The 217,072-nt window shown below is 36.9% G+C and overlaps 27 protein-coding genes, 2 non-coding genes and 2 pseudogenes across 43 annotated transcripts; 14 read left to right on the forward strand and 17 right to left on the reverse strand.

Annotated features, from left to right (window-relative positions):
* Positions 1 to 813: 813 nt before the first annotated feature.
* LOC103331798 (uncharacterized) lies at positions 814 to 3,330 on the forward strand. The gene has a single exon (XM_008234452.2). The coding sequence runs from the start codon at positions 1,046 to 1,048 to the stop codon at positions 2,972 to 2,974; it is 1,929 nt and encodes a 642-aa protein (XP_008232674.1). The 5' UTR covers positions 814 to 1,045; the 3' UTR covers positions 2,975 to 3,330.
* A 5,274-nt stretch (positions 3,331 to 8,604) lies between these two features.
* LBD19 (LOB domain-containing protein 19) lies at positions 8,605 to 11,354 on the reverse strand. The gene is given in 3 exon segments (XM_008234453.2): positions 8,605 to 8,973; positions 8,976 to 9,107; positions 10,912 to 11,354. Coding segments are annotated over 3 exon segments (684 nt in total). The 5' UTR covers positions 11,233 to 11,354; the 3' UTR covers positions 8,605 to 8,742.
* A 7,478-nt stretch (positions 11,355 to 18,832) lies between these two features.
* On the forward strand, positions 18,833 to 22,284 carry LBD18 (LOB domain-containing protein 18). Its single transcript, XM_008234454.3, has 2 exons — positions 18,833 to 19,700; positions 21,694 to 22,284. Exons 1-2 carry the CDS (start codon positions 19,350 to 19,352, stop codon positions 22,111 to 22,113), a joined length of 771 nt encoding a protein of 256 aa, XP_008232676.1. The 5' UTR covers positions 18,833 to 19,349; the 3' UTR covers positions 22,114 to 22,284.
* An 852-nt stretch (positions 22,285 to 23,136) lies between these two features.
* On the reverse strand, positions 23,137 to 26,138 carry LOC103331801 (Tetratricopeptide repeat (TPR)-like superfamily protein). 2 transcript variants are annotated; one of them, XM_008234456.2, is made up of 3 exons: positions 25,485 to 26,138; positions 23,885 to 24,744; positions 23,137 to 23,692 (listed from the first exon to the last, which is right to left on the reverse strand). In XM_008234456.2, the coding sequence occupies exons 1-2, from the start codon at positions 25,965 to 25,967 to the stop codon at positions 23,953 to 23,955; spliced, it is 1,275 nt and encodes a 424-aa protein (XP_008232678.2). In that variant the 5' UTR covers positions 25,968 to 26,138; the 3' UTR covers positions 23,137 to 23,692; positions 23,885 to 23,952. The 2 variants fall into 2 exon arrangements, with proteins under 2 accessions (XP_008232678.2, XP_088909671.1); XM_089053545.1 differs by having other exon boundaries at positions 23,548 to 23,789; positions 25,485 to 26,130.
* A 5,374-nt stretch (positions 26,139 to 31,512) lies between these two features.
* LOC103331802 (brefeldin A-inhibited guanine nucleotide-exchange protein 2-like) lies at positions 31,513 to 41,111 on the forward strand. The gene is given in 12 exon segments (XM_008234457.2): positions 31,513 to 32,084; positions 32,087 to 32,840; positions 33,897 to 34,214; positions 34,441 to 34,786; positions 34,865 to 35,287; positions 35,375 to 35,661; positions 35,995 to 36,268; positions 37,512 to 38,011; positions 38,095 to 38,416; positions 38,546 to 38,927; positions 39,052 to 39,737; positions 40,288 to 41,111. Coding segments are annotated over 12 exon segments (5,325 nt in total). The 5' UTR covers positions 31,513 to 31,660; the 3' UTR covers positions 40,897 to 41,111.
* Positions 41,112 to 41,854: 743 nt separating this feature from the next.
* On the forward strand, positions 41,855 to 42,839 carry LOC103331803 (putative calcium-binding protein CML18). The gene has a single exon (XM_008234458.2). The coding sequence runs from the start codon at positions 42,007 to 42,009 to the stop codon at positions 42,622 to 42,624; it is 618 nt and encodes a 205-aa protein (XP_008232680.1). The 5' UTR covers positions 41,855 to 42,006; the 3' UTR covers positions 42,625 to 42,839.
* A 10,234-nt stretch (positions 42,840 to 53,073) lies between these two features.
* On the forward strand, positions 53,074 to 54,116 carry LOC103331804 (AT-hook motif nuclear-localized protein 22 pseudogene; annotated as a pseudogene).
* Positions 54,117 to 58,512: 4,396 nt separating this feature from the next.
* ARK2 (armadillo repeat kinesin 2) lies at positions 58,513 to 66,888 on the reverse strand. Of its 3 annotated transcripts, none has more exons than XM_089052554.1 (19): positions 66,587 to 66,888; positions 66,195 to 66,295; positions 65,916 to 66,038; positions 65,636 to 65,821; positions 65,201 to 65,422; positions 64,995 to 65,049; positions 64,303 to 64,452; positions 63,956 to 64,044; positions 63,459 to 63,662; positions 63,045 to 63,161; positions 62,360 to 62,494; positions 62,127 to 62,258; positions 61,550 to 61,688; positions 61,363 to 61,455; positions 60,461 to 60,586; positions 60,195 to 60,323; positions 59,711 to 59,854; positions 59,159 to 59,287; positions 58,513 to 59,080 (listed from the first exon to the last, which is right to left on the reverse strand). In XM_089052554.1, exons 4-19 carry the CDS (start codon positions 65,789 to 65,791, stop codon positions 58,920 to 58,922), a joined length of 2,181 nt encoding a protein of 726 aa, XP_088908680.1. In that variant the 5' UTR covers positions 65,792 to 65,821; positions 65,916 to 66,038; positions 66,195 to 66,295; positions 66,587 to 66,888; the 3' UTR covers positions 58,513 to 58,919. The 3 variants fall into 3 exon arrangements, with proteins under 3 accessions (XP_088908680.1, XP_008232682.2, XP_008232683.2); XM_008234460.3 differs by having other exon boundaries at positions 64,896 to 65,049; XM_008234461.3 differs by having other exon boundaries at positions 60,195 to 60,320; positions 64,896 to 65,049; positions 66,587 to 66,887.
* A 7,180-nt stretch (positions 66,889 to 74,068) lies between these two features.
* Positions 74,069 to 76,526, forward strand: LOC103331806 (4-hydroxy-tetrahydrodipicolinate synthase, chloroplastic-like). Its single transcript, XM_008234463.3, has 3 exons — positions 74,069 to 74,529; positions 74,792 to 74,875; positions 75,413 to 76,526. Exons 1-3 carry the CDS (start codon positions 74,444 to 74,446, stop codon positions 76,338 to 76,340), a joined length of 1,098 nt encoding a protein of 365 aa, XP_008232685.1. The 5' UTR covers positions 74,069 to 74,443; the 3' UTR covers positions 76,341 to 76,526.
* Positions 76,527 to 78,529: 2,003 nt separating this feature from the next.
* Positions 78,530 to 80,001, reverse strand: LOC103331807 (uncharacterized). Its single transcript, XR_001677974.2, has 2 exons — positions 78,739 to 80,001; positions 78,530 to 78,574 (listed from the first exon to the last, which is right to left on the reverse strand). It is a non-coding gene; the product is annotated as an uncharacterized LOC103331807 (transcript).
* A 3,644-nt stretch (positions 80,002 to 83,645) lies between these two features.
* On the reverse strand, positions 83,646 to 89,473 carry LOC103331808 (SMAD/FHA domain-containing protein). 2 transcript variants are annotated; one of them, XM_008234467.3, is made up of 13 exons: positions 89,064 to 89,473; positions 88,617 to 88,786; positions 88,433 to 88,536; positions 88,140 to 88,220; positions 87,361 to 87,464; positions 87,168 to 87,254; positions 86,888 to 87,090; positions 86,074 to 86,275; positions 85,930 to 85,980; positions 85,713 to 85,811; positions 85,549 to 85,608; positions 85,273 to 85,394; positions 83,646 to 84,949 (listed from the first exon to the last, which is right to left on the reverse strand). In XM_008234467.3, exons 1-13 carry the CDS (start codon positions 89,277 to 89,279, stop codon positions 83,785 to 83,787), a joined length of 2,664 nt encoding a protein of 887 aa, XP_008232689.2. In that variant the 5' UTR covers positions 89,280 to 89,473; the 3' UTR covers positions 83,646 to 83,784. The 2 variants fall into 2 exon arrangements, with proteins under 2 accessions (XP_008232689.2, XP_008232688.2); XM_008234466.3 differs by having other exon boundaries at positions 85,273 to 85,397; positions 89,064 to 89,432.
* Positions 89,474 to 90,065: 592 nt separating this feature from the next.
* Positions 90,066 to 92,058, reverse strand: LOC103331809 (Cyclophilin-like peptidyl-prolyl cis-trans isomerase family protein). The gene is made up of 5 exons (XM_008234468.3): positions 91,935 to 92,058; positions 91,736 to 91,810; positions 91,128 to 91,289; positions 90,773 to 90,931; positions 90,066 to 90,384 (listed from the first exon to the last, which is right to left on the reverse strand). The coding sequence occupies exons 1-5, from the start codon at positions 91,935 to 91,937 to the stop codon at positions 90,301 to 90,303; spliced, it is 483 nt and encodes a 160-aa protein (XP_008232690.1). The 5' UTR covers positions 91,938 to 92,058; the 3' UTR covers positions 90,066 to 90,300.
* Positions 92,059 to 94,223: 2,165 nt separating this feature from the next.
* On the reverse strand, positions 94,224 to 98,511 carry LOC103331810 (zinc finger protein-like protein). Of its 2 annotated transcripts, XM_008234469.2 has the most exons (7): positions 98,040 to 98,509; positions 97,204 to 97,619; positions 97,004 to 97,118; positions 96,178 to 96,852; positions 95,483 to 95,560; positions 94,855 to 94,971; positions 94,224 to 94,719 (listed from the first exon to the last, which is right to left on the reverse strand). In XM_008234469.2, the coding sequence occupies exons 1-7, from the start codon at positions 98,451 to 98,453 to the stop codon at positions 94,447 to 94,449; spliced, it is 2,088 nt and encodes a 695-aa protein (XP_008232691.2). In that variant the 5' UTR covers positions 98,454 to 98,509; the 3' UTR covers positions 94,224 to 94,446. The 2 variants fall into 2 exon arrangements, with proteins under 2 accessions (XP_008232691.2, XP_088907964.1); XM_089051838.1 differs by lacking the exons at positions 94,224 to 94,719; positions 94,855 to 94,971 and adding an exon at positions 95,024 to 95,279 and having other exon boundaries at positions 98,040 to 98,511.
* Positions 98,512 to 102,121: 3,610 nt separating this feature from the next.
* FLA8 (FASCICLIN-like arabinogalactan protein 8) lies at positions 102,122 to 103,609 on the reverse strand. The gene has a single exon (XM_008234471.2). The coding sequence runs from the start codon at positions 103,592 to 103,594 to the stop codon at positions 102,317 to 102,319; it is 1,278 nt and encodes a 425-aa protein (XP_008232693.1). The 5' UTR covers positions 103,595 to 103,609; the 3' UTR covers positions 102,122 to 102,316.
* Positions 103,610 to 111,266: 7,657 nt separating this feature from the next.
* Positions 111,267 to 114,359, forward strand: LOC103331813 (uncharacterized). 2 transcript variants are annotated; one of them, XM_008234473.3, is made up of 8 exons: positions 111,267 to 111,410; positions 111,551 to 111,651; positions 111,830 to 111,897; positions 112,281 to 112,353; positions 112,888 to 113,000; positions 113,099 to 113,203; positions 113,398 to 113,497; positions 114,088 to 114,359. In XM_008234473.3, the coding sequence occupies exons 2-8, from the start codon at positions 111,568 to 111,570 to the stop codon at positions 114,262 to 114,264; spliced, it is 720 nt and encodes a 239-aa protein (XP_008232695.1). In that variant the 5' UTR covers positions 111,267 to 111,410; positions 111,551 to 111,567; the 3' UTR covers positions 114,265 to 114,359. The 2 variants fall into 2 exon arrangements, with proteins under 2 accessions (XP_008232695.1, XP_008232694.1); XM_008234472.3 differs by having other exon boundaries at positions 111,290 to 111,442.
* An 8-nt stretch (positions 114,360 to 114,367) lies between these two features.
* Positions 114,368 to 117,445, forward strand: GRF9 (growth-regulating factor 9). 3 transcript variants are annotated; one of them, XM_089051843.1, is made up of 4 exons: positions 114,653 to 114,860; positions 114,961 to 115,278; positions 115,929 to 116,549; positions 116,902 to 117,445. In XM_089051843.1, the coding sequence occupies exons 1-4, from the start codon at positions 114,800 to 114,802 to the stop codon at positions 117,315 to 117,317; spliced, it is 1,416 nt and encodes a 471-aa protein (XP_088907969.1). In that variant the 5' UTR covers positions 114,653 to 114,799; the 3' UTR covers positions 117,318 to 117,445. The 3 variants fall into 3 exon arrangements, with proteins under 3 accessions (XP_088907967.1, XP_088907969.1, XP_088907968.1); XM_089051841.1 differs by having other exon boundaries at positions 114,368 to 115,278; positions 115,929 to 116,561; XM_089051842.1 differs by having other exon boundaries at positions 114,836 to 115,278; positions 115,935 to 116,561.
* Positions 117,446 to 117,987: 542 nt separating this feature from the next.
* On the reverse strand, positions 117,988 to 120,305 carry AUR3 (ataurora3). The gene is made up of 6 exons (XM_008234479.3): positions 120,047 to 120,305; positions 119,720 to 119,962; positions 119,536 to 119,631; positions 118,669 to 118,883; positions 118,507 to 118,579; positions 117,988 to 118,394 (listed from the first exon to the last, which is right to left on the reverse strand). Exons 1-6 carry the CDS (start codon positions 120,164 to 120,166, stop codon positions 118,296 to 118,298), a joined length of 846 nt encoding a protein of 281 aa, XP_008232701.1. The 5' UTR covers positions 120,167 to 120,305; the 3' UTR covers positions 117,988 to 118,295.
* Positions 120,306 to 120,729: 424 nt separating this feature from the next.
* LOC103331816 (AAA-type ATPase family protein) lies at positions 120,730 to 126,595 on the reverse strand. 2 transcript variants are annotated; one of them, XM_008234480.2, is made up of 14 exons: positions 126,486 to 126,595; positions 126,082 to 126,406; positions 125,399 to 125,490; positions 125,260 to 125,279; positions 124,811 to 125,057; positions 124,602 to 124,697; positions 124,395 to 124,510; positions 124,217 to 124,297; positions 123,746 to 123,869; positions 123,190 to 123,239; positions 122,564 to 122,654; positions 122,183 to 122,218; positions 121,806 to 121,903; positions 120,730 to 121,222 (listed from the first exon to the last, which is right to left on the reverse strand). In XM_008234480.2, exons 2-14 carry the CDS (start codon positions 126,402 to 126,404, stop codon positions 121,106 to 121,108), a joined length of 1,491 nt encoding a protein of 496 aa, XP_008232702.1. In that variant the 5' UTR covers positions 126,405 to 126,406; positions 126,486 to 126,595; the 3' UTR covers positions 120,730 to 121,105. The 2 variants fall into 2 exon arrangements, with proteins under 2 accessions (XP_008232702.1, XP_088907966.1); XM_089051840.1 differs by having other exon boundaries at positions 120,995 to 121,222; positions 121,815 to 121,903.
* Positions 126,596 to 128,471: 1,876 nt separating this feature from the next.
* On the forward strand, positions 128,472 to 131,146 carry CYP704A2 (cytochrome P450, family 704, subfamily A, polypeptide 2). Its single transcript, XM_008234482.3, has 5 exons — positions 128,472 to 129,345; positions 129,544 to 129,828; positions 129,942 to 130,274; positions 130,442 to 130,642; positions 130,736 to 131,146. Exons 1-5 carry the CDS (start codon positions 128,824 to 128,826, stop codon positions 130,922 to 130,924), a joined length of 1,530 nt encoding a protein of 509 aa, XP_008232704.2. The 5' UTR covers positions 128,472 to 128,823; the 3' UTR covers positions 130,925 to 131,146.
* A 239-nt stretch (positions 131,147 to 131,385) lies between these two features.
* On the forward strand, positions 131,386 to 134,260 carry LOC103331818 (cytochrome P450 704C1-like; annotated as a pseudogene). Its single transcript, XR_016127422.1, has 5 exons — positions 131,386 to 132,021; positions 132,596 to 132,880; positions 133,019 to 133,356; positions 133,635 to 133,835; positions 133,926 to 134,260. The product of XR_016127422.1 is annotated as a cytochrome P450 704C1-like (transcript).
* Positions 134,261 to 138,773: 4,513 nt separating this feature from the next.
* Positions 138,774 to 141,696, forward strand: LOC107881075 (cytochrome P450 704C1-like). The gene is made up of 5 exons (XM_016794103.2): positions 138,774 to 139,400; positions 139,865 to 140,149; positions 140,304 to 140,642; positions 141,009 to 141,209; positions 141,301 to 141,696. Exons 1-5 carry the CDS (start codon positions 138,888 to 138,890, stop codon positions 141,484 to 141,486), a joined length of 1,524 nt encoding a protein of 507 aa, XP_016649589.2. The 5' UTR covers positions 138,774 to 138,887; the 3' UTR covers positions 141,487 to 141,696.
* An 898-nt stretch (positions 141,697 to 142,594) lies between these two features.
* On the forward strand, positions 142,595 to 145,218 carry LOC103331840 (cytochrome P450 704C1-like). Its single transcript, XM_016794761.2, has 6 exons — positions 142,595 to 142,953; positions 143,397 to 143,612; positions 143,695 to 143,988; positions 144,069 to 144,389; positions 144,596 to 144,799; positions 144,918 to 145,218. The coding sequence occupies exons 1-6, from the start codon at positions 142,660 to 142,662 to the stop codon at positions 145,095 to 145,097; spliced, it is 1,509 nt and encodes a 502-aa protein (XP_016650247.2). The 5' UTR covers positions 142,595 to 142,659; the 3' UTR covers positions 145,098 to 145,218.
* A 170-nt stretch (positions 145,219 to 145,388) lies between these two features.
* Positions 145,389 to 146,965, reverse strand: LOC103331819 (coiled-coil protein). Its single transcript, XM_008234487.2, has 5 exons — positions 146,755 to 146,965; positions 146,574 to 146,644; positions 146,160 to 146,350; positions 145,778 to 145,904; positions 145,389 to 145,698 (listed from the first exon to the last, which is right to left on the reverse strand). The coding sequence occupies exons 1-5, from the start codon at positions 146,909 to 146,911 to the stop codon at positions 145,564 to 145,566; spliced, it is 681 nt and encodes a 226-aa protein (XP_008232709.2). The 5' UTR covers positions 146,912 to 146,965; the 3' UTR covers positions 145,389 to 145,563.
* A 1,008-nt stretch (positions 146,966 to 147,973) lies between these two features.
* On the reverse strand, positions 147,974 to 172,662 carry LOC103331820 (WD-40 repeat family protein / beige-like protein). The gene is made up of 32 exons (XM_008234488.2): positions 172,438 to 172,662; positions 169,399 to 171,494; positions 167,888 to 168,681; positions 165,817 to 166,521; positions 165,406 to 165,540; positions 163,412 to 163,516; positions 162,950 to 163,063; positions 161,357 to 161,433; positions 160,312 to 160,393; positions 159,776 to 160,102; positions 158,776 to 159,341; positions 158,589 to 158,673; positions 157,622 to 157,816; positions 156,775 to 157,320; positions 156,550 to 156,693; positions 155,828 to 156,304; positions 155,511 to 155,653; positions 155,319 to 155,388; positions 155,090 to 155,173; positions 154,061 to 154,117; positions 153,843 to 153,911; positions 153,674 to 153,760; positions 153,478 to 153,594; positions 152,228 to 152,377; positions 152,008 to 152,092; positions 151,797 to 151,917; positions 151,508 to 151,604; positions 151,308 to 151,421; positions 150,753 to 151,122; positions 149,006 to 149,787; positions 148,594 to 148,716; positions 147,974 to 148,415 (listed from the first exon to the last, which is right to left on the reverse strand). Exons 2-32 carry the CDS (start codon positions 171,449 to 171,451, stop codon positions 148,338 to 148,340), a joined length of 8,952 nt encoding a protein of 2,983 aa, XP_008232710.2. The 5' UTR covers positions 171,452 to 171,494; positions 172,438 to 172,662; the 3' UTR covers positions 147,974 to 148,337.
* A 2,730-nt stretch (positions 172,663 to 175,392) lies between these two features.
* LOC103331821 (blue copper protein-like) lies at positions 175,393 to 178,371 on the reverse strand. 3 transcript variants are annotated; one of them, XM_008234489.3, is made up of 4 exons: positions 177,732 to 177,872; positions 177,063 to 177,137; positions 176,138 to 176,247; positions 175,393 to 175,877 (listed from the first exon to the last, which is right to left on the reverse strand). In XM_008234489.3, exons 3-4 carry the CDS (start codon positions 176,244 to 176,246, stop codon positions 175,672 to 175,674), a joined length of 315 nt encoding a protein of 104 aa, XP_008232711.3. In that variant the 5' UTR covers position 176,247; positions 177,063 to 177,137; positions 177,732 to 177,872; the 3' UTR covers positions 175,393 to 175,671. The 3 variants fall into 3 exon arrangements, with proteins under 3 accessions (XP_008232711.3, XP_088909375.1, XP_088909374.1); XM_089053249.1 differs by lacking the exon at positions 177,732 to 177,872 and adding an exon at positions 178,349 to 178,371 and having other exon boundaries at positions 176,138 to 177,137; XM_089053248.1 differs by having other exon boundaries at positions 176,138 to 177,137.
* Positions 178,010 to 178,871, forward strand: LOC103331822 (early nodulin-like protein 18). Its single transcript, XM_008234491.3, has 2 exons — positions 178,010 to 178,211; positions 178,293 to 178,871. Exons 1-2 carry the CDS (start codon positions 178,010 to 178,012, stop codon positions 178,718 to 178,720), a joined length of 630 nt encoding a protein of 209 aa, XP_008232713.2. The 3' UTR covers positions 178,721 to 178,871.
* A 1,120-nt stretch (positions 178,872 to 179,991) lies between these two features.
* LOC107881207 (uncharacterized) lies at positions 179,992 to 182,296 on the reverse strand. Its single transcript, XM_016794501.2, has 3 exons — positions 181,853 to 182,296; positions 180,577 to 181,611; positions 179,992 to 180,469 (listed from the first exon to the last, which is right to left on the reverse strand). Exons 1-3 carry the CDS (start codon positions 182,116 to 182,118, stop codon positions 180,433 to 180,435), a joined length of 1,338 nt encoding a protein of 445 aa, XP_016649987.2. The 5' UTR covers positions 182,119 to 182,296; the 3' UTR covers positions 179,992 to 180,432.
* Positions 182,297 to 185,082: 2,786 nt separating this feature from the next.
* On the reverse strand, positions 185,083 to 201,089 carry LOC103331926 (uncharacterized). Of its 3 annotated transcripts, none has more exons than XM_089051578.1 (5): positions 200,725 to 201,089; positions 200,304 to 200,399; positions 199,623 to 199,781; positions 186,158 to 186,227; positions 185,083 to 185,322 (listed from the first exon to the last, which is right to left on the reverse strand). In XM_089051578.1, the coding sequence occupies exons 2-5, from the start codon at positions 200,322 to 200,324 to the stop codon at positions 185,246 to 185,248; spliced, it is 327 nt and encodes a 108-aa protein (XP_088907704.1). In that variant the 5' UTR covers positions 200,325 to 200,399; positions 200,725 to 201,089; the 3' UTR covers positions 185,083 to 185,245. The 3 variants fall into 3 exon arrangements, with proteins under 3 accessions (XP_088907704.1, XP_008232819.2, XP_088907703.1); XM_008234597.2 differs by lacking the exon at positions 185,083 to 185,322 and adding an exon at positions 185,624 to 185,878 and having other exon boundaries at positions 186,133 to 186,227; XM_089051577.1 differs by lacking the exon at positions 185,083 to 185,322 and having other exon boundaries at positions 185,624 to 186,227.
* LOC148917250 (uncharacterized) lies at positions 192,097 to 197,474 on the reverse strand. The gene is given in 7 exon segments (XM_089051664.1): positions 192,097 to 193,186; positions 193,565 to 193,616; positions 194,187 to 194,447; positions 194,895 to 195,373; positions 195,550 to 196,505; positions 196,614 to 196,846; positions 197,321 to 197,474. Coding segments are annotated over 7 exon segments (3,225 nt in total).
* LOC148917251 (small nucleolar RNA R71) lies at positions 196,897 to 197,005 on the forward strand. Its single transcript, XR_016127561.1, has one exon. It is a non-coding gene; the product is annotated as a small nucleolar RNA R71 (small nucleolar RNA).
* A 1,580-nt stretch (positions 201,090 to 202,669) lies between the features above and the next one.
* On the reverse strand, positions 202,670 to 208,663 carry LOC148917252 (uncharacterized). Its single transcript, XM_089052387.1, has 7 exons — positions 208,398 to 208,663; positions 208,155 to 208,178; positions 207,039 to 208,046; positions 205,971 to 206,040; positions 205,502 to 205,558; positions 202,831 to 202,929; positions 202,670 to 202,744 (listed from the first exon to the last, which is right to left on the reverse strand). Exons 1-7 carry the CDS (start codon positions 208,661 to 208,663, stop codon positions 202,670 to 202,672), a joined length of 1,599 nt encoding a protein of 532 aa, XP_088908513.1.
* Positions 208,664 to 217,072: the final 8,409 nt, after the last annotated feature.

Here is a 217,072-nt window from a genome sequence, read left to right on the forward strand (position 1 = left end):
TTTTGGAGAGTCATAAATGATATAACTCTTTTTTTATTGGTCAATCTCTATTAAAAAATAAAATAAAAAATAATTAGCATTAAATAAAGGTTTGAAATACTCATTAAATAAAGTAGCATTAAATTATAGGAAGTCACTAAGAGTCCTTTCTATCTCCTCAGATTTAGGAGCTTCTAAGACTCTATTTTAGGATGTGGATAGAGAGCGTGGTTGTATATTTTATAATTCCTCCTAAAATTTGTCTAAGGAGGTGGTTTAGGGAGTTCATTGAGGATGCTCTAAGCTCATAAAACTTTAAATAAACAGCTTCGTGATATACACATTGTGAGCCAATTAAATTAAGATTTTGAAGAAATTTGGTTTGAATACATTATTCTCTTATCATTTTGTATTTACTTAGAGTTGCACAAAGTAGTTGTCCCTAATCTTCATATCAACATGACACATAAGGAGTAAGGATGAAAACAACCATTGCAGAAGAAACCCCTTAAGCTTTTACAATGCTAAGCTAAGAGGTACCAACATTTTCCCTCTCTCATCTTGCTTGCGTTGTAGCTCAATCCTTGTTTTGTTTGTCTCTTGGTGTGTGAAGTCGGTTAACCCAAAAAAGCCTTCAAACGCTGAAACTGCTCTGAAGAATTAAAGAAAAAAACAATTAAACAACAGAGAGAAGACAAACCAATCAACGTAATAAATATTTAAACTTTAAAAAGAACCCAAAAATTTTAATTTTAAAAAAAAGAAAAGAAAAAAAAAGAAGAGAAAAAGTAGGAGAGAGAAAGATAGAGATAGAGAGAGAGAGACAGTGAGGCATATAGAGGGGTCCTGGGGATGAGACTTTGAGGAGACAAACCCTCTGTGCCCCCAAATTTGTCAGGAAAGAGAAAAACAACCCAAAACATCACCAAAATCAACAACAACAACAAAACCTTTCAGAAGAAAAAAAGAAAAAAAAAGAAAAACAGAGAGAAGCAAAAAAAACAGTAGAGAGGAGGAGAGAGTAAAATAGTATTGTCCTCTTTCTTCTTCTTCTTCAATCAATCCCATGAATCCTCACAAGACAGAAGATCTCTTCCACCATCATTTCCATCACCACCATCACCACCACCATGATCTGGGGCCACCACCTTCCCAGATCATGCAATCTCCGCCGTCCATTTCCCTCAACCCCGACGACGTCGTCCTCGACGACCCCGTCTTCCCCCCTCTCCCCGAAATCGACCTCTTCCGCTCATCCTCCTCCTCCCCTTCTCACTCCTCCGACGAAAACGACGACGTCCCAAACCCTAACCCCAACCGCCCCGACCCCAACTCCGACCCGAAATCCCAACCCTTTTACATCTCCCCGGAACCCCACATCTCGACCCAGTTCTACACCTTCAACCCGGAGTCCCATTCCCTCATGATCAAGTGCCTTCTCGAGGGCCGCCTCGCCAACCCGGCCGAGATCCGGGCCGCCACGCCCCGACCCGTTCTCAAGTCCTGGCGGGTCGTCTGGAAGGACCGCAACGAGGACACCGCTTACGTCACCGCATGGAAGCGCATCCAGGACAAGCTCGCCGCCCATGTCGACCAAAACGGTAACGAATTCTTGTGTTTCAAGAACAACAACCAGCAATTCGTTTCGCACATTAATCAGTGGCAGGACATTGTTATGAGTTTTCATAGCGACACTGACTTAAAACACTTGGCGTTGAAGGAAACCATTGATAGGATTAAGCAGGTTTGGACTGTAGGTGCTAAGTTTTATGGCATTCCTGAGAGTTACATTAGGGTTTGTGTTGCTGCTTGCCCTGTGTGCTCCTCGGAGAATTCAGGCCTCTCCGGGAGGAGCAAAAGGCGGCGTTTTGAGTATACTGAGTCCTTTGATGTGCCTGCTAAAGAGGTGCCCACTAGGCTTCAGCAATTGGCTGCTAAGCATAAGGTGGTGTTGTGTATAAGGCAGAAGTATATTAGGTACAAGCCCTTTATGGCTGAGGTTAAGGACTATGCTTGTCATAGGGCAGGGGAGCCTGCAGCTAAGAAGTCGAAGATTTTGAAGAGGGAGCCCTATGCTTCTAAAAGATGTGGCTGCGGGTTTCGAATTAGGGCCATTGTTCCAATTGCGAATTACAATGAGAAGGACAAGACTTTTGTGTATCAGGAAGAGGGGATGGCGGTGTTTAAGCTGTATGCTGTGCATTCGGGGCATGAGCCAGGTCCGTTGGATGGGAATGCAAGGATTATGCATCGGGTTGTGGGGCACAAAGGTGGGCTTTTGATGGATCAGGATACTGTGTACGGTGTGAGTGAGGAATTGGACAATGATGGGTTTGGGCTGTTGGGGAAGGATGAAGGGGACATGCAGTTTTTGGTTTTGCAGCAGGTTCAGGAATTGAGAGCTGAAGTTGGGCAGTTGGAAGAGAAAATTGTGAAATTGCCGCAAGAGCTTTTGGGTTCAGTGTCTCGAGATTTGTTTGATCTTGTGAATAAAGTTAGACAAATAGGAGAGGAGAGTTCGAAGCCAATGGATTTGCTACCGGACAAGACGCTTGCAGATGATATTTTGGTCGGGGATAATGATTTGGCACATTGGAGTGATCACCATCACGAACGTTTATATGGAGATGGCAAGGACGCTGATTTGATCGAGGATGATGAAGACAGTTTTGGGCGAACTCTTGGGGATGCTGTCCCCTGGGAACAGCTGAGGGCAGACTGTAGGAGTCCGAAGGATCTGATAGGTGACCCTTGCAAGCCAGAAAAGTGGTTGAGATGCAGTGACTTTGATGAGAAGAGCATCCTTAATTGCGAGGATACTAAACTAACCAAGTCCTTAAGACATGATGAGGGTATAGCAGGAGATGTAGGTCTTGTTGGTATACAGGTTGATAGCTTCTATCAAGGGAGTTCTAAATGGTTTGATTCTCCTTGTGGATTGGACCCAGGTGCAGATTGTGGGGATAGTGCATTCAGAAATGGGGAGATTGTTTAGTCTCTTGAAGAGCTGGTTAAGCCTTTCTAACATAGTTATGGGTGTATATTGTCCCTTTCTCAAGCCGGAAGTGGGTTGTACATGTATGTATACAGAAGACTGGAGCCTCAGACAGACTTGTAGGTTCCTTTACCTTGTGTTGCTTGTAAAGTATAGCCAATTGGGCTTCTCTGCACATAACTTATTCAGAACTATTTGTTAACCATGTTCTGGGCATTCAGAATTTTCAGATTGGTTCGTTTTTACAATGCATATTGGCTGTTGTTGAAATTTCTCTATACCCTGTGTAATCGTTTTTCAACTTCTGTTATAGGATTTTTTGCTTTTTGCAATGTACCTTGGCTTTCTCTTTTTTAGTGCTTCTTTATAGTCCCCTAAATTCTGAAAGAACTCTACATACTGCACCTGTATGTTCCACGCATTTAAACACTTTCACTTTGTGCAAGTTTGCTAATTTGTGTGATTTATTATGAAGGTTATACAGCTGTAATTTCCTTGTATCAAATTGGATGGAAGATATAGGTGCTCCCTTCTGCGATGTATCAATTATACTGACAATTTTGCAACTTTGTGGTTTTCAATCCGAAATTTCATATATTTTGTGGAATGGTTTGAATATATTCTGGAACTTGTTTAGTGCTGGAAAGTGGTTCTGCATGGTTCTTGATCATTTAAATGGTGTTCTTTTTGTTTGCTGATTTTGTCAGGTATTTACATACATACCTTCGTCACACTCCCTTTGTATGCATCATATATTTATCTGCTAATTGCCCCATGGATGATGGCCCTCAGTTTCTGATGGTCCACTGTGCCTCCATATAGGAAATGGGAAATTTAATGAATCTACCAGCTTACCTACTCTCGACTAGACAAATCATACATGAAAATCTTGCTATGATTGGTAAGAGAGAACTTGAATTTTCTTGCCCCCAACACGCTTAATCTGCGTATTAAGTATTATGTGATTGAAATATGGGATTTCTGTTTGCGAATTGGTTATACAGTGTGACATTCCATGCATTCCTTATCTGCCTCTGTTCTATGGTTTGCTAGTATATGAGGATTTGAAGATGTTTGGTCTTCGAGAGAGTGAAGTGATAGCTGCTTATGAAGAGTTGTCCTAACTATGATCCTGGAGATTTATAGTGCAGATATTGAGTTCCTATGCAAATTGGTATGTTTATCACTTCATGTAGGTTCCATATTTGGTTATTATTTTTCCTTTTTGTCCTGTGGTAGAAATTAGAATGTGGGATTGGCCACGCATGCTCTGCCAAGGTACATAGATAACATGTTGGCAACCAGAATGAGATCGCCTTTGTGGTTTGGCATCTACAGAAAGATGAAACTCTGACTCTTAAAATCATCATACATGAATATCTAGAGTAACAGGCTAGCTGTTCTGGAATTACCAGTAAGTTTTCATTTGGTTAGGGCAACACTTCTCTGTTTTTCTGGGCATGATGAATGGCAGGTGATTTCATTTGCTACTAGAAATTTTGCCACAATTTGAGTGGACTGGTCTGGACTGGACTGGACTTGGACTATGCTTCCATCATTGTCCTTTCTATAAATATTTATTTATTTGGTCAACAACGGTTTTCTTGAAGGAACTTTGAATACCTTGTTTTTAGCAAAATTTTCAGTGAGCAGGTTAAAGAAAGGTGGAAGTTAAGTTACTAATGGTAATTAAATATTAGGGTGCACATGGGATGAGCTCTACAACTTCATGCGTTTTGAAATATATCTCTGTTTGTGTATAGATTTGGGCCACCACATATGCAAACATGCTAAAGGTTGTAACGGTTGAACAGAGCTCTGCAAAACCTTTTCATTTTGGTAGTCTATTTTGTATAGGGCATTGACAGTCAAGGTAGAACCTGCTTTTATGCGTAACTTTTGCTAGTTCAGTCGTCCACTCGTGCGTTTCAAATTTGTCTGCCGATGAAGCAGTTTAAGCGTGTGTGTCAAATCTGGCTGTTGATGAAGCGGTTTATTTGCGTATGTCAAATCTGACTGTGATGGATTGTGAACGCTAAAAGCATCTTGAGAATCATATCAACATTTTTATTATTTAAAGATCAGCATAGATTAATATTGGGTTAGAATCTAGTTGCTGTCTTGTCATCGACGAAGACAGCTGGTTTTGATGGTTTTGGCCCTTTTTGGGGTTTTTCTGACGATGACTTTGAGTTGATGGTGCCAACATTTTATTTAGTCTTGGATGCAGGATTAAGCGTGTGATGTTTATACATGGTGGCTTTGACTTCAAAGCAGGTTGAATTCTAGTTGGTTCACCCCATAGGGATGAAGAGATATATGCGAAGGTAAATTCCTGTTTCTGTGGATTTGATAATCTGATTCGATCATCATAGTCAACATTTGAGGTTTGCCTCACTTTTAATGGCTGAGTAAGTAAGAGGATTTCAATTTTTTAGTCATCAATAAACCTCATATTTTTATTTATCATTTCGTTTACAACATAACCCAAAACTCAACAATCCATATAACAAAACCCAAAACCAAGTCCATAGATTCTATCCATCCCAATATAAACCCAAAACTAAGTCAATGAATTCTATTCATCCCAATACATAACCCTTTGAAGCATTTGGAGCAGCTTCTTGACTCATAGCTTGCTCGTAGCTTGACTCGTAAGCAAGTACGAAGAAACTCGAAGGGAGAATCAAAACATATGTTTCTCTTGAGAGTCATAAAGACCTACTGAGATCCAAAGTTTGGTGAAACACGGTCCTGAAACCAGCTACAACTTCTTGCAATGCTTCACCAAAGCTTTCCACCACTTTCTTTGGTTTCATATTTTGCCAATTCTGAAGTGGTAGCATGTAGCATGTTCTCAAGAAACCAGAAGAAACCCAGTTCACAGGGACCAATTTGCGGCTAACATGTGTGCCAGCTAAATCAATCCCCATGGATGTGATTCCTTCTGCTTATGGTTCTGTTCTCCCTATTCTGGTGAATCACTAATTCGATATTGTCAAGTCCATGCTAGACTCTACAGTTCTAGCATCATCTTCCCCTTCATCTTCGCCTTCATCATTTTCCCCTTCATCTTCGCCTTCAGACCGCTGATGAAATACATTCACCATCATCTCTCTATCTCTCTTACAGAGGAACCCAAATATTTAATCAGAAATGAATTAGAACTGGAGATGGCGGAATGCTTGATGCTTAGGTTATTTTTATAGTTGAGCTGCAGGGTTCTAGCAGGGTTATTTTGAAAATAAAAAGGGTTGTTCTGTAATTTTCTGGCCAGAGAAAATACTAGGTGCTGTTTGTTGGCAAATGCATGCATGATCCCGGAATTATCTTGCTTTCTTTTTTGGTCGGTTATTACCTGCCTACAAACCTCAAATTAATATTTTACTTTAATCTAATTTAAACTACGAGAAAGAGGATTCAAACTCCAGTGCAGACTGAGAAACGCATTTTCTCTAACTAACTTGACTAAACCCATGTCTGCAATTTCATATCCAACTTTAGATATTGTATCTAGTCATCTCAAGTTGAAGTGAAACACTTTGTATCTAAAAATTTTGTCATTCCTCCAATCATTTTTGGGGAATTCATATTCATACTCTTATGTTATTTTATCCAAATGAGTGTCGAAATTTTAACAACAATTAATATCATATCCGGACATAGATTATCTAGTCATCCCAAATTCAACTGAAATACATTGTTTCTCATATTTTTAGTATTCTCCAAAAAGGTAAAGCTTATTTTGGAAATTCAAATCTATGAGTTTTTAACAGCAACTAATTTCATATCCAACTTTTTACCTTATTTTGGAAATTCAAATATGAGTTTTTAAGAGCAATTCATTTCATATACAACTTAGATATATTGTATCTAGTCATTCCAATTTCAATTTATATACATTGTATATCTAATATTTTATGATTCTTCCAATTAATTTAAAGCTTATTTTAAATTTAAATCTAAGAGTTTTTAACATCAATTAATTTCATATCCAACTTAGATATATTGTATCTAGTCATTCCAAATTCAACTTATATACATTGTATATCTAAAAAATTTATGACTCTTCCAATTAATTTAAAGCTTATTTTGGAAATTCAAATATATGAGTTTTTAACATCAATTAATTTCATATCTAACTTAGATATATTGTATCTAGTCATTCCAAATTCAACTTAAATACATTGTTCACTCATACCACCGAAATTGGTAACATCACGTAGTAGTGTGACGATTACATCTTAGAATTTCTCCATTCAGATTTACTGACACCTCATACTTTCCCTCAATTAATTTCATATCTAACATAAACAGACTATACTTCTCATTTGGAACTGTTTTTCTAGGAAGAACTTATGCTTTTAAGCGCTTCTAGCAAAAGTGCTTCTATTATAAATATGTTGAAATTTTCATAAGAAATCGAAGTACTTCCTGGAAAAGCACTTAGGAGTGCTTCTATGACCTAAAAAAATTTCTAAACTTTCCCATCTCCCAAACATATAATATATCTAGTCGCTCAAAATTCAATCCAATAAATTATATCTAACATATTTATGTTTCTTCCTAATCCCCTGACCTTGGTCTCATGCTTTGGTTGTACAAGACAAGTTGTTACTCTCCTCAATATATTATCGCCTCTATTTTCATTTATTTTTTAAAATTCCATCTAAATGGATATTAGAATTTTCACAACCGTAAAGAAGTGATCACCGGGCCCAGGTCTAAACTTAATTTATGGGCTCTCAAATTACACAACCCACGAGCTATCAATAGCTTATTTCTATTTTCTTAATTCCATTATTTTTGTAAATAATTAGGGTACAGTTAATTAGAGCAATTTATTGATTTAATTTATTATTATTATAACTATTAAATAAATAAATAATAAAAAGATATATACTTTTGTCATGGATCCCCTCCCTCCCCGAAAACATGGGCTTCGGCAAACTACTGTCCTCGTTTCATATGGGCTATTGGCTCTATGTCTCATACATTATGTCCCTGGATTATAGATTAAGATGATTAATTAGATGAAAACCATATTTAAATATGCAAATATAATTCTTTAGCTCCATGGCATTGTTTTTTTATAGGTGGCTATGGGTGCAATGGTGGGTTCCAATTCTTTGTGCTTGAGTGGGCCTAATAAGTATTTATTTTTAATTTTTATTGAGAATGGGCCTAATAAGTATACTTCTTTGGAGATATATAAAGTCGGGCCTAGTTATTGAGCCCCTCTCATGTTTTTGGATTAAAGAGGGACTATGTTGAATGATTACAATGAGAGGTTCAATCTAACAGTCCAATAATAGCTCTGCACGGAATCGACTATTTAGGACCCCCTCATTTTACCCTTCATGCTTTTCCTTTACAATTTTTTTCTAGCTACTTTGTAATGAAATTTCAGTTTAAACACCCAAAAAAAAAAAAAAACAATAGATAAGAAGTTGATTTTTTTTATAAAAAAAATCAAGAAATTTAACATATTATGTTGTTAGATTCATTTGAGTTATGATATTCAAATATGAATTTAGATGAGTGACAAAAAAAAATTACATGTAGCACAAATCACGATGAAATCGATTACCAAAAACCATGCGGGGTTTGTTTGTTCCAAGAAAGCTATAGAACAAGCAATGTGGGCCGGCATTTTTCAATCTAAAAAAGGTACAATTTTGATTAACTTGAGAAGCAACAAAATCTTTGCTTGCAAAAGCCATAACGTACGGCAAGAAAATTAATCAGATGTGACCAGTTGACAAGAGTTAGAAGTTTTGATGAGAAGTCGAAGGCTTGTTCAACCTCACTCCTGGCAAGTATCGGCACACGAACTCTCGAGCCAATGCCTGAAGATCTTCCCCATCAATAAGTTCTTGATCCAATGAGTTGAAAAGGCTTGTCATTTCTGCTGTGTGTGGCACTGTTTGTAGAGGATCAAAATGCGTCAAGTTGGAAGTTGGCACAAACTCTGAGCATGGCGATGATGTCACATTGATATGGGACGGGAATAGTGAAGGCTTCTGGGTGGAGGAGGGCATTCGAGTTGAGGCAGCGGAGTTGGAGGCGGCGCTCGCTGCAAGGTTGCAAGGCGGGCCTGGACATAGGCTAACTCTGCCTGCAAATTCACTACCTGCAAACGATAAGATGGATTTAATTCACTTGTTCTTCTTTCTTGTTGGTAAATATTGATGTAGTCAAAGTGTTATAAGGTGAAAATATTAATTAATATTTAATTTAATTTCCGTTCAAGAGACACAACTAGGTCAAATTGCAAAGGTTGACATGTATATACGTGGACTAGTTTGATATATATCCTCTATCTTAATCAGCAAAAGCATATGCATTTGGAGCAACACTTTCATATAGTCAACCTACCTAACAGAGGCTTATCTTATGGAATTCTACCGAACTCAAAAGCTAAATATCTTTCCAATCTTATGGCTTTGACGTGTGGGAAATGTGATCATATATATTCTAGAACATTTTGTGTATGCACCATATATACCATCTAATTAATAATTTTACACATGATGAATAAGATTTTAGTACCATAAAGGCAAACGGTTGTCATCAAATAAAGCAAAAGATTATATATATCTACAGTTATTTTCCTATACGGATATCTGCATGTTATTACTGTGCAGACATCATTGTAAACAAAGAGAAAAACTGGAAGTAGCAGTAGAAAATACATGGTGTTGATAAATATATATCTACATCAAGCCATTCCTTGTGATTAAAGGAAGAAGGTTTGGTATATTTCAAAACCCACAAAGTGTAGGGCCCAAAATTTATCATCCATGCAAGAGAAACAATAATAATCATATCTATAGGTGGTATTAATGCAAAGAGATTAATCTATGTTTTCTTCGGGATACCAATAATATGAGAATGCATGGTTAAGAAAGTCAAAACCAGGTGTATTAAATATTTCTCGAATTACTAAATATGCTTGCTTGGTAGCTCCGGCAAGCAACAAGAACCCCCAAAGTCATCCACCCAATACACCACAGCCGCCACCCATCTCTCTCTCTCTCTCTCTCTCTCTCTCTCTCTCTCTCTCTCATATGAGAAAAATAAGAAGGTGGAACGAAAGCTTTAGCATAATTTTCACAAACTTCAAATTTGTATTGGAAAAGAAAGACCAAGTAATTTTGACAGATCGAACCCTCCCATCTAGCTCTAATAATTTGCAAGTGATTAGACCCAGAAACCAAGAAAATCAGGCGCACTTTTGCTAGCATGGACTACATATGTATCACCAAAAAAATTGCAACAAAGACTTTAAAACTTGTGGAACACGCAGTCTTGATCTAATCCTACAAATCGTAAACCTTGAAAAACGTCTAGGATTACATGTACAGTGATACTTGTCAAAGAAATGACAGGTAGATGGAAACCCACCAGGCGCATGTTAGTACAAATATTCACCACTACCATGAATTCGACAGTGGCTTGCAATTGTCAATTTGCAACTAATTGAAAAAAGGGTACTAAAGCTATAGGTACTACCACGCTTACATTTGAGACACGAGATTTGTTATTTGTACAATATTTGCTAATCACTTTTAAGATTTTTTCTCTAATAAAAATTGGTTCGTCCCATGGGAGTTAAGCTAGAGAGGCGATTAGTAAATGTGCTCCAAATAACAGCAAATTCTTACCTGAATGAGTGGCTAGAATCTAAAGTAGAGTGTCAATAATATCACTGGCTATGAAGAGATCAAGCAAACAATTTCATCTCAAGAAAGTGAGAATTGAGCTCTAACCAAACTTTCTCAGAAAAAAACTCGAGACCCACATGAGACCCATGCTCAAGATTCCACACAATTAATTAATCTCATAAAATGGTCAACAAATTTGAGCTTAGAAGGTCAAGGAAATTAATGAAACATTAATCAATTAATTAAGATTTGAGGAGCTGATGATTTGACCTGCTGTTGGAGGGTGAAAATGTGAGAAACGCAGCCATAGACAGGGTCTCTAACCCTAGCAAGAGCCTCATAGCAGAGGGTGACGACAGCATCGAGCCTCTTGTGGGGTGGTACGCGCAGGAGAAGCTTGGAGGCATTGCTTGCACCAAACACTTTGTGCACCGCAGCAAAGTGAGCCGTGCCTTGCTCTGAGTCGAAGTAGGGAGCAAATATGCACCCTTTTATGCATTTTCTCCTCAGAAACTTGCAGGCACCACAAGGCCCTCCACCTCCTCCTCCTCCTCCATTGTTGTTGCTTCCATTTGTTGATGATCCACTCATCTCTCTCTCTCTCTAGAGCTAGATATTAGCTTCTTCTTCTTCTTCTTCTTCTTCTTTTCAGGCAGTTTAACTAGTTGTTGTGGGGTCTGAGAGAAAGCTTAGTATATATAAAGGAGGATGATAGAGGGAGCGAGAGAGAGAGGTTGGGTTGGATTATTGTTATATGTTTTTATATTTATTTTATTGATGATAAATTGTGCAAGCTTTGGTGGTGGCTGGTGGGTCACTAGAAGGGACTGGTTGTTCCATTTTTATTTCCATCAGTTAAATTTTCTCTTTTGCTATGCAGACAAGTAAAAAAAACAAACACCACTGTCACTTCAATTTTGTAAGTTATCGTAATTAGATATGCGAATACAAAATATATCAGAAATGTTCAAATACATATACTATGTGTACGGCACAAACCACTCTTTTGGGCCCACTCTATAATCTACATTTCATGATATGAATCATTTATTTTTTAAGACATGTATCGCATAACAAAAAAATTCGGCCAATGAGTAGTCATGTAATTGTAATCGAATAAAAAAAATCAAGTAATTAGTCGATTTCTTATTTCAATAATTTTTTATTTTATAAGGATGATCTTTGAATAACATTATTCAGACCAGACCTACAACATGACACATCACAATTCGATTCGTTTATTAACATTATTTATTAACCAGCATGACTTGAATAGTCTAGGATACGTGATGTAATTAGTATAAATATTCCCTATACAACATGAATTATGTATATATATATATATGTTGATATTACTACTAGGCTCCCATTTTTTCAAACTTGGCTTAAATGACTTGCAATCGGACATACTTCAGCCCTAAATTTAAGTAATACTACGAATAAGACAAGCTTTTATTCAATTCATAGTGGCATATATACAATTCTCTCCCGTTTATTTTAATGTGTCAGAGAGAGAGAGGGAGAGAGAGGTTGATATGTGGCTCAAACTTTAAAATCACGTCAAAACAGAAAAGAAGTGGAGTAGTTTGCGTTAAGCAAACAAAAACATGCGGTTATCAGGTATCAGCTTAGCTACTTGCATAAGTTTCTATACATTCATTCAGATATATGGTGCGCAGGCCTCTAGCGTTCACCTCATCAAATGTATTGCTAGTCTAGCTCTACACCTAAATATTCTTGTGAAATATTTGGTAATTGCAAATAAGTTTATTGTGATTGGAAATATCAAGCTAATGACAACCATGGTATGGTATTCCAGTGGTAAATATTTCAAGACATAACCCAACGGTGATCTGGTAGGGTATACAGATATAGGGTGAGATGTAAACTCGAACTTACTTTATCGGCACAAAACACTTCCTTTCCATGATTCGTGTGTTTGTTTTGTGTGTGGACATCTGTCTCGATTTAATTTATTTATCGTGAACTTGTCTTTTGATTAAAAGAGGATATGAGATTCGAACTTGAAATCTCTTTCAACATCAGGAAGCGAAGTCTCGTGAAACTAAGAGCTAATTCCTTATCCTGATGTCTTTTGTCCAATAGAAAAGTTATAATAAGCACTTCTCAAATTATAGCAACGAAATTATGTTATAATAAGAACTTCTCAACTTACAAGAAACAATGATTAATTATTTGGGCTGGGTTATAACCCACTCACAGTATTGCATTCCAAGCCCACGCACAACCAATTGCATTCAACCAATCCACCCAAATTTGAACTGATTCCAATCCACTTTTCAGCTTATAATTTTTCTTTTAGGGAGGGTGGTCAATTTTCAGCTTATAAACCTACCCGTAATGCCACATGACTCATACATTTTCATGAATAACTAAGAAATTGGTATGGTTTAGTTCATTTGAAAACGCTAGCTTATACTTTGATTGTCTTTTATTAAAATAAAAAATTACACTAGCATCAGTCGCGCATGAACACGTGAGATTTACAGATTTACAAATTCACAATGAAGCACACAATCATTAACAATTGTACCAACGCCACGCACTCAAATACAACTGATGCTAACGTAACCCCGAGGTTAAGAGACTAGTTTGTGCAGTTATGTCCCATGTTGAAGTGATGGAATTAGAAGAGTGTGGTAAAAGTGAAATTCATTTATGGTGACGTGGACAGGTAGACCGTACAGGCAGAAGCGCAGGCTAGTGAGCGATTCAGTGAAATTAGTCAATCCGTCGTTTTAGTCATCAGCCAAGCCATAACACTCACACACACTGAGTCACTGACTGACTGTCATGGGTTTATTTTTTCCAGCACAGAAAACCATGCGAGGTTGAAAAAAAAATAGTTGATGTAAGCAATCAATTAGCAAACCACACACCCATACATCGTATCATGGCACGTGCAACTTTCTTTTTATCACCTCTGGGACCCACTGCCACTTGTCATCTTCTCATCCGTCCTCCCTCTCCTACACGAACACCCTTCCCCTATCTCCAAACAGCAACTCAGGTCAATCAGTGTACTGTGCAATTTACACATACTGTCCCTTAAAAACCTAACAGGAGCAAATATATGAGCTCAGTTATTATCCTGCGTGCATAATGAATGTTCTTGGTTTCTAATTTAGACTTGGTTGAATTTATATATTTATTTGAACAAAATTGCAAACACATATAGCTCTTGTTCAAACTTAGGTCACTTTATGTCACATTAAAGCAAGGCGATCGAGGTGAGGTAGGATATTATATATCATGTTTCAGTCCCTTAGCTCCCCTTATTTGGAAAGTCACTTTCTCGGACTTTCTTTTTTTTGGTCCGAGGATATATACACGTTGTTACGTGCATGTTTTTCTTGTTAAAGTTATTTATCGATAACTGGCTTTGTATTTACTTTTATAAATCAAACTTTAATAGTAGGTTAACCGATAATTAGGTGTTGTCGTGATTGATATCGTCATAAATCTAATTTAAGTAATTTACTGCCTCATGCTATATATCTTGACTGCTATAACATTTAGTAAGCTCATTTTGATTGATAATTTACACTTCAATGTGAGTGCAGTCTTCGAAGTGAAGTTTTCTAAAATTTAGGTCTGACATATACTGAAAGGGACATACCTCTATGTGATGATTTGCAGGAAAATCGATTTTAGATGGAAACCAATGATTTTTGGTCTACTTTATATATTTTGCAAAGACAAGCTTTAAATGAATAGTTAAAAATTTAATGGAGATGATCGTATCATGACTACTAAATAATGGTAAGGGACAACAAGGTCTAGTTTAGTGGAAAAAAATCTTGATTTGCAAACAAATATTCTCATGTTCGAACCCTCATGGCACCGTAGTGTGTATAAAAACCCCTTTCTTTTCTTGTAGTTTAGACTATTACTTTTATTTTAAAAAATATATTAACAAGGGAAAATATTTGCACAGTAAGGAGAATTAAGGCGATATATGACAACTTAATAAGTTGCTACCATAGCAATGATAAAATTAGATGATCAAACTTAAAACTAATCGAAAAAGAGGTTCGAAATATTTTAAACACTAGAAATGCAAGATTTCATTTTCCAAATGTGGGAGAAACTCTCAACATGCACATGATCGATATGTATATATATTAATTAATCTCGTTATATGCATTATTTTATAATCCACAAAATCCGGGCTGGATTATAGAGCAAACCAACAAAAGATTATTAGGGCAAGGACAATTGAACCATTAAGAAAATAATTAAATCCGTAGGGTATGTGACTGGTGTATGAAAATCCCTTATGGAACTTATATAAATTTCACACGGAATGACTAGGACAGTTGTGAAGAAGGAAATTTTTTATTTTAAATTTAGAATATCTGTTCCCTAGAACTTGTATAAGTCTATAGTCAAAGGAGACCTATAGCCGCACAAGCCTAGCCTATAAATTTCTACATTACCTAAAATAAGTTTAAGATATGCAAAGGACCCACTGTGTAGTAGTTCGGAAAAATTGTTTTTCGAAAAAAGCTTTGGTTTTGAGTCTAGTATATGTGTAGTGTGTGTGAGTTTAGTAATTGCTTTCCGGAAGAGAATGCAACAAGGAAAATCCTTTTCAACGTCTCTACAACTGTATTACATTAGCATAATACATCATCATTAGTGCTGAATAGTAATTAATTAGCAGATTAGTCAACAATATTACAGATGGATCCAATTGTAGTTTGACTAACATGCAACTCTAAAACCCTGATTAATAATAATAGTTCCATGATTAGCCTGGTCCAAAAATCTTTTCTTTGACTAGTTTTAATTCTCCCTTTTGCGCTTCCATTGATTAAATATAATTACTCTTAGGCTTTCAATTAGCAGCTAAGTTGCCGCATGTTGGGGTGACATGCTGCAATTTAAAACACATTTCTTCCTACTTTAAAGTGGCAAAGCCAAGCCAGTGCTAATTAATCATAAATATTTTGTACATTTTTAAGATTTTGAGGGTTTTGACCGCACGGGTGGGGGACTCGTGGGGCACCATTGCTGCTATCAAAAGTTTAGGTGAGCCTCATTGCAAGACACTAGTTAAACATTGAGGGACAGTCTTGAGCAATTATTCAAAGACTTTTTTTCAAATGTACATTCTAGAAACGTTTTGGCAGTACAAGTGATCCCTTTTCAAATAATCTTTTATTTGCCTGAGCTTCCTTCATGATCAAAGCAAAATAACGATATTTAACTTGTTTAATTTATGAACGTGGATGTTCAAGCACGAATCTACGTGTATGAATAACTTATAACGAGTCAGCATACTCACAACGAGCTATATGATCGCAATTGTCCAATTATTTAATTTTTTTAAAGAGCGTTCTAGTTGCGACTATTGAATTGATATCGTAATGATGTTGATTAAGTTACTCAAAAGATCAATAGTTATAATGATGGTATATCAGTGAAATACAAGTTTGGTGCTTAAGGCACGTAAAATAACACTACAAATTGCAGCACATATATATATATATACACACACAGATATCCACAATGTCTTCAACGTAATTCCTGTGCACTCCCACAATCCATCAAATAATTATAATTATAAAAAAAAGATAGAGGACGCGGGAGATGTACTCTCTCTATCTGTGTGCCACTGTGACAACGTAAGCCAGTGATCATCAACAACCGTAGGACCACCTTAAAATCAGGACACGTGTCGAACATCAGATGGCACTCATGGAACTTTCTTCCTCTTCACAGTCACAGGACATGGATTGGACAGGAGCAGCAGCTCGGCGATGCGCCGTTACGAACTGTTGCAGATACAATCACATTCAATTTTTATATTATTTTTTATACGCGGAAATATATTTATTTATTTATTTGTTTATTTTACAGATGTTAAAATCCAAGTTGTCTTTAAAATAAAAATTAAATTGGGACGTTACTTTCTTTGCAAGTGAAGAACGTGTGGATCCCACTTTGAATATGAGGTCATCTTCTTACTTGACCGTTACTTTCGCGGTCACCCCCTGCCCACGTGGCACCCAGAGTTCGGCTGGCTCTTGCTGGGTCTTTTTGAGCACCGAACTTGCGGCTTTGACCTTTGATAGCCTCGCTTACTGTGTTAATAGGTTAATATAATTTGCATGGAATGGGAGTTATGTAGAACTGATCAATGATCAAATGGTTAAAAACAGTTACCTTTGTACTCGAGGTCTTGTATTTAATTCTTCTCTTATAAAATCATTTATGTAAAATAAAAAAAATTCTGCGTCGAATGTCCACCTAGTATTTATTTGTAAAAGTATATAGCTTTTGCTCATTTATCTCCTTTTTTTATCCTCTAATTAATTTTTGGTTCTAATCTTGCATTTAGTTATGTACGAAGTTAGGTCATTTTGAGGTCAAGGTTTAAGTGTTATAAACTTAGGTTATATTTGGTGGGTGAGACTGAATTGGACTATTTCAATTAAAATGAAAAACATCATGATAGTTGTTTAGTGCACTGAGACTGGACATTAAAATGAATATGATTAACATATTGTGTCTCATCTAGAGGATGAGACTCATAAGGACTGACTTGGATTCAATTCCAATTCAATACAAGTCGGGCCGCCAAACGCGACTAAAGGTTTAGTAATTAGAATTTATACATGGATAGTTATGGTCAGTTTTAGATGATGTGGATTTAGACGTAGGGCTTGACTCCTTACACGTAAGGAGCCACCAATAACAGTCTCACACATAATTTGAGCTGAAACAATGAGTGAAAGAGTAATTGACGAAAGAATGAACTAATTTTCAAGCATAAAAAAATTTCCAAAACGAAAGGTCACGTATGATGACAAACTGTTTTTTTTCCTGTGTGCGGTCTGTCAGTTATACAAGAACGTGGAGCTCACCATACAAAATTTAGGCCCCACATCACGTTTTATGGGCGTCTAGTCTGCACACATGGAATAACTTTTTGGTGCTTAAGAAGGATTTTATTCGCAAGTCTTTGGATAAGATTATATCTTTCTTCTTCCTAAGGTGATCGGCTTGTTTTTGGGTATAATTTTTTACTTCTTTCTTGACAAACGATAAGATTTGATCCTACCTAAGACCTCAATGGAAGTCTAATAATGAGGACTTTGAACTTGACCTAATGATGACGGTAAAAGATGGAAAAATAGAAGATATAAGGCATATATGGATTAGATGAGTTAGTAGTGCGCTCACCTCTTTGCACCGAATTCAATAGTTTAAAATAACAATTTATTAGAAGAAGAAAAAAACAACAAATTATTGATGCTGTTGTTATCGTTCACATTGGCATCAACCCTAAAATAATCATCATCATTCATCACTCATCAACCATTTTAGTTTCGTAAGCATCCTCGTGCCATTTTCTTTTCTTCCATTTGGAGAATAATGATTTTTATTAGCTAAGCTAGTTAGCTCGAATAATTTACTTGAATATATAATATATTATATGGGTTTCTATTTATGGTTGATTGCTTTCTATATATGGCGTATAAATACGATTAAATTTGATCATACACATTAACCAGTTCACTCACTCAATTGTCATCAGTGACACATACCACTACTTCAATTCCCAGCTTTCACAATTATATCATTGCTATTAGCTTCTCTCTCTCTCTCTCTCTCTCTCTCTCTCTCACACACACACACACACAAATGATCGTATTTGGTTTTATGTATATCTCTACAGGGTTAGGGCGTATACACCTTGGTTTATAATAAGTTAAAATGCGAGCAATCATTAGCAAATTAACCAGCCAGTGGTAATTAGTAAAAACAGATAAAGTAAATTACACTAGCTAGAAGCAATAATAAAAATACAAATTTATAAATAAACCCTAATAAAAAACCATCATTTATGTCTCACTTTCAAACCCAGGCTTCTTTTTGGCTTTTCATATAGAAAAGGAAAACAAATGAGTCATTTTCAACTTTGAGAGAGAGAGAGAGAGAGATGGCGTCTTTTGCCCTCCACGCAGCTTAAAACACGCAGACTGGCAAATATAGGCAGTCCCCTCGACACGTTTCGACCTTCCAAAATCCCATTCTTTTTGTTCCATCCCCAACAAACCAACCCAACCCACCCCCATTATATATATATTTCACATACATATATACTCACCCTACATCTACACACACTATCAAAAAAAAAAAAAAACCCTATATATATATTGCATATATGGCTTGGCTAGCTAAAGAGAGAGAAGTAGAAGCATGAGTTTTGCTAGATAATATTCAGGAGACCAAGGAAGGAAGGAAGGAAGAGAGAAATGAAATGAAAAAAGAAAGAAAGCTAGGGCTTTATCGTATGTTTGCTTCACGCAAACAGCTAAATGTGGGTATAAGCCTTTGCTTTCTCGCGTGGCTTTAAAGTCTCCTTTCTTTCAATCTCATCAGCTACAAGCGTTTTTTTATCACCCCACATCCCTTCTCTCTCTCTCTCTCTCTCTCTCTCTCTCTCTCTCTCTAAATAACAACAAAAATAAAACCACACCCCCCTCCCCACCAAACCCCAAGATCTCCTCCTCCTCCTTTTCACTTCACAAACATTAATGGCACCACATCTCATCATCATCATCATGACCCCCTAAAACCCCAGACAATCTTCAACCTAAATCAAAACAAGGAAATCATATCCACCAATTTAATTAAATCACCATCAAGACCTCAAAATCAAGGCCATCGTCATAATGAATGCAACAAACCCTAGTGGCTCCGGGGGAGGCGGTGGTGGCGGCGGCGGAGGAAGTAGTAGCAGCGGCGGAGGAGGAGGAGGCGGCCCATGTGGCGCGTGCAAGTTTTTGAGGAGGAAGTGCGTGCTGGGTTGCATATTTGCACCCTACTTCGACTCGGAGCAAGGCGCTGCTCATTTTGCGGCGGTGCACAAGGTGTTCGGAGCCAGCAATGTCTCCAAGCTTCTTCTTCACATCCCGGTCCACAAGCGGCTCGACGCTGTCGTCACCATATGCTACGAGGCTCAAGCCCGGCTTAGAGATCCGGTCTACGGCTGCGTTGCTCACATATTTGCTCTTCAACAACAGGTGTGTGTGTGTGTGTGTGTGAGTGTCCATGATTAATTAACTTAAAAGAACCAATAATTTATTTTTTCTTTTTGGGTAAATTAGTTTAAATACCCCTTTCTAATTGAATCCAAAACCCTTTCCTTTTTCTTGTGGGTAGCCATAGGCCAATGATTTCCATAAACTCCAAGTCGCATTGACCCAAAAGAGTTCTTCAATGTAGGGCAAACCACGAGCTTATTATTTTGGGTAGGGCGGGCCTATGGGATTTGTTGGTGCGGTTTTTAACCAGGAAAAGAATAAAAGGTATAGGAACATTCATTCACATGGTGGTGGGAAGAAACAAGTACTGAAATCTAGAGGCCCTTTTGATTAAGAAATCATGTGGTCGGCGGTTACTATATATGCAAATGGTTGCTGTGCAATTTGTGCTTGTTTGGTGCTGGTATTAAGGAAAATGGTCGGTTTGCTGTTTCTTCAATAATCTTTTTTATTAATTAGGGATGACGATAAGACTCATTTTCCTTTGTCTACGTAATTCCTGGGAAAAGTGGAGAGAGTTTTAGTTTCTTTTCCTTTTTTGTTTTTGTTTTGGTTCCATCTTATTTTCAGAAATTGGTTTCCTTATTTTCCAGCTGCACATCACCAAAAATAGAATTAAAAGTACAGATGAACATTTATAATAATAATTATTCTTCAAAGGTAGATCTAGTACTCTCTCACTGATGATGGCCAACTTTTTGCGAGTGTAGAAGTGAAAATGTAGATTTTTTAATTAAAAGTGAATAAAAATCCTTTTATCATATATACAAAAAAATAGTTATATCACTTTATAAATATTAAAAAAAAAAAAATTAGCTACATTAATTACTTTCTCTCTCTCTCTCTCGCCGGAACTCATTATTTCACTTGTTTTTACTAGCTACATTTATTTCAATCGTATCTTTCTCTCACATAAAAGTCATATATGAAAAGTGAGCGTCACTCATTTTTAAGAGACGTGATAATAAATACGAGAGATTTTCTCTAGAGTGCATGAGACACGTATGTGAATACCCTTTAGACCTATGGAGGACTCGAAAGAAGCATCCCATGCTTTAATGTGTTATATATATGTTGAACTAACTTTGTTATTAGATCTTTTTATTTTGAAAAATTAGTAGATTTAAGTTACACTACTTATAGTATTGGCTTTATGGTGAGTGAACTGATATGAGAAAAATTAATTAGGTAATTATTTGGAAATGTGAGAGAGGTTACAAAATTTCATTCTAGAGTAGAGTCCACGGTTTGAAGCTCCAGTCAAAAGTTAAAACTAGTTTATCCTTATTACCACATGGATGATACTACATCCAAATTCAACAGGCTTCGCCAACCCCAAGAACAAATATATGTGCAGAAGAAACTTTGTTCATTCTTCTTCCCTTGCCGTGAGAGAATCCTTTCTTTGTTCGCAATCCCATGTTCTGATACACATAGTTCAAGCACCCTTTAAGTATAAACAAAGACGAGAAGCCTTAAATTTGTCTCAAACCAAACCCCTATATTATTATACATTATCAATTTGATCAATCTTACTCTCTCTCTCTCTCTCTCTCTCTCTCTCTCTATATATATATATATATATAATCTCATATTTAACTCATGTCATTTTCCTAATTCTTTCTCCAGCTAAGAAACCTTATTATGCAAACTTCATCTAGTCCTTTTGTTACTGGAAAAATACTCAAAACAGACACTAAAAAAAATGTAAAATCGGTTTATTTTTATATTCAATCTAAGTTATTTTAGATTAGTTTGGATAATTAGCTAGGTTGAGTGGGATTTCTGTTCCTTATTTTAATTTTTTGTTCACTTATTTGCATTATTTATATAAAAATAGTAGTGTTTTGGACAAAAGTAAGTACAATATGAACAAAATCTAGAGTTTGAGAATTTATTAAGATGATAAGTACCCTCTTCTCTTTTTCTTGTTGGGGTTTACTGTTTATATATATAATGCACATACATACAGGTGGTGAGTCTACAAGCCGAGCTCTCATACTTACAAGCCCACTTAGCAACATTGGAGCTTCCATCGCCACCTCCACCCCCTCCTCCACCATCAATCATAACTCCACCTCCACTCTCCATCTCAGACCTTCCATTGGCTGCCTCCTCCATGCCTGCCACATACGACTTGTCCTCACTTTTTGAACCCATGGTTATCCAACAACCTTGGGTCGTGCAACACCGGGCGCTGCATGATCCACGAAACCATCAGTTCGGAGGAGGCAGTAGCGGTTCGGGTTCATCAACTGGAGGTGGTGGCGGCGGTGGTGGCGGTGATCTTCAATCTTTGGCTCGGGAACTCCTTCACAGGCATGGCCAATCTCTATCACCTGGGTCTTTGCCGTGCTCTGAGGCATCACCATCTCAATCTCCCTCCAAATGAGAGTTTGAGACTTAGCTGATGATCAATTGATTTACCAGTACTTGCCTGATGAAATGCATGTTGATTATATGTGATATATATATACTAGCAAGGGAGAGCATAGTATTAGGGTTGTTTCAATGGGCAAGTAATTTGAATGACTGATCTATATATCAATATTTTTTTATTTAACTTGTTACTTTGCTCATTTCTTTCATTTTCAAACTACTTTGTGACAATTCAAAATTAGGGCTATCAATATGGAAAATGCTAGGCATATCACATTTATATACCATATTGTGTACCACCTCTCTGTACACAATGTGGTATATAAACGTGATATGCCTAGCATTACCCTATGAATATAGGGCATGTTTGGAAATATGGATCAAATACAATTATTTCACGTTGAAGAAGGAATATATTAAGTTATAACTCCTTAAATTGCCCCTATGTCTTTTGAGATAATACGAGTATTGTAATTAGCTTTAAGTGAAAATCTTGACAAGGAGCAGATTGATCCTAGCTAGCCTAGTGGTGATAAAGAGTAATGATATTGGGTCTGTTAAGGGTAAGGTGTTGGAGCATGGATTGTCTGCCTCACTGTTGAGACATGGGATTTGCCAAATCCGGGAAGTAAAGCCTTGCAGAGTATGAAAGTAGTTTTGCGTGACCATGAAGATGAAAATAATCTTTATAATAGTTAAAATAATTTTTTTCAGAACTCATTTGCAGTGGTTCAGTTCAATTTGGGGCGTTGATAAACAGTAGCATACGCATAGACTGATAGTTTCATGGCGTTTTGTTTTGGTTTTTTAATTATTTATTTATAATAAATGTTTTAAATGCAAGCAATAGTAATTACAAGGGAAATATCATTTTTCACCCACACTACCAAAGTGTCGGATTCGAATACCACTCTACAAATCAAAGTTCCTTTTCACTGGGTAGACCCTGTTGGGTTTTGGTTTTCAGTTTCTTGTTTATGGGTCTAATTCTTTGGGCTTGTGGCATGCCTTGGTGTCTTGGGCTCATACAGTTCTAAACAAGATCAAACCAACTCAAATTATGTCATTCTTACGAATATCAACCAAACCGTACATCCATTGATAAAACAAAATAATAACAATATCAATAATGAAGAATCCATGTTGGAAAGCCAAGTCCATGCTTGCCAAAAAGGGTTTCATCATGATTATAGGAAGAAGGGAAGAATTCATAATTTTTTTTTTCACAAACCAAAAACATGGTTTTTGAGTGTCTCCGCAGGCAAAAACCAATGAATGTCGTGCATTCGTCCTTTTGCTCTCCATCCCCCCCTCTGTTTTTTAAGTAAAATCATAAACGTCACCAGATGGACCTTAACGGTCGAATTTGTATGTTAGGCCAGTGAATGCAGAACAGAGCTTCCGAAGGATCCATACACAATTCACATGAGGAGAATAAACAAGAAGCTCCAAGGATAATGACATCCCATTCCATCTAATTGTTACTAGAGCAAAAGATTTAAGCAGCTAAGCTTAATTGGAAGCATTCATGATTCAAGATACAGTACCCGTTTAGAGGTGAGTTGTTTACTGTATTCTTCGGGCTTTATATGCTGCATCCACACAAATGAGGTCAGATTACTAAACGATAGTAGAGTAGTTGCTAATCATCATCCAAAGTTGTAGTTGACCTACTGGTATATCGAATTTCTGTGTAGGGAAGCAAACTCAGATATATGATAAATAACGTCAATGCTATGTGATTCTAATACTATAATGTGAAGATAGGAATAATCAGATCTTACCCCTATCATTCCTGGCAAACAGGAGTAATATACTCGTGGCAGTAGATAATAAAACTGGGAGATGGAGCCTATGTAGCAGGAACTCTGGAATTCGCTTCCGTTTCTGCAAATTCCCTCAAGATTGTATCCACCTCTTCCACAACCCCTAGTTTTCTAAACCATGCCGCCAGTGTTTCTGCAGCTTCTTTCCCAACCATGATACCATCTCTCTCCAACGCCATCAGAAATTTTAATGCCTTCTGAAGTTTATTCTCTTTTTCATAAGCAGCCAACACTAGAGCTATACATTTATCAGTCGGTTTAACACCCGCCGTCCTCATGTTTTCAAATGCAACACGTGCCTTTTGACTTTGACCTGATACACCATATGCATTTATGAGAAGTCCACATAGCTTATCATCCGGAGAAATACCAGCTAGCTGAATTGCATTGAACACTCTTTGAGCGCCTTCAGTATCACCAACCATTGAGTATGCTCTTAACAACGCCTTGTAAACTTCACTTCCAGCATAAATCTCTTGGGCATCCATTTCTACGAGTAAACTCTCTCCTTGATCTGGCACTCCAGCTCTAATGTAGGCCATGATCATTGAGCCATACGATCTTTTATCCAAGGGCTGCCCAAGGAGCTTAACTTCTTCAAAAGTTTCTTCAGCCAGCTTAACATGTCCAGCCTTGCTATACATGTCAATCATGGCAGTTAGAGTTACCTGATCACATATGAAGCCTCTAGCCTTCATGTTTGAAAGGGTTTTAACAGCATCCTCAATTCGGTTTTGCTTCCCATAACCATGAATTATTTTGGTATAGTCACGAAGATTGGCTTCAAAAGATTCTTCTAGTACAGCAATTTCTGCCACCTATGAACAGTTCAATAAGCCATGGACTTCAGGTTATAAGTGGCTAACAATTTCAAAAAATTTCACTTGCATGTGCAGGAACATAAAGTTTCAGGATATGATACAAGTTCCTTCAAAAACTGTAACTTTTAGAAGTTCAAAAATTTCGAAGAATTCTGATACATTGGCTCCAACTAAACTATGTCAAGTACAAAGGACATTTCAATTTGCTCAAAACTTCATCAATATAAAATGCGATTCTCCCACATTTTCCTTTGCCAATACCTGTTTATTGGTGGAGGAACTGAAAAAAAAATTTCTTTGTGTGCTATAAGAAAAGCTAAGAACTAGTTATTTATCTGTTAACAAATACCAAATCCAAGCCATAAAAATTTCGTATATAAGCAGCGTAGTTTAGTTACAAAAATATGAAATTTGTAAGTGAACTTGTTGATAACAATAAAGCATATAATGAATAAAAGTGGGAAGAGGATAAGATCCTGAAAGAGATGGAACACTTCCAATAGCATTGCCAACATAGCTCTTTCCCTAACACCCATCAGTCTCACAAATTCAGAAACAGGGCACCTAAGCCAAATTTTCAAACAAGAAATCATTTGACTTAAAGTTTCAGGGTTTCAATTACAACTGCCAATGTTAGATTTCATGACAATGAAACTCAAAGCATACATTTTGAACACATTACAAATCCCAAAAGAAAAAAACACTCTAAATAAGAAATTAAAAGAAAAAAATAATACCTGAAGATAAAGTGGGTGATCCTTTATCCTCAATTCTTTAAGAACCGCAAGCCAGTGAGCTCTGCTAGGCTTCATAGCCCTAACCCAAGCAGCTAATAACTCACACAAACTACCCTTCTGAGGAGAATAGCAAATGAGCTGCCTCATCAATGCCTTACAACGTTTGGCCATATGATATGGCAATTGAGCTATAGCTTGTTTCTGGGCTTCAGTGATCTCAGGGTCTACCGCATCCAACTTAAACCTTGGCTTCCCTTCTTTACTCTCTGTCTTTGCTGTCTCTTCCACGCTTGCAGCCGCTAAGGGTCGGTGAAAATGGTGGCCATTGGAGCAGAGACTCATTGGGATTGCCCAGAAAGTGCTGCCCGTGAATTGGAGGTGATAGGTTTTTCTCAATCCATTGATTACTGGGTTTGCTGGGTGTGGATAGCAAATCATGTTGGAAGCACAGGTGGCCATGGAAAAAATGTGGCAAGCTGCCATTGAAATGAACAAAGAAGCAAAGGCAACTTTTTTTGGAATTGGGTCAGAGTGAGTGAAAATTAGGAGTTGTTTAAGGTGTGGTTTCCATGGCTAATTTAGGCATATTGGGTTGGGATATGGGAGCAAAAGAAAGGAAAAGGTCCAGTCGCAGACTGGGATTTTTTGCCGGTTGCGCAATCTAACAGCCAGCAGCGGTAGTTTTCCCGGCTTGTTAGGCAGGTTGGGCTCCCTGCCCGTTATAAAGAAAGGCCTTGGATTTTAGGGTCCAAAGTCCATCCATTTTTTAATGGGCCATATAAAGAGTAGATCTCTCTTTTTATGTCACACCGACATGTAATGTTATTAATTCAAATTACGATATGAGTAGACAACGTGTTTATATTGTAAGGTATTATATTTTATTTTTAGAAGAAACAAAATTTTAATTACTAAAATATCAAACCATTAAATTAAGGGTCCAAATCAGGAGGACCAATATCCACACTATCAAGAAGCCATCGATACAAGGTGACCCCCTCTCCCCCTACAAGTCATCAATATCCACACTATCAAGCTTACTGAAAGATTCTCTCCTAGTGCTAGGATCAGACAAGGTGACCCCCTCTCCCCCTACATCTTTGTTATGTGCATGGAAAAACTTTCTCATATTATCACTGATCATGTTTCCTCTGGAACTTGGAAGTCTATGTTAAGGTTGCCATAAATTGTCCTGCTATATCCCACCTCTTCTTTGCTGATGACCTTATTTTATTTGGGGAAGCCTCTATCCACCAAGCTAAGCTTATGAAGCATTGTTTGGATTTATTTTGTGGTGCCTTGGGTCAACAAGTTAATTTTGAAAAATCCAGAATTTGTTGCTCTCCTAATACTGATTATGGGATTGCTTTTACTATTGCTAATATTTGTGGGTCTCCCCTTACTAATTGTCTTGGAAATTATCTTGGTGTTCCCTTGATCTAGTCTAGAATTACGAAGGATTCTTACTCTGAGATTATTGACAAAGTGCAGCGTAGATTGGCTTCCTGGAAAAGTCACACTTTATCTATGGTAGATAGATTAACTTACTTGCATGCTGTTACCTCAACTATTCCAATTTATACTATGCAAACTGTTGATCTTCCCATGTCTACTTGCAACCAGCTTGATAAGCTTAACATGGATTTTTTGTGGGGTTTTACTGGTGATAAAACTAAAATTCACATTGTTAATTGGGACACTGTTTGTCAACCTAAGAGCTTTGGTGGTCTAGGCATAAAAAAGACTCATTGTATGAACCAGGCTTTACTTGCCAAGACTGGTTGGAAAATTGTCCAAAAGGATCATGGTCTTTGGTCTCAAGTTCTTAATAGTAAGTATCTAAAAGATCAAAGTTTGCTTGCTGCCCCAAATCTCAAATTCCTTAATTGCTCTATTACTTAGAGAGGTATTCTTTTTGGTTCTCAAATTGTCTCTAAAGGGCTTAAAATGAGAGTTTGTAATGGTGACAATATCTTGTTTTGGAAAGATAATTGGGCAGGTTGTGGACCTCTTGAGAACTTCGCCACTATTTCCCTTTCTGATGATTTGCTTGAGTGGACTGTGAGTGATTTCCTTATGGAGCAAGGTTGGAACACCAATTGGCTTCTGAGTTGTCTCCCCTTGGATGTGGTGCAGAAAATTCATTGTATTCATGCAGGGTTTAATCATACTGAGGTGGACTCTTGTATATGGCAGCTTACCTCCAATGGTGAATTTTTAATGAAAACAACTTATCTCTCTTTGTTTACTGAGGAGACTAATCATACTTGGAATTGGGATACTATTTGGAAGCTGCATGTTCCTCCAAAGATAAAAACCTTTGTTTTGTTGCTATTTCAAGGTAAACTCTTAACCAATGTCCAGCGTGTAAGAAGAAACTTAGCTTCCAATCCTAATTGCCCTTGTTGCAATGTTTCCATAGAGTCCTTGGACCATCTTTTTTGCAGGTGTAGTCATGAAGCTAGAATGTAGAATTCCATTGCTATTCCTAATTAAATTGCTTACTTTTTCTCCTATGGATTTTAAGGACTGGATTTTCATCAATATTAAGGCTAGTTTCAGCTTCATGCAAGGTATCCCTTGGTCCTTTATGTTCTTGGCCTCTCTATGGTTTTGCTGGAAATGGTGATGTAAGAAAGTGTTTGATGTCAACTTTACTCCTCCTTATTGGCCCCACATTCCAATCATTCAATTTACTAGGGAATGGTTGGTGGCTAACTGCTCCAGGAATTCTAAGACTTCCAAACAAATTCTTAAGTTACATTGGTGCTTGTGCTGGCTGTTTTAAAATTAATGTGGATGGTAATTGTATGGGTGAGATGAGATCTATTAGTGCTGGAGGCATCATAAGGGACTCTACGGGTGGATAGATCAAGGGTTTGTTACAAACTTGGGGTGTGGTAAAATCCTTGAAGCTGAATTATGGGGTGTTTTCAGAGGTTTACTCCTTACATGGAACGAAGGTATCCGAAGAATTAAAGTGGAGTGTGACTCTTTTACTGCTGTCTCCTTAATTAATGGAGAAACTAGACCTAAGTCACCCTCTCTTTAGCCTCATCCATAGTTGCAAATACATGCTCTTGCGTGATTGGGAGTGTTCCATCTCTCATATTTATAGAGAACAAAACATTGTTGCTGACCATATGGCTCATATGGTCAAAGTTCCAATTTGGTTATCATGTTGTTGATCTTCCCCCTCATTCTATTGTAAGCCTCTTGGCAAATGACTCTGTTAGGATGACCACTGCTAGGCTTGTCCCAGTGTAGTTTTCTTTTTGGTTTTCTGTTGGGCTTCGGCCCTCCTTGTAACCAAAAAAAAGAAGAAGCCATCAATACAACTTCTCACTCTCACTATTAGGAAAGTCTCGGTGACAAACATGCCACAATCAACCACAAAACTCAAAAACACATAAATATAAAAAATTTGGATGAACTTAAAATAAAATTCATTTGTATTCAATATTAATTTACCAAATAGTATTGAAACCACCTCTTCACAAAATTCTTAAAAATGTCAACAACAAAAAATCCTCAAATGCACACCAATATCTTATTTGCAGCTCATTATAGTTTAAGGGCGCCTCCACTCTTGTATGTTGAAGACTACAACAATACGTTTGGATAAGGGAAATAAATTTAGGATTTTGACAAAAGTAAGAATCTCTAAATTGACATAAAACAATTCTTGTATTTGGATAACAAAACAAAGAAATTTAGAAATTCCGCATGGGAAAAAAATATGGAATTTGGAAGATATAAATTCCAACTAAATAGTCGTCATTTCTAAAATTCCTCTTACATGTGTTTATTGGGTTTATTGAGTTTATAATATATATATATATATAACACTATAAAAATAAACATTAAATTCCATGTTTAAATCCGTTAGCCAAACAATAAATTTTATAAATTCTAGAATATAAATTTTCGTCATCTTAAATTCCATAATTTATGATGGAATAATCTCCACTCATCACAGGTGAATGCGTCTTGGCTTCGGATCTCCATCTGCGTTTTGGTGTCAGATCGCTACTACCATCCTTTTTGCGGTTTCTTCATATTTGAAATAAGTTGCAAAAACTCTTTGGGTTTCCTGTATAATTTCACCTCTTATTTGTGAGAGCTTTCCATCTCTATTATGTGATAGTTTTATTTGTATTGTTATGACTTGGTTTTTTAAAGCTTTATCTTTTTTTTGGTTGTTCTGAGTTTACACTCTTAGTTGCAATGGTGAAGCCAAAAAATCTATCAATAGGGATCAACCCACAAGTGACAAGATTAACACATAATAAATTAAAAAATTCATCTAATATTATTAAGTTATTATAAATAAAGAAATAATTAAATAGGTAAGTAGCATAAGTTAGGGACACGCAAGACAAAAAATTTCATCTTTTGTAAGTCATCATTCTACTTTTGTAGGTTTTTCAAAAGGGAGGATGATGAGAAGGGTCAAATTTCAGAAATAGTGTACAAAAAAATCAAGTACAAACCTGTAAAACGAGAAAATATGCTAAACATGAGAAGGGTCACTTGACCACTGTGAGCCTTCATGGGCTTCGGCCACGCTTAGTCTATACTAGAGTTTCTTTGATCATGCGTGAATATTAGTGGAGGCGCCCCAGATTGTCCTAATTTTAATGTTAGATAACTTCGTTATTGTAATGGCCCTTTGTGGCTAGTGGTTTTTTTGATTGAATTATGAATGCAATCCTAGAATTTCTTTATTAATTTTTTTTTTTCCATAATTTATAAATTCCTTTGTACTTTTAAATTTTCTCATTCAAAGGCACTACAAGATAAAGTGAATTACACATAAAATAAAATAAAAAAGTGTGAGGAGGCTAGTTGTTGTAAAGAGGCAAAGCATCAATCTTTATTATAAAAATATGCAGCCCAAATTTTTATTGTAAATATGATAAAAACATAATATTCTTGTTGTAGATATATACAATACAAGTGTATAACTATTACAATTACATAACTAATTTTGATTCTAAATTTTGCTCTATAATGTTCCCATCAATTTACATATGCCAACATCAAAGAATAAAGCAAAAGATAATGTCAGCACTCGCCACATTAAGAAAATGATTTTGGCATTTCGATCATCTACAATATAAATAGAATCATATATTTTCTTTCACTTGTTTATCGTTTAAATTTTAACTTTTTTGGTTATAAGATCTGCAGAGAATCTTCATTTTAATTTTTTTGTACCAAAAAAAAAAAAAAAATTGTTTCCCTAATGATACACGATGTGATTTTATTATATTATGCCTGAGAAATGAAATTTATTTAAAACAAAAGCTTTTGTAAGTATTTTTTATTTTCCCTTATACGACGCCATTTTTAGATCCAAATTAAAAGAAAAAAGTGAATTTATGTGTTTTCTATTTTAGAAGCAAGACATTGACTCATGGCCCATCAACAATCATAGGAAATCGATAAAATAAAGTAAAATAAATTTAATTCAATGGCTTGCCTTACAAGCTTCGGTTGTTCTTGAGGATCTCACATTGCGAAATTTTACTTTTGCAAAATAGTTTATAAAATCTTGAGTTTCTTTATCTTTGTAACAAACTTTTAAATTCCAGAAGTGTCAATTTTAGATTTGAAAGTAACGGCTCATATATTTCCTAGATTTGAGAATTCATTTATTCGAAAAGAAATTATAATTTATTTATTTTCAAATTTGCAAACAAAAAAAAGTAAAAAAAGTAAAAAAAGAAAAATGGAATTTTTTTTTTTTGATTCAAAGTCCAAAACAAAACATTTTATTGGTTGAATACTGAGAGCTTCCGCAGAACAGCATTGAAAAACAGAGTAATCAATCTCATTTGTCAAACGTCCAACAAAATACCAAAAACACCCATCAAATTCAACGAACCTTCCACGCCGTTCCCCTCAGCTATCAAGGCCATTTCCGTCATTAGAAATCCAACCATTGGACCTCCCCCCACATGAGAAAACGCGATCCAAATCTTAACTTCTCCTCCTCCTCCCTCTCACTGCTCTCTCTATCTCTTCTCTCTGTGAAGCTCTCTATGCCACTGAGTCAACCCGCTCACCGAGTCACGAACCCTCCTCAGCTGGCTTCACAGTCTGAAGCTTCAAATCCCTAGCCATTTCTCCAGATCCGGCTCACTGAGTCACCAGTCGTAGCCAGCTCGGGAATGGCTTCTTCGGAAGCCGATTCCCGTCTGAGGGAGGTTGTGGCCCCAGCCCTCGATAAGATCATCAAGAACGCCTCATGGCGCAAGCACGCCAAGCTCGCCAGCGAATGCAAAGCCGTGCTCGAGCGGCTCAGTAACCCCTCCAAGTCTAAACCCGACTCCAATTCCGACCCGGACTCGTCCGGGCCGGGTCCTCTCCACGACGGAGGCTCCGAGGAGTACTCCCTCGCCGACTCCGAGTCCATTCTCAGCCCCATCATCAACGCCGCAGGCTCCGGCGTACTGAAGATCGCTGATCCGGCCGTCGATTGCATCCAGAAGCTTATCGCCCATGGATACCTGCGCGGTGAGGCCGACGCCTCCGGCGGCGGCGCCGAGGCGAAGTTGCTTACGAAATTGATCGAGTCCGTGTGCAAATGCCACGATTTGGGGACGATCAGATGGAACTTCTGGTGCTGAAGACGCTGCTGTCGGCGGTGACGTCGATATCGCTGCGAATTCATGGGGATTGCTTACTTCAGATAGTGAGGACCTGCTACGACATCTATCTGGGAAGTAAGAATGTTGTTAATCAGACGACGGCGAAGGCGTCGTTGATCCAGATGCTGGTGATTGTGTTCAGAAGAATGGAGGCAGACTCTTCGACAGTTCCGATTCATCCGATCGTGGTGGCCGAGCTGATGGATCCAATTGAGAAATCCGATGCGGACGGGTCGATGACAATGTTCGTACAAGGGTTTATCACCAAGATTATGTCAGACATTGATGGAGTTTTGAACCCAACAACGCCTACCAAGGTGTCGCTTCGTGGGCACGACGGGGCATTTGAAACGACCACAGTGGAGACCACTAACCCTGCCGATTTGTTGGACTCAACAGATAAGGATATGTTGGATGCCAAGTACTGGGAGATTAGTATGTACAAGACCGCGCTGGAGGGCCGCAAAGGTGAATTGGCGGATGGAGAATTGGAGAGAGATGAGGATTTGGAAGTTCAGATTGGGAATAAGTTGAGAAGAGACGCGTTTTTGGTGTTTAGAGCTCTGTGTAAGCTGTCCATGAAGACTCCGCCTAAGGAGGCATTGGCAGATCCGGAGTTGATGAAGGGAAAGATTGTGGCTTTGGAGCTTTTGAAGATTTTGTTGGAGAATGCCGGTGCTGTCTTTAGGACCAGCGAAAGGTACCTCACTACCACCTCTCATGCTAAAATGGTTATGCTTAGATGTTGCAATTTTGGGTTTACTGTTATCTGTCATGCTTGAGCTGCACTGGTTGTAATTTTGTTATGTTTGTGAAGTACAGCACTTATGACGACTGCTATGTTTGCAATTTTGTGGAGATATATATTATATAGGGAATGTAGGCTTTAGTGTTTGGTAGTGAACATAGTTGGTGCAAGAGGATTTGATCTCATTAACAGTTAAAAAGACTGATGTAGTACTGTTATCAAATGAAAATATTGCTCAAAATCAAGATGGAATGTAAATGTTTAACAGGTATGAAAAATTTATCATGAAAATAAAAAATGTCAAATCTTCTCAAATTGGTTTCCCAAGTATATAAGTTAGAGTGATACTTAGCATGACCATAGAACTTTAGACGGCAAGGTGTGAGGAGTAGTAGAATCACAATATATCAATATGTAGCTGGTAAGGCTGGTCGATAGATATGGTGGCTTCTTAGTTAAGACTGGTTATTGGATGCAAATTAAGGCTGGTGGATAGATATGATACTTGGCTTCTTAGTCCAGGCTTGCAGACTCATAATGCAGATATGTCGCCTCCACTTTGATGCAAATGAATTGGTATAAGTCTGGAGGTATTGAAGTGGATCCCCAGATTAGACACATTTGTGCAAAACATGTTTAATGTGGTTTATCCATGGATGTTGCTGTTTGATAGATCTTGGTTTAGTTTCCTGACAATGCAAATCAAACTGTTGTGCATGTTGGTCTTTTCTGCGAATTTGGTTTCTGGTGTGTGATCATGTGCACGTGCATAGTATAGCAGTTCTAATAATGTTCACAAAGTCTCTTAATATTGTTTTTCTTTTCTTTTGTTGAACAAAATAAGCACTTCATATCTTTTAATTCAGTTCTGTTTCTCTGAAAAAAAAAGAAGCTTTGAATTCAGTGAAAAAACTTACATTCTCCATACTTGTCTTCTTCATATCTTTGAATTTAGCTTTTTTTCACCTACTTTGAAATCCATAAAGATAAATTTGTGACGTGGAACAGGTTTTTAGGTGCGATTAAGCAGTACTTGTGTCTGTCACTGTTAAAGAACAGTGCTTCAACTCTTATGATAGTTTATCAACTATCTTGCTCCATCTTCATTAGTCTGGTGTCAAGATTTAGAGCTGGATTGAAAGCAGAGATTGGAGTATTTTTTCCTATGATTGTTCTCAGAGTTTTGGAAAATGTTGCGCAACCCAATTTTCAGCAGAAGATGATAGTGCTTCGGTTTCTTGAGAAGCTCTGTGTTGATTCCCAGATCTTGGTAGACATATTCATCAATTATGATTGTGATGTCAATTCATCAAACATATTTGAGAGGTATGTCATGTTCTATCCTGTAGACTTCACTCCCTGATGTACAATACTTCAAATTTCTAAAGCATTGAACACTGATAATAATATCTAGTTCCATCCAGTTCCATCCATTTTGATAGCAGTTGTACTGCATTGCTTCCACACCCTCATAGCATTGTGAATTACTTGGTCTTATGTTCACAGTTTTTGCGTTTGCCTTCTCCTTTTCTTTTTGTCCTGATATTTCCAGGATGGTTAATGGCCTTCTTAAAACTGCCCAAGGTGTCCCTCCTGGTGTTGCCACCACATTATTACCACCTCAGGAGGCAACCATGAAACTTGAAGCTATGAAGTGCTTGGTTGGTGTTTTGAGGTCAATCGGAGACTGGATGAACAAACAGTTGCGCATTCCAGATCCTCATTCTAACAAGAAATTTGACGCAACTGAGAATAGTCTTGAATCAGGAGGTCTTCCCATGGCAAATGGGAACAGCGAGGAGCCTGTTGAAGGATCAGACACTCATTCTGAAGCTTCTAGTGAGGCCTCTGATGCTTTGACGATTGAGCAACGACGAGCTTACAAGCTGGAACTTCAGGTAAGCAAATTGTCTGGAATGCCATCAGATTCATCTTCGGGCTATTGAACTTGGAATCTGATGTATGTTTTGTGGCAGGAAGGTATATCTCTTTTCAATCGGAAACCTAAGAAAGGAATTGAGTTTCTTATAAATGCAAACAAGGTGGGCGATTCACCTGAGGAGATAGCTGCTTTTCTAAAAAATGCATCTGGCTTGAACAAGACTTTGATTGGGGATTACCTTGGAGAAAGAGAAGACTTGTCGCTAAAAGTAATGCATGCTTATGTGGATTCCTTTGAGTTTCAAGGATTGGAGTTTGATGAGGCAATCAGGGCCTTTCTTCAAGGCTTTAGGTTGCCTGGTGAGGCACAGAAGATCGATAGAATAATGGAAAAGTTTGCTGAGTGCTATTGCAAATGTAATCCAAAGGCTTTTACTAGTGCTGACACTGCCTATGTCCTTGCTTACTCCGTGATATTGCTCAATACTGACGCTCATAACCCCATGGTGAAGAACAAGGTGAGTTCACATATACCTGATCTGATTTGATGATTGAAACAGATAGCTGATAGATGTCCCTCTCTCTCTGGTCATTAAAACATGCAGATGTCAGCTGATGATTTTATAAGGAACAATCGCGGCATAGATGATGGAAAGGATCTACCTGAGGAGTACTTGAGGTCATTGTTTGAACGAATATCAAGAAATGAGATTAAAATGAAAGAATATGAATTGGCTCCCCAGCAGATACAGTCAGTGAACCCAAACCGGCTTTTGGGCTTGGACAGTATCTTGAATATTGTGATCCGCAAACGGGGGGAAGAATTAGAGACCAGTGATGATCTTATCAAGCATATGCAAGAACAATTTAAAGAAAAAGCTCGCAAATCTGAGTAAGAACCAACTGAACTTAACTGATATCAAATGTTTGGTTTCCTTAATGACTTTTGCCATTCCTCTTTTATCAGGCCATAAGTTCTTCAAAGGCCATAGGAGTCTAACTATTAGTTTTTAGAAGTTATTTTACCAGGAATTGTTAATCCTTGCTTGGCATAGCGGAAGTTTGACTAGACCAAGTTATGTGAAAATAAGTGCAAAATGCATGTAGGCATATTATCTTTCAGGAATTTTAATCCGAATTCTTTATGATGCTTGCAGTACATAATCTATACTAAACTATCTATTAGATTTGATTCTTAGTTAATACTTGTATGGCTGTCTTGTAGGTCAGTTTATTATGCTGCAACGGATGTGGTAATTCTTAGATTTATGGTTGAGGTATGCTGGGCTCCTATGCTGGCTGCATTCAGTGTTCCACTTGACCAAAGTGACGACGAAGTAGTTATTTCTCTGTGTCTCGAAGGCTTTCGTCATGCCATTCATGTTACTGCTGTAATGTCCATGAAGACCCATAGAGATGCTTTTGTGACTTCACTAGCAAAGTTTACTTCCCTCCACTCCCCTGCTGATATCAAGCAGAAAAATATAGATGCAATTAAGGTTGGTATATGGTTTTATGCTACCATAGTTTTTGTACAGGATGTGAAAGTTTAAATATTGTACTAGATACTTTTCCTTCGTAATCAGGATGATGTTTTAAAGTAGTCTTATAGGGGAATATAGTGTTACTTATCGTTTTTTTTAACCTTGATACTATTTTGAACTGCTGGCTCACACCCTGTCTCTCTCTCCCTCTCCCCCACCCTAATTGTGTGCCTCTCTGTTTCCCTTTGTTTTGGAGTCAATTTTTGGATGTGAAGTTATTTTAGTTTTGCTTTCTCATGCTTAACCTGTCGTCTTTGTAGATATGTAATGCAAAAGAAATACTATTAACAGTTTATGAGGAATTAATATGTTGACTTGAACAATGACAGACACCTCACATCATCTATCATCTTTGTCTATCCGTTATTTTTTGACAGTCTGCTTTCGATCCAGTAAGATTAATTTCCCAAGTGAAAATGATATCTTAAGTTGGCTAAAAATTTGATTAACCTAGTCTTGCTTGTTTTAGATCTGCCAATTGTCTAATTATTGAAGGCTGAATGGTATATCTTGTGTGATTCTTGGGCATATAGGTTTATATTGTGGTCTTTGAATTGTTTCAAAGCTAAACCTTCTCAAAAAAATTGTTCAAAGCTGAACATGAAGTCTCTGGAAACAATTATAGGATGGTAGCTCACTGATGGTATACTTGTATTTCTCCTCTATTCCAAATAGATGAACTACTCTGAAATTGAGTGGTATATTTCGTTTTGTTGTCAGTTCTTTCCCAACACACTTCCTCCACCATTCTTTATCCCTCCTTTCTCCCATGTACTCTCTGTATCTAACAAAAATTTGAAAACCAAAAGCGAAATGGTATATCTTAGCTAGAATAAAGAGGCTGTGCTGTGCCGAGAATGAACCAGTAAAGGAAGGGAATACATTTGTAATTTGGAGCTGGAGGTGCATAGTCAGACGCTTTGCATGACTGGCAGAAGAGTGCTTATGTAGTTATCTGTGAAATGAATGTTAACATTGTGAATAAAACATCTCTGATTTCGATTGTGTGACAGGGCCCCAGGGGTCTGGGTAATATGTTTGTCGCTATGTTAATCATATGCTATCATCAAATAGTATTGCAGAACTATTATTTCATGACCTGCTTACTGACCTTTAGAAATTTACCTATTCAGCAGTATACTCAGGAGTTCAAGCCTTGAAATGGATCTGATGTTTTATTTGGTCATATTGTTTATAGGCTATAGTGACAATTGCAGATGAAGATGGGAACTACCTACAGGAAGCTTGGGAGCATATTTTGACATGTGTTTCCCGGTTTGAACATCTACATCTCTTGGGAGAGGGTGCTCCTCCTGATGCAACTTTCTTTGCTTTTCCTCAGAATGAGTCAGAAAAGTCAAAACAAGCTAAGTCAACTATCCTTCCTGTTTTAAAAAAGAAGGGGCCAGGAAGGATGCAGTATGCAGCTTCTGCTGTGTTGAGAGGTTCATATGATAGTGCTGGTATTGGTGGGAATGCTTCTGGGATGGTCACATCTGAACAGATGAACAATTTGGTTTCTAATTTAAACATGTTAGAACAAGTTGGTGAAATGAGTCGCATATTCACACGGAGTCAAAAGCTAAACAGTGAGGCGATTATAGATTTTGTCAAGGCTCTTTGCAAGGTTTCTATGGAAGAACTGCGCTCAGCATCTGATCCTCGTGTTTTCAGCCTTACAAAGATTGTTGAGATTGCGTATGGATCACCCTTCAAATCTTATTTATTTGCTTTCTGTTACAAAATTGTAGAGTTTGACGTCAATTGTTTTCTTATAACAGGCATTATAACATGAACCGCATCAGGCTTGTATGGTCTAGCATCTGGCATGTGCTCTCCAATTTCTTTGTGACAATTGGTTGTTCTGAAAACCTGTCTATTGCAATTTTTGCTATGGATTCTCTACGCCAGTTGTCAATGAAATTCTTGGACCGAGAAGAGTTGGCTAATTACAATTTTCAGAATGAGTTTATGAAACCTTTTGTCATTGTTATGCGTAAAAGTAGTGCAGTGGAAATACGTGAATTAATCATCAGATGTGTCTCACAAATGGTTTTATCTCGGGTCAACAATGTTAAATCTGGATGGAAGAGCATGTTCATGGTACTTGAATATGTCCTATCTTTTCTTTTTGGGGATATAGTTTATTCTACAGGGGATAATTATTAATTTGATTCATGAATTATTATTCTTGCATACTGTTAATACTTGTTACTATTTGATTCTTTTCAGGTCTTCACTACTGCAGCTTATGATGACCACAAAAACATTGTACTCTTGGCCTTTGAAATAATTGAGAAGATTATTCGAGACTACTTTCCATACATTACTGAGACTGAAACCACTACTTTTACGGATTGCGTGAATTGCCTAATTGCATTCACCAATAGTAGATTCAACAAAGACATTAGCCTCAATGCTATTGCTTTTCTTCGGTTCTGTGCTACAAAACTTGCAGATGGAGGTCTTGGTTCCTCATCAAGAAATAAGGACAAGGAAGCTTTTGGAAAAATCTCTCCATCTTCACCTCAAGCAGGGAAAGATGGAAAACAAGAAAATGGCGAAATGCCAGATAAGGATGACCATCTCTATTTCTGGTTCCCTCTACTGGCTGGTAAGGATACAGAGCATAAATTGGTAGTTATAAGTGTACTGTTGCAAAGCATTTTGGTTATGTTGTTAAGCTTTTTAAATACCACATTGGGAAAGATTTTTATTCGTTTTTGGTCTCTCTGCAGGTTTGTCCGAGCTTGGCTTTGACCCTAGGCCTGAAATCAGGAAGAGTGCCTTACAAGTGCTGTTTGAAACTTTACGTAACCATGGTCACCTTTTCTCATTACCTTTGTGGGAAAGGGTTTTTGATTCAGTGTTATTTCCAATATTTGACTATGTGCGACATGCTATTGATCCTTCTGGGGAAGGTTCACCAGGACAAGGGATTGATGGTGATATCAGCGATCTTGATCAAGATGCCTGGCTCTATGAGACATGCACATTGGCACTACAATTAGTAGTCGATCTTTTTGTCAAATTTTATAACACTGTTAATCCGCTTTTGAAGAAAGTTTTGGTGCTTCTAGTCAGTTTTATTAGACGACCTCACCAAAGCTTAGCTGGTATAGGTATTGCTGCATTTGTGCGATTGATGAGCAATGCAGGGGATCTCTTTTCAGATGAAAAGTGGCTAGAAGTGGTTTCATCATTAAAAGAAGCAGCCAATTCAACGCTTCCTGATTTTTCTTTCATTTTAAGTGGAGATGGCATCATTGGAAACCATGAACCTGCTTTGAGTAGAGAAGATAATGGAGGGTCCACTGTGTCTGGTAGGCCTGATGATGATTCAGAGAGACTGAGGACAAATTACCTTTATGCTGGCATATCTGATGTTAAGTGCCGAGCTGCTGTTCAACTTTTATTGATTCAGGTAACTACTACAGTTATTAAGCACCTTCCTTTTACAAATATATGACTTCAAACTTCTTGTGTATTTATGCTGTTTTTCTTATGCTTCTTAAAGCCAAGTCACATTAATTATGTGCAGCTGTTGGTTATGTTTTAGTTGGTCTGAACTCTAGTCTCTTTCCATTAGTTGAACTTGATTTTCTGTGGACATACTTCAGAAAATTATGTTATTTGAATTATAGACAGCAAGTTTTTTTTATTTGTTTGGGAACAAAATAACAAACAATAGGAACCATGCATACATCCACCGGCACTTCTTGAGGATTGATCCCACCGACACTTGTATCAAAAGGGAGAAGGTGCATCTAGATGAAGTACGATTATCAAATGTAACCAATACAATTTAAGGGGTTGGTTCTGTTAATTCTGATTTGTCAATCGAAAGTACAAAGAAAACGCTCTATTAGTGTGTACCAGTATATACATGAATTAAATTGCATCTTTCTAATATTTACATGTTATCATGTCAATACTGTTTCCTGAAGTTTGCATGTTCTCATTAAATCTGGCAGGCAGTGATGGAGATCTACACCATGTATCGATCTCACCTTTCAGCGAAAAACACGCTAGTCCTCTTTGATGCTTTGCATGATGTGGCAACTCATGCTCACAAGATTAACACTGATACCACTTTACGGGCAAGGCTACAAGAATTTGGCTCCATGACCCAAATGCAAGACCCTCCACTGTTGCGTATTGAGAACGAATCTTACCAAATTTGCCTCACATTCTTGCAGAATCTTGTAGAGGATAGGCCTCCAGGTTATGATGAGGAGGAGGTTGAGTCCTACATCGTGGACCTTTGCAGGGAGGTTTTACAGTTCTATATTGAAGCTGCCAGCTCTGGAAAGATATCTGAATCATCTAGTGGGCAGCACCATTGGCTAATTCCTCTAGGTTCTGGGAGACGGAGAGAACTGGCTCAACGCGCCCCACTTATTGTGGCAACTCTCCAGACTATCTGTAGTTTGGGAGATACCTCATTTGAAAACAACTTGTCTGAATTCTTCCCCCTACTTTCAAGCTTGATAAGTTGTGAACACGGGTCAAATGAGGTCCAGATTGCCCTCAGTGACATGCTGCGCTCATCGGTGGGGCCTGTGTTGCTTCGATCATGTTGAGCAGGTGAGACAGGACCATGCAATTTGAGATGTATGATAATTTGATGCCAAGTCGTGTAGTCTTCATTTTATTTTTTATTTTTTATTTTCTTCGTTATCGGAAATATAGTTTGGTAGTGTATGAAGAGTTAGCGCAATGTTTCGGATTTGGTTGGCCAGTGCTTCTAAACCTTCTGTAGTCTATCCGAGAAGTACAGCTCCATTTAGAATTTAAACATCTCTTCAGGAGTTTTGATGTTGTATGCTAGTCATATATTTTTTCGATTTTGAACAAAATGAAATTAAGAACAACTATTTTTTCTGAAAATGAAAATTGCCCTTATTATACATTCAAGAAAGCCCATTCCCTTTCTCTTTCACAATGTTGGAAAGAGATCCAAAGTTCGATTCTTCATTTCCCCAAACCAGAAAAAAAGAAAGGAACTGTCTTTTTCTGCTTTGGATATAATTATTTTATGATATGAGAACTTGTCTCTAAACATGAGATCTTTTGGTGACCGGCTGTGAAAACATTACTAAAATTATCTTTGATTATAGATTTTGTAAATGGAGATAACTTTGATTAGGCGCGTTTTAGTGGACTTTCATAACAAGTTGGGGAGGGAAGAAGTTCAAGTGGTTTTAGTAAGATCATCTAATACAGCAACCTTTACTTAAGTACATACATGAACGTACTGATTAGCCACAAAACACTAACCAAAGTCAAATAATTAGATCTCAATTTGCGGAGACCACAAGAGCCAAGCCAAGGACTAAAATAGAAAGCAGTGAGAGTGATGTGTGATATCTATGCCGGCATTTCTAGAATCATAGCTCAGCTGGCATCCACCCAGAAAGACCTAATCAAACCCCAAAAGCTTCAAAAGACTTGGTCCGATTCCCCTTATGGGCTATAGATACATACAATCTCTCTCTCTCTCTCTCTCTCTCTCTCTCTCTCTTAAACATGTCATATACATAGATGAGGATCTAAGAAAGAGCCAAAGTCTTGGTCTTGCAGGGCTTTCTACTCAAAAAGAGCCATGCAAAAATCAACTCACTGCTGCTCTGCTTAACACCACTGATCTTCTTTTTTTTCCCTTTCTGCAAAGCCTATAACTCTCTATCATTATGAGTTGTATCAGAATTTGCTTGGCCTCATCTCTGCGGAGGATAACCAGTGGGTGCAAGAAAACCAGAAAGCAAAGGAAACTTTCTTCGAGCTTTGATGTGCCTGCAACCTCATCTTTTGCAGCCATGGAAGTCTCTAACCAATTCAAGCAAGTGTTTGAGGCCATGGATTCAAATGGGGATGGGAAAATTTCCCCTCTTGAGCTCAGTGAAGTGCTCTCATGCCTTGGATACAAGAAGTCCATTGCCACAAAGGAAGCTGAAGGAATTGTGAGAGAAATGGATTGCAATGGAGATGGTTTTATAGACTTGGAAGAGTTCATGAATGCTGTGAATATTGATAGGTCAAGGAAAAATAATAAGAATAAGAATAAGAGTAGTGGGTGTGGAAATGAGGAAGAAGACTCTGAGCTCATGGATGCTTTTCTTATTTTTGACACTGATAAGAGTGGGAAAATTTCAGCCAAGGAGTTGCAGAGGGTTTTGGTCAGCCTTGGATGCCAAAGATGCAGTCTTAGAGAGTGCAGACAGATGATCAAAGGGGTTGATAAGAATGGAGATGGAGCAGTGGATTTTGAAGAATTTAGGTTGATGATGACAAGAAATTATGTGAGTTGAAGATCAATGGATTAAGTCAGATCAAGTCAGGCTAGCTGCAGGAAAGAAGATGAGTTCAATCATTTCCAGGATCAATTTTAGAATGCATATATTTAATTTGTGTAAAGAGTTCAATCTTTTTCCAAAGAAGAAGAGTTGATTGTGTAACAGATATGCTTTAAATTTTGGCAGATTATTATGTCTAAAAAGTTTATATAAGAAGACAGAATTAATAATCTCTCTCTCTCTCTCTCTCTCTCTCTCTCTCTCTCTCTCTCTCATATGTTCGACCCAATTTCTGTCCATATAGCATGGGTCCTCTCTATCTTTTGTTCAATCATTTCTAGGGTTTGGAAAGCATATTGGCTGGGCTGCTTCTTATCTTGTGTGATGTGTCAAGAAAAAACAAAACAATGCTAGATGGTAGTCTTCCTGAATTGATAGGACCATAGAATATACGATTTTTTCTTAGCTTCATTAATCACCATGTTCACAGCTTCTTTGTTTGGACTTGCGCCAACCAATGATGAAAAAACTCATTGAACCAAAGTCATAATATATTTTTTGAATCCTTATCCAAAGATCCTAGAATATACAATTTAACAGTAAAAACCCACTTTCAAGGTCATTTGACAAATTTTTTTTTTTTTTTTTTTTTTTTTTAACAAACAAAACCTTACAAAGAATATCGTTCGAGGGATCTTTACACTATACAAATTAAAGTGTAATTTATGTAAAATATCTTCAAAAAAATGACATAGCCAAATACAAGAATTCGTACAAGCATGTCCATATTTTATGAGGGTATTGGCGTAGACTTCCCAAAGTTTGAACAAGTGTATTCAAAAGAAAGATTCGAAAGTTCGAAGATATATGCTTAAGTTCAAAAAGTGCTTTGAATTAGTTTTATCTCTCAAGTGCAAGAATGTTAATTAAAAGTTGGAAAGCTTTATGAACTCTTTAGATTTTGTCGTCTTGTATATCCTTTTCTTGTTTCACTCACCTGTTACAACCTTAGTGAAAGTCATACTTGATCTAAGGAGAAGTGTTGTTCATCATGTCATGTGGAGAATAGGTGTGAAAGGACTATAGTCGAATGATTTAAATATTTTCAAGTATGCGATATCTTTCATGAGATCTTTTAGTCATGTCTTGTGCCTTTATTTAGATTATGAGAGTACATCATATTACTTTGATTCTTCTCACATATATAGGAGTGACAATACCTAGTCAAATTTCAAGTGCTTTTTATAGGAGTGAACATCCTTGGTGAGATTTGAAGTTGAAGCGTGTTTTTATTTGGTTATTTAACTTTTGTGAAGCTTAAATCGTGGGTTGCATTAATGTTGGCTATTTCACATTCTACACTCCAAATTGTTCAATTAAAGTTTGGTTAACCATTTGATAATATCTTGAGTTATTGTTGCTTATTTCTTGGAAGTTAGCTAATGATTGGTGATTATCTTTGAGATCAATAATACTGGAAAGTTAGTTGCTTGTTTGTGTTGAGTCTTTGTTCTTATATTTTGCTTTGCTTAAGGACCAGCAAAATCTAAGTTATGGGTATTTTATATGAACATTATTTCTTCTATTTTTATACCCTTTATATTGGTTTATGTAGGGAAAGTTGATTAAAAAGATATACTTTACTTTCCTTATTTTTAGCTTTTCTACGCTATTAAAAAGTGTTTGACGGAAAATCTACATTTTGGAGGAATTTTAACGCAAGGCCAATTGGAGAAGAAAGCTAAGACATTGAAGATCACTGTATGGATTTTTTTAGAATTTTTCATGGAGCCAATTGTTCCAAAATTTCATCCTAAGTTGAAAGCCTGTCAAAACTGCACTGCTGTGAGAGATTGGAGATTTAAAGACTTTCCCAATTTTTCCAAGTGACATGGGATATATGCCTGGAAATCCACTCTTTCAAGTTCATACACAATGGACAGAGGTGTTTCTTTTCTGTCACCCGATGGATAGAGTTCATATGCAAGAATTGAGACAGTAAATGAACGGTTGGCCCATGTGTTCTACTCTATGCACTAACTCAATTTACAAGAATTCTATAGTGAAGGGCTTAGCTTTTAGATAAGGTCCTATCTCTTAATCGCATGATCAAATTGATTAGTCTGATCAAATAATTAAGAAATAAAACCTCATCTAAAAGTCATAGATATGACCTTCACTATAAAATGATTCCACTAATTTAATTCGTGCCTATTTTATTTGGGCCAATTTGACTTGATAAAAATATCGAGGAAATACAGCGCACTAGGCCATTCATGAAGCCTGTACACATGGGCCAATTTTGATCTGAAACACATGTTGTAACTTGTAAGGTTGGTCCAGGGCTTTTTTGTTTTTGGACGACCAGGGTTAATCTTATTGATGCATTTAGTTCGAGCTGAGAACTTGAACTTCAGCAAACTCCTAGATAGTTTGATGAAGAAATAAAAGCTAGCAATTCTTTTGTGTCAAAACCTCTGGGCATTTTTCATGTCCATTAACCTCACGAATTGGCACTTCTTGGGAGTTCTAGAAATTTTTTGTCGGATTTGGACTATTTTGTAGATGGACATGGACCATTTATGTCTATGTCTCTCATCACGTGATGACATACACATAAATGCTTCAATATATGTTTTTCTATCCCCATCTAGTATACCAACGGGAAGTGAAAATGCAATCTTTTTCTTTTGTTCTTCTCTCAAAACCGATTAGAACTTTTTAACTGATAAAAGTAAGCAAATATAATAATGCACAGAACCCTAATTGCAGCTCTGGGGATACTTAAATACACAAATAATAAACTTACAGGCATCAACTGTCTGTTTATTTAAATATAATCACAATTTGATGGCTGTTATCTTCAGAGTTCAGGCAAACTCTTCTTTTTAGTACAGTCGACATGTAACCCACAATCCCAACATAAATATAATTGTTGCAGTTATTTATTTGAGTATGTTGCTCATCAAATAGTTTAAACAGTAAATTAAATATATATGCATGTCAATCAAGACAATTTTGTTCTTGTTCTTGGATAGCTTAAGTTAGTAGGTCTGATCACAAAACATCCTAGAGCCATAATTTTTGTATCCCAACTTGATTTATCCATTTTTCAATGAATTATTATATATGGGGACAATTTTTTATGTGGGTATTAAATTAAACTGAAGATTATAAATTAGTTTTTTTTCCTTGTCTAATTAATTATTAATCTTACCAAAATCTCAAACTTGTGGTTAGAATGTTTAGTTGCACTTCCAAATATGTGGGAGACCATTTTTTTTGACTTAGACATATATATATATATATATATATACCAATTAATTACTTATATAAAAGATCACTTATACCATGGGTGGATAATGTTCTTATAATCCATTTTGGTGGTGTAATGAATGATCAAAGATTTGGATCCAAGCATATTGTGTCAAAACAAAACCATGTATGCTTTTTCAAATTGATTTTTTTTTTAATACATGTAATAGTCTAAATTACTCTAATTCACGAGGGGAATTCGAGCTTGGATGTAAAAAAAAAAGAGATCAATATTGCCCTGATCAACTGACCTAACTCATATGCTTTTCAAATTGATTCTTAAAATGCCATATATATGCCAAAATACTTCTTGGTTGCTTTAAAGAAAGCCATTATTTTGAAATGGGTTCCAAAACTTAGTACCCCACTAAGGGTGTATTAAATCATAAAATTGTAGGAGCATATTAGTTTATAGAGAAGCAACTCCTATCTATCTACCAATTAAACAACCAACCAAACCAATCATATCAAACCCCCTAACAAAGTTAGAGCGTTGACATTATCGTAAGCCAATTGCAATTCTAGATTTAAATTCATTTCAAAGAGGCCAAACAAGCAGGTGAACAGATGAGCACCACAAATAATTTCTATTGATTCCAAATCCATCGCCATCTACATCACATGGCAACCTCAGTTTTTGCTCGGCTGTTCAGGCCCTAAAATATTCCCAATGCTCAATGCAAATTTCCATTAATTTCAGTTTAATATTAACCAAAAAAGTCTCAATTGGCTTTGGATTGGCCTTCAATTCCATCGAGGCCAAGAAACGGTGCAACAATCTCAAGCCACTACGAGTGAAAAGCGGCTTGTGGGAGACTCAGAACATGCAGCATTGTGGCAGATTCGAAGCCCCATAGGTGCCCTTCACATGGAAGATTGGAAGTGATACTAATTTTTTATTTAATTAATTACTTTTTGAAGTGGTCCATATATAGGGTTCTTTATGGATTAGCTTTATAACTAATAACGTAATTTTTTATTTGGATTAGATAATGGGGTTTAATTATAGTTTAATAAAAGGGTTCGAGTTGATTAAGATAAGCACCACAATATTTAATTATATTATTTTTGTACTGTCGACAAAGCCAAAGCTAGCTAAGCTAAAGTTCATTTCTTCTACTCTACTCTCTTAAGGGAAGACTATGTCTTTCTTGAAGACTTAACTTTCATTCATATGTATCTTCACCAAATTCAACAAATAAATTGTTTCTTAATTGCTTTTCTTCTGAATTTTTAAGATTGTGTTCAATGAACCCCGTGAACTCAACGCTGCTTTGGACTTGGTTGCACTTCACGTATGAACCCAAGAATCTTGGTCTAGGACCAAGCTACTCTAGCTAGACTATGACACAAACAATTCCTTAAATTGAGTTACTATCCGCAGATATGAGCTTAACTTAGTTGGTTAGAGCGGATATGCTTCTTACTTCGCACTCGAGTTTGAATCCCCATTCTCGTAGTTTAAATTAGTTTAAAATAGATAATCACCAAGGATATATGCATCATGGAAGTAAAGTTGACACATAAAATATATTTGTAACATTAATATCTGCACTTGCAAATATAATTTAATTAAGTGATGTGATACGTAGTGTTCATTCCATGATGTGTCTGCTTATGGGTTCGTTTTATATATAAATGAACCAAAACTTGAACTTCAAAGTGCATGGAAGTAAATATGGATTAATTTTAAATTAGTTCAAGATTTGACAGGTGAAGCTTGCTAATAATAAGTGAATGAAGGATGAGAAAACGTTTTGAATCTAGCTAATGGACTTTGAAGGGTTAAATTATTGGTGATGAAGGGAATATTAATTTGAAGTTTCAATACCTAAAAAATTTAGAGCTGGTGTGGCTGAATGTGCCGTTGACTGCCTTAAGAAAACGATGGTTGTTGTATATATTAATTAGAGTGCCTTCTTTTTTCTTTTTTTTAAATTTAATTTTTTTTGGAAGTTTTAAGTTTCTGTTTGTTTCTTGAGAGAAAGAGAGGGACAGTTTGCGGTGTTAGATCACTACAAATATTTTTCTAGTGTTAAGATGTGTTTCTTAGAGAAAGAGAGGGAGGAGAGGACTTGGCTGAATTTGATTAGAGGGAGAGACATTTAGATTCTCTTTTGGCCAATAACTTTCCCTATTTCTCTGTTTATTCTCTGATCTCTGATCTCTCTCTCTCTCTCTCTCTCTCTCTCTCTCTCTCTCTCTCTCAAAAGAAGTAGAACCAGCTTGACATTGATATTAAGTTTGCTAAGGGTTAGAATGGCAGCTTGTATCCGCATACGAAAAGTACATTGATTAATTTGGTTTAACAAGTAATGGATCCAGTGTCACATATCTCTCATCTTGAAATTTAGATCATGAAGAAATTTTAAGACTTTTGAAGGTTTGAGTTGAACAACAAGTAGGGAAACACAAAAATAAAACTATATAAGTTTTGTTATTCGTAATTTTTCTCTTTCCAGATAATCTGATAAGTTACATACTTTTAATATGAATTATTTATCGCGTGGAATATGACATCGTAAAACAATATCGAATTTTAAATAAGAGAGTCAAACTTAATTATATATATGAGAACTCAAGCTGAACAACTTGTAATTGCATCTCGCATGTATGCTGCAAAGGACTTAGAATTTCAGAGGGACTGAAAAACTGGTTAATTACATACATAGTTTCTCTTTCAATAGTTCAACCAACACAATATTGTAGCCAACGTCCCTTCTCTAACCTCTCAAACCAGAGCTTAACAGATAACTAATCTGTTACAATTATAATTAGTTTAACTGATCACTAGCTAGCTGGTATTAACCAACTGCTGGCTGTATTAGCATCTCAACTGGACTTTGAGCTGCCAAATGATTTGTCTTGTTCTGTGTTTATAACTTTATGCTTGACTTGACAGATTGCTAATATTAATGTTGTCCATAAAATAATAGAGCTAGAGTAATTCTTCTGGCCACCTTTAATCTTATTCATTAAATTAAGATATGCGAAGGCAAAAGTAAAGTTAGAATACATGAGATTACCATATTTAACCAAAGTGTAGTATTGTCATTATACTCAATACGTGCGATGGTCGTATATGATATACATTTTAATTTCTCAATGAATTAGAGAGTTAAATCCTTGACTTTTCTTAATCCCAACTCATTTTCTCGTACACTCTCGCTGCTTGGACTAACTTCAATAAAGTTGTTTATAATATCAACTCATAATACCTAGATTTAGGTAGTATACCCTCACATTTTTAGTTACCTACACAAGTACAAATCTAGTACTCTTTGTTTCGCACACAAATACCCAATATAGTAAAATGACCTTAAATATCGTCGTACAATACAACTAGGTTGTGATTTTTTTTTAAAATGTTTTTATTAAGAGTGTGAGAGACATAGAGCAATGAAATGGGGGTTTGATTGATTCTTGAAGATTGAGCGCGTGTGAGAGACAGTGACAGCCCCGCACCAAAATGATCACTCTCTCTCTCTCTCTCTCTCTCTCTCTCTCTCTCTCTCTCATATTCATTCACGCCCACACGCTGCGGTTTGCCATTCAACCTACATCCAGCACCATTGACGATGCAGTCAAACTGTCTCCCATATCGTTTATGTTCCAATGGCCCTCCCTTCTTCAAGTTAATTGCATCACTGCAGCTGCTTCCCAATTCATCATGAATTTATAACCAAATTAATTAACAAAAAACTAACAAACACATGTTTCATCAAAAGAAAAACCCTTTATAGCAATGTACTTTTCTGACCATGTAGCGCATTCAAAATGACATCATTTAGATTGAATCCATTCCGATTTTGCTATAACATAAAGACAACAATCTTGGAATATCATTATCATGTATACATGGACATGTATGGATGTGGAGAAGCATGAAGCATGGGGACATGACTTCGGTTGGAAGGTTTGGTTTCCTTGCATTCCGCGAAAGAGATTCAAGTTAAAGCAAGCAAGTTAGCTAGCGATCAAAAAAAAAAGCTAGCGATCGATCGAGTGTAAAACCGTGCACGTGCGTCTGAATTGGACACTTGCGTCAGCAACTGAGAGAGCCTCACTACATGCCAACATATCCAACGGTGCCGTGATCACCTATGAAAAACTTGTACAAATGAATCCAATTTTGTTCATCAACGACTCTTGTTGGTTGTGATCATCGATTTAAGTCCATTCATATATATGCCAAATTAAATTTTCGAGGCCTAATTCTTTGTGTATCAATTTATATAAAATGTTCATTTGGACAGAGAGATATTATAATAAATTTTATCTGTGAAATATGTATGATCGTTCGGCTTCATAAGTGGACAAACTTGACTCTAATACTACAAAAGAAGTTCAGGTTCAACCCGAAAATTAATTGGGAACTTTTTATAAGCCCTTATTGTACTAGCTGGGTTACTTTCCTATTTCTTCACATTCTCACATTAACCAAAAATCCACCATAAAAAACTCATCAAATTCGAACTTATCCAAAAAGTCTCATGATCTTAAAGTCAATTATATCCAAGTGTTTTAGCTGACATGGTGGGATTGACTACCCTAAATTAATGTTGAATCACATGCATAAATTAACTGTATATAGATCATGCAAGTAAGTAACTAAACTGTTATGGTTTCCAATGCAGCTTATCATATAATGGCTTAAAGTTCCATTGATTTCACTGTTTTGCTTTTTTAATTTTTGATACATTGTCGCAATCTTAACTAATATGTTTTCATATCAATTAGTCTTTGATATGAATTCGATACTTAATTGTGGCTAACTTCATTATGATAGTGCAACTTTGTTATTGGTAGTTAACAAATCTATCTATCCTTTATATGTAATAAATATCAAAAGTTTGAATACAACATGACATGCTATTATTTTACATGTTTACTCTTGTATTACCATATTAAATTCTCGATAAATTTACTATGTATGTACCATATTAAATTCTCGATAAACATGTTGAATAGAGACTTAAATGAAATTATGTAGCAAGTACAAATTTGTTAGATTATTTGTCCTAACGAAAGTTCTAGTTTAAAAGATGCCCCGATCATTTAAGGGCATGAATAACGACAAAATGGCTTGATGGTAATTAAGCAATTAGGTAAAGTTCACTAATAATTGGATTGGAAGAGAAAATTGAGGCGCGCGTGGCGGTTGACGTGATAAGATAGGAGGAGCCGGCGAGAGCCACGTCATCACACAAATCAGAAACTTGAAAAGACATCAACTGATGGAGGGAAGGGAGGATCAAAACGAACGAGGGTCGCCCGTAAGACACGCCCTGACTCCCCCTCCCGCCTACCCCAATTGCTAGCGGGAGGGCCCCACTTCAATTTCCCATGAGACCGACTCCCCACCCCCAGTGAAATGATAACTCCACCCCGGCCTGCTGCTTCTTCCAGTGAAAGAAATTACGTGTTACATGACTCACATGCAGTTCCAGTCTTCTTCCTTTTCCATTATGATCACTTACTAATCACAAAACCAAGATTTATAACCTTTTTTTTCTTTTTCCCCCCCCTTTTTTCCCCCTTATATTAGGCTTACATTTAGATGGTGTTATTAGTTGTTAATTAATTAAAAGCACCTGGTTGGTTGTGTAGGCAGATGGAAAGTTTGCTATAATGAATTAATTAATTAATGCTCAAAGTTCATACATGTATAGTTATATCGAAGAATAAATTCTCAAATGTCTCATAACACTTTGTATACATCTGTTTCATCACGTGATAAACAAAATAGACTATAAAATTGTCTCTTGAAAGTTTTGGAACTCGCTAGCTGATTAGGTCTTAAAAGCTCAAAATTAAAGAGAGAAGTCGGTTTTTCGTTGGGTATACAATTTACAAAGGGGTTAAGAGAAATAAGCAGGAGTAAATAACCGAGTGAAGAAATGAGCTTAGTTTCTTTGAGTAGGCATGTGTTTCTCATTCCTGGTTTTTAATTAAATTCTGCATCGATGAGTGAGACTAGTGATATATATAATAAGGCATATGCAGACTGCAGGGGAGAGAAGAAAGATATATATTGCCTGCCTGTTATCTTCAGTACGTTGTAAGATCCAATTCAACATAACAAGCTTATATGGAGATATGCAACTAATATATATAGTGATAAAACACATGAAAATTAAGCAATAATAAATCAAGGTTAGGAGATTGAGCAAAGAAGAGAAGATAGCTAGAAAAATCATGAATTAGTGAGTGCAGGCTTATAAATAATTAATTAACCATGGACTCATAGTCATAGCGAAAGAAGACAAATTAATTACTAAAAGAAAAGTGCTTAGGGGAGAGCATGGGGTTCCGGTGTTGGGGCCCCCCGAGGAAGGGAGAGTGAGTGAGAGCAAGAGACAAAGAGGAAGGCGGTGGGACCCACACACCGCCCATGCGCACGCTGTCTTACCAAAACTAAGTGAAGGAGGGTCTCATCATCAACCCATCCATCCATCCATCAACTCATCAATCCATGGTACTACATCATCGATCCGATTAAATTCCTCCAGACCTAACCCTAGAATATTATATCCAGCAAGGCACACCAACAACATAACCTAAAAATCAAAAAGCCTCTCTCTCTCTCTCTCTCTCTCTCTCTCTCTCAAAAGTCTTCTCATCAATCGAAACCCCAAAAAGCTCAATTCATTCATTCAATCCCAACAGTTCCAAAACTAACGCCACCCACCTTCTTCCCTTGAGAGGCCATGGCCAAAATCCCACAACTCTAATTCTCTCTCTCTCTGTTTCTCTACTCTCTTACTTGTTTCTCTATCTTCCTTTCTTCATTCCTCCCAAACTCTTAACCAAAACCAACTACAAAGTTAAGCAAACTCACTCACATGATGATGATGAGAGGAGAAGAACAAGAAGAAGAAGAGTAATTTTGTACAAGGAAGAAAGATGGTTGATTCTTCAGCTCTTTCAGCTGAATGTTTGGTGGGTATGCCCTAGAAAGACTTTCCCTTTTCCTTCTTTTCAATTTGGTGAAGATTATTAGCCCCATTCTCTTCCTCACCAAATACCCAAAAAAACAGGAAAGGAAAAAAGAAAAAAGGAAAGTAAATAGAACAAGCCCTCCATATCTATCTCCCTCGATCCTCAAATATCTTTTGTTGTTGGGTTTTGCTTAATTGCATATATAAGAGCTAGAGAGAGCTAGCTCCCTGAGCTCAAAATTAGGTTTGCAAGAAAAATATAGACGCATATATGGATCCAGTAGCAGCACATGGGCGTCCACTGCCTCCTTCTTTTCTTTCTAGAGATCTCCACTTACATCCTCACCACCAATTCCAGCACCACCTCCACCACAACAACCACAATTCCGAAGACGAGCAGAACAGCAGTGGTGGAGGAGGCCTAATTAGCCGCGGCATCAAGCGCGATCGTGATGAGAACACCTCCGCCGCCACCACCTCCTTGGAAGGTAAGGAACTGGGCTCCACCAGTGCCGGGGAGGGCGAGATCACGAGGAGACCCCGGGGCCGCCCTGCGGGCTCCAAGAACAAGGCCAAGCCCCCCATCATCATAACCCGGGACAGCGCCAATGCTCTCCGATCCCACGTCATGGAAGTCGCCAACGGCTGCGATATCATGGACAGCGTCTCCACTTTCGCCAGGATCAGGCAAAGAGGAGTTTGCATCCTCAGCGGCAGCGGAACCGTCACTAATGTCACTATAAGACAACCGGCCTCCCCGGGATCTGTGGTCACCTTACACGGCAGGTTTGAAATTCTGTCGCTTTCCGGGTCCTTTTTGCCCCCTCCTGCCCCTCCCGCTGCTTCAGGTTTAACTATATACCTGGCCGGCGTGCAGGGCCAGGTGGTCGGGGGCGGGGTTGTGGGCCCGCTCCTGGCATCGGGCCCAGTGGTGATCATGGCAGCGTCTTTTGGTAATGCAGCTTATGAGAGGCTGCCTCTGGAGGAGGAGGAGCCTGCTGCCGCAGGGCAGGTGCCGGGAAGCGGACCCCTCGGGTCTCCCGGGGTTGGCGGGCAAGAACATCAACAGCAGTCGATTCAGCAGCAGCAGCAACAACAACAGCAACTATTGCAAGATCCTAATGCACCGTCGCTTTTTCATGGGATGCCGCAAAGTCTACTAAATTCATGCCAATTGCCTGCTGAGGGATATTGGGGCACAGCACGCCCTCCTTACTGACTGACTGATCGCTAAGCAAGAAAAGAAGCTCACTGTGTTTTTTATTTTTCTCAATCTAAGACGGATGGATGGATCCCTCTTTCTCTTTTTTTTTTCTTCAAATTAAACAGCTTTTGATTCTTCTTCTTTTATAAAATTTAGTTGATGTTTAATGAATTAGTTAATTAAAGATGTTGATTAGTTGTCATGGAATTGAGTCATCTACATGGGTGTTTGGATTGAAAAATTGGATGGATTTTGGTGGGGGGGTGTTTGGTTTTTCTAGTGGAATAGTTACTTTCAATTCACCTCAAGTGATTGTAGCTAGCTTAGAGATGAAGCATCAACAAGTTATGCAAAAAGGTTGGCATTCCATTTCACTCTCTCTCTCTGCTGTCTCCCTTCAATTTTTCTTCCCTCTTTTTTTTTTTGGTTGTGGTTGGATTTCTTAGATTAATGTTTGTTCTCGATTTCTTATAGGTTTTGCTTGTATAGAATACACAACTCTTCTTCTTCTTCCTACATATTCTCTTTTAAATATAAAATAGAAATCATCATGTTCATTGTTACTGTTTGTAGCAGTTACTGTTGTTGTTATGGAAATTAAAGAGGTTCGTTTTAACTTTTAAGTTCGTGACGGTTTCAAGAGGTTGGTGAAAACGTCTTTTCCTCAAGAGAATATAGGGTTCTCTCTCTCTCTCTCTGAATCTCTGACCCAGTGATTTAGCTAGCTAGGGTTTATTATGGAGGTCGACAGAGAAGGACATTGGATACAGGGTCACACGTGCACTGCTCTCTCTCTAAAGCTCCTTTTCGAGGCAACAACCAGAACAAAACTGACCTCAACTCAAGCAAGCGTTAAACTTTCTCTCTCTCTCTCTCTCTCTCTCTCTCTCTCCTCAGAAGTAAAGGAATGGAGTGAATCAAGCAGCTGAGAGAAATTGAGGTCAGTAAATTTCATAAAAAACGAAAAACAGTATTTATTTTTGTCTTGATTTTCCGATCAAATATTGGGATGCTCCTCGAAACCCTAGCTAGTTATCTCTACTTCTCTATTTGGACATTTCTGCACTTCATCGATAAGAGAGTATCCGGTCATGTTCTTCGTGGACAATATAGCTCTGCTACACATGATTAGACAATTTTTCAGATTCTCTGCCCTAAGTATTTTTGGTGCATTAAAGATCTAGTCATGTTCTTAGTGGGCATTATAGATATATATATGCCTGGCTTTTAGTTTATTTTAATTTCTTATTTTCCTCCCCTAATTTAATTATTGCTTTCCTTTTCTTTTTCCTCTAGATCTTGGTTTGATGAATTTTAGCAGACATTGTGTTTTTTTATTTTATTCCCAAAAGAAATCTATAAGGAAGAGGACTTCTTCTTCAAGGTGCAACTGAAACATATAGATATGGATATATATTTTCTTTTTTAACTGGCCTTTTTATTTGATTGTGGTTATGGAATCTTTAGATTCTTCAAAGGAGGAATCTGTCCTTACATAATATTCACAATTTAGTATTCCATCTTTTTATATATGTCTATAAATAATAACCAAAATTCCTTACAAATTGTATACGAATCTCACAAATATAGATTTTAAATATTTAAGATATGACAAGTATACATAAGATGAATTTTTCTATAGATTTGTGTATAGCAACACAAATATATATATCTTAGCTGATATATAGCCTTTATTTTTGCCCTTATGCTTTCAAGTTTTGTTTGTGTATAAATTTGCGTTATAAATTATTTAAACCTTATACAATTTGAGGGGTGATTATTAGGTGGACCATGCATGTCTACTGTGCTTGAGACAATTCAAGTTTATTTATATATTCTTTCATCTACATATTATATATTGTGCGGACGTCATTTTAAACAATGAGAAAATTAAAAAAGAGTAATAGAAAATATATAACTTACGCAAAATAATAACATTTGGACATAGACATAAGAGAATTTATATATATATATATATATATATATAAATCGTTTCCTGTTCATAATGACGAGCATCACTTTCTTCAAAGTACAGTCTGATTGATGAGTTTGTATACGAAGTGTCAATATTCTATTTCTGTCCTCTTGCTTTCTGCTTTTCGACATCGCCTTAAAAGCTTATCAAAGCTATAAGACCTTCAACCTGTTGCAGTTTTTCATGATCCAAAACACAGCAGGCTTTAACCTTCTTTTCCTCGTTAGCCTCAACAGAGTTCGTATATATCATACGTGCGTTATATAGCTTTAGAATCTACTTGCTTCTATTATGTTCATGCATGTGTGATACTTAACACCTATTATTGTCTTAGGTTTGATATGGATTGGTCTATATAGTTCCTATCAGCTTTAACTTTTAGGATCCATATAGTAACTTAAATATGTATTGGGACCTTCCTTTGGTTCAATCATGATAATCCCAGTGGTTAAGTTTGATAAGTTCTTGGATTCCATATATGTAAACCCGTGTTCGGTTCATGGTTATTGATGTGAAGATGTGAAGAATTGTCTCACATCAGAAAGTGAATAAACATTATAAGGGTTTATAAGGAGTTATAAGTCACTCTCTCCATTACTAATTGATTCAAAATCCTTGAATTGAGCCGATCTCATCTGATGAGAAGAGTTTTGAATCTTAGATTATCAGTAAGGCAAGGGCATGTTTCTCTCTTCATATTAAACGGGTATGCTTATAAGTTAAAGGAAACTTGATGTTAAGAAGGAAATAGTTGTTTAGTATTAAATATTAATCCTCTATCATAAAGCCCTGGTTGTTTCATCACCTTAATCATGTTTCTATGCAGTGTGGAATTTTAATGTGTTAAAGAAAAGACAAATAATATCCCACTTACTATTTACCTTGATTGGAATTTTAATTGTAATAAATTATTATGTACTTACAAATATCTATATATATATATATATCCTATCAAATTTTCAATCATGAAAGGATGGATATTGGTGCGGGTCTTCAGTTGAATTGTTATTATATTCTAATGATTGACACTTCCTAAAGAGCAAAATGTACATGTTCCAATGTGTTACGAGAAGTTGTGGATGATGATGATGTTTAATTAAAGTTAAGGTTCCCCAGCCTTCACCATAACCCTAAAGTGGTGCTAGGTCTCATCATTAATTAACTATAAAAAGTCACTAAACTAGAATTTAACTTTGTTTAGAAGACCCCTCATCTTATGAAACAATTATTTAGTATATTTCGGTGTGTTGTAGTGAACTCTAATAATAATTATGCGAAACTTACTACATAATAGTGAAGTCGAACCCGTCTAGCATTGTGCACATATGTTTTTACAACTTTGAAATTTGAAGTTTCATGAGAGTATATATATGGGAACCTTTTGAGATCAAAATGTCATATAACCAACTATTTTTCTTCTTAATATTGAAAGATGTTAGAAGTTCGAATCTCGTCAACTGAATGATGAAACAAAAAATATTGACTCTACATTTACCAAGAACATACTTAACCATTCAAAAAGTTAGGAATGAACTAATAAAGCATTTATAGTATAATTGTGTTGATAATCCTCAACATCTTGCATGTATTGTTTTAGCAAAATTAAAGAACAATATTCCATGTGTCATGTAGAGTCATACCCTTTTTTTTTTATTTACCTAATGAAAAGTACATTATGTCCTTTCTTAATAATATCTTCTACAAGAGATGTGAGCTCTTTAGAATTGTCTGTTTTTTATATTTTTAAGGTTTGGTCCTATAATTTAAAGGTTGGAATGCCTTTAAAGGTTTGGTCCTACAATTTAGAGGTTGGAATGCCTTTCAAGAAGACTTGAACCACATAAACAAGGCATCAAATTAGAATCCTTAATTACCCTAATTTTATAGAGCTAAGATATATTCTGCACTACAAGCCTAAAGGAGCTACGTTTTATGCGACATGCGACAGAGAATAATCCAATTGCTAAAAAAAAAAGGCACATTCTAACTATGAGGTTTCAAGTTATTTGAAATTTAAGTGAACAAATTGCTGCTTACATAAAACATTAAGATCTTTAAACTTCAAATGCTCAATGATGAAAAATTCTTGTATACAAATATCATAATTACTGTGATTATTTCAACAAATAAACCCATTGTATGTAAGAGTTTCTTGTAAGTTACATCCGCTTTGCTCCATAGTTTCCTTCAAATATTCACTTAATTAGGGCTCGTTTAGGAGTGATTTCAAATAGGCCCAAAATCACTTCTATGGAGAACTATGTACTTCTCCATAAAATCACTTAAAACCAATGTGATTATATAGAGAAGCACATGAGAGGTGCTTCTCCCTCACAAAAGTGCCAAAATAACTCTCAAACAAGCCCTTAATCAAGGTTGCAATTGCATAAGCACTCACATTTTACTTCCCCAAATATAACATGAAAACATAAGACCCGAAATCAAAAAATAAAACACTGAAGTCGGCATTAAAAAAACTAAAGAATGACGACTATCATTGGCTTATATCAATAAATCAATACAACAATGGAAAAGACGTACTGAAGTTTCGAGCTTGTCTTCTACCTTTCATGATCTAAAAAGGAGAGACTCGACTAACCCTCAAGCAGCTAAAAATCTTTCCCTTTAATTTGTTCTTTTAAACAATTATAAACACAGATGCTAGCTAAACAGAGATATAAACTGAAGCCTCGCTTACTTTACACAAAAATTGCGAGGAATTCGACCGGTCATGCCCCTTATTTGGCATGTCAGAATAATTAGACACAATTCTTGCCCAAGCCTATACAGCAGCATCACTAATCTGTGTGCACATCAGTGTCAATGACTGGAGACAACAAGTATATTCAAAGCAGCCTATCATACTGCTTGCTAATCAGTAGTCTATCCGTAACCGTCGCATTTCAGCACGGAAAGTGGGGCTTGAATTCAAAGTTCGATGAGCAAGACTCCTTATGTCCTCTCGTGAACAGTCCCGGGAAATACGAACTAGTTCCCACAGGGCACCTCCACTAATCATGTCTTTTGCATTCACTTCTGCGATTTGAATACCAATAAATAAGCAGCAAGTCTCAGATGATTAAGATTTTACCTAGGATGAAAAAATGCACCTACCATGCTGAGCTAGGTGACAGAGTGCAAGCTCGATGTGGCGCCGGATTGGCGCAGCCTCGTCATTAGCATTTTGTACAATCCATGGAAGTGCACCATCTTGTATCAAGAGAGATCTTCCACTCTTCATCCCTATAATAGGTCAGCAAATTAATATTACACCACAAAACATAAAACCTTAAATCTGACATCAAAATGGAAGTTCATATCACCAAAATAATCTAAATCTAGCTGCTGAAACCAAGAATCAGCTCCAAACCTAACTATGAGAATAATATATCGCAATGAAGCCCAGCAAAATAGCCATCATGATTAATTAAGTCACTAAGGAGAACTCAGAAAAACATACCAGAGCATTTATGAATTTGAAATTCAATTATTCACTTTGACAACAGATTAATTTTATGCAATTTCATGGTTACTGCTGAAGAGGAGGGGGGACCCTTAAAGTGGTCAGTTTGTTGATTTGGCTAGAAAAAGAATGAAATCCAATAAATGAAAACTTCTGAACACTGAGGGAACTGTTGATGGCATATATCCGACACAGATTATTACCTTGAGTACATGCTCGGGACTCGCATTTTGCAAAGTTTGCAATTCCACGTGCAACTTGGGAAAGAACATCTGGATGGCCACACCTCACAATTCCTAACAAAGCCTTAATACCACCTTCGGATCTTAGCTTCGTTTGTAGCTTATCTGAGGGATATCAAAAACCATGTCAACAAAGAAGGATTTTTTTTATTTTTCTTTTGGAGGGGTAGAAAAACTATCATAATATGAAGTGCCAACTGCAAAGCAGCGAAAACAATTGTAAGACCTAAGAAAAGAAACAAACTCTTCATCTGAAGCATAGAATTGGAAAATGGGCATGATCAGAGACAATAAAGTAAAAAAGCTTAAATAATTTATAAACCTTGATAACTAAAAGGAACAGTCTTCTTGGCAGATTACGAAGGAATTTCATTATGCACTAATAAGCTAATAATGTCATAATGCGCCCTAACAAAACAAATAAACAAAAGAGAATGCAGTATACCATTTCCGCATAAATTAGCAATAGCTCCAGCAACCATGCGAAGGGTTTGAGCATCATCAGCATCAGCTGCTGTCGTTGCTAACAAACTAATTCCACCTTGAGCCATTATAAGTTCTTGATTGGCTTCTGCTACACCAGAAAGGAAGCAACATAGAAAACCAATGAAAGTCAAAATAAGCGTATCTCAACCCAAAAGTAATAACATCCAAACTAAAGAGGAATCCCTTTTAATTCTCAGAGAGAAGAAAAAATCACTGAGCAATCACCATTCATTGCAAGATTCGCAATGGCACCGGCTGCCACTCTTCTAACGGTTTCATCCTCAAAGCTTCTAAGAAGCATCAGCAAGGAAGTAAGACCACCAGCTTCAACAATCCTTTTCTGATTTGCTTCTGCTTTTCACGTGCAAGTGCACATCAGTTCTCATAAAACAAAAATAACAAAGTATATATAACTGTAACTTGTATTCCTAAGTGTCATATAATAGTACTGCATAAATCAAATAATGCTCTTTGTCAGATTCTAATCACATTGTCTATCTAATGTTTCAGAAAAAAATTGGATTTAAGATCTAAGATATCCAAATTACTTTTGTATAAAAATTAAACCAAGGCCCAAAGGTATCTTTAGCATCATTATCTACAAAACAAACATACAGCTCCAGATAAGAACTGTAACTTAAGTAGCCAAAAGTGTTTTTAAAATGGTTAGCGCAAGGATTAGAAACTGACAGAACCTCTACACACAGATGACCCTTATCTTCAACAGGGTTGTGGTTATAAAGATTCCTGAAAAAAGAATGATAAATTGATCTACTCTGATGTTCTGCCTTTGCCTAATAGTACAACTACTTCCACAATAACTGGAGTACAATTCACTTCTCTTCAATCAAGTTACTTTTCTGCAATTGCTATTTCATGACCAAAAAACCAACAACACAAAAGCAACTTTTCATTACAACTAAATTACTAGGTTCATGATTCCGATGCACCCTATATAGAGTTAAACAAGATGATGTAAAGATCACGGGATAGAAAAAGTACAATAGAACCAGAAGATTAAGCACTTATATGGTAAATTTCTAACATCTCTTGATAAAACATGATATTGGAAGTATGTGAGAGAATTGGCCAAAAAAGAAATGTGCATCAGGGATAAATCTACCCACCTTCAGCTGCTAGGTTGGCCACCACTTTTACAGCATGAATACGAACATTAGCATCTTCTGACTCAAGTAATGACAAAATCTTTTGCAATCCAACTGTTGTATTGATTCACAAAAAAAAACAATGTTTGAGATGCCTGTGGATTAAAAAGTTTGAAGGATATTGCATTATGCAAAAATTTATTATTACCTTGTTCAAAGAGCGTGGAAACTGGTGCCTTCTGTCCATTCCCGATGTCTTTGGGGTACGAATTCCTAACTGGAGGCATAGAAGAATCTAGACCAGTAAACCCATTTCCAGACCCATCTCTATCAAGACACCTTCTCATCTATGAATACAATTTAAAGTGAAGATGATTAAATTCTCATAAATTTCAATTTCAATAGTCTAAAGGCTAAGGTGGGACAAAAATTCTTAAACTTGTAATCATTATATGATTTGCAACCTGAATCGTATGTTCATCTTCAGCAAATGATTTTATCTCATAGATAGGCACTCAAAGAAAGCAAATTATCTTTTAAGAAAATACCAAGCTCTTTCACTATTTTCCAACCCTTTAATCTTGGTTGTCATAGAAAAGCAGAGACAACCACCCAATAGGAATCACTGAACAATCAACATCTATATTTGTGAAGGTAAAATGGCTCAAATACTTTTGTCATTAAGTAGAAAGTAAAAGAAGAGATTATATAATCTATTTATGGATTCACACACCAAATATAAGTTAACCATGAAGGAAAAGCCTTTATTTAACAACTTCGAATACCTGTTCAGCTTCAAAATTTGATTGCAGCAACTGGCTACGTAGTATTATTATTTCTTCTTCAAGTTTTTTCTTCTGTTGAGCCTCCTCCTCCAGAAGTTTATGAAGCTTAAAAATCTCCGCATCTCCCCCTGCCTAGTACACCAAAAATAATCCCGAATATGACATCAATCCCATGCATAAGAATTGTGGCCTGATTCTGCTAGCACTACATAATATAGGAAAGAAAGTCATACTTCTGATTGTGTATATAGCCCTAGTTGGCCTTTAAGATTTTTCAGCTCCTCTTCAGCCATCTTTCTTAGGTCAATTTCATTTTGGAGCAACTCTTGTAACTCAGTTGCTTCCTTAGAAACAGAAAGCCCAGGCCCCTAAATGAAAGAAGAAGAAAAAATCAAATATAGTAGGCATTTGGTGGCCAGAAAGTAAATAAAAGAAAGAGAAATCAAATATAGCAGGCATTTGGTGGCCAGAGAGTCGTGTGCTTGGTTTGAAATTTTCCAATTTTCCAATTTCATTGTATAAAATGATTTTCATATTTATTGTTAGAAGTCTTGAGCTTTATAATCATCCTACTGATAAGTTACAAAGATTTTGTTGCAAGTGTGGTGTATCATGTTATATGTTGATAGATATATTGTCTTAATAGTTCTTTTGAGTTGGATGATAGACAAAAGCTGGTGAATTTGACTTCAATGAAGCATTCACACTAAACATTCTAGAAAATTCACTCGATTGAAAGATAATTTGAGATTATTGGGGAAACTATGAAGCCGATATGCAAAAGAAGACAAAAAGATACACGAGCCCGAAGTAATGTTGATGTCAAATGATAAAGGGTCGCTTATAAACCAACAATGAATGTGAAATTTTTCTTTCAAAAAACAAATTATAACATGCAATGATTCTTCAAGGGACTACCTCTCCATTCCATTTACCATCAACCAGGCAGTGGTTTGGCTTCTGATTCGACACCAGCTTCTCCTCAAGCTCCTTAACAGCTTCCATATAATCCATCTGGCATTTTAGCCTCTCCTTCTACAGAGAAGGTAAAAACACTTAAATTGTTGCACCAAAACCAAATTACTAAATCTCTGTTGGAAGCACAGAAGTTAAGATGAAATACATATAAAATGCTCAAATATTGCTTCCTTTCTCTAGTTATTTCTGAAATATGCACAAAGGCTACATCTATTCTGGCTTGTTTAAAGAGAATTGATTAGAGAAAAAAATGCAATGAAATAGTTTCACAATCCACCAAGAGCAAGTTTGATGCATAAATTTAGTAAAAATAATTCTTTAGTAGTTAAAAATATTTTAAAATAACAAACAAACCTCTAATGCATCAGCAAAGTTTCTTTCAACCTCAGATATACGTTTTTGTGCTTCTAGATTTATTCTTTCAACTTCATCCTCAAAAGCTTTATGCTGCCTTTCATTTTCTGCTATAAGCTTGTCCACTTGTATTTCAAGCTTTCTCGACAAACTTTTGTAATCAAATTCTTCCTTGATTTTCAACATATTTTCAACCTTCATAGCCTGTCAATAATAAAATGGCACATCCATTCATATCTCAAGTATTCAAGAATATTAACCAGTACCAAAATTCATCAGTGGAAAAAAAATAGCCTGTTTATACAGATAAAATAAATATTAAATGGAATAGATAGAACGGATGTTTACACACTGTGAGATCAAAGCATATGAAAAGAGATGCTGCCTATCTAATTTAACTTATTTTGAGGACACTATCCAATCAGTACACTTCAACAAAACACATGACAGATGCTTTCAAATTCAAATTTAAGGACTTCCCAAATATGATGACTCACCCTTTGTCCAAATAGTATGGTACTTGCAGTCTCTCCTCGATGGCGTGGAGAGGGTCCAATAGTAACAATTAGTGAGGTCCTCGCTGATCCTGTAAAAAGATAACAAATGTGAAGCCAAGAAACAAATAAAACTGTAATTTCCTTTATGACAATACATTTAAGAAAGAGGGGAAACTAAGATCAGTTTACGAGTCTTCACAAAAAAATGATAGGAGGAACTTAAGAAAAACAAAGTGAACCAAGCAACAAAAGTTATGAGTTTTCACATTTTGATGACAGTCATGGCTTGCATTTCATCAAAGTATTCCACTCAGGTGAAGTTTGCATAGACATAAAAGACATCTTACCTCCAAATGAATCTCTAAGCAATCTTGTAAGTTTTGAATCACGAAATGGAACATGAGCACTATTCTCTGCTAGAGAATTTATGCACTTCCCTAATGCACTAAGCGACAGATTGATACACTTAGCTTCCTCTAACATATGTCCCTCACTTCCTGCCAAAAAGGAAAGACAAAAGTTTTACCACATAACTACTGGGACTAGCTTACAAACACCAACGATCAGATTCATAATAATAATAATAATAATAATAAATACAATCAGGCAATCCACACCAGAACCATATGCAATTGCAGGGCATAGCAGAAAAATCTATACAACTTTATATGGGGATTTCAGTCATGTAACATATTAACTTAGAGTTGAGGTGATTGAAAGCAACCAAGCAGCTTAAATTTGCACCCTTCACCCCATTCAGCAGGTGGCAAGCAAAAGAACACAAACCAAACTTCACATGGAGAAGGAGCTCATACACACAGACATAGAGAAACATTTATACACATATGCATAAAGATAGACACAACAGACCAACAGGCACACACACAATGTAGTATAACAGTTACAAAACCGACTAAAGGTCACAAGCTGGCATATACACCTGATTTTTGGATACGTTCTGAACCTGCTAAATCTACCACAACTAGTTTGCTTTTCCGGACAAGTGGTTTAAAAGGCTTGGTCAAGTGAGAAGGGTCACCATTTTCGCTGGAAACATCATCTTCTCTTCCCAAGACAGACCTCTTAACTTGTACCTGCACTAAGGAACTTACAAACATCAAGACCCCAGTTATGCTATACCAAAAAAAAAATCGGTTACCAACAAGAAATTCTGACATTTTTTTCATGCATCATGATTTAGATGAATAAATATATTAACAGATAATGGACAGTAAATTATTTTACCATCAGAATCGCATGACTACGAGAAGATTCAGTGTTCAACTTGGTGTTAGCAGCTATACGATGAGCTTCCCCACATCTTAACAGCTCCAGAAAACTATGCTGGTCTTTGATCTCCACAATAGTTGCCCCAGGTACTGAAACATCTCCAGTTCTTGGATCTTCCACAATGGGAATATTATCATTTGTCGGGTCAAGTAGGTCCTGGAGGGTCTCCATATAAAGCTACATATTTTTTTGGGTAGAAAATAAGAATGTTAAATTTCTGAACAATGAAGATTCGGTAGAAACAGAGAGCATTTAGAAGATCAAATGAAAAATGATTCTGAATGTTAAAAATCATAAGTGAAGTTTATATATCCGATGATAACGAATAAATAATTAAAATTTTGAACATAACATGACAATTCTGCAGCAATGCCATAAGGGCCTAACAACCTGCAGATATGAGACAGAGATAGAATCAGTCTCAGGAGATATATCTGCCAGAATGTCCTCCATCGAACGAACCATGATTCCTCGATCAGATGTATCTTCTTCTCCTAGACGTCCAAGAGTAAATGTTTTCCCGGTACCTGTCTGACCATAAGCCATAACCGTCCCATTGTAACCATCTAAAACACTCTACAAGAGCAAAAGGGGAAGTTATTCAGTTGCTATGAAAAGCCACATCAAATATTGTAGGAAAATACGAAGTGGTCTATAGTAGATAACAAACCTCCACAACAGGCTTAGCAACAACTTCATAGACACGCTTCTGTGATGCATACTCAGTAAGTACGTCATCAAATTCGTATGTGTCCAAATCCCAATTGTTTTTACGAAGTTTCAACCTTTTAAGCTGTGGTAGAACAAATGTCAAACGTTATTAGATACACACAAACACAAAAAAAAAACCTAAAAGAACAGCTGTAAAAGAAAAAAGTTAAGAAGATATTAACCACCGGCATTACCAAACTAAGTTCAAATTAGCAATGGAAACAAAATGAACAAGTACCTCTGGCTGCAACTCCACACAGTCAGCAAAATCCGCATCTGCCACCTTCTCTTCCGCATTTCTGGGACGCAATCGTACAGCTACTCGAACTCTTCCAGGCACTATCCAAATAAAAAACGCATAAGCAACAGACATACAAGCACATGTTCATCACTTGCTCATCTGGGTTTGCGTATCTTATTTTATCACTTTTTTCACTAATTTTTGCAATTTTCAAACATTTTATTTTAAAACAAACCGGTAGAGTATAGTGGAGCTACAAAACCAGAATGTATTGTCCCAAATCAGCTTAACATTTACTTAAATTATACAGTCAATTTGCAGGCTTGAATTGGAAGTTTCCATTTCTTCACATTTTCAATTGCATCGCATTTGCTCAAACAAAAACTGACCTGCATGATCGTCTTTGGAACCTGCAGAGCCAAACAACGCCGGACTGCTCCTGCGAACAGCGGATCCGTTGCCGGGAGATTGAGAAGGAGGGAGCCGGGACTTGAACGACGACGTTCTGAAACTCACGGGGCGATCCAACTTCACAGCCCCCTCTGAGCGACACCGTTTCGGGAAGCCATCGTTCAATTCAAGTGCGGAGAGATTTCACAAACGCATTGGCTGAGAAATTTGAAAAGCCTCAGTGACTCTGCTGTGCGACTGACGTCGAGGGTCAGGGGTTTCTTTTGTGTTGCTTGGTTTGATGGTTTCAAAGTGTAGGAAGAGCTTGAAGACATAGAGAGAGAGAGAGTGGGGGATGGGAAGTGGGGCCCAAAGGGGCCATAGTGTGCGGGAAGAGACAGAGTGAGTCGCAGATTGGGCGTGGTCCCGCATTAAAGTTCATTTGGGTTTGAAGAGGAGGCACAAAATTACGAAAATGTCTGTCTTTGTCGCTGGTATCACATCTTGCTTGTTTTGGTATCTGGATATGGGGGATTTTTATTTTTTATTTTTTTCCAAAGGAAGGGTGAAAACGAACACACAAAGATATTATGGGTTTTGAATCCGGAATCACTTGGTAGCATATTAAAAGTCTGCCTTAATCCAACTAAATCCAACTAACACCTCTTTAGTATCTGGATATGGAGAATTGAATATCTGAATCATGATATTTGGATGAATATCTAAATCATGATCTTTGGATGAATATTTGAATCATGATCTTTCAATTTTTTTTTTATTTTTATGCAATCGTTTTTTCTTCTTGTTTATTCAAATTTGTTTGTTATTCATCATTCACAAATTCGTCAATTCATCAATCATTCTCCCCTCCACAAATCAAGAAGCAATTCTCTTCTCACTTGTATCCATCAAAATATTTCCAATTCATTGTATCTTTAATCCTCTACGAATCAAAAGTTCTTTTCTTTGACACCATGCCCAAGATAATCAGAAAGAAAATGTGTTTTCTCAACTGTATCCTAGCGGAAAAAGAGGGACAAGAACAACATACAGTTTAAGAAGAAAATGGCAATGACTTTTCACTAAATGGTGTATGTCTATCCTGAGAATCCCAAGTGTGTGCCTTTCATTTTGAAGCTGAAAGAGGATGGGACCCATTTGGAGGACAACATAGCCATTCCCAACTACTCTGATGACCCCCTCAATATCATAGATTAGTCAAGAGGATTGATGTGTTTTGAAAATACATCAAGAAATGAGCTTTATATTTGGAATGTTACCCAAGAGAAACTTGAACAAATGATAGAAATCTCTAGTCTTCTTGAAGGTTTTGGCTCATATGGGTTTGGCCATTCAAAGGATAGGAAGCAGCTAAGGATTCTCAAACTCTTACCACTTTTCATTCTAGTAAGGGCTGAGGCAGGGGAATTGAAGAGCAACAAAAGATTAAAGTTATCTCTTATGAAGGTGGATCTTAGACAATATCCACCCATTGTAATATTTCGTTTATTCCTACCGGTCTCAACATCTTTATTGAGGATGGTTGGATGTATTGGAAGACTTCTTTGTTACCAAAGTCAAGATAATTGCTCAAGACATGGAAGCATCCAGCTTTTATTGGCTACTACCTCTACCTAGTAAACTGAATCTTGAAAGCATAAAAGTTAGGCTTGGTATCCATAAGGAGCTAGCCATTTGTGGCTATCTTGAAATTGTGACAGACGATTTAGATGTGCTGCTTCTTGTGCAAAAGGAACACATAAGGTGAGAATAAACCCCTTATACAGTCTTAAAGGTTGCTATTATTATTCCCAAAGAACACGAGTGAAATACTCAACTTTTGCAACCTTCAAGATTGTATAGGGGGTCTATTCCCACCTCAGATGTTCTTTTTGCACAAGAAGCAACATATCCAAATCGTATGTCGCAGTTTTCTGATAGCCCCAAATGGCTAACTATTCAGGAAACCAAGTTTCTTATGTTTTCAAGATTCAGTTTACTAGGTAAAGGTGGTAGCTAATTAAAATTGGATGCTCCCATGTCTTGGGCAATTATCTTGCCTTTGGTAAGAGAGAATGTCTTTCAATACATCCGGCCATTATTAATAAAGATGCTAAGACCGGAGGGAATGAATGAAATACCACAATGCTTAGATCTTGTCCAAAGAGACAACTTCAATTTTATGTTGCTCTTCGATTTCCATGCCCTCAACCCTTGCTAGAATCAATGGTGATAAGAGCTTGAGGATCCTCAACTGCTTTCCATCCTTTGAATGCCAAAGCCAGAGGAGCCTAAACTTATAAGAAGACCATAGATTTCTATCATTTGTCCAAGCCTTTCTTAGGAAACATTCCAAATATAAAGCTCATTTCTTGATGTGTTTTGCACATCAATCCCCTTGATTGACCTATGATATTGAGACAGTCATATGGTAGTTAGGAGCAGTTGTGATGTCCTCCGGATGGATCTCATCCTCTTTCACCTTCAAAATGAAAGAGGCACACTTAGGATTCTCGAGATAGATACATACCACATGGTGAAAAGTCATTGCCCTTTTCTTCTGAGACTAAACGATAGGTTGTTCTAGTCCCTCTTCCTTTTCAAAAATATAGTCAAGAATACGCATTTTCCTTGGGATTATCTTGGACATGGTGTCAAAGGAAAGAACTTATGATTTTCATTGGATTAAAGATATGATGAATCGAAATGATTTGATGGATACAAGGGAGAAGAGAATTGCTTCTTGATCTGGGGAGGGGAGAAAGATTGATGAATTGAAAAGATTTAGATGAGAACAAAGAGAAAGTGGTTGAAGAAGACAAAGATATAATTTTTGAAGAAGGCAAATAGAGAATAGAGCGTGTTCGTGAATGATGAATAACAAGCAAGTTTGAATAAACCAGAAGAAAAAAAATAGTCATTATTGAATTTGTGAAACAGACTAGAGAGAAGATTTGAAGGAAACAAGGGAGAACATAGCATGTTCTTGAATTTGTGAAAAATAAAATAAAATAGTCATTAATGTATAAGAACACCACACGTGCTCAAAACTCACGCACATGCAAGTTTATTTCATCCTTTATTACACACCACTTTCTATTTGTGGCATGTCTACTAATCCGTAATCAGAATCAAAATAAGGAGTTGAATTCCTAGTACGGATACTCATATGTTCACTTCATATGGAGAAATGAAAATGTGAAGAAGGCCTATATAAAATTAGGAATTCAACTCCTCATTTTGGAGGAATTAGCCTCTTAAGTGGGAGTTGGTATTATAATTCTTGGAGAACTAACTCATTAGGAATCCATATTTTTTACGCATTATATCCTCACACAATTTTTAAAAGGGAGTTGATTTTTCCACTCCTATTTTGTTTACTTACACTCTTTTGTTGAAAATTGTACGTTCCTCCTCATCTTTTGTCCACTTACACTCCCTTTATTATTATTATTATAAAAGGCGATAGAATTTTATTAGATTAATAGAATAAAGAGTACAAAGACACAGTAAAGGGAGACATCTCAATAACAATATGGCAACCATGGGTAAAACTTCCCTAGTGACCTGAGCTAGTCGAAAAGCTGAAACAATCTGGAGAGAATCAAACTCGAAATTAACTTTTCTAAACCCCTTTCAAAGACCATAATTTCCCGAATATAGTCCAATGACTTCAAAAACAAAAACTAGCTGCTAACCGGCATGACTCTTTTAAAGAGAATAAGAACACCGAATAAACTCAACTAAGTTTCTAGAATCATGAGAGAAAAAACACATAAAACTCATTGAGTTTGTGGAATTTTTTGAACAAACTAAACCAAAATTAAAAAAAACTAAAATAACGTCAGCAAAAGGAAAACCAACCGCCGCTAATCTTCCTTCGGGGCATGACATAAATATCATCAACTAGTTACTCCAAGGCCTTAACGCACCAATAAGCAATGGATCTACCATGAAAGCTGCAACATCTCAAAGAGTAGCCTCGCAAGATGAGGCACAACCAAAGCCAGTCCAGATCTGAGACAATAGATCAATCAAAAGAAGAGTAGATCGACATAGGTTCACCAAAAGTCAAAAAAACACCGAAGATCCGATGAGATCCGGGGGAAAATCCCTGGATCTAAAGTGTTCTCTATCTTTTTTTAATTAAGAGTTTAAATCTTATTGACTCTAAATAATTCTGTGAGATTTCTTATTCTATACTTACACTTTTTTTTTTTTTTGGTTATAGTAAAAAGTATTATAAAAAAACAAAATGGAGCGTAAATGGACAAAAGGGAAGTGGGAAAATCAACACCCTTTTTTAAATTCCAAATTTGTGATATACTTTAACTCAGCAACAAGGGCATTTTAGTAATCAATTTGGTTTCAATTCCAATTAATGGGAATTTAGTAAACAACTTGTAGGGAATTAGTACCACTCCTACCCCAAATTCCATATGGTTTAGTAAATAACTTCAAGAAGAATCTAGATTCTAACTATCCTTAATCCAACTCCTCCCCAATTCAATTCCTCCTAATCTAATTACATATTAGTAAACATGTCATTAAGTCTTTGGCTCCACTTGTGGTCTCCACAATCAGTTGACTTTGGTTGTCGGTTGTTTAGTGGCAAATCAATATGTTTATTTTTTAATCCTAAATAAATAAATAAATTTAGTGGGTGTTTGGTATCCTATTAGAGTATGGAACTCAAAATTTGGATTTTTTTTTTTAAATCAATGTGTTTTAAAATTCATTTTTTAAGATTCAAAAACTTGTTAGGTATCTAACTTGAAAACTGTTTCTAAATCTTAAAAGTTTGAAGACTTTTTTGATTGAATTCTTGAAAACAATTTCTTTTTTCAATTCGTGAAAACTGTTCCTACTCATCTTATATAGATTTTGTTTTCTTGATCATTAAGCACACAAAACAAATTTAAAAAAAAATTGAATCTTTGTGTTGGGGTTGCATGAAATGGATCATATATCAAAATAACATTTTTAACATAAATAATTATAACTTCGTATCACATTTTATTTTTTGCTAATCTCATATTATATTTACATCCAAGAAATACTATGGTTATTGATAAACACCAACTAAATTAACTTAACTTTCGTGAATAACAAGCGAAGTCCATATATTACATGAAGAAATCAACAAAATGCAAAATTGAAACTAGTTGAGTCAAGGCAACTGATGTATATTTTGGCTTATGTGAAGAGGATGAAGCGCGAAGCAAAGAAGGGAGAAGGAGATGAAGTTTATTGCGATGATTAATACTATTACTTGCATGTCATTTTATTTATTTATTGATCGATCAAGACGTATCTTCTTGACTTTTAAGAAGCAGAGTAGTCAATTACATGACTTAGTGTACAAGGAAAAAGATAAGAAATGAAAGATGTGATAATATTAACCTCTCATCTCAACCCATTTCATAAGTTGGGCTGACTTGTTTACTAATCTGTAATGCTTAAAAGATGAGAAAGTCATAAGAAAAATCTAAAATGCTTAAGGAGAGAGAACGAAGACAGAAAAAGGGACAAAGGGGGAAGAGGAAGAGGAAGAGGAAGAGAGAGAGAGAGAGAGAGAGAGAGAGAGAGAGAGAGAGAGCAATTTTTTTTGGTTGAGGAGAGAGGGTCCAAATTTTGTGGTGTTTTTGAGTGATTTTTGGATTTTGGTACTTAAAATGCCTTCCAGTCAAAATATTTGGCAGAAATATTTTCTTTTCATTTCCTGATAAGAAATGATGGCAACTAGGCCGTGGTGAAAGGGTGCGCGCGCTTTCATTGCTTTTAATGCAAAAGCTTGCATGCGAATGAACGATAGTGGCTCAAGTTTAAGGAATTCCCACACAAAAATACAAATGCTTGAAAGGTGAGTGGGTGCCTTTAAACCAAAAAAGTGGCTCAACTTTGGGGGATGCTCCAGAAAAAATACAAATAACTATAAAAAAAATCTCAGCTAAACTACCTAAAAAGAGCCTAATCATATGATTAGCAGCAAGTGCCAAACTGACCCACATGCCATGCCACGTTTGATTTTGCAATGCAATGCCAATGTAAGCAAAGTAGGAGACCACAAGGGCCAGCATATCACATGGAATGACTTGACGCTCCTTTGACCAATAATTTCACTCTTATTAAATGTGTAACTTTTTCTTTTATCATCGCCTTTTCCCATAACATGTTTCTATTATGCATTAATAAGACCGGATTCCCTGGCCCAAAACAACAAAATAAAAAGAAAAGGAAAAATAATTGAATAAAAGTTTGGCTCCATATCATGTTTTTTTTTGTACTTCATTTTGGTATAATTATGTAAATAGTTGTTTTTCTAATTAGGAATATGTAAATGGGCTATTTTGTGAAGAAAAAAAAAACTCAAATAATTTATTTTATCAAAACATTAAGTTTTTGAATACCTTTCTTATTAAGAATGACGATAATATACTAAATTCACACACATTACACAAATGTATACTCAAAATATTAATGGTATGTTTACTAATCAGGAATTAAATTTTACATATGGAGGATTCCTGCGTTTACTTAACATCAAGGAATTAAAAAGTAGGTGATGCTCACACAAAATTAGGAATTGAATTTTGATTTTGAAGGAATTCAATTCTGGAATCTAATTTCCTCAATTCAATTCATCCTCAATTCAATTCATCTTAATCCAATCGCTAGTAAACATCCCATTATGACACAAATATCTGAACTAAATTTGATCCCAACCATTGAACTTTTATCCTATGGTAGTTAGCCATCAACATCTTTGGTCCATAGTAGCCAAGACATCTATCACACATACTTTATTTCATAATTGACCAAAAAAAACTTTATTTCATTAAAAAAAAGTTATTTTCTTAACCAAAAACAATATTTCCAACCTGTAAATTGACTAATAATAGTACAAAGAGACATCAAAGTGGACCAAATTTAGCTTATTCTAAAAGAAAAACTAAAATGTCATAAAAAGAAGGGTTATTTGTAGTAATGGTCCCTCAACTATACTCGAAGTTACATTTTGGTAACTCAACTCAAATATTAGTTGCGGAGGTCACTCAATTGGGTGTTGTATTGCATCATTAGTCCCTACCGTCAAGTCTCTCTAACCATTGGGATTAATAGTGCAACACAACCTAATTGAGTGACCTCTATAACCTATTTTTTGAAGTTGAGTAACTAAAATATAACTCTGAGTATAATTGAGGGATTATTGCTACAAATAATCCTAACTGAAAAGTTACATTTGCCCATCAATAATCTAAGAGATGTTTGTCACGTCATTATTTTAAACAAAAAAAGTCACAAACTTGATGGTAGGGACTAATGGTGCAACACAACACCCAATTGAGTGACATCTGAACTAATATTTGAGTTGAGTAACAAAATGTAACTTTAAGTATAATTAAGGGACCATTGCTACGAATAATCATAAAAGAATCTCCAAAATAATAACAACTCAGGGAAAAAAAAATTCCACACGTGTCAGCATCCGAGTCAGCCATAGCCACTCGCCGCCACTGTACAAAACCCTAATAAACAACGCACACACAGTGACACAGAACAGATATACACTCTCGCTTGCAGCCTCCGTCGTCCGCTTATTGACCCGTACCCGGATTACATGGCCCGCCAATCCAATCGGAGCTCCGACAATCTCTGCATTTCTCTTCCCCGAACTCCTTCCACCACGATTCTCATGACTATTTCCATTTCCACTAACGCCACCAGCATTCACTGAAATTTCAACTCTGCCACTGCTTCCATTTCTCCTTCAAGCTTCAGGCTTTCGAATTCGCTATCTCTTTCGGGTCGGGTCCCTCTAAGAATCGCAATCGGGTTCGCGCTGTGTCTTGGTAATGGCTACGCTCCAGAGCTGTAGTGTGTGCTTGAGAGAGTCTGCTCTCCAGCTTCCGCGTCACCATCTTACGGATAACTACAGGAGGTTTATCTCATTCTCTTATATTATTTTATTTTATTTTGTATTTAATTAATTAAAATTAAAATTCACTCATATTTGTCTTTTAATTTTGTTCTCCATTAGAGATTTGTAGTTTAGTTATTAAATTAGACTACACTTTAATTAATTAAATCTGTATGCTAAAGAAAAACAGAGTACAAAATTCATCAACTGATTAATTAGTTTATCAATTTCATTGTTTTGTTGTTTTATTTATTTATTTAATTTTTGTATTGATTCGAAGCAGTAGGACTGCAAAATGGAAGTGTCCGCGAGCAGCTGTAATCCCTAATTTTCATCTTCCAATGCGTAGTTTTGAAGTGAAAAACAGGTAATTTGTATGTATAATTATGTGGGGTGATGAATTTCATATTGAATTTGGTTCTAAGATGTTTGGTGGCTTCATTTTTTCTTAGCTTGTTTAGGATTAGAAGATCAAAATGCGTGCACAGTTGAACATATATAGATTACGTGAGAATAGATCCTTGCTTCTCTGTATTTTTGGTTTTCCAGTAAAATCTCATGTCTCGGTTCTTTAGTAGTGGGATATCCCTTTAGACTCCGGAACAACATGAACTTCATTCATATTGCTAGGTCCCTGCAATCCAGATGACTACCTGATTCTAGACGAAATATCTCGAACAACTATTTTAATGTTGTGTCAAGCTGTATACGTTTATCCACTATTAGAGATGGTTATTTAGTGTTGTTATGTTGCTTCTGTACTGGGGCTGATAAGAAAGCATGTGCTTTGGAAAACTACTGTGTATGCATGAAGTGCTACATGTGTATGTGAAAGCTCCTTAGAAGTGTAAATGCTCCATTTGAGCAAATTGTTCTTTATGCTAAGCATGCTCTATCTTTTCAGGACATCAGTGGACGATATAAAGTCACTTAGATTGATAACAGCCATCAAAACCCCATATCTACCAGACGGCAGATTTGACCTTGAAGCATATGATGCTTTGGTTAATATGCAGATTGAAAATGGAGCCGAAGGTGTGATTGTTGGTGGCACAACTGGTGAAGGCCAATTGATGAGCTGGGATGAACACATAATGCTCATTGGCCACACAATCAACTGTTATGGAGGATCAATTAAGGTAATAGGGAACACTGGAAGCAATTCTACTAGAGAAGCAATTCATGCTACTGAACAGGGTTTTGCTGTTGGAATGCATGCTGCCCTTCACATCAATCCTTATTATGGAAAAACCTCCTTGGAGGGATTGGTTTCGCACCTTGATAGTGTCATGTCAATGGGACCCACTATTGTATACAATGTGCCGTCGCGAACTGGCCAAGATATCCCGCCACGTGTGATTCACAGGTTGGCTCAGAGCTCTAACTTCGCAGGTATCAAGGAGTGTGTTGGAAATGATCGTGTTGATCAGTATACCGACAAGGGAATTGTGGTTTGGAGTGGGAATGATGATGAGTGCCATGATTCTAGGTGGAACCATGGAGCTACTGGAGTTATATCTGTTACTAGTAATCTGGTTCCAGGTTTAATGCGAGAATTGATGTTTGTGGGGAAGAACCCTTCTCTTAATGCAAAGATAATGCCTCTGGTTGAGTGGCTTTTCCAGGAGCCAAACCCCATTGGCTTAAACACAGCACTTGCCCAACTTGGTGTTGTGAGGCCGGTCTTCAGGCTGCCATATGTACCTCTTCCTCTGGCAAAGAGGGTAGAATTTGTGAATTTGGTTAAGCAAATTGGGCGGGAGAATTTTGTCGGAGAAAAGGATGTGAAAGTTCTCGATGACGATGATTTTGTCTTAGTGAGTCGGTATTAGATAGTTTTCGTGTTTAGGACTTCTGTCTTTTGGCTGTCTGAGTTACTTCCTTTAGAATTCATAAATGCTGTTTTAATTTACATATATTGATGTTTTCGGGATGCTATTTTCTCTAGTGGTTCTGTGTCTCAATAACTTCAGCATGTTTGAATGTGATTATCATAAAGTGTTGCTTCTTGTTTGTCACATCTACCCTTGGCTCAGTTGCATTACTTGCTCAACCTGTGATTATATAAAGTTAAAGCTGTTACTTTGTCCTTCACATGCCAGTAACCCTATCTTGAGGCTCTGAGATTCACATGATTGTTTTTTTAAACTTTTGTTGACCTGAAAGTGTGAAGCTTCGAGAAATCTCTCATCTTTCAATCCTCTAATAATGCTTGTGGATGAAATTTGAAATGTCTATCTTATTTGAAATCAAGTCTCAGTGAAGATCAAAGGTGAGGACCAACAGAAGCAGCTATTTAATAAACTATATCTTTTAGCTAAATATGTAAACCATAAGCAAACAAAGCCCATCATACCTTGGGCTTCGTTGGGTTCCCACTATCATCATAGACTCAGGTGACGTGGCAGCCCAGCCCACGTGCCAAATGGCGGGAAAGAGATTAGCCATCTCATATGAGAGTTCAGTTCGTTAACTGATTTCATGATCGTCCAATTTTGACGAAGTGAACACCTGAATTTAGAAAACTACTGAATATCCGCAAACCCCTTTTTTTTATTTAATTATTATTTAATTGACCATTTTTATTTTGTTATTTTGTATTTTTATCAGTTCAATATCTCAGCCCCCTCACATGGCTTTTGATTCATTGTTCATCAAAACATCTTCCTTCCTTGGCCTAATCGACTTACCCGTTTATGATCAGATTCGCAACTTACGATTTCGGTTTCATCCTGATCTGAGTTCTACCGAACATGAACTAGTTTTCTGTTTTCTGTTTTCTGCTCCTTTTGATTTATTTCAGGAGAAGAGGCCTCCTCTGCTTACACATAATTTTGACTTAGCTTTGAATACAAATAATGGGTTTCCTCAATTTTCTGCCAGTGGTTGGTTGTAGCCTTTTGCAGTCATTAAGAAGTAAGATTAGAAGCATGATCATGTGAGGGGTGTTAAGAACATTCCAAAGTCTAGGCATAGATTGATAGAGGCACATGATAAATCACACACCCTTCAAATATCAGAAGAGATTTATATAAAGTATTAAATGAAATATACTTGTCCTCCAAATTGGACGGCTATCTGCCTAGCATTGTTTAAGATATATGAACATTTATGCACATGGGGATGATTTTCTTTATCTATTTATTTTCTTTTTTTTTTTGGGGGACCTGAGACTCTTAACAAATTTGGGGGTCACCTGGGTTTTGAGGAGACAGACAGAGACATGCATCACAGAATCTCAATCTGAAAGACTTCTTCATAACCTTTACATTACATGGACACACCCTCACAGTAAACACTGTCCCTGAGAGGACACATCTGGGTAATATCTTCTTTTGCCACATGCCTTTGTCTCACACATGAGTAAAACTTGAGTAAAACTTGCATGTAACATGTTTCACACACCTTTCTCTATATATCTCTCGTCACGTGATGAGAGAGACGAAGAGAAAGATGTATGAAACATGTGATATGCAAGTTTTTTGGTCTCTCACACAGGGCAAAAAGAAAAAAAGAAAAAAAGAAAGTGAAGTTACAGAAGAATATGTAAAAGGATTGCACATACTTATCTACATGACACACATAAAAGGTAAATCATCCATAATTAACCAAAATTAGCCCACAAACTAAGTGATGTGGGGGGGAAGATGAGACATTAGAATTTAGAACTTCCCCAACAAGGAGATGAAAGAACAAATCAAGGCTAAGAGGGGCCCCTAGTAGAACTACTCCTTGTTAACTTTTTTTCCTAATAATAATTATATGAAAATTGCAAAGCATTAAATTAAATATATGTTTACATTAGGGTAATGAGGTTTCAGTTTCATGGTGCTGCTGCATGCATATATTGGTACTGTTTCATTTGTTGGGAGAGAGCTTCTTCTCTTGGAGCTGTGAAAACAAGGCTTGGTTCTCTTGGACAAGAAGAAGTGCTTTTCTCCTCAGCTTGTTGTTCTCTTCTATAATGCTCTGGTTCTCCATGTATAGCTTCAGGTTCTTGATTTCCATCTCTACCTTTGCCCCTCTTATCTCTGCCCCTTTTGGTTCTTTTGCTGTTTTCCTCTTCCTGTTAGCATACATATAACAAATCTCTTAGATAAAAAGTAAAAAACCGAAGAAGACAAACAGAGAGAGATAGATAGATAGATAGATAGATTGATTGATTGATTGATTGATAGATATATAGATAAATGGAGGGTGCGAGATATATAGACTGTGAAGGAACAAGACCTGTTGATTAAGCGGTGAACTCGAAAGTTATGTTGGTTTGATGGCCCTCGAAGGCGAAAAGCAGAGTATTGAGGACTGCATGGAGTCATTTCTGAGGAGTTCATACACATTGTTTTCCTCTACAATTCAGTTGCTGCTTTTCTCTCACAGAGAGAGAGAGAGAGAGAGAGAGAGAGAGTTGAATGTGTGTAAACCTGGAGAAGAGAAAGGTAACAAAAATGTGGGTTGTGAAAAATGTTATTGGACTTTAAATAGCAGAGGTCACTTGGCAGAACCCAGGAGGAAAAGGTGAGCCACATAACTATTGTTTTGTGTTTGTATCTGTCTCCCTTGAGAGAGAGAGAGAGAGAGAGAGAGAGAGAGGGCTTTTCATAGCAATGATGGCGCAAAGGGTCATCATTACAAAGGCCAGTAGGGGATGGAATTAATTGCAGAGGAGAAGCTAGAAAAATAAATAAATATTAGAGGGTTCCCTTATTCCTTTTGGCATCTTTTCCACATATAACTTAACGAACGCGTCAAAAACACAAGAGGAAATTGTTGCCGTGTGTGTCAAACTGTTATTTGTCGGCAACAAGAAAATGCTATGATTAATTTCATATAACATACAGTCCCCCCTAACTAATGAGGCAGATTGAGTGTTGAGAGGGGGCAGTCGCACTTGGGTTTTGTTGCGGCACATGGAAAGCGACTGAATATCCCAACTTGGTAGAGTTGAATTTTAGAACTTCCCCCCTTTGAGTTTCATTTCAATTAATAGGGTTGGGTTTCTTTTCTGCAGAGCCCTCAATGTGGAAGATGACTTATTTCCATGATCATGTGCTGCAATCAATCAACCAAATCATTACTGTACAAATCAAGTTTGAATACTCAGAAAACATTTGGATGCATATTTCTTAAAGCTAAACGGATTTTGTTTTAAATATAATAAATAATTAGTTAATAAACAATTACTTTAATTAAGTCAATGGCTAATGGGGTGTGAGGATTATATGAATGGGGTTGATTCTGAAATTCCACGTGAAATTATGACAGATAATTAGCTGGAGAAGATATATGGAGGCAAAATGGGGCATATTGTCAAAAAGTTGGTGTTTGTTTTTGAACTTTTAGTTGGTTCTTATCTTAAGCAATCTGTTTTTATAGGGCTCGTGTTTGAAAAGTAGACGCAAACCCTTTGGAACCGTCTTTTGCTTTTACATGAGAAAACGTTTATATATGTCATATGGTCAAGATTCATAACGTGTAAACTCAGAACTTATAGATGTAATCATTTCCTCTAAGCGCAATTTAAAGATGCTTACCAACCAAGAACATTCTCTATCCTCGTTAGTCTTGGCTGAGGTACCATATTAATTTACTAGATGTACGGTTCTTTTTCTTGAAAGATAAGTACGAATAGTTGAAATTAACAATTCAATTGTGCAAATATTTCGTTAGATAGTCGTAACAAGACTCCCGATATGAATATGTATATATGTTACGATTATCCAAGTTGGTTAGAGCAGATGTGCTCCCACTTTTTATTTTGCACTTGAGTTCGAATCCTCCTCTCCGTAATCTAGATTAATTATTGTTTGTATAAAAAAATTATATGTGTATGATTTATTTTGATTAGGTTGGTTTGTCTAAACTTTATGAAGGAAAAAGGTTCACATGTAATGTCACGTGCAATTCACGTGGGCATTTTGGGGTAGGGCCTTGCGAGAAGCCAAGGGAAATGAGTAGTTTATTGGAAGGGATGCTGAGTATGGAGGATGAAGAGGGAGTAGTCAATGTTGTTAGGTCCTCTCCTTTTGTCTCTTTTCTTGGTGTAATTGAGTGCCAAAGCCATACTCATTTATTTGGAAAATGAACCCCATTTTGGCTTCATCTTCTTCTTCACCATCATCATCACCACCATCTCTCTCTCTCTCTCTCTCACCCATTGCCATTGGATGGTAATATCATCATTATGATGGTAGTGGCAATCGTATTTTGTCCAAATTCAGCTCAGCCACTTCACATGGTCCCTTAAATCTAGCTGGTTGGACACTTAACTTGCCAGCCCCATAATACAATTGGGGACCAAATTTTCACATTTTTTGTCACAAGTCTTATGATTTGCTACCTACAAGGAGCTAAATAGGTTCGGTGGATAAAATGAAATGTTTTTCTTTTCTTTTCACAAAAATGCTAAGAAGGATAGATGATGTCAATACATACTCTTCATGTCACGCTAACTCACAATATAAGATATCGTTGACTCTTGCTTTTGTCTGAATGTGTGGTTCATATTAATAATACGTGTGTCAATATAAACATTTATATGACAATATAAGTCTAACAGTAGAACATTATCCTAAAACACCTAAAATAAAACCGCCGACCACAAAAAAGATGGTGTACTATATGATGATATACTCTGTGTAGTAGGTGGTATACACTGTGATTATAGGCATGTATTAGAGTGGGCATAGAACTGGACTATAGTCCCTCATCATGCCCTTTTGGACATGGGATGGATGTTTGGCTGTTTGATAATTAGGGCTACGACCAGAGCAGGCTTCACTCATTTCTTGTGATACTATCTCCTCAGTACTTATATACTACCCATGAGGGTGAGATGAAGGAAGTCAACAAACAAATGAAGCTCCTACCATTTTCAAAAATGATCTCATTGCTTTCACTTTGGTTTTTTGCTTACAACTTTCGAATCTTTTCTTGTTTTCTATACAACTGTTTTTGGGTGAAGAACATGATAAATACATTTAAAGTGTGTGTGATAAGCCGATGGCCTCATGGCTTAAAGTAGTAAGTATTTGTCTACATATGATCTCAGATTCGAACCCTAATAGCACATCTCCCCTTTCATTTCCAAACTTTAACACACACAAAAATTATATGTGTGATAACAAATAATAATGCTCCCCTACAATTTTCGTACTTCAATTCATCACCTTCAATAAATATATACTTTTGCTACACATGGCTCCACTACTGAGAATAGTTTAGGGCACTTAGTAATTAACGAAGGTCACAATAGAAAAGGGGTACCTAGAAATTCTTATGGAGGATACTACAAACCTAACTCTCTTCTCAAATTTATATTTCCCTTTTTTCTCAGTTCTCTCATTCATAACAAGTGGATCCTCTATGGGCCTTCCAATATCCTTTATGTGATCAAGAGAAGAGGAAAAACGAAGTTCGAACAAAAAGTTGGGTTTTAAAACATTTTTTCTTCTGAACTCCTTTAGATTCAAAGTCATGGGAATTCTAATCGAATTTGTGTTTTCTTTTGAACTTATAGTAATTTTAAGGGTTAGTCATTGTATTAGTTCTTGAACTTAGACCCGATTTGCATTTGAGTTCCTCAATTTCCAAAATTGTTCCTGTAGTCCTTCAACTTCAGTTTTGTTAGGATAAATAGTCATATCGACAATTTTGTTAACTTTTCTATTAAATGCAGGGGCAAAATGATATTTTTGTATTAAATTGATTAAAATATGAATAAAAAATTAAATTAAACTCTCTCTCTCCCCCTCTATCCCGATTTCTACACCCCCGAACTTTAATTTTTTTTTTTGTTGATTTTTTATTTGATTTTCTTTTATTGTTATTTTAAAGATATGATTTTTTATTCTTTTTTTTTTTGTTTTAATATAAAAGTACCGTTTTACTCATGCATTTAATAGAAAATTTTAACAAAATTGACGGCATGACAATTTGTCTTAACGAAAGTGAAGTTAAAGGATCACGGGAAGATTTTGGAAATTGAGGGACTCAAATGTAAATCGAGTCTAAATTCAAGGATTAATAAAATGATTAACCCTAATTTAAATTCAGTGTAATGTAATTTCACATGAACCTTTTCCTTATTATGACTGCTCATGCACCTCTCACCATCAACCAATGGTGGTCCACATCACCATCACCAACACCAATTATCCATCCATCTGCCACTCAATTTGCCTACTGCCATCGATTGCCCTTAAGATTGGCACGCATCCTCATCATAAGAATTTTTGTTATTTTATTTATTTATTTATTAATTATTATTATTTATAAGTTGCGTATATGGAAGGCTTCTAAACATGGACTTTCTCATTACAACTTATCTCAGTTCATAAGAAAGATGCCACGACACAGACATAATGCTTTCTTTTCTAAAGGCAAGAAGGAAGAGCGTTCAAGTGTTGGAACGAATTAAGTATATTGATTCGTCCAAATAAAAAATTAAAAAAAATAAAGTATATTGATTGCTGCCTTGACAATTTTGACTTCCTAAATTATCCACTTGGTTGACGAAACTCACTGCTTCTGACTTGTAAGCCAAAAGTGCTCATTACTTTGAGATCATAATCCAACAACTAAAATTTGACTTTCTAAATGACATGGTATGCCTTTGCTTTGGAGAAAAAGGATTCTTAGACCATGAACTCTTCTCCTCCCGGAGAAAAACTTACACATAATGGGTGTATCTTTCATGTGCTAAAGGGTTAACACATGTTACATGTTTTCTCAGTCTGATCGAGTCTCCAATGCACATTTTCTCCAGGGCAGGACGCATTTGCAAAGATAGAATGTCGCCAGTGCTCAAACTTTCGACCGTAGATGGGGAAGGGGACTCTTAAGCCTCAATGAACATAAAATCCCAATTATAAGAATGACAAGGAGGGGAGGGGGAGGGGAGGGGAGAGCGGAGCAACATGTACTCAAAAAATTAATACTAAGACAAATCTACTCTTCAAAAATTTCAAAAAACCATACCTTACTCGGATCCCATTTTTGAGGGGGCAAATTTAGGCATGCCAAGTTACTACCTAGGTTCAACATCCTAGATCATCACCCCATGGCATTTGATCATTGCCTGCCCTCGCCAGTCAAAAGCAAGAAACAAAAAATTTAATTCCTTGGTGAAAAGGGTATAGAAAAAGCTAAATATATACACCATAACTGTTAACTGCACGGAGACGCGAAATCCAGACATGTCTTGCGTATTTACAGGTCCATTCGTGTCCAAACCAGATAAGTATTAGAGTAGTTAGTGCATTCATTACACGCCTATTATCCAAGAGAATCTTCTGTATCTTGTTCATCTTCATCCATTGCATCACCCAATTTTTTATCTTCGGCAACCTGATCACTACCCTCAGTCTCTGAATCCGACATTGATCCACCTTTAGCATCAGTTCTGTTATCTTCTTCATTGTTCGAACAACTCTCGGTATCTGAGTCGGATGCAGTACCCTCTTTTTCTCTCCCGTGATCATCACTGTCATCCACAGTTCCACCGAACTGCCCTTTTAAGTCTGGAGCAACAATCCCAATCATTTCACTCAGTGCTTGACGTTCGCGATTCTGTCTTCTGGCAGCAGCATCAGAAGAGGGATTACTTTGGCTCTCAGCCACCTGATCAGTGGAGTCGTGTGGCCCGGCAGCACCTTCCTCATTGTTGTCTCTACTTCTTTGAGATTCATTATCTCCACGGAGAGAAGGGGCTGTGCTGCAAGCCCAGCTACCAATAACTTCAGAAGCTATAAGGTCTGCTGTCCTGATTGCGCCACAGCCTTCTGTATCTCCCATATCTTTTAGAGTTTCACAGGGGCTATTTGATTGAGAGTGACGCTCCTGACAAATCATTGGAACCTGCTCATCGTTTTCTTGTATGTTGGCTTCATCATCAAGTTGCATCGTATCCCCATCAAAAGTGACAATCTTATTCAGATCAATATTCTGATCACCATTGATTCCAGGGCTTTCAGTTTCAGGAACATGCTCAGTCTCAATGCCATCTCCCTCCATAATTGGTGCCGTGCCAACACCATCAATCTCAGAACCAAAGCCACCCTTGACCCCATGGTCTGCACTTGTAAATTCTACCTCTTCGGTATGTTGACCTTCTTGGCTTCTGATATCACAGTCATGCTTCTCTGTAACACTAACTTCATCACTAGAAGTTACAATTTGATTTCTGTCAGACCTCTGCAGTGTTGAAGCTGACCCTGCTTTACCAGGAATGTTATTATGATATCTGATTGCTTCATTTCCTCTGCCTTCAGTTACACTTATATCACCAACAGTCACATTGAGGTCAATATCAACTGATGTGTTATCATAATTTTCCTCATCTTCCAGCGTCCTCTGCATTGATTTCAACTGTTCCTGCTGTTTAGCAAAAAGTACAGAAATCTCCTCGGTTGTGGAATAAAATGCTCTTAGCTGTGTCTCCCTGCATAGGAACCATATGTTCACCGTTTAAGTAAATGACTCCTTGAAATGGTGCAAATCCAGCGTTAAAAAAAGAAAAAAAGAAAAGAAAAGGCATACCCCCCCCAAAAAAACCAAAAAAAAACCCCGATAAAAGATTGACCTCCATTTGTGTTATTTAAAAAGAATTGACCAAATGTTAAGAGTACAAAAATTTGTACAATCTGAAAACTTGGGGTCTGATAAAAGAATATAGCCACAAAATTGCAGATATGAGAAAAACAGTTTACTCAAGCACTATGCAGCAGTAATAAAATTACATTATAATCCTTCAGGAATCTTTACCTTAGCATAATTCTTTCTCTGGCAGCTTTAAGTCTCCGTCTCTCAAAATCAAGATCTCGCATAGCAGCATTTATCTCTAGTTCAAGGGCAGAAACTTTGGCCCATGCTTCTTCTCGAGCCGCCTGCTACCAACAGCAAAAAACACATCAGCTAAATAAGTAACTAGATAAATACATACAATAAATTTCTTTCTGCTTCTACCTACAAGACAACACGGTTAGCACATTATACCATTTACAACACCGTAGAAGGCAAAATAAAAACTTGCATTTCTACCTTTTCACTCTCAAGCTCTTTCCGCAGTCCTCTCATCTCATGTTCAAGTTCTTCTACTCTCTGCCCAAACATCCAAAATGTAGTAAGGAACTTAGCTTCAACAGCTATTTGCAAGTGAAGATAAACTATAATGATATCTAAGTAGGCACAAAGGGGCATATTACTATTTTTCGACTTTCGGAGGTTGACTGCTCTTCAGAAAGTTGGGTTTCAAGCTGGCGAACTTTATAGTCAGAGATAACCAACTTTTGCCTAGTGTCTTCCTGCAGCACACAGGGGAGTCAAGATAAAGACCTCCAATGGTTCAAACGAAGTATCTAATTACACAACATGAAAATATTTTATGTGTATATATATATATAAAGGTACTGCCAACATTACCAATTTGGTTCTCAAGGTTTCTACTAGTAAACATGTTTCTCTCTCTGATTCCTGAGACCACAAATGTCAATATATCATCCATCAATACCACCAAAATATTATAGCATCCACCTATGAAATAATGAACTGTAAAAGCATCCAGACCTGAAGCTTATTAATTACTTCTTGTTGCTCTCTCTGTCGTCTCGTGGCAGCATCCGAAAATCGTTTTATTTCCTCTTCAGCCTCTAGTTGAGCTTTCTGCACTGCTGCTTTTAGATCTGCTGCAGCCTTTTCTCGTTCTTCTCTTCTCTGATTGCGCTCTTCATCCAGTTGTGCCTTGAGTTCAGCTATAGATGCTTTCTGACTACAAACAAGAAATAAGACTATCACAATATTTTGCAACATAAATAAAACTTGCTCTAGCTTTCTAACTAAGGTGGGAAGAGACAGTCAAGGCACCACTGTTCTAGACAAAACAAGCCATGCTAGCATCAGCATGCTCAAATGAAGCAAGATAAACAAGTAGTTAATGTGTAAATCAATATTACCAAAAAATAGTACAAGTCATCCCAGCTATAGCCATTTGTTACACTGCTTTCCATCACTTCTAAATGGAAAAAAAAATGGTAAAAAGAAATAAAAATCATTGTAAATTTTATCTGAATGTATTGTTAATGCCAGGTTCCTGTAATGCTTTCACCAATCACCACAACTCTTTGATTCAAAAAAGTTGGCCACCCAAACAAAATGGTGTCCATGTTCTTCCCAGACCATGGATCAGAAAATTTGGAACTCTAGATTTGTGCACGACATAAAATCAGGTATAACGAGAAGCAACTTGAACTCCTAGCCAGAAACAAATGGGGCCAGCTATTCAAACAATATTGTGTTATTTCTATTGGTAATACTATAAGTTGACTCCATTGAGAAGAATAATTATATTAGAAAACACATGACCAAATAATATGTGCTTTACCTATTCACTATTTCATTTGCTTCAGAACATGACTGCATAGCCGCACTGAGCCTTTCATTGAGGTCTTCGATAGCATGTTTTGTTTCTGCAGATATTCTACTGGCCTCTACCAGATCCTTCTGTTTAATCTCCAGAGTGTGATGCAACTCACTAAGTTGATCAAGGTAAGGTCTTGCAACTGATTCTTTCAATTCTTTCTTTTCCTGCAAATTGAACAACACCTGTCATCTATAAGCAGATTGTTGTGAGCGAGAGAGATCACAGGTCACCAGCGGCATACATTTTCAAGACGCTCAACAGCCAGACGATTCTCATTGCGCAATGTATCAATTGTAATAACTTGAGTTTCTAATTGCTTCCTCAATTCCTGAATACGGGAGTTTTCAAAGTTAATTATATTGACTTTCCATGATCAATTAACAACAGTGCTATACGTCAGCAACCACTACTGTAATATCATCAAAATGAGATACCGTGTTTGACCGTTGAAGACTTCGAAAATCATCAAGAGATATAGGACCCTCCGGAGCACCAATGCCAATACCTTTTAGTCTCTTCGTATCAGAAACAAAATCCTCTGTATTAAAAAGAGAAAAGCGGTCAAAAAATAATGAAAACTATGTCACTATACAAGAACAAGTAATATTAACTACTCCACCAGAGCCACATCTACAGTCATGCAGACCATTTGATCTACCTAGAAACACAAGAAATAGAATGAGGCACAGTATTCCTACATTTTCAAGAAATGAAACCTTAAACCCCACAAGACACCTTTAAATGTTAGGCTTACAACAGTGTTATTTCACTGCCAACTCCAAAAAAAATTATAGTTTCAGGTTCTCCAGAAGTTGATCACCTCTAGGGCTTAGTCAAAGGGCCATAAAAGGCATCAAATTTTTATCCTCGCTAGTAGCATTTGACATAGCTTAAGTACTACCAATTTCTAATTGACAAAGGAACATTTGTTTTGATCAAATCCCTACGAATCTATTATGACCTGAGTAAAATAGTTATGTACAGTGGCACTTCCCAATCAGCAGTGTCCACCGAAAGATTTGAATGCTTTCATGGTTGCCACAACCACAAGAAAGATGTGGTTTAGCCCATTTCTGATTTTTAACAATTGTAGGAACAACACATGTACTCAGCATCTAAAGTTGACTCCAAAATGAGAGCAGCATGAGCACACATGAAGAAAACTATATAAAGTGGATTAACAACTACCATACTAACATTGTCATGAATATACCTGCTTTTCTTTTTGCAAATGCACCATCTGTACTGGTATTGGACACTAAAACTTCTCTGTATACAAATGCAAATGCAACATCTGTAATTATATGACAGATAAAAAAGGTCAATAACTTTCTGTAAACGAGACTATGGCTTATCACAAACTATCAAATAAAAAAGAAATCTCAACATAAACCCTTAGAATTAACACCTCCTAAATTATACTTTAAGAAGCCTACTTAATCTCAGCATCTCGATTATTAATACTTGCTTGGAGTACAAGATGGTTAGTTGGCACAGTAGTATTACCATGCTGAGGAGGTGCAGAAGGTGATATAATATCTCCATGGCGTACTTCAGCTTCAGGGCCACCTTTTGTCAACTTCTTCCAGTTGAGATATGTCCCATTTGTGCTGCAAAAGTCTCAATTCAATCAAATACGTGATAATTGGAATATGAAGCTGAAAAATCTCTAAGAAGAACAGTACACAACCTCATATCTTTCAAGAATACCGATGGATGATTCGTGTCTCCATTAGCAACCATCTTCCTGTATATTTTGCAATGTCTTGCACTAACCGCAGTGGATTCGATCTGGAAACGCACATCAGCCACGGTTCGGCCAATGTAATGCTCATCAGCAGTCAAAAGGATATTTATACCCTGGTTCGCAAATTTTTATTAATGCTTTTAAAAATTAGTATAAACTCACAACGAAGGCATCAAAACAACATAAAACAAAGTAACAATATAGCCTCAAGAACGTCAATTATTTGATCAGCAATACATAAAACTTAAAATATGTACAACGGTCGGATTTTGAGCCCCAGTACAAAACAGTTTCAACAAAAATAACAAAACCCACGTTCGTTGCAGTCAGTAAATACAGCACACAAATTGAACAGAGAAAGAGAAGAACGTAATTTACGAGGTGGTTTACCTGGCTGCGTTTACGGGCCTGGTCGGAAATGGCGGTGAGGACGCCCCAGACTCCAGGATCGTAATTCTGGAGAGGCTGGGAGGCGATCTTGGACGCCACGGAGGTCATGAACTGCCTGGTGCATTGGGTGGCTTGTGGAGGTGTAGTGCTCACAGCGCCATTGGGTTTTGTTGGAGTGGGATTTGAGGGCACGTCGCTTTCGCCTACGGCAGACATTGAAGGGCAGAGAAGGAAAGCAATTAGCAGAGGTCTTTTTTGAAACCCTAATTATCACCAATTTGGGGAAGAAAGTGACACTGGTTGGACAACTGACTGGGACAAGAGTTGGCAGTTGCGATTTGGGTCTTCTTATGATTGGCAATACTCAATTTCTCACTGTGGTGGGGGATGGAGTGAGGGACATTAGGTTCGGGAAAATTGTTGGAGAAGCCGCGCTATAATGCACCATGTCAGCAGCATACATGTCAAAGTAATATTAAACGCCAAAAAGATCATATGTTGGGTATTTTAGTCTTTTCGATAAGATCATAGTAACTAAGGTGTGATAAGATCATACGATCTCATATCATAATATCGAAGGTACGAAAGTGATAAGAAAACCTTGATTGTGATTCTCTATTACCTATTATGATACTAAATTTTTTTTAATGAAGAAAAATTTATGGGAAGGGAGGCACCCATCCTAGGACTAGGACTTTATGATACTAATTTCGTTCCTTGTTATCTTTTCTGTTTTTTTCTTTTCCGAAAATAGGTCTAAATGCATGTTTCTTCAAGATAAACAAGAAGTTATTTTATGTAATTTTAAATACTGAAAACGAGGAGAAAATAAGATCAGTAGGTCGAAATATCAGCACTTACGCAAATAATATTTTGAAACAAAAAAACATTAACCAAAAACTTGTACACATTTTTTCAACCCAGATAACAAATGATGCTCATTATGAGCCTGAAAGGAATAGAAACCAAAAAGCTCAGGCCAAAAAGAAACAAACACGCACAGAAAATACAAGTTTTGTTCATTTGAGTGATATTATCATAACATCAAATAGCATCCCTCAGAACAATATATCTAAAATTCCAGATCCAAAAGTCTCATTAAAAGTGACCAGAATGGGCTATACATATTCCGGTGATAACAGCACTCACGAAACGCATACTGCAACTCATTGCTAGTGTACAATCCTGAATACAAGACCTCCAAAAAAGGTAATGGCCACTAGTAAAACATTCCAGGTTAACCAGCAAGCGGGTTAGCATGAATGGTCACTCGATTGAGCCTGATCTCAGCAAGAGGTCGATCCCCAGGTCCAGTTGGAGTCTGCACAAAACCAAACACATTAGATAAAACCATTTTTAAACAAAGAACGCCGAAGAAAATGAACAACTTTAATCAAACATTGCAAAACCAACTCGATATTATCTCTGTAATAATATATAGTTCATCGATAGGGCTATAGTCCTTCACCGGTGTGATCACGACCACTACTATTTCCATCAGAACAAATCATAGTTCATTATATCTTTTCAATACATCAGGGAAAGACAGTTGTGGTACAGAAAACATAGATTAACATCAGATGAAATGAATGAACCAATAGCGTATGCACATCCAGATATGTTGCAAATAAGCACAAATTATCATACATCATCAGGGCATAATTCACTTTATTCACATAAAGGGATACTTGGCTTAGTTAGCACAATACCTTTTCCATGATATCAAGAACTTCAAACCCATGGATCACTTTGCCAAATACAGTGTACAATCCATTTAGATGAGGCTGCTTCGCATAATTAATGAAGAACTGGCTTCCATTTGTATTTGGACCACTATTTGCCATTGATAGCATTCCCCTAGCATTGTGCTGCAAAACAAAAGAAAGGGGAAAATTGTAGCAATTTAGACATAAAAATAATGCTCAATACAGAAAACTACCAAACCTTCTAGTATACATGATATAATTAGATCTATGCTTGGGAAACAACATAACAAAACCGAGCTTAACCCAGCAAGCTTGAGCTTTAAAATAAGTTACCGGTACAGAGTAAGATCATCATTACCTTTAGAGACTCTCTTATCTCATCATTGAACTTCTTGCCCCATATACTAGTTCCACCCTTGCCTGTACCTGTTGGGTCTCCACCTTGTATCATAAACCCTTTGATATTTCTATGAAATATGGTTCCGTCATAATAACCGCTAGCACATAGTGCCAAAAAATTCTGTAGTGAAATTAAACATGAGAATGAGTGACAAAACTATCGCCATGAACAAAACATCAGTACTAATGTTCTCAGTTGACTCTACAAATTACTGCACTGAGAACAGAGAATCGGACAGGTCTTGCATGGAATGGTTGATATAGCTTAACTGACTGAAAGGCAACTTAAAGATATGACATTTGTCCAATCAAATATAATTCTTTTGAAAAAATAGTGAGGATTTTTGACAAAGGACAATGTTTGAATCAAATAAAATAGAGTTCCCAACAAATTTAACAACGAATTTCAGGCGTAAGTAATTTCTATGGTAGCTGTCCCAAGCGTCACCTAATAATTACAATCAAAGAAGGCGCAGAAAGAATTTTCTCGGGAAACAAACTGAGAGAGAGAGAGAGAGAGAGAGAGAGAGAGAGAGAGAGAATCTTCAGGTAACTGAGTTTACTGACCTCGGCGGTTTTGGGGACCTCATCGCAAAAAATCTCGCACTTGATGTCGCCCAGATTTGTGTGCAGAGTGACTGACTGAAACACCCACAAAATCAAATAACAGAAAGAAAAGGATCAAAGAGAAGAAAGTGAGCTGCTGCGAAGTTGAAATTTTATGGAAGCAAAAGTGTTCGACGAAATTACACAGAGAAGTACTAACCATTTGCGTAAGACGAGTTTGTGCTGCTCGGGCTTCACAATTTTTGTAGAGCTTTCGCGCTATGGGCAGGTCTGGTCTGTTAGTGCGCTCGAGGGCTTTATTTATATCTGCCGAAGGGGTTGCAGTGTCGGTTGTACATTACTTTTAAGCATCAAGGAGTTGTACATATTTATTCTCATGAGACTTTTTTCAGAAAAAAAAACAACAAAATAAATAAATAGATATTAACTCATTTGTTTTTTCTTTTTAATTTTACCTCAACTTGTACACATAGAAATGATGGTCATTAAATTTTCATTCTACTCCGACCCCCCCCCCCCCAAAAAAAATTCATTCTAATTATTTCACCATGGTGAAATTTTTTTAAATTGACAGTTTCAAAAAATTGTTAAAGAAAGCTTAAATTCACATTAAAACATTGGTTTTTTTTTTCTTCAATAAAATTTTCAGGAGCAGCTGCTAATTAATAAATTTTGGTTACAAATGAATGCAACGAAGGTATCACAATATATTACTAAAAACAAATGAATATATAGGTTAAACAAGTTGGTTAGGATAGTGTGTCTGTTTTGCATTTGAGTTTGATTATTCACTTTCGTAATTTAAAGCAATTTAGACTACAGCTTGGAATAATACAACTTTTGATATCTAAACTAACCTGCGAGTTGATTAGCAATTTGAATGTTGGACAAATTGCTTGTGTGAATTCAAGCATCACCATTTAACAAACAGAAATTTGAAAATTTAAATAAAGGCAACATACAAAAATAACTAACAATGTTAATATAAACTAATGCAACTAGAAGGGTACTTTTATTTTATTTTTTTATTAATAAATAGTATGCCCGTGCGGCTATAATCATTTTAAATGTAATACGCTTTAAGACTCTTAAGAGTACGGCCGCGCGGCGCGGCTACGTTACGGAAACAGTATAGCCGCACGGCTATACTGTTTTACGTGCGATGGGCGAATTGCAAGGACGGTCCTGCTTTTTTATAAATTGTATAGCCGCGCGGCTATACTCATACACTAAGGGCGAATCTGGTTGTCTATACTCATACACTAAGGGCGAATCTGGTTGTCGGAATTTTTTTAAAAATATAAATAGTATTAGTCTTGAGTCTAGCCGTGCGGCTTGACTAGGGTCCTTTTAAATTTTTCAATAAATAGAGTAGCCGCGCGAAGATACTCCGGATTTTTTTTAAAAAACAAGAGTATAGCCGCGAGGCTAAACTCTTTATATTAATACTGTGAACTTCTTTTTAATTGTTTTGCCCCGATTTTTGTTTATCGATAAGAGTATTTTAGAGTCTTATCCATTATTATTAGGCCATTGTCCAAGTCTCTATTATTCTTTATAAAGAATTTAGCATTTTCACATTTAATACTCGTATTATACATGTATATGTATTTTTCATGTTTAATACACTATTTTTAAAAACAAATTTTCAATAATCCACACAAATTAGTAGCCATAAGGGTCCCTTTCGGCTATACTCTTTTTAAAAGTTTGAAGTGTGAGCGCTAGTCTTGGAGGGAATCGAATTTGGCCTTGCAAATGTTGCAGATCTAGGGCTTTGTTCATTGTGCTTAGGTTCAGCATCACGAACGTCAGTTTTGATCTTATGGAAATTCTGGGTTGGGTTTGAATTATCTGTTAAGAGTAGCCAATATACTCTGTGAATGGACCGTTTTGAGACTTTCTTTTCTTGGACACGAAACAAGGATTTCGAGCCATGGATGCCCAATATCGTTGAGAAAGGAAGATTGTTATTTTGTCATAAAAAGTTCTTTAGATTAAAAGGAAAAACTACAAAATAGAATTCAATTAATTTTCTTTTTAAAAGTTTTTTTTTATACAAACAAAAATTTAAATTACTCTAAATTAATCTAATCTACAAGAAGGGAGCTCGAACTTGGATGCAAGAGGACAGACTCACTACCTTGGCCAACTAACCTAACCCACATATGTTTCTTTTTAAAAGTTAATTTTACAAAATCCAATATTTTATGGGTAAGAAAAATGTAATTTGTAATTCACAAGATGCCAAATTTATTGACCTAAAATCCAGTCAGTAATTTTGATGTCATGAAAAAATAAAGCATGAAATGAAGAAATTCTTCAATATGGCCATTACACCGCTCTATAACCACAACTATATTATAACACATAAATTAGTAACAGCATGTAACACATTGGGCCACCGTCAAGTTAATGAAGCAGCTAATCGCACTGCTGCTATATATTTCTTTTTTCTCTACAAATAAATCGTGTCCCACTGAAAAAATATCCCAAAAAGAAATTCATTCACACCAGCTGAAATCTTTCAAAAATAACCCTTGGTTGTTACAAAAGCAACTGTTAAGCTATTTGCTTTTAAATCGTTGAAAGGCTTCAATTACTTCAATATTGTAGAATGACAGAACAAAGATGATACAGAAGAACCGAACGGAATGCTTTGCAAATGAGATAACAAGAAGAAAGTAAAGTAAGACAAGCAGTTTTTTAAGTTATCCATCTTCAAGAATCTCTCTGTGCACATGCATGCATGATGTGCTGCAGTATTTGTAATTATACCTATGAAATGGGACTTTACCAGCCAGTGATACATTACAACAGGAGCAGTTAATTTCGCCAGCTACCCCACTTTTGGGTTGTGCGGTGCTTGGTGCAGTGGCAGTGCTGTTGCCTTGAGCACTAAGAGCTTCAGCTGCTGCTCTTCTCCTCTCGGCAGCAGCTGCCCTTTTCTCCCTCTCAGCTGCCTGTGCCCTTTTTAGTTCCTCCTGATTTGGAATCAAAAAGGGGGGAAGAATGCGCACTTAATAATCGAAGAGTGGAAAGAGTAAGAAGCTATTGCGAACATGAGCCAGCCTAGTTTCAAAGGCTTAATATAAGCAGTCATCGAAAATCTAACTGACCTCTTTAGAGATCTGTGATCCAGAGCTAGATTGAGGCTTTCCCTTAAGAATAGAAGATGTAGAGGGTACTTGGTTTCGTAAATCCGTCGAAGCATTTTGGGAAACAGCAGCCTGAGCCTGCATATTTACATCACGATGATGTAGAAAGATTGAACTAAGAAGATATAGATGGAGGAAAAATAGGAATACTATACACAGCTGACACAATTATGTCAATTGTTCCTTCTGAATTACAATCAACAAGACCTTCCTCACAACTCCGCAAAAGAAATCCTCACATAAATTATTCCAAAATTTTACTCTACTTTTCATTTTTTAGAAGATAACAGAAAAAGAGCCAAAATAGAAAATGAAATTAGCAATTCTCTCTTTCCAATGCCACCAATCGACCAATGCTGGGGGAGGTGTGAATCAGCGGATGCAACCTACAAATCAATTTCATTGAATCACTGCATGAAGGCTATGGACAACCAATGCAAGTGCATCAATCACAACCGTTAAAAATGGCATTCTAAAAGATTCTTCTGAAAAACTAGAATCAAAACCAAGTCACCAGGAAAAAGAAGATAATCTCCACCAACACATCTTGAGGAACAGAAAAAGGGCCAAATATAAGCAAAATATGCACCTGAGCTTTCTTTTCTTTTTCTTTTCGTAATTTCTTCAATTCTTTTGCCCTTGCCTTCTTTTTGGCATCTTTTTCAGCCTGAACAACCAAAAATGAAAGCAGATCGTATTCATTCATTGTCAAGTATCAATGCATAACAAAACACAATTTGAAAGAGGCCTAAAAGATAAGGTTTTAAATGGTGCAATGTGCAGGCACTGCCCCAGGAAAGTATTGGTTGTGTTCCAATTACAATAAATGACAACCATAAATATCCAAACTCTTAAATCTCAGTATGAGCTGCAGGATTATAGTTAAAATGCCTGCAATTATGATATTTCTCATTTTCTTCGCACTAAAATAGAGTATTCTCAAAACCAGACCAGGTCGACCAATTGAACCGGTTAATTGAGGAGTGGCCAATATGATTGGCCCATAAGATCTGCATTATTAAATTTGCCAAAATCAGCGGCAAAATCAGAAGGTTGGAGGATTTCTTTTATAATAATTTTCATGTTTGATTTTTTAGGGGTAAAATTAGAGCAAAAAATATTGGGGTGGGAGGGAGAGGCCAAGTGGGGGAATTTTTGGGTTTAAATAGTCACCCCAGATATTTAAACTCCTGAACACAAATGTGTTTTTTGTCCTATTTCACATGAGTTGGCCAATGCATCAAACCATCCACAGAAACCAGGTGAAGTTCTGCAAACACTTACCTGCTTAGCAGCTTGAGATTCCTCCATCTCTTTTGTCAATGCACTAGGTACCTTAGCAGCATGCCAATCCCACTTATCAGGGTTTGAGGCCATGAACCGTCTAAATGTATTTCTGACCTCCTTTTCACTTGCCAGCATGTATGGAGTCTGTCCCCTTTCATCTTTGATGCAAGGATCCAGACCCTGTTCCAATAGTTCCAACACTTTATGAGTATCTCCAGACTGTGCTGCTTCATGCAAAGGTGTTGATGAAGATATTTCCTCACCATCACTGTCACTTGATATAGGAAGTTCGACGGACTTCCCATAATTTGGGAAAGCTTCATTTTTTTCCATACAATCAAAACTGTCAACAATGTCGACTTTTTCCATTCTTGGTATGATGTTGCGGTCAATACCTGAACTATGTGGTGGGTCCTCTTTGGAACTTGAAGGAGCTTCATTCACATCTAGTTCGTAAGCAACTTGGGTCAATTGCTCATATATACGCCGAGCTTCCTTATAAGTAGGTCTCCGAACAGTCATTGGAACATTTCGAACAAGACATTGCTGATGACTAAAAATTGGTTTCTCTCCATTAAAAAGCAGTTGATGATTGCTAGAAGGAGCAGAAACAAAAACGCAAGATGAAGCATCAAAATATGGCTTCCAAGCAGCAAGTAGCTCTTGAATTTCCTAGAATGTAAGACTTATAAATCAGTCAACTTCTACAAGATTCACTAGAATATCCATCATAAAGGAGTGGCAATCTATTTTCATGTAGGGTTGTCACCAAATCAATTAGAAATGTCACCGAATCAAATAGAGATGTCGCTAAGTCAAATACCTTTTTCAAAGCAAGTTCATTATGACGTCGAAGAGAAGCACCGGCAGAATGTGCAGCCCTTCCACTTGCATCTTTTGATGACTGTTTTTTTCCAGCTTTGGCCCTTACAACATATCTGCACCGCAAAATAAAGAATTCTGAATATCATAAATACAAAAAGAAAAATTATAAAGAAATGTAAATACAAATAATAAGCCAACCTGTGGAAGGTCTTGTGAGCCACAATCAAGTTACCATCAAAAACACAACCAGCAAAATGCCCACCACTTGCAAGCAACACAATTCTAAGATGGGTCTTATCTCTAGGCTCATGAACCAACGTTTTCAATCTCTCTATCACTTCCTCACATGACAAAGTACTTTCAGGTCCAGACTCATTTGTAATTAAACACTTCGAAACAGAAACTCGCTCACCCGTCTGAAGGTAGATAAATAACTTCTGCTGCCTAATACTTGCACTTGCCCTAGAAAACTTCAAAGAGCCAAATCCCTTTTCAGGCTCATCTTCCTCCGACCCCGATATACTCGAGACATCATAGTCTTTAAAAGAATCAGATGTTAATTCATCAAAGTCCTCCTCCTTCACAATACTCTTTCCAGCAACACTTAGCTTCACCTATCATCATATATAACGAAATAATTACTACATGCCCCAAAACACGCACACATACACATTACAGCTGAGGAATTAGTTCACTTAGTGAGTACCAAAAAGATTGAAAAAAAAAATTCAATAACTCTACTCATCCCACACATCAAACAGCTGATTAGCAATTTGAAAGTTGGACAGTAACGCTGTAAGTTCGAGCATTCCCATTTAACAAACAAAAATGTGATAAGAAATTCAAAATTTAAGCAAAAGCAATATAAGCATATCCAAAATGCTAACAAAACAATGTATCAAACCCCAAGAACTTCGCTTTTTCCTCATTTACAAATGTTGATTGCATAAACCAAAGCGAGCCTCCAACAAAAATAATAAATAAATAAATAAACAATTCGAGAATAAGAAAGTAAAATTGAACAATTAATTTACGTTGAATCGGTGAATATCGGACTTGAAGTGCGCGCGCTGGTCTTCGAGGGAATCGAACTCGGCTTTGCAAGTGTTGCAGGTCCACCGAGGTGCTCCGACGGCGTTTTGGAAGCGGTTTTCTTCATTGCGCTCAGGCTCGGAGTCGTTTAGGGTTTCGACGGCGGAGTTGTGGGTAGAGGTCTCGGATGTGGAAACAGTAGAGAGGCTGGAAGATTGAAGGAGCTCGCAGGAGTCGAAGAAGTTGGCGGGGACGTCGAAAATGGAACGGGGTCGTTTCACTTGTGTTTTGGCCGTCGCGTGAGTTGCTGTGGTTGTGGCGGTGCGAGGAGGCTCGGCCGCCATCGTAGCAGATTGGGCTGCGCCTTTCTTGTTTACGGTTATCTGTTGTTTGTATGTGAAGTGTGAACGTATCATCCGAGACGGCACCGCTTTGACTTCAACCTTGGCGATTTTTTTCTGCAAGTGATGTTGCCACTAAAAAGAGAAAATGTAACCGATCAATTAAATTAGGCTAATTTACTGTTTCACTCCTATGCTTATTTACTGTTTTACTTTCGAAACACGGACACTCGGTCTCATATTATCCCTTTAAATTGAAATTTTAAATTAACCCCCATAATTCCTAAAAAAATGTTGAAATTTTCTCACTTTACCACTTCCGTCCATAAAACCATTAAAGGTGCCGATGTGGTATAGGCATAGAAGTAATTTTAGCTATCTTATCTCTCTTCTCTCTCCCCCACCTAACCCTCATCGCACCCCACCTCACCCCTTAAATTAGGCTAATTTACTGTTTCACTCCTATGCTTATTTACTGTTTTACTTTCAAAACATGGACACTCGGTCTCATATTATCCCTTTAAATTGAAATTTTAAATTAACCCCCATAATTCCTAAAAAAATGTTGAAATTTTCTCACTTTACCACTTCCGTCCATAAAACCATTAAGGGTGCCGATGTGGTATAGGCATTGAAGTAATTTTAGCTATCTTATCTCTCTCTCTCTCTCCCCCACCTAACCCTCATCGCACCCCACCTCACCCCTCCTCCTCTTCTATCTTCTCTCTTCCCTGTGCTTCTCTGCCTTTCTCACTCTCTCTGCCTCTCTGTTCTCTCCCATCCTGCCTAAACCCAACCCTCATTGCACCCCTCCCCTCCACCTCTTCGTTCTTCTATATGCTCTCTCTCTCTCTCTCTCTCTCTCTCTCTCTCTCTCTCTCTCTGCCAAAAGAGAATATGGGGAGTATCTATTGAGGATTTATAAATAATAAAAAATTGAGTGGTGGTGGTGGTGGTGGTGGTGGTGGTTTGGGTGTGTTGAGTAATTCCATGGAGGATTAGGTCTGGGGTGGGGGTTGGGTTTGGCGAGGAGAGGGGATAGAAGAGAGAGGCAGAGGGATAGAAGGATAGAGAGGAGATAAGATAATAAGGAGCTAAAATTACTAGAATATCCATGTCACGTCATCACATTTAACGGTTTTGTGGATGAAAATATACGAAAGTGGTAAAATGAGAAAATTTCAGCAATTTTTAGAGATTCACTGGGTTAAATGAGAAAATTTCAGTTTGAGGGGGTAAAGTGAGACCAAGTGTCTGTTTCAGGGGTGGAATAGTAAATAAGCCATCAAATTGTTTAGGGATTTTTGTAGAAATGTCACATGAACTTATATCTCAGTTTTAATTTGTCACCTTAAAGAAAAATTTAAGAGAAATGTCACCTTAAATTTTCAAAATCCAAGATTTGTCATCTCACTTCCATCTAATCTTCCATCCATTTTAAAGGATATTTTAGTATTTCCATTTTCAAGGGTATTTTTTAAAAAAATCATTAAAAAAAATTATATTTTAAAAAAAATCTCACTAGCCCTCAACCTACCCAAACCAAATCCACCTTTTTCTTCTTCTTTTTTATTTTTGGTATTTTTCCATTTGCATATTGAAAATTTGTAGAGAGAGAGAGAGAGAGACGGGAAAGGAGGAGGTCTCATGTGCGATGTGTTTTGGGGGCAGGTTGGGTTGGGTTGGGGTGAGGGAGACAGGGAGAGAGAGGTCTCTTTTTTTTTTTCTTGAAAATAGAAAGACTAAAATACCCTTAAAATCGATGAAAAATTGGATTGTGTTAAAGTCATATGGCAAATCATGAATTTTGAAAAATTAAGGTGATATTCTCTTAAATTTTTCTTTAAAGTGACAAATTGAAAATGAGGTATAAGTTTATGTGACATTTCTACAAAAATCCCAATTATTTATGTACAGATGGGTGAAAAAGTTACCGATGTAGCTCAATTGGTAAGAGTATTTACTCATCCAGGTCTAGGTTTGATTTCTACATCCTCCAGTACGACTTGTATAAAAAATAAATGTAGTTTGAATTGAATTGGATCATATCTTAACTTGTTCGTCATATTATATTTGATTTGATTTGGTTCAGTCCAATTGAAAATCGTCAAAATTGAATCAAACTGTCTAAGTAAATGTTCTTAACTTGATCATTTTTGCCAACAGTGTCTAACTCAATAGAAAAGAACATTGACTTGTAGACAAGAGGTCTCAGATTCAAATCCCCATGACATCATTTGCGTGTGTGAGGGAGAAATCTTCCTCTCCTCTAGTTTAAATTATCGCTTGTATTTAAAAAAAATACTTGATCATTTCTTATTAATTATCACCAAATTTCAACAATTGTATATTTTTTGGGTGTGTTTATAAATGGGTTTTGAGTGTGTGTAATGATGGGTTTTGGGTGTGTTTATAGTGTTTTGGGTGTTGGGTTTTTTTATAATATTTTTTATGAAACCCCCTATTTTTTATCTCTTACATTGGGATTTTCTCACTAGATTGTCATTTTGTCGTTTTAAATGGAATATTGAATGTCGTTGGAATGTTATAGCTTTCGAAATTAGAATGGCGATTTCAATTATGGTTTGGTTCCTAGACCTAGAGGAGAAAATATAAAGACTTCATGGGATTCCCATGCCTATCTCTTGGTTTTGTGCGGAGAGCTTTACCCCCTTGACCTTTGTGTGTTGTTTATCTTTTTCTATTTATTTTCATTAGAGACTATAGAGGCTCTTTATATCAGAAATGAGGCGTTATTAATGGGATATAATGCAAGGAGGAGGATGTCAAGAAGGCCCTACCTCTTGGTGGGCCTCTCTTGGGCCATGATTGGTGGTGATTATGTTGTTCTTGGTCTACTTGCTTTCTTACTTCTTCTTTTTAGGTCATACGGTCTACTTGGTTTCAAATTCAATGTTTGATTTTTGAATTTGCTGGAACCCTCTGTTAGGCTGCTTTCAATTTCAAATACATAAGAAGTGAAAGTACAGAAAATGTAGTGTTTGGAGTAACAACAAAGAGCTCAGGTGTTCTCGGAATTTCGTTTTCCCTTCAATTGGTCTAGAGTATTTACTCATCCAGGTGCAGTGTTATACAAAACCGTTCTAACTACTCTAACTACTCTAATAAACGGAAAAGAGAATCGAATTTCAGTGAGCTCGACAGCATACGAGTGAGTTGGACCACATTTCAACGAGCTTGACAGCATACGAGTGAGTTGGTACAACTGATCTAATCCACATATTTATTTAATTATTTGACCCATTTATTCACCCTACTTTTCCATAGCATAGGTTTTAAAGAAAACGGCCTGACCTATTCCATGAAACTTCAGCTAAGCCTCATGCACTTCAAAGTTCAAATTTTGGCTGGCTTGTGGAAGCTGTATAGTTTAGTTTTCGTCCCTTCGCCGTACCAAAAACAGATTTCTTATTTTATTTTGGTAAAAACCAAAGACAGTTCTTCAGTTTTGGAAGGAGCGAACAAATACTTGGCCGAAGAATTAAATAAGTGATCGAATTTTACTGTAAATAAAGCGGTCTCTACAAATTTCGAAAATTATATTAAATTAAGTTATACACAGTGCCACGAGCACTGTGGACGCATGTTGGCTCACTGTCAAATACACCAATCCATGCGCTTGGATTTTACAATCGTCAACATATCATCAAATCACCATATTAATAACAACAGACGCGACACACGCGATTACTTCTCCCAGCACAACTGCTAAAATGCGCAGATACCCATAAATTAAAAATATCAATAAATAAAAACAAAATTAACAAATAAAAAGCCTCTATGGTCTCTAACCGGTAACAACGGAGTAAAATAATAACAATAAAACCTCAAACCACTACAAAGTAACAAAATAATTAAGAAGTAAAAAAAAAAAAAAGATAAAACAAAATAAATTAACAGACACGTGAAAATACCGTTCAGGACAAGACAACGGAGGAAATAACAATGGCACAGACAGTGACCAGTACAGTCATCATCAATGCAGGTGAGGCCACGTGACCAGCTTCGTTAGCCGATCTACTGTTCTCCGACTCAGCAGACGGAGCCTCAGACGGCGCTCCCTCCGGCGTCTCCGATGGCGGTGCAGGCGGTGAAGCGGGCAAAGGCGATGGCGCTTCAACAGTAGAGGGAGTCGGAGCGAGTACCGGAGCCGGCGAAGGGGCGGCGGATGGCTCTAGTCCCGGAGCCGGCGATGGAGATTTTCCGAACAGCTCGAGTGGAAGAAGCACATTGTCGATGGTGAAGATCGCGAGGGGAGTCGCGTCGAGAACCGTGTCGGCCACTCGGGACGAGTCGACTCCAGTGTGAAGCGTGACCTGGTCGCCGGCTGTCGTCGTGGTCAGATCGAACTTCCCGGCTCCGTTCGTCGCCAGAGTGCTAATCGGAGACTTGGAGGTCTTCAATGTGCCGATCGGAGTGTAACCAGCAACGGCATGAAACTGTAAGATCGAGACCACCTCCGCATTGGTGAGCTTGCTCAGATCCGGCACGCCCTTCGCCTTAAATGCCTCGTCGTTGGGAGCGAAGATCGTCAAGCCTTTCTCGGCCGCCGATTGGTACGTCTTGATGACGCCGCTCGATATGATCAGTGACGCGAACGTCTTGGCGCCGGCTTTCTCGAGCAGCGCCGTTATGTTGACGTCGGAGGCGGAAGGAGCCGGCGCCGTCAAGAGCCCGGGAGCGATGATCGGAGCGTTGATTTCCAAAATTGAGATGTTGTATGGAATCTGCTTGACAGATTTGGTGTAGCTGGAGTCGAGCTTGGAGCCGGGAGCCGCGGAGCCGAAGCCAACCTTGCCGCCTTGAAGGTCGGTGATGTTGACGAAGCCGAGATTTCCCGGGGCGTGGCCGGTGGTCTGGTAGAGGGTGGTGCTGAGGGTGGAGCCCTTGGAGATTTGGTGGAGCTTCGTGGGGTCGTAGTAGTCCAGGAGGACGTGTAGGCTGAGGGCGTTCTTGACGACGGAGAGGGGATGTTTGGCTGCGAGGGCGGAGATGGCGGCGTTGTTCAGGACAAGGATAGTGATTGTTTGGCGGGTGTTGATCTCGTCAGCTAGCCTTGTTTGGGTCAAGAAGCTGTTGTATTGGCTGTACTCTGGGAAGGCGGAGAGAATTGCAGTGATGTTGTGGGCTGATGAGATTGTGGCGGTGAAGGCCAAGAGAGAGAGGAGGAAGAGAGCTCTGCTCAGTGAGGCCATTTTTGGTTTGAGTGAGTGAGTGAGAGAGTGAGAGAGGGAGAGAGTTTTATGAGTTAGAAGAGATGGGTTTTGGGGAGTTAACTACGGTTAAAGTGGTTTTGGTTGGGTTTAACGGTGGTTAGGTTTAGGAAGGGCCATGTGGAGGGAAGCAAAGTGCTTTTCTTCACAGCTGGAAATGGAAAGCATGGGTTTTGTGTTATGAGGCGGAGATGGGTTGCTTGGTGCTTCTTATATTCTGTTTCTTTTGGATGAAATGACTTGAATGTCCTTATTCTTTTGATGGGTTTCCGTTGGGATAAGGATGATTTGTGATTATGTTGTGTGGGTTTGTAGCAACAAAAGGTAAAAGCGGATGAAGTGGACGTGATTATTATGGGAAATGAAATGATGGGTGGAAATTGTCAAAATGGGTTCTTGGGTAACGGCCCTAAACACCAGGTGATAAGTTGAGAAACCTTGGGTTTGGTCTCCTAGGGTGGGAGGTTGGATTACTTCAACCAAAGGTCAATGCATGCTTCAGTTCGTGTTACTTGAGCAAAGGTCGAAAGTAAACTGTTGATATAATTGAGTGAGTGATTGTAAACTGTTGATATAATTGAGTTACTTGTGTCACAATGCATTAATCGCTTACATAATATGAATTTCACTCTCCACAATACATCAATTACACGTGACTATCTTTAGCATTTCACTTTTCTTGCTAGTGTTGTCCTTGGAAAAAAAAAAAGGATGGTCCATATGCATGTTAGTGTGTTTGGTACCAACACTGCATTGTCTCATCCTGGTTGCCATGCCATCCGTATTCCATATAAGTAAATTGCGTAATGCCAGTCCTCCATGTATGTATATAATGATTGTTCAAAGGCAAAGCATATTGTTTTGGACCAAAGCTTTTAGGGGTGCCCTAAATTATTGGGAAAGATTTGAGTCAGTGGCTAACCATAAACCCCCACCCATTTTTTATCCCCTTTACGTTTTGGTTCTGACTTGTGAGGCTGTCCTCCAAAACACAGCTGTAACTGCTTTCCAAATGGAAATCTTCAAATAAATGCAAGGCATTATATACGACCAACTTTAAAAAAAAAAAAATTTATATTTTTTATTTATCAATATACAACCAACTTTAATGGTGAGCAACAACAAAAAGTCCCTTGAAGAAACCCTACAATTAAGAAGTGAATTTCTTTTTCCTTGAAACGTTTGGGTTCAAGACAAATATATTGTGTTAATAAGGGAAAGAAGAAAGGTAAAAGTGGAGTACATTGTACAAAGTTTTGCCAAGCATTAGGTCTCCTTCAATTGGAAGCAAGAGCATGACTTTCTTATAGCAAATGAGACATTAAGTTCCTTTTCATTTTCATTTATTTTGCTTTTTTTTTTCTTTTTCATATATACCTTGACAAAGTCATAACACCACCACATGACGAGATAATAACGCATAAAAACAAGAATCTTTAACCACGTCATGACCTTCAGACATATCGTTATACAATCAGGGTATTCTCGCATTTAGTAATGCTTAATGCCAACAAGTTTTCTCCCAACATTTTTATTCATTATTTTCTTAATAATGAAAAAAGAAGGCTGAATCCAATTTGTTATAGAATATTCCTCATTTTATGTGATACTTGATATGTACACTACATCGTTGAATTAATATATATATATATATATTATGAACCAAATGAGAAAATTATGATGCAATATCAAAGATTGTGAATGAGAGTTTGGACAAATAGCAAATTTCCAATCACTGATTATGGCATTATATAACATGAATAAGATGTAAAATCCATTATAAACATTGAGACAGAAAATTGAAAAGAGAAAAACCACTGAAAAAACGTTGGTGAGAACGCATGCGAATTTCTTTGTGTACAAGTTTCGATTAGACAAGTTGTCTCAATCACAAGCATAAACAATAATGCGACAAGATCATATATTTTCTTCTTATCATTCTTCTTCTAGGTTTTGACTTCTATATAACAAAGTTATTTAGTATTCTGCAAAAAAAATCTTGGCATTGTTTTCATATGCTTTGTTAAATTAAATAATTTTCGAAACACAGTGAGCAAAAGGAAGACAACCCCATATGGGAATTTAGTGCTACAAAATTACATATATATATATATATATATATATATATATACTCAATTTTGGACTTTAGAGTTGGGGGGCCACAATAGTTGTTGGTATGCAGAGGATATTGTCGGCAACAATTGTAGCAACCACATGCGAAAAGCAACAAAAATAAACAAATTAAAATAAATAAATAAATGGTCTAAAATGTGTGGCATTGCTTCCCAATTGGCTGCCATGTGACTCTGTGCCCCTCCATTAACAAATGAAGCACATCTATGGCCCCCTAGCTGTTGTTGGCCTCTAGTAATTTGTGGTGAACAATCAATGGCCAAATACTGAAATGGAATCTTGGCAATTAGGTTAAAAACTTAGAACAATGATAAAGAAGATATGTCGCTTCCAAATGGAGGGCTACTACTTGATGTTGTGCTCTGCAACCATGTCAATTCGAATATCCTAGAGATTTGTAAGTTATACATGGTCCATATGGAATTTGTACCTTACATTTTTATTTATCGGGTTCAAATCTGCGATCATTAATATGCAAATTAAGGCTATTTTCCACAAAATTAGAAGATATCAAATTTTAAACATATAAAAGAATTTAGCTTGACTTTTGTTTGTTTTTTTTTGTTGAGAAATTTAGGATTGCATTCATAATTCAAAAAAAGCCACAAGAGGAAACAAATTACAAATGGCGATTACAATAATGAGCGGTCGAACAATAAAATTAAGACAATTTGGTGCGCCTCCACTAACGATCACGCATGATCGAATAAACTCTAGCATAGGCATCCCAACTAAGATTGCAAACTCGAATAATCAAAATAGACAAAGCTTGAAAAATCAAGCCATAACAATACAAATAAAACTCTCACAAAAGAGAGATAAAAAGCTCTTACAAAGGAGAGGTGAAAAGCTCTCACAAAAGGAGAGGTGAAAACTCAAAGAGAACTCTACAGAGTCTTTGTGACTTATTCCAATATAAAGAAACCGCAAAAAGATGGTGGTAGAGATCCGAAGTCAAAACGCGGTAGAGATCCAATGCTGAGACACAAACGCCTATGATGGTTGGAGGAAAATTAGAACAAATCACAATCGCTTATGAGAGAAAACCATTTGTCTCTAGAGAAGAGAGGGAGGAAGAGAAAGAGGGGAGAGGAGAGGAAGAACAAGGGCCTCCTCCCCCCTCAAAGTGAAAACGGCTCTAGGAAGGTTTTTTGGGAGTTTTTTTTCTCTAGCTTGACTTTTGTTTATTTATTTAAACATTTAGTTTATTTTATACTTTTAGAATTTTAGCCACCAGAAGGATCAGAATGGATTTGAGCAACAAGGCCATAATTGTTTAGTCACGAATTCATTTATTTGGTTTTGGGCAGTAGTATTTTTTTTCCTTTTTCGTTTCATCAGCCGCCTAGCTATACTATTTTTGTGTAAAATTTTTTAAAAAGGGGTATAACAGCCCGACTATACTACTTCTAAAGACAATTAGGGAAAAACTAAGTATAGCCATGCGGCTATACCATTCTTTAAAATATATATTATTTTTATTCAATAGTATTTGAGAATTATGTTTATAATATGTGAATTTTGTGTCTTATTGAAATTTTTGTAAAAAATAGGTATATTAAACTTGAAAAATACGTGCGTACGTGTATAATATATTATTAAACGTGAAGGTGCTAGAATCTTTATACGGGTGTAGTGGTTTTTTTTCTTCCGTGATTGTAAATGGTAGTAAATGGCGATTGATGAAATTGTCCCATTTGTTTGAGTTCGAAAATCAAGCCTCAAATATGCTTCGAAAGAGCAGTAGAGCCTTAAGAACATCTTAGTTATCTTCATCAACCAAAGCAACAACAACTTATAGATGATTTCTTGATGCTTACAGATAAATTTTCTAGCTTGGCATGAGAGGCTTGTGGCATGGAAGCAAAATCAGCATGAGTTTAGCACCAAAGAGGAAAATATGGCTTTCTAGGGAAAAATGAGAGTGTTTAAGATGAGGAAGAAAAGGTTTGCAGGCTGATTTGGCTGAGAAGAGAGAAAGAAAAAATAATGTTCTTCCGGCAGCTTGACAAAGCTTATGACAGATGTGAAAGTGATATGCCAGAAGAGGAAAATGGAGAAGAAGGGTGAATAGTGCACGAAATTGCTGGGTTTTTGCAAGTAAGATAGAAAACTTGCCCTCTGAATTTGAGTTGGTTTTGTTGGGTAGAAGAGGCCTCATTTTATAGCTTGCTGGAAACTATCATTTCCCAAGAAACCCTAATGGTTTCTTCCCAACTTGGCCAAGCTTTTTCTTCCTTTCTCCTATCCTCCATTGACTTTTATATCTTGGTGAAATTTCCTCTATCTATTTGCACAAAATCAGGAATTTTGGGAGCTCAAGGCCTCATTTCTAATCTGTTTGTTGGGAGACTTCCATTCCACCATCTCATTCCTTTCTTTCTTTCCTTTTTCCATGGCAGGTTTGATGGGGAAGGAATTGGGGTATGTATGCTGGTTCGAAGGGTGCTTCTCTTCCTAGCAGCTTGCACGTTAATATCCCTTGGTTACTTGGGTGTTTTGTGCTTGGAACTTGTTCCTTTCCAACAACTCTGCATATGTGGATATCTCCTTTGTGGCTTCTGTTTTTTTCCAGTAAGGAGCTGAGGCTTTGGCTTCTTCTCTTTTCTAATTGTATGGGCCTTCTAAGATAATGGGTTGGTTTGTCAAAATAAATTGGCTAACCTCAACAAGTGTTGGACTATTTTTGTTGAGGTGTTGGGCTAATTTGGTTAAGCTAATGGGCTATTTCATCTTTTGTGCTCACCCATATGTTTGAGTCTAAAAAATGGGCTTGAGTCCCGAGGCTCCCTAAGTAACCGAGACTTCCATTTCTCGGCTATCAATGGGCCTCATGCAAGCCACTCAAGCTCCGGGTATTTGAGTGGCTTGGGCCCACTTAAACTTGTGGCGTGATTATGTGCGGAATAATAATTCCTTACTTGAGTTGTATGTGTGCAAGCGCATATTATGAACTTTCGCATACCCAAATCGGGTTTCTTCTCGGTAAAGTATCGTATTGGGCCAAGAATTTATTTGGGCGCGGATTTTTTGGGCCTCAACAACGGGTAATAACTCTGGAAAAATTAAAAAAAGTAAAAAATGACAATAGATACTTGAGTAATGGCCTAATATTAATGGATAGGGCTCTTGGGCTATGAAGAAATTTAATTAGGACACCCAAACGATTACACAAAAGACTTAGTAAATAGAAGTAAATTGTTGGTTGGACTTTTTCTGTAATTTTTTTATATTAAAATATAATTACTAATTAAAGTGATTCAAAAAGGCTAAGATATTACTCAATTACATATATTAAATTAAAGAAGTAGGCCAAAAAACAAAAGTAAAGAAATTAATTATATGTTTTTAAAAAATTAATAAAAAACGTATAGCCGTGCGGCTAGACTATTTATATATTAAAAAAAAGACGGGCCCATCGCATAGGTGCCACGTGTCAGACCTGCTATACTATTTCTTTAAAAAATTCAAAAATAATATAGTATAGCCGGACGGCTATACTATTTAATCGCCAATGTGTGACGGCAAACGTGCGGCTATACTATTTTTGTTTTAAATTCCTTTTAAAAAGAAGTATAGCCGGTCGGCTATACTATTTTTAAAGACAATTAAAAAACTGAGTATGACCGTGCGGCTATAGTATTTTTGAAAAAATATATATTATTTTTATTCAAAAGTATGTGAAAATTTTGTGTATAATACCTAAATTTGTGTGTATTATTGAAATTTTTGTAAAAGATAGGTATTAAACATGAGAAATACGTTTGTACATGTATAATACATTATTAAATGTGAAGGTGTTAGAATCTTTATGCGGGTAATAACTCTTAAAAAGTAAAAAATGAAAAAGAGACAATAGATACTCGAGTAATGGCCTAAAAGTAATGGATAGGGCTCTTGGGGTATATAGAAATTTAATTAGGACACCAAATGATTACTCAAAAGACTTAGCAAATAGAAATCAATTTTTTTGTGCACTTTTTGTATAATTGTTTTGTATTATAATATAATTACTAATTGAAGTGATTCAAAAAGGCTAAGATGTTGCTTAATTACATATATTATATTTAAGAAGTTGGCCAAAAAATAAAACTAAAGAAACTAATTATAATGTTTTTAAATATTTTTTATTTTAAAAACTGTATAGCCGTGTGGCTAGACCATTTATATATTAAAAAAAAGACCTGCCTAGTGCATAGCTGCCACATGTCAAAACAGTTTTTTTTTTAAAACAAAAAGAAAAACAAGTATCGCTGCACGGCTATACTATTTCTTTAAAAAATTCAAAAGAATCTAGTATAGATGTCCGAATATACTATCTACAACGACTAAGCGCCACGTGTCACACAAGTACCACCGCCGGCTACACTATTTTTGTTTTAAAAATTTAAAAATGGAGTATCGCCGCCCGCCTATACTATGTTTAAAGACAATTAGGAAAAAACTGAGTACAACCATTCGGCTATACCATTTTAAAAAAATATATATTATTTTTATTCAATTGTATGTGAGAATTATGTGTATAGTATGTGAATTTTGTGTGTCTTATTGAATTTTTTGTAAAAAATAGGTGTATTAAACATGAGAAATACGTGCGTACGTGTATTATACATTATTAAACGTGAAGGTGCTAGAATCTTTATACGGGTAATAATTCTGGAAAAGTAAAAATTGTAAAAGAGACAATAGATACTCAAGTAATGGCCTAATAATAGAATAACTATGGAGAAATTTAATTAGGACACCCAAACGATTACACAAAAGACTTAGTAAATAGAAATAAATTATTTTGTGCACTTTTTCTATAAAATTTTTATATTAAAATATAATTACTAATTAAAGTGATTTTAAAAAGGCTAAGATATTACTTAATTACATATATTAAATTAAAGAAGTAGGCCAAAAAACAAAAGTAAAGAAACTAATTATACGTTTGTAAATTTTTTTTTAAAAATAATATAGCCGCGGGGCTATACTATTTATATATATTTAAAAAAAGGATAGGTGCCATGTGTCAAAACACACGCGGCTATAACATTTCTTTAAAAAATTCAAAAAAGAATCTTGTATAGCCGGCCGGCTATACTATTTCCAATGCATATGCCCCCGTGTCAAACAAGTATGGCGGTTCGACTAATATTTTTAGACAATTAGGAAAAGCTGAGTATCGCCGCTCGGCTATACTCTTTATTTATTTGTTTAAAAAACATAGCTGCCATACAGCACCTAGGTGCCACGTGTCAAAACTATGTATAGCCGCGGCTATACTATGTTTAAAAAAAAAATTAGATACGTCGATTATAGGCGATCGGCTGTACTATTTTTTTTTATAAAAAAAGATAACTCCTTGCAATCAAGTGCCACGCGTCAAAAATAATATAGCCGTACGGCTATGGTTTTTAAAAGGAAAATTATAGTATAGCCGGTTATAGTTAAAGAGTTGATTAGTTGCGATGTGTCAAAAATAATATAGCCGCGCGGCGATACTATTTGGGGTCGAAACAAAAATTTTACAAAATTGATTTGTAAAGACCCAGCCTCTTCTTCTCGACCGAGGCGAGGTTTTTCCACCGCAGTGGTTTCGGCGGCACCATAAGGCAGAAGAAGAAGAAAGAAGAGGCTTAAAGAAATTCTCAAATTCTGTTCTACATGCGCTCCCAGTTTGGTAATGAAAAACAACTTCTTCTCTTTTGGGTGGTAATTTTCTCACAAAATGACTTTTACTTTTTCAATTTTCATGGGGTTTCTAATTTACTTCTTGGCCATCAAAAAGATCATGAGATTTGAACTTTTTTATTTGTTCAGTGGTGTAGGATTTTGGGATGAGAATCAGTAAAACAGAGGTGAACTTGAGGAGGCTGCTTGCAGCTGCTCCTCAGCAACAAAACCAGTCAAAACTTGTACATGTATGTATGATCCTTGTCTTCTCTCTCACCTCTGATATGGATGTTGTTATTAGAATTACAGGTTACATGCTTTTATTCGTTTTCATACAATTGATATGTGTTCTAGCTTCTCTCTTTCTTTTGGGTGTTTTTGGGATATATAGCCTTTATGGATGATATAAGTACTGGAATTTTGCAGTATGTTGCTACTTTACGAGAACAGGTAGAACAACTAGCTGAGGAGAGAACTCCAGAAGGCTTACCAAGGTTGGTATTTGTTTTAATTTTCCCCCTTGATTTACTTTAATTTTGATTTTTTCAATAATTTGATGCATGTTCCAATATGCTTCCTTTCTTCTACTTTACAAATCAATCCAAGGGTTTTGGTAGGCATGATATGATGGAAATATTGATTAACATTCTAATCACTGTGTTAGAGTGAATATTTTTATATACTCATATTAAGTTCTAGAGACATTTTCTCATATCATTAGCATACTTTCGTTGTTTTAGGGATTTTGGATGGAAAGAGTTTTATCCAAATGATGACTTGAGTTATTATTTATATGCATTTTCTTGATACTCTGTCTTAAGAGCTTTAAATTTCTTAATTTACTAATTGGAATGATTATTTATGGTTCTATGTTCAGAGTTGCAAAGGCTGTTTTGAGTGACTATTCAGAGAAGATTGAAGCAATTGCTTCCAAATTAGCTGCTCCTCTGGTGCGTACATATGATCTAGAAAGCATATATGTCACTTTTGTTGAATTGTTGATTTTATGTACTTAACCAGTTCACTTGGCAAATGTTCTTTAGATCTAGGGTTTTCTGAATTTTTTTAGTGTTATGTATCATTTATAATTAATTTACTGATAATAGGTTTGGTATGAAGGTCTGGAAATTATAACGACTGAGAAAGAAAAATATTGTTAGGCTGATCCAAATTGGTATTTCATGCTTAACAAAATATTGAGAATTTATCCTTTAATGCTTCAGTACATATAATTGGTTGTATCAGTTTTTGTCATCATATCTAAAGAGAATCTTTAATATATCGATTGTGTTCTTTTGCTAGATTTCTGACATGTTATATGGCAGATTGTGAATCTGGCATCATATATGAAAGCAGGAATCCACGTGATCAATCGTCTAGATTAACAGTCTGGCAAGAGAATGTTTCTGTACAATATATATGTATATGTATGCAATTTATGGAGTTAATTGCTCCTAACTGTGTTTTCTTTGGCAAACTCCCAGCCTGATATTCAAGCACCCAAGGAGCCCTTTGCAAGAATTTCTGTCAAAGCAAACTCTTCTGATACAGGAGACAATCAGATTCCCCCTTCTCCAGGTCTGAGAAGGAGATTTGGGTAAGTGAACAATAGTTAGGATCATGGTTTCATTTAGCTCCTTAGTGATCTTTTCGTATGCTATCACATGATTTTAACTGGTTTTGTTTGTTAAATAGGCCTACCTCAAATTCCGAAGATGGAACTCGTGAGATTCTTAGTGTTGATTCTTCAGCGCCTGTCAAACTGGATGCTGCAGCCCATGCACACATTGAAAAACATAGGTGTTTTGTCGTATTAACTTTCATACTTTCTTGAGTTCTCCTATTAAACTGGAGTAACTAGACTCTGGATGAAATTGAAACCAGATAACTCACCAGAGCAGAGGCTATCTTTACTGTTAAGACTTCAGCTGTTGATTATATTTGCTTTCCACATTCTGTTTTAGATTCTTATAAATTTTTCTCTCATGGGACAGAAAGCTTCAAGAGGATTTGACCGATGAAATGGTTGGATTGGCAAGGCAACTCAAAGAGAGTAGTCTCATGATGAATCACTCGCTGCAAGACGCTGAAAAAGTAAGATCTTTATAATCTCAACACTATTTATATTTAGCTGGCTGTGGTTTGATTTGTGTTTAGGGGTGACACTGACCAGGGTGAAGTCTTTTTGAAGGGAAGATAAGGTGAAAGAGTGTTTTGGATTTTAGGTGCGAGAATCAGGAGAAATGCTTGGAAAGGGAAATGTGAGACAAAGAAACCAAGGTTGGGGTTGTAAAGAGTCCCTGAGATTCTTAGGCTAAAACCAATAGATTTGCAGAGGAGTTTAGGCTGTAATAAGAGAGTAAATATAGTTTTTTGTTTAGAAAGAGTTTAAAGTAAAGGGGTTTGGGGAGGTCTGCAAGATGATATTTGGTCTGAGTTTTCCATGTTCAGATAGTTAAAAGAAAGGAAGAAGTTGAAGAATAAGAGAAAACCTAAGAGAAAACATTGATCATCAGACATATCAAAATTAAGGAAAAATGTCCAAAGGAATAATGTAACATCTTGTGTTACTTCAAAAATTGATTGTTGTGATAAAAGCTTACTCTCTGGTGTGCCTTTGATGTAAATTCATAGCTGGTGTCATATCTGTCGATCTCATAATTTAAGGTATGGCTTATGTGCAGATACTTGATTCTACAGAGAAGGCTGTTGAAAGTAGCTTGGCAAGCACTGGCCATGCCACTACACGGGCGACCAATATATACTCGAAGACGTCCAAAACTACATGTTTCACATGGCTTGTAATGTTTGTAATGACATTTGTATTCATCATGGTTGTACTTTTAATTCGTGTCACTTAAGGGTATGTTGTTGAGTTAGGAAAATTCATCTTCCCACAATTGCTATGTATATATAATTTGCTGTGTTGAGCAGTGACATAGTTTACAATTTGATATCATGCAGTGTTGAGCTTTGAGGCTACTATAACGAAATTGGGCTTTTTGGGTCTTAGCCTAGCTTTATAGCCCAGCCCAGTCCAGCCCAGTCCAGTCCAAACTAACCCAACCCAACCCAACCCAGACGCGGGCCCCACCCAACTGAAAACCGGATGACGTGTCGACCTGCGGGGCTTCCACTGCTGCCAAAACAAGCAGTCGTCCTGGCTCAGAGGCGCGTGGAGCAAATCTCCAGCAAAGCACGAAGCATCCCACCCATTGGAGCGTGAGATACACGCGCCGCAGTTTAAAGAACCCAAGAAAGGAAGCGAAGTTGGTCTGAAAACTTTTGCCTGCGGACACTGAAAAAGGCTGAAACAGATACAGGGATTGTCAGCCCCTCCCTCTCTCTCACGCCCAACTTTAAACAAAAGCCAAAACAAAGCAAAGCAAAGCATATATGGCTTCATTTCGCTTAGACACATTGCAATACATCCAGACCCAGTTCATCAATTCAGTCATATGCCTCTTGTGCAGCTTTGCTTTTCTTGTTTTTGCCTTGAAAATTGAGACTTAATAGTTGAATTGAATTGGGTTTTCTCTCTGCACCTCTGTTGAAGCAACAGTTTGATTTGCTTGTGATGACAATGGAGGAGGAGGGTGGTGGTAAGGTGAAGCTTGGTCTTGGGATTGGGGTTGATTGTTATGGTGATGATCATAATGGGACTGAAGAAGTTGTTGTTGGGAAGAAGAAGAAGTATGGTGGTGGTGGGTTGACAGCTTCTCAGTTGCATGAGCTGGAGCAACAAGCGCTTATCTACAAGCACTTCGCTGCTAACCTTCCTGTTCCTTTTCACCTTGTGCTTCCCATTTGGAAGAGTGTGGCTGCCTCTTTTGGCTCCTCAAATGCTGCTGCTATCAACAGACAATACCCCAGTTGTAAGTCAAATCTCTTTCCCTTAATGAGTTTCAATTTTTACACAAACTGACACACAAGCAACACAAAAAAATTGTTATTTTTGGGTAACAACTAAATGCATGCTCATGGGGTAGTTATAAGAAAAGGGGGGAGGAGAGACTTTTAAGACATTTTAACTTGACTTGGGTTTATGAGGACTACATGGATTTGACTTTGTTTGATTGGGTTCTTAAAAGGGGTCCTATTTTGCTTCAAATTTAGATAGGTCAAGGTTTACTTGGCCTGAGATTTTCATGGGATTGAGTTAGTGAAGACATCATGTTTGTTTCTGTTAATTTTACTGCAACATGTTATGTTTTTCCCCTTACAGATGTTTCTGTCTGTGTATTAGGCTTCAAGTTTGAGATATGCTTTGAGTAAATGAGTGTTTTTTCATCGCTTCATCCCCTGAATTTAGAGTTTTGTTCATTGAGATAGTTTTATGAATTTGAACTTGAATGTAATAGATTAATGTTCTCTAAATGATTGTTTCTGTGGACTTATGGTTAGATAACTTGACTTTTTGAAGGATATTTCTTTGTTGATTTCTTTTCTTTTGCATGATATTTGAAATGGGTCCCCTGCATATTCAGTTGAATTTGATACTGTTTATTTCAACTGATTGTTTCAGTTGTAGGGTTCAGTGCAACGGGCTTTGACTATAGGGATCATGAACCAGGAAGGTGCAGAAGAACTGATGGAAAGAAATGGAGGTGCAATAAGAATGTAGTTCCTGATCAGAAATACTGTCAGCAACACATGCACAGAGGCCGCCAGCGTTCAAGAAAGCCTGTGGAAAATTCTGAAGTTGCTTCTCCTTCCAGCACTAAAACACCCAAGAATTCAGAAGGTGAGTTAGGGAACTCAAAGACAAACCTTCAGATTTCAACCCCGAAAGGCCTTCAACTTATGGCACAATCCGACAATTATGTTAGTGTTAGCCAAGGTACAACCATGGCCTCAAGTGGCTATCATGAATGTAAGAAGAACATAAAACATGTTACAACTACATCCATTGCCAATATACCCGCCAACAGATCTGCTAGTACCAACCCTGCTGCTGTAGCCACTACCACCATTGCTGGACCAACCACCGCCACCAACAGCAGTACCAATGAAAATAGCCTCAATATTGGTGTAAAATACAATAGTAGCAACCATGCTGGTAGCAATTGCATGATCAGAGGAAGCAGCATGAATGTTGTTAATGTATCACCAGGATTGGGCTTCTCCCCGAAGAGCGTTCTCCAAGGTAGACGCATGAGTAAGATTGAACCTTTGTGCTATAAAATGTTTTTTTCTCCCAAAATATATATGGATTGATAAGCACAACCACTGGTCTTGAAAAGCTTTCCACACAAAAGAATGTTGAACATGGTGTTGATTTGTGGTACCAAACTATCTGACTTCTTACCTATGAATTCGAATGGGGCCTTAACAAGAGAGGCCAACAGTGCCCCAAAGTTGGAATCATATAGGATAAGAATGTCCTATAAAAAAAAAAAAGGATAAAAATGGGTTGAAGTACTGGAAATTCTTCTGTAGCTTGTCTTTGCAATCAAATGGATCATTTGTGTATTTATTTCAGTTGCCACTGTTTTCAGCTCTTCTAGGTTGCAATGGCTTATACTTCGACAACGGAAGTGGAGTAGAACTTGAACCAGGAAGGTGTAGGAGAACGGATGGAAAGAAGTGGCGGTGCAGAAGGGATGTTCTTCCTCATCAGAAGTATTGTGGCCAGCATATCCACAGAGGGGCAAAGAGGCAAATGAAAGACTTCCAACCTGTTGCTGTTCCTTATTCTTCAGCTGCTGCCATGAATACTGCTCGGCTCTCTCAGACAACAGCCATATGCAGAAAAACTAATTGTGCAATCCCTAATACAAATCTCAGCATCTCCATCCCAGCAAATCCCCCACCGGGACGAAATGATGAAAGAAGCAATTCTAGCAGCGATAGTGACACGACTCTTACAGATACCAGCCTTACTGCTTGTGACAGTAGTTATGTTTCTTCTTAGAAGACTACCCTTTCCAGCATTTTGAGGTATCCAAAATTGTGAATTTTGTGGTTTTTCCTGCAACCAGCATCCTGATGGAAATATATCAACAGAAAAGGAAAAGGAAGGCCGCTTGTTTTGTGAAGAAATACCAACATCCTCTGTTCTTGCTTTACGTAGGGGATAAGAAATGCCTTTTGTTTTGGGAAATATTAAGATTTCACTGTCTTTTCATCTCAGCAGAGAGAAGAAAGAAATTGTATTTCTCGTTAGTTTTCGGAGACCTCAACTGGGGTTTGAGTTGCTCGTGAAGGCATGTAGGTCAACCCTCCCTTTTTAAATCTTGTACAAGGTAAACATGGATGCCAAATTAATGTTGTATCTTGATATTTCTTAACTTACATTAGCATTGTTCTTCAAAAATAGCTAAACGTGTTTAAATGTTTTTCAAGTGCCATTGAAACATCAAGTCCCATTTTCCAAACCGTTAAACATGAAAAGCGGCCTTCTTTAATTACGAAACATTTTTCCCTTCTCAATTTCCCTTAACATTGTCACAAACATATGACAGACTTTTCCAAGAAAGTTAATGTATCTAGTAGGCTACTTGCTAGCTTGCTCCTATATCTTGCTTAAGCGTTTATTTATTAATTCAACAACTCATGCAATCTAAATTTTATACAAACCAAAATATACAATCACAAATTTTATAAAAATGGTTATTGTTTAGTGGCTACAATGAGAACTTCGAAGTAAATTAAGCATACTCAGCAAGCAACTGATGTAATTATAGGCAATCCAGAAGTTGGCGAGATACAAGATTTCCTTAACACAAAACATGGTACATGAAACTCAAGGCTGGTGAACATAGTAGATAAGTTAATTGTCCCTTGGTGCTGATGAGATTCTGACCAAAATATTCCCCCTACATATACCAAACTCAGCTGTGCCAGCTCCCCACAGCCATGGTTAGAGCATGATGACAGTCAGAAAAGCTAGCTATTTGCAGATACCCGATGGATCGGCGTTCTTGACTATCCAAGGGTGTTCCATGATCCTCTGAAGAGAGAGCCTCTTTGAGGAGTCTTTGACAAGAAGCTGCACAAAGTTCAACTTATTTCAATTAGGTAATGGATACTGATACCAACAACTATTGGAGTTTTATTTACCCCCACCTAAACATTAAGAACAAAATCATGGACAAACTTACCCGGGTAATGAGATGTTTAGCTTCTGCAGAAGTTTGAGGTTCAGAAGGGAAGCTTAGGTCAACCTTTATTATCCTGTATAGAAACTCAAGTTATTATTCACTTGGGTTCAGCTCATGTTACGGAATCACATGGGTGGAAGCATACAAAACACTCATTCATACCTTTTGAATGTATCCGTTTGACTTTCTGCCTCAAAGGGAGGAATACCATAGAGGAACTCATAGCAAAGAATGCCCAGAGTCCAGTTGTCAACTGCGTAATCATGAGGTCTGTTCTCCACCATTTCTGGTGCTAAATAATCTAAAGTTCCACACATGGTCTGTCTCTTGCTTCTGGACTGTACCGACCATCCAAAGTCTGCAATTTTCAGTCGACCCTACGAAAATATTATGTAATCAAGTAATCAAACACAGTTCCTCAACTTGTTCAATGATAATACGTAACCTAAGTGCAGACATAAAAAAACATAGCTTCCAGTTATTGAATCAAAGTATAGAATAGTTGCATCGGGATAAGAACTCATATTTGTGCTCAATCTTCTTGAAAATATTAATCACATATCATTATTGTACAATAGCAGTGGAATTTGAAGTCGAGCACCAGCAGCCACGGTTTTGCTCAAACTATTTCTTAAACACAAAAAGGAACTACCAATGACAACAATGAGACTCCCCCCCAATTTGTACATACATACAGGTAAACCAACCCTGGTTGCAACTTCTCCTAAAATTGCATACAGAAAACCATATACCTAAAAGGTTGATCCTGAAACCAAAATAACTGACCTATTTTCACTTTTTCTATATAATTAGGGAAAAAACCTTCAACACAGAACAAGTGAAAATGCTGTGATTGTTACTGTTTGGGATCAGAAGATGTACAACATTAATCGACTTCTAAACATTTAGGCTAAAAAATTTGGCAGAAATTAAGGGATTAAGAGCCAGATTTCCCATCTGTTCTAAACCCAGAATCCAAACAACCATGGCATAGGGAAAAAAATTGGAGAGGTTGTAGCATATATATACCTCATGATCCAGAAGCAAATTTTCAGGCTTTATATCCCTATGAATGACATTCTTCTCGTGACAATACGCCAAAGCTTGCGTCAAGCTCAGAATGTACTGATAATCATATGAAATTTAATTAATTTCTAAAACACAAAGAGAGAGAGAGAGAGAGAGAGAGAGAGAGAGAGAGAGAGAGAATTACAGTGGCGGCTTGTTTCTCAGAGAGGTAATTAGTTTTCCTGAGAAGCCCATAAAGCTCACCGCCATGGGCATACTCGAGGATCAAGAAGATGCGTTCGTCGTCGTGGAACCAACCGTAGAGGCGAAGAATGTTGGGGTGCCTGAGACCAGTCTGAATCTCCATCTCTCTCCTCAGCTGATGTTGAATCTTATACTTCTCGATTTGCTCCTTGAATATCACCTTCAATGCCACTATATACTTGCTCTGCCCCAAAATTTTTTTACCCAAAAATCAATCATTTCAAATTCTAAATTGTTTTCGGTTTAATTCGATTGAAAAATTCAATACCTTGGCTTCTCGGGCAACGTAGACTCGCCCGAATTTCCCTTTGCCCAGGGGTTTTCCGATCTCGAAGTCTCGCAAGGACCATTCTCTCTTTCGGTTTTCTTGCCCTTTCTGGGTTTCCATTTCTTCTGATTTTCCAGAGAGAGAGAGAGAGACGACCACTCTCTGGAAATTTTAAATTTTCCCTTTAGCGCCACTGCTTAGACTCTGGTAATTTTTCTAGGGAGCCCCTGAAAATATAAATTTTTTATTTTATTTTAAAATTTTGGGACAAAATGATACTCTAAAGTACGATACTCAACAGATTACAGATTCTTTCGACAACCCAAAAAAGGGATTAAAGACTCGAACTTGGGTAAGGACTGCACTGCACATATATGATTTACTGCCTAACTAGCCTAACTCACGGCTATCTCTAGTCGTCTTTTTTAATTTGATTTCTCATACCTTAACTAACTAGTCTAACCCACATCTATTTCTAGTCATTTGACTAGATTTGCTCTCCAGTGACTCCTTGTTATTATTACTGCATTTTTTTATAAGTAAATTTAGATTTTAGCCATAAAAAAACTTTCACTTTTTAAAAAACCAAAGTTTTTTCAAAATAGACAGAAAAACCTCTCAATTTATAACGAATTTGGTAACTCTGAACATTATTGAAAGTTCATATGATCGCTCGCTTGCAATAATCATCTGAATATCAACTTCTTCATTGGCACTCGGAGCTAAAAATATTGGAAATTTTACAATTTCTTGGTGCATTAAAGATTTTGTCAATGCATCTACAATGGCCTTCCGGCGTGGAAAACCCAACTATGATTATAATATATATATATATACACACACACACCTTACACAGAAGAATACAAAGAATTAAGAGCAGGCAGAGACCAATTTGAGGCGAGGTGTGTGCCATGTACACAATTAGAGATGCTTTTTCCTTCTTTTGGGTTTGCACATCCCACCTCCTGGCTTTTTTCAGCATCATTCTTTGTGCCAGTGGCAGCATATAAATAAGGCTGCTTTGATCATATAAATCATAGAGAGTGCTGTAATAGGCATTCAATTAGAGCCGAAGTCCTCGTTCCACCGTTCAAGCTCTTCCCACTTGCTTTTGCTTAAGCTTGGCCTGATTACAGTCATTGCCTTCTGAAAATCTTCATATCTTAGTGGTCTTACCTGGTAAACAAATAACGACATGAACACATGTGACTGGAATGAGGAAATTCTTTTATCGAAACTTCTGCAAATAAAGTACTTCCATAAACAATAATATCAAAAAAAAGATTTATCACTTAAATTACTTCAATTTAAGTGAAACGGAATAGGAAGAATTCAGAGAACGATGCATGTTTGCATAACATTTTCCCTTCACTGCCAATTTATTTTTGTTGTAAATGTGCCATGTAATGCAGAGAATGATGCATTTTGCATAACATTTTCTATGGCCCATAAGCTTTTCCTATTAAGAAATCAGTTTCAAACATGAAGAATTCAGATCCAAGATCCAGTTCTTCATTTATCAGATCAAGCTCTCATAATTTTTTTCCCAGCCTCCAAGGAAACCAGAATAGGAAAAAATATTTCCAATGAATCATATTCTCAGCAAAAAGACTTGCATGAAATGAATCAGATCATCAAAGTAAAGATGTGTTTGAGGCAAATTTACTTCTATATCTACTAAAGCATAGACCAAAAATTAATTAACATTATAGACTGCTGTACAACCTATTTATTTGAGGCCTTCTTGTTGGTATAATACCTGACTTGCCTTGATGGTGAGAATGTTTTCACCCAGTTCCCTAATAGGCATCATTGCAGCTTCTTCACACAATGCTTGCAGATCACTTCCTGAATATCCTGTATATAAAAGTAACAATTGAATAATTTAATCAGAATGATAATTATTTGGTGAGGATTTTGATTAAGGTTCAATTCCATCACAACACCGGCTGTAAACCAGCAGCCACTAGGTGAGTGCAACCAGCTGTAAACCATCAACCACTAGCTCAGCGTAACTAAGATTGGTAGCACCCAGTGACTCAACTTTGGTCAAATTAGTTTAGCAAAACTGAAATTGACTTATAAGTGCTATCTAAAAAGCACTTCAGAAGGGTATAACAGGGAAAATGTTCTTACCTTCTGTCTCTCTTGCAAGTCTTTCAAGATCTCCACCTAATACAAGCAATAAGAAGTAAATTTCGTAAGAAGATTAACCACAAGGCACAAAAGGATGCTTGCTTAGTTCACTCACTTTGGTTATTATTTGTCTTGTTGGAATAAATATTAATTATAAATAAAAAAGTTCCAAAAACGTTTCCTCAGACATTATGAACACTTTTATCTTTAAGTTACTACAAAATGACATATATCCACTGTAATAAGAGACACCAATGAAGATACATTAAAGTAGTCAACTACAACTTTGTGTACATCATACTAACCACAAAATATGGGATCATCAATCTTTAACAGAAAAATATCCAACAAGAAGGTTACGAGATAAGACCATATTCTTACTTGGTAAGGAAAACGATTGGCCCTTGAGTTTGTGTCTTAGAAGCAGTCTCCTTGCTGTTAAATCAGGTAAAGGTATGTACACTCTCTTCACCTGGTTCAGGGTTTCATATTACAGTGAGAAGGATACTTCTGAATGTATTGATCAAATTGTTACCAGAAAAGGCAATTAGAAGTAAAAAGAATTGATATCAACAATTTATAAAGTTTCCAACGGGGAAAAAGATGAGAAGGATACTTCTGAATGTATTGATCAATATGTACCCCATGTACTTTTTGTTTCTTTGATTAAAATCTTTCCGAGCAGAAAACATCGAGACACAACCATTATTAAAGTAACAGATGAACCAAACACAGTGTTCACTACAAGCCCAAACATTTTCCTAAGACACAGCCCTATCTTCAGGTATAAATATCAGATAAATATGCTTCAAATACTGGATAAGCATTAGACATGCATGCACGAGCACAGAGACATGTACACATTTTTTTTAAAGTATTGATTCATAAGATAGTAACCTGGAGAATTGATTTTATTAGCAATTCAAACTTTTTAAAGTCCTAGAAAAATCAAATTTCAGAATATTGAAAGAGAAAACCAAAAGAAAAAAAAAAAAAAAACTACTAACCAGTCTTCTAAGAACCGCGTCGTCCAGTTCTTGTGGCTTATTAGTAGCACCTGCAAGCACATAAAAAAAGATATCAAAGGATGTACTATAATTTATTCAGGTGTAAGTGTGTTAAAATGCAAAATTGAAACAGTCCCAAAAACTGACTTCAAGAAGATAATGAGAAAAAAGAAAAAGAAAAGTGAGGATCTATGTTGGGACAAAAGAAAATAGTTCAGAAGTATACTAGGCCCCTCCCTCCTTCCAACCTGTTTAATTTTATTGTTTGAGGGGATCAAGAAAGTTTATTACTTAGTTCCAATTAATTAACATCCAAATTTAACATTACTTCCCTTGATCAAGGTCCCTTAGGGGCAGCAGACTCTAATGATAATATAGAAGAAGGGTAATGTATATCAAGTTGGCATTGTTGAAGCAGGCAGGGTAGCCAAGACTTTCATCAACACTGACGTGCAATTTAATAAAAGTAACGGCCCTTTTGGGGTGGGCTTCGGTTGAATTGAGATATAAAGTTTTCATTAAAAAAAGAAAAAAGAAGAGGAAATATAAAGCTTACCAATCACAATTACCAGATCATTAGGATTAGAGGTCACGCCATCAAACTGTATTAAAAACTCTGACTTCAACCTTCTGCTTGCATCATTTTCATTTGCAAGCCTTGTTGACATGATACTATCAATCTGTAAGCACACAAAAAACAGACACAATTACATTGCTGATATAATGTTGAACAGTAAAAGCATCAAACTGTAGTCACCTATAACAGCTATACACCCTCCAGATGACTAAGAAATTAATACCAAAAAAAAACTGTAACAATGACATTTAACAACAACAAATGCAAATAGAGATAACGACCACAAACTAATCTCTGATCATTCATCCAGTTTTCCAAATCAACTATACAGTCCTCAAGTACAAGCATGAAATAGCATACTTCATAACACCATCAATAAGATGAAACAGGTGAAGCTGGTGCTTTTGAAATCGAACGTAAAGTTAATAGTTTGCAGGAAAAGTAGCATACTTCATCCATGAAAATTACTGATGGCTGTCTGGATATAGCAACCAAGAAAAGGGTTCGCACAAGCTTTTCAGCCTCTCCTACCTATTTCAGTGCAAGTAAAACTTATTATAATTCCTATAAGGCCAAAAAAAATGAAATATAAGAAAAAGAAAGTGCAGCACCAAGGACAGAGACACACCCATTTTGATGTCAGTGAAGAAGCAGATACATTAAAAAATGTTGCCTCAGACTCTGAAGCAACTGCCTTAGCAAGCATGGTCTTCCCATTCCCAGGTGGACCGAACAAAAGCAGACCTGAAAGACAAACACAGAGTTTTTTATGAAACAAGTTCTTTTTCTGCTTCACTGGTATCAATATGGATGTTACAGTCTTACAAAGCATTACCTCTAGCTGGCCTTCGAAGACCAGTGAACAAGTCTCTTCTCTTAGTTGGTAAAATAACCATCTCCATCAATGTTTTCTTAACCTTCTCAAGACCGGCTGCAGAGAAACTGAAATGAGTAACTTGGTAATCTTACCAAAAACAGCAACCAAAAAATAAAAGAAAAAGAAATATATAGACAAGAATAGTGAGTATGTGATAAATTCCTCACCTACATCTTCCCACTTAACTGAAGGGCTTCTATCCACTATAGCACTATTTATCATTTCCACCAATTTTGCATCATAACCACCACCAGTCTCTTGCACAGGTTTTGAGCTTACAATATTATTCGTCTGAATCTGATTCGTCGTTTCGGGTCTGTTTGCAGTGGGACGAGGAGACTTGGGTAACACATGCTTTCTGGCATTTGATGTCGTTGGTTTAACTACAGCAGTCTGCGCATGGGCTAAGGTGCTCTGCAAAGATTTTGAACTTTTTTTTATAGATATACAGTATATAATAATCTTGAATCTTACCAAATGCTCAATTCCTCCCATGCATTTGTGAATACACATTAGATGCTTGAGATAATACTATTGTGCATGAGTCTAAAGAAAGTTTCAACTGAAAAAAATAAAAGACAAATTTGCAGAACTCTTTAGTCAGACCAAACCATACTTTGCTAACAGACGTGCCACCTGAAAATGAGGACAGGGAGAAGCAAATGCAAAGAAAGAAAAGTCAGAAGCTGAGTTGAATGTATCTATGTTAGTTTGGAGACAATGCTCAGGTAAGTTGAATCAGTAGGAGATATTACCTGCTCGCCTACTCAAGGCCTGTAACCTTTCAGAAACTTCACCCTGCCATTTTGATATTTTTTGGCGATAAGATTTGACCTTCTCTCGCTCACTGCCACAAAGAACAGGCATTTTATTATGATAACAATGGAAAAGCATCTCAGAATCGATCATCATGGTTGACTTGATAATGAATTTGTGTTTGCTCTCTCTAACGAATTTGCAGGAATGCAAATCATTTTCTTTAGGACATACAAAACCATCCTTCGAGAGGGAAAAATCAGCCAACAAACCAAAGTCATGCTTTGCCTCCTATTCTAAGAGATGAAGCTCTTCACGCTGGAATTGCTAAAATCGTTATTTGTCACTGAAGTCATTAACCAAATACAAATACTCATGCCACTTTTACTTCACAACTTACACAAAAGACTTTCAAAAGTAAAGTTCATATGCTACAACATCAATCACACTTACTCAGAAAAACTTGTACTTTTTCAATTCAAGATAAAATTTTGTATCTAACATATAAATGGTCAAACTTTTATTTCTACAAAATATAAAGACATAAACATATCTATACCTAGACGGAAATTTAGAGACTACCCACCATTTGTTTCAGACTAGCACCTTCAGCAATACTTCAACAATAATCAAAGAAGAAAACAATTACAAGAATCAGAAACTAAGCTGAAAAATTGATAACCTGGGGCTGATATAGGAAGGCACGGGAGTGGACGTTGCTTCAACGAGAACTCTCTGGGCGTTGTTATAGTGAGCAATGGCGTCGTCGACTAAGCCCCACTCTTCAGCCCTAACAGCCTTGGCGATCTCATCCTTTGCCAAATCGAAGTACCCCCTAATCTTGTACGCAACACGCTCGTTGGAGACCGAAGCTCCAGGTCCAGCTATGCCTTCCATGGTTGACGAATTTGGAGGAGAATCAGAGTTTCGGTGAGACTCGTATGAGGAGGAGGCGGCGGAGAAGACTGAACCAAAAGAATCAATGATCCCTTTGAGGAAACTCATGTCTGGAACAAATGCATGCCGATTATTGGGATGAGGACGACAAGGAGAGAGAGCTTAGAGAGAGAAAGAGGGTTTTCTTACCATTTCCGGGAAATTGAGTAAACTTTCCGGGAAAGTCATTCTTTATGGAGCTTAGCTTTTTCAGACTCCGGCGCACAGAAGAAATTGAGCATTTAATTTTAAATGGACAAAGTATTTATGACTGTGAGAAATATATAACATATCGGCAAATCTGTGAAATCAAAATTAATAATTTAACTACTGTCATTAACACAAGTCATTTTACATATTTACATGTGAGTAAAAAAAAAAAAAAGAATTTTAGAACAAAAAGTATTTAAGTATTTTAATAAATTTCATAAATTACATAATTTTATTGGATGGTTTTAAATACTATATAAAAAATTTATGAAAGCAAATAAAAATAAGGGAGTTTCTAAAACACCCAAAATGAGTTGAAATTATAAAAATCCAAGCACTATTTAAACATATAAACACACCCAAAACCCATCATTACACACACTCAAAACATTTATAAACACACCCAAAAGTTGACTTTGGGTGTGTTTATATGTTTAAATAGTGCTTGGGTTTTTTTATAAATACATGTTTATGATTGGGTTTATTTATAAATTTGTATAAAAGTAACTGGAAAATATGGTTTTACAATATTTAAGGGTATAGCCGCGCGTCTATACTATGTTAATCTAAAAGTAGCAGTATAGCCGAGCGGCTATTTAAGTTTATAGCCGTGCGGCTATACTATAAACGCATACGAATATTTTAAAGGTATAGCCGAGCGGTTATACTCTGTAAATGTAAAAGAATATTTTAAACGGAAAGCCGAGCGGCTATACTTGGTAAACATATATGTTTTAAGAGTATTTTAAAGGTATAGCCGCGCGGCTATACGGCGATACTCTGTAAACATATACGAATATTTTAAATGTATAGCCGACCGGCTATACTCTGTAAACATAGATGAATATTTTAAAAGTATATAATTTTGTAATATCTTTTCGACAATTTTTGAGTAATATATCTTAAGTCTTTTTCAATTACTTTAATCAGTAATTATATTTTAATTATTATTTCTTTAGTGAATATTTAGTATTTAAATATTTTACTAATTTCATAAATTACTTAATAACTAGTAATTAATTATTTTTAAATTATTCTTAATAACTAATTTCATAAATTACTTAGTAACTAGCATGTAACATGTTGAGCCTATGTGTTTTGTTTCAAAATCAAAGGGGTCCTACTTTTGAGCCACTTATTAATTGTTGATTGCTGATGAGTCTTATGCTTTTCTTCAACTTTTCTCTCTTTTCCCCTTAATCTTTGTTCCCTTCCACTCTTTTTTGTTTGTTGTTTTTTGGTTTTGGTGAATAAAATTTATTGCAAACCACAAAGAGAATGCTCCAAAAGCTAGCAAGCCTAGAGAAAATGCAATCAGCCTTCAGCACCAGCAGAAGAGGAATGAACATGACTTATTGGGTTAAGTATGGAAACCTTATATAGCTCAACATCATGGAAAATGGTGGTTTTATGGTTAGGTGAGACCATGGCTACACATCTTAGATTATTATAAATAAAAGTGTTGACATATTCTTGGTGAAGTGGAAAATGAGTTGGAATTAGAAGAAATAGTCCAATCCTTAACAGGTAAGACTCTACGCATCCCAGCATATGATATAAGTCCATGCACATTTGTTAGAAATTTTGACACATTTTGATCATCAAAAGGACAGTGAGTATGGGAAATTAGAAGAAAAAGTCCAATCCTTAACAGGCAAGAATTACTGAATTACCAACCTTCATCAGTAAGAAAGTTTTGGAGCTGGTTAGGTACACTCTCCTAATCTCCTGACTAGGAATCAATAAAAGATAATAACCGTTGATTCAATCTGATCTTTCAAAAAATAAATCAGGATGCGCGCCCGCTAGCAGATCAATGGTCCTGATCAGCCATGGCCATGGGGAACACAGAACCAACATGTCAACACTCCTACAAGAATGTCTTCGCCCCAAGAAAAAAAAGATAACAAAAAATTTGCACCATCCAATCTCATGGATTGATATCCCTTTTCTGTTTTCTTCTTTTGACAATCAAACCATATAAACAAACGTCAAAGTTCCTCAGCTAGCAGTTGTTTTTTTCTCTTCATTTCACTTTCATAGATAGATGCAACCTATGAGAATAAAGCTTCCTCTGTCTTACATGTATAGATCATTTTCTCTTTTGCCAAACAGTTTAATATGTTATTTGATTAGACTATTAATTTAAGCCAATATTTAACCAACAGCCCACTTGATCATACTAAATTTTATATATAACATGCTATACTGTTGACATTTTCTGGATTTTCCTATATATATATATTGCTGTATTTGCCTCTTTAACCAACCAAGAAAGATGAGTATTCTCTATATCATACTCACCTTCATATCATTCTCAGTACTCCTTCTCTTCCTAACCTTCTGTTTTCTCATACTTAGAATCTTCACAGGCAAGTCCATCAGAAACCCAATTTACCCTCCTGTAAAAGGCACCGTCTTCGACCAGCTCTTCTACTTCAACAGGCTCTATGACTACCAAACGGAAATCGCCAAAGAACACCCAACTTTTCGGTTTCTTGCCCCTGAGCAAAGTGAAGTATATACGACTAACACACGAAACATTGAGCATGTTCTGAAAACCAACTTTTCCAAGTACTCAAAAGGGAAGTATAACCAAGATATTGTGTCTGATATTTTTGGCCAAGGGATATTTGTTGTTGATGGAGAAAAGTGGAAGCAACAGAGGAAGCTGGCAAGCTTCGAGTTTTCGACAAGAGTTCTTAGAGATTTCAGCTGTTCTGTGTTTAGAAGAAATGCTGCTAAACTGGTTAGAGCTGTGTTTGAGATTTCAGGTGCCACTAAAAGTTTTGATATGCAAGTGAGTAATCTGAAACAAATAAATGTTTTTCTGTAAATTGCCTTATGCTCTTGTTCAGATTAGAATACTAGCTATTTTATAATCAGAAGAACCAAATTGTTTGACATGCAGTTAATAACTGTTTGCTTGAGTATGTGTGAGTTGTTCTGTATTGTTTGCATATGATTTTCTTTTTGTTGCATATGATTTATTTTGCAGGATATTCTTATGAGATGTACCTTAGATTCTATATTCAAAGTTGGGTTTGGAATAGACCTGAATTGCTTGGAGGGGTCAAGCAAAGAAGGGACTGCATTTATGAAGGCCTTTGATGATTCAACTGCTCTGGCCTATTGGCGCTATGTTGATCCATTCTGGAAATTGAAAAGGTTTCTTAACATTGGTTCCGAAGCCTCGCTTAGAAAAAATGTCAAAGTCATTGATGATTTTGTCCACCAACTTATCAGGAGCAAGAGGAAATTGCTAGCAGGGCAAAAGGATCCTGTAAGTGATTTTACATTCTTGTTCTCCGAAAAAGCAAAAACAATTCTCTATGTTTCTTACATTTCATTTAAACTTTGTTAATGAAATCCTGAATTTTATTTTATGTTTCAAAGAACGACAAGGAGGACATACTGTCGAGGTTTCTGTTGGAGGGCGAAAAGGATCCGGAGGAAATGAATGACACATATCTAAGGGATATAATTCTGAATTTTATGATTGCTGGCAAAGATACCAGTGCAAATACACTCTCATGGTTCTTGTACATGCTCTGCAAGAACCCTCTGATACAAGAAAAAGTTGCACAAGAAGTGAGGGATGTTGTTGGTGGTCAGGTTGGTGACCCTGATGAACTTGTGGCCAATATAACTGATGCAGCTCTTGAAAAAATGCATTATCTTCACGCGGCAATAACAGAAACTTTGAGGCTATACCCTGCAGTTCCTGTGGTATGTATACTCAAATAACCTCGTATATATTTTTATGACAATTTCCCACTGAGATGCCGGTTAACTTATTTAATCTTTAGGGAAAAATTTAGCAATGCCGCATGAACTTTGACCCATCGTTTCACTTCATCTCTAAACTTTTCTTTATGTCTTTGGCTTCCTCTTAGGATGGGAGATGTGCAGAGATAGATGACATTCTTCCTGATGGCTTTAGATTGAAAAAAGGAGATGGAATATACTACATGGCCTATGCCATGGGCAGAATGCCTTATATTTGGGGAGAAGATGCTGAGGATTTCCGGCCTGAAAGATGGCTCAAGAATGGAGTTTTCCAGCCTGAATCGCCGTTCAAATTTGTCGCATTTCACGTTAGTATCATATTTTCTGTTTCTTTATCACATATGTTCGTGAATTAATCTAATCTGAACTTACACTAATGGTTTCACTTGTGTTACTTACAGGCAGGTCCTCGGATATGTCTAGGGAAAGACTTTGCTTACCGGCAGATGAAGATAGTATCGACGGCTCTTCTTTCCTTCTTCCGCTTCAACTTGGCCGATGAAACAAAAACTGTAACCTATAAGACCATGTTCACCCTTCACATGGATGGAGGTCTCCCTCTGCGTGCAGTTGCAAGGACGGCCTCATAAACTTCTTACATTTGAAGCAAAATAATGTTCTTGGGGTGGTCCCTACATGTATTTTGTTTAGAGTAATGCATTCTACGTTGTACTATATTTCTAATAGATACGCGACACACCTATGCAAATGAGTCGCACCTCTATTCGAGACAAGGATTGTGACGACCAAAAAAAACAAAAACAAGAAATGGATTCCTAATATAATACTAATAGTTTTATGATTTTTGTTCATCACCCTCGCAAACTTTTTGCCATGAACGACAAACTCTTGGTCTGTCCACCCACAGCTCACTTATCTGTAAAACAAAAGAGAAAGCCACAACGGTAGAGAGCATTTAAGTTATAACCCAAGGTTCTCAACATTTGACACGCCAGTTGACACGCGTCAGGGCATAACGAAGTAGGATGAATAAGATTGTATTATGCGTCAAAGTAGAGGTTCTATCTGGTTGCATTTTTGATTCTCCTCTTCATTTCACTTTCATGGTTGCAACCTTAGGGGTAGCTAAGAGGTCAAAACTCTCCCTCTCTGTGTGTGTGTGTGTATATATATATTAGTTTCTCTGCCTCTTATCATCTTAAAGAAAATCAAGATGGGTTTTCTTGTTATCATCTTCACCTTCATATTGCTCTTTTTCTTCCTAACCTTGTCCCTCTTCATACTTAGAATCTTCACCGGCAAGTCCATCAGAAACCCAAACTACCCACCTGTAAAAGGTACTGTCTACCACCAGTTCTTATACTTGAACAGACTCTATGACTACCAAACTGAAGTTGCCAAAACACAGTCAACTTACAGGCTTCTAGCCCCACATCACAGCGAATTATACACGACTGATGCACGAAACGTTGAACATGTTCTGAAAACCAACTTTGCCAGCTATTCGAAAGGGGCGTATACGCAAGCTATTCTGTCTGATGTTTTTGGCCAAGGGATATTTGTTGTGGATGGAGAAAAGTGGAAGCAGCAGAGGAAGCTTGCAAGCTTCGAGTTCTCGACGAGAGTTCTTAGAGACGTTAGCTGCTCTGTGTTTAGAAGAAATGCTGCCAAACTGGTTAAAGTTGTTTTTGAGATTTCAGGTTCCAATGGGGTTTTTGATATGCAAGTGAGTAATCTGAAACCTACATCTCTCTCTCTCTATTTATATTTATTTTTTTCTAAAAATTTTCACAACTTGTCTTCTGGTTTTGTTCAGATCACAGTGGTTATTCAATAATATAGATAACATAAAACTGGTTGGTTCAGTCTGCAGGCTAAGATAGACTTGTTCAGTGTTGCTTCATCAAATTGGTTTCATAAAAGCTCAACTCTGAGCTATGCTTATAAAATTGGGACGGTATCCTAAGGTCAACTTTAATTTGGGCTGGTTCTTGGAACTAATACGAGAGTAAAGCATGCTAGAGAGGAAACATTTACCTGTGAAATTGGAAAATTGCAAGCTGAACTCATTCTGATCAAACAAAATTGTTCATAATCAAAATCATTTCTAAATACCAGTCGATGTATTTCAGATTGTAAACTCCAAAGTTTTATTACTTCCCATCTATTCTAAATATCTTTGAAAGTAAGATCAATTAGAAAACGTAGTGACATTGTTTCTGAACATTATCTTATTTTTAACTAACAGCTTTATGGTGTAAGTTATTATTTACGTTTTTTACATATGATTATTTTTGTAGGACTTGCTTATGAGATGTACCTTGGATTCCATATTCAAAGTTGGGTTTGGAATAGACCTGAATTGCTTGGAGGGGTCAAGCAAAGAAGGGACTGCATTTATGAAGGCCTTTGATGAATCAACTGCTCTGTCCTACTTTCGCTACGTTGATCCATTTTGGAAACTGAAAAGATTTCTCAACCTTGGTTCCGAGGCCTCCCTTAAAAAGTATATCAAAGTCATTGATGATTTTGTGCACCAAGTTATCAGGAGCAAGAGGAAATTGCTAGAGGAGCAAAAGGATGTTGTAAGTTAACTTTGCACTTGTACATTATCTTTCATTGTCATCTTCCTCTGTTTGTGTGTGTTACTGAAAGTACTCCTATAAATTTTTTTCTTTGAAGTTTCTAATTCTAAAATTTGAACTTTATGTTATGCTTCAAAGAATGACAAGGACGACATACTATCGAGGTTTCTACTGGAGAGCGAGAAGGATCCAGAAGAAATGAATGACAAATATCTAAGGGACATCATTCTGAATTTTATGATTGCTGGCAAGGACACCAGTGCAAATACCCTCTCATGGTTCTTCTACTGCTCAGCAAGAACCCTCTAATACAGGAAAAAGTTGTACAAGAAGTGAGGGATGTCGTTGGCAATCAAATCGGTAAAGCGAAAATTGATGAATTTGTGGCGAACATAACTGATGCAACTCTTGAACAAATGCATTATCTTCACGCGACATTGACAGAGACGTTGAGGCTATTCCCTGCAGTTCCCATTGTATGTATATACTCCAATAACTCTGTATTAGTTTGCTTTATGATTTTCTGAATGAGATGCTTGCTTTTCGTTATACTTGTTCTAGTTTTTTATGAGAATCTAAACAGGACAGTGTCAAAGCCTTGATAAAATCTTGTGCTAATTTTATAAAAACCAACACCATGTAGTGTTGGCTATTGTGAAAGAAGAGAGGTCTAATTGTTTGTCAGTTTCCATTATGGCCAAATTTATAAGCACTGAAAATTTTGACATCTTTGTGTGTTTGGCTTTCCTCTAAGGATGGGAGATATGCAGAGGTAGATGACATTCTTCCTGATGGCTTTAGAGTGAGAAAAGGAGATGGAGTAAACTACATGACCTATGCCATGGGCAGAATGCCTTATATTTGGGGAAAAGATGCTGACGATTTCCGACCTGAAAGATGGCTCAACAATGGAATTTTCCAGCCTGAATCACCCTTCAAATTCGTTGCATTTCACGTTAGTACCTTATTTCCCTTCTTCTTTTTTTTAATCACACAGGTTAGTCATCCAAGTGTTCACTCACAGTTTTACTTGTGCTATTTGCAGGCAGGTCCTCGGATTTGTCTAGGGAAGGACTTTGCTTACCGGCAGATGAAGATAGTAGCGATTGCTCTTCTTTGCTTCTTCCGCTTTAAATTGGCTGATGAAACGAAAAGTGTAACATATAGGACCATGTTCACCCTGCACATAGATGGCAGTCTCCCTATGCTTGCAGTTCCAAGGACAGCCTGATAAACTTCCTCTATGTGAAGCTGAAGCAAAACAACGTTCACATAAACTCTTGTGATATTGGAGTTTGAACGCTATCTTTATGTATATACAATTAAATGACACGATAGCATGTGATATGTTATATTTAAATAGAAACAACCTTGTTGTAATGTGTAAATTACCAAACCATGAACCTTCCAAATGTAAAACAATTTCATATCCAAATTTGTAACTCAAGTTCATATCGGTTTCCATTATTGCTCATAAAAAACCATTGACTTTTTCATATCCAAACCAATAATGCTCATAACAATGTCCAACTCTATCAAGTTCATGACGCCTACAATTAACTTCTACCACTCAAGTTCTTTTAATTAATTTAAATCGACAAGGAAAAATAAATAACATTATATTATTGATTATTTACTCAAATGGTCCTCAAACTTACACTCGATTTGCATTTTGGTCCTTCAATTAAATTATTCGCTCAAATAGTCCATCAATTCTTTATTATTCAGCAAATTGGTCCACCGTTACATTCTGTCAATATTTCCGTTAAATATGAGAGCAAATTAGTCATTTCATACGTTAAAAATAAATAAATACTGAAAAATGAAATTTAAAATTACATAAATACTGAAAAATGAAATTTAAAATAAAATAAATACTGAAAAATAAAATAAAAAGATCTTACTCTCTCTCTCTCTACAAATACAAACCCAATTGAATTATACATATTAAAAAAAAAAAAATCAAAATACCAATTTTGTGGCTAACCCTTTTTTCCTTCTTCTTTTTGGTCAACATTTGACCTGGAGCTTTAGCTCTTCCCATCAGCCCTCAGGTGTTGTACTAGAATACTGGGTGGAGCATAAGGTGGATGAGCTTGATGCAGGCGCACGAGAACGACAGAAACAGCAACTCATACACAATTCTAAATCTCATTTCTGTGTTCTAAACCTATTGCTCTCTCTCTCTCTCTCTCTCTATATATATATATATATATTGGTTTTGCGGGTGTGGGGGGAGGAGGAGGGGCCTGTTGCCAAGAGGGGGAAGAATGGGAGAGAGAGAAAGAGGGGGGAAAAAACAGAAGGGGGGAGGATTCTGTGGATAAATTATAGAATAGTATTGTACTACCACCTCAGTTATGATATTTCTATTAAAAATATGTCATGTGTCATGGTTTTATAAAAAATTTGAACCTTTTTTACAGTTGGATTTAAAACATGTATACTGTTTAAAATAAACTTAAAAAGAAAAGAAAATAACGTAGAAGACGACATAATCCATCTCCTACCCCAACCCAATCTCCCTACACCGCCACCACACTGCCTTCCCTTTCTGCCCCTCTCTCTCTCTCTCTCTCTAAAATTGCAAGATCTCTTGAACCCGTAAATGAACCTGCAAGATCTCATCAGCATTGAAAAGGGTCCAATTTCATTCAATTACTACTAACAGACACCTCCCACCCCAACTTCTTCACATCCGATGGCAATTTGAAAATTAGAAGTTAACAAATTAGTGAGAAAAAGGAGAAAAAAGAAGAAGCGAGTCTTGGGTAGCCACCAAAAGGGTAAGAGGATTGAACAATGATTAAGCGGTTGAAGTGCGTGAGAAGGACCACATAATGAGAGAGAGAGCGTGAAAGAGAGAGAGAGCCAGGAGGGAGGGAGGGAGGGAGGAAGAAAAAGAGAGGGAGTGGGCATCGGTCAGGAAGGCAGCACGAGGTGGACGACGGGTGGATTGTGGCTCTTTTCCTTTTTCTTTTTTTTGATTTTTTGATTTCTTAGTTTTATTCAAAAGATAATAATTAGATTCCAAATCCAGTTGTAAAAAAAATTAAAATTATTATTTTTAAATGACACGTGGCTGTTTGAGCGTGGTTGAAATTTGATCAGGTCAGGTCCGAGATTCAACAATTAAACTAATAGCGAGCCCAAGCTATATTTCGTTGGGCCTAATCAATAAAGTCGGATAGAAGCCCAAAATCATAAATGTAGCAAAATATCTACATATGGTGGAATACACCAATCTGGCCGAACACATCAATATGGCCAAGAGCATAAAAGTGGTCGAAAGCCTATATGCGGCCGAAAATGTAGATATGCCTATTTGTGGCCGAAAATGTAGATATGCCTATATGTGGCTGAAAATGTAGATATGCCAACTTGATGGTCAACTGAAGTTATTGTGGGAGAGCTCAAGATGGAAGGAAAATCAAATCAAATATTATTATTCACATTAAATCACATGCATGAGACAAGGGATTGAAGATATTTTGGAGCAATTATGATTGATTTGAAGGCCAATTGACGACCGACCAAATTGAGACGCACTGAAGCCCCTATAAATACCAAGCTTATGGAAGAGAGAAAGGACCCCCGACACAACACACAACTTGTCATTTTACATTCTCTTCAATTTCTATCATAGGAGTAGCATAATGTAACCATAGCCTAGTTCTTATTTTTCCCGTTCTAGTTTCCGTAGATTTCAATTATGCCTTTACATTCTTGTTCTTGTTTTTCAATTCTATTTTAATTACAGTAACTTCAATTCATGTTTCTTTACTGTTCTTCGTAATCTAGTTTACTTTCCGCCCTTTACTTTACGCACTCGCATTTCAATTATTTAATGTACGCAATTTACATTATGTACTCGTCGTTAAATTCTTTATTTCACACACTTTAAATTACGCACTTGTCTTTACATTCTTTATTTTACGCACTTTACTTTACGCACTCGTCTTTAAATTCTTTATTTTACGCACTTTACTTTCCGCACCTGCCTTTCAATTATATTTAAATTCAAGCACCTTTTACTTTACACACGTGTTCTTCGTTCCATTCCATTTCACTTTCAATCTTCATCTCCACCCATTCCACATCATTTGGTTGCTCACATAAGCCTTGACTCCGAGGTAGTGAAAGAACCTAGGCCGTGAGGAAGTTCGTTGCTCGGCCGAATAATCGTTTGATTAAAGTTAGATTTTGGACGCATCATCTACTTACATTCCATTCAAGCCTAATTCGTAACTTGGTGGTGGCACGCCCCGCACTGAATTAAAGAGGGACCAAAAACTCTTTCAATCGGCCTACTCGGTCGAAAAGAGGGAAACAGTGGCATTAGGGCTGGGCCTGGTACGAGATGACATGGAATGGAGGTCATCCCGGTGTCAATCCCGTATAGGAGAATCGGGATGAGATGACACGGTATGAGAGTTTTTGAAAACACATTCAAACCATATCGGACCCAAATGGGACCGGTATGATTCGGTATCAATGTTGATACCGTAAAGAATTTGCAATAACCTCAAACTTAAAAGTAAATAGTGAACTCAATATTCACCGGCAAGCCTCAAGGGGCACAACTATGGTAAAATCAAGAACGTTAAACAAACACTCCAAGCTAACAAGAATAACCAAGCTATTACCATTACCATATTGGTAATAACTATTAACAACACGCAGATTCAAATTGGCAACATTAGCATTCAAACACATAACTATTAACTAAATCAGATGGGGAACATGGAATGACCTGAAATGCCACAATATTACAACCCACTGAATGGAAGTTTTGCTAGGAAACATCCAAGGAAGAAGAAGGCCTGAAAGGCGGGGGTGGGAAATCTAAAAGGACACCAATCTAAGCCCCACAAATATGGCAAGCAAAATAATAATAGTATACTACAAAGAATTAACACGAGTGTTGATTTCTCAATGCTCACCGAGATCTTAACTACAAAATAGATCAGTTCTCACACAAACCAAAATATGAAGCTGATGCTTATTGTACTCCTATTTCTAACCCCACTTCTCCTTCGTTGAGCCAACCAAGGTACCAGCACTGATGTCAGCAGTAAGCCTCATTCCATACTTGTGCTTAAGTTAGACAGCATATTAAGTTTACTCATCCATGCTTCACATTTCCAACATACAAATGCTTTAATACGCTACTGCGATTTAGAGTAACAAATTATCAACAGTAACACAAAACACCATCTACTAACCTTAAAGAGATAATGATATAGCCTAAAAGATCCTTTTACAAATGTCTGTGGAGAGAGAGGAGGAATTGAAATTAAATTAGGATTATTATTTAAATGTACTATTCAGTACGGTATGACACCAAACGGGATCACAAATCTGGAACCATTGTCGTGCCAAACAGTAACGGGATGACACGGTATCATCCCGTTTACAAGTCAACACGACGGCACGAGATTGACTGGTTTCGGGATGGTTTCAGTATTCGGTTTTGATGCCCACTCCTACGTGGTATATTTTCAATGGAAGTATCATAAACTGAGGTGGTAGTACGATAATATTCTATAATTTCTCGAGCCTGTGGGGAATGGGAGAGAAAAATCGGAGGGATGGGCGCTGGGTCTTATGATTTTTTTTTTCTATTTTTCTTCAAATTTTTTTTTAATTTTATGTTTATTTTAACCTTATTTTGATTTGTTAATTGGAAAGTCATATTTATCTTAAAATTTGGTAAATCTAACAGAAAATTAGACGGTATGACCAATTTGCTGAATAATAAAGAGTTGATGGATCATTTGAGGGAATAATTTAATTGAGGGACCAAAATACAAATTAAGTATAAGTTTGAGGACCATTTAAGTAAATATCCCTTATATTATAGGTCAGCGTAGATTGCTGTCTGGTTACATTTTTATCTCCTCTTCATTTCACTTTCAGTTTGCAACCTTAGCTGAGAGGCCAAAATTCTCTCTCTCTCTCTAGACTATCTACTACTCTGTAAGGCCTCTAGTTAGCTAAAAGAAAGATGGGTATTTTCTATATCATCTTCACCTTCATATTGTTCTCTCTCTTCCTAACCTTATCCCTCTTCATGCTTAGAATCTTCACAGGCAAGTCCATCAGAAACCCGAACTACCCACCAGTAAAAGGCACTGTCTTCCACCAGCTCTTTTACTTCAACAGACTCTATGACTACCAAACTGAAGTTGCCAGAGAACACACAACTTACAGGCTTCTGGCCCCAGAACACAGCGCAATATACACAACTGACACGCGAAACATTGAGCATGTTCTGAAGACTAACTTTGGCAGCTATTCGAAAGGGGAGTATAACCAAGCTATTCTGTCTGATGTTTTTGGCCAAGGGATATTTATTGTTGATGGAGAAAAGTGGAAGCAGCAGAGGAAGCTCGCGAGCTTTGAGTTCTCCACGAGAGTTCTTAGAGATGTTAGCTGCTCTGTGTTTAGAAGAAACGCTGCCAAACTGGTTAAAGTTATTTTTGAGATTTCAGTTTCCAGGAGGGTTTTTGATATGCAAGTCAGTAATCTGAAAACGCCGACATATCTTTTCTTGTTTGTAACTTGTCTTCTGGTCTTGTTTAAATCACATAGTGGTTATATAATAATAGCAGAACTAAATTTGACATTTGACATACAGATAATATATAACTGGCAGGTATAAACTTGTTTAGTGTCCCCTTGATCAAGGTGGTTTGATAAAACATTAATCAATTTAGAGGGCTGAGCTAAGGTCAACTTTAATTTGGCTGGTTTTTGGTACAAAAAAGTAGAGAGAAGAAATCATGATCTGTGAAATTAGGGGATGTGTCATACCATAAAAGTACTCAGCTTGTAAACTCCCAAAGTTTAGGATTTCCTATCTATTTTGTAAGTAACTTGGAAGATAGAAGATGAATCTGATTTCATAACAGCTGATGTAATGCTATAAGTTGTTATTTACTTTTTTTTGTTTTTTGTTTCTGTTTATGATTCTTTTTGTAGGATTTGCTCATGAGATGTACCTTGGACTCCATATTCAAAGTTGGGTTTGGAATAGACCTGAATTGCTTGGAGGGGTCAAGCAAAGAAGGGACTGCATTTATGAAGGCCTTTGATGAATCAACTGCTTTAACCTATTTCCGCTATGTTGATCCGTTCTGGAAACTGAAAAGATTTCTCAACCTTGGTTCCGAGGCCTCCCTTAAAAAGTATGTCAAAGTCATTGATGATTTTGTGCACCAAGTTATCAGGAGCAAGAGGAAATTTCTAGAGGAGCAAAAGGATGTTGTAAGTGAATTTTACACTTGTATAGTGGCTTTCCATGTGCTTATATATATATATATATATATATTTTTTTTTCTTTTGATTCTGCATTGAAGTTTCCATTTTATAGCATCAGTTTTTATTAATGAAACTTTGAATTTTATGTTATGTTTCAAAGAATGACAAGGAAGACATACTATCAAGGTTTCTATTGGAGAGCAAGAAGGATCCAGAGGAAATGAATGACAAATATCTAAGGGACATCATTCTGAATTTTATGATTGCTGGCAAAGACACCAGTGCAAATACACTCTCATGGTTCTTTTACCTGCTCAGCAAGAACCCTCTAATACAGGAAAAAGTTGTACAAGAAGTGAGGGATGTTGTTGGTAATCAGGTCGGTGAAGCGAAAATCGATGAATTTGTGGAGAACATTACTGATGGAACTCTTGAACAAATGCATTATCTTCATGCGGCATTGACAGAAACGTTGAGGCTATACCCTGCAGTTCCCATTGTATGTATATACTCCAAAAACCTTGTATTAATTTTCTTTATGGATAGTTTTTGAATGAGATACTGTTATTTGTTATAGTTGTTTGTGAGAACCTGAACAGGACAGTGCCAAAGCCTTGGTAAAATCTGTGCTAAATATATCAAAACCAACGCCACAAGATAAATATTCCTTGAGAGTACCCCATTGTGTTGGCTATTATCAAACCAAAGATGTTTAGGCCTAATTATTCTTCAGTTTCCATTAGGGAAATGAGTTTAATATCTATGGTTCTGTACATTAAGGTGAAATTTTCATATACTAAAATTAAGGCCAAATTCGTAAGCACTGAAAATATTGACTTCTTTGTGTCCTTGGCTTTCCTCTAAGGATGGGAGATGTGCAGATGTAGATGACATTCTTCCTGATGGCTTTAGAGTGAGAAAAGGAGATGGAGTAAACTACATGGCCTATGCCATGGGCAGAATGCCTTATATTTGGGGAAAAGATGTTGACGATTTCCGGCCTGAAAGATGGCTCAACAATGGAATTTTTCAGCCCGAATCACCCTTCAAATTTGTCACATTTCACGTGGGTAACTTAATTTCTTTTTATTTGTCACATAGCTTAATCATCTTAATGTTCACTAATAGTTGTTTCACTGAATTGGTGCTACTTGCAGGCAGGTCCTCGGATCTGTCTAGGGAAGGACTTTGCTTACCGGCAGATGAAGATAGTAGCAATGGCTCTTCTTTGTTTCTTCGGCTTCAAATTGGCTGATGAAACAAAAGCTGTAACATATAGGACCATGTTCACCCTTCACATAGATGGCAGCCTCCCTATGCTTGCAGTTCCCAGGGCGACCTGATAAAATCTCCTATATCTGAAGAAAATCAATGTTCAAATGTTCAAGGTTATCACATATTATGATATTGTTATGATATTTGCAGGTTTTTGCTCTCTATTCTGTTTGTAATTAGTAGATAATGGAAACAACCTTGTAAATATATGTAAATTAGCAAATATGTAAAACCATGACTTTCATCACCCCAAGAAACTCTCTGCAATCTTGGAAGAACCTCAGCAAAGATTTGATGTCGTTTCTTTTCGTTTTTGCCCACACAAACAAGCAGTCTAGAAAGTAGGGGTGGGCACAGTCCAAATTGGATCGTTTTTATCTTAAAACCACGGCTGAACCAATTACAATATAACGGTTTGGTTTGGTTTGGTTTTGACAAAAATCACGGAGGGGGAGCTTTAGTTTTCACGCACAATTATAGTTTACTATTTAGGTAAATATGAATTCAATTTCAGCTAATTTGGATAAAGCCAAAAGCCAAAATATAGTACTTGCTTTTACCATAATATAATTAGTTGGGTCAGTTTTTTAAGAAGAAGAGTAGTATTATCTTTTTAGTTATTATTTATAAATTTGTATATTATTTTAAGCTGGACCAACGAATCTGGGCCTCCTCTTTGGCGTAATCCAAAATAACAATTTTTTCCTAGTTATTAAAACCTAAATAAAGATACCTAATGTCTCAAATACTAATTAGTAAAGTTACTTATGTCTAATACCTATTTTTTTAAAAGGAAGAAAAAAAAAATATATATATACATATATATACAAGTATACGTTCTAATTCGATTTAGACTGGTTTATAAAAAATCAAAACTAAATTATATATGGTTTGATTTAATTTTTAAACCGTTTGACTTTTTCTTTATCAAAACTAAACTAAACCAAATCAGATAATTTTAATCGGCAAATGTAGTTGCTTGGGCCATATTGATGCCCACCCTACTAGAACGAGACCCATGAACTTTTGCAATGCCAATCCCAACAACTCGTGGCAAAACCTATTTTAAAATTTTGGACCATCATAATTGCCACATGCACGAAACGTGGCATACAACCACAAACGACCAACGTAATGTGATAGTATTATTCATTAAGTTAACCATTAACAAAGACTTCTCTCTATATTAAAAACAGTGAAATATAAAAAAAAAGGACTACAGATTACTGTCTGAATCAGCCATGGACTTTCTTTCAAACCCCGTCTTCCTCACAGCTCTGGTCCTAGCCTTATCCATTTTCACTGCCCAAATACTTGCAAGGAAACTCACCAAGGCAAAGAAGAAGCACCCACCTATTGCTGGCACAGTGCTCCATCAGCTACTTAACTTCAACAGGCTACATGATTACATGACTGATCTTGCTGGGAAACACAAGACTTACAGGCTGCTTGGCCCCTTCAGGAATGAGATTTACACCTCCAACCCAGAAAATGTTGAGTACATACTCAAGACAAACTTTGATAACTATGGCAAGGTATGTTTCCAAATCCATCTCTGGTTAATTAACTAGAAAATCATGAATCGGAAGATGTTCTTATGTTACAAGATGTTTATAGTTTCATGGGTTGCAATTAAGTTTCACCAAAATCTGGTTTTGCAGAAAGAATTGTGATATTTCTACCAAGTCCTTGGTCCGATTCAACTGACTTTCAAGATGCTACCCCATAAATAGAAATAATGACAATATAAGGTCATTTCGAATTTTTCTGTTCTTGTGTAAATTTACTGTCAAGATATTAAGGATTAAAGCTGATAATTTTATGATAAGATCACAATCTTGCTAGGAGCCCAGGACAAGTTATCTTGAATGCCATCAGGATGGAACCTAAGTTTTGAATTTTTGGTGAATTTTTTTTTTTTTTTTGGACTCAGGTGAATTCTTGGTATTAAGGCAGGGTCTAACTTGCTCTTGTGCAGGGATGGTATAACTACAATATTCTGAAGGATCTTCTGGGTGATGGAATTTTTGCAGTTGATGGTGAAAAGTGGCGCCAGCAGAGAAAGATATCGAGCCATGAGTTTTCGACAAAGGTGTTGAGGGATTTCAGCAGTGTAATATTCCGGAAAAATGCAGCAAAACTTGCTGATAAGGTGTCAGAAATCGCAACTTCCAACCAGGCAATTGATATTCAAGTGAGTTTGCAAAACTCATTTGTTCACAAAGAAACTAACCCAATTTGATGATCCTAATCAACTAGCTATGGTATTAATGTAGGATCTATTTATGAAATCATCCTTGGACTCGATTTTCCAAGTAGCATTTGGTACTGAATTAGACAACATGTGTGGATCAAATGAAGAAGGCAAGAGTTTTGGTGATGCTTTTGATAATTCAAGTGCATTGACCCTCTGGCGATACGTTGATGTTTTCTGGAGGATCAAGAAGTTTCTCAACTTGGGATCAGAAGCTGCCTTAAGGAAAAATACCAAAATTGTTAATGATTTTGTGTTTAAGCTAATCCACAACAAAATTGAGCAAATGCAGAAAAAGGATAATGGTCCGGCGACTGTGAGTGACACTTACCTACAAGTTTCTGTCTCTGATTCAGTTTAGAACCATGATACAAACTTGTTTTACACTCGATGCAGGTGGACAGAGAAGACATTTTATCAAGGTTTTTGCAAGTGACTGGGACTGATCCCATGTACTTGCGAGATATAATTCTCAATTTCATTATAGCTGGTAAAGACACAACAGCAACCACACTTGCGTGGTTCTTTTACCTTCTGTGCAAGCATCCATCTGTACAAGAAAAAATTGTACAAGAAGTGAAGCAAGTAACCGGCATGAAAAAAATCACCAACTTTTCCGAGTTTGCATCTGGTGTGAGTGAAGATGCTCTGGAAAAGATGCAGTATCTCCATGCTGCAATCACTGAAACTCTCAGAATCTATCCTGCAGTTCCAGTGGTAAGGAAAATTATAATGAATTTTCTCTTCATCTCGGCCCATAGGCAAAGAATATAAAAATCAAAGGACTAACTACATAAAACCTTGTGTTGTGTTCTTATTACTTTGCTTTCTAGCTGCAATGAATTTCTACTTTAGTGTGATATCCTGGAAAAGTTTTTTTTAACTTCCCAACATTTCAAACATCCATTCTGCTTTGATTGCAGGATGCAAAGATATGCTTTTCTGATGATACTCTGCCAGATGGGTACAGTGTGAGGAAAGGAGATATGATAGCATACCAACCTTATGCAATGGGCAGGATGAAAGTCATATGGGGAGATGATGCAGAAAAGTTCAGGCCGGAGAGATGGCTCAACGAGAATGGAGTCTTCCAGCCACAGAGCCCTTTCAAGTTTTCAGCCTTTCAGGTTTTGCTTTTGAAGCTCATCTTTATCCTAGACATATCTAACTCTTCTGGTTAACTTCATCACTGAAGCAACCAAAATGTCCCTAATTTCTCTGTTTAATGTATGTGATGGTTGACAGGCCGGACCGCGAATATGTCTTGGAAAGGAGTTTGCTTATCGACAAATGAAGATCTTCTCAGCCGTTTTGTTAAGCTGTTTTATGTTCAAAATAAGTGATGAGAACAAAGTTGTCACTTACAGGACAATGATTAATCTTCACATTCTCGGGGGTCTGGAAGTTCGTGCCTTCCACAGATAATTTAGATTTGTAATGTCACAAATTATGTAACATCAATTATACTTCAAAGGCAACCCACAACATGTCCCTTGAAAGGATTGAACTAGAATTTAAGACTATTTTTATTAGTATTTTGATAATAGATTCACAATGCAAATGTTCCACCATAAATGACCCTACATACAAACAAGTTATAATCGATAAACAACTTTTTCAGGAATCTCTGATTTTAGTCATTTGCCTTGGTATGATACTGATCATGTATCCTAGAAAACTGGGTCAAACTGAATTCAACAAAGAGCTTCAAGGATATCAACAACAAAAATACTCCATCCTCTTTCCATACATTACAAATTTAACCAGCACTTACAAATTCCTAGACTGTAGCAAATGAACTCGCTGCATAAATTACAAAATTGCAGAGGCATAGTACCCCCTGATATAGAGTCACAAACTTCAAGACATGTATCCATAATGGTTTCGCCAATTACAATGCTGTTGAGGTCACAGGAGGAGGAAGCTGAATTCCTGGCCTTGCATTCCATCCTTTCCGTTGCCTATACGCCTCGATTGCCTTGACTCGAACCCTCTCCTTAGAAGCATCTTGTACATTCTTCAATGCCTTCACAAAACAGGGGAAGTTTATAATTAAACTGAAGAACTTTAATCTGTACTGTATCATAAAGAATGTATTTTGCTACCTTAGGCACAACCAACTTTGGAGGAGCTTGAACTACGTCTCCAAATTTGATTTCCTCACGTCCAGGAAAGTCTATATTCTCTTCTTTCTTGCCCTTTTTCTTTTTGTTTTTCTTTGCTTCCAAGTACCTGATTATAAAAAGCTTGTCAGTTGTTACCAATCAGTAGAAGATGGGTAAGCTTGATTCATTTGATCACCGCAGTGATACAATAACCCAAGAAAATTGCAATTTGTTCACTTTTCCAGATGATTCATTTACAAGCATTCTGATACAAGAACATAAGGCAGTCATTCTGACCCTGCTATATTATCCATGCAGCATTTCACTTCCAGGAAGCTAAACATTCAATACTTTCATTCGAAAAAGGTGTTAAAATACGTACTTTTTCTTGCGCTCCTTTCTTTTTAGACGAGTTTCTGATTGCTTCGATGCTTCTGTTTCAAACCGAAGGTCATGCGCTTGCTTTCTCTTTCTTTTCTTCTTTCTCTTCTCATCTGTATGTTGAGGTTCCAAATTCTCAGCATCACCCTCATCTTCAAAACCAGTCTCGAAGTCCACTTCATCCGTGGGTTTCTGTTCACATAACCATTGTTTTTTTAACTTTGTTATACAACATGCCAATGTCACCAACTCAAATTCCATGTAGTAATAATTAAACTAAGCCTCAATGACATTGAATTGCAATTATCAAACTGTCCAAACCAAACCAGAAGCCAAAACCCAAAATCCCCAATTTCATAAACATATGCATATATAACTTTTGTAACATAAGTGCAACGACAAGGCAAGCACTTACTGGTTCAGCAGCATCAACTCCATTTTCCCTCTGTTTTCGTTCAGCAGCTTTTACGACCTTGAAAGAAGAGTCTGAAACCCATTGATAACAAACAATTGACAACAGTAAGTTTAAATAGGGAGAAAATTAAGTAAAAATATTTTTTCTTTTGAAAAAACCAAACAAAAAGTGAAGAAGAAACCTTGAGGGTCATGAGATTTAGTGAAGGCGAGGAGTTTGCGAAGTTTAGAGGGCAAAGCGTCGGCTTGGGAATAATCAGGTGGTGGCGGCAGCCTTGTGTAGCCTCCGTGCGCTGCATTGTAGTTCTTCTCTCTTCGTCTCCTTCCTTTACCTCCCATCTCTCTCTCTCTCTCTCTCTTTTTCTCTGTGTAAACCCTAAATCACTGCAATTAGGTAGCTGTGGCTTTTTGGGCTTATTTGAGGCCCATCCTCCTACCTATCTTCTCTTTTCTTGACCCGGTAAAAATTATTTCAAGGAAATATAAAATCTCAGCTCATCTTTCATAAATATTCACCAAAATACCCTCTAATCCCAAGTCCTAATTTTAGCTTGAATTTATTAATTTATTTTTCAAGAAAAATAAAAAAGAACAACTCCAAACTTGCTCTTAGGTAGTTTTATAGAGAAAAAAAAAATTGTAATATGGGTACCATACTATTAGTGTGAATTTACCAAAAATTTTAACAGTGTCGATTACAATTGGCACTCATATAATTTAATTAGTATCAGTCACCCAAAAACTTTCTTTTAAAACTTAGCAAACAACTTGAAGTTACGGATTGTTACACTATATTGAAACTAACCATATTTTTTTCAAGAAACTAACCACTATTTTTTTCAAGTGGTTGACCTTATTTTCACTTATATTTACACTAAATTGATGATGTGTAGCGTAGGCAATTTTTCAACTCTATATCTTAAAAGTTTGAGGCTTTTTAAATAAAGGAAACTAATATATGTGGATAACGCTAATGGGTATAACTCGGTTGAGCTCTTCCAATTTCACTCATGTGGGTAGAACAAGACACCTATTTTTGCGTAGCATCAATTAGCATCCATTGTGAACAGAGGTTAGGCTCACCAGTGTCATGTGCGGTCGTGTAACTATTTGTAACTTTAAGATTGATTTTGTCAATTTGTTACATAAGGAAGTCCTGTATCATCTTTTTTTCTTCTTTTTTTCTTTTTTTGGGTCTGAAAAAGTCTTGTATCATCTTTAGTAGACAAAATAATAACTTAAATTTGGGGTTGGGATAAAAATGCAGACAAATTGTAAACCATAATAACGTAACAACTACTTCCAGTGGAAATTTCGACTGATTCAGTTCAGTTTGGCACAAGAAAACCAAGTTTCAATAAATCGCTCTTCATGAACAGTCCTGGCAGCCAAATCCAGTACTTTACAAGAATGAATAGCTTCTATATTTCCATTCACTAAAATTAATATATAAAAAATCAATGGACAAAAATGAACAGCTCGAGGCCCCGATAGACTTGAACTCATCATCTCAATGTACATACTTACAACCGAATTGAGTCAAAAAAACCCTCGCAGCAACTCTAATAACCTGTAACTCTAGGTATAAAGATAGGGTTCTTCTGCTTACCTAATACACATATGTTACACTCAAAACACAGCTCAAAACTGAATGAATTGGCTCGATTAACAAAACAGGGGGGGCCGCTGGCATGCCCTTGCAGTTCTTGCCTTGGTGGTAACTTGTATTGGGTATTTCTGTATCCTTTTCCAGTATGTCCTAAAACTATGATTTAATGAGGGGACTTAGCCCATCGCCTTCCCAACCAAGCTTGAGCATGTGATCCACCACTTTCAAGCTCAACTGCAAGCAATAAGCAGCAGATTTACAATGTTATAGGAAAGTGAATTATATAATTATTACGCACATTTAGGTCAGAGAAGGTTCCTCCAACCAGATTGGAATCCCAGTATCAAGTTGGATAAAATCACAAAATCAACTCTAATAAAAATTAAATGAGGAAAACAAATTTTTGACTTACAGCAGGATCCGTGAAAATTATCAACTGTTTATCTGCAGTTGACACCAAGAGGTTTGTGTTATCTGCGTTTAGTGCTAGAGAGATGATATCCTGTCCTTCTCCCAACTTCAATACATGAAAAACCTGCAGCGGAAAGTACCACAGGCTTGTTAACAAGATAGGAACCAGTTCACTTATGAAACCAGACATGCATTACATCAAATGGGTATGATCCAACCCGGGAAGACACATCAGAAAAGACAAGAACGAATGAAAGCCCCTATTACAGAATTTTTTATCATGTGGAAAACAAGATCCCCAATTGTCAAACAAGTCAGATTGTTCCAACGTAGGAAATTTAACCAACAAAAAAGTCAAAGAAAAACATATGGCTAACCTAGAAGGAAAGCACCCTAATTTGCATTTCTCATACCTTTAGTGTATGAAGATCCAGAAAGCAAATTGAAGGCAATGTAATGTCCAATCTGTTGTTTTCGTCAGTTTTATCTGGCTCCTGGTTAAGATCCCCAAATTCTGTGTTATTCAGTTTCAAATCCCAGCTGCCTCTATCAATTTCCATAGATGAGTTTATTCCAATCAAAGCACTCCATCCATCAACAGAAATTTCCATACAACTGATGCTACCAGAGAAAGGTATCTGAGCTCTGCCAATCAGAACCCCATTAAGAGTAAAGGTATTCAGAGTATTGAGTGTTTTATTCCAAGTCAATACAATTCCCTCAGATGATAGGCAGACAGCATGCGCCTCCACACCAGATAGCCTTCTGATCAACCGACCTCTTCTTATAGAGTGCAAGAGAACATCTGATGAATCGGAGCATGAAACAACAATGCCAAGATCTGAGCTGACACAACAACAGAGTATTTCCCTCTGGTGGCCTCGAAGAACATGTATGGGACCTTCAATACGACGCCTCCTGCTTTTGTCTGCTAATATGTGTGATAAATTACTACCACTGGTTGTGCGCGGTATATCTGTCCCACCGGAAGGCTCTGATACACCACTAGAGCGAGAGGTAAATGCCCTATGTATTCTCCAAAGTAAAACAGTGGTGTCTCGGGATCCCGTCACAAGGTAGTTGCTATCAGGTGAAAGTCCAAGGCAAGTCACTGGAGCACAATGGCCAAAGGCTGTCTCTAATGTTTTTGCTCCATCTGATGATATTATCTTGATACTGTTATCTACATGCCCACCTAGTTACAAGCCAGAAACTAGCACTCAGATTCCAATTTATTTAAAAATGATATGAGACAGTTAAAACAAGATATAATATATGCCCAGCTAGTTACGAGCCAAATAGTATCACATGATATTTTCTGAATAAACAAAATGAGGTAAAAACTTAACACTGGTTTATCATTTGTATTATTAGGAACACTGACAGCTTTTTACATACTGCATAGGTTGAATAACTGTCAATTTAAAAAACACACGAGCACACAAATGAGAAGGGAAAATTCCAAATTTCCTTAGTCGCGTCTTCAAGTAAGTGCCCTCATATTCTCTAACATCAAACAGACTATTGACTATATTAAAAAAGAAATTCACACATTTATTGAATGGCAAAGGCTCTACCACCTGCAGTTATACATAAAACATTTTAAAATGATGCATAAATGGAGGAATAATGTTGTCATAATAAAATGCAAATACCCAGAAGAAAATTGTTCCACAGTCAAAGTTTCCTATTAACACAAAGTTATGATAAGGTTTCCTATTAATTTATCTTGTACTTCCACCATTTTATTGCTTTAATCTTACTCTAAATTGCTAATCGCCTATTTGGTAACATTTTTTATTTTGGTTTTTATTTTAAATTAGTGAAGGAAAAATGAGAGAATAGTGAGAAGAGAGATGATATATGATAGATGTGAGAGAGGGATGAGAAAATGTATAGAGAATGATTCATAAAATATAAACTAGAAAACCAAATTTTTTTAAAACAGTTTTGGTTTTATATATTCTCTCTCAGTATTTATCACGACTGAGATCTACAACAAATCCTCTAGCCTTTGGGACATATTTTCCCTCTTTAATTTTGAAAAGGAGAAAAAAAAAACTAAAAACCAAAAACATAAATATTATCAAACATTAACAAAATACTTTTTACATAATAGCACAAAGCAGAGGGAACTGAGGTAAGGAAGTGAACACATACCAGTGATTATTTCTTTATCACATGTTATGGATACTATAGCTGAGCTTGTAATTCCAGATGTAGCAAATGCCAGCGCTTGGGGAAAATGCCATTCATCAGAACCAGATCCAGCTGGCCCTTTGAACATACGGATAAACGTTCCACCAGTGGAGCTTGCTGTAGCCTTACCATGTTGAAAGAGGAAAGGCATACCCTGGCCATCGGGTGTGTTTGGCTGCCACTTGTGCTCTGCAACATTTGCTGCTGGTGCATTTATATTAGCAATAATGACAGCATCTGACGAAGCATGAATGGCTGCTGCAGGAAGATTGCAGCGCTCAGGAGCAGTAACAGCATATGGTTTGACTTCTTTTGGGTTTCGAAAGATAGTCTGACATCCAAAAATCAATCACGAAAATGTTTCATATAAAGGAAATCTACACGTAATGCATGATAATCCAATACCAGAAATATTTTCATAAAAAAATCAAATCTGTATCAGTTATCCAAAATGTATTATACAGTGACAGATGTATTATTCAGTTAAGTTTCTTGTTTTTCACAAGATAAAGTTACCTGCAAATGAAGAACATCTGCCAACGGCAGCTTCTTCAAGTGAGGAATCGTAAGCAGTTGGGATGGTGTTTGCCCAAAGTATGCAATCTGGTCCTGTGTTGCACGCTGTTGTACCTGTTTTGGCAGATTGAGGGAAAGGAAATTATGAATCAACCAATTATGGATAAAATCAAACAGATGGCAAAGGAAACTAGACTTACTGGGTCTGAGATCTTATCAATATCAACAGTCCCTTCATAGGTAATGTAAAAGAAGACATTATTTGCCACTATAGCTTCTTTGCCACGTTGCTTATACCTGAATATTCCAATTCATTAATGAAAATAACAGTTTCAAAAAGAAAACTCTCAAAGTTGATATATACAGACAAATTCTAGAGTTGTCACCAACTTATAAAAGATGACCAAAAAGGTAAAACTAAACAAGGTGAAGAAAACAAATAATTTATAAATAATTTTGGTAAAAATAAATCTCCAAACAGAAACCTACCCGAATATGAGATCAATCCATTCATGCAAATGTGCAGATACATGCTCACTTTCAAGAGCCTTCCGATGCTTATGGATGAAATCAATTGGGTTTTCAGCCCAAGGTGGAAGTTTGACAGAATCTGAAATGTAAATAGAAAAGCTGAACAATCAAACTCAGTTTAGTTGACAACAATCAACTAGTTCCACTAGTACAGTGTACTCGAACCTACCAAGTTGTCCACCTGTTTGTGTAGTACCAAAATCGATTGAATTTTCATTGGTTAACATCTCAGGGAGGTAGAATAACTCAGGAACCTAAGATACATAAATGAATTAATAACCAAAATATTGTCTTATTAGCCCCTGCAAGAAATCACTGTGTAAATGAAATAAAAATCTTTGCATATTATTAGATAAAATGAAGCTTTTACGAAAATGGTGAGACCATACCAATTCCTTCACATCACTCATGTCCTCAATGACTCCATTCCAAGTACCTGGAATATCTGAAAACATTCGATCTGCATGATCGAATTTTCCACCTTGCAGTTGTATTGACAGAGTTGTAAACGGTTCAACTCTAACAAGATAATATAGCACCTGTAATAAAATAATAAATAAATAAATAAAACACCAGAAATCATGGAGAAGAATTATCTCACTGATCTAATTCATCTAGCTAAAAAGAGTTTCACATATTGGCTTCCATGTTACCCAATAACAAAATAAAATGATGTCAAAATTGCATTGAAGGGCTTTCTTCAAAAGAGTGGATAGTCCTGTGTACCGGGTTAGGTAATGTAATGTAAATTAGCATCTGTTTTTCTCTGAGAGGAAATGAACATTTTATTAACAAAACTAAAAAGTACACCTCAGCGGGCAAGGAGTTCCACCACAGTGATACAAAATATATTACTACAGCTAAACATTCCTAATCCTTCTAATCACTCTGCTCCCAACATTCTAGGAAACAGATGCCTACCAATCTATAAAATACTATCAAGAGTTACAAATGCATAAACAGATGCCCACTGCTCTTCCACAACATCCCCTCTACAAATTAGCATTTATTTATTGACTAGCCACAACTTAGGATGAGCCCTATAAAGGGAATTTGAGTACTTTAGCATCTAAAAAGGGTTCCGGATTTAATCTTCGGGACGCACAAGCACTAGGTTCCACAAAGGCTGACTTCTGCAGCATCTATCATCAGGAAAGGTCAATTATTCTTTTACCCCTTTTTCTTTTGATAGGAAGCAAAGCAGTTACTTTTTAGTAGGTGCCACCAGAAACCAATAATGTTATAACAGAAGGTGAAAATAAAATAAAATAAATAGTCATATGAGGGCATATCACAGAGGATGTAGTCAACAATATCATAAGCACGCATAAACATGCATCAACATCTTCTTTCCCCAAGTGAACTATGCCCGAGGACAAAATGGGATTGGTGCCCGAGGACAAAATGGGATTGGTAAACACGAAATTAAAACTCAAAATATTTATTTAAAAAAACAAAGAAATATGTATTCAGACATGTTAAACATATTATATATACATTTGAAAGATGGTCTCTTTATTTATCTTTTAAAGAATCATGTAATAAGTGTCTCAACAATAATTATGAGCACAACAAACGCGTAGTTAGCACAATACATGACAAAATATGAAAACTGAAAGACAAATGGGAAAGAACCTACTGTTCCAGCGCTAGAATAATGAGAACCATAATGGAATTTGGGTATGACTGGGTCCTCAAAGCTGGCATATCTCTCTTGAAATTTTTTCAATCGATCAGCACTCAATGCACCAACAGGCTGTGTGGTACATAAAACGCTCATTAACATCAGGGTGAGCAAATCTAAACAAATGGATGCAGTATTTCAATGATACCACCTTTGAAAGATCTCGATATGAAGAAGGGTCAGCAAGATCCAACCTCTTTGAACTGTAATCAGAAAGGATCCAAGGAAAAACAGGATACTGAAAGAAATAAAAAGAAATGTGAACGGCATATAAACAGTATTAATTCACATATAATACAAAACTATCCACAAAATTCCACCTGAGTGATGTCATTATAACTACGCCCAGCCAGTGTATTGAGCTGCATTAGGTATTCAAAATTGCTGATCTGCAAAATGGTTGTAATTTTACTGGTTAAATTTTCCATATATTTCCCATATTTATGTTCGAAAAGAAGAAAGAAAAAAGGAAAAAAGAAGATTAGGAAGAAGAAAAAAAAAACTGTTAATGAACTAGAACTTCAATCAGAATTCCTACCTCCCACCTAGCCCAACGCTCCATAAGCTGAGTTCTCTTTAGAAGTTGTTCGGGTCTCTACAATAACAAATCAATTCATCAGTTCTAAAATGTAATAACACAGAATAAGGAATTAAGTCTTGTATTAGTACTATCCAACTTAGAAAGCCTCCGCATACACCAAGCATAAAATATCAATTCCTAAGAATACAGTTTTTTTTTTTTTTTTTGGGATAAGTACGAAGACATAAAGTTGTTCAGGTCTCTACAATACCTAATTTAAGTTCTAAAAAAGTGCTATTCAAGTTTGGAAAACTCCGCATACACCAAATGTATAATTTCTTAATTTCACAACCACAAACACACACACACAATCAAATAATAGTTTACATCACAACATATTTTTGAACTTTGGAAATGCAATGATCCTATATTTTTTTCTATGTCTACTCAATGGTGGTTTATGTTATAAAAGTTTTAGGTCACAAGTCAGTCCATTTTTTATTTTTGAAAAGTCAAACGTACTATTTTGTCCTTTTAATTTTGTGTAACTTTTGATTATTTTGGGTGTTTTAGTTTTAACTTTTATGGCATGTTTATTTACTTAGACTGGGGAAAGTCATGAATTGGGGAAGTTAGGAATAAGAGAGAGAAGGAATGGGTATGAGATCAACTACTCCCCCATAATCAATCTAATTCCTATTTTTTCAGGTATTAATATTGTAGTGTGAAACCCACATACTTTTTTATTCTGTATGTGTCAGCAGATACAGGGAAAGTCAGAAATCAGAACATTTTAAATTTTGTAATACTGGATTTTGTTTTATATACCAAAATGAAATTAGCCTAGTTATAGAACTTGGTCAGTTTATACCACTCAATAAGTTAATCCAACAGGTGACCAATCAAAATTTTGCAACAGATGTACACATACCACAATACACACGATCAATGGAATTATTAAACAGTTGTAATGTGGTTACTAAGCTAGACACACAAACACAAACCGGAAAGTAATCTCCACCTCAGACAAGGAAAAGTGGTGAAAACCTGAGTTGCTAGATATATGTTATTCAAATGAGGAGGCCGTGCTTGAACAATAGCTCGGTATGCATTTCTCCGTCCTTCAGTACTCTAAGGTAATAAAAGTTGGGAGGAGAAAAAGACAACAACATGGGTTGGTTAGCAGGTGGATTATAAGGGTTAGAAACGATCAAAATGCCTCCAATGATGAAAGAAAAAACAAAAGGCAAAATCTGAAATCTTGCAATATAGCTACCCCAAAATCAAAGAAGAAGTTTGAACGATCAACCAAAAACAGCTCCAGAGCACTTCGTCTTAGGAGATATCTGTGACAAAAGTAGGTTATTGAACAAAGTATATACAAAGAAAAGAAAAAAGAGAGATATGAGTATTTTCATTTGTCATTTTATATTACATTAATACCCATGTAAATCTACTATGGGATCACCTTCGGCTATATATTTGATGAAGGGAAGACATCAACCAGCTGCGATCTTTTTCTTGGTCTCTCATTTCAGTGCAATCTAGTATGTCTACTACCCCATTGGGCTCACTGTTATCAACTATAAAATTTATTCTTCTACTTGTTACCTGAAAGAAGACATAGAATCCAAAACTACTTAGCATATATCATTACACAAGTTTCAGTTCAGGAAAAAGAATAAAAATTCAGTAACTAATTCTGATATATAAGAACCAAATATGACAACAAACAGACACTGAATGTATAAGAAAGGATGTCAGAGCATAGCCTTGTAGACTTGCCTGAAAAGTTCCGCGTATGACCCTCAACGGTCGAACCATCGATGAAGGAAGTTCAAGAACGATTCTTTCATCAAGTTCACTCGGAACATATCCAGGCGCAACTGCTGATGAACTTTCGCCCGTGTCTGGTTCACAAGCAACTTGTGGATCACCAAATTCCATAGGTACCTGCGGGCTTTGCCCAGCTGTTTCAGATGGATGTGGCTGATTCTCCCCACTTTCTTCTACACTAGAGGCTCTTCCCTCCAAATTATCAATTTCCCCTTGTTCATCGTCTTCATTTACTGCTTCCATGGCTATTGCTTCTGCTGCTAGAATCGGAGCATTTGAAGAATGTATCACATTTTCTTGTTCTTTCATCTTATTATGATCCTCATAATTGGCAGCAGCACCAAAATGATCAGAACCTTTGTAATTCCTTCTTATACATCGTCTCATCCGAGAAGAACTTTCCATAAAGTCTAGCTTCCAAAAAACCTACGGAACATTTACTATGTCTTTAGAAAATATATTTTTAGATACGAAAAAAAAGAAGCACAAAAGATATAAAATAGTGTTAAGTTATAAGAGCAACAAAGACGACGCTAAATATAAAAGCATACATTGTTGAGAATATAACCAGGCATAAAACCAGACACCATTGTTGCCCCACAAGAAACTTGAATTAATGTAGCAAAATTTGAAAAATCCAGTAAAACAGAACTAGTTATCTCAAAACATACAGGTGCAGGCTTGCATAATTGGTCTCCAGATGGCCCGAAAAGACACTTCATCTCAATCAAGCAATGCATGAGTTTGCGCCATGCACGAACTCCATTGCCCAAACGGTGACGAGTTATTAGATCAACTTGAGAACGTCTGTCAACCTGGAGAGCAAGAAAAGAAAATATCAGATATCCAACCTCGCTGTGTATTAAAATATAGGAGGACAAAAGTACAGGTGAAACCTCAGATCGTTGAATGTTTCTTGCTAAAGCAAAACTTGCAACAAGAACAGCAATAAATTTGTACGATAAAGCATTAAAATCTTTTCCATAGACAGATTTTGTATCGACTGGCTGCAAACATTCCATCCAGGCAACCCCCATTGCTTCAGAAACATTCCATCTCTTCACACGCTCCATGTCACCAGCGCTTCTCCGCTGTGCAGATGTGGCCATTGCTACAGCACTGAGACCCCGCCCAGAACCAATTTTGGCATTACGTTCAAGATCACGGGCTGCAGCCAAGGCAGCAGCTTTTGCAGCAGCTTTGTCCTTGGGTAGACCCAGTAATTTGTTAGGCTGCTCCAAAGGTTTTTGAAAGCTCGAAAATGTGTGAAGCTTAGCAGTTTTCCGCTCAAGTAATGAGGAGTCACGCCTAAGCTGAGAATTTGTGGTAGGAGCTGGAGTTTCTGCACCAGAGGCACCAGCAGCTATCATTGCCAGTGCCATTGCAGCAGGTGGTGATGCAAAAGCAGCAGCCCAAGCTGGAGAGATCATAGCAAGAGCAGCCTGAAAAAATATGGTCAAAATGTCTCAAAATGGTGAAGAAATAGATTTGAAGACAATAGACTCCAGGGAGAAGAAGATAGCTTCAGCTTCACAACAAGGAGGCACAGAGAGACGTCCACAGGGTTGCAATAACTTACACAAAGAGACACATTAAAGTATGCAAGAGAGAAGTTGCAATAATGCAAGAGTGAAACTAACCACCCCGCCCCCACAACTTTCAATTCCAACAACTAAAGATCTAAGTGCATGAAAAATTCATTAATTCTACAGAGAACATAAATAGAATAATAAAGAAGGCAACCTCTATTGGTAGGGCATCAGCAGCCAATGCACGGTCTTCAACCATAAGAGGATTCAAACCATCACCAGTTGCAAGTTCATGAATTCCAGCCAAAAGTGGCCGCCACCTCCTCAAAACAGCAACAAATGGTGGTACAATGGCCTCAAGGTACTGTTTACGGAGAGGCTTTTTATCCCTGCCAACAGCATGATATAACTGCAAGAAACAAGGCAACAATGACATTTCAACAAGAAATAATAATTGGTAAACAAGGCAACCATAATACCAAATTTTCAAGGAGTGCGTGGAAGGGAAGAAATATCAAGACTCTGAGATACAGTCTAAAAGTCTTTGAATGTTAAGAATTGATAAGAGTATAGCTAACAGGTAAAATGTGTTAGGATTTTGGCTCATCAAATATGTCCTAGTTGGTGTAGGATTGTTTTAGGAAAATTATAGGTATACGAATTCTTGTCCTAGAGGGATTAGGAAAGAATTTCAGTTTTCATTATTCAATTTAGGTTTGGATTTCAAGAAGTCTATTAGGATTTGGATAAGTGTAATTTCCTAATCCACTTAGGAATAGGAATCCAATCAGCCTTGGGACATGTAAGCCAACTCTAAATCTATAAATAGGGTGTGGCAAGGCTTATTTTGAGAGAGGAAAAACAGCCAGAGACAGCCAAGAGTTTTGAGATTAGTTCTAGGGTTGCAAAAGTTCTGTAATCTCTATTATTAATCAAAGGAGCGGTGATTTCTCTACCTAGAGAAATCACAACTGGACGTAGGCAAGAGTTCTGCCGAACCAGTATAATTCTTGTGTGTTTCAAAGTGTTTTAATATTTGCTAGTTTAGTCTATTGCCGTTGGTTACATTAAAGAACAAGATCTAGAAGGCGAGTTATTTAACAAAATGTACACCAATTTACCATTTTTATTTATTTATACAAGTATAACCAATTCACCATAACACTGAAAAGGAAACCAACCTCAGAATAAAGAACACAGGAAGCAACCAAGACTCTCTGTCTCTTGGAATCAGAAATCGCCATGTTTAGAACAGGTGAAAGCACACTGTGAATCATTAATATGAATTAGTTGTAACGCTCAATTTTGACAAACATGCACACAAGGAATAAACAAATGTATTCAGAATCATCATGGATATGAAATCACCTCCACAACAACGCTGAGCGTGGTTGCCTCCCTTCTGATTTCCCATCTTCTATACTTACATTCCTCATGAGCAGACTCTGTTCACCATCATCTTCTTCCCTCATTGAAAGAAGAGCCATTCGAAGCATGCATAAGAATGGTTGGTCACTGTCCAATAACTGGTAGAGTGCTGCCATCCCTCCCATTCCAGTCCCTGATCCACCACCTATGCCAAGTCCACCGCCAAGTCCCGAATCATCCAATAGCAAAGCTTGGAGCATTGCCACAGACTTTTTCACCAAAGGAAGCTCAATCCAGTTTCCGTTTGCATCCTTCTCCAGTGCAGACTTCCAAGATTCCCAACCACTGCCACCACCACCAAAGGCAGCTGAGGTTGAAGGAAGGCCAACACCATACCACAATCGGCTCCTATACTTCCACCCCACAGCTAAATCCATAGCACAGCTTCCATACGATACAAAAGCACAGGAAACAGAACCATAAGGCTCAGCTGCTGCAGCAGCAGTAAGACGTTCCATCACTGCTGCAGATATTTGACCATTCGCATCAGCCATTGACGCAAGAAGCTGATCAAAAACTTACAAGCGTAAGCCCCATGAATAAACATGTTATTGTATAAGAAAAAAGAAACATAAGACAAGAAATACAGAATTTAATTTTGATAAAATGGCCTAATTAGCAAAGAAAAAGGAATAGTAACCAAGAATATAAGATATTAACTAAGAATATGCAGCGGAAAGAAAATAATAGAAAATTCACATTAAACCAAATGGTATGAGAGGGACAGTTGCTAAGAGTATGAATATCAGAACCGAGATAAAGGAAACATAATATTAATATGTTTTTTCATTTCTTTTCTTTAATGGGGGTGAGGGGAGAGAACAAACATTATAGATGCACAACTAAATGGAATATATAAGATATGAATCATATTAGAAACAAATAACTGTAAGATTGTGAACATTTGCTCATGTGTGTTATGCATATGCTGTTGACATACATCAAGAGGAAGCCCAGATTCACTAGATAATGACTTGCGATCACCCAAAGCTTCAAACGAATCTCCACCAACTGTATTCAGCGAATTTAAGTTGTTATTCATGGGAGACACAAGAGAAAGGGGTGATGGAGAACTATCTGCAGCGCGTGAAGCACAAGATAGTTTGCTCTGTAACCGTAAATGATCCTCGACAAGCATTAGTATCACAATTGCATTCTCTACCAAAGCCACAGAAAGCTGAGCGGCATTCTCTGCTTCTGCCTTAGAATCATTTGGTGATAAACCCTCCGATGCCACATTAGCAGCTGCTGCAGCAATAACTTGAGTCTGTGGTAAAAGAAAAGATTATTTATTTTTATTTTTAATTAGTCAACTTTCAAAATCAAAAGTAGCATATAGTTCTTCTCTTACAAGGCATTAACTAAAAGTGCCAAATGGGAAGTAAACAAGGATAACACCGTGAGAGAGAGTAGGAGAGAAAGGTTTCAGACTCCAAAAAAGATGCAAAAGGCAACAGGATAAAATACAAAGGTTACCTGAACCTGGAGCTCTCTAGCGGCAAAGTCCAGCAAACCACCTAAAAGCCTCCTTTTAAAAATGGGCAACGATTCTTCCCGTCTTCCAAAAATGAAGCACATTAACCAATTTAGGTAATCAATAAACCATTAGGATTCCAAGATGAACAAAAAGCACCAACTGTTAATAATTATTTTTATTAAAGTGAACCAATAGTACAGTAAGCTGAAAAGCACTCCAACAGGGCAAGCTGTGAAAACCTTGAAAAAATAAAGCCAGCAGAACAACCAGGCAACAAAATGTCAATCAAAAGTCAAAATCCTAATAGATAGCTACTTCCCAATCTGAGATGAGAACGAAGAAAGGACAGTCTCTGAACTCAGAAGAAACCAACACCCAAATCAAGCAAACTATCTGGCATTGCCCGATAAATAGTCCACTTTCAAAAATTAAACATTCCCTTCCTACCAAACCACCCAAAAGACTGCTAAGTTAACACACAACAGCTCCATTAAACCTTTGCCTTCTTCCCACTTTGTTATCAGATTCCAGTCAATGTGGACAAAAAGTACCGCCGTCAAAATATTGTTCAAATTACCAACAGATAAAACATAGGCTACCCTAGGAAAAACAAAGAAGCTTTGAAGCAATAAGTCATAGAAAAACATGGTGTAGAAGATTGGCAGTAATTGCAGCACAGAACAAATATTCGTAAATGCACACAGGTAAACTTTCCAAGCAGAGACCTCACAAAATCATGTTATGTTGATGAGCATTCAAATTAGTATCTCTAAAAAAAGTTTCTTTTTTAAAAAAATCACTTAGCATTACAAGTAGGACAAGTAACAGGGCACTTTTAGACCAGGTCAAACATAATCTGAATCCTACTTGCACAAATAAGATTTCACTCCTTGATACCACAAAACCATTTGAAGACAGAAAAACATGTTATCCAGTTTGGAGAAAAGTACAGCAGCAGTTGAAAGATTTATTTCATGACTTGACAAATCATCCATATTCACATTGAGAAACTTCCCAGAGTTAGCCAGTGATGTAAAACAATACCTAACCCGTTGCTCTCCAGTGTTTGATCCACCAACAATACAAAGCCACTCTGCACAATGAATTGTAGCTTCAATATCCTGTAGAAGGGAAGTGATAACAATATGAATGGAACTGATTAACTAGAGAATAACTTATTCTAAACAGCACCACCAAACTTCGCACACATTGATATATGTACAGGCAGGATATAGAGAAAGATCAGAACTCTTAAATAGGCGCACATACATATGATCCATTAATATCTAAATTAGCAAAGTTCAAAAGGTTGGATAACCACATTTCTATCTGGCAAAGACCAGTAAATAATTCGGTGAGCCCAATAGTTTTTTTTCTTAATAGAAACATTTGTATTGATAATCAAGAGGAGAAATTATCCTCGATCATACAACAAAAGGAATTTGGACTCATTAAGCACCAGAATACCTAAAATAAAAACAACTAACCTACTATGCCCGAAAATAAATCTGTAATTAGAAAACAACTTATGTAAAATCATCTTAAGACTGCCACCATATCTCTCATGATGATAGAATAATGATAATCCTTGAACTGCCCCGAAACCAATGCCCAAAGAGATGCCCAAAATTTAACTCTATCCCATAATTCCTCAACCCTTACTCCTATATGTCCTGAAAAATTCTTCAAATGCAATCCATCCAAATATTCCAGAAGATAACATGAACTAGACAATCTTGTAGAATTCGAGCTCTCTTCCCCCTCCCCAAAACCACCAACTTGATACTAAGGAACTCAAAACACCCTTCAGGAATCACCCACTCCGAATAAGCCTTCTAGTTAGAACTGTCTTAGGAGTGTGACAGCATGCAACAAAGACCCAAGAAAGGATTCATGGATCACTGAAATAGAGTGAGTTCTTAAAGAGAAAAGAGTAGTCAAGAGAGATGGATATGAACTTAGGAGATAGTTGATAAAACATTTTATACACGGTCAAGAAGCAGAAAAATATTTATGAAGAGGGCCCCAAGTAATCTGGGAAAATGGACATATGTAGCCCTCTTTTTTTAAGAAGAAACAAATTGTAGGTAGCCCTCTTTAGTTGAGGTTATTTGAGTTCATACTTTTCCATTTCAGGTATATAATTTCATATTTTTACTTCATTTTCGCAACATATTACTTCTTTTCGCCTGAGTTGCAATATATTAATTTCACACATGCAAGTAGGTGGATTAACCAGATCATCAAATTGCTTGCTAGCTTTATGAAAAATCATCTTCTCTTAGCTTGAAATCACCAAAATTTCATCATACAAATCAAGATTTTATTTTTTCTTTTCCATCATGCAAATCAATATTTCATTTCAACATTTTTCCAAGGTACAGATCTATTATACAAGGATGGTTAAAAACTCCACTCCAAGTAAACCTTGAATCAAAAGCTGAGTATTGGCAGACAAGCACAAGAAACTATGGCAAACTGAGGAATATAAGAGCATGATTAGGATAAAATACAATGCGCAAAAACCTAAAAGATATACGCAGGTTACCAAAAATCAACATATACAGAAGCCATGATCATACAAGGACAACCAGGTTAACTGATGTGAAAGTATATATATACACACATAAATCTAACCTTCCAGCCATCTTTTTGACGCATTGAATGCTCCAACATGATAATCAGGAAGTTGTGTATGAGGTCCTCTATATCTCCTGAGCTTGAAGAATCAGAATGTTTGTCTGCATCCATCTGTAAAAACAGGTAATGCAATATTGCTAACATGGAGTTAGGGTTGCTCTCAAGTCCCAATCAATTAAAACAGATAAGATCCCATGCCACTGAAACATAAAACCCTCTTACTCGAGCTAAATGTCATATTTCAAACATTCCAGTTGTTTGGGCTGGCTTACAAAGTGAGGGATAGTGCTCCCTCTTCCTACATCACATTCCTTCATGGCTTCAACCCAACAATTCCCCTTTAATAAAGGATGAGATGAACCACTGACCATAGAGGCCGGTGGTATATATCACACTTTTAATTGCAATGCCTAACACAACTCATAAGTGATATTTTAGAATAATGTTAAAAGACGTTACCTCATAGCTAGAGATAAGAACCTCAAGAAGCCATTCCGGCCATTCCTCCATTTGTGTCAGACTGCTTCTATTTTCTGAATGACTGCAAGCCAAAAACAGAAGATCCTGAAATCATATAGAAAGAAGCATCTTAGAATAGGAAACAGAACATCAAGGAGGATTCAACAACGAAACCCATATAAGCAAGAAATACAGCATGTGTAAACAATTCTTGCCCTTTAGTCATAGCCTCTTACTACACTAAATTTGAGAAGCCTGAAAATTCTTATGCTTCACAAAGTTAAGCTGTTTCAACCAACATTCAATGATTCCAGAGGCGAAGGCATTATGTGAGGTGCTTCACTACTCATGAGGCAAGGCATTGACTTGAGGGATAAGCTTTTTCATACTTTAGCTTTTACATTCCAAAATATATGAAAAGAGTTGAAAAAGTTAACATACAGAATTTCTAAACCACAAACATCAAATTCATAATGCAATAAATAAAACCTCATACAATTAGAACAATCAATCCTAAGTATTCAGCAAAACTCCCAAAATGTATAATAGTCTCAGCAACTGAGTACTAACAATTGATATGGGAGAAATTGTAAGCATCCAGTTTTCTAGCCACAGACTCCCTATAACATTCAAATACTTAGGCATCGTGTGATTAGAGACACCTATTCCTGCACAGCTCAACTTCGTTAATGCAAAGGTCTTCCCCTTTGTACAATCAGCAATAAGTTGCAGTGGGGGTTTAAGTACGGAAGAACTACCCAGTTTTAGGAGAAACTTGAATGAGTCTGAGGTGTCAGAAATAGATTCTTTGTTGTCTCTACTTGAAAATGTCTGTATCCACTCTTCCAGGATTAATTCAAGAAAATGGGGCCTAGATACCATGGGGAGTCACTCCAACAAGTGTTATTACTGTTATTTGAGTAATTCTGGCTCAGAGTCTTCCTTCAATCCCCATGGTTTGCTTTGGTTATCTAGAACTCCCTCTAAGGTGAAGATTCTGTCATGGCTAATGGCTCACAGAAAGGTGAATACTTGTGATATGGTTTAAAGGAGACAAAATACCTGCTAATCCCCCCAATGGTGTATTTTGTGTAAGAAGAATTTGAAACCAGTTGTTCATATTTTCCTTCATTACCCTGTGACGTTGAGTCTTTGACTTAAGTTGGGTCATCCGAAAGGATTGCTTTTCCTTTCTCTGCAAGAGCCATAAAATGGTGTGCAAGGGTAAGAAGACCAAAGTCATGTGGGGTTGTATGGTTCTGACTGTGAACTGTTAGGATGAAGAGAAGCAAAACAGTTTCTGAAGATTATGTTGGTGTAGGGGTTGAGGGGTTATGGGAAAAAGTTTGGCTTTGGTCAGCACTATGGGCATCTGTATTCACAGAGTTTAGTTCTCAAACATTTGACTATACTGGCAAGCTGCTAGTTGTTAGTTCTGCGCATTTGTGAGGGTCTTCTTGTTTCAGCTGAGTCTTTGATTTGTTTTCGTTTTGGCTTTTCTGAAATAGTCCCCTGTCCACTTTTTCTGTTCTTCGCAATTTTATTGCTTTTCAGCACATTTTCTCTTTATATAAAAAAATACAAAACCCAGTCTACCCTCAAGGGGGTCCCTTAAAAACCTCGGGTCAGGGACACAGTGTCTCTCAATAGACATTGCCACTACTGTGTTAACTGTTCAACAGTCAGTAACTGATGCTGACTTGCCCAGATTCAACTGCAACCATGTAAAGGAGTGTATGCACTGTCCGGCACACATTTTATGCAGGAGATGCCTCAGCAAAAAGGCCTACACCTTAGAGGACTTCAGCTAAACAAGGGAACACCCTTGAAGACATTTCTAAAATTATTATAATATAAAATGGCTCTTGCCACTTCATTAACAATTGCATCTAAAAGGCATTTTTGTTTATTCCAATTCCCACATTAATTTCATTCAACAAATTCACATATAATAGATAGACACACAGCAGGATGGGAAAAATAAAAAGCGATACCTGTAGCGCTCGGCTTTGCAAAGCCTTAGGTGCGTATGGAAGTGAACGCAGGAGAACCAAAAGAAGTTGCAAATGTTCAAATTGATGACCAGAATCGTAGAAGTTCAACCCATCATCAGTCGACGAGGCATTGATCTAAAGATAAAACAAAAACATGTTTACACGTTTAAAATGTTGACCATTTTAGAAAGCACAAAATTATCAAATGAAACTAATCCACCCCTTCAAAATCACTTTTAAGTGGATTTTAGCACCAATGAAGGTGCTTTTGATATAAAAGGAACACTAAAAGCATATTCAGGATTAAAACAAACCAAATGATGAGGAGTCCCTTCTTTTGAAGGAACAAAATTGTCCTTAATAAATAAACCCATCACAACATATGAGCACAGAAGAATAAGTATGTCTTACCGACGCACCCAACAATGCTGTATACACATTGCTGGTCAAAAGCCTGTCCGGTGCTGCTTGGAAAGCCTTTTGTAAAGCAAAAAGTAAAAGGCAAACTTTATCTTCAAACATGGTACCACCTCCATCATTGAGTGCACTACCTATAAGGCTGTTTGCCATATCCGAGGGAGCACGTGAACCAAATTTCAAATACCCTGATGCAACTAAAGCACCTAGAAGCCCGATGATTCCAACAACCACCCCATCACTTTTATCGATATTGTAAACATTATTCCTTGCATTGTCAGCACTAATTGATAGATCTATACCACCAAGATTCTTTGTAAAAGCACTTTCTGAAGTAGAAGCCATTCTTCCTATTTTCAAATCAGGGGAAACGGCAACAGGACTGCTACCTTCAGGGGTTTGAGATTCACCAACTTCCTCATGCAAATTAAGTTCCTTTCCCTCTGATGATTCATCATCCTGAACTTTTTCAGACACCAATGTGCCACTATCTGGCTCAGGTCCTTGGACTGACAAAATTTCATCATTCTTGGTCATGGATTCTGGAATACTATAGTCACCAGCTTTGGCTTCTCGTTGCAGCAAAACAAGAAGGGTCTCTATACCACCACAATCTATAAATGCCTCTGCAAACGTCTGAGCTCTTGACGCATTTGGCTGTACCACCAACCTGTAAATCAGATGCAAAACCCTTGCAACCTGGAAGAAGAACACTTTTTAGAGCCATATATCAACATTAACTATTAATCATTATACATCCAAAAGGCCCTAGCATTGTTCTTAATCATTCTAAACTTAAAGTTTCTTGTCTCTTAGGAGTGTGGTTTAAGTCTGTCTGTAGTTTGCTTGAGGATTGCTCTTATCCTCTTGTTTATCAATATAATCGTTTCTATTCAAAAAATAAATTATTCTAAACTTAAAGTGAGAAGTCAAGAACAAAGAGAATCAAGATTCATGCAGAAAATATTCTGTGAAGCTTATAGTTGCAGGACCCTTAAGTTCCTCAGAAATATTCAGGAAAAAGAAAAACTTCTTGACAATGTACTAACACGGTTTACAATTTAGGAAAATTGCTGAATGAGGCAAAAGAAAGGACTTGGTTATCTTTTTTGGTAAGACGCTAAGAGCCCAAGTCTATCGGTTTCTGTCCTCTTTCCTTCACAAAATAGAAAAAGGGTTGTCAAACAAAAATAAAAATAAGAAAACACCTTGGTTATCATGTTCTCAACCATCCATTTTAATTGAGTGAGCTTTCTTGTCATATTTCTAAGAATTTTGAAATTCTTTTTGAAAAGATATTTCTAAGAATTTAGAAAACAAGAACAGAAAAATAGTAAGGCAGTGTGTTTAAGTCTCATAAACCTGTAAGATTAGTACAGAGTGTTCAAACGTCAAACCAAAAAAAAATTAATGCCAATGCAGTAGTAAGGTATGAATCATATGGCGTGCACATCCAAGCCACAAGACAAAGGCCAGGTGTTTAGGCAGTTGGACCATAGGCCCTACTTAATCCATATGGACGATTTGAGGTGGCCTGCAAAGGTATATAGGAAAGAAGAAGCCAGTAGATAGAGCAACTATGTCTTACAAGAGCTTCATTAACTCATACTAGGGGTGCAACTCATCAGAGTAAGCAAAGAAGAGTATTGTGTGCCATATTACAATAGGTCCTGCATTTCTTTTTTTGATTTTTTTCTTTTAAGAGAAACAGAATTTTATTAAAAGTAGAAAAGCTAATTACAAAATTGGATAAGGAATCCACAATCCGCAGAGAAGAGAAAATACAATTAAAGACTACTCGGAAAGAAAGTCAGTTATAAAAAACTCAAAATTCGAAAAATCTGGTCTCACTTCACAGCTGCTAACAAATCCAACATTTTATAAGAATGAGAATAATACAGTAGGTCCTGTATATGACGCTCCAATATTACAATTGCCAAGTTAAAATGCAATTGAATTGGGCAGTGGGAGGGGGGGAAGAGAGAAGATAAACTGTACCGAGCAAGTAGCCACACCATAATATAAATTCTATCCAGGAAAACAATCTTTTGCAAAGTAATTTTACCTGATTGGGTTGTGGGCAGTCAACCATGAACCCCAGTAAACAACGAACGTCATCTGAAGCCAATGAAGGAGGTGCTGCTCCTACTAGAAGTTCAATAATGACCAAGAGTTCATCAACCAAAGCATTCACTTCGCCAACAGGACGTCTTGCCTCATTAAGTGATAGAGAAAAAGTATTCACTGAATCCTTTTCACGAATTGTCCAATAGCATCTTCTGCAACTGTCAAGAAGCATCTGAATGGCATTAGCATCTCGCATTACCGATGACTCTGTGAAAACCATGTCTGCAAGTGATGAAAGAAGCTTCTTTTGTAGCCCATAGTTACATAAGCTCCAAATTTTTAGGTCCAATAGCAATGTACTGAAAAGCTGCACCTTGAGTGCATAATTCTTCTGCTGAGATTGACATAGGGATAAAATGGCAGCAACAAGTTCCTCATCTCCCACACCATTTTTCTCTCCAGCATGAAGTGAAGACAAAGTTTGCAAAAGATAGTTTAAAATTCTTGATAGAACCTCTGGCCCTCTAGTACGACAGAACTCTTCATTGTTCCTAGGGTGTTGAATAGCCATGCAAATAGTTCGGAATATTGGGGCAGCAAGAGCAGTGGTAGCCAAAGACAAAGGAGGATTCCCTTGTCGTGGTTCCAGGCTATCTATATCCACACTGCTAACTGCCAAAGGAAGTAAAGACATAGGACCCCCATAGGCCAAGGCCCACAATGCCGCCACTGGTCGCATTCGTGTAGCAATATGTACCTGCCCAAGAACCTCAGCTGGTCTTCGAAGCATGCCTGAAATAACAGTAATAGGTAACTGAATAAAGAAAAGACAAGTACACAGTACCAAGGTACTCAAACCATGAAGCACAAGGCCAAACCACCACCAAAGGTACTAAAATAAAATAAATAAGAGGCATCATTACAAAAATCATCTGCATATTGGGCCTCAACATTACGCCCCCAACTTAATTAAAAAATAAAGATCTACAGGGGGTTTGGGAATTGGCAGGACAGAAGTGGGAGGAAAGAAAGACAGGAATTAAAAGTGGAGGTGAAAAATGTTCTCTCTTTTATGGAAGCAAGTAGAAAAGAAAGAAAAGGGAGGAGAAGATTCTCCCATGGGCCAACTAAACTCTCCAGAAGTTGAGAGAGAATGGAGAGACAAGGTTTAATTATTTAAATTACTATTTTGTCCTTACAGCCAAAAATAATGTCAATAACTATATTGAACTTATGGGAAAAATAGTAAAATTTCTGCTCAATGCTTTCCTTTCCTTCCTTTTTTTTCTTCTCATACAAATACAGGAAAATTGTTTCCTTTAAAGTTCAATCTTTTTAAGTTCTCTCATCCAAACAAAAGGAAGTTAAAACTCTTGTATTTTATTTGCCCCTATTTTATTTCCTCATTCTGCCCCTATTTTACTGCACATGACCAATCCAACATCTAATGTAGCTTTTGTTTGGTTATTATTCATTGTAAGATATTGATGAAAACAGAAATGACTTGACCTGCTGCACCACTAGGAGAAGCATCTGGACAAAATCTCCCGCTAAGCAAACTGGGATGATAGAGAAGGTGAATGCATCCTCCTAATTCTGCATCCAAAAGTGAACTTTCCACTGCCATATTTTGCACATGCACATTTGTTGCTAACCATGGAAGCCCTGCCCCATGACCAAAAGAAGGAAGCACATCCCCTCCCCTAGAAGCCAAACGTGACATCCTTTCCGGGCCAATTGGTTCCTTAAAAATATAAACAGGCCCCATCTCAGCAAACAAAGGGCATTGACGGCGACGACGTTGTAAACCGGCCATTGTAGGAGGAGGATTTGTCCCAATGCAGCAAAATGCAAGTGGCTTAGAGATCCGAGGAAACTCAAAGGGTCGAGTTTCATACAACGATCCATCAATATACAACCTTAATTCACTCTCTGCTTTCCCAAGCAACCCCTGCTTGCAAGTATGCTCTAGCCCAATAAAGTACCAGCACTGAGGCTTGAATGCATGAGTAAAGTGTAAAGAAGCTTTCTTACCCTTTCCACTGCCACTTTCAACCACCAAAAACTGTGCATGGAAGTATGCCTCCAATCCCTGATTGTCAGCAGATAAGAAACTAAACAGCCGTGGCATGTGTGCTGTGCCTTCACCAGCAAGTGCACTGGCAGCAGCAGCAGCTGACATGGCAGACGATTTTCCCGATTTGGCAGCAGCAGCTGCTGCAATTGCTGCAGCAGCAGTTGCTGCATTTAATGTATCTGCAAATGATTCAATGTAAATCCATGTTGCAAATGCATACCCATTGGTAAATGGCCAACGGCTCTCCCCTGGCCCAAGCAAACCTGAACTTTCACCATCAAACTCAAAAGTACAGGCTGGTCCTCTTGACTCCTTTCCACCCATTGCCTTCTCCAGTGCAATCATTAAGCGGGTTGACCAGACAGTAGTAAGTGTTCTGGTAATGACTTGAAACCATCTGTGCATATCGATAACACTAAGTGAATGCCCAGCTAAGTATTGAATGCAGTAACATAACGGAGCCCCGTCCCATCTCATTTGCAGCGGCGAATCAACATCATGCACAAATATCTTCTCCGCTGACCTTAAAAGAACTCCTAATAAACCAGCCATTGAGCACATTGCTCTGTTTCTTGTACAAGCCCTTAATATTGCAAGTAACCCCCTGACCATTCGTGTCCGAGGGGACATAATAACATCACTATCACCAACCCAAGGTAGCGAAGGAATAAGCGCTCCTGAGACAATGGCAGCCCGAGAGTTCAGCATCACACTAGGAGGATTGTTATCCTCATCTTCTTCAAAACTTTCAACTCCACCCATTGTCGCAATAAGTGAATCAACTACCAAGTATGCAATGCCGTCCATTTCCTCCCCACTTCCAAAACTCTCCACCCCACTAACAATATTCTTTAATTTGTCTAAACTTTCAGGCTTCCCCATGATGGCAGAATCTACTAAATGCAATAACTCCGGAGATACATTTGGCATTGCAGGTTTTGGCCTTGGTTTTGGGGGTGAACCAGCAGGAGAATAACCTGCATCCCCATAAAAAGAAGAATCAAAACTAGTAGACGACATAGATGGCTTGTGACCAAATTTTCTGTCCTGCCCTGGGCTCCAGGCAGACTGATCATGTTGCATTCCATCAACTGCAGAAGAATTTAATTCTGCCGTAAATGTCTGTGAGGTATCTTCAAACTGACCAGATGATAGTCTGGTGGTATCTGAATTTCTGGGGATATCTGAATTTGATGACTGATTTGAGTCCACATGACCACCCTGAGATGCACCAACAATCTTATCTTGATCTTTCAAAGAAACCTGCTCAAATTGGTCTTCATCCACAAACGTAGTTGCAGAATCAACCCCTTGCAAGGTTACGCTATCATGTCCTACATCAGCTACATCACCATCGGTATTTTTCATATTTTCCTGATGAGACGGATCAATATTTTCCTGTACATCACCATCCACTTCATGATTATCTGAATCCTTCCTGGAATTTTTTTCAAATTCCTTCTTCCTCTCCTCTTCTTCTTCCATTATAATACAGGTCTATAAATTATTCATATATACACCGAGTTACCTACAAAATATGGAAATAAATGAGGCATAAATATCATTCCAGTCAACCCTGTGAAACAATTATTCAATATGGAAATAAAGCTAATAATTGGCAGTCAATAACTTTCAAGCTAAAATTTAGTGGGATAACAGTAAATTCATCAAAATTATTCAATATCCACACAAAAGAATAAAATTTGTGGATATTATAATAAATTGAAAACACTTCCCACAGGTAAGATCATACAAAATTAAAAAAATTCTTATGTTATCTTCAAAATTCATTCCAAAAAAAAAAAAAATTTAAACAAAACAGCTCTCATCGCACACCACATAGTTGTCTCTAGCTGGAACTCGTATAGAAGAAACAATCTCCATTTGGAACTCTTCTAGCAGTCTATTGCTTAGTGCTCCGAGTTGGGTTCACTTAAAGTAAACCCAATTTCATGGTAGTCCACAAGACATTAGCTACTGACTATTTACTCCAAATTTCCAAGTCCTTATTTCCCTGCACTTTTTGGAAGCCAAAAAAGCGGTTCACAACGACTACCCTTTTAACTCACGCAGAGAACAGAATTGAAGGTTTCAATCAAAAAAGTAAAGAAACTACAAGGATTTCACGGATCTATCCAAGGAAGGAACCAAAACACTCACATATTCATGCATGCGTATTCATATACATATACATTTACTTATTCCCAACTATTGAAATGGAGATCGATCTCGCTACGCATTGTGGGTTTTACATGAACGTTGCGGATCGATCATGTTCATCAGACAACTGACCTATATTGTGTGTGAGTGTATACCAGCTTGTCGTAGCTAAAGAAAATGCACAGATCAGAATGAAATGGCAATTGATTGATATTGAAAAACACAACACAAGCAGTGATTAAATTCAAAATTAAAATTAAAATTTAGAAAGAAAAAAATGCGTCAACGAGGGAGGAAATTAAATTAAATACCTTGGAAAACAGGATCGGGAAAATGGCGATGAAGTTGCAGCGATTACAGAATCCAGAAAATTGGAAAAGAAAATGAAAAGGAAAAAATTGCAGAGAAAAGGAGCGAGATGTTTCAGAAAGAGAAGGCGAATTAGGCGCGAGAGAGACGGTGGATTTCGCAGGTAATAGAGTTTGTGTGTGGGTCTGGAGGTCTGGTTGCCTTGCCCAGTCAAAAATCAAAATAATATGACCCAATGGGCTTGCTTTTCCAATTTCTTTCACTTTCTCGGTACGGAAAATATTTTTAAATCGCAAAAAATGAGGAACGGAAAGAAAAATATTGAATTTTTTTAAGTATAGGGAAAGACATACCAAAATAGGAGGATTAATGGGTTCTAGACATAATTAATTTTTTTAACAAAGCCTTAATTAAATTTTAATACCATTCTTTTTCACCATTTGACAGCCGAGGAGAATGTTCACCATTTTTTTTTTTTGTTGGTGAAGCATATGCATGAAAAATAACACGTGGCATGCAATCAAAAGAAATAATTATTTAGTGCCATGTCAAATACAATTTAGGTTAAAGCACCATGTGGGATGCAAGGGGTCCAATTGGAGAAAAAAAAAACTCACTAGACACTTGTTAGTTTATAATTTATTCTTAATGTGTTGTATTTTTTTTCTACTTAAAAGTACAGGGTTTAACCTAATAGAAAATAACATTGACTTACACAAGAGGTCTCAGTTGCGACTCCAATGACATCTTTCTTTACACTATCGATTGTACTCAACAAAAATAAAAATACATCATTGTGTTTTCTTTAAAAGTATTAAACTTGAATGATTTTTTTCTAAAATGTAAAGTTATAATGGGTCTATATGTAAAAAGTCCTCAAAAGTTCTGAGTGTGTTTTTTCCATCTTCTATTTTTTTTTTCCATCCCGTATTAATTTTTACAGTTTTTTTTTTACAATTAATCAATTTTTAAAATTATTAAAAAGGGCACACTTGAAAATAAATTTTTTATTTAAAAAAAATAACAAGAGAAAACCTACAGCTGCCATGGAAGCCCATCTTCTATTACAATAAGAGCTGCCGCATCATGGATAAAAGGAGGTACTATGGTTTTGTAAGTAACAACCCAAGAGATTTTGACAAAACAAACAGAAACTAACAAGCCAAATGGATGAGATATTTTTTCATAAGTCATATGTAGCGATAAGAGTAAGAGACTTTTACTTGAAGGAATAGATGTGCGCTGCCCCACGGTAGCCTTCTTTGTTTGGTTTGATTTTTAGGGTTAGAGAGAAGAAGAAGAGTGGAAAGGGCGTACCAAACAATCAACACACTTACCCAGTATGCTATAAGCTTGGAGATCATAGACAAATCCTCCGATCCAAGCTTTGATAGTACGTGGAGATAAATTTACATACCTCAAAGTGACGAGTCATGTGATGAGGGTTGTAGACTTAGTTGTCTCATTGTTCTGATTCAAGTATGTTTTAAGTCTCGACTAAAAGAAAAACTTACATATCTCAAAATGACAAGTCACGTGATAAGTGTTGTTAAAACAATTATCTTAAAGCGTGAAAAATGTTGTAGGAATATATTTCTCATCACTGTGTTTTAGGTAAGTTTTACTACACAATAATAGGCCAAGCCATCATTACTATATTTTATTTCTTATAGACGCTTTTATCATTACAATTCTAGGTTTTTTGCAATGGAAGTTAGCAACTTCTAATCAAGTATGTGTATAGTGGTCGATATGTATTTTGGCATAGGATATTAACAAATTATACATTGCAAATCAAACAATGTAGCTCTATTAGGGGAAAGAGCCTGCATAGGTGAATATGACACCTAAGAGATATGTGATTAACAATGTAAATCAAACAAGAAGGGAGAAGGTACAATAATATAACCTCAGCTTATAAGCTAATTTGACCGACATAGGAATTATTTAAATAGGCCCATGGAATGGAACCTTATCATGCCCAAAATTTGAACCAAGTTTTCTGAATAGACTTTTTGCCCACGGGGTGATGTGGATGGGAGACATTACAGGCATATGATTCACAACTTCTTTGACAAGACAGGGACCTTAAGCTTCTGGCCAGAGTAGTTGCAGTGCCATTCACATATGTAATATTTGTTCCCATGAGTCTTCAAGGTTATTTTGTCATTTCCACTGTCATGGGCACCCTGTTTGGAGATGCAACACATTGATCATACCCAGAAGTAACATAGAAAGTCTTGCCATCAAGCCAAGCATAGTAATCAACTTCAGAATTGCAGCCATCTGCATCTCCAACAATGTTATTCTTTTGCCAACGCGGTGAAAATGACGAACGCAATCAGAAGAAGAATGATGGCTCATGCCATGTTAAGCAAATTAATTCTGGATTGTCCATTTGCATTGATTGCTTGTATTATACATTGTCAGCCTCAAAATCCTAATTATAATAGGTTGGTAAGTATGCTTAGCACAACAAGCATATACATATGAAGGTTAAATGGTGCTTTGGTAACACCGTTGTGATGAAAATATACAGTTGGAGGTTCTTGTCATGTTCAATAATGCTATATATGTAATCATAAAAAAAAAATTACAAAAAACTCTAAGGAATTTGATTTGGAACCTGATTAAAGCTTCGTTTGGCCCAAGAGAGCCATTTTATTCAGATACAAATTACAACCGTTAAAAACATCCTACTTGAAAATCTTGTCATAACTTGACCAATTTATGGGTGCGATGGGGAACAGAATGTGAGTTGTAAAGCCACATTCTAGACTATATGCAACATGATAAAAGCACTTGTTGCTCAATTGATTAAGATGCATTTATCATTTTTGAGATCGGGTGTTCGATTCCCCTCCGGTAATATCCCTTTGGATTAAAAATAAGGTTGCGTGTTGGATTCCCCTTTGGTAATATCACTTTGGATTAAATGAAAATACATGCGACATGAATAAACAGAGAAGAGAATCATGCTATCTTTACTTTATTGACAAGAAAAGAGCACCAAAAAAAAAAAAAACACTATAAATGACCTCAGCCAATAAGGTGGTCAGTCCAACATAGAACTTATTTAATCACACAACACTCATATCGCAACCAAATCTAAACCTCTGCCCTCCCTTTGGACTTTCCAAATCACCTAAAATCTCAAGATTCTCAACCAAGTTTTTCTCAGGGTGGTGCTAATTTGGGTGAAGACACAGGCAGGCATGCATGAGGATGAGGGACATCTAGCTTTGTAAGACAGTGACCTTAAGCTTCTGGTCAGTGTAATCGCAGTGCCATTGACATATGTAATAGTTGTCCCCGGGAGAGCTCAATGTTATCCCGTCGTTGCCGCTGTCATAAGAACCCCAGTTTGGAGATGCACTGCATTTATCATACCCGTCAGCATCAACTACAATCACATTGTGGTCACCTGCATTGTAATTGAAAACTGGGAAACCAACAACCAAGATGTCAATTATTATAGTTATACTATCCACAAACAGAGGAGCAAAATGCTTACTTAGTAAGAACAGAACCAAATCAAGGAAAAAATTTAAGTTTCAAGAAAAGAAAACGTTGATCAATCAATGCAGCAAAGAAGTTCGTACAGCAACCAAGGAATTTTATGATGATTATTTTTCTAGTTGAATACCGCAAAGAGAAGGCAGCAATTTGTTGCATCTGCACGCTAAGTAATCAGCTAATTACCTAACACATCCCCAACATAGAAAGTTTTGCCATCAAGCCAAGCATAGTAATCGACTCCAGAATTCCAGCCTTCATCATCTCCAACAACATACTCTGTTGCCAAAACCATGCTAGGAAAAACGATAAGCGCAATCACAAGAAGATCAGTGGCTCGTGCCATGTTGTTAAGCTGATCTGATCTTGTCCATCCCTTTGAAGCTAGAAATCACTTCTATAGGGCTGGCTTGCATGCTTGGCATAAACAGATATGTGTATAAACAGATAGATAGGTTAAATAGTGCTTTGGTCATACCGTTGTGGTGAGAACATGAGAATATACAGTTGGGAGGTTCTTTGTCGTCATGTTTATCAATTTTGGCTACAAACTGTAAAATACAAACTCGTGCTGATTTAGGGCTAGTTTGGGAGTGATTCTTGATAGACCATAATCACTTCTGGGGAGAATCAGCTCCCATGTGCTTCTCCATATAATCACTTTAAGTGATTCTGAGCATAAGCACCTCTTATGTGCTTCTCCATAAAATCACTTAAAACCACTTGAAGTGATTATTTGGAGAAGTGATTCTCCATAGAAATGTTTTTTGGCCTATCCAGAATCAATCCCAAACGAACCCATACTTCAACACATGCTTGCAAAAATCGTTATGAGAACCATTTCTTTTGTCATTTTAGCTTGCTGAATTCAGATGCTCAATCTTGGACTAATCACAAGCCGTCCCAGGAAATCGGGAACCCGATCAAAGGTTTGACCCCAGAAATCCATTTTGTTCAAATAAACTTTCCAACAACAGCTAGAAAGCATCCTACTTGGAAATCACGACTTTATCAGTATTTATATATATCCATCCTGTCCTGTTAAGGAGTATTATTCTGTACTAAGAAATTGCAATTTCAAAGATAAGAATAGTTAATTCTAAGATCACACCTGTAATACAAACAGCAGAGATGCTTGATGCTGCAAGAGAATATTTTGTTGAACTTCAGACTTGGCTCCTGGGTTCTGGTGGCAAACATGAGGTATGCAAAGAATACAATATTTTTAAAATTCAGCCAATCATGAGACAAGGTTTGTGACTTAAATAATTCTTGTCTTGGATGCATCTAGATTACCAGGATAATCAAAATTATAATACTAAAAAAACTGGCAGCATTCATGATTGTTGTGTGGCCTATTAACACTCATAAAAAACCAAACTGAGCACCTCATGTGAAAAATCAATAATGTTAAGCAGAGTTCACAATGTCATGCAATCATTTTCAGTCTGTAAACCAAACGATGGAATGGGCATTCTGTGGAAATTATCATTGCATCCTAAAAAGGTTCAAATGGGGATGACAATGAGGCGGATCGGGCGTGTGTAACCCATTGGATATACCGGATCTGCCATACTTTTCTCTATTTAATATTTTTCCCTCAATAAAATGATGAGAAATCATAATTTATCACATGTAAAATGCATCAACACATACTTATATTGCATAACACAAACATATAATCCTACAACAATTAACACTACTAAAACAAAAACACAAAATTGCCAAAACGACCTCGTATTTTCACTGCAAAATTAATAGAAGAAAAAAGAGTTGGCACCTGTGGACCCCACACTTCACATGGCCCACGACCGGGAAGCACTCGACTATTTTTCCACACTCCACCGCTACATGTGAACCCAAACAACGCGTACACCACCGAATTCTTTTTAATAATAAAATCGAGTCCACTCTCTAAACACTTCAATTTTCAAAAACCTTTTCAAACGCCAACAAAATCACAGCAAATTACAAACAGCCACCTCATCATCTAGCCCAGCTACTTAAAAGCCTTCAAAGGCAGATCGGAGAGGCCAGACCAGAGCCATCAGATCAGCCATGGCGAATCCGACGGTCATTGTTATTCTCATCGCCATCACCGCCACAGCTGCCGCAGCAGCTGCGCCTCCGGCTACCCAATACATAAACCACACCGTCGGTGGGCCCACCGGCTGGTTCTTCAACGCCACCACCAACTCTTCCTTCGCCAATTACTCCTCTTGGGCTGCCTCCCAGACCTTCAATCTCGGAGATTACCTCAGTGAGCTAATTAACAATCTCAAACCTCAATGTAATATCATATCACATTTTTAATTTAATTAATTTTAATTTTTTATTGTAGTCTTCAACACAAGTACAAACCAGACGGTGATTGAAACCTACAACGAAACGGCATACCGTGGCTGCACGCCGGACGACGACGCGTTCGAGTACGGCGGCGGCAGCAATGCGTTCGGGGAGGCGCAGACCATCGCGGTACCGTTGACCCAAGAGGGTCCCGCCTACTACTTCTCCGGAGCCGGCGACGGCGAGCAGTGCCATCAGGGCATGGCCTTCGCGATCCAAGTCAACAAGGGGCTCGGGTTGCCGCCGATCCTCAACCAACCTCCGCCTCCTCCGTACAGTGAGCCTCCGAGTGCTTCGACTCAGTCGCCGCCTGTGACCGTCGCCGGAGATCAGACGCCGGGAAATGGAGGAATGAGAAGCGGTGCTAACATGCGCGAGGGGTTATTTGGGCTTCTTGCTTTGCTGCTGCTTCTTTGGCTGTGAGGATCAGATTTGTATTTTGCTTCTTGTTTAATGGTAGTTTTGTAATTTTGATTATTAGGTGGGGATTTGAAGATAATTTACAAGAACATCTTGTAGCTCTCTCAAAATAAGGTTTAGGATTTGGAAATTACAACATGAAAGATTTTGATTATGATTGTGCGCTTTTCGTCATACTGTACTATGGATGAGGAAGGTTCGATTTGGTAATCAATGTAACATCATAGTTTAAATTTGTTTCGTTTGAGTCTCAAACAAATAGCACAAGTGAATCACTTCAATTTATTTGGTGAAGGAATTAATTTTAGTTTATTATTAGAAAATAAACAAATATTCTTGATTTTTCTTGTTGTCAAAATTAAGAGAGGGGGTTTTTCTTACACATATACACTCGTGTTATGGGGTTTTGAATGCAAGTTAATGTTCTTTTCTACGACTTGAAACAAATATTCTTTATGAGAATGAAGTGAATCTTGTACGTTGAACAATTGTTGAGAAATCTTCATATATATGAAAATCGAGAAATTTTTAAAAAGAAGTGATATCAAACTTGAACGGTCTTTTGTTTTTTGTTTTTTTTGGGGGTCAGAAACTTGAATGTCATCCGGCATCACGTCCTGTGACGCCATGTCTTCAACAGTCTATCAATGGGGGATTGGATATGGTGCACTATACGGCTTAGAAAAAGACTAAGGAGTTATTCGATCATGCACTGAAGATTACAAGTCCCCAACTAAGAAGCACCTCCTTACTTGAGAACTTGAGGGTACTCTTATTTATACCATAGCAGACCAAGCAACTAGAAGTAACTCTAAAATTGACCATAAAGTACCTCCTTCAACTCTCCCACCAATTTCTCCTTCACTGGTAGCATCAAGAAAATAGAGTCTGTCATATGCGAACACAACCATTTCTACAATTTTTATGGCCTATTGTTCATCTTTAAGCACAAATGAGTCATATTTGTACTGTTTTCAAGAAAGGCACACTATAATCATGTCATATTTGAATAGGATAGAGATGAGATTGTGCCCTTATACTTATTTTATTTATGCCTTTATTAGAGCAAGCTAATAATTTATGCAGTGCATAAATTTTTGTCTTTCCAAGAAGATCGATCATATCAATATTCTGAGGCATAATTCTTTCTTTCACGTAGGTTTTAAACAAATTCCCAAAATCATTATAGTCTCCAGCAATTTGAAACGTGATGGTTTCTATATCAGTCCCAGACAGATTCCCAAAATCATTACAGTGTCCAGCAAACAAACCAGTTCAATCAAAATGATCAGCAGGTCTTGTAAGAAACTGAATAATCCAAACATCAGATAACATATAGAGGATCCAGTATTGGTCCATAGGAGTGAAAAGAGGAGAAGCAAAAATAGAACCAGGTCACAGCTTTAGCAAAAATAATACATAAAAGATTAGCACAGTACCATAGTTTCCATCTCACTTTCGGAAGAATTAAGCCAAAATTAAAATAAATATAAAATTAAAATAAGCGGAAGTTAACAAAGACAAATTCAAATGTCTCAAACTAAGTTATAGGAAATAGGAAATTTTTTATTCTAGGTGGTAGCTATCCAAGGCTTTTAAATTTTTATATTTCACAATTCCTGATATTCAATTCCCATATCATTGGCTTCTTCAAGTTGCATGCATGGCTTCTATTTCGAGCTTCATGGCATTTATTTCTTCTTGTTTTGGCCGATTCATAATACTTCAATGGGTTCATAATCATCGCACTCACTGAGTCATAAGAATGAGAAACCTTGTTATATACAAAATGCACCAGAATTCCTAGGTACAAATTAAATGTTATTGATAAAAACACAAGAAACGTGAAGGAAACTTACGGTGTGAAGCAAAAAACAAGATCGAACCATTCAGAGCCCTTGATATCCACAGGATGAACAAATGAATCTATGATCTTGATCATATGTTTTCCTCCTTTTCCAAGAACAATTTCAAACGTGGTGATACTAAGATATTGAACCTTGGGATGTGAATCGCACCAGCCAGTCTGGACATAGAAAAAGTCATGGTTTCCCAAATGAACCAAATAGTGTGTCATATCGTTAAGCCATGGCAGCAGCGGACGCGCGATATCAAGGCCTTGCACAACAAACAGTTGCCTTAGGGAATATGAAATACCATTAACATCACATTGTTCCCTTATAAAGGAGAATGCTTTAATCTTTGCATCCCCATATAAGGCATAGATAGTCTCGTTTACAACCATGGCCCTCCCTTCGAAAAGAGGAGCACTATGAGCAGAAGTGTCAATTTTCACTCGATTCCAATCCCTTCTACCCACGTGAAAAGCAACTATACTGAAACTCTCGTCCCTCGAACCAGACAATGAAAACAAAATAACTCCATAACAAACGGCATAACCAGTCATTAGCATAGTGGGGTCATAATCATCATAAAATGGAAAAGAAGTCATTTGTTCCCAAACCTTATGATCGGGATTATATCTCCCAAAGGAGTGTCCCGTAACTGGTGAGAAGGGTGACGAACATAAAAAATAATAAACCTTGCCATACGCACACACAATATTTTCTAGTAAGTTAGAGGATGGGATAGGAGGAATAGATGAACATTTTGACCAACTCCTCGTGTCAACAATAAATCCACCATCTTGTCCAATGCAGTATAATTTGGAGTGGTTGAAAATCCGTGCAGCGTTAAGGCAAAAACCCTCGTGGAACTTGGCAACTTGTCTAACTACTGGGGGTTCATGCTTGACTTCTCCTCTGTGTGTGAATTTCACTTCATAGACTGAATTAGTGCATTCTCTGTCCTCACAAGAAGACACGAATAAACATACAGATCTAGCTTCCTCTTGATATACCGTCATTGATGTTTGCTCCCAATCCTCAGGCAAGCTGAGAGAAAAGAGATGTATAGAACAAGTCAAGTTAATCATTTTTCAAAGATCTACCCTGCCTAGAGAGAATATATCTAGTATAATTTTTTTTCTTGGGCCAAAATATCTAGTAGAAACTGGTTATTATACATATATATATATATATATATATATTTCAAGCAAATTATTCAAAATGCATAGCAGGGAGAGAAACTAAACAAAAAAGAAAAGAAAAACAACAATGAGAATTCAGAACTGACCTTGGGTAAAAATCATCAGCCTCATGGTCAGAATTGCAGTCCTCAAGCACCGCGGAAGGTGGAAGCGGCGTGGTCGTAGTTATGGCTGGATCGGGGCGTAGTAAGCCAAACTTCTGCGTTATTGATTTCGACCAATCCAACAGTTGGCCCACAGTTTTCTCGATCTGCAGTATCTTGCCCAGTAGCTCATCTTGACATGAAAAATCCATTTGACCCGAGGTATGCTCATCAACGGCGGCCACGGAAAATTGAGATATTTCGCCCATGATATGTCCTTTGCTATTGGAATGCTTAAATTGAGGCAAAAGGGAATTTAGGGGTTGAGAATGCCGCGGCAGAAGGGGTTTTGGGTATGCCGAATGCAAAGTAGGTATTTATATAATCACCTAATTAATCTTGTCCTGAAACAGGAAACTAATCCTATACCTACTAGAAATTCTCCAAAAGAGGACATTTATTTTTTTGGTACGTAATAGGACATTTATTAGTACGTAATTTTCTATTTTCTTTTTATTTTTTGGAAGGAACAAACAGCAAACCCAAACCTTTCTATTTATTTTTTTGGAAGGAAGAAACGGGAGACTTACAAGAAACAGGAAAACTATATGAAGCTTTTTGTTTGTTACCCCTTTTTATGATTTTTTGGTTTGTTACTCTTTTTTTTATGAGATTGGGTTTTAGGGCCAATTTAAGTAAGTGGTTTAGTTCAAAACCATATATAATGTACCGTCTTCTCTCCCTCCCTCCCTCCTCTTGGATTTCTTTTTCACTCAGTATCTTTGTTTTTTTTTTTTTTGCTTCTCACTCATCAAAGGTGCCATTGGAGGACTACTCCTTATATCGTACGTTTTTGCTTCATCGTCAACGACAATCTAAGGTTACCTATTATGTTTTCTCGTTTACAACATAGCTTTACCTATTATGCTTTCTCCATATATCGTATGTTTTTGTTATTGCACCTGTTATGAGAATTGAAATCAAATAATCTAATAGTTTTGAATCTTAATTTTCAGGAAATGGAGGTTGATCGTGATTTAATTGACTACGATTACATCGATTACATTAAAAAACAATGGAGCGACAATAATTTAACATACATTGTAATGGGTTCTTGTATTAGCTTTTACAATTTTCGTGTCGATTATGCTAGCAAGAAACAACATTATGATGGTGAGCTGTTCTTGGAGGAAAATAATCAAGGTGGAATGTTCGTTACATTTATGAATATGGATGCTGTTAGAACTAAATTGAGTGTCGGAGAAATTTTTAGGTTGAACGTTAAAGTATCTAATGAAAGGATTCTCCGTCCATGGATGTATACGTTTTGCAAACAGAAGAAATCATTGGGTGATGTATGCAGTGCCAGTGAGGCTGAAAAGAATATGGCGAAGGGATGGTGGGGCTTGTGTTCTGACAAGTTTGATAACACCCTCAATGAATGGTTGGTCAAATTACAAGGCAACGTCGACATTAGTGATTGTGAAAAGTTAAACTCCAAAGTTCGAAATAATTGCTTATCTGATTTCTGGCGGCATACAATACGGTGAGCGTAATAGTATTTTTGTTCTAGTGCTATTATCTTATGGTTTAGTTAACTAATGTATTTCATGATATGACAGGGAATTAATAGAGGCAATTGCTCACATTCATGATTGTCGACTGTTCCATGGTTCGTTGAACGAATATGATAATTATGTTGTTGTTGGAGACCAACTGAAACTATTTAACATCAATGGTTGCTTGGAGGGCCTTGGAGTACAAGATCAACATTCAAGGAAAATCCAAGATTTCCAAGAGTTCAGGGACACTCTGAAGAAGCTGCTGGAACCTAGTACTAAATGGCTTGAGCGTGATGGATTTCTTAATTGTTTTGACGCAGCTACAGTGTTCAGGTGTGAGTTCTTTTGAACGTTATTTTTTTGGTGAAATATTTGTTCTTATTTGTGTGTTTATGAGTGTTTTTTTTTTTTTTTTTTTGTCTTTTTAGCTATAAAAAATATGTTGAGAAATTGAAGAAGCACCCCTTTTTATTGACTCCTCATGAAAGGGTAAAAAATGTTACAAGTGTTTATCATGACAATATATTTCATATAGACGAGAGGATGAACATGGGGCATATGTTTCAAGCGTTCTTTGGTTGGGACACAGACAGAGAAAAGTGGGAGAAGTTTTTGTCTGATATATATGAGTCTAGACTGAGTAAATCATATAATTATACCCCGTCAGAGCTTTTAAGGTTTATGCGAAACACCTATGAACATTATAGGAAACATAGTAACAGAACGATCGAGGACGTGGACAATATTCTGAGGACACGCTGGGATGGGTTTTTTGATCTGGTTCATCTGATTTAAGATTGGAGGTGAATGAGGCATGTTGTTCGTGATCATAGCTTTTAAGTACTTTCTTACACTATTACGACTTAACTTCAATTTGTACAAGATATATATATATATATATATATATAATCAAATCTGTACAAGATTTTTTAATGCTTGTGGTTGTTGTTCTTGTTTTTTTTTTCTTTTGGTCTTAGACTATTACAACAATCATTAATATATATACAAATTTTCTACTATGCTGACGTTCGAATATTATTATCGTGCGGATGCCATGTATTTTCTACTAGCCCTTCATGCTTTCCTTCTCTTTACAATGGCATCCGCACGTTAATAACGTGCAGACATCTGGATGTGAGAATAACTATATTTCACTAATTCAAACCGTCTATTTTGTAGATATTTCTGCGAAATTTTTTGTAGAGATGATCTTTGAATGAATATCTACAAAATAGATGGGAGGGTCACATACCACTATGGTGGTAAAGCCCCCATTGGCTAAATATTGTTTGATTGCTCATTATAAAAGCCCAAATTTTATTATAAAACCCAAATACGTGCTTAAACTAGAAAGAACCAAAATTGGGGACTCGTTTAAGCCACTTGGATGTATTACATACATTATTCGCTTGCTCATTATAAAAGCCCAAATTTTATTATAAAACCCAAATACGTGCTTAAACTAGAAAGAACCAAAACTGGGGACTCGTTTAAGCCACTTGTATGTATTACGTACATTATTCTAAATGATTTCAAACAAGTTGATAATGGCCCAAGGAAATTCTGTTGGAAGACCACCTAAAGTAAGCCATTGACGATCGTCATTAGGAGACTCTGTCAGCACGCGGAATTATCCTCTCTAAGCTCATTCCTCTCGTGGGTCATCTGTTCAATTTTCAAAGAACTTGCATGAAAAAAATCGTTGATTAAGAAGATGCACTATTAGATGTACAAGTATCTTCTCATCAGCTTTAAACTACTGATGCATAAGGAATGATCTGCAGAATTAAGTATGCATATATATATATATATATATATATATTGTTTGAATCTTCTACACAAATGACAGTAGCAAAATATTTTGGGGCACATAAATTTCACTATTACAAAAATTGAAATAGACGACGGGGAAACACCGTCGTCCTTTTCTTTTTCAAACCGTCGTTAAATCGACCGTCATCTTTTTGAATGTCAAACTACGACGGTAATTAACCGTCGTCTATTTCATATAAAGACGACGGTTTGAACCGTCGTCTATTACATATAAAGACGACAGTTTTTATAAAAGAACCGTCGTCTATTAGATGTAAAGACGATAGTTATTAACTATAAAACTGACGTAATTTTACATTTTAGTTTTTTTGTTGTTGTTTCCAATGGTATTAGAAATATATACTCAAATATGCTATTACCCACGCCATACATATATGTACTCAAAAATTGTTTCTTTCATAAATAGAATATCAAGAGTACAATAGAACTAAATAAAATCTAAAAAATGAAAGTACTCTAGGGCTGCTAGCTGCAAGCTGCAAGCCTAATTACAATAAACACATCAAAATTCCTATACTTAATTATCCTTCAAGTCATCCATATGTACATTCATCATCACCAATTTTCCTCTGCCTTTCTTCAACTTTTACCACTAGGAGTAGCTTTGTTAGAATCACTTCCATGGCCTAGGAAACTGCTTAACAAGCCAAAATAATGTAATAGTGAGATATACAATCCAGATAACATTACCAATAATGAAAGGATTATTAATATAGTGCTACCTAATATAATTACTTAACTTGAAACAATAAGAATCATAGATCAATAGAATAATGCCAACCTGGAGTGAGAGTACTATATTCTCTATTGGATGCTGATTAACTCCAAAAGTTGAGATATAATACAGATTTGGAATATTTCAAGTATCTTGTGACAAAAAATTCATACCATGGTTGTTGGAGGAAGCCTGGGTAAGATGATGGTGCTTGTGCTTCCATAGCACCCAAAGTATCACCATGATAAGATCCTTTAAGAGCTAGGACCTGAAATAAACAACTCCTACGTCAACAGAATTGAAGAAAATCTGACCATAACTTCCAAAGTTACATCACTTTAACGGATCGTTACAATAGACAAGGCAATGACTTGGCCCAACTAGGCAAAAAGTAGCCTACACAATCATAACTAGAGAAAAAGCAGCAGCTGGAAAAGTTAGCTGATCTAAAGCTTACACCATAATTCTTACCCCATCCACCTCACATAAACTATTCTAGTACTAGCTAAACATATACAAGTGAAACAAGGGAGATAATAACATTGAATTCAGACTATAAGTCTAACAATTGAATCCATATGTTGCCAAATAAAAAACCAGATACTCATGGTCCAATGCTGAGGATACTTAGTTAAAGTACAAATGCCAAAATAGCGTGTGCTTTCAATATCATTTGTCATCTCAACTATTTAGGAATATTTTCCGAAAAAAATTCATTTACTCATATCAATTCAGTTGATCCACAAAAGCCAGAGGAGCTTAGGAATTTTTTAACCAACAAAACTTTTTCTTTATTGGTTTCAGGGAGCAGAGATTTTATTAAATCAGAAATTACGCATTAGAAAATTACTTGTTGAATTCCATGTAATGATACTTGTAGCTGTTGTACCATGGGGCAGTAAGACAATCAACCATGGTTTCAACTTGATGGCGGAAAAGCAAAAACATGAGTGATTTAACAAATGCAGCAAGTATCTAGTTATGTCATCACCTAATTACTTCACAGACAATGATTTTAACAAATATGCAGATGCCAAATTAACAAATTAGACAGTCAAAATGAGAGCCAAATGGTAAGTCAAATGTAAAACCTGATAGTTCTTGGAATGAGCAAAGGAGTGATCACTCAAGCTTGGGTGGACTTCATTGACTGTCTTGGAGAAATCAAGAAGCATGGCAACATGTGCGTCGTGGCCACATGACAGGACCCTGAATTTCCCAACCCGAGACGAATCTGCGGAGACCTCGGCATCACACCTGCCGGGTTCATTCCTTAAAACTATGTCCTCTTTTACCAAAGAGGATTAAGGGCACGAGACTTTCTGCAGAAAATTTGTGAGTCTCCCCTGTAAATTGAACATTCCCAAAATTTCCACCTGCATAAAACACATTTTATAACCCAACCAGCAGCACGCACAATATAATCTCATGCAATTTACATAAATGGCCTCCGGCCTTCAAATGATTCTAGCAGAACTGCCCACACTGTTTTTAAAATAACTTAATGCATCAAACATGCATATAACAAATTCAAAATCTATCTATGCACACATTCACTCACTCAGTCCACCGGACAAGCCTCAATTCAACCAAGTGTCGGGACCAACAACGAGGTCCGAACCAATCTCAATAAGACCACCTAAGTGGGGTCTAATCTGTGGCTGCACCTAATAACTTCAGGCTGCCTACGTACCCTACTAAGGGATCAAGCCACACGTAGCTCTTTCCTATCAATCCTGGCTCCTAATATCAAATAAACCATTACATCCATATAAATTCATACATTCTAGGGTTTATCCATCACAACACACCAAACACAATCACATAGTTCCTCCTCATCGACGGGACGCCGGCCTCGTATGGGGTCTGTCTACACGCCGGCTAATCCAAAGACGCGTGCGACCTCACACTAGGCCTGGCTACATTCTCACCAGCCATCACACAATCATATCTCCTCATACGTCGGGACGCACCCGCCACGTATGGGAGTCCGCATCACTTTGCCGGCTAATCCAAAGAGCGTGCGACCTCCTGGGCTGACTACATTCTCACCAGCCACGGCTACATTCTCACCAGCCATCACACAATCATATCTCCCCTCATACGTCGGGATGTCACTTGGGCTGCTACATTCTCACCACCATCATATCATCACTTGGGCTGGCTACATTCTCACCACCATCACATTGTCACTTGGGCCTCAACATAATCACAATATGGGGGGTACGTGGGGTAGTGCGTATAGCTCTGTAAACTAACATTCAATCTCTTTATATATCATTATACATCCACACAATTAAATATATACTATATAATTTCCAATCCTACAATAACATCAACCAATAAAACATTCCATAAAACCCCACATTAAATTCACCAATTTATATCCGAAACCCACAATATCCATTTAACTCAACAACTCTCAAGACCTGTCACTAAGGTCATCCTAACCCTCAAGGAAAGGTAAGACTATCTCGGGAGTCTCACGGTCAACCTAGGGTCAAACGGGCCTGCGGGGCCCACAACCTCCAAATTCCAATCCGAAAGTTCCTATAGGTTCTACAGGCTCTAGGACACATGTCCTGCAAGTTTGGTCCAGATCGGACGGTCGGATCGCTCACGATCGGATGATTACTAAACCTTACCCCTAGGGTTGACAATTCCGGAGTATCCGGGACTCCGTTTTACAATCCGTCGAATCCTATACAATCCTGGTAATACCTAGATCAACATATTATAATCTCAGGACCATCCAACGGTCCAAACCTAGTGAACCCGGAAAATACGCGATATGCGATATCCGTTCGGGACTCTAACGGTACCCAAAATGAGATCCGAGCACACCTACGCGCTCGTGAGAACCAGGAGATCATTTTAGAACCTCAAGCCGGTCCATTTTCCTAGCCCACGCGCCACCGCGCGCCGGGCGTGGGTGCCTTGAGTAATTTCCGGCGGCCGGAAAACTCCAAACCGCCGGCCAAGCTTCCTATCCTAGATGTAAAACCCTATTTTGAGCCACTTTTGTTCTTGGGCATACCCCAAAATCTGACCGGAAGTGGCCAAAATCGCGAACCCAAAACCGGCCGAACCCTAACTCGAAAATCAGATAATCTAGGCTCAAAATTACTGAAATCCTACCCATCCATCAGCTAGATCATGAGGAAAGGATGAATTTCCATACCTTGATCTCCAAAAATGGCGGCGGATGACGGAGAACGAAGCCGCGGTTTCACAAACCGAGCTTTTCTCTTCCATTTTCGACGAAATCTCGACGGGTGGCGGCGGGACACAGTGTTGCGTCTACCCAAGTGCAAGTAGTCACACGTAGTAATAATCTTGGAAGTCCAAGTATCGTATCCTCAAGGAGCAGGTAGGCAAATATCTGCACACAAAGAAATAATTAAACGTACCACAATAAAAGTGACAAGCAAAATGGAAAAGTAATTTAATTTGATTGTTGTGGAAAATTGAGTTTAAAAATGAAATATCAATAATGGAAATGCTGAGGCATCAAGGTTCAATTCTTTAAACAAAATATGTTCCATGCTCTTTAATCCAAATTATAACTCGATTAAAATCATCATTGAGAAACTTTAACCGGAAGATAAAGAAATTAAAACCACTTTAATTTTTCAATGTAATCTTTTATTAATGATTGTTTAGAAAATGGAGTTGCTTAATATCTACTCTTTTAATTTAAAAGCATGCCAAGTCAGTTCTTAACAATGAGAAAAATATAATTGAACTCATGAAAAGGTAATAGCACTTAACATCAATCAAAATAAAAGGATATGAAAATATTGAACAACCAAAAATAAAAGAATTTAGCAATTCATACCGTATATTGGATTAAAGAACAATTCACAAACTTACTCAAAGAACATTCCCTTTAGCCTTAGCTAGAGTTCTAGCAACTCATTACAAAAGAAAACATAAATTAAATGGATAAAGAAATCTGTCGTAGGGGTGCCCTTGCCAAATAAGTTGATGGGTGATTTATAGTAGTCAATGAGGTGAGTGGGAAGTTAATACATTCATGGTGGGTGATGAAGGGTTTAATTGAGGGATTAATTGGATTAAACATGTGTTGATGGTGAAGAGTTAGTGGAAAAGAAATAACGGTGAGGTAAGTGGGCGTTAAATGGCTGACATAAAATAGGCTCTTTAGCTTCAACGGTTTTGTCTTCTCTTCTCCCTCTTTACTTCTCTTTATAATCACAATAATCCCACAATCAATGCTTCAATTAAATCTGCCAGTAATTCTCTTCACACCTAGCTTGAACTTGGACAAATGTATGTCTTCATCTTTTGGCTTTCCAACTTCCTACAGAAGATAAATTCACCTAATAAGTTCACCAAATTAATATAGAAAATTCATAAATCCAGTTGGTGAGAATAAAATGTAACAACAAGTGAAATTATATTCATTAAGCCAAAATTATATCATAAAGTCTCCAAAATAATAGTAAAAAGATGTAATTTGAGACTCTCAGCACAACCCCAACCAGACTTATTGCTAGTCCCTAGCTATTCGAGCGACTAAAAGAAACTCAAATTTAAGTAAAAATGACAAACAAAAAAAAAAAAACAAATAAAACAGCTAAACCACTTTCGCGGGATACGATTGCATTTAGCGTATGCAACAAGCCTTTAAACCCTTAGGTTACCCCTAAAGGACGAGTTGTAGTCTCGTGAGGGTTTCCAAGGGATGATACCCACAAACATCAAGTATGAGGCTAGCACAATTATTCAGAAACATGAAATAAAATAAAATTTGGAAAATAATTTCAACATCTGTCACCAACAAAAAGGACAAAGCACAAAGTCCAAATTTTCAATTCATGAACAACGTTAAAAGAGAGAACACTTATTTAACATTTCAAGTTAATCCCACCTCGAAGTCCCAAATCATTTATAATTAGCTAGCAAAATTTTCACATGTTTCCTTTGGTGTAAAGTGAACCAACACAATTGAGTGGCATTAGCTAAATTCCAATCACACCACCCTTTTGATCTCAAGAGTTGTTGAACTCCCTTGCGAGAAACAAACCAAGGTTTTTATTTTTATTTTTATTTATTTTTAATATACTTTTTTTTCTTTATGTGGGCTGTGCAATGCTTAGCTCCATTAAGCTTTCTAATTAACCCATATAGCGAGTGTTAGGCTAGCGACTCTCAAACCAAAAAGGCTTTAAGGCACTAGGTGTAGAGACACCCCTAAGAGCTTACTAACTCGAGTTAAAAAGGCTACGAAACTAAACTAGCCACACAAAATTATTCACACCCAGAACTTCACCGTTTGACGCAAACACTCACTGCTGATTAGGCAAGAGGCCCGGTTACTAAGTAGAAGCTTGAGTAGAACACTATTATTTCATGAACCTTTTTTATTATTTATTTATAAATAAAAACCAAGATGAGTCAAAAGCAAGGTCGTCCAAGTTTACCAAAGACAAAAGATTAAGCACAATTGGTTTTTAACTTTATACCCCACAAAAGGTGTTAGTGTGCTTGTGTAAATTGTCAAAGTATAACTCATGAATCATCCACTAACTAGAAATAAATGAAAAAGACACAGAAGTGGGATAATTATCATATAATTCATATGTTCTCAATCTTAAAATCATTCATGAATATCAAATAAATCTAAGTGCAATGTAATCTTGTCATAGACAAACTGTGAAAAACAAACAACACAGTGCACTAACCTCATAAACATTTTTTTCTTCACACTTTTCAGTTTTTTAATATATATTTTTTTACAATTTAAATAAATGACGAAAATAAACAAAAACAAAATACAAAAACAAAACCAAACCAAAAAACAAAAACAAAAACAAAAATGAAAGGAAAACTAACATGTTGCAACAAGAAAATAATACAATAAACACATCTTCTCCACCCCCAACCAAAGATTGACATTGTCCTCAATGTTTAAACATATAAGCATAATAAAAAGAAGAGGGTAGCATTACCTGAGAATTGACATCCAAAGTGAAAGCCTGCAACGTGTTAGTGTAAAAACAAAACAAAAAAAACAGAAATGTCGAATTTTTTTTTTTAAATTTATTTTTATAGTAAGTGAACAAAAATTTCTAAACTAATTATATACAACAGATGGACTAAGGGAAGTCCAATCAATCCAGTAAAGCAGGTTCATTCAAAGAAACTGTCTCATCTTCTGGAACACATCTCCCCAAGTAAGGTTTAAGTCGTTGGCCATTAACCTTAAAAATATTTCCATTCTTGGGATCCTCAACTTCAACAGTCCCATATGGGAAAACTTTTTTAACAATGAAAGGCCCTGTCCATTTAGTTCTTAATTTTCCAGGAAACAAATGAAGTCTAGAATTATACAAAAGAACAAGTTGAGAAGGCTCAAAATTTTTCCTCAAAATATTTTTATCATGAAAAACTTTAGTACGTTCTTTGTAAATTCGTGAGTTCTCATATGCATCATTCCTGATTTCCTCAAGTTCATTCAATTGGAGTTTTCTCAAGGTACCTGCATCTCCAAGACTAAAGTTAAACAATTTGATAGCCCAATATGCTTTATGTTCTAATTCAACAGGTAAATGACAAGGTTTACCATAAACTAGCCTATATGGAGACATACCAAGAGGTGATTTGTATGCAGTACGGTATGCCCACAAGGCATCAGTTAGTCTCAATGACCAATCCTTCCGGGTTGGATTCACCGTCTTTTCCAAAATTTGCTTGATTTCCCTGTTTGCAAGTTCTGCTTGGCCATTTGTCTGTGGATGGTATGGAGTGGAAATCTTATGGGTTATCCCATATTTTTTCATCAAAGCTTCAAATGGTCGGTTGCAAAAATGTGATCCTCCATCACTGATGATCGCTCTAGGAATACCAAACCTGGACAATACATTTTCTTTCAAAAATTTCAAAACAGTTTTATGATCATTCTTCCGACATGGTATGGCCTCAATCCATTTTGAAACATAATCCACAGCAACAAGGATATATAAGTAACCAAAAGATGGAGGAAAAGGACCCATAAAATCAATGCCCCAACAGTCAAAAATTTCAATAATTAAAATTGGGTTAAGAGGCATCATATTACGTCGAGTAATTTTTCCCAACTTTTGACAACTTGGACAAGTTTTGCAAAATTCATACACATCTTTAAAAAGTCTAGGCCAATAAAAACCACATTGAAGAATTTTGGCCGAAGTCTTTTTGGAAGAAAAGTGACCTCCACAAGCCTCAGAATGACAAAAAGATATGACACTAAATATTTCATCATCAGGAACACATCTACGAATTACCTGGTCGGGACAATATTTGAAGAGATACGGGTCATCCCAAAAGAATTTTCTCACCTCAACCATAAATTTCTTTTTATCTTGTGAGGTCCAATGAGGTGGAATAAGACCTGTAGCAAGAAAATTCACAATGTTAGCAAACCATGGTAATGTAGAAACACTAAACAATTGTTCATCAGGAAATGAATCTTTTATAGGCAAATATTCATAAGGCTCCTCAAAAGATATCCTAGAAAGATGGTCTGCAACAACATTCTCCACTCCTTTCTTGTCCTTGATTGTAAGATCAAATTCTTGGAGAAGCAAAATCCATCTAATCAATCGTGATTTGGCTTCCTTCTTTGTCAATAAATACTTCAAGGCCGAATGATCTGTAAAAACAACAATTTGTGAGCCCAAAATATATGACCTAAACTTTTCCAAGGCAAAAACTACAGCAAGCAATTCTTTTTCAGTTGTAGTGTAATTTTTCTGTGCACTATTTAAAGTTCTGCTTGCGTAGCAGATGACAACAGGCTTCTTGTCTTTTCTTTGGCCTAGCACTGCACCAATAGCACCATCACTAGCATCACACATTATTTCAAACGGCATGGACCAATCTGGGGGCTGCATTACAGGAGTTGATGTTAGCATTTTAATCAATTTCTCAAATGCTTCTTGACATGCATAATTCCAATCAAATTTAGCATCTTTCTCCAAGAGATTATTCAATGGCCTTGCAATTGCACTAAAATTTTGTATGAATCTCCGATAAAAACCTGCATGTCCTAAAAAAGATCTAATATCTTTAACAGTTTTAGGAATAGGCAGATTAGCAATTAAATCAATTTTTGACTTATCTACTTCAATTCCTTTGTGAGAAACAATGTGTCCAAGTACTATGCCAGATGTGACCATGAATTGGCATTTCTCCCAGTTAAGCACCAAATTTTTCTCCTTACACCTGATAAGAACATTCTCCAAGTTAGATAAACAATCAGAAAATGAATCACCAAACACAGTAATATCATCCATGAAAACTTCTAAATATTTTTCTACCATGTCACTAAATATGCTTATCATGCAACGTTGGAATGTAGCTGGTGCATTGCAAAGACCAAAAGGCATTTTTCTAAAAGCGAAAGTTCCAAATGGGCAAGTAAAAGTTGTTTTTTCTTGATCTTCTAATGAAATCTCAATTTGATAATATCCTGAATAACCATCTAAAAAACAATAATACATATGCCCTGCAACTCTTTCCAAAATTTGGTCAAGAAATGGTAAAGGAAAATGATCCTTTCTTGTGACTGAGTTCAATTTACGATAATCAATACACATTCTCCATCCAGTAGTGACCCTAGTTGGTACCATTTCTCCATTATCATTTTCAACTACTGTGACTCCTGATTTTTTTGGAACAACCTGTGTAGGACTTACCCATTTGCTATCAGAAATTGGATATATGATACCTGCATCCCAAAGTTTAAGTACTTCTTTTTGCACAACTTCTTTCATTGTTGGGTTAAGTCTACGTTGAGCCTGCCTAACTGGTTTAGCATCTTCTTCAAGAAAAATTTTGTGTGTGCAAACCAAAGGACTAATACCTTTAATATCAGATAAAGTCCATCCAATAGCAGTCCTATGATCTTTCAAAACTTTAAGTAACATACCTTCATGCAAAAGCTCTAGTTTAGAAGATATTACCACAGGATAGGTCTCATCTTCTCCCAGAAAAGCATATTTAAGTCCAGCAGGAAGAGGCTTCAATTCACACTTTGGGGCTTCTTCTCTTGATGATTTTGTCTCATCACTCACAGTTGGCAGCTCCTCATATTTTGGTATCCAACCATTATGTTCTTGTACCTGCGCAGAATCCAACAAAGAACAAAGATATTGTACTTCAAAATCTTGTGCAAAATTACAATCCCCATTTACTAAACAAATTTACAATCCATCAGAAGGAAAAGAAGAATTAAAGCAATTTTGAACAATCGTCTCGATCATGTAAACTTCTTTGTCATCTTCATTGTTTGCTGGCTGCTTGCATATGTTGAATATGTTGAGCTCCAATGTCATGTTCCCAAATGATAGTTGCATAAGTCCATTCCTGCAATTTATATGAGCATTAGATGTAGCAAGAAATGGTCTTAAAAGAATAACAGGAATTTGAGAATTAGAATACACAACTGGTTCAGATATCCAAAACAATAAAATCAACTGGAAAATAAAATTTGTCTACTGAACAGCACATCTTCCACCATACCTCTTGGGATTTTGACTGAACGGTCAGCCAATTGCAATGTTATTGAGGTGGGTTTTAATTCACCAAGACCCAATTGCTTATAAACCGAGTAAGGCAACAAATTAACACTAGCACCCAAATCCAATAAAGCTTGTTCAATGATAAAATTTCCAATAATACAAGAAATTGTGGGACAACCTGGATCTTTGTACTTGGGTGGAGTATTAGTTTGAAGAATTGCACTTACATTTTCAGTTAAAAATGCGGTCTTATCAACATTGTGCTTTCTTTTGATAGTGCATAAATCCTTTAAAAATTTTGAATATGAAGGAATTTGTTTTATAGCATCCAAAAGAGGTATATTGATTTTCACTTGTTTAAAAACCTCCAAAATTTCAGGATTTTGATTTTTCTTTCCAACCTTAAGTGCTTGTGGGAATGGAGCAGGAAAAGGGCACTTAACAATTTCAGAATCATTATTTTCTTTTTCATTATTTTTGGATTTTTCTGAATTCTTTTTATTTTCAACTGTTACTAAATCATCTTTCCCAATTATTTTTCCACTACGAAGAGTAGTGACAGCCTTCACATATTCATGCTTATTTTCATTCAAAGAAGAAGAAGAAGAAGAAGAAGGGGTATTTACCTCTAACTGTGCATGTGGATTAGGTTGGACTTGAGAAGGAAATTTACCCTTTTCTTGAATTGATAGTGAAGAAGTGAGTTTGGAAAGAGTGCTCTTAATCTCACCAATGTCTTGTGCATTCTTTTGATTTGTGGCAGTTTGGCTTTGTATGAATTGCTTCATAACATCTTCCAAATTTGATGACGATGATTGCCCTTCCACCTGTGGAGAATAATAAAAAGAATTAGATTTTTGTTGAGGCACATTATTATTAGTATTATTTCTCCAACTGAAATTTGGGTGGTTTCTCCATCCTGGATTATAAGTTTCAGAAAAAGTGGATGGTTTTTTAAATTGATTCACAAAGTTTGCTTGATCATGCAACATTTCTCTGAAAGCTGGAAGTGTTGGACACTCTTTTGTTACATGTCCCATGACCCCGCAAACTTCACAAATCTCAAAAATTTCTTGACTTGCAATTGAATTAACTTTTTGAGGCAATTTTGATTTTAGAGTTTCAACTTCCCTAGCCATTGTTGCCAATTGAGCTTTGAGACTATCTTCCTCCTTAAGGTGATAAATACCGCCGCTAGAAGGATTAATGGAAGACTTTGCCTTTTGGGAATTAGGCTCAAATGTGTTGGGAGTGCTCCAAATCTGAGATTTCTCTGCAATTTCATCAAGAAAATCAAAAGCATCTTCAGGATCTTTATACATAAAATTTCCATTGCACATCATCTCAATAAATTGTCGATCTTTAGGTGTTAAACCATCATAAAAATGACTTACCACCCTCCATCTTTCAAAACCATGGTGAGGACATAACATTAACAAATCTTTAAATCTTTCCCAAGCTTGAGGTAAAGACTCAGTATCTTTTTGAGAAAATGTGGTCATCTGTCTTTTCAAAGAATTTGTCTTTTGAATTGGGAAAAATTTCTTGAAAAATTCAGTTTGCATTTCAAGCCATGTTCCAATTGTTCTTGGCCTTAGAGAATAAAGCCAAGTTTTCGCTTTATCTTTCAGTGAAAATGGAAAAAGTTTTAGCAAAACTGTATCAAGCCTACACCCTTGTGTTGGAAAAGTTCCACAAACTTCCTCAAACTCACGCACATGTGAATATGGATTTTCAGATTCCATTCCATGAAAAGTTGGTAAAAGTTGTATCATGCCCGGTTTAAAATCAAAAGTTTGACCATTCAACGGAAAAATGATACAAGATGGCACACTTGTACGAGCAGGATGCAAATAATCATGTAATGTCCTAACAAGTGGATTCTCATCATTATGAACACTACGATTCTCATCATTATGAACACTATGATTATCTTCATCATTTTGGGGGCCTTCCAATGCATTATTATTATTATTATTCTCAGCCATTTGTGATGAAATTTGGTCAAATTGAGGTTTCTTTGCAAATCTACCAAACCGATCACGATATCTCATAAACAAAATAAAGAAGTAACAAATAAATAAATAAAATCTAAACTAATTTTTTAAAATTTTTAATATTAAAAAAAAACTAAGACAAAAACAAACAAAAAACAACAAAAATAAAAACTGAAATGAAAAATTGAGTTTGATAAGCCTTATCGAATTAGCTTTGGAAACTAAAACCGCAAACCTTAACAATGAATTTCCTTGTGCTACTTTTCGCTTCACTGCTCCCGGCAACGGCGCCAAAAACTTGTTGCGTCTACCCAAGTGCAAGTAGTCACACGTAGTAATAATCTTGGAAGTCCAAGTATCGTATCCTCAAGGAGCAGGTAGGCAAATATCTGCACACAAAGAAATAATTAAACGTACCACAATAAAAATGACAAGCAAAATGGAAAAGTAATTTAATTTGATTGTTGTGGAAAATTGAGTTTAAAAATGAAATATCAATAATGGAAATGCTGAGGCATCAAGGTTCAATTCTTTAAACAAAATATGTTCCATGCTCTTTAATCCAAATTATAACTCGATTAAAATCATCATTGAGAAACTTTAACCGGAAGATAAAGAAATTAAAACCACTTTAATTTTTCAATGTAATCTTTTATTAATGATTGTTTAGAAAATGGAGTTGCTTAATATCTACTCTTTTAATTTAAAAGCATGCCAAGTCAGTTCTTAACAATGAGAAAAATATAATTGAACTCATGAAAAGGTAATAGCACTTAACATCAATCAAAATAAAAGGATATGAAAATATTGAACAACCAAAAATAAAAGAATTTAACAATTCATACCGTATATTGGATTAAAGAACAATTCACAAACTTACTCAAAGAACATTCCCTTTAGCCTTAGCTAGAGTTCTAGCAATTCATTACAAAAGAAAACATAAACTAAATGGATAAAGAAATCTGTCGTAGGGGTGCCCTTGCCAAATAAGTTGATGGGTGATTTATAGTAGTCAATGAGGTGAGTGGGAAGTTAATACATTCATGGTGGGTGATGAAGGGTTTAATTGAGGGATTAATTGGATTAAACATGTGTTGATGGTGAAGAGTTAGTGGAAAAGAAATAACAGTGAGGTAAGTGGGCGTTAAATGGCTGACATAAAATAGGCTCTTTAGCTTCAACGGTTTTGTCTTCTCTTCTCCCTCTTTACTTCTCTTTATAATCATAATAATCCCACAATCAATTCTTCAATTAAATCTGCCAGTAATTCTCTTCACACCTAGCTTGAACTTGGACAAATGTATGTCTTCAATCTTTTGGCTTTCCAACTTCCTACAGAAGATAAATTCACCTAATAAGTTCACCAAATTAATATAGAAAATTCATAAATCCAGTTGGTGAGAATAAAATGTAACAACAAGTGAAATTATATTCATTAAGCCAAAATTATATCATAAAGTCTCCAAAATAATAGTAAAAAGATGTAATTTGAGACTCTCACCTGGCGGGTAGGAAGAGGACGGCCCGATCATTTTGGTACCGGCCCCGTCGACTTTGGTGGCGGATGAGTGAACGGCCGGCCAAAAGCGTGGCGGCTATGGTGGTGATCGCGAACCGAGGAGAGAGAGGGCGCGGGAGAAAGAGAGAGAAAGACGGGGCAGTGCTGAAGATACTTAGTTAAAGTACAAATGCCAAAATATAGCGTGTGCTTTCAATATCATTTGTCATCTCAACTATTTACGAATATTTTCCGAAAAAAATTCATTTACTCATATCAATTCAGTTGATCCACAAAAGCCAGAGGAGCTTGGGAATTTTTTAACCAACAAAACTTTTTCTTTATTGGTTTCAGGGAGCAGAGATTTTATTAAATCAGAAATTACGCATTAGAAAATTACTTGTTGAATTCCATGTAATGATACTTGTAGCTGTTGTACCATGGGGCAGTAAGACAATCAACCATGGTTTCAACTTGATGGCGGAAAAGCAGAAACATGAATGATTTAACAAATGCAGCAAGTATCTAGTTATGTCATCACCTAATTACTTCACAGACAATGATTTTAACAAATATGCAGATGCCAAATTAACAAATTAGACAGTCAGAATGAGAGCCAAATGGTAAGTCAAATGTAAAACCTGAGAGTTCTTGGAATGAGCAAAGGAGTGATCACTCAAGCTTGGGTGGACTTCATTGACTGTCTTAGAGAAATCAAGAAGCATGGCAACATGTGCGTCGTGGCCACAAGCATGCATCTTTCCGTCCACTTTGCTCTTGTGTTCCCATTCCACCAATTCCTATACTCATATGCAGATGCAATGTTGTCAATACAAAGTTCTTTTTGATTAAGAACATCAAATTGAACACTGCACTTGATGCTTTTGATTATTTCTCTCTTTTCCTACATTATGATTTTGAGCTATATAAAGCTTAGCTTTTGTCATGTTCTGTATGACATTGCGGGGGAGATAAAAGGGTTCTCTGTTTCACTTCACATGCTCATCAACAAAAGCCCGAAAGGCTACGGTTCTATGGATCAAGGAAAAGTAGCCTGCTGTACCATTTATGTCTTAGTCGTTTTACCACAATTACTTGTCACAAGCACTTTGATTAAAAGCTAATGAAAACGAATACAGAGCAGAAATATACATCTATGTGATTAAAACCCAACAATTGAATTGCCCTTGCAAAAACAAGGGTAAAACATTTGTATCTGATTTCCTTGACACAAGTATAAGGATCAAAGCAACAGAGTATATCAATCTGATCAAACCCAACAATTAAGGTAAACGAATTTAAACTAAGTTGACTTAACTAACCTGAATGGGCAAAGCATCCATATCTTCTCAGAGCAACAAAGGGCAAAGTTCATGGATAGTGTTGACATGTGCGTCGACTTTCTGCAAAGGTAAAACCTGCACAAGGCACATCCAGAAATAAAAACAAGAAATTCAATTGCAAACACAAGAGAAATTCAAAACCCAAGTTAAATTTAAGATTATCTGTGAGTTCTGAACAAAATAAAAGCAAAAGGGTTAAAAAATGCAACCACTGAACCATATACAGCTTAAATCAAGTCAGATCCAACCACAAAAACATACATCAATAAGCATCGAAATTAAAGAACAAACAAATCGTAACCCTATATCTCAGACAAACAACCATCATAAACAAGAAAAAATAAAAATTGAAATCAAATAAGAAGAATCCAAAGTTAACCCTAGAAAAGTAGCTTCGTACCTTTCTGATCTATGAGGAAGAAGATCTAATCTAAAGCTCGTAAAATGGAAGATGGGAATGTATATGAGGGCTTAAAAATGGTCGCGACGAGGAAGGGTAACTGCCATGGGAAGCACAAGGGAGATGGTGAACGTAGGGAGCTTGGTGGACTGAACAGCGCGATAGAGATGGTGATCTCGGCGAACTTAGTGTCCTAAACGGCATGACAGAGATGGCGATCTCGGCTAGTTCGGTGGACGGCGAGAGGGAGATGTGCTTCATCGATGTGAGGGAGAGGGTTTTCTGAAAGGAATTTGAGATAGTACAGTACTTTGAGCGAGCGAGGGTTTTCTGAAAAGTTCCGCGCTCGCGAACTTAAAGTGAATTTTCGTTTAGCGCCTCCTAAAATCACGACGGTCCTAATAAGGTATTGTCGTAATTTTAAAAATCAACCCAATACATCAGCGTATTAGGTACCTTACAACGACGATTTTATAACATTCGTCGTCTTTTGAAACACCACGACAGTTTTTATATAAAGGGTCGTCTATTGGGTGTCGTAGTTTAACAAAATTGTAGTAGTGTTTGTGAAGTGCCTTATCCATAGCTAGATTCAGACTTGTGGATTCTCTAAGGAACTTTTCCGCGAATATTTTTTCTAGGACAAGCCCTGCACAAAAGAACAACTTTCTAAACATCCATCCAAGAAATCTGATTGATTTTTCATCCTAATAAACAGTCATGTTAAGCCAATGATATGCGAATAAGCCGACCGGCGAGGTAGTGGTGATCACTGCAGACGAGATCAGGGGCGAATAAGCCTAAGTCTCTTCTTTTACTTTCACCGTTTGTTTTGTAACTCCTGTAAACTATTTTGAACATTGTGCCGACCTTTGGTTGGCTCGATGTTGGTGTTGGACGTGCTTAGTATATGTTTTTGTTACAATGGTTTTACTTTGTTTAGATAATTGTTTTATTTACTGTTCAGTAAACATGCATGTGCGTTTTTGCATAAGCTGAGCCTACTAGAGGCTTTCAAAACAAAAAATAACTTGAACAAGACCACACAAGAAATAAAGTACTGACAAAAAATAAAAGAGAAACGTAACGCGTAACTTCATTAAGTACGAAAGTAGAGTTACAACGATTTCAAGCCAAGCACAGCACTGGGTTGGGTAGCTCAATATCGTGCACGTGCTAGAAAGGAAAACATAGTAGGCGATAAGTAAAAGACAAAAATAGTTTGCGCCTGTGTGAGGCCACATCTTGCTACCTAAGGGTAGTACTTCCTTAGGTGCTTGGCGTTCCATGGATGTGGCAATTTCTTCTGCATGGGTGCATGGATATAGTTGGATTCAGACAACAAGGATGCATTCTCCTTTTGTAAGTACTCAATCTGACCAAGCAAGTCCTTTAACAGTCGAGTAGCTTGACACAATATAGAGGCCTTTCCATTGTTCTGCTGATTTAATTTTGTGCAAGAGTTATCTCAAATTAAGAATGACCCAGTATCATATCAAAAACGATTACACTAAGAGCAATCATCTTGAACTTCTAACAAATAAAAGACTAGTTATACCAAGAGCATCAGCCAGCTCAACAAAAAGATTGTTAAAATGCTCACACTTCTGTTTCTCCCTCTCAGCCTTGTGGATTCTCTTTAAAAAACATTCCCCTGAATCGTTTTTGCAGAACAAGCCCTCCACATCAAACAGCTTTCTAAGCATCCAGCCACGAAATCTGAGTGATTTTTCTTCCTAATAAATAGTCATGTTAAGCCACTTGGATGTGTTACATCAATTATTCTAAATGACTTCATACAAGTGGTAAAAAACAGTATTATCACATCAGAGAGAGACTTATCTGAAGTACATCAGCTTTATCAACAGGGAATCAAATTCTTTGTTGATAAGAGAGTCTAAATGAACACTTCTGTCAAGATTTCAACCTTATTTGAATCTTCTAATCAGTTAGAAACGCCACCTCTCAACACTATTATTAACCCTGATAATGCAAGTCTATCAATCATAGGTTTTCTTTCCTTCACATAGATAATAGAAAATTTATAGCACTCATAACAATGCTTATGTGCTCATGTCAAAAGATCTGAATAACTTACCCGCGCACTGAGGCCTCCATCACATTAGCTTTGTCATCCGCTGTAACCGGATCTTGTGAACCCATGATCTGATAATCGTCTCTATCAACTAAATAGGGCCTTATACCCTATAATAAGAAGCAATACCAAATTCAGACATTCTTGAATCTTGTTAGATGATCGTCCAAAGAACAGTAGGCAACCATATTTATCGTTATTGGACCTGAATTTTTGCACGTTGTATATCAGTATTCAACATAAGTTTGAAGCATATAATTGAATTTTGAAATGAAACTCTAGTTTTCTTTCCAACAAGTAATTGTTCTACCTCATTGCTCAGTAAAGAAAAACCCTTAATCAACTGAACCAAAAAAACGTTACAATTAATAAATTCAAATGATAGCTAAACCCTTCTTGTAGAATGTTTATACCATATCTGACCAAGCAACTATAAGCAACTTTAAGCACAACAAAGAGTCTAACATTAGAATATTACAAGAAGCGAGGACTCTCCCTAACCTATAAAAGGAGACCACTCTCCACTTAGAAGAGGGTCTTCTCCCTTCTTCCCCTTATCTTTGGGTCCTACCCTTTGTACAAATGTAAATAAATATTATTATAATAAGAATATACTTCTTTGTGGACGTAGCCCATTCATTAAGGGTGAACCACGTACATCTGTCTTCTGTATATTTAATTACTTTCCCTCTATCATTACTTGCCTAAGGCAATCACTTGCCTCTTGCAGAAGGCGCAAGCCTTCACACACATACCGAAGGTCCTCATCTTCATCCATCATCCATCACACCTCGTCTCTAAGTTGGGCTCATTTTTGCCGTCCATTTTTTAGCATTAACAATTTGGTGTCGTCTGTGGGAATCGACACAAAAGGTTATGTCGTTCTCCGCTTCTTCAGTGCCCTTTGACACCCTTATAATAAGCATTCGGTGCTTGGGCATTTGACACCTAGATCTATAACGACATGCAGAAGATGCGCATTACCGTTAGACACCTGGATGGGAGCAACTTTTCAATCTGAAGCCCAACTGCGTGGGAGCAACTTTTCCAACCTGGCGCATAACACATCACACACTGAAGTCTCCACAAGATAAGTGGCATACAATCTTTCCTAGTATTTAAACAATATACTATATTATTGATAACATGTGTTGAGGCCCAAAATATCATGAGAAGTCCAAAGATATTTAAAGCCCAATATAATATATAATGTTAGTCATGCGTTAGTTGTATTTTAGGAATTAATTAATTTAATAAATATAAAAATAATGTACATGCCATGCCAACCCAATAATACATTTTTCTATGCTAAACCACCCGATAAGCTTAAGTGGGCCCAAGCCACATACATGCTTAGGGCTTACTGAGCGGTTTGTGGTGTGGATGGTTACAAGGATCGATGAGGCCCATCAAAAAGGTTCAAGAAATTGATGTTTTGGGCTGCTTGGGAGAACCAAAACCCAAGCCCATTTCTATTGAGCCTATTTATTGGGAAAGCGGAAAGCGTGTCTTCTTCCAGCACTTACCAACTGCCATCATTTATTACACAACCCCCAACTTCTTATCTTCCACCACTGAAACCATGCCACAAGCCACTCAAGCCAAGCCAAAATCTCAGTTCAAAACAATCATTATCTGCTCAGTGAGAAAAACCAAAGTACTCCCTAAGAACCAGCATTCTTTCGAGGTATTTTGGGGCCTAGTTCTTGAACCCAGGCAAATGGGCAACTTCACTCTCTTTTTATAGCAGCCCAAGTCCACCTAGAGCTATTGGAACAAACCACCCACTCCAGTCTCCAATTGTCGAACGGTACCTCCAAAATTGTTGGGTGACACCTCCCCAATTGATGATCAGCACCTCCCCAATTGATGATCGACACCTCTCCAATTGGCGAACGGTGCCTCTCCAATTGCCAAACGGTACCTCCAAAATTTTGGGTGACACCTGTTGTTAAAAATTGTGTTTTTCCTTTTCTGTAAAACTCTTATTCAAGCCTTGAGATATAAATAATATATAAAACAAAGCTTTAACCGTAAAGTAAAAATAAATAAACAAATAATGAATAAAATAAATCAAGAGTAAGAAAGCAAGGCTGGTATAGTAAAAGCACGTCAAAGACGCTGTACTAAAGTCTTTGTAGCCTCCTTACGTGCAGGTATTGACTGAATACAAGACTCCAAGATACGAACCCAATACACAGGCTCAAGGTCCACTATGAGCACGTTCACAGTCGGATAGGAATCTCCAAGCCACAGAATCGTTGCCCAAAAATATGGAAAGTAAAGAATATATGAAAGTAGGAGAATACAGAAATCAGATTGTGGTGTATTCAAATGTGAAGGAGGAGTGGTCTTTTATAGGCATCCAACACTTGTAACCTCCAAACACATTAAACCAGAAAAATTAAGGCAATGAATAGAAAATAAAAACTGAAAATTAAACAATTGTACCTCCCATAATAAATAAAAGAAAACAGCCAAAATATTAAAACAAAAAATAAAACGTTAAAAATTAAAAAGCCTTTCAAATAATAACAATACCTGCCCAATTGATGTTCAATACTCCAAATGTCGAATGGTACCTCCTAGTTGCTAGGCGAAACCTCCCAAATTGCCAAACGATACATTTCCAATTGCCGAACATCGCCTCGTCAATTGCTGGGTGGCACCTTCCCAACTTACCATCGACATATCTCCAATTGTCGAACAGTACCTCTCCAATTGCCAAACGGCACCTACCTACACCAATGTTATTTGCACTCATGCAACACCAAATGTCTCACCAGCGGGGGCCTGAATAACGGTACCACGCTAATGGCGAGTGATGCTGCTGGCATCACACCTTTACGACGTATGGCATTGTCGGCACCACCCCTATGACACATTGCGATACCATCAGCACCACGACCTCCAATATTATGATGTGATGTCATTCGACGCCACGTCCTGCTACGCGATGTTTTCACCAGTCTACTAATGGGGGACTGGATATGGTGTACTATACTGCTTAGAAGAAGACTAAGGGGTTGCTCGGCCAGTGCTCTGAAGATTACAAGTCCACAACTAAGGCGCACCACCTTACTTGAGAACTTGGGGGACTCTTGTTTATACCATAGAGGACCAAACAACTCTAAAATTGACCATGAAGTACCTCATTCAGCTCTCCCACCAATTTCTCCTTCATTGATACGAAGACTATTGCAGCATCAAGAAAATATAGTCTGTCATATGCGAACACAACCACTTCTACAAAATTGACCATAAGGCACAAGCAAAATAGCACAAATAAATTTTTACGGCATATTGTTCATCAGTAAGCACAAATGAGTCATATTTGTGCTGTTTTTAAGAAATCCACACTATAATCGTGTATATTCGAATAGGATAGAGATGAGATTGTGCTTTTATACTTATTTTATTTATGCCTTTATTGGAGCAAGCTAATAATTTATACAGTGCATCAATTTTGGTTTTTCGAGAAGATCCATCATATCAATATTCTGAGGGTTCTTTCTTTCCCGTAGGTTTCAAATTTCACCTAGGTGGTGGCTATATATCCAAACAAATTCCCAAAATCATTATAGTGTCCAGCAATTTGAAACGGGGTGATTTCTATATCAGTTCCCATATTAGTCCCAAACAGGTTCCCAAAACCATTATAGTGTCCAGCAAACAAACCAATTCAATCAAAATGAGCAGTAGGTCTTGTTAGAAATCATACAGAGGGTCCATAGGACAGAAAAAGGGAGACGCAAAAATAGAACCAGGTCACAGCTTTAGCAAAAATAATCCATAAAAGATTAGCACAGTACATAGTTTCCATCTCACTTTCGGAAGAATTAAGCCAAAATTATAATAAATATAAAATTAAAATAAGCCGAAGTCAACAAAGACAAATTCAAATGTCTCAAACTAAGTTATAGGAAATAGGAATTTTTTTATTCTAGGTGGTGGCTATCCAAAGCTTTTAATTTTTCACATTTCACAATTCCTGATTCGCAGATCATTGGCTTCTTCAAGCTGCATGCATGGCTTCTATTTCAAGCTTCATGGCATTTATTTCTTCTTGTTTTGGTTGATTCATATTCCAATAGGTTCATAATCCTTGCACTCACTGTCATAAGAACGAGAAACCTTGTTATATACAAAATGCAACAGAATTCCTAAGTACAAATTAAATGTTATTGACAAAAACACAAGAAAGGTGAAGGAAACTTACGGTGTGAAGCAACAAACAAGATCGAACCATTCAGATCCCTTGATATCCACAGAATGAACAATTGAATCTATGGTCTTGATCATATGTTTTCCTCCTTCAAGAACAATTTCAAACGTGGTGATACTAAGATATTGAACCTTGGGATGCGAATCGCACTTGCCAGTCTGGACATAGAAAAAGTCATGGTTTCCCAAATGAACCAAATATTGTGTCCTATCGTTAAGCCATGGCAGTGGAAGATGTGCGATATCAAGGCCTTGCACTATAAACAGTTGCCTGAGGGAATATGAAATACCATTAACATCAGATATTTCCCCCATAAAGGAGAATGCTTTAATCTTTGCATCCCCAGATAAGGCATAGATAGTCTCGTCTACAACCACGGCCCTCCCTTCGGAAGGAGGAGCACAATGAGCAGAAGTGTCAATTTTCACTCGATTCCAGTCCCTTCTACGCAGGTGAAAAGCAACGACACCAAAACTCCCGTCCCTTGGGCCAGACAATGAAAACAAAATAACTCCATAACAAACGGCATAACCAGTCACTTGCATAGTGTGGTCATAATCATCATAAAATGGAAAAGAAGTCATTTGTTCCCAAACCTTATGATCAGGATTATATCTCCCGAAGGAGTGCTCCGTAACTGGTGAGAAGGTTGACGAACATGCAAGATAATAAACCTTGTCATACGCACACACAATAGTTTCTACTGAGTTAGAGGATGGGATAGGAGGAATAGATGAACATTTCGACCAACTCCTCGTGTCAACAATAAATCCACCATCTTGTCCAATGCAGTATAATTCTGAGTGGTTGAAAATCCATGCAGAGTGAAGGCAAGAAACCTCGCGGAACTTGGCAACTTGTCTAACTACTGGGGGTTCATGAGTGACTTCTCTTCTGTGTTTGAATTTCACTTCATAGACTGTATTAGTGAATTCTTTGTCCTCACATGAAGACATGAATAAACATACAGATTTAGCTTCCTCTTGATTTACTGTCATTGATGTTTGCTTAGCTTCCTCTTGATTTACCGTCATTGATGTTTGTGTAGCTTCCTCTTCATTTACCGTCATTGATGTTTGCGTAGCTTCCTCTTCATTTACCGTCATTGATGTTTGCTCCCAATCCTCGGCCAAGCTGAGAGAAAATAGATGTATAGAACAAGTCGAGTTAATCATTTTTCAAAGATCTACCCTGCCTAGAGAGAATATATCTAGTAGGATTTTTTTTCTTGGGTCAAAATATCTTGTAGAAACTGATTATTATATATTTCAAGCAAATTATTCAAAATGCGTAGCAGGGAGAGAAACTAAACAAAAAAGAAAAGAAAAACAACAATGAGAATTCAGATCTGACCTTAGGTAAAAATCATCAGCCTCATGGTCAGAATTGCAGTCCTCAAACACCGCGGAAGGTGGAAGCGGCTTGGTCGTAGTTATGGCTGGACCGTGGCGTAGTAAGCCAAACTCCTGCGTTATTGATTTCGACCAATCCAACAGTTGGCCCACAGTTTTCTCGATCTGCGATATCTTGCCCAGTATCTCATCTTGGCATGAAAAAGCCATTTGACCCGAGGTATGCTCATCAACGGCGTCCACGGAAAATTGAGATATTTCCCCCATGATATGTCCTTTACTATTGGAATGCTGAAATTGAGGCAAAAGGGAATTTAGGGTTTGGGAATGCCAGGGCAAAAGGGATTTTGGGTATGCCGGATGCAAAGTAGGTATTTATATAATCACCTAATTAATCTTGCCCTGAACAGGAAACTAATCCTAAACCTACTAAGAATTCTCCAGAAGAGACAAGAAAGTGTAACTTTGAGTAAGTTATTAATCTTTCCTGAACTGAAATTTCCTAATTAATCACCTAATTAATCTTTCCTGAACTGAAATTTCCTAGCGCCACTGGAGCCTTGACGGCCTTTGATTTCTTTAAATTGCGCTGCACCCATGGATGTTGAGATTAACGAAACTGATACAGCGATACTTCTCCTCTTGACGGGAAGGTCCCACGATTTTGAGTTAGTTATTGCAACATTCGAATTCTTTTGGCAATCAAGGTGGTGAGACTTGGCCTTCTTTTCCTATATTATATACATATATTTATTTGCCTGACATAAACGCTCGTGCTGCAGTTCGCGAGTTTGCCAAAAGAACAAAAAAAGAACCCCAGTTTTGAGTTTAAATCAGGAAACCACGAAGCCAGACTTGCGTCTAATTGGAACGGTTGACGGTACCGAGGCCCGCCGCACTTCTTCTTCTTCTCAGTTTTCTTAGGATACTGCTCTTTTTTGACCTGTTGTTATAGGTTGGTAAATTTGTTGCTCATTAATTCCGTGGTTGGTGCATGTTTGTTTTCTTATTTATAAACGAGCTTTTGTTTTATTTTATTCCGAACATTGTCTTGTTTTTTTTGTTGTTGATTTTTTTGTTATAGTTGTGTATTACTGCTCAAGTGTTTTCTAAGGATGCTGTATCTTTGAAAGGATTTTGTTTCAATTATCATTATTAAGGGTCTTGGCAATATTTTTAGTTTTATGAGCACTGAAATCAAATAATCTAATAATTTTGAATCTCAAATTTTCAGGAAATGGAGGTTGATCGTGATTTAATTGACTACAATTACATTGATTACATTAAAAAACAATGGAGCGACAATAATTTAAAATACATTGTAATGGGTTCTTGTATTAGCTTTTACAATTTTCATGTTGATTATGCTAGCGAGAAACGACATTATGATGGTCAGCTGTTCTTGGAGGAAAATAAACAAGGTGGAATACCTGTGACATTTATGAATATGGATGCTGCTAGAACTAAATTGAGTGTCCCAAAAATATTTAGGTTGAACATTAGAGTATGTAATAAAAGGATTCTCCGCCCATGGATGTATACGTTTTGCAAACAGAAGAAATCACTGGGTGCCAGTGAGGCTGAAAAGAATATGGTGAAGGGATGGTGGAGCTTGTGTTATGACAAGTTTGATAACACACTTGCTGAATGGTTGATCAAATTACACAAGAACCAAATTCGTGACCGTGACAAGTTCCTCGTCAAAGCTGCAAATAATTGCCTATCTGATTTCTGGCAGAGTACAATACGGTGAGCGTACATAATAGTATTTTTGTTCGAGTGCGCTATTATCTTATGGTTTAGTTAACTAATTTATTTCATTCATGCTTTGACAGGGAATTAATAGAGGCAATTGTTCACATCCATGGTTGTGGGCTCTTCCATGGTTCGTTGAACGTATATGATAATTATGTTGTTGTTGGGGACCAACTGAAATTATTTAACGTCGGTGGTCGTTTGGAGAGCCTTAGAGTACAAGATCAACATGCAATGAAAATCCAAGATTTCCAAGAGTTCAGGGACACTCTGAAGATATTGATGCAAACTAAAATTACATGGCCTGAGCGTGATGGATTTTTTAAATGTTTTGACGAAAAATTTGACAGGTGAGTTCTTTTCAACTTTATTTTTTGGTGAAATATATGTTGTTATTTGTGTGTTTATGAGTGTTTTTTTTCTTGTCTTTTCAGCTATGAAAAATATGTTGAGAAATTGAAGAACCACCCTTTTTTATTGACTCCTCTTGAAGAGTAATGCTACTCTACCACATTCTATACCATCTTATGTGGCAGCTGAGGTGGACAGCTACATCAATTAAAATTATTTCTATTTTTTATTTCCTTTAACATTTATCAATTGACAAAAAAGAAAAAGAAAAAAGAAAAGGAAACAAAAAAACCCTAGCGAAAGTGAAACCCAAACGTGAAAACTGGTTCTCCCCTCCTCTCCATCGTTCCTCTCCTCTTCAACAGTCACCGTCTCCTTTCGCTTTCTTCATCGGCTATCCTCCTACACCATCAATTGGCACTCCACTGTCTCTCCTTTGGTTATTGGTGAGTATATATGATTCTTTTTTTTTTCTTGGCTAAGATAGTGAGATAAGCTAAGAAACAATAACAAAGACAGTCCAAAATGAAGCAGAGATACTTGGCTCACCAAGAGGACAAGATTACACGATTTACGTCTCATCTAATAGCTCTTAAACAAGAAAAAGGATTATGCACAAGTCAGACAAAGCACAATAGCATTCAACCTTCACACCATCAGAGATGAGAGATATGAACAGTGGCATATCAATTTCAAAACATATTTTTTCTTGGACTTGACTAGTCAACTACAAGCAGGATGACTAGTCAACTATTTTGGAATGTGCTGAAGACAAGGAACAAACAAGCTAATCAATCAATTGAGCAAAGGCCAATGGACTGCCTAAGTGTGACATGTTTCTGAAAATCAAAGGCCTTGGTGAGTATATCTGCTAGCTGTTTTTCAGAGGGGACAAATTCCAAAGATAAAATTTTGTCTTCCACAAGATCTCTAATAAAATGGTGCCTAATGTCTATATGCTTAGTTCTAGAGTGTTGAATAGAATTTTTTGAAATATCTATGGCACTTATGTTGTCACAATAGATTATAAAGCATGATTGAGCAAGACCATAGTCTTCCAACGTTTGTCTCATCCAAAGGAGTTGAGTGCAGCAACTCCCAGCTACAACATACTCCGCTTCAAGAGTGGATAAGGAGACAGAGTTCTGTTTTTTGCTATGCCAAGCAACAAGGTTGTTGCCTACATAGAAGACCCCCCCGGAAGTGCTTTTCCTATCATCACTACAACCTGCCCAATCGGCATCACTATACCCAACAAGATTGACACAAGTGTCATAGGTATACCACAACCCAAACTCAACAGCCCCACTAACATATTTTATGATTCTCTTAACAGCAAACAAGTGAGACTCTTTTGGGTCACTTTGAAACCTAGCACACACACCAACACTATAAGAAATGTCTGGTCTACTAGCAGTCAAGTAGAGGAGACTTCCTATCATGCTTTTATAGAGAGTTTGCTCCACACTTTTGCCATGCAAGTCTCTATGAATTTTAGCACTAATGCTCATTGGAGTTCTTGCAGATTTTGCGCCCTCCAAACCAAATTTTTTCACAATATTTTTTGCATATTTTGGTTGAGATACAAAGATCCCATCATGGCTTTGTTTGATTTGAAGACCTAAGAAATAGTTAAGCTCACCTACAAGACTCATTTCAAATTCACTAGTCATGACATGAATAAAATCTTGAACATGCAAGTAAGAGGTAGAACCAACCACAATATCATCAACATACACTTGAGCAATCAAGACATCCTTTTTGAACCTTTTTACAAACAAATTTTGTCAACTGACCATCTAACATACCAATTTCCTAGAAGATGAGACGATAACCTCTCATACCATGCTCTAGGAGCTTGTTTCAAACCATAGAGTGCCTTTTTTAACCGAAACACATCATTTGGATGATGTGGATCTTCAAAACCCTTTGGTTGCTCAACATAGACTTCTTCATTTAGGATACCATTCAAGAAGGCAGTTTTGACATACATTTGATAAAGTTTGAATTTCAAGTGACAAGCAATGGCAAGAAGTAATCTAACTGATTCTAATCTTGCAACAGAGGCAAAAGTTTCATCAAAGTCAACGCCTTTCATTTGAGTGTATCCTTGAGCAACCAATCTAGCCTTGTTTCTTACCACATTACCTTGCTCATTAGTTTTATTTTTGAAAATCCACTTAGTGCCTATGACATTTGTGTTGACTGGTCTAGGAACAAGGTACCAAACATCATTTCTCACAAATTGATTTAATTCTTCCTGAATTGTAAGAAACCATTCACCATGGTGCAAGGCTTCTTTCACATTTTTAGGCTCTTCCTTTGAGACATAACACACATGGCTAATTTCTTGAGCTAGTTGTTTCCTAGTTCTCACTCCCCGATTAAGAGGGCCAATAATGACACTCTCAGATTGAGTGAGAGGACTATGATCAGCATGAGAGCTGGCAGCCTGGACAGATGAGATGGAACTAGAAGTTGAAGGGGTGTGACAGTCAACCGGGACAGAATTTCCAAAAGTTGACAAGTCAACCACAAGATCCAGACCTGGAGATTCTTGCTCAAGAGGAGGAGGAAAAAGACCATCCTTATCTAATGCCATCTTCGTAGAGGCAGCAAAATCATCAATAGTGACATTTATGGATTCAATGATGGTTCTGGACCTACAGTTGTACACTCTATAGGCTCGACTTGAGGTGGAATACCCTAGAAATATTCCCTTATCACACTTAGAATCAAACTTAGCAAGATGCTCCCTATCTTTTAGAATATAGCATGTGCTACCAAAGACTCTAAAATATGACACATTAGGCTTCTTTCCTTTCCAAATCTCATAGGGAGTTTGTTTGGTACCAGACCTCACGAAACCCTGTTTGAGATGTAACAAGCTGTATTTACAGCTTCAACCCAAAAATGTTTAACAAGATTTTTGCTATTTAGCATCACCCTTGCCATCTCAACAAGAACTCTATTCTTTCTCTCCACAACACCATTTTGCTGAGGTGTAATAGGTGCAGAGAACTCATGTTTAATTCCCATCTCTTCACAAAATTTCAGAAACTGAGAATTCTCAAACTCAGAGCCATGATCTGTTCTAATTCTAACAAGAGGCAGATGACTAGTCATCTTCTCTTTTTGCAAAAGATGACAAATAGACTTAAACCTTTGAAAAGTTTCAGATTTCTCACGTAAGAATGAGACCCAAGTGAACCTAGAGAAATCATCAACCCTGACAAGAATATATTTCTTTCCACCAAGGGACACGGTTTAGATAGGACCAACAAAGTTCATGTGAACAAGTTCAAGACTTACATTTGTTTGAATGTGTTTGACCTTTTTGTGTGACACTCTAACTTGTTTGCCCAATTGACATCCTTCACAAACATGCTGATCAGATTTGTCAAGCTTTGGTAGACCACTTACTAACTCTCTCTTGGACAATTTATGCAAGTCTCTAAAATTCACATGTCCAAGTCTTTGATGCCACAAAACACTTGTTTCATTCACAACCTTGTTGCAAACTACTTCTTTTGCATCAGTGACACCATCAATGCAATAGCAATTGTCCCTAGACCTTGCCACACTCACAATCTCATTGCCACATTTTCCAATGATTTTGCAGCCATGCTTGGAGAATCTAACTTCTACTATTCCACTAATGAGATTGGATGTGAGACCCTCAACAAATCCTTGAGTTCTGGAAACCAATGTTACTTTCCTTGAGCACATTAACTTGATTATCAAGATTACTCCTAATTGACACAAGAGCAACAATTTCTTTTTCTAGAGACTCAAATTTGTCACTCAACTCCTTTTTGGTTTCTTTTAAGATAAGAATTTCATGTTGAAGATCTTGGTTATTGGCCTCAAGTTTGAGACTCTCTTCTTTCAAAGACAAGGTCTCTTTGAACAAGTAATCATATTTTGTTCCTAATGACTCGTATGACAGGTCATCTGACTCAGAATCAGATTCATGAGACACGGGCTGCACAGAGGCAACAAAGGCAACTTGTTGGTCATCATCATCAGAGGAAGATGAATACTCTTGAGACACTTCACTTTCGCTCTCACTCCAGCTCACTTTCACTCTCACTCCAGCTCACTTTCATGGCCTTGTCCTTTCCTTTGGAGTATTTTTTTTTATTGTTTGTACAGTCAGCAGCATAGTGCCCAATGCCTCCACATGTGAAGCACATGACATATTTTCTAAAATCTTTAGTGAAAGGTTTGACATCCTTGTTCCCCTCATTAAACCGATCAATTGATGGTCTAAACGGTTTCTCACTACCAGAGCTGCCCTCTCTAGCAAACTTTCCCTTATCCTTAAGAATTCAACTAAAATTTTTGACAAACAAGGCCATCTCATCCTCAAAACCTGAGGATTTTTCACCACCTTTCAGAGAGGAAACATGCACTCCTTGAAGTGCAACATTTTTTTATTTTTTAGTGTCATTTTCTTCCATATTCAACTCCATCTCATAGGTTTTCAATTTTCCTACAAGCTTGCCAAGCTTAATTTCATTTAAGTTTTGGACCTCTATGATTGCGGTTTTCTTTGCTCTAAACCTAGATGGTAGAACACGAAGAATTTTTCTGAACAACAAGAAGCTCTTCAATAGGTTGACCAAGACTCATGGCTTCATTTTTGATCATCTCAACTCTCCCATAGAACTCAGAAATAAACTCAGCTTCAGACATCCTAAGTTCTTCAAATTGTGCAAGCACCATATGAAGTTTTAGGGTTCTAACTTGGTCATCCCCTTCATAAACCACCCTTTGTTTATCCCAAGCCTGTTTAGCATTAGGAATGTGTTGTATATGTGCAAACTGTGTGCTAGAAAAGGTTGTAACTAAGGCATTTCTGGCCTTCTTGTTTGAATATGCAGCAAACACCTCAGCTTCAGTCCATTCTGACCTAGGTTTGGGCACAACTTCACCCTCAACAGTCTTGACCGGAGCAACCCACTCTTTTGTGAGATACCCACTTCCATACTCATCAAGAGCATCAAGGAACATCTCAAATTTTTCTCTCCATGCAACGTAGTTATTGCCGTCAAAACAAGGAGGGGAGTTGCAAGATCCAGCAACTCGATCCCTTTCCATAGTGAGCACACCTAAACACCAAAACAAATCCTAGGATCTCTCTATTTGTGTTAAGAGCTGACGCTTTGATACCAATTGAAATTGGTACTTAGGTGACGTGGGGTAAATGTAACGACAGAAACAAGACACAACAACACAACAATCTTCACACACTTTAGACTTTGACCAAATACACATATGACTAGTCAACTGCTAGTAATGAACAACCACAATCAAGAGAAACACACAGAGCATGCCACAAAGTACCTGCAACCCTAGAAGATTACTAGTGACAACCTAGGCACTCAGAAGGACCCGTCAATCTAGGTATCCTTTGTGTTAGCAACAACTATGGTGAAAGTGTGTGAAATCATCATTATCAAGTAAACACCAAACAGCAGATGAAGATGACTAGTCAACCACCAAGATCACAAACCCAGAAAAATTACAGATATGCAAAACAGAATTTGTTCACCTAGAAACCCACCATTGGGAAAAACTGGGAGTCATCAACCGACTAGGCACTCCACTAACTAGAAAAAGATTCTTACAAAGGAAACACAACCAAGCTCAAGAAACACCAAGATCTATTTAGGAATATGAGCTATACCTCCTTCATGCAATCTTCTTCTCCAACTTAGCAAAACTTGAAGCTCAGTTCTTCATGGCAATGGCAGCACCTTCTCCAGCTCTTTCATTCCATGGCACTAGCTTGCAAGCTCCAACACAGACTGAAACCAAAATTTGGATTCAAAGGAGAATGTCCAATTTCTTCAAGAAACCATACTCTTGAAGAAATCAGTCTTGAATATGACCTAGATATAAATGAGAGAAAGATTTAAGTAGCTAGATGCAAATTCGTGTTTCAAATGCAGTTTTTCAAAAAAGAAATCAATTGGAAAAACTCATAGATGAAACATTTGGTTCTCTCTTGAGGAAGAAGAAGAGAAAGATAGCAAACCAATCTTTCCAAAACTTCCACACAAAAGAGACAACCGCCAAAAGAGTAAATTCGTAGCCTTTACAGACAAAAAATTCCCTTAGGTCAGCATCACACATGGCAGCAGAGAGAGAAAAGAGAATAGGACAAAAAGGTTTGTTATCTAGTTGGAAATCCTACAAAGCAAAGATGACTAGTCATCATTGTATGAAGATAGTTTAATGTAATGATATGCAATGCACAATTTACCTTTGTCAATTTGCTTAAACCTCCATAGAACAGAAGTTAGATCAAAACACCAAGAGAAGCTTTTCTTAATCTAAAATTGAGCTTGATAAGTGACAATACAAATCCTATTACAAAGTTGACAAGGGAAGCCAAAAGAAAAACTCAAAATGTATACATTATCAGTATATCATTTGGTTCGTGATTTTGGATGGAAGATTTACGTATGGCTTGATCCCTAAATAAGGGTACGTAGGTAGCCTGGAGTCCCACCCAGGTGCAGCCGCAAACTAAAGATAATTCTGGAACTTTAATTTAGTCGT

This window comes from Prunus mume, linkage group LG5 (assembly GCF_029339155.1).
Source record: "Prunus mume cultivar Tortuosa linkage group LG5, ASM2933915v1, whole genome shotgun sequence".
In the NCBI taxonomy this organism is placed as follows: domain Eukaryota; kingdom Viridiplantae; phylum Streptophyta; class Magnoliopsida; order Rosales; family Rosaceae; genus Prunus; species Prunus mume.

Bases quoted from the DNA above. Each gene is read 5' to 3' on its own strand.
- LOC103331798 (XM_008234452.2), top strand. From the start codon at position 1,046: ATGAATCCTCACAAGACAGAAGATCTCTTCCACCATCATTTCCATCAC.
- LBD18 (XM_008234454.3), top strand. From the start codon at position 19,350: ATGAATGCAACAAACCCTAGTGGCTCCGGGGGAGGCGGTGGTGGCGGC. The intron at 19,701-21,693 runs GTGTGTGTGTGT...ACATACATACAG, and splicing joins TATTTGCTCTTCAACAACAG to GTGGTGAGTCTACAAGCCGA.
- LOC103331801 (XM_008234456.2), bottom strand. From the start codon at position 25,967: ATGGCAGCTTGCCACATTTTTTCCATGGCCACCTGTGCTTCCAACATG. The intron at 24,745-25,484 runs GTATTATTTTTT...AACTGTTCATAG, and splicing joins ATCACCCACTTTATCTTCAG to GTGGCAGAAATTGCTGTACT.
- LOC103331803 (XM_008234458.2), top strand. From the start codon at position 42,007: ATGAGTTGTATCAGAATTTGCTTGGCCTCATCTCTGCGGAGGATAACC.
- ARK2 (XM_008234460.3), bottom strand. From the start codon at position 65,791: ATGGCTTATGGTCAGACAGGTACCGGGAAAACATTTACTCTTGGACGT. The intron at 63,162-63,458 runs GTTTGTTTGTTA...CCTTCTCTGTAG, and splicing joins ACTTTGCTGATGCATTAGAG to AAGGAGAGGCTAAAATGCCA. The intron at 59,855-60,194 runs GTATACTGCATT...GATATCCCTCAG, and splicing joins TGCTAATTTATGCGGAAATG to ATAAGCTACAAACGAAGCTA.
- LOC103331806 (XM_008234463.3), top strand. From the start codon at position 74,444: ATGGCTACGCTCCAGAGCTGTAGTGTGTGCTTGAGAGAGTCTGCTCTC. The intron at 74,530-74,791 runs GTTTATCTCATT...GATTCGAAGCAG, and splicing joins CTTACGGATAACTACAGGAG to TAGGACTGCAAAATGGAAGT. The intron at 74,876-75,412 runs GTAATTTGTATG...CTATCTTTTCAG, and splicing joins AGTTTTGAAGTGAAAAACAG to GACATCAGTGGACGATATAA.
- LOC103331808 (XM_008234466.3), bottom strand. From the start codon at position 89,279: ATGTCTGCCGTAGGCGAAAGCGACGTGCCCTCAAATCCCACTCCAACA. The intron at 87,465-88,139 runs GTATATTCATGA...TTTTTAATACAG, and splicing joins ATTTGCAAAAAGAAAAGCAG to AGGATTTTGTTTCTGATACG. The intron at 85,812-85,929 runs GTAATGTTGGCA...TGTGTGCTGCAG, and splicing joins AAACCTTGAGAACCAAATTG to GAAGACACTAGGCAAAAGTT.
- LOC103331809 (XM_008234468.3), bottom strand. The intron at 91,290-91,735 runs GTCAGTAAACTC...ATTTCACTACAG, and splicing joins AGGTCCCCAAAACCGCCGAG to AATTTTTTGGCACTATGTGC. The intron at 90,385-90,772 runs GTATTGTGCTAA...GGTTTTGTGCAG, and splicing joins TTCTTGATATCATGGAAAAG to ACTCCAACTGGACCTGGGGA.
- LOC103331810 (XM_008234469.2), bottom strand. From the start codon at position 98,453: ATGATACGTTCACACTTCACATACAAACAACAGATAACCGTAAACAAG. The intron at 97,620-98,039 runs GTAAATTAATTG...ATATGATGATAG, and splicing joins CCGATATTCACCGATTCAAC to GTGAAGCTAAGTGTTGCTGG. The intron at 95,561-96,177 runs GTAAGTGTTTGC...TTGGTTGTTCAG, and splicing joins AATCTCAAGCTGCTAAGCAG to GCTGAAAAAGATGCCAAAAA.
- FLA8 (XM_008234471.2), bottom strand. From the start codon at position 103,594: ATGGCCTCACTGAGCAGAGCTCTCTTCCTCCTCTCTCTCTTGGCCTTC.
- LOC103331813 (XM_008234473.3), top strand. From the start codon at position 111,568: ATGAGAATCAGTAAAACAGAGGTGAACTTGAGGAGGCTGCTTGCAGCT. The intron at 111,898-112,280 runs GTTGGTATTTGT...TTCTATGTTCAG, and splicing joins ACTCCAGAAGGCTTACCAAG to AGTTGCAAAGGCTGTTTTGA. The intron at 113,498-114,087 runs GTAAGATCTTTA...GCTTATGTGCAG, and splicing joins CGCTGCAAGACGCTGAAAAA to ATACTTGATTCTACAGAGAA.
- GRF9 (XM_089051843.1), top strand. From the start codon at position 114,800: ATGGCTTCATTTCGCTTAGACACATTGCAATACATCCAGACCCAGTTC. The intron at 114,861-114,960 runs TATGCCTCTTGT...CTCTGTTGAAGC, and splicing joins CCAGTTCATCAATTCAGTCA to AACAGTTTGATTTGCTTGTG. The intron at 116,550-116,901 runs GTAGACGCATGA...CACTGTTTTCAG, and splicing joins CCCGAAGAGCGTTCTCCAAG to CTCTTCTAGGTTGCAATGGC.
- AUR3 (XM_008234479.3), bottom strand. From the start codon at position 120,166: ATGGAAACCCAGAAAGGGCAAGAAAACCGAAAGAGAGAATGGTCCTTG. The intron at 118,580-118,668 runs GTATGAATGAGT...GTTTCTATACAG, and splicing joins CAAACGGATACATTCAAAAG to GATAATAAAGGTTGACCTAA. The intron at 118,395-118,506 runs GTAAGTTTGTCC...AACTTTGTGCAG, and splicing joins CTAAACATCTCATTACCCGG to CTTCTTGTCAAAGACTCCTC.
- LOC103331816 (XM_008234480.2), bottom strand. From the start codon at position 126,404: ATGAGTTTCCTCAAAGGGATCATTGATTCTTTTGGTTCAGTCTTCTCC. The intron at 124,298-124,394 runs GTGTGTCTCTGT...GCACTGAAATAG, and splicing joins CTTCACTGACATCAAAATGG to GTAGGAGAGGCTGAAAAGCT. The intron at 121,223-121,805 runs GTATTATACCAA...TTTGTTTACCAG, and splicing joins TCACCATCAAGGCAAGTCAG to GTAAGACCACTAAGATATGA.
- CYP704A2 (XM_008234482.3), top strand. From the start codon at position 128,824: ATGAGTATTCTCTATATCATACTCACCTTCATATCATTCTCAGTACTC. The intron at 129,829-129,941 runs GTAAGTGATTTT...TATGTTTCAAAG, and splicing joins TAGCAGGGCAAAAGGATCCT to AACGACAAGGAGGACATACT. The intron at 130,643-130,735 runs GTTAGTATCATA...TGTTACTTACAG, and splicing joins TCAAATTTGTCGCATTTCAC to GCAGGTCCTCGGATATGTCT.
- LOC107881075 (XM_016794103.2), top strand. From the start codon at position 138,888: ATGGGTATTTTCTATATCATCTTCACCTTCATATTGTTCTCTCTCTTC. The intron at 140,150-140,303 runs GTAAGTGAATTT...TATGTTTCAAAG, and splicing joins TAGAGGAGCAAAAGGATGTT to AATGACAAGGAAGACATACT. The intron at 141,210-141,300 runs GTGGGTAACTTA...TGCTACTTGCAG, and splicing joins TCAAATTTGTCACATTTCAC to GCAGGTCCTCGGATCTGTCT.
- LOC103331840 (XM_016794761.2), top strand. From the start codon at position 142,660: ATGGACTTTCTTTCAAACCCCGTCTTCCTCACAGCTCTGGTCCTAGCC. The intron at 144,390-144,595 runs GTAAGGAAAATT...CTTTGATTGCAG, and splicing joins TCTATCCTGCAGTTCCAGTG to GATGCAAAGATATGCTTTTC. The intron at 144,800-144,917 runs GTTTTGCTTTTG...GATGGTTGACAG, and splicing joins TCAAGTTTTCAGCCTTTCAG to GCCGGACCGCGAATATGTCT.
- LOC103331819 (XM_008234487.2), bottom strand. From the start codon at position 146,911: ATGGGAGGTAAAGGAAGGAGACGAAGAGAGAAGAACTACAATGCAGCG. The intron at 146,351-146,573 runs GTAAGTGCTTGC...TTATGTGAACAG, and splicing joins GAGTTGATGCTGCTGAACCA to AAACCCACGGATGAAGTGGA. The intron at 145,905-146,159 runs GTACGTATTTTA...TTTTATAATCAG, and splicing joins AGAAAGGAGCGCAAGAAAAA to GTACTTGGAAGCAAAGAAAA.
- LOC103331820 (XM_008234488.2), bottom strand. From the start codon at position 171,451: ATGGAAGAAGAAGAGGAGAGGAAGAAGGAATTTGAAAAAAATTCCAGG. The intron at 161,434-162,949 runs GTTAGATTTATG...TCCCTTCTACAG, and splicing joins GTCAAAAAGATGGCTGGAAG to GATATTGAAGCTACAATTCA. The intron at 153,761-153,842 runs GTGGAATTTTGT...TATTTCTTTCAG, and splicing joins GTTATAATGACATCACTCAG to TATCCTGTTTTTCCTTGGAT.
- LOC103331821 (XM_089053249.1), bottom strand. From the start codon at position 176,297: ATGGCACGAGCCACTGATCTTCTTGTGATTGCGCTTATCGTTTTTCCT. The intron at 175,878-176,137 runs GTAATTAGCTGA...TTGGTTTCCCAG, and splicing joins CTATGTTGGGGATGTGTTAG to TTTTCAATTACAATGCAGGT.
- LOC103331822 (XM_008234491.3), top strand. From the start codon at position 178,010: ATGGCGAATCCGACGGTCATTGTTATTCTCATCGCCATCACCGCCACA. The intron at 178,212-178,292 runs GTGAGCTAATTA...TTTTTATTGTAG, and splicing joins CAATCTCGGAGATTACCTCA to TCTTCAACACAAGTACAAAC.
- LOC107881207 (XM_016794501.2), bottom strand. From the start codon at position 182,118: ATGGGCGAAATATCTCAATTTTCCGTGGCCGCCGTTGATGAGCATACC. The intron at 181,612-181,852 runs GTCAGTTCTGAA...CTTTTCTCTCAG, and splicing joins GCTGATGATTTTTACCCAAG to CTTGCCTGAGGATTGGGAGC. The intron at 180,470-180,576 runs GTAAGTTTCCTT...CTTATGACTCAG, and splicing joins CTTGTTTTTTGCTTCACACC to TGAGTGCGATGATTATGAAC.
- LOC103331926 (XM_089051577.1), bottom strand. From the start codon at position 200,324: ATGGATGCTTTGCCCATTCAG. The intron at 199,782-200,303 runs GTTAGTTAAGTC...ATATGAGTATAG, and splicing joins TGGATGCTTTGCCCATTCAG to GAATTGGTGGAATGGGAACA. The intron at 186,228-199,622 runs GTTTTACATTTG...TGTTTATTTCAG, and splicing joins CTCATTCCAAGAACTCTCAG to GTCCTAGCTCTTAAAGGATC.
- LOC148917252 (XM_089052387.1), bottom strand. From the start codon at position 208,663: ATGGGGGAAATATCTCAATTTTCCGTGGACGCCGTTGATGAGCATACC. The intron at 205,559-205,970 runs GTACTTCATGGT...ACATTGGTGTAG, and splicing joins TGGTGGGAGAGCTGAATGAG to GTAGGTGCCGTTTGGCAATT. The intron at 202,745-202,830 runs GTGCGCGGGTAA...ATCTATGTGAAG, and splicing joins CTAATGTGATGGAGGCCTCA to GAAAGAAAACCTATGATTGA.